This window comes from Corticium candelabrum, chromosome 15 (assembly GCF_963422355.1).
Source record: "Corticium candelabrum chromosome 15, ooCorCand1.1, whole genome shotgun sequence".
NCBI classification, from domain to species: Eukaryota; Metazoa; Porifera; class Homoscleromorpha; order Homosclerophorida; family Plakinidae; genus Corticium; species Corticium candelabrum.
The window spans coordinates 4,636,820-4,871,819 of record NC_085099.1 but is presented as its reverse complement, the minus strand read 5'-3'; the positions used below and the strand labels follow the sequence as shown (position 1 = coordinate 4,871,819).

At 42.5% G+C, this 235,000-nt stretch overlaps 20 protein-coding genes, 2 long non-coding RNA genes and 2 pseudogenes across 25 annotated transcripts; 8 read left to right on the top strand and 16 right to left on the bottom strand.

The window, feature by feature from the left end:
• Window positions 1–1,530: 1,530 nt before the first annotated feature.
• Window positions 1,531–2,083, bottom strand: LOC134191480 (uncharacterized). Its single transcript, XR_009971799.1, has 3 exons — window positions 2,008–2,083; window positions 1,794–1,940; window positions 1,531–1,736 (listed from the first exon to the last, which is right to left on the bottom strand). It is a non-coding gene; the product is annotated as an uncharacterized LOC134191480 (long non-coding RNA).
• A 3,978-nt stretch (window positions 2,084–6,061) lies between these two features.
• LOC134191119 (DBH-like monooxygenase protein 1 homolog) lies at window positions 6,062–11,445 on the bottom strand. The gene is made up of 12 exons (XM_062659692.1): window positions 11,142–11,445; window positions 10,937–11,083; window positions 8,089–8,265; window positions 7,931–8,014; window positions 7,675–7,863; window positions 7,508–7,610; window positions 7,272–7,438; window positions 7,137–7,194; window positions 6,973–7,058; window positions 6,422–6,460; window positions 6,295–6,354; window positions 6,062–6,231 (listed from the first exon to the last, which is right to left on the bottom strand). The coding sequence occupies exons 1-12, from the start codon at window positions 11,418–11,420 to the stop codon at window positions 6,100–6,102; spliced, it is 1,521 nt and encodes a 506-aa protein (XP_062515676.1). The 5' UTR covers window positions 11,421–11,445; the 3' UTR covers window positions 6,062–6,099.
• A 3,311-nt stretch (window positions 11,446–14,756) lies between these two features.
• Window positions 14,757–19,512, bottom strand: LOC134191149 (DBH-like monooxygenase protein 1). The gene is made up of 13 exons (XM_062659730.1): window positions 19,371–19,512; window positions 17,728–17,904; window positions 17,576–17,659; window positions 17,317–17,505; window positions 17,151–17,253; window positions 16,934–17,100; window positions 16,816–16,873; window positions 16,649–16,734; window positions 15,961–15,999; window positions 15,837–15,896; window positions 15,642–15,769; window positions 15,368–15,554; window positions 14,757–15,303 (listed from the first exon to the last, which is right to left on the bottom strand). The coding sequence occupies exons 1-13, from the start codon at window positions 19,431–19,433 to the stop codon at window positions 14,995–14,997; spliced, it is 1,650 nt and encodes a 549-aa protein (XP_062515714.1). The 5' UTR covers window positions 19,434–19,512; the 3' UTR covers window positions 14,757–14,994.
• On the bottom strand, window positions 19,480–19,993 carry LOC134191150 (DBH-like monooxygenase protein 1 homolog). The gene has a single exon (XM_062659731.1). It carries the CDS (start codon window positions 19,864–19,866, stop codon window positions 19,480–19,482), a length of 387 nt encoding a protein of 128 aa, XP_062515715.1. The 5' UTR covers window positions 19,867–19,993.
• Window positions 19,994–26,234: 6,241 nt separating this feature from the next.
• LOC134191527 (DBH-like monooxygenase protein 1 homolog) lies at window positions 26,235–30,543 on the bottom strand. Its single transcript, XM_062660148.1, has 3 exons — window positions 30,265–30,543; window positions 30,053–30,199; window positions 26,235–26,476 (listed from the first exon to the last, which is right to left on the bottom strand). The coding sequence occupies exons 1-3, from the start codon at window positions 30,541–30,543 to the stop codon at window positions 26,282–26,284; spliced, it is 621 nt and encodes a 206-aa protein (XP_062516132.1). The 3' UTR covers window positions 26,235–26,281.
• A 4,182-nt stretch (window positions 30,544–34,725) lies between these two features.
• On the bottom strand, window positions 34,726–39,645 carry LOC134191237 (DBH-like monooxygenase protein 1 homolog). Its single transcript, XM_062659836.1, has 14 exons — window positions 39,300–39,645; window positions 39,093–39,239; window positions 37,618–37,794; window positions 37,468–37,551; window positions 37,212–37,400; window positions 37,045–37,147; window positions 36,533–36,699; window positions 36,398–36,455; window positions 36,240–36,325; window positions 35,820–35,858; window positions 35,692–35,751; window positions 35,494–35,624; window positions 35,227–35,413; window positions 34,726–35,162 (listed from the first exon to the last, which is right to left on the bottom strand). The coding sequence occupies exons 1-14, from the start codon at window positions 39,576–39,578 to the stop codon at window positions 34,935–34,937; spliced, it is 1,935 nt and encodes a 644-aa protein (XP_062515820.1). The 5' UTR covers window positions 39,579–39,645; the 3' UTR covers window positions 34,726–34,934.
• A 2,166-nt stretch (window positions 39,646–41,811) lies between these two features.
• Window positions 41,812–47,056, top strand: LOC134191261 (DBH-like monooxygenase protein 1). Its single transcript, XM_062659857.1, has 15 exons — window positions 41,812–42,456; window positions 42,525–42,671; window positions 42,789–42,968; window positions 43,033–43,119; window positions 43,191–43,376; window positions 43,436–43,538; window positions 44,468–44,637; window positions 44,693–44,750; window positions 44,813–44,898; window positions 44,948–44,986; window positions 45,041–45,100; window positions 45,155–45,279; window positions 45,348–45,498; window positions 46,571–46,649; window positions 46,724–47,056. The coding sequence occupies exons 1-15, from the start codon at window positions 42,190–42,192 to the stop codon at window positions 46,885–46,887; spliced, it is 1,902 nt and encodes a 633-aa protein (XP_062515841.1). The 5' UTR covers window positions 41,812–42,189; the 3' UTR covers window positions 46,888–47,056.
• A 2,655-nt stretch (window positions 47,057–49,711) lies between these two features.
• On the bottom strand, window positions 49,712–60,113 carry LOC134191526 (uncharacterized). Its single transcript, XM_062660146.1, has 8 exons — window positions 58,307–60,113; window positions 58,248–58,257; window positions 57,463–57,632; window positions 55,933–55,997; window positions 54,410–54,988; window positions 53,183–54,346; window positions 51,697–53,128; window positions 49,712–50,329 (listed from the first exon to the last, which is right to left on the bottom strand). The coding sequence occupies exons 1-8, from the start codon at window positions 59,956–59,958 to the stop codon at window positions 49,966–49,968; spliced, it is 5,436 nt and encodes a 1,811-aa protein (XP_062516130.1). The 5' UTR covers window positions 59,959–60,113; the 3' UTR covers window positions 49,712–49,965.
• Window positions 60,114–61,102: 989 nt separating this feature from the next.
• On the bottom strand, window positions 61,103–66,959 carry LOC134191183 (class II receptor tyrosine kinase-like). The gene is made up of 9 exons (XM_062659763.1): window positions 66,790–66,959; window positions 66,557–66,656; window positions 65,919–66,491; window positions 65,573–65,851; window positions 65,218–65,520; window positions 65,119–65,163; window positions 64,949–65,062; window positions 63,458–64,892; window positions 61,103–61,783 (listed from the first exon to the last, which is right to left on the bottom strand). Exons 2-9 carry the CDS (start codon window positions 66,600–66,602, stop codon window positions 61,399–61,401), a joined length of 3,180 nt encoding a protein of 1,059 aa, XP_062515747.1. The 5' UTR covers window positions 66,603–66,656; window positions 66,790–66,959; the 3' UTR covers window positions 61,103–61,398.
• A 1,034-nt stretch (window positions 66,960–67,993) lies between these two features.
• Window positions 67,994–68,653, bottom strand: LOC134190465 (uncharacterized). Its single transcript, XR_009971635.1, has 3 exons — window positions 68,564–68,653; window positions 68,352–68,481; window positions 67,994–68,283 (listed from the first exon to the last, which is right to left on the bottom strand). It is a non-coding gene; the product is annotated as an uncharacterized LOC134190465 (long non-coding RNA).
• A 357-nt stretch (window positions 68,654–69,010) lies between these two features.
• On the top strand, window positions 69,011–72,931 carry LOC134190895 (probable peptidyl-tRNA hydrolase). Its single transcript, XM_062659433.1, has 4 exons — window positions 69,011–70,144; window positions 70,941–71,040; window positions 71,102–71,147; window positions 72,586–72,931. Exons 1-4 carry the CDS (start codon window positions 69,817–69,819, stop codon window positions 72,796–72,798), a joined length of 687 nt encoding a protein of 228 aa, XP_062515417.1. The 5' UTR covers window positions 69,011–69,816; the 3' UTR covers window positions 72,799–72,931.
• Window positions 72,932–74,042: 1,111 nt separating this feature from the next.
• On the bottom strand, window positions 74,043–77,455 carry LOC134191525 (phosphatidylinositol N-acetylglucosaminyltransferase subunit C-like). Its single transcript, XM_062660145.1, has 8 exons — window positions 77,338–77,455; window positions 77,205–77,274; window positions 75,893–76,023; window positions 75,725–75,837; window positions 75,612–75,667; window positions 74,611–74,758; window positions 74,380–74,546; window positions 74,043–74,225 (listed from the first exon to the last, which is right to left on the bottom strand). Exons 1-8 carry the CDS (start codon window positions 77,453–77,455, stop codon window positions 74,183–74,185), a joined length of 846 nt encoding a protein of 281 aa, XP_062516129.1. The 3' UTR covers window positions 74,043–74,182.
• A 50-nt stretch (window positions 77,456–77,505) lies between these two features.
• Window positions 77,506–83,978, top strand: LOC134191475 (cilia- and flagella-associated protein 157-like). The gene is made up of 6 exons (XM_062660094.1): window positions 77,506–77,987; window positions 78,865–79,255; window positions 81,615–81,766; window positions 82,103–82,240; window positions 83,343–83,675; window positions 83,743–83,978. Exons 1-6 carry the CDS (start codon window positions 77,526–77,528, stop codon window positions 83,836–83,838), a joined length of 1,572 nt encoding a protein of 523 aa, XP_062516078.1. The 5' UTR covers window positions 77,506–77,525; the 3' UTR covers window positions 83,839–83,978.
• Window positions 83,979–85,577: 1,599 nt separating this feature from the next.
• LOC134191474 (myosin-2 heavy chain-like) lies at window positions 85,578–97,360 on the top strand. Of its 2 annotated transcripts, XM_062660093.1 has the most exons (14): window positions 85,578–86,092; window positions 88,403–88,869; window positions 89,832–90,089; window positions 90,873–91,236; window positions 91,503–93,061; window positions 93,128–93,180; window positions 93,870–93,918; window positions 93,977–94,140; window positions 94,197–94,323; window positions 94,905–94,978; window positions 95,042–95,282; window positions 95,479–96,237; window positions 96,752–96,935; window positions 97,002–97,359. In XM_062660093.1, the coding sequence occupies exons 1-14, from the start codon at window positions 85,624–85,626 to the stop codon at window positions 97,016–97,018; spliced, it is 4,785 nt and encodes a 1,594-aa protein (XP_062516077.1). In that variant the 5' UTR covers window positions 85,578–85,623; the 3' UTR covers window positions 97,019–97,359. The 2 variants fall into 2 exon arrangements, with proteins under 2 accessions (XP_062516077.1, XP_062516076.1); XM_062660092.1 differs by having other exon boundaries at window positions 91,503–93,180; window positions 97,002–97,360.
• A 650-nt stretch (window positions 97,361–98,010) lies between these two features.
• LOC134191361 (uncharacterized) lies at window positions 98,011–100,764 on the top strand. Of its 3 annotated transcripts, none has more exons than XM_062659969.1 (5): window positions 98,011–98,336; window positions 98,392–98,514; window positions 98,576–98,986; window positions 99,046–99,308; window positions 99,700–100,764. In XM_062659969.1, exons 1-5 carry the CDS (start codon window positions 98,030–98,032, stop codon window positions 100,549–100,551), a joined length of 1,956 nt encoding a protein of 651 aa, XP_062515953.1. In that variant the 5' UTR covers window positions 98,011–98,029; the 3' UTR covers window positions 100,552–100,764. The 3 variants fall into 3 exon arrangements, with proteins under 3 accessions (XP_062515953.1, XP_062515955.1, XP_062515954.1); XM_062659971.1 differs by having other exon boundaries at window positions 100,262–100,470; XM_062659970.1 differs by having other exon boundaries at window positions 98,252–98,326.
• Window positions 100,765–103,666: 2,902 nt separating this feature from the next.
• LOC134191174 (uncharacterized) lies at window positions 103,667–104,898 on the top strand. Its single transcript, XM_062659754.1, has one exon. It carries the CDS (start codon window positions 103,744–103,746, stop codon window positions 104,878–104,880), a length of 1,137 nt encoding a protein of 378 aa, XP_062515738.1. The 5' UTR covers window positions 103,667–103,743; the 3' UTR covers window positions 104,881–104,898.
• Window positions 104,899–108,716: 3,818 nt separating this feature from the next.
• Window positions 108,717–109,862, top strand: LOC134191524 (cyclin-dependent kinase 2 homolog). Its single transcript, XM_062660144.1, has 4 exons — window positions 108,717–108,770; window positions 108,838–109,059; window positions 109,134–109,649; window positions 109,842–109,862. Exons 1-4 carry the CDS (start codon window positions 108,717–108,719, stop codon window positions 109,860–109,862), a joined length of 813 nt encoding a protein of 270 aa, XP_062516128.1.
• LOC134191522 (uncharacterized) lies at window positions 109,567–117,885 on the bottom strand. The gene is made up of 6 exons (XM_062660143.1): window positions 117,508–117,885; window positions 117,231–117,380; window positions 116,570–116,594; window positions 116,423–116,511; window positions 116,207–116,363; window positions 109,567–110,136 (listed from the first exon to the last, which is right to left on the bottom strand). Exons 1-5 carry the CDS (start codon window positions 117,883–117,885, stop codon window positions 116,310–116,312), a joined length of 696 nt encoding a protein of 231 aa, XP_062516127.1. The 3' UTR covers window positions 109,567–110,136; window positions 116,207–116,309.
• An 8,359-nt stretch (window positions 117,886–126,244) lies between these two features.
• On the bottom strand, window positions 126,245–127,661 carry LOC134191521 (uncharacterized protein K02A2.6-like; annotated as a pseudogene).
• Window positions 127,662–171,495: 43,834 nt separating this feature from the next.
• Window positions 171,496–173,715, bottom strand: LOC134191029 (polyubiquitin-C-like; annotated as a pseudogene).
• Window positions 173,716–185,544: 11,829 nt separating this feature from the next.
• Window positions 185,545–188,210, bottom strand: LOC134190991 (uncharacterized). The gene has a single exon (XM_062659547.1). The coding sequence runs from the start codon at window positions 188,156–188,158 to the stop codon at window positions 185,621–185,623; it is 2,538 nt and encodes an 845-aa protein (XP_062515531.1). The 5' UTR covers window positions 188,159–188,210; the 3' UTR covers window positions 185,545–185,620.
• A 6,193-nt stretch (window positions 188,211–194,403) lies between these two features.
• LOC134190992 (uncharacterized) lies at window positions 194,404–197,678 on the bottom strand. Its single transcript, XM_062659548.1, has 2 exons — window positions 197,575–197,678; window positions 194,404–197,220 (listed from the first exon to the last, which is right to left on the bottom strand). Exon 2 carries the CDS (start codon window positions 197,124–197,126, stop codon window positions 194,580–194,582), a length of 2,547 nt encoding a protein of 848 aa, XP_062515532.1. The 5' UTR covers window positions 197,127–197,220; window positions 197,575–197,678; the 3' UTR covers window positions 194,404–194,579.
• A 28,512-nt stretch (window positions 197,679–226,190) lies between these two features.
• On the bottom strand, window positions 226,191–226,894 carry LOC134191457 (uncharacterized). The gene has a single exon (XM_062660072.1). The coding sequence runs from the start codon at window positions 226,825–226,827 to the stop codon at window positions 226,255–226,257; it is 573 nt and encodes a 190-aa protein (XP_062516056.1). The 5' UTR covers window positions 226,828–226,894; the 3' UTR covers window positions 226,191–226,254.
• A 3,719-nt stretch (window positions 226,895–230,613) lies between these two features.
• On the top strand, window positions 230,614–231,489 carry LOC134191520 (uncharacterized). The gene has a single exon (XM_062660142.1). It carries the CDS (start codon window positions 230,614–230,616, stop codon window positions 231,373–231,375), a length of 762 nt encoding a protein of 253 aa, XP_062516126.1. The 3' UTR covers window positions 231,376–231,489.
• The last annotated feature ends 3,511 nt before the right edge of the window (window positions 231,490–235,000 follow it).

Sequence of the window (235,000 nt, the reverse complement as noted above, 5' to 3'; positions counted from 1 at the left end):
TCATCTCATCTCTAAGTAACCATACATAATTTTTTGTTACCCGGTCATTACTCTGATTACCCATACACTAAATACATGATCGCTATTGCTATATGGTGCTATAGCTGATTTATGAAAATATACGTATTTACAGACAGGCAAAATACAGCTAACAAACGAACAGACAGACAGACACTGCACATAAATCTTTTACATTTTATCACATGTATTAGCATTGATGTAGTAACTTTGATGTATAAGAATGCATTGACAGACAGAAAGGGGTCCAGACAGATATGCAGACAACTTAGCCTCGACACTAGGCCTGACTTTGCTTTCGATGGTCCGACCAAGTGAGGATAGCAACGGGACTGTATCATGTGATGTTCTCTCCGAAATACAGTCGAGTTCAAAAATTACTGGATGAGTTGATCTCAGTTATGATGAAGCAATGCAATGCAAGAGTGTTACTGCTACTACAGAAGATGAGCAGAGTCCAGTATAGTGGTGACTCAGTTGGTGCCATTAGTAACTCTGTTAGCTTATTGTCAGCTGTTTGACTCTTAGTCTTAGCTAGGGACCTTTTGGGTCCAATTTGTCTTAGAACTTTATGATTTTTAGCGTATTGTAGACTGTAATAATGTCTTGTATACGAAATACCTGTATTAACAGACAGACAGACAGACAGACAGACAGACAGACAGACAGACAGACAGAGTTTGTTGCAGTGTAATTTTGTATGCTTCAGGATCATAATGGTCTTGTTGTGTTAGGTTGCTCATGATGTAAACGTTTGATTTAAATGAAAATATATGTATTGAGACAGACAGACAGACAGACAGACAGACAGACAGACAGACAGACAACCTGTGAAAAGCAGACTTGTGGCTCTAAACTGGCAGTTTCCATCTCCTTGGACAAAGACAGGCAAATGATTTGCAGGGCCATCAGGAGGATAAAGATAAACAGCAATACTATCAACCACAAAGGACTCTGCAACAATCACTGAAATCTTGCCATGATTCTAGGATAGAGTAACCCACCCGGATAAAGATAAGATGCTCGTTTGCAATTTCAATTTTGGGTACTTCTATGTTACAAGCAAGCAGGCACAAGATGGCACAAAGGATCAACACACAGATATCTGATCTGTCATTTATGACACCGACTAAAAATCCAATGAGAGCGTGCTTAAGGAAAAGTCAAGGTAGGGTAGCTGTCGGCTAGTTGTCCCTGGGCAACCATAGTTTGCAGTTTCAGTTGCCCGGACATATTTTTGGTTGTCGCACCCGACTTGTCGTACACTTGTGTGTGTGTGCGTGTGTGTGTGTGTGTGTGTGTGTGTGTGTGTGTGTGTGTGTGTGTGTGTGTGTGTGTGTGTGTGTGTGTGTGTGTGTGTGTGTGTGTGTGTGTGTGTGTGTGTGCTGAAATATTAGACACGATGGTATATTACAGCGATGCGCCAGAACAAAACTTTTCTTGACTCGAAAACTTGTGTAAACCGAGTGGCCACCAATAGAAGTCAGATAACCAGAAAGGATTGTGGTACATGTTTGTGTTGTAAAACATGATCATGACGTATTTCTAACATTAAAGAGCCTACACGTCTCGTTAGTTTGATGACATTACTACAACAGTTCCAGCTAGTACCACACAGTCTCTCACTTGTCACTAAAATGTACAACAATTCCTTTCACTTAGGCTTCGTCTCCATGTCGGTCACATGACGAATAATAATAGTGTCTCTTGGAGGACTCCTAACGCACAACAAAAATGAAAGGCGAAAAAAGTTGGTGACAAACACGACGACTGACTCTCTCCTTCTTCTAGCATGTAGAATGTTGGTATGGCCAGTAGCAAGCCATCAATGACTATCAATGTTGACCTTGGCCATTAGAAAAGCACCTAATTGAACGAGTTTGGTATTTCAGAGCTGACTCCCTTCGCCACAAAGGCTGACTCTATCACAAATACCATTAGTATTAACAGTATGCAAATACCAGTGTCTGACAGACAGCAAGTAACTACATGATTGTTTGCAAGTGTTTATGTTGTCTTCTTTCTCTCTGCTTGTCTGTCTGTCTGTCTGTCTGTCTGTCTGTCTATCTGTCTGTCTGTCAAGGTCAAGTCCATTAGTTAATGACTTAGTTCTTGCAAACGACTGATTTGCATTTAATAAATTTTAGCATATGGACAAGTAGAATCTGTGTAAGAATATATTGTCTGTCTTTCTGTTTTGTCTGTCAGTCTGTCTGTCTGTCTGTCTGTCTGTCTGTCTGTCTGTCTGTCTGTCTGTCTGTCTGTCTGTCTGTCTGTGTGTTTGTTTGTTTGTCTGCCTGCTTGTTTGTCTCACTGTTGTTAATCTGCCTACTTACCTGCACATCAAATGTTACAGCCACCACCTTACAGTGTTCCTAAGATCCCAGATCAACACGTGGCTTTCTTTCTACAATCAAAATAGCTCTTAACAGCTAACTGCAACACTGTCTATCAAGAACGACAACTCACCGAGCCAAAAATCAGTTTCTCTTGACTAACATCCATAGCAGAAACCTCTAATCACAAAATGGAAAAAATCCAATTCATAAATGATACGCAGAGGGTCAGACCTTTTCCTGTTGATCAAGAGTGCCTGTGACACCTCAATTGTTTCTTACATTCCACAATTTAACAGTTTTATCCCAACTCCTTGTACACAAAGGAGCTTCCAGCCGCCCCTGCTGGTGCAACATTTATGTATGCATGCATGCAATCAATACAATGCTGTGAGAGCAAGAATAATCATGTGTGTGTGTTTAACTGTTACATGCCAAATGTTTTATGTTAGACAGGCTAGTGCTATAAAATTGAATAGGTGCACACACACACACACACACACACACACACACACACACACACACACACACACACACACACACACACACACACACACACACACTAAGGCAAGATCAACCTCTCTTGTTTTGCATTTTGTAATGGTCATTGTCTAATTCTAAGACACAGGTTATAACATGTTTACTTCTACTTTCATTTATTTACTGGCAAAAACTGAAATTTATTAGAGGCCAGATTTAGACAGATTGTGCCACGTGGTTTCCAGAGGCTATCCTCGGACTCCCGGAACAGCTGCGCTACCGATCTGATCGAGCTCCAGACAAACGAGTTTTTTGCGTAAATGGCAAACGAGTCACCTAATATCGTACAGTTATCAAAAACAATTAATCTCAGGAATAAATTAATTATTGATTTTAATACTAAAATTAATATCAGGATGATTTACTATTTAATAAGTTGTAGTTTTAGTTCAATTTTGCGTGTAATTTTAGTTTTAGTTTTGGTTTTCCTTAACAATAATTTAAGCATTTGGTTTACTGTTTTATTTTGGTATAAGCAAACCAAAGCGGGTAATGTTTAGTTCTAAGTAACAGGCCTGGATCCAGGAATTTTTGAAAGAGGGGGTTGCCCTGGTAGCAGTTATTTATAGCATTACTAATTTTCTTTTTCTAATAAAATTATATAAAATTATTAAACCACGCCTATTGGAAAAGAGGAGGTTAAACCCCTGAACACCCATCTTGATTCGGGCCTGTATGTTATCTGGAATGGTAAACCGCGACACTATTGTGATAAGTCATGCTTTTACTGTGTGATGCTGCAGGACTCTCACAACCAAACTTTCTAGCGACTCATGGATTCTAATACATGCAGTACAAGGCTTGAATTGACAAGTACAAATCATTTGTTTGTTGGCCGGATCCATCAAATCCACATTTCCAATATATTATCTAGGAAGTCAACGAATCAAATTCTTTCCTGCAACTCTTGTTCATTAGGTGTTCCAACAGTAGCAACTCTGGGCAACGACCGCTTAATTGTGGGCAAAACAGTGTAATTGAAATCTTTTGTTTTCTAATAAATGTCCAAGTTGGATGTAAGGAATGTACAAAACGACTGATTCCAACAAGTTGCTAGCTATAAAATCTATTAGTAAATTTCTACTCTTTTTTTATTTCGACAGATTTGCATGGTTGATTCCAAAGAGCGTTTAAGCGGCTTCGGAGCTAAAATTTATGGAATAACGCGTTGAACGTGTTGTGCATATTGTGTGGGTGGGTGTGCCGAGATGTTTGTCATGTCAGTAAAATAGCCCATTCTACAAAAGTAAAACGACAAAAGAAATATATGTAATAATTAAAATGTGAGCACACATGTAAGGCCCTTGTTGGCGTTTCGAATATGATTTTTAAACTGTTATTCAGGATTTTGGCTCAAACAGTAAACATCTGTTTTTTTATAGAAAACAAAAAGTTAGAGAAAGATAAAGACACATTTGTCTGAAATGTTTGTTTATCTTAAAATTACAGAAAAACACAATAAATAAAGAGTATAAAGATAATATTTGCTGTCTGTCTGTAGTGTCATAATGAGAGTACGTTGTCTCTCTGCAAGTAGAGGTTTTATTAGTGATTATAGTTATTAAGCCAAAGAAACTTCTAAAAGGCATATTCTCACAGGCAAGATTTTAACTTCGTTTCGTAGCGACACTCTATTGTAAGAATCAAAGGCCATTTAGAGTTGGCAATATGCTAACATGATAACAGGATTCTGGAATAATAATCTAAACTAACGCCACAGAGGCACCGGTAGTTTAGGTGAACGTGAATTCTTTGATATTCATTGTATTCTAGAGAAGCCAATTTTTTCTTTAGTGTCAGGAAATTTGGTGTTTAGCCTCATGTTGGCCTCAGGCACTGAATACTTCTTAGTACCACAGTCACATATCTGCAAAGATTTACGGGGAGGCCGCATCGCCTGAAGTCCTGTCGATAATGCTTAGACATCAAACGGTTGCAGACTAGAAGACGTTTTGCCTGTCAGAAAATGTATGGTTGCGTTGGGTAGCTAACACTTGTTTTTCCATAATAAAATTAATTGCCCACGGCTCCTAACACACACGGTCAGAGTGATACATCTATATACAGCAACTCGAGTATCCCACTCACTTCTGCTTTCTACTTTGTCATTCATTGTAGAGGCTGTGGAAAGGTGCATGCTGAGAGGCAATAGTAAAGCGTGCCAGAGTATTTAATAGTGAATTTAGTCATGCAACTGCTTTAGCGCCGGAAATTTAGCTTGACGCTCCATGTCAGATTAGCATGAACTTTTAGTGAATGAATCACTGGTCCGAAGACCACATTACTGTAATACTAGCGCATGCGCGCCTTGAGTTAATTACTTGACAAAGCTATACGTACATTTTAAGTTTTCTATTCGACACACATGGAATGCACCACATTATTGCCACTCTTGAATTAAAAACAATTATTCTAAACATTACAATGCCATGCACCATCACTATCTACTCAATTCTAACATCACTTCTAAGCTATGCGTTTTGACTCATGCACCAGCAACATTTATCATTGCAAACGCGGCACAGTTAACAATACAATACGCAAGCGACCAAACACAAACAGTTCTCGTGTCGACGTTTTGTCTAGGCATCCACGCTTGTTCTTTCCGTCAATATAGCCTAGACCATTTTTGCCACCAAAGGCAAAACAGCAACCAAGAGCAGACTATACATCAACTCAAGAGCCGAACTATTAGTTGGAGATTCTGTCTGGGGAGCTGATGTGCTTGGAGATTCTGTCTGGGGAGCTGATGTGCTTGGAGATTCTGTTAAAATGCTTGTGCAGGGTTTGGGTGTTCCAGTTTTAGGAGCATCAGTGAGAGGCTGAGTGATATCAGGCAACAAGGTCGAATTGCCAACATGTGAAAGTGCTCCCTAGAAAAACACGCAATTGTGCATCAATAGCATTCATGCAGACTGCTGATATGTTATCTTACCACTAGGTTGTTGTGAAATGGACCATTACAAAAGTACTGCCTACTCTTAGAAGACCAGTATGCATCATTCCAGAGATTGTACGGGCCGTCGCTGTTCCAGTTCATGTTTTTAGCACTTTCTACAAACTGTCTTTCTTGAGTTGCAGCATCTGCTGAATAATTCACCATGTCTACATAGTATCCACGGCTATGAAAATAAAATAAAATAAAATAAAATAACATAAACAGTGATTTATCTAGAAGGCAAAAGCTAGTTATAGGTCTTAGATCTTACATTGCAGCCTGGATAATATAACTGATAAACTGCGAACTATCAATTTGGCTCAGGCAGACAGAAAGTTGCGGTCGAGGATACACTAAAAGGAAAGCGAGACACATCTCGTCCAAGGTGCCTTCTCCACCCTATAGGAAAGGATCGCATACAAACTGGAATGATTTCGATGGTTAGTTGTCTAGTGTTCTCACGATGGTCACTTGCTTTCTAGCTGATGTGTCGTAGTCGCAAAACACCTGAATGTCGTCTCCCTATTATAAACGTGATATGCAGATACTTCGCAATACTAATAGCGTTATATATATAAAAGTCACTCACAGGTAAAATTTTGACTTCGTTTCTCAGCAGCACCACATCCTAGTAAATACAAAATTACACAATTTGCTAAGCAAAAGACATGAGCGGTTGCTTTATCAGGAGTGTTGGTCCGAAGTAGCGCGCGTTAAGTAGGGGCGTGGTTAAGCGGGAGCTTTTGGATTAAAACTACTCGCTCAATCACATAATTTAGTCCCGCGACACACATAAAATTACAGTTAAAATAATTGACATTTATGAAATTGCTTGTTCGTCTTATTATATTTTAAATCGCTCTTTAGTACATGTAGAAGTAGCGCGGACAAGACTAACGCAAAATAAACATTTGTCGAGTGACGGTGACCATTTAAAGGAGGTGACCTTCTACATCAATAGCTGCAAAACCAAAAGCATAGTATTAGTAGAGAAACTGTATTAATAAAGTTCAAAGACGGAAGTAATAATATTCTCCAAACTAAAAGCTAAACCTAAGCGGCGCGTATGTACAATTTGAGTATTTACATAGTTTCTGTGCAAACATTAATTTTAGTAGTTGTGCATGCAGCAAGTCAAACCTGAAAGTTGAAGTCGTAATCGTAGTTGCTGTCAATATCGGGAAGTTGGACGCCATTGCGACTATGCTCGATCCAAATTCCTTTGCCTGCAGAATGACATCATGACATCAAATTTTCAAAACTTGAACTTAACATTTGAATTGAAGATATCTAGTAAACGTTACCGACAGTATGCGAATGCAGCATTGTACCAAATACATTTACTCCAGTTGCAGGAAGTCCCTAAAATTGTTTAATTTACAATCAACAAACTGCAAATTTCTTTAAATAGGAGATATTTAATTAATTAATTAATTTACCGCTTTGGTGCAGTCTGCAGGGCATAAAGTTTTTGTGATGATGTCATCTTTACCAGGCGGTAGGAAGAGATTAGCAGATACTGTGTGACCAAATTCTACAACTGCACCGTCGTATTGCCGTTTGGTCGGAGTGTAATATACTCGTATTCCAGAGCTGTCCACGTAGTCTGAAAAAATAGAGATTTGGTCATAGAATTATTCAATATCAACTAGTGTCTCGCGTTAACTATAAATACCTGCTCTGATTTTCTCGTTGTTGTAATGAGTTTCCATCATAACGTATTGGGCACCGGTCTGACCGCTCATGGGAAGTCCCACTTGCGACGGGAAAGAAATACCCTGTATGTTTGTGTAACAGTATACCACAACGTGGATTGAGTGATCGTTATGGTTCGTCACTCACTGCGCCTCCAACGGCCCATGCTGCAATTTGTGCCGTTCCACGGCATGCCTGAACCAGATCCGGTAAGAAATCAGGTGGATTGTCGCAATCCCATGAAATGTTGAGGTAAGGAGCGATGACATCAAAGCACGTGTAAATTAAGATGTGATGTACTAGTTCCTCGTGATTTGCTTGCACTACTGGTTCAAACTGTAGACCAAGAGAAGACTCAGTTACTAATGACGAGAAGACAGTACGAAGTCAAGACTTTACTGACTCTTATTATATGAGCTTCGTTCTGCAGTTGAGGCAGCTTGTATGGAGTGCACCAGTAGGTCGTGGGCTCGGCAGGCACAGATACCTTCAAGACAGAGTGTAATTATAAATAGAATAAGCATGTCATTGTATGTCTATCTAGTATCTAGATTGTCTCACATTGTGATTCAGAACGTCGAAAGTCTTGTGGTCCTGTTCTAGAGGCGCCGGTTCTACGTTGCCGGTTCCGCTCAGTAGGTTGACACTGATTCTCCCAGCAAATGTGTGCTTGTCTACTGCCGTTTCTGATGCGGGATCGTTAGGGTTGTATGAAAAGATGACTCGAGTGGTTCCCTCCTACAATACAAATATCAAGAATTGAATGAAAAATGCTTCTGCTTTTCTAAGGTATTAGTAGAATACGCACAATATGTGTAAGTGATCTAGAAAATATCTCATCTAAACAGTACAGTCTTGTATGTTACTTTACTTTCCAAGCAGATTTAGTTGTCAGTATTTTGTTTTCAACAGATGCACATACACAACTACAATTTTAGTAAGTGAATTCAGTGCTAGCAACCAGGAAGTTTAACCGAGCAGTTTTAAATTCTTTGTGACGGTTTCCGTATACCATAAACCTCTTCCTGAAATGATCATAATATTTATTTGCCGTTATTAAATGCAGTGAAAAGAAACACTGCAATATGATTGTTTACACACACACACACACACACACACACACACACACACACACACACACACACACACACACACACACACACACACACACACACACACCACACACGCACGCACGCACACACACACACACACCACACGCACTCACGCACGCACACACACACACACACACACACACACACACACAGACAGACAGACAGACACAGACAGACAGACAGACAGACAGACACAGACAGACAGACAGACAGACAGACAGACTGACAGACAGACAGACAGACAGACAGACAGACACACACACACACACACACAGACAGACAGACAGACAGACAGACAGACTGACAGACAGACAGACAGACAGACAGACAGACAGACAGACAGACAGACACACACACACACACACACACAGACAGACAGACAGACAGACACACACACACACACAGACAGACAAACACACACACACACACACACACACACACACACACACACACACACACACACAGACAAACACACAGACAGACAGACAGACAGACAGACAGACACAGACAAACACACACACACACACACACACACACACAGACAACACACACACACACACACACACACACACACACACACACACACACACACACACACACACACACACACACACAGGGTGACACACCAAAGACAACACCAACTCCATCACTATCACTGCCATTACACCAATTGTCTAGCTAGTTCTTGCCACCCAAAAAGAGAGAGAGAAGGTACAGAGATTTTATCCATCTTCCGGTGTGTGCTAGTTGAAAACTAGACAGAGCCAGTAAGGCACAGTTGCTGCCTTGCGGGGGCATGCGGCGTCATCGAACAGTCCTGACTGTTTTCTCTGGTTTAGTGTTGCTGTATCAGTAAAATCAAACTTTCTGGCCAATTCAAAGAAATTGAAAGTATATTTACTCATTCACCGACAAACAAGGTAATGTTTACGTTAGCAGCTTCAGTTTTCGTTGACGAGATGTTCTTGTGATGCATGTTTGCATTTATCATTCCCCATCATCTTCAACCGTTTCAAGCAAAATGGCTTTCCCTAGGGCCACTCCAAGAAACTTAGCAGTTATTCAAAATTTGATGCGGGCGGCTATCATTATTATTATTTATGCCACGCCCACTAAATAAATTTCAGTGGTATTAAGTCTAAAAATGTGCAGCATTTTAGGTCCACTTCTAATCTACTAGCATGGTTTGACTTCCTTTTCCGTGTCTGTACCCAAGATAGACAAACACGTGCAACAAGTAGCCTCGTCTCCACACTCACATGGGCTTGGCAGTGTCCGGTTTCCGTAGAATCTAGTAATTCTACTGCACATAAGAAAAAAAAAGTTTCTTCAAAAATCAGCGGTCCGTCATCAGAAACTAATGTATTTCTTGTGTGTGTGTGGTGTGGTGTGGTGTGGTGTGTGTGTGTGTGTGTGTGTGTGTGTGTGTGTGTGTGTGTGTGTGTGTGTGTGTGTGTGTGTGTGTGTGTGTGTGTGTGTGTGTGTGTGTGTGTGTGTGTGTGTGTGTGTGTGTGTGTGTGTGTGTGCATATCAGTAGTAGTAGTAGCTCGTCATAAGTTTTCAAAGTTCTATTTGACCTCCTTTGTCATTTTGTCTGTAGAGACACTGTTATCATGCATTGAGGATGAACAGCTCAAAGGTCAAAGGTCAAAAGATGTGTGTGTGTGTGTGTGTGTGTGTGTGTGTGTGTGTGTGTGTGTGTGTGTGTGGCTTTTAGCAACTGAGTGCTTCGGATTGAGGATGGTAGTTTGGGTTGAGCAGAGCACGTGCGAAAAATTATAATAAAATTTTCCTGGTTCATATTCCTGGTCAGTTAACCTGATAGAATCGTCACCGTCCGATCAAAGAGAATCCGTTCGTCAGCTCCAGACGTATTCTAGTTAGTATGAAAATGTATGCAGAGGAGGAGTGAATAGGATCCGTACATTTCTAACCTATTAGACCAGTGGCGTAGGAAGATGTTCACAAGCGGGGGTTGGCTGTACCGTGGATGTCTGTACTGTGGATGTCATCATGAGTAAGCAAAAGCTACCTCGCTTGCCAGACCGCAAACGGATTTGCAAAAGTCATTAGCACAGAAAATTTCAAATTCCCACGGTGAACGAGGGGCTTCATCCCCCAGTCCCACGGACTGCTACCCATATCTACGCATATTATTTATCACAGCCCAGCAGCACACAGCTTATGATTTGATGCGAGAATGCAACCTACAACAGGAGAGGACTTCTAGAAATATATATCGTAGCAGTCGAATGTGCTTGTCCCTAAATATAGAATTTTCTATTGCGCAATTATACCTCAATGCTTCTGTCCTTCGGCTCGCACGCCTCGAGGTCTCGTTTGAATTCCAACGTCGTCATTCCGTCTGCTTGACTGAACGACAACAGTCTGACGTTTTGAATGTCGTCAATTGGCGGCTGTGACCTCGCAGTTGCAAATCGATCCTGCATATGAAACAAAGCATTTATGCAAATATGATGCAAATCAAGGCGTTGTCCCAACCTTCAAGTATCCTTGACCGTTTTTCACCCATCCGATGACCACATCGGAGTTGGGCATGAAGCCTGTTGGTGAGAAACCGAGCCCTATCCATCCTGTCGTGGCGACTTTGGCTGAGAACGTGATCGACCTGTCAGACCAATCCACCTTCCAGCAGAGAAGATACTTCTGTGTCGATGCATCGAGATATTGCCCACGATTGTATCCGCTAGGGCAGAGGTGATGATCGCACTGCACGACGTTGAGAGTGGCGAGCACCACAAGCAACGGAATCCGCCACATAGCTATAGCGTCTGCTTTTAGAAGTGAGTTGCGTAATGTTTGTTCTCAAATGCATATGTCTAGGCCACAATCGTAAACCGACACTATGCATGCTTTCATCGTGTGGTATGCTGCAGAACTCCCACAGATAGAACTCCCAAGTAGATTGCGTGACAGTACCAAAATATAGACAAGACCTAAGGCCTGTCCACATTAGACCAGAATGGATCGCGATCCGATCGGGATAGCGAGCGTCCACACTGCACTTCGCCTCATTTCGCTATCACGTGACTGATGACCGACGTGTATGTGTGGTTTCTTTGCGTGTAGAAAGCATTGATACAGCGAAGTAAGGTGAGCGAGAACAAGGATGAGTGAGGAGTGCTAGATGTTCCGACTACACGCGTAGCGTATGTGAAGGTAACGCCCGCTATTTCTAATTGGATTCAACCGATCATGATCGGATCGCGATCGAATCCACCTCGCGATGTGGATCGGACGGATCGCGATCAAGTTGCAAGTGTGGACAGCGTTGCGGTTGGATCGCGATCGGATCGCGATCCAGTTGCCAGTGTGGACAGGCCTCTAGATTCATTAGCAAGTACCAATCATTCGTTTGTTATCAATCCCCATTTCTAATCTCGTACTTGAGGTGCTAACGAAATTCCTGCTTTGCTATTAGCACCACACTATTGTACTAACTGTTGTCTAGTAGTCTACTAGAGTCCATTTAGGTGTTCCATCACTAGGGCAGCTCTAGCTAGGCAAAGGCCGCGTTATTGTAGATAGCAAAACAGTGTAATTGGCTCCCTACATATAATCAAAATTGGAATTGGATGTACAAGCATGCATGTACAAAACGACTAATGTTTTATGAGTATGTCTGTACTCTCTTCTTTCGACAGATCCGCGTATATTGTTGATTGCAAAGAGTGTAGGTGGTTGCGGAGATATAATCTAAATTAATAAATAGAGAAGCATTATATAGTGCTAATCCCTCGGCTGGTGTACATGCACACCACATGGCGCTAAGACATGTGTACAGTGTAAGGCAAGAGGCACAAACGCTCATGCATTTGACACCATTGCAAATCCCCTCACGTGGTGGTTATTATGTCTACTGTACCGTATTTACACAACTATCCGTCTAATCGCAGTTTTGGTTGTCGTAATGAGGTGACCCAAAACAAAACATTGCTGTGGGAAACATGCACGTGAACATGTAGACTACTAAGCTATCATAACAAAAATGAATAGAGACGCACTAGAGTACTTACATTCAGGCGAGCCGCTTCGTCCGACAAACAGACGCTGTCATGGCATGGCACAATGCACGTTGCTCTTCGCTGATTTCCGTCAAGCGCCCAAACTTCTGTTGAAGACGACACTATCGTGATTTTTGCAACAACACCGTAGCCGCTCAGCCACGCACATCGAAATTCAGGCTGTCAGACTGCAGAACCACTATGCAGAAACACTGTGGAACAAGCAACATGTTACAATCAGGTATAGCTATACCTTCGCTTCCTAGACGCCTGGTTGTTGTTGGAGAAACATACACGTGCAAATGTAAACTGTAGGCGTTTTGCTATGTGCTAAACCCGTAAAGCAACGGATTATATAAACACTATATACAGGACGGACGCCCGGTGGCCGTATTTTCGATACAGCAGCTACCAAACAAAGAGAGGTGGAGTCTCATGATGACATCACGTTCGTCTATTGGTCAGTAATGACACCACTTCTCGTCTGTTGGTCGGAATAGCTTTATATATACATCTGCACTAATCGAGTATAAATACGGTCAGTCGGTCGTACAGATTACTATACTCTTAGCGGACCTCGGGTAATACCTCGGTAAACGTATTGTTTATATTGTGTGAGTGTGAGATGTTTCTCATTCAGTGAAATCCCTCCTACAAAAGTAAAACGACAAGTGGCTCGTGTAGCCAGCCCCTCCCCTTTTCTATTCTATTGCCTGCCAAAAATGGAAAAGGGGAGGGGCTGGCTACCGAGACTAAAGTGGAATATGCAATAATTAGAAACACAAGGTAACGCACTTATTGGCGTTTCAAACATGATTTTAAAAATTTGATTTAGGATTTTGCCATAAACAGTAAGTAACATTTAGCTTAATTAGGATATACAAAGAAAGACAAGACGCATTTCGTCTGAAGTGTTTTGTCTACTTTAAAGTCACATATAACACAACAAAGAAAGAGACAGGAGACAGAACTACACCAGATGTGGTGTGCCAGTCACAAATAAATTACTTTTACTATATTTAGTCGTCTCACAATAGTCACTTGCTGTCTGTCTGTTGCATGTGTCATAATGACAAAACACTCTATCGACGTCTCATTGCAAATACAGAGATTTCATTAGTAATTATAATTATTAGGCCAAACAAACTTTTCAAAGCATGTTCTTACAGGCAACATTTTAACATCGTTTAGTAGCGACACGAGATCCTATGAATCAATAGCCATTAACACTACGCCGTTATATATGTAAGGCTAACATGGTAACAAGATTCTCGAATAATTAGAAAGGCTACAGGGGACTGGGAGATTTAGGTCAGTATGAATGTAGACTCCGGGTTCTTTGATATTCATTGTATTCCACAGAAGCCAATTTCTTTAGTGTCAGGTATACATAGTCATGCTGGCTGCAGGCTATGCATTGAATGTCTCTTAGTGCCACACCTACATGTGGATCCACACGGAAGGAGTGTTCATCTTTTTACCTGGATTCTTTTTTTCTGATGAGACTGTATGTGAAGAATCTGGGATATTGATGTTTTTCATCTTCGACTGAGAAGTTGAACCTTGTGAATGGAATAAATAAACAAGACCGTCTATAGTTCTGCATGTCGATAATGCCTATAGCGGTCAAACGGTTGCAGCACAGAAATCGTGTTGCCTAGCAAAAACTGCATGGTTACATTGGATAGCTGCAAGTCATTTGACCATTAATTAATTGGCCACGGAGAAAAGAGCACGCCTCTTCTAGCACACACGGTCAGAGTGGTAAATCTATAGCAATTAAAGATCGAAAGTATCCACTCATTTCTGCCTTCTTTTTGTCATTCATTTAACTAACAGGGAAACGTGTTTTAGATTTTAATAGTAAATAAGCGTGTTAGAGTATATTACATTAGTCTTGCTACTGCTTTGGACGTCGCAAATTTGCTTTGACGATGCATGCCAGCCAGATAAGTACTCTGTAATAGTGATCGAATCACTGGTCCGCAGACCACATTGCTGTAACCCTGTAGCGCATACGCGGCTCGGGTAAATTGCTTGACGAACCTATACGTACATTTCAAGCTTTCTAGTTGACACATATGGACTGCACCACACTATTGCCGCTCTTGAATTAAAAACAGTTATTCTAAAAATTACAATGCCATGCGCCATCACTATCTACTCACGCACAATTAAGCAACATCTAAAAGACATCAATCATTGCAAACGCGGCACAGTTAACACAACGCAAACGACCAAAAAAATGGTTCTCGTGCACATCAACGTATGTATAGGCATACATCCACGCTCGTTCTTTCCTTCAATAGTCTAGACCATTTTATCCAAAACTACGGAGGCCTACAGTGGCCGGTTGGAGTTCCATTTTCCAACTTCCATTCCTCCAACTCCTGCTTCCATTCTTCCCACCTCCGCTTCCATTCTTCAACCAAGAGCAAACTAGATATCGACTCATGAGCCGAGCTGGTCGGAGATTCTGTTGGAGCGGCTGATGTGCTTCGAGTTTCTGTCTGGGGAGCAGATGTGCTTGGAGATTCTGATAGGACGCTTGTGCATGGTTTGAGTGTTCCAGATGTAGGAGCATCAGTCAGGGGCTGAGTGATTTCAGGCAACAGGGTCGTATTGCCATCCTCTGCTCCCTAGAGTGAATGACGGAACCGTGCATCAATAACAGTCATACAGCCTGCTGCTATGTTATCTTACCAATAAGTTGTTGCTAAACGCACCATTGCAAAAGTACTGCCTACTCTTAGAAGACCAGTATGCATCATACCAGAGAGTGTACGCGTCGTCGCTGCTAAAGTCCATGTTTTTAAGGCTTTCTACAAACTGTCTTCCTTGAGTTGCTCCATCTGCTGTAGAGTTCACCAGGTGTATGTAGTAGCCCTTCCTATGAAAATAAAATAAAATAAAATAACATTAACAGTGAGTTAATTACATAGAAGGCCAAAGATAATTATAGACGTCTAGATCTTACATTGCAGCCTGGAAAATATAATTGATAAAATTCGCACTATCAATTTGGCTCAGGCAGACAGAAAGTTGCGGTCGAGGATACACTAAAAGGAAAGCGAGACACATCTCGTCCAAGGTGCCTAGTCCACCCTGCAAGTAAGAAAGGATCGCATACAAGCTGGAAAATTTAGAAAATTAGTTATATATTGTTTCTCACGATGGTCACTTGCGTTCTAGCTGATGTGTCGTAGTCGCAAAACACTTGAACGTCGTCTCCCTATTATAAACGTCACGTACAGATATTCTGCACAAATGATGTTATTTAATTAAATTTCACTTACAGGTAAAATCTTGACTTCATTATTCAACAGCACTATATCCTGGTAACAACAAAATTATGCAATTATATTATTATTTAATTAAAGCAAAGTGGTTGCTATATATATATATATATATATATATATATTATGAAAGGCGTGGGAAAAATGTAACGATCCGAACAATTTGGCGTAAAAGTTGAAGCGTGGTCAAATAAGCGCTTTTGAAGTACCCTACTTACTCAAATGACGTGGTGTTTAAAGTTCCGTTTTAGGGATCACACTAGAAATTAGAATTAAAATAAAGTTGAAAAGTTTAAGAATTGACATTTTTATATTAGATGTTGTGCAATTGCTTCTTAGTATCTTTTTAAATCTGCCGCTACACACAAACAAACACACACACACACACACACACACACACACACACACACACACTACATGTATATCAAGGAGTAGCGCGGACAAGGTTAATGCAAATTACTAAAACATTTGGCGAGTGGACTGTGACCGTCTCTAGATGAGGTAACCCTCTACACCACGAATTGCATGCAAAAGCTGCAATTTTAGTACAAGTATAATGAAAGCTGTTGAAGCATAGAGTGCAAACCCTTCACGTGCTACAGCTTGAATATTAGAAGAACGTGAGAAATTATTGACATCCGGTCACGCATTTGCGTCACTCAGCGATCACGTCTTTATATAAAATAACCTGAAAGTTGAAGTCGTAATTGTAGTTGCTGTCAATATTGGGAAGTTGGACGCTCTTGCGACTGTGCTCGATCCAGATTCCTTTACCTACAGAATTAACTCATGACATCAAATTTTCAGACACTAAAATAATATTTCTAGATTAAACATATCTATAGTAAACATTACCGGCAGTATGCGAATGCAGCATTGTGCCAAATACATTCACTCCAGTTGCAGGAAGTCCCTAAAATGGTTTAAAACTAAAAATTTTTCTAAACAGGAATTAATTAATTAATTATTTTACCGCTTCAGTGCACGATGCAGGGCATAAATTTCTTGTTATGATGTTATCTTTGCCAGGCGGCAGTAAGAGACTAGCAGTGATTGTGTGACCAAATTGTAAAACCGCACCGTCGTATTGCCGTTTGCTTGGAGTGTAATATATTCGTATTCCAGAGTTGTCCACGTAGTCTGAAAAAGAGAAATGGCCATAGTGTCTCGCGTTAACTATCTCTAAATACCTGCTCTGCTTTGCTCGTTGTTGTAATGAGTTTCCATCAAAACGTATTGGGTGCCAGTCTGACCACTCATGGGAAGCCCCACTTGCGATGGGAAAGTAATACCCTGTATGTTTGTTATAGCATGCTACAACATTGGATTGAACGATTGTTATGGTTTGTCACTCACTGCTCCTCCAACGGCCCATACTGCAATTTGTGACATTCCACGGCATCCTCGAACCGAACCCGGTACAGAGTCTGGTGGATTGTCGCAATCCCATGACATATCGAGGTAAGGAGAGACGGCATCATGGCACGTGTAAATTAGGATGTGATGTACTAGTTCCTCGTGATTTGCTTGCACTACTGGTTCAAACTATGTTTAGACCAAGAGGAAACTCGGTGTTATTAACTAATAGCGAGGTGATATATTAGACTTTACCGACTCTTATTATATGAGCTTCGTTCTGCAGTTGAGGCAGCTTATATGGAGTGCACCAGTAGGTCGTGGGCTGAGCTGGCACAGATACCTTCAAGACAGAGTGTAACTATAATTCCAATAACTGTGTCATTGTATGTCATAATTAAATGGTCTTACATTGTGATTGAGAACGTCGAAAGTCTGGTGATCCTGTTCTAGAGACGCCGATTCTACATTGCCGGTTCCACTCAGAAGGTTGACACTGACTCTCCCAGCAAATGTGTGCTTGTCTACTACCGTTTCCGATGCGGGATCGTTAGGGTTGTATGAAAAGATGACTCGAGTTGTTCCCTCCTAATTACAAATATCAAAAACGCATAAAAATACTTCAAATTTTCTAAGGTAAAGAGTAAGCACAATATGTGCATGTAAGTGACCTAGAAGAGTATCTCATCTAAACAGCACAGTCTTGAATATATATATATATTTACATATGTATGTATGTCACTTAGCTAGATAAAAGTTCCGTCTAAGCAGATTTAGTTGTCACTAGATACAAAGTTGCATGAGCAAAACTGTTTATGAGATGAGAACACTACAAAATGATCGAGTTCAGTATAGATAAATGAGTGCTAGGATACTGAGCATAGCCTGCTGCTCGATGTCAATCAGCATGCTTATGTCTGCTTGTAAGAAGTTCAGCAAGTATTTTGTTCCCAACAGTCCTGACTGCTTTCTCTCGTCTAGTGTTGCTGAATCAATAAAATATATATTTTTGGCCAATTCAAAGCAACTGAACGAATAGTTACTCGCTCACAGACAAACAGAGTAAAGTAGGCTTCAGTTTTCGTTGACGAGACGTATGCATTTACAGTCCCCTAACATGTCATGATTGCATTTTTTCATTCCCCATCATCTAAAACCATTTCAAGCTAAACGGCAAGAAATATGTTAGTTTCTGGACCCAAGTTTTTCAAAATTTAATGCGGGAGTTATTATTATTTTTATGCTCAGCTGACTAAATAAATTTTAATGGTATTAAGTCTGAAAGAATATGCAGCATTTAATTATGTCAATGCATTCCTAATACTGCATAATTTTAAATATTTTTCCTACACTGTACCAAAGATAATAAACAAAGGAACACGGCAAGTTTTCACTAGTTTCCATACTTTACTTCTTCACACTTTTCCTGAACTAGCAGCAGTCTAAAACATTATAGCATCCAGTAAGTATACTGCGCATGCGTAATAATTTTCTCTAAAATCATGCCGACGGCCATCAGAAACTATAATATTTGAATTTTCGTGTGTGTGTGTGTGTGTGTGTGTGTGTGTGTGTGTGTGTGTGTGTGTGTGTGTGTGTGTGTGTGTGTGTGTGTGTGTGTGTGTGTGTGTGTGTGTGTGTGTGTGTGTGTGTGTGTGTGTGTGTGTGTGTGTGTGTTGTTTTAGCAATACGCACACACAATTGACTGCTTGGTTTTGAGGATGGCAGTTTGGGTTGAGCGACCACAGCACGTGCGCCACATACATCAGCAATTTCAATTTCTGTTAAAATCGTCACCGTCCAGCCAGTCAGTTCCAGACGTATTCTATTTAGTTTGAAATGTCTGCAGAAATTAATGCAGTAGAAGTGAATGCACATGCATGCATGGTAAAACGGTTTCAAACTTTACCATATCACAGCCCGGTGCGTACACTGCACATGCATGCAGCTTGATCAAAACATGCAACCCACAACAGAAGAAGTCAAAACGACTTCTAGAAATCTCGAACGTACTTGTCTCTATACATGTTATAGAATTAGTACTGCGCAATTACCTCAATGCTTCTGTCCTTCGGCTCGCACGCCTCGAGGTCTCGTTTGAATTCCAGCGTCGTCATTCCGTCTGCTTCACTGAATGACAACAGTCTGACGTTTTGAATGTCGTCAATTGGCGGCTGTGCCCTCGCAGTTGCAAAACGATCCTGTGAGAGGAAGAGAAGCTATAGCAAGGCACATGTGATGCAAAACAAACCAGCCGTTGCCCCGTGCAACCTTCAAGTATCCTTGACCGTCTTTCACCCATCCAATGACCACATCGGAGTTGGGCATAAAGCCTGTTGGTGAGAAACCGAGCCCTATCCATCCTGTCGTAGCGACTTTGGCTGAGAAGGTGATCGACCTGTCAGACCAATCCACCTTCCAGCAGAGAAGATACTTCTGTGTCGATGCATCGAGATATTGCCCACGACTGTATCCGCTAGGGCAGAGGTGATGATCACAGTGCACGACGCTGAGAGTGGCGAGCACCAAAAACAACGGAAACCGCCACATTACAATAGAAGTGAGTGAGTAACGCTCCTTTTCTCAACTAGGAAAGTTGTCTTCGATATATATGTAATCGTAGGTAACCCCGACACTAGGAGAACGCAGTGCACGATTTCACTGTGTGATACGCTGACAGCAGCTAGAGCTAGAGTAGACTCGCGTATCCAGACCCTTCCCGTCTACATCCTTCCTGTCAACAAAACACTAATTAGACATTCGTTCGTCGACCTGTAGACCTTAAACTACTGTCTTGTTGACGTACGTTTTGAAGCCAAATTGTCCGTGACGCTGCACGTGCTTTTTCACCGATCGATAACTGACTTGGCGCTAATTTGTACTATCTACTAATTGTTGTGATCTTGTGAGTCTGACGTGAGCATGGGGCGTGCTTTTGTTTAGTCATGACGCGTTTTCGCCGTCCGCAAGTCCCATTCAGTTGCTGCTTGTTTTAGAGTGAATGCAGTAATAAGTACAATAACGTAGCGGGTACAATAACGCAACCGGATATTGACGCAACCGGAAACTGATTCAGACAACCCGAAAACTACTCAAAAAAGATATGACTCATGTAATAGTTTTATGTTTGTTTTGGGAAGGCGTCTAGAGGCGTCTGCATGCGCAGTGTTAGAGACTGAGTTTGTTTGGCGGGCTTCATTGTGTTGTTGAATTAGAGTGCTCAACAAGGCAAAGAACAAAACATGACGTCGATGATCGGGAAAGTGGGGCCTTTTAATGAAATTCAAGATCAATGGGAACACTACGTCGAACGACTAGGGTTTTGCTTTACGGCGAACAAGGTGACGTACAAAGACGAGGCACTAGAAAACGCCTCTCGATCATGCAGCATGATCATAATGGCTGTGGGAATTCGACCACATGCATAGCCGCGAAATTCACGCATTTTTTCTGTGCGCTACTGTGTTCAACGCGCTATTCAAAGTCCACAAGATATCTGCTCTTTGATTAGTAGAACGTCCGTTCACAGGCCTACATGTTTGCTAGTTAATTAAAATTGTAATTATTGATCAGTAACCAGCACACGCGAGACGAGCGGAATGCGAATGACTAATATTTACTTAGACCTCCTGCTATCTAAAGAGGTCGGCAACGCAGTACAGGAACGGATTAGGCATTTCCAGAGACCATTTCTCGCCGGATGTAGGCGGAGATGGTCTAGCTACGCGAGACAATAATAGCTAGAGAACGCCATAGATTATATGTGCAGTACAATTAGGTGAAAAGAATTGATCAATCCACACCTGTAATATTCTATCTGAGGTGTTAAAGAAATTCGTGCTTCTTAATTACTGTGAACATCACACTATACTAACAGTTTTTAGACTATTAACTTAGAGGCTGATTTACACTGAGCACGTAACGTAACGTAACGTAACGTAACGTAACGTAACGTAACGTAACGTAACGTAACGTAACGTAACGTAACGTAACGTAACGTAAGGTGACTTTACGTTATGCAAAATCATTCACACTGGCAAATTTTGCCGTCGTAACTTACCATGTTGATTTTCGTAGCGTAACATGTAATGTTGAGATGGATTGAACGTTTCCCGGTTGACGTAAGCAATTATCCAATCATGGAGCACTGTGTGAGTGTCTCTCCTGAGCATGTGCATTACTGCTGTAAGACGAGCGACGTAATGACCTTGTACGCGAGTATCCGTGTTTGTACGATGTGGTCGGTCATTCTTATTTCATTGACTAGGGCGTGTCATTCCCCTAAAGTCTGCCTGCACTGAGACCTCTATCAAGTCCACGGTTTCGTACCTTGTGCTTTTATCGAGCCTTTGTCTGCGAGAAATATGAAGCAGTAAGAAACGACGTTTCTTCTACTTATATGTGAAAAAAGTTGCCATGCGTGACGTCATGTACGGGACACTGACCGTACGCGAGGAGCTCAATGTGAATGCTATCTAGATGGCATATGTATACGTTACGTAACGTTACGTAGATCGCTCTACTCTGATAAAATGCATTACGTTACGTTACGTGCTCATTGTAAATCAGCCTCTAGTAGTAGGTGTTTCAACAGTATCCATGGCATCTCTAGAAAAAGGTCACTTAATTGTTGGCAAAATTGCATAATTGAAATTTTTGCTCATTAATCAAACTCCGAATTGGATGTATAAGCAATGCACAAACGACTAATGCTTTATATACTAATGAAATTTACCAGTACATTAAATTTTGTAGAGACAGATCCGTATTGTTGATTGCGAAAAATATAGGCTGTTTCGGAGCTAAAATTTTATATTAATAATTCGTTAATTAATTAAACATACTGTTGAGTGAGATGTTTCTCATGTCAGTAAATAACCCATCCTACAAAACAAAGCGACAAATGGAATATGCAATAAGTAGAAACACAAGAGCAAGCGCATCACGCACTTGTTGGCGTTTTGGACATGATTTTTAAATGTGATTCAGGATTTTGTCTCGAACAATAAGCAACATCTGGCTTACGATACACAAAGAATGGCAAGACGCATTTCGTCTGAAGTGTTTTGTCCATTTTAAAGTACATAAAATACAGCAAAGAAAGAACAAAGAGACCGAACTACACCAGATGTGGTGTAATAGGTACAAATAAATTATTTTTACTCTAGATATTGAGTCGTCTTACAATAGTCACTTGCTGTCTGTTTGTTGTGTCATCATGACAGAGCACTTTATCGACGTCTCTCTGCAAGTATAAAGATTTTATTAGTAAATATAATTATTAAGCCAAACAAACATCCTAAAGCATATTCTTACAGGCGAGATCTTAACTTCGTTTTGTAGCGACACTAGAGCCTCAGATTCAACGGCCCTTAACACTTCGCCATATGCTAAAATGGTAACAGGATTCTTGAATAATATTTTGAATTAGGGCTACAGGGGATTTAGGTCAGTGTGAATATCTCCAGGCTATCTGATATTCGTCAGAAGCCAATTTCTTTAGTTTCACGGAATTTGGAGACTTGAATGCCTCTTAGTGGCATACCCACATTACTCTGTGCACACGGGAGGACCTGTTCATCATTCTATTTGGATTTTTTCGTTCGAATGGGACTGCATGGGAAGAATCTTTCGTCCCAATGGGATATTGATGTTTTTCGTCTTCGACTGAGACGTTGAACCCCGTGAATGGAATAGATGAACAAGACCGCCTGCCGTCCTGCATGTCGATAATACTTATAGAAGTCAACGGTTGCAGCACAGAAATCGCGTTACCTGCATGGTTACATTGGATAGCTGAAAGCCATTTGTCTATTAATTAATTGCCCACGGAGAAAAGAACACGCCTCGGTTAGCACACACGGTCAGAGCCAGTGGTAAATCTATAGCAACTAACGATCGAAAAAGTATCCACTCATTTTTGCCTTCTTTTGGTCACTCCTTTATAGGCAGTGGAACATGCTTTAGATTTGTATAAGTATCTAGCGTGTTAGAGTATATCACATTAGTCTTGCAACTGCTTTGGAAGCCGCAAATTTGGTTTGACGCTGCATGTCAGATGACCACTCTATTTACTTAGTGAATAAATCACTCAACAGACCACGTTACTGTACCCAGCGCATGCGCGCCTCGGGTTATTAATTACTTAACGAAAATATACGTACAACTCAAGCGCACATGCACATGGAATGCACCACACTATTGCCGCTCTTGAATTAAAACAGTTATTCTAAACATTACAATGCCATGCACTATCACTATCTACTCACGCACAAGCAACATTTAAAAGACGTAATCATTGCAAACGCGGCACAATTAACACTACGCAAACTACCAAACAGAAATAGTTCTCGTTTCAACGTTTTGTATACGCATCCACGCTGGTTCTTTCCGTTATTACCATACCATTTTTGCCACCAAGAGCAAAACAGCAACCAAGAGCAGACTAGACATCAACTCAAGAGCCAAGCTGGTTGTGCAGGGTTTGAGTGTTCCAGTCGTAGAAGTATCAGTCAGGGCTGAGTGATTTTAGGCTACAGAGTCGAATTGCCATCCTCTGCTCCCTATAGTGATTCACGCAAGTGGAAATCATTAACAGTCATGCAGACTGCTGATACGTTATCTTACCAACAAGTTGTTGTGAAACGAACCATTACAATAGTATTGCCTACTCTCAGAAGACCAGTATGCATCATCCCAGAAAGTGTATGCGTCGTCGCTGCTGAAGTCCATGTTTTTAACGCTTTCTACAAACTGTCTTCCTTGAGTTGCTTCATCTGCTGAAGAGTTTACCAGGTTTACATAGTAGCCTTTGCTATTGAAATAAAAATAGAATAAATAACACCAACAAAGAGGTAATTAACTAAAAGGCCAAAGATAATTATAGGTCTTAGATCTTACAGTGCAGCCTGGGAAAATAACTGATCAACCGCGTACTATGAATTTGGCTCAGACAGTAAGAAAACTGCGGTCGAGGATACACTAAAAGGAAAGCGAGACACATCTCGTCCAAGGTGCCTTCTCCACCCTGCAAGTAAGAAAGGATTACATACAAGTTGAAAAGAATTAGAAGATTAGGAAGATATTTTTCTCACGATAGTCACTTGCGTTCTAGCTGATCTGTCGTAGTTGCAAAACACCTGAACGTCGTCTCCCTATTATTAATGTCACATGCAGATATTCTACAATTAAAAATGGTGTTAATTAATTAAAGTTCACTCAAGGTAAAATCTTGACTTTATTTATCAGCAACACTATATCCTGGTAACAACAAAATTATACAATTATATTATTAATTAATTAAAACAAAAGTGGTTCCTTTAACATGAATGGCGTCGGAAACAAATGTAACGGCCCGAACAATCGCGCGCTAATTAGGGTCGTAGTCAAATTATAAATTTTGACTTACTTAGTCACGTGATTTAAAGTTTCATAGACTAAATGTTTGCATACAACTAGATAATAATTTAGATTGTACGCGCAGCTTAGTTATTACGTCTTTGAACTTACACTATATATAATGCTAAGTATAGTAGCGCGTTTGGTATACGTACGACCATACGACCTACTTGCTATAGTTGTGCATAAATTTATAACTAATGAATGAGCTATAAATTAACCTGAAAGTTGAAGTCGTAATTGTAGTTGCTGTCAATATTGGGAAGTTGGACACCGTTGCGATTATGCTCGATCCAAATTTATTTGCCTGTACAGAGTAACATCATAATATCAAATTTTCAAAAATTAAAGTAATTTTTTAGATTGAACATATTTATAGTAAATGTTACCGGCAGTATGCGAATGTAACATTGTACCAAATACATTCACTCCAGTTGCAGGAAGCCCCTAGAAATGTTCAATCAAGAAACTGCAAATTTCAATAAACAGGAATTTATTTATTTATTTACCGTTTCAGTGCAGGCTGCAGGGCATAAATTTCTTGTTATGAAGTCATCTTTACCAGGCGGAAGCAAGAGAAAAGGACGTACTGTGTGACCAAATTCCACAACTGCACCGTCGTATTGCCGTTTAGTTGTAGTGTAATATAATCGTATTCCTGAGCTGTCCACGTAGTCTGAAAATAGAGAGATGGCTCTAAATCAACTAGTATCTATTGTCTGGCGTTCGGCTAACAGAGACCTCTGCAACGGACAATTTAGGCAAGGGACACAGACTCATTTTCGCTGGCTTTTTACCAAGAAACAACTTCTACTGCTACAACCACATGCTTTATGACTATCGACCGGCTTTTGAAACGCAACGACTGATCAGTCGATTTGCCGGCACAATGACTGCGCATGATCAGTCTTATAGTACAGCGCAAGCGCAATGACAGGTCGGTCTTGTACATTACCAAAAGTGACGGTATCGAGCAGACGTTACAACTATAGACTAATAAGCTGGAAATACCTGCTCTGCTTTCCTCGTTGTTGTAATGAGTTTCCATGATAACGTATTGGGCTCCAGTCTGACCGCTCATGGGAAGCCCCACTTGAGATGGGAAAGTAATTACCCTGTATGCATGTTTGTGTATATCACAACATGGATTGAGCGATTGTTATGGTTCGTCACTCACTGCTTCTCCAATGGCCCATGTTGCAACTCGTGACGTTCCGCGGCATCTTCTAACGGAATCTGGTATGGAATCTGGTGGATTGTCGCAATCCCATGACATATCGAGGTAAGGAGAGACGGCATCATGGCACGTGTATATTAGAATGTGATGCACTAGTTCCTCGTGATTTGCTTGCACTACTGGTTCAAACTATACATAGAGGAGATGACTCGGTGTTACCTAGTAACAAAGAGAGATAAACTAAGTCACTGACTCTTATTACATGAGCTTCGTTCTGCAGTTGAGGCAGCTTGTATGGAGTACACCAGTAGGTCGTGGGCTCAGCAGGCACAGATACCTTAATACAGAGTGTAATTATAATTCCAATAAAATCATGTCATCGCATGTCTATTAATTAAATGGTCTTGCATTGTGATTCAGAACGTCGAACGTCTTGTGGTCCGGTTCTAGAGGGGCCGGTTCTACGTTGCCGGTTCCGCTCAGTAGGTTGACACTGATTTTCCCTGCAAATGTGTGCTTGTCTACTGCCGTTTCTGATGCGGGATCGTTAGGGTTGTATGAAAAGATGACTCGAGTGGTTCCCTCCTAGATTACAAATATCAAAATGCATGAAAATACTGCAGATTTTCTAAGATAAAGAGTAAGCACAATATTTGTAAGTGATCTAGAAAATATCTCATCTAAACAGTCCAGCGGATGCAGGATTTAGCAAAGGAGGAGACGCAGAAATGACAGAATATCTATGACGTTACAAATTAATATTAATGATGTTCCTGACACAATGCGCTGAATAAAAGACTGCAGAACAACTGCAACTGATCTGCATGATGGAAGAGTTTTGCGTCTTGTCAGCGAAGTGCTGTAGTCAGGAAACACAAGTGAATGCATACATAGTACATATACACTGTGCGCGGCACTACCAATGTCTTTAATGAATCATATTTATAAAAACTTTACTTATCTTCAAACGGGTTAAGTTAAGAAACAGAACAGACTCGGTACACTTCCGGAAATCGCATACCTCTACATTGCATATCGTTACGCACTACACAAGTACAGCACACTATAGCGAAAAAAAGACTGCCAAATGGAGGGGGCGGGCCCCGCACATCCCCATCTGGATACGCCACTGCAGTCTTGTATGTCAATTAGCTAACTAGATAAAATTTGCTTTCCAAGCAGATTTAGTTGTCAGTAAGTATTCTGTTCCCAACAGATGACCTCAACTATAATTTTAGTACAGGTGCATGGATGATATATCAAGTGAATTGTGTGTTCAACCGAGAAATTTCAATTTTTTTGTGTGACAGTTCCCGTATACGCATGAATCTCTTCTTGACAAGGTTTTTAAAAATGAACATAACAACGTTAACTACACACACACACACACACACACACACACACACACACACACACACACACACACACACACACACACACACACACACACACCATCGCTATCACTGCTATCACATGCACTTCTAGCTAGTTCCTTCCACCTAAGAGAGAGAGGGTGTATAAAGATTTTTGGTTGTACTCTAGTTGAAAGCGGGTTATAAAGCCAATAATTTTTACAGGCACAGTTGCCGCCATAATTGCGCATGCATGCGTCGTCATCCAAGAGTCCTGACTGATTTCTCTGGTCTAGTGCTGCTGCATCAGTAAAATAACTCTTTTAGGCCAATTCAAAGCAACTGAAAGAATAGTTGCTTGCTCAGAGACAAACAGTGCAAACTCAAGACGTAAACTTCAGTTTTCGTTGACGAGACATAGAGTCTACCCCTAAAATGTCATGGTTGCATTTCTATTCTGCATAATCTCCAAACGTTCCAAGCTAAATGGCTTTCCGTAAGGCCACTCCATGCAAGAAATATGTTAGTTTCTGGTCCGCAGTTTTAAAATTTGATGCGGGGTTATTATGATTTTTAAGCTAGGCCCAATATATACATTTCAATGGTATTAAGTCTGAAAGAATACGTAGCATTTTAAGTCCATTTCTAATCTAATAACATGATTTCACTTCACTTTTTCCTAAACTGTACCAAAGATAAATAAACACAAGAACACGGCGATATTTAAGTAAGTAAACATTTTATTATTTCCCAATGGTCATATTTTATTTTGAACTTGCAGCAGTAAACATAGCATAGTATCCAGTGATTGTACTGCGCATGCGTAATAAGAAATTAAAAAAAAAAATCATGCTGTCTGCCATTAGAAACTAATCTACTTCTTGTGTGTGTGTGTGTGTGTGTGTGTGTGTGTGTGTGTGTGTGTGTGTGTGTGTGTGTGTGTGTGTGTGTGCATGTGTGTGTTGATTTTAGCAATACCATTGACTGCTTTGTTTTGTGTATGGTAGTTTGAGTTGAGCGACCACAGCACGTGTGCTCAACATACATCAGCTAGAAGCAAAATTTTGCCATTTTACTTTCTGTTTTAAAATCATCACCGTCCAGTCAGCTCCAGACGTATTCTAGTTAGTATGAAAATGTCTGCAGAAATGCAGTGTAAGTGTCTAATATTAAAAACAAAGGCGGTTTCAAACATTACCATATTGCAGCCCGGCATGTACTGCATGAATGCAGCTTGATCCAAGCATGCATTAACTACAACAGGAGAGGTCAATTAGGCGTAGCGTGACTTGTAGAAATGGGGGGGGGCTGAACTTTACAATGCTACGCGCCACGCCCACTTTTATGGACACGCCTATTTTTATTGACTTCTAATTGACTGATACGGTAGATTCAGTGGCAGATCTAGACTGAAAAAAGGGTGGTGTATATACTATATACAGATTTGGTCCTCTAACGTATTTATGGTCCACAATTTTAAGACCGCGCCTACAAATGATGGTGATCCGTGCATTTTCCGGCCATTCCATTTTTCAATTGTTATTTTGGACCAATTTTTAACTAAAAATTAAAACTACAAAATTGAAAATTGAGTAACTACATATAAGATAATCAAAAATACAAAATTGAAATGACAGCTGCACTTTCCGGCCAAGTATATTCTATCTAGTCTTCAGTGACAGCACGTAGACGTGATAGAGCAATTTGATTGTTGACACTATCTCCTCCTAGGTGTAAACTCTAGGTGACAATTGACAGACTATGCAGTAATGATCTATACGGAATCAAATTCTTGTTCAGTTGATGTGGCGTAATTCGTCGATTGTAGAATTGCACTGGTGGGATTGGTTGTAACACACTCGCAGGTGTATACGAAGCAATTAGGGTTGTGGCACAAGTACACATAGCAAGCTATCAGCGTTGGTTATACAAGGTGATTATTCCAAAAATCAATAATTGGCACATGATGAACATGGAGAGGTTTTGTTGAATTAATCGTGGCCTTGTTCTTGTTGATTAATTGTTACATCTATACGCCCTCAGATCGCCCATTTTCTTCAGCAACAATATGATCCAGGAGATCGTTATCTAAACAGTCTGTCATACAGTTCAATTATCACTGTTGTGTGTCATTGTGTTGAGTAATTTGTGCTAAAACAAGCTAATCGGCTTAGGGCTTTTGGCATGCGCAAGTGCAGATGCATTGGGAACTGTGCTATGCTTACACTCGTGCCACAATAATTATTCTAGTCGCTTTGGCGCAAGTAACAGGTGCGCCTTTACTATAGCTGCAAGTGTGTTACAAACTGAATCCCTTTACTAGCGCAACTGTACAATATAAGACGCCACATCAACTGAACAAAAATTCACTTCCCTATAGAATCCTAGATCATTACTGCTAACCGCTATTTCATTTAATAGCCTGTTACTTGAGATTGTCGCCTAGAGTGTACACCTTGAAGGAGACAGTGCCAACAATCAAATTGCTTTATCACGTCTAGGTGCTGTCACTGAAGACTAGATGAAATGTACTTGGCCGGAAAGTTCAGATGTCATTTCAATTTTGTAATTTTTTTAAATTTTTAGTTAAAAATTGGTTCAAAAATTAAAATGTACAATGTACTTCTCGATTTTTAACCAAACTAAAATATTGAAAAATGGATTGGCCGGAAAGTGCACTGACCAGGGGGCTCAGTGTATCTCATGCCACGCTACGCCCCTACGATCAACACGATCGACTTCTAGAAACATCGTAGCAGTCGAACGTACTTGCATGTCTCTAAACATAGAATTTGCACTGTGCAATTACCTCAATGCTTCTGTCCTTCGGCTCGAACGCCTCCAGGTCTCGTTTGAATTCCAACGTCGTCATTCCGTCTGCTTCACTGAACGACAACAGTCTGACGTTTTGAATGTCGTCAATTGGCGGCTGTGCCCTCGCAGTTGCAAAACGATCCTGCATGTGCATTAAGGAAGCTTCAGGGACGCATATCTGATGCAAAAATAATGCATTGTTCCAACCTTCAAGTATCTTCGACCGTCTTTCACCCATGCAATGACCACATCGGAGTTGGGCATAAAGCCAGTTGGTGAGAAACCGAGCCCAATCCATCCTGTCGTGGCGACTTTAGCTGAGAACGTGATCGACCTGTCAGACCAATCCACTTCCCAGCAGAGAAGATACTTCTTCATCGATGCATCGAGATATTGCCCACGACTGTATCCTCCAGGGCAAAGGTGATGACCACACTGCACGACGTTGAGAGTGGCGAGTACGTAAAGCAACTGAAGCCGCCACATTGTTGGCGCCTGCTGAGCCTATCAATTTGGAAGTGAGCGAGTAATGTTTCCAGGCGCGGCGCTGACATGCATCGAGGCAAGCATCGAAAGCACACCATGCATACAAGCAAAGTGCTTTACAATAGTAACTCACCGTAGCGACCTGCAGATGTATTAGATGAGCAAATTGAACGTTGAGGCTACCTTCATTACTAATTAATTAAAACTAAAAATATGCGGTGTGAAAAAGAAGATATTTTTCGGCAGTAAATATTCGATGCAAAGTTATCTGGGCCCTGCCACTGGTTTGACCAGACACCCACCGATTCCGGATTCTTAACGTCAAGTGTAAACTCTCGCTTCTCAAGGTCCCAATGCATGCATGGGCAACTCAAAACCTTGCCGTCTCGTGCTGGTCCTGGACACAAAACCCTTCAGAGTCTTCTTCCACCCGCAAGCGACCAATGTGACAGCTCCGATTTCTTCCATACAGTTTAATTAATTATATAATTATATAATACAATTATACAGCGCTGGTCGAGCTAGCTATAGCAGGCCCGCAGGCTGGAGGGGTTCTGTGGGTTCGGACGAACCGCCCGCTCAGCCGTGAAGGACCGCTTTTGATCCAATGTATATATATATATATATATATATATATATATATATATATATATACTGTATATATATATATATATACTGTATATATATATATATATATATATATATATATATATATATATATATATATATACTGGCGCGTATAGTGCTCAAAACGCGCCTCTAACTTTGTATGCGCTCCTATTATGTCAAATTCTCTCTATTGTTTTCATGCAATCCCTACATTTCTCGTCGCTTCTCTAGAATATGTTTTTAATTATAATTGTAGTGTCTATATATCTAGAGAAAGTGCTGCATGGACGCAGCCGTATGTATATATGATTTTGTTCCATATCGCTTCTACAGCACGCGACCTTTTCTACTTCGAAAAGCAACTAGTGCCCTAGCGTGGCGGTGACTGGTTACTTGTACTTTGCTCCGTGCTGGCGTTCGTCTGTAGGTTGTAACGTCATAAAACGTTTGTTCCTCATGCGCTCACAAACTCTGCAATTTTGTGCTCCACCTTTGAATTAGCACGCAGCCTTTTCTCACTTTGAAATAGCAACTGCATTGTGTCTTTCGCAGGTCCCCTGCATCTATGCGTTGTTGTTTGTCTGTAGTTCGCAAAAGTTGACATTGCAGCAGGAAAGAGACGACGAAGCATGCTGGCCGACTTGTAGCACAGCACATGTGCCCGTCGACGAATCGCGAAAGCTTCTTCTAAATCGGGACTGTCGAAACAGCTGCAAACGAATACTTGGTCACCTAGACAGCCTGTCAGGGCTACACATTATCCGATATTTTGTGTGTTCACCGCCCAATAAGCGAATTGTATGATGCCCCAATTATATATACGCGGGAAATTGTGTTAATTAACATAAGTTGCCCAGGCGAAAAATGGGTTAATCAACTAGTAAATATATATAATATAAAAGCTAAAAAATACCATGTGACGTCATTGGTCAATTTTTGTGTATTACGCACCGCCCACTTCTGAAGCCAGGCTACGGCCCTGTATAGCTTCTCGCTACATGGAGATGGACGATATCTAGTCTGGGCACGACAACGTAAAGTAGAGATATCTTAGCGGTCGCGGAGAGTAGGTCCGTCTCGATAAGTAACTTAATTAATTAAGATCTACAAGTCTAGCTAGTGGTAGCTCTACGTCAACAATGAATGTTGACATTGCGGCAGCTTGGTACGGATACAGTAGTGATAACTTGCCAATGTAGAAATCAACTGCTCCCAGAAACTTCAGCACCGCTGATAAATGTCAAATAATAGAAAACCACTTCCAACCTGACCGACACCTCAAATTTGAGGCCAGACTTTAAATAGTATGTGAGAAGCAAACGAATATACTGTTGCCATGTGATAAAATTATTAATTATTTAAGACGACGTAGCTGTTGGTGCAAATGTACTAGCTGGATAACTGGTCTTCAAGCTCTAGAGGTGCTGTAGAGAAAGAGAACAGATAAATTTATCATAAATTATATAAATTACCGTAAACCGTACACACACACACACACACACACACACACACACACACACACACACACACACACACACACACACACACATATAACATTTTTTTATTTGTATATAATACAGATAACACAGATAACACATATCCGCCCTAAGGACGGAAGCACAAAGAGTCTAATCATAATAATTAGGCAGATAGTCATTAATCAGTCTTGAATTATACTGCCATAAACAAACAGATAACTGTTCGTGAAATTGCCTGAAAGCTTGGCCCAGAGACAAGCCAGATGATAGAAGAGACTTCTTGACAATTGATCTCAACACCTCCAGACTATGTGCAGCCCACACTCCGTATGATTCCACCACAAGAGGGTAAAACAAACAGCCATAACTTGAAACGTTAGCAAGATGGCGTTCATCTTTGTCCACTTCCCCAGCCTCAGCAGCAGCACCAGCTTTTATGGCAGCATTAATAAGGTGAGAGAAAGTGAACGAATTCCTCACGGAAATGTCAAAATAAGCAGCCTTGCCTAGGGAAAAGTCGGGATGGAAAACGTCACCTGGTCTTGTCATAGAATGAGAGGAACAGCGTTGTTCTCGACGTACATTGGAGTTGTCTAAGAGCAACCAACGTGGAAGATGACGTTACATAAGGCATCATGTCGCTTAATCCGAAGAGGACCACAGCCAAGAGCATGGTCACCAAAAATGTCCAATTCATGACCGCACACACAACGGACTGAGTGTGGGGGTGCTGGAAAAACCGGAATTCCCAAACGCAAACGCAAGGAAGTCACAAATTCACGCGGAGACATGGCCAGGCCTAGACTTGAGTTGGGGATTGCCCTCAACCAAGCCCCCCATGAGGATATACGACAGCACTGAAACGTGCCTGTTCTCGCAGACTAACAAGGCTGACTTTAATGCTGGATCTCAAGGCATCATCCAGAGCCTTCTGGAAGGAATGTTGTGTAGAAGAAACAGAGGACGAGACAGAACTAGTAGGTGGTAAAAGACTTGCAAGATGTTGCCGGCATTGCACTTCACCAGGGAAAGAGGAAGAATGCTGAGTCCAATCATTTTCTTCATGTACCGGCATGAACGCTGAGTCATTAAGAAGACGGAGGGACAACTGCCGAGAAGAGTTGCAGCTGCCAACGAAAGCTGCAGATGAAGATCTAGAGGCCTCACGAAGACCTAGACCACCCAAACGAACTGGAAGATATATATATATATATATATATATATATATATATATATATATATATATATATATATATATATATACATACATACATACATACATACATACATACGCGCGCTCACAGACGATCACATAAGGGCACGCCACAAACAGCCCATCTGTGAGAAACATCCCAACAGGGGTACTGTACCATGTATAGCTACGAACCTACATTTGGTCTAGGGGGCAAACATTTGCCTACAAAGGCGTGGCTTTACGCAACAAGGCCAAATGTAGATACTAATTAATCATATATGCACGCTACATAGCAAACAACAGGAAACCAACATTAAAACGATAGTGTTAGTGCAGTATGTTATGTCAGTCTATCACTTTCTGTATATATATATATATATATATATCTGTCGTCCATACTAGCAAGTCACTTGACAGCTGGAAAAGTTGAAGAAAACGTGCTCGCAGTGCCCCCCGGGTTCCTACGCCTATGATTAACGAAGAGGAGTCTAGCAATGGGGTTATGCACTGCATCACACACTGCCAAGAGCATGTACTGGCCTACTGTAATGGAAGTGGAAGCCTTGCCAATTGGAATATGTCGTTTACTTTTCGTATACGTATACATGCCTGTCTATTTACTAAGTTTGGTAATTATCGTTGCTTGGTATATATGTACGTATACCTCTACTTGAGATGAATGTGTAGTATAGTGATTGTGATCCATGCACCGAAGTATACGTACTAGAGTGATGGGACGTCTTGCGCATTTGATTAGATATCATCTTGCTAATTTGATTTGACATCATCCAGATCTGACCTGTAATTGGTCTAATTAGCTAAGTGAATGATCGCTGGTCCACAGACCACACTACTGTAACCCAAGCGCATGCGCGCCTCGGGTTAATTAGTTGACGATACTTCAAACATTTCAAGCTTTCTATTCGGCACACGAATGCATATTACACTACCATCTACTCAATTGTAGCTAACATTACTGTTAAGCTCTAGGATTGAAACACGCATCAGCAACAGTTAAAAAGAAATCAGTCATTGCAAACGGCACAGTTCTAGCAACACGTAAGAGACCAAACACAAACAGTTCTCGTGTCAACGTTTTGTTCCTTCCGTCAATAGTACCCTACCGCTTTTGCCACCAAAGGCAAAACAGCAACCAAGAGCAGACTAGACATCAACTCAAGAGCCGAGCTGGTTGGAGATCTTGTCTGGGGAGTTTCTGTCTGGTGAGCTGATGTACTTGAAACGCTTGTGCAGGGTTTGGGTGTTCCAGTTGTAGGAGCATCAGACAGGGGCTGAGTAATTTGAGGCAACATGGTCGTATTGCCATCCTCTGCTCCCTAGAATGAATGACGCAGGTGAGCATCAATAACACTCATGCAGACTTCTGATATGTTATCTTACCAATAAGTTATCGTGAAACGGACCATTACAAAAGTACTCCCTACTCTTAGAAGACCAGTATGAATCATTCCAGAGAGTGTACGCGCCGTCGCTGCTCCAGTCCATGTTTTTAATACTTTCTTCAAACTGCCTTCCTTGAGTTGCCTCATCTGCTGAAGAGTTTATCAAGTTTGTAAAATAGCCTTTGCTATAAAAATAAAGTAAAATAACATAACCCGTGAGTTAATTAGATAAAAAGCCAAAGATAATAGACGTCTTAAATCTTACGTCGCAGCCTGGAAAAAAATATAATTGTAAAACACCGAACTATCAATTTGGCTCTGGCAGTAATGAAGCTGCGGTCGAGGATACACTAGGAAAAAAGCGAGACACATCTCGTCCAAGGTGCCTTCTCCACCCTGCAAGTAAGAAAGAATCGCATACAACCTGGAAAGAATTAGAAGATTAGGTAGATATTGTTCTTACAGTGGTCACTTGCGTTCTAGATGATGTGTCGTAGTCGCAAACTACCTGAACATCGTCTCCCTGTTACAATTAATTAAACGTCACATGCAGATGCTCTGCCATTAAAAATAACGATAAAATTTACTGACAGGTAAAATCTTGACTTCATTTCTCAGCAGCACCACATCCTATTAAGAACGAAATTATAGTACTTAAAGCTTCAAGGTGATTGCTCTATCAGGGGGTAGGAAGCAAATGTAGCGGTCCGAACTAGCGCGCGCTAAGTAGGAATGGTCACCCGACAACCCTGGCTTAGTCACGTGATTATTTTACAGAGTCTTGTTTTGTAAGTGACACATGAAATTACAGTTGAAATAGAGTTGAAGGGTTTAACAAATAGCATTTTCATATTAATTAATGTAAAATGCTAGGAAATATTCAATCGCTTCTAGTACCGCGGACAAATTGATAAAAGGTAATAAATATTTGGGAGTGACGCGATGACCATCTTTAGAGGAGGTGACCTTTTACATCTAAAGCTGCATTCATAGCCATGCAGTAAGTCAAACCTGAAAGTTGAAGTCGTAATTGTAGTTGCTGTCAATATTGGGAAGTTGGACGCCATTGCGACTGTGCTCAATCCAAATTCCTTTGCCTGCAGAATGACATCATGACATCAAGTCTTCAAAATATACAATTTAGATAGAAGATCTAGAGTAAACATTACCGACAGTATGAGAATGGAGCATTGTACCAAATACATTCACTCCGGCTGGAGGAAGCCCCTGGAAATGGTTAATTAAGCTAATTAACAATCAAGAAACTACAAATTTCTATAAAAAAGAATTAATTAATTATTTACCACTTTAGTGCAGGGTGCAGGGCATAAATTTCTTGTTATGATGTCATCTTGGCCAGGCGGCAAGAAGAGATTAGCAGATACTGTGTGACCAAATTCTAAAACTGCACCGTCGTATTGCCGTTTGGTTGGAGTGTAATATATTCGTATTCCAGAGCTGTCCACGTAGTCTGAAAATAAAGAGATGACCATAGAATATCAACTAGTACTTAGTGTCGCGCGTTCCGCTATCAGAGACCTCTGGAACAGACAAGCAAGGGACAGTGACAGACTCATTTCGGTGGCTTTTAACCAAAAAACAACTTCTACTGCTACTCTCAAACAACCACACGCTTTATGACTATTGACTGGCTTTTTGAAACGCAATGACTGATCAGTCAATTTGCCGGCAACACAATGACTGCGCATGATCAGTCTTCTCTTACCGCGCACGCGCAATGACTGGTCAGTCTTTTACATTAGCAAAGTGACGGTATCGAACAGACGTTACAATTAGATTATTAAACTAGAAATACCTGCGCTGCTTGCCTCGTTGTTGTAATGAGTTTCCATCATAACGTATTGGGCGCCAGTCTGACCGCTCATGGGAAGACCCACTTGCGATGGGAAAGTAATACCCTGTATGTTTGTGTAACAGTATACCACAACATGGATTGAGTGATTGTTATGGTTTGTCACTCACTGCGCCTCCAACGGCCCATGCTGCAATTTGCGACGTTCCACGGCATCCTCGAACGGAACCCGGTACGGAATCTGGTGGATTGTCGCAATCCCATGACATATCGAGGTAAGGAACGATGCTATCATGGCACGTGTAAATTAGAATGTGATGCACTAGTTCCTCGTGATTTGCTTGCACTACTGGTTCAAACTGCATCAAGAAGACTCAGGGTTAACAAATAACGAGAGTTAAGGTACTATAACACGACTTTACTGACTCTTATTATATGAGCTTCGTTCTGCAGTTGAGGCAGCTTGTATGGAGTGCACCAGTAGGTCGTGGGCTGAGCAGGCACAGATACCTTCAAGACAGAGTGTAACTATAATTCCAATAAGCATATCGTTGTATGTCTAATAAATTGTCTTACATTGTGATTGAGAACGTCGAAAGTCTGGTGGTCCGGTTCCAAAGGCGCCGGTTCTACATTGCCTGTTCCACTCAGTAGGTTAACACTGACTCTCTGAGCAAATGTGTGCTTGTCTAATACTGTTTCTGATGTGGGATCGTTGGGGTTGTATGAAAAGATGACTCGAGTGGTTCCTTCCTAGATTGCAAATATAAATAACGCATCGATACTTTCTGATTTTTTAGGTAGAGAGTAAGCACAATATATGCTAGAAAAGTATTTTATCTAAACATATAGTCTTGTATGTCAATTAGATCCCTAGAGATAAATATTTGCTTTCCAAGCAGATTTGCGTAGACATATAGTTGTCCAGTAAGTATTCTGTTCCAAACAGATGATGGCAACTACAATTTTAGTATGGGTGGATGATATATCAAGTAAATTAATTAAGTGTTAGCATACAATCAGGAAGTTCAACCGAGAAGTGTTAAATTGTTTGTGACAGTTTCCAGATACCCCTAAACCTTTCCCTTGATGATGTTTCGCTAAAAATGCGATAACTACTTGCCGCTTTAGATGTAGTAAAAGAGAAACATATTAATTCATTATGAATAATTACTATGATTGTTTACACACACACACACACACACACACACACACACACACACACACACACACACACACACACACACACACACACACGCACACGTACACACGCACGTACACACACGCACACGTACACACGCACGCACACACACGCACGCACACACACACGCACACACGCACACACACACGCACGCACGCACGTACACACGCACACACGCACACACACACGCACACGTACACACGCACGTACACACACGCACACGTACACACGCACGCACACACACGCACGCACACACACACGCACACACGCACACACACACGCACGCACGCACGTACACACGCACACACGCACGCACGTGCACACACGCACACACACACACACACACGCACGCACACACACACGCACACACACCACACACCACACACGTGTCCATCGTAAATTAGTACGCGTTTCCTTGTACAGTGTACAGCAATACTAAGCTGTTTAGTGCGCGTTAGCGTAAACTGGGTGCGTGTATTGGAACGATGTGGCTTTATCAACCACAGCGCGTTAGCGCAACCTATATCAGACAAATTTTCCTTCACTTTCCTGACTAAATGATAAAATCGTTGTCCGATCAAAAAAAAAGAATCCGGGAGCTCCAGACGTATTCTAGTTAGTATGAAAATGTATGTATAAATGGACGAGTGACATGTGATCCATGAATGCATCATGCATATTCTTAGCTAACAAAGACGCTACCCTAGCCCAGCCGGCACGTCTACTGCATGTTAATAAAGGCATGCCTATAGACTACAACCAGAGAGGTCCACACGACTTCTAGAAATATCGTGGTAGTAGAGCGTGCTTGTCTAGACTAATTAGATGAAAATTTGTATTGCGCAATTACCTCAATGCTTCTGTCCTTCGGCTCGCACGCCTCCAAGTCTCGTTTGAATTCCAGCGTCGTCATTCCGTCTGCTTCACTGAACGACAGCAGTCTGACGTTTTGAATGTCGTCAATTGGCGGCTGTGCCCTCGCAGTTGCAAAACGATCCTGTGAGAGGAAGAGAAGCTATCTAGCAGATCTTGATCAAAACCAAGGCGTTGTCCCAACCTTCAAGTATCCTTGACCGTCTTTCACCCATCCGATGACTATATCGGAGTTGGGCATGAAGCCTGTTGGTGAGAAACCGAGCCCTATCCATCCTGTCGTGGCAACTTTGGCTGAGAAGGTGATCGACCTGTCAGACCAATCCACCTTCCAGCAGAGAAGATACTTCTGTGTCGATGCATCGAGATATTGCCCACGACTGTATCCGCTAGGGCAGAGGTGATGATCACACTGCACGACGCTGAGAGTGACGAGCACGACTAGCAACTGAAGTCGCCACATTCTTGACGCGTGCTGAGGTACCAATGGGTGAGCAACTGTAGTGGGTGAGCTACTGTAGTGGGTGAGCAACTGTAGTGGGCGAGTAACGATGAGTCATGCATAGTTTTCATGCTGAAATCTGAAACCAACCCTAGTGATAGCACAGTGCACGTGCTTGCTTTCATCGTGCAATGCTAAGGTGCTTGAGCCGAAACTGCTCGTGCGCGAGAATAGCAGCACAACCAACAGACGTTGTTTCAAGTATTGTACAGTATAATTCGACAAATTGCTTTCCGCATAAAATCGTACAAATTGAAAACCGATCACATGCGTTGGCTAGGGTCTAGAATGTACTCAGCTGGTACGGAATCGCATCACGTGGAAACCCTCAGTGGGGTGCTAAACTTGAGGCGTGGTGCAAAACTTGAGGCGTGGTGCGAAACTTGAGGCGTGGTGCGAAACTTGAGGCGTGGTGTATATAACCTAATTAATATTATTATGTCTAGAGTACCACCTCTGTAGAGATCTTGGAGTAATACTTTCTATTTCCAGGACCAAATACAGTGTCTCACAACGAGCTAACCCTTTACGGTACGGAAGTCCCGTCTGTAGATCACATGTTGGCCACGTCTAGTAGATCGCTGCAATTGTCTAGTGTTTAGCCATGCATGCATGCAGAGCCTATTGCCACGCCTATTTCACACCTATACAACAAACAGGGGCGGGGTACCAGCTCAAAGTGCGTTAAATAGATTCGGTCAAATTTTAACTAACGCGCGTTATATATATATATATATATATATATATATATATATATATATATATATATATATATATATATATATAGTTGAATCATTTGAGTCATGGTCGGATGTCAGCTTGGATACATTGAAGACTATAACATCTAAAACTGTTTCTGTTAATACTATTCCTTTTAGTCAGTCTTTAAATAATTTGTTGCAGCAATTGTCAGTCAAGTTGTGGTCGTATAATGCACACATGATTCTCAGTAGATTGTTGTTAGACAATAATGACAGTAATTTTAGTTCATGGGATTTGCCTCTATGGTAGATTTGTTGTATTGAAATATACTGTACTATATATATATATATATATATATATATATATATATATATATATATATATATATATATATATATATATATGTATGTATGTATGTATGTATGTATAGATGTATTCACACACTAAGTAGTGCAATGAAACAACAGTGTTAAAATATATTGTTTATTTAATCTACTACCTCTAAACTGGAAGCATGCTTTATTCGCTAAAACTGATTTTTTAAAAAGTAGGCCAAAAAGAAAAATTAGTGTAAATGGCAGGTGTCAAATACATTTTTTCAACACTGACGTATTCATCTCGAGTTTGTGGGTGCGTCTTGTACAGTGAGCACGCGCACTTGCGTGTATTTTTTATGCACGTTAGCTATAAGATGCTAGTTAACAACATAGTTGTACAGTATAGGACCCTGTATAGGCTCAGATTTGAAGACGTAGCCTTTTGGTTGTATTACCAATGACTCTGAAAGATCAAATCACTTAGAAGGAAGTTTCCCTATACTAGGGCCGGGGAGCACGTGCCCCAGTTTCCCCGCCGGTATCCGCGTAAGCTCGACACGATGTGATATTGCACTTTACTTTTAGATTTGAAAGCGTAAAATTCCCGTACATCCAAGAAACTCGCAATATTTATGCATCTATATCGCTAGACATACATACATACATACATACATATATGCATGCATGCATGCAGACAGACAGACAGACAGACAAACAGACAGACAGACAGACACACCGACAGACAGACAGACAGACAAACGGACGGACGAACTGACGGATGGACGGACGGACTGCCGGACAGACAGACAGACAGACAAACAGACAGACAGACAGACAGACAGACAGACAGACAGACAGACAGACAGACAGACAGACAGACAGACAGACAGAGAGACAGACAGACAGACAGACAGATTTGTTTTATTGTCATCAAACGTCACTACTTACATCACTTGCTGCAGTACTAAAAGTTCTACTTTCCTACTGTTCTTCGTTTTAACACAGATTTTAAGACAGACAGATAGACATACAGACAAACAGACAGACAGACGAAGCGCTCTGGCAGCAACTAAACAACAAACAAAACCACGAATAGAAATTTCAACAACCGTGCACGTACATTTACAGCTAGAGCACGCAAACAGTTTGCAGCTCATCAGGCCTAGATGAAACTGTTTGTTTTTGGAAACTGTGTTTCCAAAGAAGGATCTGAACTTGCACGCTCTTGTTTTGATGGAATCGTTGTATGGCTAGGGCATTGAAAATCTTGACACGCTATATGCTACTCAGTGCTCCGTCAATTAACCTTTAAAGCACTAAATCGAGTTTCTTTAGAGTAGCATCAGATAGTCTATACGATTAGATCCTCAATCTCTACCCATAAACGTGTAAAATTAGTAAATTAAGCGCCACGCCATCCATGCATCCGCCCTGCATGCAGCTGTTGAGGTGTTCAATCTTGCTATCGAGACGTCATTAACGTCGCGCAATATAACTCTAGACCATCTCCACCCGTTGATTCATCTCTCGAACCTTGTAACGTTCGCGTGGCTATGATTTCGTACCCGATTCTGCTGCTCTTCACGGCTTTCTTCCGAGCATCGACGGCGAACGTCGACGACTACAAGTTTTCTCTCTTTCTCGACAACGAAGAAACGTTCCAGCTGCAGTGGAAAGTCGACAAAAGAGAAGGATGGATCGAGTTCCAAGCCATCGTGAAGACGCTCGGCTGGATCGGAATAGGTTTCTCACCAAACGGACAAATGTCGGGATCAGACATCATCATCGGATGGGTAAACAATGATCAAGCTTTCCTTCAGGTAAACCCAAAATTTTTGAAGCATTTTTGTTGTTGTAAGTCTTTGAGTTTGTTTCTATGCCTGGTTAGGACCGGTTTGCTCGAGGACGGTATCTACCCGTTAAAGACGACGTCCAGAATGTCGAGCTCATCTCAGGAAGAGAAGAGGACTCCGTCACTGTACTGACGTTCAGACGCAGCATCACAGCTTGCGAGGCAAACGATAGCGACATCGAAGTAATGATGCACCGCAGAGACGTGCCAAAGCACGTGCATGCAACTAGACAGTCGCCTGTCGTGCAAGTGACTCGTGCAGCCAACGTTAACACCATTTTATCTCTTCCCGCCTTCTAGACTGGCAGCACGCGTCTCATATGGGCTTACCACTCCGAAGACCCTGACCCCGAAGGCCTTCGTTTCGAAAAACACGACAAGAAGGGCTCGAGGAGCCTCCACCTATTGGCTGATCATGTCGATTTCCAACAACGAAAACTAGGAAACGATGTCCAGACACTCGATATCGTCAACAATCAGGTTAGTTTTCAGACGTTTTCTGTGTTTGCTGAGCTCATCTAGCGCGCGTCGGTCGTATATATAGACAGTGATTCGTGGAGACAAGGACATAGCGCACATGTGCTCTGTTTTCAAATTGCCAAAGAGCGAAATGGAATACTATATTGTTAAGGTGAATACCTTCTACACTACACCAAGTATAATCATAATGCTACCATAATGTATGTATTGTGTCTGTCCAAGTTTGATAAAATAGTGGAACGGGGCCACGAAGAATTGGTCTATCACATTTTTGTCTACGAATGCCGTCCGACCTCCGAAGTGCACGTCAACGTGTCCTTTGACTGTTCCCAGAAGAAAAACGAGCGCAACTCCATTCCAATGTGCCGACTAGGGGCGCCTATTGCGTCGTGGGCCAATGGAGAACGAGTGAGCGAAAAATACTTTTAGAAAGAGTAGACATCGAGTGACAACTATTTGTGACGCAGGCTGTTACGTTTCCGGAGGATGTGGGCTATTATATTTCCGGATCAAATGGTACCCGCTTCGTCCTGATGGAAATACGTTACAATAATTCGAAAAGGAAACAAGGTGGTGTCATTAATATTAAAATATTAATTAACTGACGTCAATTAAATTAGAACATCTGCACGCAAAGTGTGATGTTTTCACGTAACTTAATTAAGGAAGGCGTGTACTTAGGTTGTCTAAAGCATCTCTTCAAGTTAATATAAATGTAATTAGAGAAACGTCGGAGATAGTCAAATTCACACACTACTGTAGCACACTTTAGTTGTCTAGGCAACCGCGCCATGCCGGAAAATGATTACTAGAGTATCCGGGGTGCAGATAATGGAGACAGTGTAACATCAAATGATGCCGACTATTTTCCCGCATGGTTCACGCCCCCATACCTTAGAAATAGATAAATTCGTTAAGTCGTTGTTTGATTTCAACAACCCCTCTATACAAATAGTTATATAAACAGTCAGCAATGACAAAATTTACAGTTTGTGCCTACAGTAACTGTCTAGACATCTACATATTGGGTAAGTAAAGACCCGGATATACTCGAAAATATTTTGCCTTTTTCGGCGTCGTCGGTAACAAACGACACGCTCCGTGCGTACCGTCCGAGGTCAGGAATGGGAATTTCAAATTTGGTGGAGATCCGATGCTCCATTCTAAAGAAATTCGTGCGCGAGTGGGGTGAGTTCGGTCGGCAAGAAATCGTGTCGCCCCGAAAGACCACGACTCGCTCGCTGTCCTCCTCCGTCGCTTCGGAGTGTGCGAGCCAAATTGGGTGGAGACACCCACTGCCACACACACTGACAGATAGACAGCTCTCTTTCTTTTTATTAGTCTCGTGTCCCTTTCCTGCCACGGTACAGTCCACTTTCGGAAGGGTCTGGCTACGCGAGACTAGACCTATACCACTATACAAATATTTTACACCAAAAACTACCAGAAACTTTTTAATGTTTGTTTTAAAATGTTACTTACCTGCATGGGTTTTACAGGTATCGTTGATAGCTCGGGTATGCGGCTGTGGTACACAGAGAAGAAGCCGCGATTTATTGCCGCCATCTTGGAAGTGGGCAGTGACGTCACGCCTCTTTCGCCCTTCATCGCACCCGGGATGAAGAAATTTGTTTCAAGAGGCGTTTGTTCTTCTGAGTGCACAAACGAAGTAGTATCTAATATGCATCGACTATAATTAATTAATTATTACAACCGTTCGTCAGGGTCTTCCACGTCAAGGAATTCATGTTCTTGCATCACTGCTAAACGCCCACACAGCAGGTCAGTGACTCTCTACTTCTCACCATCGCCAAAAACCGTCATTTCGTAAATTCGCGAGTTAGCTCGTTCAATCAGACTACGTCACTTTCAAAGGGGCGTGGAGCAACCAGAAATCGACAAAAACGATAATTTCGACTTCAACCGTCAAGTAAGTCTATTCGTTTATTGACACAGAGTAGCAATAACACTGTTTTCAGGACATGGTCTTCTTGAGAAGAGAGATAGAAATTCAACAGGTATATAAATGTGTCCGTATTAAATGACGTCATATTATTATCCGGGTATTTTAGGGGGACACACTGCAGCTTGAATGCCAGTATGACACTTCGAGACGAAATATCTTCACATACGTCAGACAAATTCGTCAAAGTTATCTACAAATATTGACTTGGTATTGTGCTTAGGGCGGCTATGATTCAGACAACGAAATGTGTCTGGCGTACTTGCTCGTGTATCCTGCTCCTCGATTGCGACAATGCAAGAGTAAACAAATGGCCGCTGCCAAGCAATTCCTCCGGACAGCGAAGTCGTAAGACTCAATTTCCGTATACTATGTGCAGCACAAACTCTAAAAAACTAAATTTACGTTTGATGAAGAAACGACTGGATCCAAAATAGAACGGATCTTCGAAGTGAGAGGCTCGCGTCCCTAATGAGCGACCCCAAATTCAAACAAGCGTATTGGAAGCTGGTAAACACGACGAAGGTTTCGCCCGTTTGCAAAGACAGGACGAACACTCGAATCGGGGTAAGAAAGCAACTACACACACACACACACACACACACACACACACACACACACACACACACACACACACACACACACACACACAACACCAAGATGTTACATGAACGGATTTGCCTACTTGACTTGACAGAGATGTTGGGAGGGATGTTGGGGTATTAGGGTATTGTAATATATATATATATATATATATATATATATATATATATATATATATATATCATACACAACACAATATATTTCTTACAAGTTCCAAAAGGGACTGTCACTCTACAATCCAAAGACAAGACAACCTTTCTAAAACCATTTTAGCATTGTACAACCAAACTTTAGCGAAAAGTTGCTGATTTAAATTTCAAACTAACTGACTGACAGAGATATTGTACTGAAAAGCTCTTCTGGCAATAGCCTTTAAAAATCTGAATGTCATGAGTTGACCACAAACCTAGTGACTCCACCACAAGGGGATAAAAAATGCCACCAGTTCGCGTAACCATTGACTCATGATGGTGAGTTTCTCAGGCTGCAGCAGCTACAACTAGCTGCTTGTACACAAGATAAGCTTGGTGTCAAAGAATTTCGAACGGAAAGATCGAAGTGTGCTGGCAATCCGTGTTCGAAATCTGTGTGAAAAAGTTAAACATTAGCTGAATTAGCGCCTATAGAGTGTAGTTTAATTAATTAGCTCCGTAACCTTGACTCCTTCGACGGGCGAAAGCATGAGTTGAGTATCGGTAGCAAACATCTGATTGACAGTTGAGACAGACTGTGGCGACAGGGGCGGAGCCTGACCGAGATCCCGTATAGGAAGTAAGGTTGTGAAGAGGAGAACTGGCCGGGCTCTAGATATATATACCCAGACCGGACTCCGTCCCATACCTCACGTCTTAAGACTTCTACGGAGAGGGGGAGGGAGGAAAGCTGTGCTTCTGTTATTTTGTTGTGAGCTGGATGCGCGCCTAAGTCCGACAGGAATTCGAATGGCGCCTGTTTAAGTCCGGGACACCCAAGTACAACGTGCTTGCACAGTCCAACTTGTCTAACTTCGACCTATTTAAATATTTGGTATTTCTAGAAGGGACAACTAACCCAGAGTCGTCCAGCCTCCTCGTGGACTACTAGAGCTCGCTATCCGAAGTACTGCAACGTACTCGGTATGTTTGCGTAATTACAATTATTGCGCGTGCGCGTTAGCACTAGCTATACGTGTTCTGCGCATTCTTTCTAGTGAAACCGACGAGTACAGGAGCCAACTCGTCGAGTAACAATAGCAGGCATTCTGGAGATGATGAAAAGAATGGCAGTGATGCAAGTCTGGGCTCGTACAAAGTCAGCATGGCAGCTCTTGTCGTCACCGCGGCTGTCATGCTGGACAGCTTGCAATATCAATAATAGCACAAACGTCTGACAATCAAAAGTATCGTGGTCTAGATTCTAGTGGATTAGTTAGAGTGTATGGCATCACTAGAGATGTTGCACGCAGTTACCAGCTCAATCATCTAGTTGTAAGTATTACAAAGCTACCGTTATACCCTAGGCGCGGAAGTGGTAGAAGGTACATGTGTTACCGACTCAACGACTCGCCGCGCCCACTGCGCATGCGTTCATTGTCACAACAGCAAATGCCGCCAATTATCTAAGTGTTGCAATGACGCACGGATGATTAGAGACACGCGTAATACTCTGTCAACAACACAAAATAGCTGTAGACTAGCTGTTCGCAAATTTCGAATAGCAAAATCACGTGCACGTCCATACGTTATTGTGTGCAAAAGATGAGGCAGTATACGTCACGTGACAAAAAGTTGCCGCGTGCGTATCCACGAATAAATTTAATTAAAAATGTAAATGTATAAACAATTTGTTAAGTCCTATTAATATTAAAGTACCTTTCTCAGACCTTCAGATCTCAAAAGGAAAGTGATAATAAAAACTCCTACAATCCGTCTACTTATACTTCAAACGTTTCATATTTAAGTAACTCTAGCAGAGAAATTTGCTGCACCACGTGCTGGCCACTTATTGGCGAGGCACACATCTGCGCAAACTGGTATACGGGAAACAAAGGCATATTGCAGGGCCGAAAGAAGCAGTGTAAAAAGGGCCTAACGCGCGTTAAAGGGTCATAACTTTACCTAATAATAAAATGGTATTTTCTGTCACACAAGCTGTGCAGTTCCCTCTAGGGGCATACAGATTAGATAAACTAACTGTAGCGAGATAGATAGTATAAGAAAGTAAAGTAGTAAAGATAGTAAAAGAAAAGTAGGGCAGATATGGCCTCTGCAGGCTGTCGGCTCTGCCATAGCGGCTGAGTAAACAGTCGTTTGACCCTACTAATTATTTTATTCCAATGATCAACAATAAGCAGTGGTGTAGCCAGGCTCTGAAGACTGGGGGCACAGTTAGCTAGCAAAGTACAGTACACTAGCTGTCATGGTGAATAAAATTTGCATATGAATCCGTTCCCTAGAAAGGCGCTTCACTTTCACCAGCATTGAACCAGCTGCCACACATGCAGTTGAAATATTTATTACATACACATGTGTTTGCATGACTGCACACCGGCGGCGTAGGAAGCGGGGTGGGGTGGCACGGGCTGGGTGGGGTGGCACGGGCTGGGTGGGGTGGGTGCCACGGGCTGGGTGGGGTGGGTGCCACGGGCTGGGTGCCACGGGCTGGGTGCCACGGGCTGGGTGGGGTGGATGCCACGGGCTGGATGCCACGGGCTGGGTGCCACGGGCTGGGTGGGGTGGGTGCCACGGGCTGGGTGGGGTGGGTACCACGGGCTGGGTGGGGTGAGTGCCACGGGCTGGGTGCCACGGGCTGGGTGGGGTGGGTGCCACGGGCTGGGTGGGGTGGGTGCCACGGGCTGGGTGGGGTGGGTGCCACGGGCTGGGTGCCACGGGCTGGGTGGGGTGGGTGCCACGGGCTGGGTGCCACGGGCTGGGTGGGGTGGGTGCCACGGGCTGGGTGGGGTGGGTGCCACGGGCTGGGTGGGGTGGGTGCCACGGGCTGGGTGCCACGGGCTGGGTGGGGTGGGTGGGGTGCCACGGGCTGGGTGGGGTGAGTGGGGTGCCACGGGCTGGGTGGGGTGCCACGGGCTGGGTGGGGTGGGTGGGGTGCCACGGGCTGGGTGGGGTGCCACGGGCTGGGTGGGGTGCCACGGGCTGGGTGGGGTGCCACGGGCTGGGTGGGGTGCCACGGGCTGGGTGGGGTGCCACGGGCTGGGTGGGGTGCCACGGGCTGGGTGGGGTGCCACGGGCTGGGTGGGGAAGGCTGAAGCCCTCTCGCTCAGTGTAGGAATTGAGATTTTCCGTGCCAGTGACTTTTGCAAATCTGTTTACGGTCTGGCAAGCGAAGTAGTTTTTGCTTACTCATGATGACACCCAGGGTACAGCCGCCCCCATGCTCGTGATCATCTTCCTACGCCACTGCTGCATCTAAGCCTCAACTTTCTGGTTTTGTCTCTAGATCTGCAAAAGTGTCAACTGCACGATCTAGATCTATTCATTCAGACAAGACTCTTTCAATGGCCACAATAGCCATGTCATTAGCCTCCCTTGCCCGTGACTGAATATTTTTATGGAAACATGCCCGTACCTGGCCCCCTAACTGCACCACTGAGTCAATAAGTTAACGTCTGACATGCATGTCTATTCGTATCATGTCTGTACACCCAAACAAACACAATGCCTAAGCACTAGATCACCAACTCAGTTGTAGCAATTGAACCAGCAAGTTCGTGCAATGCCAGAGTGAAATACAAGGCAAAGTTTTGGTCGGACATTGTGCTGAAGCAAGAGATTGAAACAACATTTTAAATTTTGGACATTCATTCCTATTTGATTTCAAAAAATTTTCTTGTAATTATTGACATCAACAATTAGCTCAATTTCTTTATTTGTTGCATCATTTACTGTATATAATTTGCTATCAAAATATAAAAATAAAATTTGGCTTGTTTGCTGTTGTTCTTGCTGCATTGTTATTGATCCTGATAACTAGGATTAGAGTAATGACATGAACTGTTAATTAAAGGTTCAATATAGGTTAGAGTAGTGACATGAACTGATCAAGAGATGAGTTCTTGACCAGTCATGTCCAATCAAAAGCAAAATTGTGGTCAGTCATGAACACCAGTTGGTCGGTCATTGACCGATGACCGACCATATTGCAATCTGCAAACAAGCAGCAGCAGGATACTATTTCCAGGCAAATAATACACAGCCTCTGTACCGCCATCGTGTTAGTAAACACTCAATAACTTAAGACAAAATCTACTTAATATTTCCTTCAGATAAAGTCCGGTAACGCACTGAGAAATAACCTTAATTATAAAATGCTAAAATCATGGGTCATTACAGGCTGTCGGCCCTGAGATGTCTAAACTTTACTACAGAGCGTATGTTCAGATGTAAACTATTCAGTGTATAATTGGGTTTCCATTTATAAAACAATATCTGTTGCTTACTGATCAATCAGAGCTTTCAATCGTCTATGTATGTCACCGAAAAGGGGCCTCTCATCGGGTACGTCTTTCCAGCACTCGATCATGATCTCGAATACTGTGTCGTCGCAACACTGGGGACGGTCGAGCAGTTTCCTCACCTTCCCAAGAACTGCGTTCTCTATTACATCTCTGTCGTCCATTTCTTGGTACGGTCGACTTTGAGCTAGAGTCAGTATCTCCCAGCAAGTGACGCCAAATGCCCAGATGTCACTTGCCACTGTGAACTTCCCGTAGAATGTTTCGGGTGCCATCCAACGAATGGGTAGAATAGCTCGGCCAGCTAAACGGTAGTAATTCTTCTCATAGACAGATCGTGTCATTCTAAGAAATCAAATGCAAAAATGAATGCTTGCTGTGTGTGTGTGTGTGTGTGTGTGTGTGTGTGTGTGTGTGTGTGTGTGTGTGTGTGTGTGTGTGTGTGTGTGTGTGTGTGTGTGTGTGAAGCAATAAACACAAACAGCTGCTTATTCAAAGCAGCTTTCTCTAGCAACGGTAACAAATGCACCAAACTGGTAGCAATCAATACACAAATTTGTGCTGCATGATCACTAGCCTATGTACATACAAAGTGATGATCAAACATAAATTGCATTTTCCCGATAACAATACTATCAGTAATCACAAAAATTACGAACATATTGTTCCTAACTGAAGCATTTGGAAATAGAAATACATTCCCGACAACAAGTCATGACATGTCAGCCTACCTGTGCTGAATTACAAAGATTTGCTGTGCTCTTTTGACCAACTTGGAGCACCATATTGACAACTGTAGAGTCGTTGCAACTAGACATACAACTATTGTATCACATACATTTGACTCTTTAATTAATCAATCAAAAAGTCTTTCCAAATCAACAATCCAGGTTTCTTTTGATACAAAATTTGCAGATTTTAGAGGTGAACCAGCACCATTTACAAAAACAATATACCGCACTCGCTTGATTACTACCCCAGAGCTCAAGTAAGCCCCCAGTGCCAATTTGGCTTTTTCTACACCCAATTAGTCCTAAGTGATGCTTTCCACAGTGACTGTTAGCCAGATTTGCACCTGTAGAAATCATGCCAATATTCTTCAACTTGTGCATGCCTGTCGACCTTGGCTTGAAAGTTTGATGATTCAGACACCATTATTTTAGGCAGTCAATGGTGGTGGTTTGAAGATTTACTAAAAGTTTAGTGTAGCAGCACGCTGCTTAAGTTAATTTAATCAATCATTTCAGTTAATTAACAACTTTAGATGTCAATTCTTGAGAAAGACCCATCCCATACTTGACCTTTGACTCTAGGCAGCTGTAAGGGCTGGAGAATAAATCAAGCCGAGTATGGTACAACTATATTTAGAAGCCACTCATGAACAGGTTGCACAAACTGTGTCCCAATTTTTGCTATTTCTTTCTTCAGGGGGTCTGTTCAAAGGGGTAGTTCAAACTCATCCGAGATTTTGGCAAGATCATATTCTGAAGTTTCATATTGATATAATTTAATTAATTAATTAAGTCGTTCAAGAGATATCATATTTACAGACACACAGACACACAGACACACAGACAAACACCTCTGAAAACATTACAATCTTCCTCCACTGTGCTCTTTGGGTTGTAACAACAGCAAATGTAAATCAACAATTGTAAGTATGCTAAATAATCGTAACAGACAGATACAAGTAGTAGATGTCACAGACATACCCAAAATCTGAGATCTTCACCAGATGGTTTTGACCAACAAGGCAATTTCGTGCAGCCAAGTCACGATGTATAAAGAACTTTGACGCCAAGTATGCCATGCCGCATGCTACATCTGCTCCCATACCCAAAAGAGTTTTATACTCGATCTTTTGTTTGCCTTCACCAACCAACTTGTCATCAGTCTGATAACCTTGCAAATACTGCTGTAAGTCGCCATTCTCCATGTATTCGATGACCATAAACCTAGGCTGCATCATGCTACATACACCAATTAGCTGAATGACATTTCGATGTTTCAATGGAGCCATAAATTTCACTTCTCTAATAAATGCATCCTCCATATCCTTGCTGGCTCCTTCTTTTAAATATTTCAAAGCAACGTGCATGTCCTGCACAGAAAGCCCATTGGGTTGACCATCAACAATGTCCTCAGTAAGCACACTCTTGGCGAGTGCTTCGTAAACATCTCCAAACTGACCATTGCCAATAAGCCGCATTTGAACAAACTTCGATAAAGGCATTTCAAGAGGGCCATTCTCCTCAAGTAAAGGAGCAGGATCGGCGTACACAGACTGAAATGGTAAAAGGTAATTTGATGACATCATGGACATATGTGACTCACACTCATTATCGACCATTGAACCCAATTGAAGTATAAAGTGAGGATTCAGCTCTACTTCGTCATACACAACAAAGCTGTTCCTTTCAATATTCATTGAGTGCCGATTGATCTCATCTAGTGATGCATATATTGCCAGATTCGCTACTTTACGATGCCTCAACGTAACACCATTCACCTGATCTTCCAAGTCTATTGACTCATACACTGGTTCTGGACTACAGCCTATGTCATCATATCCCAAACCACTGTCATGCTGAATTCGACCATTCGACACCGACTCTTTAGCTGAATCTTTCCATACTTCAGACTTAGAAGGAAAAAACACAACGGAATCACAAACATATCCGACTCTTTTGGTTGATAAGGTTGATGTCGACCAGACAGGAGATCTGACAGCATCATTCTCCAGTAGTTCTTCACTACTCATGCTTATAGTATTAGGTTGTGCCGCTGGTTCATATAGATCTGCATAAACTGGCATATTCGATAGTTGCTCATTCACTGTTTGCTCAGTTGAATGTTCTAGTGGAGATTCATCTGAAGGTCTTCTCCAAGAACAACTTGATAAAATGTTTCCACTAAAAGATGAAGATGATTTTGATACACGTCGATCATAATGAGAACCAGGTAATGGAACATCATTAGGACAATCAGTTTCAGCATCTTTCTTCTGATCCCTAAGTTCTCGAACATTGTATGTTGCCTGTACATTCTGCCTTCTCAAGAACCAGACAACGGCAGCAACAACAATGAAAATGATAACACCACAGGGTAATGCTACCAAAGGTAACAGGCTCTTTTTATGCTCTTCTATAAACAAACTGTGTCATATTCACAAAAAACAACAACTGACAACACACTTACCACAACGACCCTTTGCAGAGGTACTGTCAGGACACAGCGGACTGGCAATGCTTGGGACTATTGAAGTTGTTAGAAGTGTTGATTCTGTTGAGGTAGAGGTACTGTTAGCAAACAGCGGACTGGCAATGCTTGGGACTATTGAAGTTGTTAGAAGTGTTGATTCTGTTGAGGTAGAGGTACTGTTAGCAAACAGCGGACTGGCAATGCTTGGGACTATTGAAGTTGTTAGAAGTGTTGATTCTGTTGAGGTAGAGGTACTGTTAGCAAACAGCGGACTGGCAATGCTTGGGACTATTGAAGTTGTTAGAAGTGTTGATTCTGTTGAGGTAGAGGTACTGTTAGCAAACAGCGGACTGGCAATGCTTGGGACTATTGAAGTTGTTAGAAGTGTTGATTCTGTTGAGGTTTGAGTTAATGAAGTTGTAGCTGTCACACTAGCATATATCGTAGATGCAGATGTTATAGTTGTATATGTACTTGCAGCCATTGTAGTTGCAGCCATTGCAGTTGCAGTCGTTGTAGCTGCAATTGTTGTAGTTGCAGATGTGATGGTTGCAAATGCTGTTGTTGCAAACCTTTTATTTGCAGCAGAAGATGATGCCATTGAAGTCACCGAAGAGAAGGTTGGACAGTTAACCGATGAACACATAACGGTCCCCTTCAAATTAGACCTTACAGATGATCGTGACGCCCCATTAATAGACGTCATGACGCCCAGTGATGGGAAAACGATCAAAGTTGGCAAAACAGATGTAGAGGTGTCACCAGAAGATAGAGATGAAGTTTGATAAGCAGATTTAGAACTAAGATACATCGAAGTTGAAAAGCCTCCAGAACTGGCCAATGTCCTTGAAGGCTGTAGCAAAGAGCTATTGCAACAAGATATCATGGGTGGCATCAGCACAGTTTTGTTACACCAATCTCTCAATCTCAACGACTTATTTTGACACTTATTTAAAGACGAAGCAATGCATTCAAATTTACCACTAAAATTCGTTGATGAAACTGTTGCAATACACCCATTGTGTAATTCCTCATTTTCACACTTGAGATCTGCTTTGTTAGTCCATTCCTGAATAACCACATTGCTCGCGTGCTCAGCTGTACAGTTCAGGATCAACTCATTTTCCTTTTGCTCCTTACAAAACGACGTGATAATAGCATCTGCACATTATACAAATTGCCAATCATTCTAATATTAACACTAAAATTAAATACACATATTACCTTCTTCGCCTTCAAACTGAACTTCACCAAGAACAATTCTCTTCCCTTTCTCAACATGAAAAACAACCTTGGCAAATCGACTTGAATTTACACATGATGTGGTAACATTGACAGACTCGTTGTGAATTTTCAATAAAGGGTTTCCGTGTCTCTTTGTAGCCACAAGTTTCCAGTCACTTGCCTTGTGACGTTCCTTCAAATAAATGTCTACTCTAGTATATACATACACAGATCCTGCAACAAACTGTTGGCCAAGCGAATTAAAAGCAAACGATCGAAATACGTAGTCCTTCTCAAATTCAAAAGAAATGGTTAAGTTCCTGTCTAATTTAGACGTGTTGCTTGAAAATTTCCAACCAACCCATCCAGTCACTTCACTGCCATTACACGTAATATTTGAATAGCCAAACTTGCCATCAGTTAGTTTTCCACGCTCACACACATGTTCTTCGTTAGTGCTATTTGTACTGCACGTATCATCTGGCAAGCTACAGTGCCTCGGCAAAGTGCCATGTACTACTTTGAATTTCTGCGGTCCTAGAACTCTGTATCTGATTGGATTAATAACCATCCCAAACACTGCAAGCAAAAATACAAAAGTTAGAAAGACCAAACATATAACCAAAGTGTGAAGACATTGATTGATAATTTGAGAATGTAACACATGCAACAGGTACTCATCAATAAACTAAATCAATTCAATAATAGAACTGTGTCACACAGTCTGATAAGTTGCGTCATTACCAGACTAATAAATTTTAACTATACACAGCACTCCAACAGCACAAACCTCTGCCAAGGCAGCTCAATTACCTCCTAATGACATTAATAATTGTTTTCAAGGCAACTATGTGAAAGGCTTCTGTGTTCACATTATCAAGTACACACGTCATTTATATGACCCCAAAACTAATCGATTGTCCCTCTGTCAAAGTTCTATCGCCATGTCAAATTTCATCAATATCCATCCACACAAGGCATCGCGACTTGTCCCGATACCCTGTAAGTCAATATCATTCACAGTACATTGCAACAATCCTACTCAAGTAGAGCTCTGCGATGAAACATGATACTTTCACTCTTCACAAAGATGGTATGAGTGTGCCTAAGTAAACCTGGAAGTTATCTCACATTTCTCTTCAAACAGTTCTAAGGGAAGTCACCCCCTCGAAAAGGACCCTCATTCAGATGAAGAATCCCCACACTAATCAATGGTTCCTCTATTGAAGTTCATTCCATCAAATTTTATCAAAATCCATCCACACATATTTGAGTAATCCTGTTCACAAACAAACAAACAAACAAACAAACAAACAAACTGCTGATACAACATAACCTTCTGATAAAGGTGCAATTTTCAATGGCTGCACAACACAATACAATTCCATCTCAAATTATATGTTAATTAAATAATTTACGTATATATTGTAATTATTATTATTATACACAAATGGACATACAACAAATGTACATACGTCTGTATGCATGCATGCATGTATGCTACTTAGTACTACCATGCTTACCAGAGATCACAACTTCCCAATCAACAGTCTGAACTTTGTGAGTATCTAATTGACGTAGCTGACTACTGACCAAACCATATAAGTTAAAACAGATTACCTGAATCATACCTACTCCAGATTCAAGAGGAATCTCACTTAACAATGTACATCAGGGCCTTAGGAACCGGTCAGGTCCCAGTTTTGGCCAAACCATATTTCAAATTTTGTACTTCTGCCAGTCAACGATTGGCAAAGCTTCCGGTTGAAGGTATAGGTAATTACAGAACTAATATATAGTCTATTTTTGCTGCCTTGATAAAATTAAAGCTTGAAGTGGAAGATCATAGTTGTAGCCACGTCACTGTCGCTGCCTCTCTTGGCGCCCATTCTGCTCTGCCTATTATTAATATTAATTAAGCTAGCAGCGTCACATTCCGCTTAGATCAGGTGATCATGTCAGATGAAAGTTGTTCGATCGACAGTCGTCTTAACAGTAGACTCAGTCAAAGACCTTCAAAGATCTTTGTCTCTGATTCGGATAGTTTGCATTACAGTATTTGTTGCAAATGAAAGTAACAATAGATACCGGTATCAAGCACGGATACAGAATTTTTCGAAAGAGGGAGTCCAGTTGTATCATTAGCCACGCCCCATAACAGCTAAGTCTGTATGTGACCTACAGAACCAGCAAACTCACTTCAATCTGTAGCAGGGTTAAGTTCTTAACATAATTCAGTAGATATAATTATGGGCATATTAGTTTTGAATTGAATGAATTAACCATCCATCAAAACAATAAGGTACGTTCACTTTGGTTACAGTGGCTAACTCGTCTTTTAGAGAATAGAAGCCCTTGATTTATACTGCTATTGCAGTAAGCATGTTTCGAAGAAGAGGGGGTCCGGACCCCAGGACCCTTCCCTCTATCTGCCTTTGGGTATACTGAAAAACTGCTCACTTCCCGAATACCTGTGGACCACATCCTCTCAACGCGATATCCTTGCATCATGTTCTCTTAGCACATGCTCGGCATAACCAATTTCAAAGTGCTTCCTATTGGCCTGTACCCACATTTCCAAACAAGTCATATGGAAAAGACAGTCAACTGCTCCATCTAAATGTAAATAGGACATCTGGGCCTCACAGAAATTTAATCTACTGACAAGCCATTCATACTAGACAAAGTAATTCTGCCAAAATTTATATGCCTATTTCCCTACAAGCCAACAGTACAGGAAAAACGTTGCATTTGAATGAATGAAAGTATTTACTAGTTAGTGAGTGTGGAAGCTACAGTCAAAGGAAAGTCTGGAGTGCTCTATTGTAAAGCCAGACCTGTTTACTATCTGTTAGTTGTAACATCAAACAAATTAGCAGCTACACACGGTCACAACAACTTCTAGGCTGCCATGCAGTCCAACAATACGTAAGAAAAACGATGCCAGCAAACTGCTCAGACACTATCATCTCATAATGCCTTTATTACCATCTCAACAGCGTCAATGATTAATTAGACAAGCACATAGCAGCAGAGAACGAACAACGCAGTACCTGCTTCTGCGAAAATCCAATAGAATAGAGTCCATCGGTGAAGCATACTTCTGGCCACCAGAAAATTTATTCAGACAGGAAGCAACTAGACAGCCGGCACTGACAGGCGACGACGCGTTCTCCTGATGTTGACCAGTCAGCAGACCACACGAGTCTCGTCGGTAATCACACTGAAAGCAGGATTCAGATAATACAGATTCCTCACAACTTGTAACCGACGGTGGACTCTGGTAACATAAAAAGCAAGCTGGCAATCGAATAAACTGCGAATTCTCTTGACGACAGAGCACGACAGAGTCCTTTTACCGACGAACGTGCAGACAGAAACAACAAACGCTTGGCATGACGTTGATATTAGCATGCACATTAAAAGTGACGTCACGTTTGCTTCCTAGGAAGCCTGAATGGAATGAATGTCGAGGATAACATACTACAGTCAATGAATGGTATCTTAGCTGGCACAAAACTTTCGATTGATTTTTTTGAATTACAAAGCTTGTGTGTGTGTGTGTGTGTGTGTGTGTGTGTGTGTGTGTGTGTGTGTGTGTGTGTGTGTGTACATGTGTAGTGAAAAACTGCCCAACAGGTCTCCCCAAATGTTCAAGATTGCAGACAACAGACGATTGGCGTCATTCAAGAATATTTTCTAAGGATATTAATTTTCTGTTTAGGTACAAACTGATATCAAATGCAATTAATTAATAAAGTACAGTACACACAATGTAATATACAATTTAATGTCGATAATTATTAATTCAGGTACTAAATTAAATTGCTCAAATCACATCTTTCCACCTACAGACACCAGATGAGATCGGTTGCAAACTAGGAAGCTCTCAATTACTCCAACATACATTCAGACTTGTACGTCAGACTTCCACAACAAGACCAGTGTTTATGACCGGGATGACGAGGGTGCCCGTGTCCGCAACCGTTATATCCTCCCGGCATCACCGCACCACAACCGCACTTGACATCCTTTCTCCCGTTGGTAGAGCAGAACGTGCAGCAATGCCACGTTCCACTATGTCGTTTCCTCTTCGCCAATACCTTGACAAAGAACGGATTGCCGACAATTGGACGACTATTGATCGTGATGACCAAACGATATTCTCCTGGTTCGTCTGCAACAAATGAAATGCTATATGTACCGTCTTCATTGTCGACTATCGTGCATTGCACTGAAGTTCCGCTCCGACTCTGTAACACAGCATCGACATGATCGCCTCCTTTTGTTCTCTGGGCACCATAATGGTCCCTCGCCACTACAGAAACGGTGCACGATTTCTGGAGCCGAACTTGGATTAGAGTGCCATCCTTGTCTAGTCCGCATTTAGCCGGATCCGTACCGGTACCTTCAACTACACCGAGCGCCTGTCCACACTCGAGCACAGCAATCAAGTCAGTCGGCAAAAACTGAATGTAGTCATCAGACTGTGGCTCAATCGGTAACGTCGACTTGACCAACTCTTCGAGTCGATTCATAAGAGGCCCTTTGATAGACAGCACCTCGATCTCTTCTCCTTCCCGAAGCATCTCAGCAGCAAACCTACAACTAGCCTCAGCATTATTAACAGACTTCTGCAGGAGATCTCTCTGACATTCGAGTATAGACAACTTCTCCTGCTGAATCCGATCGAGATCGCCCAGCAGTGAACTCTTGTGTGCCTGCAGTGTAGTCACCACACCATTGATCGCATCACATATTTCCACTGCTACAGCTGCTGCTCTGTCTCTCAGCCTCTGACTCACCTCCTGTGTCTCATTCAATGCTCCCCTGATGAATTCGACCTGTGAACGCGCCTGGCTGATCAGATGCGTCAGAGATGCAACATGCCGCGTCGACGCGTCGGAGACGGAAGAGTAGCGGTGCCGCCGATGGTCGATCAGTGTACAGTCCCGACATATCAGGCGGTCGCACGAATCACAGAAGAGACCGAGGGCCTCACCCGGATGATGAGAACATGTTGGAGGCGAACAGAGCCTCTTCGACGACTGTCTGGCGCTCAGCTTCGCTTCTTCCAGCGAGAGAATTCGGTGACTTGCCGTTTTGCGCTGTCGCCGATGAGCCTGCTGGCAGAATTCGCACAAAAACGCGAGACAGTCGGAACAGCGGGCGGACGCTGCCGAGCCCTCCGTGCAGAGATTACACGCGATGTGTTGACTGCTCTGCAACGCGACGACATCGATGAGATTGCTGATGAAGAGATTCGTCGGCAGGCCGTGCACTCCGTTGCGCGGGAGCTTCGTTTCCGACTGGCACGTCGGACACTTGATGACCAGACTCGCGTCGCCGTTTGCCGGCTCCAGAACGTCGTCGAGACATTCGCCACAGAACGTGTGAAGGCAAGGAAGAAGTTTGGGGTCGCGAAAGCGGTTAGAACACGCAAAGCAGCGTAGATGCTCGGCGACGTCCGCCATTTTCCTGTCGACTGTGCGACTCGGTGGGTGGGAGTTTGTCCTGCAGTGTAAAATTACAGTCGCTCGGGGGCACATAAATTGTTTATTGTACTACTATTGAATACTCTATTCGACAATTTGTGACTTTAGGCCACTAGAATCAGCATGACATTCGAAGGGTTGTAATTATCTTCTGGCACATGTCACTCATGAGAGAAACAGTTGCACTTGCCTGTCTGTCACCTTTCTGCCTGCCTGTTTGTCTGCGCGTGCGCATTGTCTATTTTTACTTACTCGGCTTCCAATTTACAGTTACCGTTTGGGGCCGATTGTCGTCCTAATCTCTACACGACTAGTATGTTTTATTTCTAATCCTTTTTAATTAAGGGTGCAGGAATATGTGTGAAGTTTTGTGCACGTGACCTGTGAATATGAAGTTACCTTCAATCCACAATTAATTAATAGTTGTGGTTCAAAGGTCACATCATATTCACACATACATGTATATAAGCTGCAAAGGCATAGAAAGAAAACATACTTGGATCAAACATTGCGGATGCATGAGCTGCAGCCACATTCTAGTACTGAAGTGGCATACGTCATAGTCGAAAAACAAGAACTATTGGAAGTGATGAAGTATAGTGGAGTCTTTGATTGTACAGCAAAGGCTAATCCTGCTTGTGATTGGACATTAACTTGCATACCACACATTCCTCTAGTGTGACATGGTCAAATACACACACACACACACACACACACACACACACACACACACACACACACACACACACACACACACACACACACACACACACACACACACACACACACACACACACACACACACACACACACACACACACAGACACACAGACACACACATACACACACACACACACACACACACACACAGATACACACACACACACACACACACACAGACACAGACACAGACACAGACACACACAGACACAGACACAGACAGACACACAGACAGACACACAGACAGACACACAGACACGACACACACACACACACACACACACACACACACACACACACACACACACACACACACAGACACACACTGTACCTATAGCCACATTTTTGAGTTGTACTAATTGTTCTGATTATTAATTTCTTATTCTCCCGACAGCGATCATAGAGCCTGTACGCTCAGATGCCTTTTGAGCCTCACACACCGAGGTCCCTCCCAGCAGACACACCGAGTGTCACAGAGTCACTTGCATCACATAACATTTCTTTCATACACCAAAAACTATCTGTGAATTGCATCAAGCAAAAGACCTTTGTTACTCGCTAAAACTTCTCATTACTCACTTATTGCAATAAACCTTCGCAAAAAAAGTCCGTCCCTGTAATTTTAATTAATATTAATCGAATCTACCTGTTGAATCTAATCACCTGCCCTACAGTAGACTAGGTGCAACAAACTAGAAACTGTGCCAGCCTTCCAGCAGTCCATAAACTGCAATCGAGTCAAGCAAGTGTTTGGACAACGAGCGAGAAAATCAGTTAGGTATAAGACGATTCGCTTCGCTCTTCGACTAACAACCTGAGTCTCTCGCAAATGTCTGTAAACGATGGTCTTAGTTCGGGGGCCTCATTCCAGCAGTCTAGTACCAGCTGAAATGTTGGATCATCGCAGCACGAGGGCCGATCGAGCAGCATTCGGCCCTCGCGACGTACAGCATTTTCAATCACCTGCTTGTCTTCCAGATCGTGGTAGGGCTGCTCTCGTGCCAACGTGAATATTTCCCAGCACGTGACGCCGTATGCCCAGATGTCGCTCATCATGGTGAATTTGCCGTAGAAACATTCCGGCGCCATCCAGCGAATGGGTAGAATGGCTCGACCGGCTAGCCGGTAGTAATTCTTTTCGTACACGGATCGGGTCATTCTGGAAGGCAATCGGATACATGTTAGTATAATAACATAAGGAGAATGACAAAAGCAAACGGTGAAAGAAAATGAAGACAAAGAGAACTGTGTACATTTGCAATAGATCAATGACAGTGACTGAAGGAAGACACAAGCTTGTTGCCGTGAATAAAAAATTCGAGGTGCAAACAAGTCAGACAGACACAAGCAGGCAACAACCTGATGAACAGATAGACAGACAAACAGACACTGCAGTTGGTTTTAGCGTACAGCCTGCGAGCTTGCTTGTTTGTTTCACAGTTTAGTGTGAGTGTACTAGTTTCAATGTATGAAATATATGTAAGACAGCCAGACAGACCGACAGACCGACTGACAGACAGACAGACCGACAGACAGACAGACAGACAGACAGACAGACAGACAGAAAGGCAGGCAGTCTAATTCACAAGTAATTAGAGAGAAAATCAAGCAGCTTGGACATCATTTTAGCAACAATAGTTTGAAACTTTATTCAATAGCTATTGTTTAGTTGTTGTACTGAGGGGCCACTAGCTGGGTCCCATATAGACTCGCAGTTTTATGTTAGCTTTGTTTTAGTGTTAGTGATGTTGTACTAGACTTGATGATGTATTCCATAGAGAACTAAGACAGACAGACAGACAGACAGACAGACAGACAGACAAATAGACAGACAGACAGACCAAACATTTCAGTTTTTGATGCTTGCATTGGAACATCGTAAGATCTTACTATTTCACTGGCTCACCCTTGGAATCAAAGAGCAGCAGAGCAAGATGGGTTTGCAGCAAAAGCCAGAGAAGAATTGAAAGAGAAAAAGTTTAAGGACAAGATACCAGGAGGACATGCAAAAACACCATTCCCTTAGTACTGGAATACTTTGGAGTTTTAGGGCTCAGAAGCTCACAAGTATCTCCGTCAACTGTGAGAAATCGGTTGAAGAATTTGGTAAGAAAAGCGAAGGCCAGTTCAAGAATTATAGGCGGTGGTGCTTATCAATTGCTCTGCAATCATGTAACGCTAAAGTTTTGTCAAAGAAGATTAGCCGTCAAGTAAAGAACATTGACTGTATTAGAGATGCTTATTCACTACGATTTTGTTTCCGTTAATGCAACTTGTGTAACTCGACCCATGGGTTGAGAACTCACTATTTAGCTGTGGTGCTTTTTACTGATATTCACTGTACGGTAGTATTGATGCTTAAACTAAACGACAGACAGACAGACAGACAGACAGACAGACAGACAGAATAGCAGGCAGACAAACAGTCAGACAGACATACAGATAAACAGTCAGACAGACAAACCGACAAAAAGACAGACAGACAAAGAGACAGAAAGACAAACAGACAGACAAATGGACAGACAAACAGACAAAAAGACAGACAGACAGACAAACAGATGGACAGACAGAAAGACATACAGAAAGACAAACAAACAGTCAGGCAGACGAACAGACAATCTGACAAAAAGACAGACAGACAAAGAGACAGAGAGACAAACAGACAGACAAATGGACAAACAAACAGACGAAAAGACAGACAGACAGACAAACAGATGGACAGACAGAAAAACAGACAGACAGAAAAACAGACAGACAGATAACAGAGAGAAAACAACACGTCAAACCGCTGAACAAAATACATCCACCACCAAATACGCAACAGACCACTGACCCGAAATCCGCTATCTTGACAATATGGTTCTGGCCGACCAAACAATTCCGAGTAGCCAGATCGCGATGTATAAAAAACTTGGACGCGAGATACTCCATTCCCGACGCGACATCAGCCGCCATGCTGACCAGCACATCGTACGACATTAATTGCTTTCCCTCCTCCAACAATTGCTCATCAAGCTCAAACTGCTGTAAATACTGATTGAGATCACCGTTCTCCATGTATTCGATCACCATAAACTTTGGCTGCACCATGCTGCATACGCCGAGAAGACGAACGACGTGCTGATGCCGAAGATGCGCCATAAATTTCACTTCCTTATTGAAAGCCTCTTCCATGTCCTTGGTGGCTCCTGCTCTTAGGCATTTCAGAGCAACGGGAATGTCCTTCACGCACAAACCGTTCAGTTGACCGTCGATGACATGCTCCACTAGGATGCTCTTCGCAAAGGCTTGAAAAACGTCTCCAAATTGTCCCTGACCGATTCGTCGGTGTTGAGAGAACTTCTCGGGAAGCATTTCTGGGGGGCCGTCCGATTGTAGGAGAGGAGCCGGATCTGCATACACGGATAGGTAAGGAAGAATGCCGTCGTGTGATGTGGACGATACGGATGCCGATTCACTGAACGAGAGAATGAACTCGGGACTGAGATCTTCGTCCATCTCGATGACACTCTGTCGAGCTGCGACCTCGGAGTGGTGGTTGATTTCGTTCACGGAAGCGTAGATGGCGAGATCGGCTACCTGACGATGTATGAGAGACGGATCCTCGATGATCGATTGTTGGGGAACTCGTTCGTAGACGTGGTTGGGAGACACATCGTGATCATGACCCAACCCGCTGTCACGCGAACTATTACGTGGCGTCATGCATTCGTTGGACGGCTGACGACTCCTCGTCGAATCCGTAACAATAGCCGGCTCCGAATACACGACCGAATCACTCACCGTCTGACAATTCAGTAGCTGCGATTTGGCCAACTTTGGTGGCATACTGGCTTGACGATTTCGCACGATCTGTAAGTCTGTCAGTCCATTAATTGGCAACGTCTTCGACCTCGAATACACCACTTCTTCCGCCTCTGCATAGTCGGGAGATTCATTAACTTGCTGTTCGGGAAATCTATAAAAGGAGACCTGCGGCGGCATCAGAGAACCATGACCATTATGACTATTCGTCGTTCCATTTACGCATCCAGTTTCCGGAGATAGAGAGTATTGTGTCATGTCGGAAGGTGTATCGTAAGCGTGATCGCTCGCAACGTCTTTCTTGTATCGAATTCCAGCTACAGCGCTGTCACTATGCGGTCGACGATGTCGCCAAAATATGTAGATGATGATGCACACAACAACCATGATGACAAGCAGAATAACGAAAGCAATTCCAGCAATTACTCCACCTCCGAGACCTCCATCGCTACCAGATTTGCCACCTGCCACAGATTCAAATCATTATATGACAAATTAAGATAAACTCTGGAATTCTAACCAGAAGACGTATTAGAAGAATGGGCGAGCGTCGTTGTAAAATCCGACGTCGGAGTACTACTAAACGATTGGGTTGAACGTCTCAAAAATGACGAGCCCATCGATGTCGTTGACCCTACAAAACACGATCACACGATTACCCGGAATATAACAAATTACACGTATCCATGCCTGATGCAATGCTACGTGTTTTTGAAGATGGCGGCGTCACGGGAACTGCAAAACAGAAAAGTTCATGACTTAGTAATGTGCCTCGTGTTGGTGTCATACCGTCGCCAATTGACAGTGTCATATCCTGACTGAGAAACTCCTGCGATTGGTCTTTGTAATAGCATCTGTACGTCCCACCATCTGTCTGCGTGACGTTGAGAAACTTCAGCGTTGCCCACGAAACCGTACCGTTCTTGAAATGAGATACATTGCGTTTGTCTGAATCGACTACAAGTACGAACGTGTCTGTAGCCGTGTTCCTTTTCTCGAAGGTAATCGAACCGGTAAATGATGCACTGTGACAACTCAACATTGCCGTGGACCCAATGCCGGCCATTTGCTTCAGCGTGTTGGCATATATGCCTACATACAAACGATCAGACAAATGCAGGAGCAACACTACGACGACGCGTACCTGCCACAAGGACGGATACGTCTTCCTGCTTAGATTCACAATCACCATTATTTCCATATACCGTGCATGTGTACCTCCCTGCATCTTTAAATTTGATACGTTCCTTCGTGATCGTGCAGTTGTAACGATCGTCTGCTGTCCTCGTAATCTGGCAGTCGATTTTCCCGCTGGAGTGTTCTATCGATATGTTGTCCTTGTTGCTAAGACAATACAATACGACTCTCCATCCTGCAATATTAGTGTTACGTGTTTGTAACATTGAAAACTCAACCGTAATCGCTACGGAACAAGATACCAACAGAAACAATATGAGTGGTTGATATTAATGCTGACAATCTTATCATACCCGATTCACCCTTGAACTGCATCTCGCCAAAGATAAGACGCTTTTCAGTACTCGGATATTGAAACTCTAACAGGGCAATACGACCTGCTTTACAGTTCTTCAACATGAACATGTCATTATGGACCCCGATGTCACTTTGATTTGGTGGCACGTGTATTTCTTTGTTTACCATAGTTGTATTGTCTTCTTTCAACAGGCTAATACCAATATTTGAATATATGTTAGTAGTGGTACCATCAATGAACTTTTGACTGAGACTATTGACGGTAACTGATTGGATCATGATGTCCTCCTGAAATGTAAAATAGATAGATAAAGGCTCCGGGTGGTTCTTGATACGCCAAGAAACCCATCTGCTGTCATCAGCAGCAACATTAGAGGAGGGTAAGTCAGTCAATCCGAATTGCCCATCAGTCAACTTTCCTTGTCCATCCTTCAGGTAGCCATCTGACTTGCTACCATTGTATACGTTATCCACTAGCGTGTATTTATAAGTTACCAGTTCTTTATCCGTTCTAAAGCTGCTCGGCTCGCGGACATTGTAGCTAAGCGGCGTCAACACATCAGCAACAACTGTCACACAGACAACAACGCCGACGTCTCGATCACGTGACAACAAAACACACAACAACACTCACCTAGCGAACTGCTGATCAAGGCGACAACGAGCAAACAAAACCGCATCCCTTCGAGCGAGAGGAAATCGAAGACGAGGAGAGCGCGCGGCTTCGGGAAAACCTGCAGAAATTAGGCGAGTGAGACTACAGAGGAGGCAATCACGATTATGATGAGACGACACAGACACGTACGAAGCCTAACGATTCTACCGCGACCGCCTAGTACATCCGGAAACCGCCCAACAATGTCTGACCTGATGATGTGGCTACTGACAGACCGGGGTCCGCGCAGAGCCGACGCTTGATGAGCGTGCTTCTGATCTTGTTGATCGAATAGCTGATAGTCTACGCCGAAATGCTCGCTTAGGTTCTCAGAATCGTGCGAGACGAATGAACAACGTCACCATTGTGTCTTCCGGAAGTACACAAGTTACGTAAATATCCGGGTACGAGACGTGAAGCCCGGGTATGTACATGATACACTGCACGTGTTGTGGTCTAGTGCACGTGTACATGTAAAAGTTAAATTATACGAACCGGTTACTTTTCCAGCTTCGTTGTGCGTACGCTTGTGGTTGGGTGCTGCAATAAACTTCAAATGCAAGAAACTCAAGAACTCAAATCCATCGTAACGGATTGTCTACCATCCAATGTAGAACATCCGAACTAATATAAACAAGCCTAGAAAGATAGAGAGTATAATTAATTTGACCCCATCAATGTCAAACAATGCAGATCTACTGAATTCGTTTTCATAACGCACGCTAAGTAATCCATGTACTGTGGTTATTGCAGCATAGCATCCCCGCCTTGACAACTGGAAACCTAAAGCACCACATCCGGGGTCAAACAGATGCTGAGATGGTAATAGTACAAAAATGTAAATCTTGTCTAAAAAGATAGCAATAAAACTGAAATATAAATCTAGTCTAAAAAAGGTAGTAATAAAACTAAAATGTAAATCTAGTCTAAAAATAGTAGGGTAGGTGTTCCTAATTGTGGACACTCCCCGGTAATTTGAGTTACAAACACTCTTTCTCTAGTAACCTGCAACGGAGAGAGAGGAAAACATGTTCGATGTACGCACCAATGTTTAGTAAGCTTTGGAACAATACCTGTACGACTACAATTACACAACGTCTGCTAGCGCACTAGCAAACTATACGGACAACGTCTGTGAACAGCTCAACGGGGGTGTATCCTAATTGTGGACATGTTTTTCTCCGCCACAGAAAGCGACTGGGTCTGAGTAACAGCTGGACTAGATACCTGAATGGTTGCCGCACAAGCTGGTATTTTGGGCCGCAATCAAAACCATGTTCTGTGGTGTATCACGACGATTCCCCTGCGAAACAGTTAGCACGTACAACGTTTCTCCCATATCGACCACAAATTCGAGGTACACGAATCGTTCTTTTATTGGATCATGAAAGTGCCCTGACGTTAGTTAAGCAATTATCGAGTACTTTAGTAAAGTTTTGAGCCTATAGTTACGTTGACTCTAGCGTGCTAAAGAAGCGCACTATGTGCATGGAGCGAACGTCTAATTCCAGTTCAGTAAACACCTGAATATCTTCACTCATACTAGATCTAGACATCAGTAATCCACTGACAATCTAGCTGTTTTCACTGCAACTACATCTGGCCACAATAGGGTATGAAATGAGAACGAACAAAGAAGGTGGAATGTCAATATCAGCGACATTAATAATCCAGTCAGAATTTGACTGTCTTCACTGCTACTAGATCTGGCAACAATAAGACACAAAATGAAAACCTGCAAACTCACCTAGGATAGATGGAAGGTCAAAACTACCTTGTCTGATATCAATAATCAGCTCTACCAGCAACGCAAAAGATGCTAGAACCACAGTTTACAGTTGAGACGTTTATCTAAACATGATTGATCGTCTCCTGCATTGCGTCGTAAACAGAACATTTGGTTTCTGCAAAATTTGAAAGGCACGACGCCATTTTACACAGAGGTGATACACCACAGAACAAGGTTTTGATTGCGGCCCAAAATACCAGCTTGTGAGGCAACCATTCAGGTATCTAGTCCAGCTGTTACTCAGGCTCAGTCGCTTTCTATAACGGAGAAAACAATGTCCACAATTAGGATACACCCCACGTGCAAGCTGTTTACAGACGTTATCCCGTATATTTTGCTAGTGCGCTAGCTGACGTTGTGCGATTGTAGTCGTACAGGTACCGTTCCGAAGCCTAGACATTGGTGCGTGTATCGGACATGTTTCACTGTCTCTTCGTGCAGGCTACCAGAGAAAACAGCGATTGTAACCCAAATTACCGGGGAGTGTCCACAATTAGGTAAGTACAGTGTACTTACAACTACCCTAATAAAACTAAAATATAAATCTATTCTAAAAAAGATGGTAATAAAACTAAAATGTAAATCTAGTCTAAAAAGATGGTAATAAAACTAAAATATAAATCTATTCTAAAAAGATGGTAATAAAACTAAAATATAAATCTATTCTAAAAAAGATGGTAATAAAACTAAAATATAAATCTAGTCTAAAAAGATGGTAATAAAAGTAAAATGTAAATCTAGTCTAAAAAGATGGTAATAAAAGTAAAATGTAAATCTAGTCTAAAAAAGATGGTAATAAAAGTAAAATATAAATCTAGTCTAAAAAGATGGTAATAAAAGTAAAATGTAAATCTAGTCTAAAAAAGATGGTAATAAAAGTAAAATGTAAATCTAGTCTAAAAAGATGGTAATAAAAGTAAAATGTAAATCTAGTCTAAAAAGATGGTAATAAAAGTAAAATGTAAATCTAGTCTAAAAAGATGGTAATAAAAGTAAAATGTAAATCTAGTCTAAAAAAGATGGTAATAAAAGTAAAATATAAATCTAGTCTAAAAAGATGGTAATAAAAGTAAAATGTAAATCTAGTCTACAAAAGATGGTAATAAAACTAAAATGTAAATCTAGTCTAAAAAAGATAGTAATAAAACTAAAATGTAAATCTAGTTTAAAAATGGTAATAAAACTGAAATGTAAACTTAGTCTAGAACAGATGTTAGAAGAACAAAAAATGTAAATCTAGTTTTAGTTTGAGATCTGGAATGAGCAATTGACAAGCCGCTAATCTACCACAAAGTTTGTTGGTCTTCTCCTTCATGAGGGAGAGATGACCGGCTGTACGTTCGAGTGCTTAACACCCGTATGTGGAAGTCCAAAATTACCATGTGAACGAAACACCCGTATGTTCGATTTTCACTGTGTTACGCAACATCAGGTCAACTGAAATGACATAATGATACGTCTAAATCGGAGACTATCTATTCATACCTCTTACATTGCGGCAAAGAAAGCCATAAGACGGCTCCTGCGAGAAGGCGGTATGGACAAACACGACATCACGTGTCTGGTCGTAGGACTCGGAAACTACGGCAAAGAGCGTACGCGACATAGTGCGGGAAGGCTTGTCGTCGACAGCTTGGCCGCCTCGTTAGATTTAGAATGGGAAAGAAGGAGGGAAATTCTCGGTCACGTGGCTGAGTTGACAACAGATGACAAGAGACTTTTACTTCTCAAACCGAGACTGTATATGAACGAGAACGGAAAGAGTGTGGCAAAAGCGGGTGAGGATTGGATGAAATTAACGATTGCATTGCATTTGGTTTATGCACTAAAATTAATTTTAATTTAATTTTTTATTTTTATTTTTATTTTAATATTTAATTTCATGTGTTTGTGTATTTGTGATATCCACAATTTAAATACACAGGTAGGTTGCTGGCTCGTCTAAGGCGTTGCCGTGTAGGGTCAGTTGGTCTCTGCTTGTCCAGTTGTGCATGTGAAATGTGGTGTGTGTGTGTGTGTGTGTGTGTGTGTGTGTGTGTGTGTGTGTGTGTGTGTCTGTCTGTCTGTCTGTCTGTCTGTCTGTCTGTCTGTCTGTCTGTGTGCATGCGTGCATGTGTGTGTGTGTAAAGTATGCGTCTACCTTATCATAGCCGCATCTTTCTATAACCTTGCTAGACACGCCCATTCCAAGACTAACTTTTCTACAGTTCTCACATACCTGTCAATGTCACTACCCTAATAGCTGGACACTTGTGTGGGACCATGCTTGTGAAATTTGCCAATCAATTTATTTGTACAATCATCAAGGCTATACATGCCATTAATGAGAGAAAAAATTTACATGCAGGACTTAATATCTTCTTTCAGTGTATGCACTGACTTGCAGATCTGGCTTCAGGCAATAGTTTGGCATGACGTAGTTTTAAACTCTGTTGTTCTCGGCACAGTATTCACTAATTATCTGGGCACATCTGGTCACAATATTTGAATTTGCCGATTTCATCAAACATTCATGTTGTTCTATTGAATTTATGTTTCCTTGTTCATGAGGCCATGAATATTGCTGTTTTGCAGTTAAACATTTTGGTGTTCTTCCTGACGATGTCTTCTTGGTGCATGATGACTTGGAATTACCTTTGGGGAAGTGTGATATCAAGATGGGCGGTAGTGCAAGGTCGGTGTTCTTTAGCTAAATTTTAATCTTGTGCAGTAAACGGTGCTGTCTCTGTCACTAGAGGACACAATGGGGTTCGATCTACAATGACACACCTTCAGTCAGATGTAAGTATAATAGTATATATAGAACTATTGAGTACGAGCAATTGTTTGGTATGTAGTAACTAGACGATATGAAGCTGATGAAGATAAGGCAGTTAGTTGGTAGTGATTTCTTTTACTGTCTTTCATCCTACAGCGTAATGAATGGGGTGTGTATTATCGGTATGTTCAATGTGTGTGTGTGTGTGTGTGTGTGTGTGTGTGTGTGTGTGTGTGTGTGTGTGTGTGTGTGTGTGTGTGTGTGTGTGTGTGTGTGTGCGTGTGCACGTGTGTGTGCACGTGTGTGTGTGTGTGTGTGTGTGTGTGTGTGTGTGTGTGTGTGTGTGTGTGTGTGTGTGTGTGTGTGCAGGTTGGCATGGTTGAATATCCCTTTTCTGTTTGTCACAACACACATTGAGATGTATTTGGACTATGACAGACGTTCTATTTTCAACTACAGACTACACACAGGCCTCTAAGTAGCGACTAAATTAGTCGCCATGGCCACTAAATATTCAGATGGCGACTAATCACAAACAGTTAGTCGCCAGTGGCTAGTAGGTATTAAACCCAGCTATAAGGTTCAGTCTATTGTAAGAGAGAAGTAGAAGCCCTTTCACAGTTAAATTATTGCAGGGTTTGTGCGTCGTGTAGCCATACACTGTATGAATACGCTTCACACATTGTGCGAGGTTGGTCTGGTCAAACGGGACAAGGTGCTCAATACATCCGCGTCGGCACTGCTTCTGTCTTGGAGTCATGAAATGTGGCATCGCAGACTACTTCGTTTGTCCTGAAAAGCGGCATGTCCAACGTAGGACTTTCTCAATACAGTCAATACAGTCTCTATTATGCTGGTTCTGCCTATCGCAAGTGCTGAATGTGAACGCCTTCTCTGTGCAAAATAGGATTAATCAAACAGTCATAGCTCTTTGTCTACGGAGACTGTCGAAGACCTTATCAGGACTTCGTGGGATAACCATAGCATTAAATCCTTCCGGCCAGAATCAGTGGCCAAATTGTGGACTTCAAGCGGTGAACGAAGAGGGTCATACACCTCATGGCCAACAAACTTTAGTTGTTATTTATGTTGTAGCTGATCTTGTCGACCATAGGGGACATTCATTTTAAAGTTTCAATTTCAAATTCTGACTGAATGTGATGCAGGTGTGTATCATTTGAAGTGTGTCTCTGTGTATATCTCAGACTCTGTGTGTATGCCCACACTCGTGCCAGACAGTGTTAGAAACCAATTTTCATGTCATCGTTATGACACTTGGGCCAATGGCTACAATTGGCTACTAAATTTTCATCTTGTCGACTAAAGTGTTTCTCTTACTGGTCAATGGCTAGCAAAGCTGTAAATGTAAACTTAGAGGCCTGACATATTCCTTTCAGTATAACTACATAGCATAGTTCCTATGTTTATTGGTGATATTACGCCATTATTGATCTCTTACAGAAAATGGGTCGACTGAGATTTGGAATTGGACGTCCTATACTCAAGCAGCATGTGACTAGCTATGTATTAAGTGAGTTTGACGACACTGAATTGTCACTAGTTCAAGCAACCGTTCAGACGTCCGTAGAATTATTGATAATGAAATTTGCTCATTTTATACCACAACTGAAAGACAGCATTCATGACGATGAACACAGAAGAGAACAGAAATAACATGTAGTATGTATGTATGTACAGACAGGCCATTGACAGGAGCAATGCCTGAATGCTGTATTTATATTTAACTTAAGACAGAATGTGTATATGAAATTGATCACACTATTTGCTGGTACCGTGGCCACTCACATGTACGATTCCTAGTATTCACAACGTCGTCTAAGGATCTTGTATATCACAAAGTTGACTAGGTAGGTATGGACAGATGTGTGTTACAATCAAAGCTCTCAGCACCAACCATCTCTACTGTAAGGCATGGTATTAACCATTGACAGTTCTTCTGTAATGTGGCATGTGTGCCTTTGTAAGCAACAAAATGACTAGAGTGAAGGACATCTGAGTAGGCATACGAAGCCCTGTCTGTTTTGTTTGTCTGTCTGTCTGTCTGTCAACCTGTCTGTCTTAGTTCCGTATTGACTGCATCATCAAACTAGTACTAACACTAAAACATAGCTGAACATAAAACTACAAGTCTATGGGACCTAGCTAGTGCCCGCTCAATACAATATATCTCTGTCTGTCTGTCTGTCTGTCTGTCTATCTGTCTGTGAAAATGCAACAGCAGAGTGATTTTGCGGAAGCTGTCAAGGCTTTCTGTGCGCTCATTAGGAGATGACAGTGTTTTGGGAGTAGATAGAGACATTCAGTGTTTTACTCATTAGCAATAGTCTCGGACTACAAGTAGAACATTTCATTTTAACAATAACTGTTTGTAGTAGTGAAGATTGTTGACAATAAACTTGATTCTGTCTGTCTGTCTGTCTGTCTGTCTATCTGTCTGTCAAAAAACATCTATTGGTAAACATCAACGCTATTACAGTCAACGCTAAATCACTATCTATGAGTCCAAGAAAAATGACCCAAAGGGTCATGAAATGAAAGCTTAACGTACACTCTGGTAACTGTAAAAACTGTCTGTCTGTCTGTCTATCTGTCTGTTTGCCTCTGTTTTAATCCATTACGTCTGAACTGATGAACAGGTTAATGGACTGAGGTAGATTTTTACTTTAAATTGAAGATTTGCTTGCTGTGTGTCTTTTAAAGTTTAAAATCAATCAAACAATCTATGTCTGTCTGTCTGTCAGTCTATTATAATGCGTGCCACATATTATACTTACACATGCCTTATGCACCAAAAGCATTTTTCAGAGTTTTTGCCGATAAAGGAGCTGGACATTAGGGAACTGTGCAATCGGAGAAGGTAACTGTGCAATTGGAAGACATCAGACTTGTTACCGGGATAATGCTAAGGGAGTCAATTGCCTGAAGTTTGTGTGCTCATTGTATGTACATGTTCTCCATATTGTTGCAGTATACGCTGTATACCATAATGGGCAGCTGATACAGCTATATATGTTGTAATATCAGTCATTTCCGTTCATCACTCAGTGATGACTGCTTCGTCCCACGGTCCATGGATAGTGCTACAGAAACAAACTCTTATTACTGTGTGTGTGTGTGTGTGTGTGTGTGTGTGTGTGTGTGTGTGTGTGTGTGTGTGTGTGTGTGTGTCTGTGTGTGTCTGTGTCTGTGTGTCTGTGTGTGTGTGTGCACATGCATGCACAGTTGTTTCCATACTTCTTTAGCTTCTGCAGTCTAAACAGCCAAAGAGGGCAAAGAAATATGACAGCAACGTGTGCAATGGCAAGTAAAACAGTGAGACTTGTTGAGAGAGAGAAAACTGCCACTGTTGACACAACACCCAGCAGAGCAGTAGAAACAAAGTCAAACGAAGGTCGCCACATCTGAATGCAATGACAACTGCTCAGCTTCTATAGAATTACTGTCATCGACGATTGCTGTGTGTACCTTTAGCTTGAGTCGTGTCAGTGGCCCAAGTGCAAACAGCGAGATAGCAAAGAGGATGGTTACAAACACGTGCCAGACTGTTGGGAGACGAGAAGCCAGACATACAGAGGCAAATGTTGCTGAGTTAAGAGAGATGGCATGAGAAACCCTAAACGTCAAAAAGCATCATTTGCACACACACACACACACACACACACACACACACACACACACACACACACACACACACACACACACACACACACACACACATTGCTATTTGCAATGGCTTGTATTTCTTCCTTTCTGGCCACCTTGTCCAGGTGTAACGTGAGTTGGCAGCTACATACACGTATATGTCTATCTGTCCGTTTATTTATCTGCCTGTCGTCTGTCTTTCTGTCTGTCAAATACCTATATTTTATACATATCACATATGGATCTATGAATGGATAGATGGATCCATGGACGGACATTTATTGCAATAAATAAGACCAAATACAGAATCAACATTGAACAAGAAAGAAGGTTAAACGCTACACTGTAACACGCTACACTGTAACACAACACATAAACAGATATCTATCAATTCATTCTAAAAAGTTACACGAATCTGAATGTGATGATCAAACAAGGAACCGCTAGTGTTTACGAGTCGGACTTCCAAATAGTCTCTTCGTCTTCCACCTTCTCGTCATGGATGGATGGATGAATGAGAAATACAGGTATTACATACATCTGTCTGTCTGACTGTATGTACGTGCATGTATGTATCAGTATACATGTACGTTGTATGTACTGCATATGTCTCTCTGTATGTTTGTCTGTCTGTCTGTCCGTCCAATACATACATTAGAAACATGAATCAAGCAACATACAATATGAAACTAGGAGTCCAACTACTGTCTGTCTGTCTGTCTGTCTGTCTGGCCTTTCTTCATACTGCAGAGCATATACTGATGCTGTCAATGCATCAACTACAGGGGGGTACTGTCTCTGTGTCTACTGTTATACATACGTACATTGCTCCTTCAGCTCCATAGTTGTGAAACAAAAGATGAACAAGAAGCATAAACGTCTACAACAACAACACGGTCACATTACATCTCACCACCAACACAACAACACGTCTCACAGTCATTGCATAGATCGTGTCTGTACTGATAGACTCGGTGAGAGTCTTTAACACGGGCGATAATCCGTACAAGGCAACAGTGAATATCACACACGTCTTGAGATCGCCAATAGCTACAGCAAACACTAGATGAAGTTCCTAGCAAGTCAACAGCAGAAACACACTTACATGACGTGCTGTCTACAGAAACTAAAAACAGTGCAGCAAAACCAGAGAGAATGGCAGTCAATAGAAACAGTGTTGTCGGATGGAGATACTCCATGTCCAAGAGCGCAAATACAACAGCAAAAATTGCCACACTAGAGCAAAATAGAATGCCATACTGTAGACCAAGTATCTCAATGATGGACAAGGTACAACATGTAAATTAACTTTTGATAAAATCGAGAAAAGATCAGGCAGAGTAGGATAAGTTTGCTAGCTGATCATTTTCTATTTGCGAAATGCTCAATAATGGCTCTAGTTTGTTATTCATCGATACAGCCATTCAAATCAATAGCCTTCTAGTATGCATCAATTAATCTCTGTAGTCAGGGCCGACGGAGCCACAGCAGCAGCAGCAGTGGCCATGGCCGCCCTAATTTTTGAAAACTCGACTTCAGCCAGTAAACAATTGCCGCATACTTCCAGTCTAAAGGTAGAGATGATTAAATAAAATAATATATTTGCTCATCTACTGGATTGCGGCTCTACTAATTTGGTGACTGTTTTGAAGTCTTCTACGACTTCTCTTTCCTTACCTGAACTATATTCCCTGACCGCTGTGACAGCACACTGTGCACATGCTCACTATTCACGGATGTGTGCCAACCCATCCCTAGCGTGCGCTAAGCCACACCCACTAACATGCACTAGGCTGCTCCACTTTCAAGTTGCTTCTGTCGGGCCTGGTAGTACAATAGTCTCGAGCACCAAGAGATGCATTCCTGCCATACAAATGATCGAATGTATTGAGATATGCATTCCTTCAATACATTAGTCTAATGTACTGAAAGAGGCACCTTCAATATAATACTGTAGTGTGCATCGCCTCAATACAACAAGCAAATTCACTGTGTACATAAGACTACAGCCAGTGTCCAATACTCTACCAATGAGACAGCAAGTCCCAAATATTAATGAACATAATCTGCTAGACAAACATACAAAAATGGCAGCTTTAGACAACTTATATTCACTTGTATATACGTATCAAGTGCACCTATACAGTGCATACAAACTAAAGTCTGTCCACGCTGACTTAGTGGCTCAAGCATACTTAATACCAAATATGCTTGCATTATTTGAATAAACAAATCCACCTCAGAGTCTAGAAAGGTGCCTGCATAACACACAAACACCTACTGCAGGTCGTAATGTAAATAGTGTACTAAGACTATTTAACTTACACAATGACATTACTGTATGTCTGTCTGTCATACACGAAGTATGAACCCAGTGCGCGTGCGGTGGGTCTCCGAGGGCAAGCTAACCGACTTACCTGCTTATTTGCTGAGATACTACGCCAGAATGCCACACTAAATAATTTAAACCGTAGGTCTCCGTACTAACTAAACGCACAAAACAGACGAAACTATTTCCGAGCTTGCTTGCAATTGCGACAAACGACACACCATTCTTCCGCATCTCCTGTAAAAAACTCGCGTCCACATAATTGTCAGCATACTCCTGCTTCTCGAACAACACCTTCCTCCACACACTCCGCCTCGAAACACTCCCCCCGTCCGCCATATTCAAGTTAAAGCATCCGGGCAGTTTATCGTCATAACAACCCGACAGCACCACACTTCTGTTCGACGCAATGCCGCCGAAGAAGAAGAAGAAGGGCAAGGGAAAAGGCAGCGCGAAGAAAAACGACCAAGCGAGCGCCGGAAAACGAGACAAATCGGCCGCTTCGGTCGCGCTCACGGAACTATCGAAAGAATTCTATCTTGTACAGATCAAGGACCTCGAACAGAGACTTCATCGCTACCAGACGAAATGCGACGAACTGGAAATCGTTAACCACGATGTTGTCGAGAACTCTGACAAGCTCAAGAAGGACCGTGATGACTTAGTGAACTTGTTGCAGTCACAGCTGGACGAACGCGCTGAGCGAATTGCCGACCTGCAGGAGATGCATTCGGAAACGGAACGGCAACTTGCCAGCGAGCAGAAAGAGCACGAGGCGAAGATGCAAGCGATGCGGTCGTCGGCGCAAGAGAGAGAGGACCAGCTGAAGGCGGAAGTCGCCATCTTGACGGCTGAGTTGGAGAGCGTGCAGGTATGCATGTGTGTAATACGAAATAACAAAAAAACATTAAAAATAAGAGAATAAAAAATTTAAATAGTTAAAAAATTAAAAATTAAAATTAAGGAAATGTAACAAAAATAAAACAAAAATATTAATTTTGTTGCAAGAATATATCAAATGTATTAAAATACAAGCTCTACATGGCCGTCCTTTGTACGGGCAAGATATTGTAGTGTAAAGATAGGTTTGTGGACACGTCACGTGCAGTCTTAGTTGCGAGGTTCCAGATGTGCTGAATGAATTCGAATCTTGCTCTTCGCGCTTGTTTTGGCAAGAAAAGACACGATCGGTGCCTGTCGTCCGACGTCAGGAACGGGCAGTCTAAATTCGGTGGAGATACGATGCGCCGTTTCAGAGATATTCGCGCGCGAGCGGAAGCGAGTGCGATCGGCAGGAAATCGTGTCGTCGTGGGAGCAGTCAGGAAGAAAACCACAATCTCACTTTTGACGCGAATGAATTTGGTGTGTGAAAACCAAATTCGGCTGAGATCAGACTTGCCGTTTTTTAGAAAGGCTGTTACAGATGAACACACAGACAGACAGACAGACAGACAGACAGACAGACAGACAGACAGACACCTCTGCTTTATATATATAGATACAAATGAAAACTTTGTACAAATAATTTTTTGTTTTTATGTAACTTATATTAATTTTCTGTTTTTTTAATTTTATTTATTTTTAATTTTTTTATTTATTTAATTTTTATTTTTTTATTTAATTTTTTATTTTTATTATTTTTATTAATTTTATCCTTGGTATTTTTATTATTTAATTTATTTTTTAGTCATTTCTATTAATTTTATTTTCTATTTTTTAGTTTTCATTTTTTATCCATTTTATGTAGGATTTCAAGGAGACGAAAGAGAAGATGGAGGCGGAGTTGTTGGGCTTGAAATGCCAACTGACAGAGAATGAGCGTTTGCATCAAGATGTGTTGTATCAGCTGGAGAGAAAGGCTGTGCAGGACATGAATCGGTTGAAGAAGGAGATGGAAAAGCGCGTGAGTGACGTCGCCGCTGAGTTTCGCAAAGTGTCCAATCGTCAGATGGCAGAGACGACGAAGCGGGCAATTCGAGAGAACGTGGCAATTTCATCGCAGTTAGGGAAGATGTCGGATAAGACGATGGAGTTGGTGCACGATAACGATGAGATGAAGAAAAAGGAGAAGGAGTATAGGATGAGGATTGGAATTTTGGAGGCGAGTGAGAAGGAGCTGGCTAAGAAGCATTTGAGCAGTATGGAATTGTGTGTGTGTTGGTCTGTGTGTATCTGCCTTTCTGTTGATTGAAAAAAATTTGTAAATTAATTGGAACTGGTACAGGATAAGTACTGATACAGATAAAGCTAAATAGCATATATATATTTGTCCTGTTTGTCTGTCTGTCTGTCTGTCCTGTCTGCCTGTTTGCGTGTCTGGTTGTCTGTCTGTCTGTCAGTCACATCTTTATATATTGAACAACATCTGTCGGGCTGGCTGGCTGTCTGCCTGCCTGTCTCAGGGTTCTCGCTACAGCGTGGCAGCATGGCGTGTGCCATGTCCAGTAGGAGTGCGTTACGCTCAGAAATGGTAGATAGGAGTCCAAAGTTTGACATCTGGGGAATGTATTAGAAGTCCATACTACAGTACTGAAACACAATACTATATTACGTTGTACAGGTGACATTAGCCACAACTTCAGGCTCTTATGAAAGAATGCGGGATAATAGCCTTGCTCCAGACATGTACAGTACTTGTGTTGATGGCAGTCCCGGATGCACTGCCATTAGTAGTAGTCCTGGATGCTCTTTTCGTGACATAAAAGAGCACACCTTTTGTTCAAGAAGTGTAGCACCTAGAATCTACTCCAGACTAGTCATGGCTTCTTGCGAATCAACAGCATTGGTCTATGCACGTTGATCGACGCCTGACTAGACAGACTTCTGTAGTCATTCAATCTATGAACATTGCTAGGAAGGCTTAGTGGCGATTGAAGTTGATTTCCTCTCCAGGGCACTTGAACGTATATTTATCCACAATGGCTGCGATGCCAAATATACCTCACTTAAGATCAGCTTAAGTGCGCATGCCCGACTTGGACTGTGCAACTGTAGAGAGGGCAGACTGTGTGTCGTGGACCCACCCATCCCACCACACTCCCAAAGATCTCTAGCGAGAACGTTGCTGTCTGCCTGTTTGCCTGCCTGCCTGCCAAATGTTACAAATATTGAAAGGAGATCTTGCCAGATGGATCTAGCTCTGAAATTGTTCCGCTACTCTTTTAGCATTTCGGCACACGGGGATCACAAGCGGAAAAACTTACTGTATGAACTGGGAAGAAAGGCAGGGCTCAGTGAAGGAAGATGAGTAGATGCAGAGTTTATGTCATATTGGTGACGACGTTTTTTTTGTGACTCTCCAAAAATGCAATAGTAAAGTTATCTTAAGGAAAGTGTCTAAGTTGTCAACAAACAGACTAATGAAGGATAATGTAGTTAGCAGAGATAGATACGTTCAGTGCTTCACACATTGAAATAGTTGAACTTGTTATAAAGCACTTTCTTTTAATTATTGAAAAACCATTTATACTGGTGTGTAGAGATGTTGTATCCTAATAAAATAACTTGCCTGACTGCCTCTCTGTTTGTCTGACTTCTGTCTGTCTGTCTGTCTGTCTGTAGAAATAGATTCTGTTGGATGACAGTTTGCTGGCAGAGCTAATTAAAGACCACCTGTTTAATGTGGATATTCAGCAACACATGCAGTCATTAGTTTATCATTGTTTAGTCTGGTTTTGATGTATAATCTAGTATATATAAAGCTCAAAGTGTGTGTGTGTGTGTGTGTGTGTGTGTGTGTGTGTGTGTGTGTGGTGTGTTTGTGATACGTGGCCACGTCTTTTGTCAGTTCGCAACTGAAATTGGCATGCACACTCGGCACGCGAAGGGAAAGGTTGTGTAAAAAAAATTGAAAAAATATGCACCGGGTCCCCTCTTGAGGGGTCAACCCTTATGTGCCGATGGCGCAAACGCTACACATTATCATTCATTTGAACTCACACCCACACCAGCCCTGTGTAGACTGTACGTGTCGTCCTTTGCAAAGCTTCGAGCTATCAAATATTTCTTGCAGATGAAACTTACTCTTCTAGCGCTTTCGTTTCTCTCCAAATTCTGATTACATTTGCACCAAATCCAACCTACACTTTTTCTGAAGCAAGCACTACACAGGGTGTGTATCGATTTCTATTGAAACATGCGCAATGAGCAAGATTCGAATTCATTCAGCTTATCCGGTACCTTGTAACAAACATTGCACGTGACGTGTCCACACATGCTCAGACTGTGTGTTCTGTCAGAACACTACAGTATCTTGCCCGTATGAAGGACGGGGCATGAATCTAGTATATTGTAATCGTACGATTTGAATCAAAATGTAGAAAGTCTGTTTGTTTGTGTGTTTGTTTGTGTGTGTGTAGACCTGTGTACATGGTGTGTGTGTGTGTGTGTGTGTGTGTGTGTGTGTGTGTGTGTGTGTGTGTGTGCGTGCATGCGTGTGTGTGCGTGCATGCGTGTGTGTACGTGTGTGTGCATCAATAGTTCTTTGTTGTCAACAAGGTGAGCGAATTGTCCAGATGATGGTAGATAAAGCAACCAAACAAGAAAAGCTCTTAGAGGAATACATGACCAGAGAAGCAGAGTGGGTAGTAACCGAGACAGAGGTGGCTAGAGTTGCTGAAGACGCAGAGGCTGCTCATCATCAATTAGAGGTGTGTGACATACTATGAACTGCTTATAGAGTTGTTGCATATATTAATTACTATTATTTATTATTATTGGAAACAATTTGAATACACTACACTACACACATCCTAACAAACTAGCAAAACTGCAGGCACACACAGACAAAAAAAAGAAATATGAAAAAATAGCGCAGGCAAACAGTCGACTACTTTCACAATTTGATTGAGTCACATGACTATCAGCATGCGAAGACAGCAACAATGCAATAGACAACGTCAGCAGCAACAGAGACATATGTTTATATAGTATTAATAATGTATATGCTACCTAGTAATAGTACTGTGATGCCTCTACATGTTTAGATGATGCAAGGACAACTTCTCAAACGTGAAGAAGAACTGAAACAGCTAAACTCGCATCTCACTGATACGAAAGATCAGAACCAGCAACTGATAGACGTTCTAGCACAGACAGCAGAGACCGTTCAGTCTGCTCTGAAGGTACAAGTAATCATTACAGTCAATGAATATGAATATATAGAGAGGGCACTCAGGGTTCTGCTCATGGTGGTCGGGCCTGGCCATCACTTGATTGACAAACACCGACCATCACTCCACATGTTTCAACCACCACTATATATTTTAGGTAGTGGTTTACTTGCTCCAATGGATGGCAGACGTCTAACCATGCCATAGTCTAAACGTGAGACTGGGTAACATAGTTCCCTCGTGACTGTCGACAGAAGTTGCAGCTTTCATTGTCTGCTCTTTCAGATCATAGACCATCAACAGTGTGATACATTCTATTTGGCGCTTTGTTGTCAGAATTAAACCACACCCCTTAATGCTCTCATACTTGACCACCACTCCGAAAATCCTGGGCAGAACACTGGGCACTACAACTTTTTAAATCTTTCTATCTGTCGGTCATATATTTGATTAGAGTACATGATGGCTACTACAAATGTCCAGTAATGTCTTGGCTACTTTCATTCCACAGTTTGTCTCTCTGTTTGTCTGTTTGTCTGTCTGTCTGTCTATCTGCCTATCCGTCCATTTGTCAAAATTCATTTATTTTGGGTTGAATAGTATGGGGTCAACGTGAGTGTGTTTCACTGTTAGCCGTGTCTGTGCTGGTTGCATAGTCATTGCTTTGATGATGATCATTTGACCGAATGCGTTCGCACATCTAATCGGATACGATGAAATTGCATCGACCAATCGTATATCTGTAATCACATGCTACGTCTGACAATTCATTGAAATGCATAAGAAGAGTGCCAAAGTCCAATGGTACACATTGATGGTTTCTGTACTGTGAACATTGGACCACAACGTGCACCACTACAAAATTGGAGGGGGTGGATGAGATTAGTTTTTATAAATCCAACTCCTACAGATTTATGCAAAGTAGTGTCGCAATCGTGGTGTGTGTATGTGTGCATGCGTGCGTGCATGTGTGTGTGTGTGTGTGTGTGTGTGTGTGTGTGTGTGTGTGTGTGTGTGTGTGTGTGTGTGTGTATGTGTGCAGACTTGTTTACCATGTGTATGTAGATTTATGTCCCTAATATCAATTGACTGTATATAATCACAATTCTTTCAGATATCATCATCTGACTCAGAAGTCCCATTACATGAAGCACACTATGCCAGAGACAACATGTTGTCTTCCCTGCTTGGCCTCCTCGACTCAGCAGCAGCATCAGGCATCATTCTAGGTCCAGCACATCTTAGCTCAGACAAACGCACAAGTCCAAGACACGAAGGAAAGATTAAACGACAACAACAGAGGCCTCCATCTCGCCCTGGTCACACCATTACTTCACATTACCTTCCCGGAGATCTTGGTATCATTCCCAAGGTGCCGAAGTCTCTAGGTCCAGTGAGAAACAGACAGACCAGAACAGTAGGGGTACAAACAACAGCCACAGGCAAAGTTAGTCAAGAAACGTGATGTGGTTGATTGATGCAGATTGATGCGATTTTGATTTTGTATGTTGTAGCCTCTTGTGATTAGTACGGAGAAACTAAAGAAAGATATGTTGCAGAAAACACTGCCTAGCATTGGGTCAGCGGTCAGTATTGGCAAGAGATTTTGAAAGATATCTGATGTGTATAATACATTGTAGCTATTTATTGGATTTGAAGCTAATGAATGTATACTAATGTGCTATGTATGTAAATATTGCTCAGTTGGAAATTAAATTAAGCAGTTTCTGTGGCAGCATAGTACATGAGCAGCCATATTGTAAGCATCATCTGTACATCGCAATTTATCTGACATTCATTTGTTTTGTTCTTTATTTCTCTCCAATGCTGATTGTGTTGTGGAGATGGTGAGCAGTGGATAGGTGTTGGGCAGTAGATAGTGGCATTGTTTGACTGCAGGATGTCCAGTTTCTGGTTTAGAATCTGTAATACAATTAAGTCATTACATTAGCTGCATCAGATATCTGCAGTTGTCTCAGACAATGTCTTATACAAAATTGGAACGATAACTGTGTTTGCACTTTCACTTAGGTTTCAATAATTAGATTTCTCTTTCATGTGTGATTTCTTCACATTGTTAGTTTGGTATAAACTATAATGGAAACCTTTCCACAATGTCTACAGTTTGAAGTTTATATTTTTGAGAGTTAATTCTCATATGTCCAGTTTATAGATTCAAACTACATGGACACTTTTTACTAATACAGACCTATCTCGGCATATGAAGACTCACACAGAGAGAAACTAGTGACTGCATATTCTGTGGTAGAAATTTTGTTAGTCCATTCCTAACTGTCCAAACGAGGAGATCACAATTAGGAGAGAATCATACAACTAAAAGCGGTTCTTGAAATATTTCTTGTTTGTGTTAATTTATGCTATGCTTATGTACAATCACATTCGAACAGACAAAATTTCGTGCATCCCTGACAGTCATAGGATTTTCTGCTACTGTGTGAATCTTTCTCTTGGGACAGTTAGTTTGGCCTTCTTTTCACGCTAACTAATTGCAGTCACTTTGTTTTTTGTCTGTATGAGTTCTGCTCTTGTAACCGATTGCAATCGTAAGTGAAGTATTGAACATTTGTCTGTATAGATTAACATTGTTTGCTTTAAATTTAGTGTTATTCTAAATCTTTGGAGTTAGATTAGAGCAAATAAACAATTTGATTCTCAGCTGGTTAGAATGCATGGTGTGGTGGTCGGCTTCTTCCCAGAAGGCCTCTTGATGTGTTTATTTGGATGTAAGACTTAGTGGAGTTTGTGTAATGACTTGTTGTATACATACAGAGCACTGGTTGTCGACGTGCTGCCCTTCAATTGGCTGATGTGTGTTATAAAAAATATAATTAGATAAATTAAGAAAACTTTCTGATTTGCATAAGGTCATGAAACAATAACTGTTGTTATTAAAATTTATCATTTTTAATTTTTATGTAATGTATTCATCATTTTTATTTTATATCTTACTATGCTGATTGGAGAGCCTATAGCTAGCAAGTGAAACTTGGTGCTGACAAGGACAAGGCGTATGAACACTTTGCCCATCTTCAATACCTACTAATAGTGGTGGTCTGTAAAAGCTGTTGTCTGTTGTTTGCATTGTCACAATATGTGTTCATGTCAAAGAGACCACAAAAGAGGAAAAGATCGATAGCAGAAGGTAGAGGCTTACACGAACAAACAGGCAGATACCGGTTGCGAAACCAACTTAAAATTAAAAACAATGTTATAAAAATAAACCACAAAACTCAATAAAACTTGCTAAACTGTCACAACATTACTTTCTTGTACTCGCGCACACCAACTACTCAAGGTCGGGACACCGAGGTCTCTCCGAGGCTGACGACGTGCACGTGAGTCTTCGTGTCGAGGTGGTGACACTGACTATATCGATGTCTTGCCCCGCCGAACCCCAAGACGTTGCCTCCCAGCTATTTAACAAGTTCTGCGACTCAAGCGATTTACAAGACATTCTCAACGCCTTCCAGACGCTCCGCACCGAGCTCCACCTCGACGTCGCCCAAAGCGACTTCTACACTCAACTGAAATCGAAACTATCGAACTGGAAGAGCCGTTCGCTATGGGAAATACTCGACAAACGCGTCGACTGCCCCGTCTACGAAGGCGGCATGGCATGCGGAGGCGCCAAAGTGTTGGTCGTAGGCGCTGGGCCATGTGGCCTCCGATTTGCCGTCGAGGCTGCGCTGCTTGGCGCCTCCAGAGTCGTCGTGGTCGAGAAACGGCGCGGCTACACGCGTAACAACGTGCTACATCTGTGGCCGTATCTCATTACGGATTTGCGAGGTCTGGGAGCGAAGAAGTTCTATGGGAAGTTCTGTGCCGGTTCGCTGGATCATATCAGTGAGTGAGTTGTGATGTTGTTCGGTCGCTCTTTGCATAATGTTGATGGGTGATTCATGGAAATAGTTTGCAGCTCTGTGCTGAGTGTTGGTGTGACGGGGTGTAATGGGATGAGGTTGTTCGTGCGCTTTTCGTGTTGTTTTACTGGATTTTTGTTCTTGTGTGATGTCTGTAGTGGAGGTGTGATGATAGGGCCATGTAGTTTAGTGGAGGTGTCGCCTGGAAGCTGTTTTGACGTTTTATTCGTGAATATTGAAGAGTACGTCTGAGGTGCCCTGCTGTTGTGATTTGGATAGGAGTTTAAGTGTTGTGCAATGTTGATTGTGCTAGAGTATTGCGTCAGTGGTAGCTGGGCAAGGACCCTATACCACACATGGCTCCATGCATACTGCATGACTCATGCTCCCTACCCAGAGTTTGCTTCCTACCCAGAGTTTACTTTTGTCAGGTAAACGCTGTGGACTGGAGACCTCTTCTCTGCTGTAGCAGTGGTGTGTTTGTGTGTGTGTGTGTGTGTGTGTGTGTGTGTGTGTGTGTGTGTGTGTGTGTGTGTGTGTTTGTGTGTGTGTGTCTGTCTGTCTGTTTGTCTGTCTGTCTGTCTGTCTGTCTGTCACATATATTTGAACTTTTATGTATGATACATTTTGTAATGCAGGGTACTATGTACTGTCCAACTACTAGTAGTGTTCATCAACTAAACTAAGCTAAAAGTGAAACTCGTGTAAAACAAAAAGAGGACTATACTTCAAAACTACAGTGTCTGTCTGTCTGTCTTTCTGTCTGTCTGTCTGTCTGTCTGTCAATACATATATTTCAAACATCAAACTATAATATATATCAGCAAAGTAAAGTTTGCAAGCTACATGAAAATACACATATGTGTACACATAGCAGCTAAAAATTATGCTACTACCCAGTTTTCAGTCAACTAATGGCTGAAAAACTGGGTGCTGCTATAGTCCAGTTAAATTCTTCAGTTGCACAGAGTGCTGTCGCTGCTCTTCTGATGATGCTGGCATTACATCTTTGCAGTTGGATTGCAAATCTTTTCCTCTAAAATCTAAGAATTCTGGATCATTGGGTCGACCAAATTTATCTGTCTGTCGGTCTGTGTGTCTGTCTATGTGTCTGTCTGTGTGTGTCTGTGTCTGTGTGAGGACAAGTGTTTGCACGTTTTAATGTACACATGTAATAGCAATAATGTAGTTTATGTATTTAGAATATTCGGCAAGAAAGATAGAATGTACTATGAAAGTGTAGAAAACGACACTCTATTTAAAACTATTTAATTGACATTTAATTGATGCATTTACATGCATGCATGCATGCAGATTACTCGTGTACCAGGTGGTTTGTCTCGTTGTGTTATTAAAACATCATACTGATTGCTTAGATTTGTATATGCATGAGAGTAGGGACATTTATGTAGCTTTACTTGTACTCTTAGTAGTTTGCAGCAGTCATTGATTTCATATTCCCATTAAGATGTACTTGATATTGTGTTAACTCCTCTTCGAAGGTTTTTTCATTGGCTACTTGGTAGGTGATTGGGTTCTAAATAGAGGACACAGTAAATTAACACTGTTTATAGAGTTGGTAGTGATGGTGCTAATTGACTGTGTCTTACATTAGCCTCAGACCACTTACTAAGGCTGTGTCTCCACTTGTTGCTCTTTAAACATGTTTAACGTTAAACATGTTTAACTCTAAACCTGTTTAGTAGACAGCGTCTCCACTTGTCCATTTATTCCGGGCTATTAAAAGAATTATCCGGGACTTTGTTGTACCACGCGAATTTGTTTCTTGTGCACCGGACAGTTGGAGATTGTCTCTTGTCGTCTGAAGAATAATCACGGACACAAGTCTCTGTCTTTGCCAAAATGGCTCTCTCCTGACACTCTGCATCAGTCTATGCACTCTCTGACATTGCCTAGTTCTGTCTTCTACCAATAGTCTCCAAAGAAAGAAAGAACAACGTGAAAGAACTAACATCCACCGTTTTGGAACAAGTGTTTATATCACGTGACTGTTAAACCTAAACCACTTTCGTTAAACTATCTCTGAAACATGTTTAGCAAAAGCTGTTTAGGTTTAGAGTTAAACAGGTTTAACGCTAGTGGAGACAGGGATAATTATTCTTAAACAAGTTTAGACTTAAACAGGTTGTAAACATGTTTAAGCGCTAGTGGAGACACCGTAAGTAGCCACATAATATTACTAGCAATCGTTTTAAATGCTCTCAGTGCAACTCTGTATTTACATAATAAGTAATAGTGATTTTGTTTCTGGCTAATTAATTCAAATTTTTAGGTATTCGTCGGTTACAGTGCTTGCTACTAAAAGTGTCTCTACTTCTGGGTGTGGAGGTGTACACTGGGGTGCAGTATAATGATATAGTTGAACCAGCAGGTGGACACGGATGGAGAGCCAGTTTTCAGCCGTCGATCAGTTCAATCAGTGACTTTGACTTTGATGTCGTCATAGGAGCGGATGGTCGAAAGAGTAGTCTGTTGAAGAGAGGATTCAAACAGAAGGAATTTCGAGCTCAGCTTGCTATAGCAATTACGGCCAACTTTGTGCATGGCAACACAACGGCGGAGGCATCGGTACCAGAGATAAGTGGCGTTGCGTACATTTATCATCAAGACTTTTTCAAGAAGTTATCTGAACAATTTGGAATTGACTTGGAGAATATTGTGTATTATAAAGACGAGACGCATTACTTTGTGATGACGGCGAAGAGGCACAGTCTGTTGAATAAAGGAGTTTTGAAAAAGGTTTGTCTTGCTTGCATGCAGTTACTACTACAACAACCAGAAGGATGGATGTGCAACAGTTGATGTGGTCTTTTTGGACAGATCGACAGGCAGGCAGTCAGTCAAGGCAGACCAAGAACAAACTTGTGCACAGATTAACAGATATGTAGTGAAATGGTTGAGCAGACTGACAGACATAATCAAGTTTCTAGCTAGGGTTGTACCCCAACTGTCACAGGCCAAGTTACTGTTTTTGGTCACACACCTTTGGTGGTATGTCTGGAGATTTTGCTTTGCTCTCCAGTACTTTCTGATCGAGAGCTTATAAACGTTTTTGTTTACAATGTAGACATTATGACTATCTGAAATAACTAATTTTATAACAATCATGTAAAGCTTACAGCTTTTAGCATTGTGATTGTCAGTCATGCATTGCGTGTTTTCCCTGTCAACACTGAACCTGCAAAGCATGATAGTTGGATGGTTCAACCATTAAAACACCTCAGTTGTCAATTTGATGGTGAAAACGTTTACTAGAACCCTAATTAAGGGATGGATGAACAGAGTGAATGGACAGTTGGATGTACACGTGTGCTTAGTACAGGCCGGCAGACAATAGATGGATTAAACAGCCAACAGAGAGAATAGAATACAGTATTTGAATATCATGTTTACTACTGTACTAGTTTGCTGCATTCGTGTGTATGCTTGAGGCTTTGAGAAGGTGGCTTTACTTAGTTTAATACCTAAAGTGTTGTGTTTGGAGTAGAAATTGGGTTAGGTTGACGACATGGTATGTGCTGTTGTAAAGCTACAGAGACTTTGATTAACAAATCATGATATTACTGCACAGTGATTCGTTGTAATTATATCTTGCATGTTAGTTTTTGTAGACTATGGTGGAAATTTTGTTGGTACAAACTTTGGATTCATTTCTTGTTGAAATTGATGTTCGATGTTGTTATTGTCATTTTTCTTGTTAGGATTACAGTGATGCTGTTCAGTTGGTTGCTAGCAGCAATGTTGATCACGGCAAGCTTTACCAGTATGCCAGAGAGGCTGCAGAGTATGTGACGAAGAAGGAGCTGCCTCACTACGACTTTGAACCAATGACAGACGGGCGTCCTGACGTAGCACTTTTTGACTTTACATCAATGTATGCGGCAGATCATGCGGCTCGAATACTGGAACGCAATGGCAAACGTCTCATGCTTGCCCTGGTGGGAGACAGCATTCTTGAGGTACGCAATGCCATGTCTTTGCCACAAAATGTGTTGATATAGCTGACATTTTACAATTTTTTGGGAATATTTGAACCTAAGAGTGTTTAAGGACACACGCACACACACACACACACACACACAAACACAAACACACACACACACACACACACACACACACACACACACACACCAAACATGGCTGTTTCCTGAAAGTCTGTGTTTATGCATGACCCTTGTGACAATGTTCATATTATGTTGGAGCGTTACCACTCACTCCTCTAGAGTTTGAGCAAATGTAGGGAACTAGTACTTGAACTAGCAATGTGAGCCGGTGATATAAAGTTTTGGATTGTCTAACTGCTGCAATGTGGATGTAGTTATCTTGTTAATTTTGTGGTGGGAAACGAATAAAGACACAAGTGACTGCAAAGCGTTTGTGAATTTGTACTTTTCATCAAAGCAAAGACATTGGAGAGAATTGAATATACAGAAACGTTTGAATTGCATGGATTTCTGTTGGGGTGCATCATACCCATAGTTATTATTTACTAGTCAGACACTGTACAGTAGAAGGTGTACCATCATGTACAGCAACTTTTCTATCAAACTTGCTGTAACGGGTGTGACATTTCATGTCATAGAGGTCCACACGTTTTGTTGTATTGCAATGTTTGTTGCTCACTTACACTGTTGCTAGTCTGTTTTTAAGTTGAGCATGTGTCTTTCTCGTTATGAAGAATCAGCTACAGTTTGTTCAGTTTTTGGAGTAAAACTTTATATACTTTTTTCTTTTTTTTGTAGCCATTTTGGCCTTTAGGCACTGGTGCTGCTCGTGGCTTTCTCAGCTGCATGGATGCAGCATGGATGATGAAGAAATTTATAAAAGGTGGTGATCCTCTTGTGTTGCTTGCTGAAAGAGAAAACATCTTTCATCTACTTCCACAAACATCACCCAAGAAAATGGTAGAAAATTATGCTTGTTATACAATCAATCCTACGACCCGGTATCCAGCAATACAAGAGTACATCAAACCTACGGAGGTCACTCAGCTCTATGACTCTGACCGAGTGATAAGTCCAGCAGATAAATCTGTGGACAAACCAGCGGGTGCTGGAAAGAGGAAACCAAAGGTCCCACTACCAGAACAGGCAAAGAAAGTAAAAGGTATTGTCAAACGGATTGAGTCGTTTTGGGAATTGAATTAGATGAGGGAATGGTATTGAAAAGTGTTCTGCATTTCAATGGTTGGAACACTATGTTTGTAGAAAATACATGAGGGAGGCACACCGATAATTTTAATACTGTTGTATTTATTTATATAATGTTGTGGTCATTAGTGGTTTTTATTGTTTTGTCTGCAAGTGCTGTTGTAATGTATTTAGATAAGAATGACGTCCAACACTCAGTTTGACATCATGTTGTTGTTTTAGGTGCATCAGACCTGAAGATGAAAAAATCTATGTTACGTAAACATCGTCCTTCACGATTTGTTGTAATAAAGAAACATAGTACAACATTGCATAGTGGAACAGCAACGCCATCATCTTGTCTGCAATCACCGACATCTAAAACAGAATCTCCTACATCACCAACGTTTAAATTAAATGGTTCTACTGAATCTGAGATGCAGAAAAGCGATCTATCTATTGTGGATGCCAAGAAACCTTTAGTCTCGTTTGATGTTGGAAATGTGAGTAATCAAGAACAGCATGTAAATGATGAACAAATGACAGAGAGTGCTAATCAAGACAGGGCAAGAGTAGGTGTAACTAGGGGAGTGAAGTTTGGTAATGTAGTAAATAAAACTGATGTGACATCTGGAAAAGAGTCGAGCAAGTTGACGCCTAGTCAAGCAGGTTATGAGAAACATGCAAAATCTGAAGATCATGTCAGCAGTCCTGCTGCCAAATGGAAACGGCAGCAGCAAACCATTTTACCCAAAGACCAAAAAGATAAGGAAGAACGAAACAGAGCATTAGAAGACAGACAAACGAGAGGAAAAGAAAGAATTCAGAAAGAGAAGAAAGACAAGGAAAGACAAGAGAAAGAGAAGAAAGACAAAGAAAGACAAGAGAAAGAAAAGAAGGACAAGGAAAGACAAGACAAAGAAAAGAAAGACAAGGAAAGATTAGAAAAACAGAAGAAAGAGAAAGAAAGGCGAGAAAAAGACACCAAGGAAGAGCAGAAGGACAAGGAAAGACTTGAGAAAGAGAAGCAGAAGCAACAAAAGGAGATGGAGAAAATGTTGGAGAAAGACAAGAAGGAGAAGGAAAGAGCAGAGAAAGAGAAGCAGAAACAGCAAAAAGAGAGGGAGAAACTGTTGAAGAAAGATGTGCTCGAAAAAGAAGCTGCAGAGAAAAAGAGAAAAGAGAAAGAGAAAGCAGAGAAACTAGAGATAGAGAAAAGAGAGAAAGAGAGCAAACAGAAAGAGCTGCTAGAGAAACATACAAACAAACAGCAAAGAATGGAGACAGCTAATAAAGGACAGATAGTCCCAATACCAAAGCCTAAACCGGAAAGGAAAATAATTGAAATGGAAAAACAGAGAAATGCATTAAGCAATGATGAGAATAAGCACAGCCAACCAGCAAGTAACGAGCAAGAATTACACTTGAAGGAGGAAGATGATCAGCTGAAAGGAACAATAGCTACTGTGAAGTCAAATCCATTTGTTACACAAGACGTAGCTCGTGCTGTGGCTGAAAGAAAACCTTCACCATTGCGGAAGTCTGCCCGAGCAAAGAAGTCGCCTGTCAAGCATGTGTCTTCTCCTGATCGACAACTACCAGGAAAGCCAACTGCTCATTTGCTTGGTCACAATCAGATGTCTGGAAAAGGACTATCGAAAGCACGAGGGGCAGCTTACTATCTTTCTAAACAAAGGGATTCTATTGGCAAAGAGTCATCTGTAAGTTCAAAACTATTTGAGGGAGAGAGGACTGGATCAAGTGGGCATGAACCTGAGGATGAACTGATTCGGAGAGTTGCGGTAGGTTGCATGTACTTTTTGGCTGTGAGATGTGAGGTGTTACTGTGTAGGGGTTTTGTATATCAGAAAGTTGTGCGTGCCAGCTCACTGAAACAGCTGCGTCCTTCCGTTGCAATTAGGTCAGTTCACAGTGTGTGTGTGTGTCTGTGTCTGTGTCTGTGTCTGTGTCTGTGTCTATGTCTATGTCTGTGTCTGTGTCTGCGTCTGTGTCTGCGTCTGTGTCTGTGTGTCTGTCTGTGTGTGTGTCTGTGTGTGCATGTGTGTCTGTGTGTTTGTGCACGTGCACGTGTGTGTGTGTGTGTGTGCACGTGTGTGTGTGTGTGTGTGTGTGTGTGTGTGTGTGTGTGTGTGTGTGTGTGTGTGTGAATGTTTCAAATTCACTCTTCACGCACATGCATGCACACAAACTGTGTGCGTTACGGCTATTTATGATTTTTGCATGCTTGGATGGGTCAGTGTGTGGTTTTTAGCTAACATTGCCAGAAAACTAGGGCTATAGAGTATATTTACTTTATGGTAAGTTGACGTTTTTATTCAGTGATAGCAGCCTAGATTATAGACGTTTTCATGTTGTAAATCACAGTCGTATCCTAAGTATATAGTGTATTTACCATTACTCAAGTTGCTCTTGTAGTTTGTTGGAAGTTTTGTAGTTTATATGCATTCTTTTGTCATATGAGTGTAGTAGATCTGTGGTGAATGTAACAGATGTAAATTATTTCCATTTGCATTCTATCGTGAAATACTTTGTCTTTGCTTGTGTGACTGTGTACCAACATATATCCTGATCATTGTGTTCCACTATTAGGAGAAAGAGGCAGTCGCTGATCAGACACAAACATGGCAGGGATGAAACGGTTCTTATGATTGTATTTCCATTATCAATCATGGACTATTGTGTCTCATTGTCTGTAGGATTTAATGGAGGAGGACGAAGATGATAATTTTGATATGTCTGATGATGAGTACGAGATGAGCCCAACTGCTTGTAGAATGTCACTGATACTGGAGAAAATGTGTGATCGACTGGAAAGCAGTCAAGCCGAACTTACACTTCGCATTCTTGGTGCCCTCACAGCGTATGTGCATACGACATTCTGATATCAGGTAGTTGCTAAGCATGCTGTGATTCTAGAAATGTTCAAGATCATCCAGATGATGACACTTTTCGTAGAGTTCGAGTTAGTAGCTCACAGTTTCAGATGTCAGTGTGGGGCATCGAAGAGGCACAGGAATTTCTGTTTGAGTGTGGATGGATGCCAGTAAGTGTTGCTTGTTGAAATTGTATACAGGCATGCAAGCACAAAGGCATCTACTGAGTATTATATGAGCATTACCTAGTGAGGATACATAGGACATACATTCTCTGAATTTTAGTTAATTAATTTTGAAATGTGTGCTACATTGTATAGTATGTCTTCTCTAGTATAGGTTGCATTTTAAAAGATTGTGGAAGCTTATTGTAGTAACAGATGTTCGATGTTTGTTCAATACAGTATTACTTCATTGTCCAGTACATCACGAGCTACTATTTTCACATGTATCACAACCTATACATCAGTGTTCTAATGGACATTCTAGAAATAGTAGCATAGTGTATGAGACACTGCAGAGATAAAAGCAATGCTGCTATGCATAAATTCTTTCATATACTTGTTTAGCTAATCTCGAAGATCTTGATATGAAAGTTTACTGTTGGCATTCAATTCTAAACCTGTAATTTTTTACTAATAAGATAATCTTTATTAAACGCAATTGCCACTAGATAAGTCCATGGCCTGTACTCAAAATTGACATAATTATAAATAATACCTTATAAATGGTTTGTTGTTTTATTGGCTAGTTTGGTGACTTCATAGTCCTTGCAGTTGATGCAAATCTGTCTGAGGCTCTTTCAATTCTGGATGACTTGATCTGGTATCTGTGCTCTCAGTGACAATTTCATATCGATGTTTATGTTTGATGTGACTGTGTAACTAGGGACTTCCAAGACAGGCTGATGAATGGAGATGCTGCTGATGTAGCTGAGCTCGTGAATGTGAGTGACACCTGGAAGTATCGCGATGGGCTGATTTCGAGGATCAAGCACAAGATGCTGTCTAAGAGCATGTCGTACACATCGGCTCTAGTTGAAGCATCAGCTGATCGACTGCTGCAACGTGAAGATGAGTTAGGAAAATTTGCAGTGGATAAGAACAACTTCAGTCAATTAGATCCTCTGGTAATTTGCCTTACTTCAGTCATACACATCTGTTGTCTTGGTGTGGCTGCCTGGTTGGCTGGTGATTGGTACTTCCTAATCAGTTTATGTTGTGTGTGGTACTTGTCTTCCTTCTTTAGTCTGTCTCCTTGCTTATGCATTCAATCAACAGTGGTGACATTAGTGTGGTAATATTATGATTGACTTTAATTTGCAGTCTTCTGAAGCGTCTACTGCACAGCATGCTGAGAGAGCTTCCCTAATAGCGCGACAGCATTGGCAACAAATGGAAGGCTCTCTCCATGTCAGGCCCCCAAATGCAGCACGAGCTCGGAGGACATACAGCCATGGAACCAGTCAATGTCGGAAAGCAACATACTCTGCAGTTGTGAGCAGTCGACAGCATGGAACTATGATTGAAAGGAAGGAGCACCAGATTGATGATGCGAAAGCAAAGAGATTTCTAGAAGAAGAAAGACGTCGACATAGATTGAGCAGTACCAGTTCAATGGATACTCAAAATCCTTCTCGTGGTTATCGGCTTGCAAGTCAAGTTGATGACGCTTTTGTTGATGGTGATGCAGAAACGTCAAATCAGAAAGAAAGATTGCCCAGTAGAACTCGTTTCCACCTCCGTCTTGGCTCTGCCCCTGAATCTGGTGTTTGTTCTCCATCACCAGCAAGTGAGACTACTTCATTTTATGAACCGTTCAATGTTCAGAAGGCAAAGGAGGAGCTGCAACAAATGGCTGCTGAATTGAACAGCAAATGCTTTTACAAACAAATCGGTCACACAGCACCGATCACCAAAGAACAGAATAGTTATGTTGAGCGGAATGGTGATCAATCAAAGAAGCAGGAAGAGGCGAATGAAAGAGATGAACAAAGATTGGAGTCAACAGTGGCTGACAGTAGTTCAAGCTTTGAGGAGACCAGAACAGTTACAACTTCTCCAATTGAATTGCCTGTGACTTTGGTATGTTGTTGTGAAAGCTGTGTAATTGAAATATATGGTTGGGCATTTGTTGTCGAATGCATGAGGGTGGTGATTGGTAACAGAGATTACTGTACGTGTTCGTCATTTTGTCATTCGGCAGACATTTTGTTTTTATTCTGTTTCATTAGTATAGAATTCAATTCCTCTATCAACATGCATTTTATTAGACAGACAGGGGGACTACCGTAGGCTACGTGTTGTTGATGAACTGATGCTAAGTTTTGACAGATTTGTTTTGCACTTAATACAGAAGCTTTTTTACTCTTGAGCTTGAACGTTTAGTAGAATTGTTTGTTCTGACTAACGGAGTAATTCAAGCAAAAAATGTAGTAGCAGCAACTGCACGGCCAAAAGCATTTTATCAATCATTAGCTATAAATTTGGCAAGAAACAAGAATTCATTACTAGGTAATGCGTTTAGTCATCAACTCAATCAATTGTTAGCTATTTTTCACATAAAGTGTGTCATTGTAGTATCTGCATGTTGTGATAGGATGTTGTATTGAACCAGAACGTCTTAGCAGAAGGGGCGGTCAGTCTCACAACAGCTGAAGACAACAGACTGAAGAATCAAAATGGCAGTGATAATTCCTTAAAGCCTCAACAAGTTTTATCTTCCAAAGAGGAATACGATGCTGCTATTAAAGCTTCAATTGATGCTCGAGCAAAGCTAGCAAGTAATGATGTGTTTTACATTATTACTTTTATTATACATTAGACTCACAGATATTGTTGTTTTGCAGAACTTGGAGCTAAGTAGGCTTGAGGACAGAAAATTTTAATTGAGCAAGAACAGAATTGAAAGAGTGAGTTATTGATTGATATATTATTACATAGAAACAATGACTATTTGCATGTGCTTCAATGGCAGCATTGTATAGCATGAGATGCTTTTATTTGCTACAATTAACAACTCATAGCATTGATGATCAAAGCTATCTTGATTATTCAGTGACATTAGTTTATAATATTGCAATTGAGAAGTTTACTCTCAGTGTTTTGCTGATGTACTTTGAGTAAGAGGAACATACATTGCTGAATGCATTACTGAGCTGCTAATCTAATTGATGAATAAGGAATTAAGGCAATAAATTTACGTTGTGTGAACAGTACTACAAAGTATACTTGTTTGTACTCGCCTCGATATCAAACTTGTCATTGGATTTGATACTTTGCCATTTGATTGTTGCATCAGTCAATGCTGGATGAACTGCTGGAACACTGCTCTGTGTAGCAGTCTAAACAACTTAATGATGTCATGGTGACGTCATTTATTATAAAGCAGTTATTTTGAAGACATGTCTATAGGAATGTCATCCTTCACTAGTATAGACAATCACATGGTGCTTTGTACAAACTGAATCTTCAGGCTTCTTCTAGAGGTTGCTAGTGAAGACACTTTTGACATGATTAGATCTAGACATTCACGCACCCATTATTTAACTTTCGATCATTTTCAGGACTTAAAGCTACATTCCAATTTATCCAAGCAACATTTACGGTTTTGTGAAAGAATCTATTGTTCCAGTCATTGGGATGCCAACTTTTGTGTTTTTCTACTAGGCCGTCTACTGTCTCGATCCTTGCAAGGTAAAGAAACGTTTGTTAGTCCAGACTGACGTCTAGAGTATACAGTACGTGTTCAGATAATCTTCTGGACGTGCGTGGTCCTTGTAGTAATTAAACAAGACGATTAGTTGCGAATGATGTCATCGATTGATTTCGCTCATGCGCGTTAGACTGCTACGTATTTTCGCCACCACGCAGTAGGATGTCTGATGCTTGGTATTCTCTGGTTGAAAACGTAACTTTCGTTGCTAGCACTCTGCGCATCAACGCGCGACTTCTTCGTCGTCTTCTTGAGGAGAAGATGATAGCCTTGGACGACTATGAATACTTGCTCAGCGAACGGATTCCGAAATGGAAAAGAATGGATCATCTTATTTTACACATTTTAATCAAACAGGCTCCCGAGCGTTTTCCCACGTTTTGCAGTATCCTAAAAAGTGTCGGACAACAATTTATTGCAGAAAGACTGGAGAAGAGCAATGATGCAACATCACGTGACGTATACCCTGGTCGCCGTTTTTCTCGCTTCTGTTTGACAGTTGGTTCACATGCTTTTGGTACTAGGTGATGCAGAAAAAGCAAATGATATTGGCATGAGTGCATTTCAACCTGTGAATTTTGTGTTCTCATCGACGTCATCGACTAGAATGTTTGAGAGTTATGAGTGTACGTCACGCAACATACAAGGTAAGTGTTGCGGCGATGTTTCACCAAAATTCATGTTGCTATCTTCAAAATACTTTTTCAGCCCAACTGCAAGTTGAAACTGCAGAGAAATGGGAGGAAGTGGCGACATTGGCGCGCGTGTCAGACCCTCTAGAGCTGGTTTCATGTTCCCATGCAAACGTTGGAAACGACGACGATCCGTGGCCTGCTCTTAGACAGAACTACGTTTTCCTGTTCAGTCAACTGCAGTACGAGCCTCTCTTTCTTGCTTGTTTGTATGAGAACTATATGATTTCAAACGACGATTTTGAGATGCTTAGCAATGATAGTCTCTCTCATGAAGAAAAGGTTCGTTTGCTGATCGTCGACGTTCTTCCCAGCAATCCGCCCCAAAAGTTTGCTACATTTTGTCTCATTCTTCGCTGTGTCAATCAGTCACATATCGCCGATCTACTGGAGCAAAATCCTCAAGAAGTGTGGCTCCTTCCACAGGGTGAGATATCCTAGAAATACATTGTTTGATTTATATATATATTTCTAGTTGTTGGGCAGCAATGAATACACGAGCTGAGGAGCAAAGTATGCAAAGAAGAATTGAGATGTTATTGGTTCAAGTGTCTGATTTGGACAGAGACAAACAAGATGCAATGAAGAAAGTTGCTGCAGCAGAAGTTAAAGCTCAAGAGGCAAGAGAGGAAGCTACAAAAGCAAACACAAGAGCTGTGACAGCCGAAATTTTAAGAGAAAAAGCAGAAGTCGAGAGAAGAGGAGACCAATTGATAATCATGGCTCTTAGGATGAAGTGTCAAGATGAGGTGACAATGATGTAACAAGACCAGATAAAAATATTATCAATAATTAGTACAGAATACATAACAATTAATTATAATTTTATATTTTATTTTTTATTTAATTAATGCAGCAGATTATAAAATAGATTTGAGTGCAATAATTATTACACTGTATTGTGATAGTGCATTAATTTGGTTCAGTTCTAGAGGTCTTATAATATCACAAATGTAGACTTAGCTAAATTTTATAAACAGTTATTTTATGAAATTGTTTAGTATGTAAATACCGATTAGCCTGTTACTATACTGAGTGCACTTGTGCATAATAACGTTATGCCACATCACAGGTACATAATTTCTATTCATTGTTTGCATATATAATTTTTTTTATTTTTTTGGAACATGTTGATTCCAGATCAATGACAATCCTCCAACATGGACAGAGTGGAATGTACACATTCCTAGTGTCAGTTGGTCCTATGGTAGTATGGGGGAGATTCAAAGTAGACTGGTGTTAGCAGGTGGCAATGGTAACATGCATGTCCTCACCGATACTGGTGATAATTGGGACACTTTCAGCAGAAAACATGGTGACATCCAGAATGTAGTATGTCATCAGGATGTGTGCCTAGTGTGCTTGTATGATAGAGAGAAGGATCGGGTTGTAATTGAACAATTTTATTTGAATGAAGATGACAAATGGCGTTTTGTCACGGTTCTACCAGAGGAACTACAGTTGTATTATGTATCTGTTGCTCTTTGTGACAACTCACTGTACGTGCTGGGTGGTAGAACATGGCTAGGGGAGCGAGTGAACACAGCATGTGTGTGTGACCTACACACCAGACGTTGGTCTAAGATGGATGGCATGCAAACTAAACGTTGTGACTGTTTTTCTGCTATAATAGACAACACATTATTTGTAGGGGGAGGATGGACTGATGTAGTTCACAGTTGTAATACTGTTGAGTGTGCAGATGTTCGTACAGGAAGATGGAGAACAATCCCTTCGACAACTAACTATGGCTGTACATTGACAGCAGTCAGTAACAAACTGGTGGTGACAGGAGGACTTACACAACAGACGTCTGTTTCGTTTCCTTCTCATGTGGTTGAATTGTATGATGAGAGATCTAAGAAATGGCTTCCTCTTCCATCTATGGTACACAAACGGTGGCTACATGCCGCGATATCAACTCAGAATGGAGAACTCATTACAGCAGGAGGAAGGACTGGAAAGTTTATAGAAAGTCTAAATTGTCACTGAAATGTGATATTTTTTGAATTAGTCTTTATATTGTTTATTCTATATATTTATTAAATATAGACAATAATTTTAGCCGTTGATAGAAATTTAAGCGTCTATTGGTCACGTGACATACATTACAGGTTTTTCTTTATCAATTCAAGTTGTATGTACTGGATAGAATTGTTTTATAGTAATTTCTTTATTGTACTAAAGCAATGTATATTACTTGTATATTCTTGACTAGCTCTAATTTTGTATGACACCAGTGACCTATTTGATTAGGCCTGGATCCAGATAGGGGGTTCAGGAGGTTACAACTCCTCTTTCAATAGGCATGGTCACCACTGATATAAAAGGAACGGAATGTGTAGTCTCGCACCCAGACGTGTGCATGGTGAGGACGCTGCTGTCTTTGCACACATTATCTTGTCAGATTGCAACGAGGTTCTGCTCTTGCTACCTCTTTGAACATTCTAGCCTGACTACTGTATCTCAAGACTATACACTAAAAGCATAGTAGACTGGACCATTTCCATATGTATCAGCACAATCAATGTTGCTGATTTTTAGATTTTTTTTCTACGGGTGATTGCAGATCTGAATAAACCTCCTCTTTGTATATTCCTGGATTCATTCCTGTGATTCCTGCATCTAGTTAGTCCAAATATTGTGTGTTTGTGTATGTGTGTGTGTGTGTGTGTGTGTGTGTGTGTGTGTGTGTGTGTGTGTGTGTGTGTGTCTGTGTGTGTGTGTGTGTGTGTGTGTGTGTGTGTGTGTGTGTGTGTGTGTGTGTGTGTGTGGTGCTGTAGCTTAATTGGTTAGAGAGTCATCTTATGGAGTGTACATCCGGGACCTGGCAGGTTTACAAGTCTGTCATGGTGATGGCAAATTACGGCATAATTTTCTTAAGCAAAAAACTTACATGCTATTGCTTTCGTCGACTGAGTACCTGGTCTTTGACTGGGAGACTAGGCAGCCATTGCCTGTGACGTGACATGAAAGTCACTAGTGTCCAGATGAGACTTGGAGTGTTCACGCCACAGTTGGCTTCACAAGCCGGTGCTCCTGTGAGTACCTGGCCCGGTTGCAGGAAATTGCCAGCGCAGGCTCAGAGTTTCTCTTGAGTCTGTTAGCTAGGGCGTGACCAAGAAATTGATGTCTCCGACAAGCTGTACCGTTTGTATCACTAGATTTCTAACGTGGCGGTGACTAGCCGATCAAGTGGGGCCTGGTTCACACGGTTAAACGGGGGCGTGAATCTACTGGGGACCAAACAAAGGCATGCAGAATTGCCATTTTCCATGACGTAACTTCTCTATTTCTCGATTGTTTTCTCTAGCGGACGTAGCTTGCGCTTGTTATCTTCAATTCAAATGTAATCGGTCTAGCAGATGCAACTAAAACGTAAGCTGAGTTTTCACGTTGGTTTTGATGCTCTTCCGTTTGTTCTAATTATCGTTTGCTCACGTGGGCTGGATCGGAAAATGATGTGATCAACGATTCATTACGCAATTCGAACTACCTCGTACCATACTATCCGTCTCCATATCTCATCTCATGCAGAATTCGGTTTTAGCAACAGAATGTGAAGTTTGTTGCCAGACGAGTTTCTAGATTGTGATCAGCGTCATCGACAAGGAGACTACAACTAGATGTATCTGACTGGGTGCTCCGCGGTCCAAAGGTGGGGCAGTGGCGCAATATTCCAAAACCAAAGATTCAACTCCGCACACCAGCTCCGTGGGTGACCACGTTCCTTTGGATATACTCTAGATATGGGTTCTCCGACGCACGCTATCGGTTGGAGGTAAAGACGCTCTGCCATTTTACTCACCCGGAAAAGGTGGATAAAATCGTACAGGAACGTTTGATTCTAACGTTCTGCATGTAGACATTGCAAACGGTTTCGGCAGAATTTGGGATCGTGCGGCCTAGAAAACGTAGGCGAAGTTCGGAACTGTTTTGTTGGCATGCACATGCACGTGTGACCTCCAGAAGGCTAGGTCGACAAGGTACTGTATTTTCTGCTTTCTAGTGCGAGCAGTGTTTTTACGAACATTGCCTATCAAGTTGTTACGATTAAATCTTCATCAGATAGCTTCAAATTCTGTTGCAATGGTGTACGTGCTCGTATTTCACTTCCAGAAGAGAATTCACTTCGACTTTCTGGTGACGATTGGAAAGTTGTGGATCACAGTGGGATTTGTGTGTTCTACAAGATGGAAGTAGGGAACACTGCAATATGACGATCAAAACCGACCCCCATTAATTAACAACAGCCACAACTATTGAAAAGACATAGAAATGAAACTGTTGGAGAAGGGTAGACCTTGGGTGAGGATAGTGGAAAGAGACAACGAGGAGCTTTCTCTACTGACTGATAATTCGATAGTTTTGCTATGAGTTTCTACAACTTTCAAGCGGCGATGGCACTGAAGAATGTTTGTCTATGGACACTTGTTAGTCACTAAAGTTTTAGATTATTTCTATGTCTACATACGACATGGACACGCAAGAATTTACATGGAATGAGTTCATCAGAACCTGTCATGCTGACAGTGGTGTGTACAAATTGTTTTAGGATATTTCTATACCTCTTTGGTATAATTATATTTCGTTTACACAAATCATTCTACTCGCCGCAGCTGCGCGGTTGTCCAAGTCGAAAACTCTGAGCTAAACCACCTGGACTATATGTTGTCGAAGGTCGAACACATCTTGGAGTCCTTGACGGGTAGTTTGTTTAGCTATAGTATTTCTCACCATCTCTTTCCTTTTGTAGGGGGTATCTTTTGAGTCTCAAGCCCAGAGGAGTAAAATGTCATGCCTATAATTGACGTTTACATTACGTTGATAGTTGACACTTAGCGTATTTGTCGTCTGTGTAGCAGCTCGGCCAATAGTGCGAGTTGTATTATTGTGTACCCAAATTTTACTAACATCTCTTTGCACGGTTACAACTTCATGTCTTTGTTGTACATTCATTTTTCTAACTCTTACTTGGATTTGGATCCTTTCAGTCTTTCTGCATGTTTGCAAACCCCATCGCAACAATTTTTGCTGAAATCACGCTTTGACCACACACAGAGCAACAATTCGAAACTGTCCCGGATTTAGGAAGTATAAACTCCCCCTCATCACGCACACTGGGACTTCTCTAACAAACTGCTGAGTTTGCAGGCTCTCTGACAGTTGACTTTGTATCTCCGAATGTCTCGTTCAAACACAAAAAGCGAAGTATGGATACCGGACACGTTTGTAGACTGGAATCCATTGGGAGAGAATCACTACGTATCAGACTGGGTTGTCGGTGATAAGATGCCGCGGCAATGTTACAATAATCCAAAACCGGAAGATCAACTCATGTACGAAGCACCGTGGGCTAAAGATGCTCCGAACCGGAGACCTGGCTGGGGAGCGTTCTATGAATGGAAAGTAGAAGAGCTTTGTCACTGTACTCACGAGGACAACCTAGAAACCATTGTACAGTCTGACGGTTTCGATTTAAGCTTGGAATTTGTTGGATGTCCGAAACAGTCTTTGCGTATTGGTTTTGAACCATCTCGGGTCCCATACTATCTGGAAAACGTCGGTCCTTTGTCGTGGTGGCACGTGTTTCTGCCATATGATGACGTCATCAATGTACGTAGTCAGGAATATGATTGGAAAGAAGAAGGAAGTGGGGACAATCAAGACACGTGGAAGGTCGCCGGGTTTGGCAATTCTGGTATGTTTTCTTGTACTTCTCGCTATGGGCAGTATTGCTGCAAAGTAACTTTTGATGACATGATGGCAGCCTACGCTAAGTGCATGAAAGTGTCGATAGATCAACTCTTATTCATGAATGGTGGCACTCTAGCGTACCAGTTTGAAGTACAACACAACGTTATTGTTGCTACACCAGAATACAAGACTGCAGCGTGGCCAGACTTGCTTATGATTCCTCCAGAGTGTCATGAGTACCAGCAGTTCTCTGTGCAATACGACCAAAGGCGAGGTTTACCATCAAGTACGGTAAAAATGAGGTCTTCCACGGATCATCTCAATTTTTATTGCAATGGTAGACAAAGAAACTTTCGCAAACAGTACTATCAACATGTTGCCTTGGCATTCTGGCTGCCACAGAGTAAGTCAATTCAACTACCGGCTGAGAAATGTCAAGTTCGCATTGTGAATCACGAAGGAATCTGCGTGCGACGTGAAGGTGAGCGCAGGTGCAGACCTGATGATGAACGATCTGCAGAAGCAACGGCAATGAAGATCCAAACAAATCTAAATGACGGAACGTTGAAAGAAGAAACACCGTGGGTGAAGAAAGTGCTGACAGATAACAATGAGTTGTTCTAAATTGTCTGACGTTCTGATGACTGCTATACATATATATATATATATATATATATATATATATATATATATATATATATATATATATATATATATATATATATTCTTCTTATATGCAAACTACCCCAAACTGCCCCAGACTACCCCAAACTACCCTACCCACCAGTCCTTAAACATAGCTACATTACAGTAACAGGAAAATCCCACAAGTCATCAAAGTCCAGGTTCACTCTACTATATAATAGCTTGGCATTATACTGCCACAGTCTCACGGACAACTATTCCATCAAATTTGAGTATGTCTGAGAGAAGGGTATGCTGTTCATTAATGAAGCTTTTGAGGCTATGGTCTTCAGCGTCTCTAGAATTGAGGGAGACCAGTGTCCTAAAGTTTCTACAATGAGCGGGTAGAAATGACCACCTGCTTGAGTAACCACCCTGTCATGCTTTTCGTCTTTCTCTATTTCACCAGCTTCTGCTGCGGCATCTGGTTTTATGGCTGCCTTGGAGACATAGGATGGTTGCCTAGAATTCCTCACTGACACATCAAAGAATGCGGGACGGCCCTCCAGGAAATCTGGGTGAAACACATCACCAGGTCCATTATTGCTTTCCCTCCGCACTTTTGTTTGGAATCTCTGTTGTCAACAAGCAGTGCATGCCAGATAACCTCGCTGATTGCATTATGGCGTTTTGTTCGAAGAGGTCCATGCCCACAGCCAAGGACATGGTCACCAAAACAATCCCTGGCATGTCCGCATGGACATCTTGCTGCTTGTTGACTGTCAGAAAAGATAGAGATTCCAAGCCAGTATCTACATGCTAAAATATATTCATGTCGGAGCATGGCCAGGCCGAGCTTTGGGTTAGGGATTGCCCTTAACCACGCCCCTGCATGAGGTGTAGAGATGGTATTAGTACGTGCTTGATCTCGAAGACTGAAACTCTCTTTCAGATTTGACAACAGATGAGAATCAATTCTTGATTGGATTTGACGTTGCGAAGCATTTGTGAGATTGGGTGGGATCCTGTCACTTCCAAGATACTTGGGCAATATGTTCCTAGCGTGGTTCTCACCTAGAATGCAGACATAAGGACTGTTGGTGATGTCATCTAAGTCAGTTGTATTGAAAGCATTCTTGTCCAGGAAGAAGCTGACAAGGTATATATACATACATACATACATACATACATACATACATACATACATACATACATACATACATACATACATACATACATACATACACATACGTATAGTTTATAATGTCTGTTTCCATTGATTCTTGTTAGTTACTATTGACTGTTCTGTTTCAGTGAACTATAGAGACGGTTTGACAATGTGTAGAAGTCAGTCTACCAAACAACCCTATAATATATGTTCAAACAAGTCCCGTATACTCATACAGTGCGACCCGTATAACCGAGCTAGATCTCAAGTTCAACCACGCACACATATTCCATTCATGGCAGAGCTTTACCCTACATTGTAGCTCCAGTCGAACAGAAGCCCTCAGTACCTGACCGGCACAAGGGGCCTCAGTTGTTATGCCACAAACTCAAGAAGGGGACACATACAAGACTTCCTCACAGAAGTATTGCAACTTGTAAGTGCAAATACTCCGTACCAACTGCTTCCAGAGATACCAAGGTTCTGTGCTAGAAGAATTAAAATTTACCAGTCACACAAACATGGATGTCGACGGTACCTACGTACCGCCTAGACTAGCTACGTACGTCAGTTACTGTGCTTGAATATTTCTAAGACATGTACAGTATGCGCAAACCGCTATTTCAACAAACTAGTCCGATACGCAGTTGTAATTACAGCACGCATATGCCCACAGCTTAGGAGAGATATTGATCTGTGTGAGAGCAGGGAAAGCTGCCAGTTAGCACCCAGTGACAACAAGGAAGAGGCACTTCTTGACCATTGTGGTTTCACCTACATACACAGAGAGATCTGAGAACACTGCTAGTAGGGATGAGCCAAATTATTTTTTCAGACATTTTGAACCATCTTTCTACACAACTTTAGTTAATTAAGAGTTAATACTTTCAAGTAACGTAGCAATACACTTAATTAAGTAATTACTATTGTGTTACACACTGTATACCACAATAGTGTACATCTAAGTACTGCTTTCAAGTCACCATGTGTATTACGTGTATTACTGCAGTGTACACATGACACGGCTAAACATCTTCAAGTTAGAGCCTCTACACGTATTTTACACATATTGTCCACTAATTCGCGAAAACACCTGCAATATCTAGATGGCGCGTAGCAGCACCGCTCTAACACCACAAGTCACGCCCAAATCTGGCTGCTATCTGTCATGAGTCCTGCTCGATACCCGTGGTACGGCGGTAGTTTGCATGGTGCTGTCAGGACCTGACGGCTTAGGGAAGTGCACGTGCGACCGAAGCAACTCTTCTACTCTGCGTTCATGCAGATAAAGAGACGAAAATCAGTTGGGCAAAATGTAGGGAGCAAAAGAATGTCGCTTACTTTGACCGCTCACAACAAAGTCCGTATTATTATTAGCCCACGAAAACTCATACCCAGCAAGCCCCAACGCAACCAATTCCTCATCAGAATGTATGTGCTAACGACAGTCTTGCACATGCTTTACAACAAATGCCAATAACACTAACCTTGTAGGACTACATTGGGAGTCAAAATGACCGGAAACCGCCATGATCATCGTCACTTTGACCTCCTCCTGCACCTCCAGACAAGAGAAGATTCCACCTTGACAAGAAGTTCTGAAGAAAGCAATAATGCAGGCACATCCAAGAACCAAGTAGGTTGGATTCGCTCCGCTCTATATGTTGGGCGAAATACAAATAGTCGAAGCTGCTGGCAGACAAACCTCATATCTGATCGTTTTGCTCAGCTTCCTGCAAGCGTATCTATATCTCTCTAAGGTTAGAAAGCAGGCAAAAAAACAGAATAGATCAGTTGTCACCACTGCCTTGTAAGACGAGCCGAGGTCAAAGACTTACTAGACTGTGCGCGGATGTTTTGAGGTTGTCCTGCAAGCCAGAGCCGTGTGTGTGTGTGTGTGTGTGTGTGTGTGTGTGTGTGTGTGTGTGTGTGTGTGTGTGTGTGTGTGTGTGTGTGTGTGTGTGTGTGTGTGTGTGTGTGTGTGTGTGTGTGTATACATATATATATATATATATATATATATACACACACATACACACACGGCTCATATATATATATATATATATATATATATACACGGCTCTGCTGCAAGCTATCGATACGCCCTACAGATGCTCCAATTATCCGGGACATCTCGCAAACTTAACTTCCCCGGTTGTTTGGTAGACTGAAGTATAGTCTAGACAATATGCATATAATTACTCTGAATTTAGTTAATGCCGTCAGTCCGTTGTCTTCAGAAATTACATTATGCAATGAAATACTACGCAAGACTCGTAGTATGTCTGCCACTATCCAGATTGCCAAATATGCAAACATACACTGTTAGAAGTAAAGTGCTTTAGATACACTGTAGAGTGTTAAAATTTGTTTTACACCAGGGTGTAAACTTTTACACCTAATCGAGGTTTGCAGATTTACTCTGCAGGGTGCTTCAATAGCACTCAAATAGTGTCATTATCTAGACTGTATCATCTCACAGCCATACATTCATGTTATCTAGGAGACAACCACGCACACATCTAGTTCTAGTTACAGTTCACTGCATCTACGGAATATGGAAGAGGTTAGAACATATGACATATGTGGAGTTGCAAAATATTTGTTCGTTGCTGATCAGCAATTTATTTTGCTTTAAACCCATGCATGCTAGGTTTCAAATCCAACAATGAAACCGAGTTGGCGGAAACACACCAGAGGAGAGAAAGGCGCAGAGATCAAGGTGGAGAAAAAGACAGAGAAAAAAGAAAACTGTGGTAGAAAGTCAAGATTTTTTAAAAGCTCTCCAGAAAGAGAAAAGGCTGAAGGAAGAGGCTGAGCACAAAGCTTTTGAAGAAAAGAGAAAGTCTAAGGAGTTAGCAGAGATGTATCCTGAGTTGAAGAAAAAGATTGAAACAAAGATTGCACGAAGGGGTAGAATGGCTAAAGTTCCAATAGAAGTTCCTAAGATTAACAGGAAAGATATCAACGATCCAACAAGCAGTGGAATGATTGAAGTTCAGGCACTTTCAGTAAGTGCTACCTGAGCAAGTATCGAAGTGTTCCTGTTGCTGTTAGATCATTGGAGATACCCACTGTGAGTCAGAAAGAGGTCGAGGAGGAGGCAACTTTGATGACGTCTCTGGCTCACCCTGCACTCCCTCATGTGTTTGGTGTGCGCATTGAACGGAAGCCATTCCTTACTGTAATGCAATTTCACGGTCTTCTTAAAGAAATCACTACACACATTCCCTGCACTTTAAGGCGATTGTTGCATCTAGAAGGGTCTAAAGAGATTATCACATCAGATGACCTCACTCACATGTTGTATGTGGTGTGTGATGCTCTTGAGTATTTGCATGGAAGAAGAATTCTGCACAATGACTTGAAAGCAGATAACATTGTGATTGAGAGGCAACATGATGGTCAATTGTCACCAGTTATAGTTGACTTTGGGAAAGCCTGTACATTAGAAAATGCTACTTATCTTCATGTTGATAAATGCAAACAAGAACAGTTTATGAGGAGATATAAACAAATTGCTCCGGAAGTTGTTAAGGGTAAAATGAAACAGTCAGAATCATCTGCTATATTTTCATTTGGCATGGTCATGAGTGAAGTGGTTAGATATGAACAATATTGCTTTTTGCAAAATTTAGCCACAATGTGTACGGCAAGATGAGAAATAAGGCCATCTCTAAATTTTATCTGACACAAACTGAAGTCAAAATAGCAAATTTACTCTACTGAATAACAAACGATGCGTAGACTGTCTCTGTATTCATAAATCTATGTTATATTTTGGCGTTATTAGATTAACAGTACTCAGTTCTGATGCTACTTGTCGAATATGTAGAGCCTGAAAATCCTTGAGCTCAGTCGGTAAAATTACTCTTTATTGGAGATGGGATATTGCTGCAACTTCATAACTGTAGTAGTGATCATTGAAACAACAAGTACTCAGGACTTGAACCACAAGTTGTATGCGTGAATTCTCAATCATTACAATATCTTGTACTTGTCCAAATAAAGGTAAATCGCAATAATAGCCAATCAATACACAGCTCAGTCTCTTGTACACTGTACCCAATATCTCTGCTGTAGAAGTTCTAGAAGAAAGCATAAAAAGCATCATGTAAATCTAATGTGCATACATACAAATAGGCAATAAATTATACAATTACAAAGGCAGTACAAATTCTACAAGTGTCTATGTGTGCCTGTAATTTTGAAAAAACCACACAGCATGATGACGCCAGCTCCTGTCGCGGACTGTTTTATCTCCAGGTTGTAGAAACTGTTGGAAATTGGTCTACTTGAAGTCTGGAAAATTGAAGGTCATAGCAAGAAAATGCCAGTGTTGGGTAGTAATTTGATTAGTAAAGCATACATGAACTTGCATGAACTTTCGTCAAATTTGTGTTTGGCAATGTAATGTTAGAAAGGTTGAACAAGTCCCCTCTGGAACTTTGTGTAATATCAACAAAATAGTTTTAACCGGAAAAATATATATATATAACCGGATATGACCCATTAGGCAATAAGCATCCCTAGAACACATTTTCGTCCTGCCCATTTAAAAATTATATAATTCAACCTATTGGAATTGAATTGTGTGGTTTAACAAGGAGGAACACAATGACCACAAAAAGAAAATAACACAATAAGCAAGTACAAGACAATAAATGTCAAATGCTCATATTAGATCACCAACATAATTGTCTACCTATCAGCTAAAGAATAAACTTGTGGTTCAGTAGCATAGGCTGCACTCCGCACGACCAATTTTCGAAAAGTCCACTTTCGTCAGACACTACATGGCATCAACTTCCAGTTCATGGTATAGGATGATAGATGATAAAATAACTAATTCATGCAACAAATATTTACTATTACAGCTTGTTCAGGTGCCTGCCATCGCCCATCCTCTCTTGTTTGTGTTCACTTGCCTAACCACCAGCGAACTACAGGCATACCCACTTCACATGCTAATCAAGTAATGCCTACTAGTGCTGTCTGCTATTGCTAGCTGTTGCTGCACTTCTAACAGCTTTCAAATTTAGATCAAAAAAAGTTTCATGATCAATCTAATCTGACTTTAATTAGGATTACACTCAGTTGGCCTTCTTGCAATTGAGCTGGTCGGTTCTATATCAGTCTGGGGATTTACAAGCAAGAGTACAGACATAATTGGTCTCTAATTCATAAACAACAAATATCTATTACAACATATCACGTGACGTTTACATGTCTATTGCAGGTCCTATATCAGTGTTGTTGATAACACCTCAAGAGTAATCAACACACCATTTATTGAACAGCTTGCAGCTGTATACGGCAAGTATTTATCGAGGACAACATACAGCAATCTCATACTTGAGTCTCTTGGCAAACACAACAATGAACCAACTGTTGCATCACTCATTACATAAAATCAATCTTGTCTATAAGGTCTCAATGCATGCTTTTCTTAGGTAGTCTAGCTTAGCGCACTTTTGTGTTCAGCATGTTGTAGCTACAATTCCTAAATTTAGAAAGTTGACTAGATCCAACAACACCTCAATCCATGTGTAATAACGAGATTTGAATCTAGTGCCAATCAAACTACTCAATGAGGTTTTACCTAGCAGTCACCTGATTTGTCTATTATAACATGGATGGTAATGGATCTGGAGAAAGGGGGCATTGCTGGCTTATCACCTTCATAATTGGACCTTCCCTATATCTTGGTCAATTACCTTGATGATAAGCTTTCAAGGCTTCCTCTCTATACACACAAGATCTCTATCACCCTTGTTATAACTATTAAATATAAATAAATTGAATACAAGTAATAGTTGGAGCATATTGCAGGGATCCATCAATGTTAGTGACACAGAGCCTGAGGTCTTATCAATGAAATAATTGACCAAGGGGAAGGCAAAGTCTATCAAGTTGATAAGCCTGAGTGATTCAGGGTCATCCCCCATTATGATGGATCCCATTACAAGCTTGCTCTAATTGCTTTAGAATATGTCATGTGACCCGCAGCAGTAACATGATTGGTGAATTGTAGATTGGTGTAGACCACCTTGTCAATGTAAATGTAATGTAAATGTAAATAATGTAAATGATGTAAATGATAGTGACCTGTTTGTTGATGTATGTTACAGAAATAATTGAGTAAGTTGTTTGTTGGAAGGTTGCTCTTGACCACTGTCTCTATCACAGAGGAGAGGTCTCTATACAACCCTATAGAAGTCATCATATGAACCAATCAGCATGCCTAAAGGTCACATGACATATTCTAAGAAAATCAAAAAACACAAAACCCGTCAATCTTTATGTTACACATACGTTTCCACAAAATGATCTGGTAGCTCTGGAATTCTTGCATTCAGTTCATTCTTGTAAGCTAGTTCTTGAACACACTTTCAATTTGCTGTGACAAAGAATAAAAATGGTCTCAATAAGCGACCACATATACTAATAAAGAAGTACTTTGTCCAAAAACGGCATCTCTCTAAAGTAGCTGTCTTTGTTTAAATGATGATAGCATTAATACTGCTGGTATCTGTGTGCCAAAGACTTGCCAAAGACTTTGGCACATTAATAAAGTTTGACATTGCAGAGCTGAGGAGCTTGAATAGCTTATGTCGCCCTTCAAACCGCATTGTCCACAAACGTACAACTGGGCCAAACCTAGTAATTTCACAAACATTCCACTATCTCAGTTTATTTAGTGAATAAACAGCAGTTCGCCTTATCATCCATTGAGGAATATGAATAATGTAATGCATCTTAGGAATAATTGAAGCTGTAGGATATGATTCCCGGAACATTTGATGATACTCATCAATTATTTCTCGAAGATACATTATTTTCTCTAGACTGGTAACAGGGGCCATTGTAATGTCCAGAATCTTTCTTAGCAGTAAGAATGTCCTGTATTGCAGATGGTCTTCAGGGACCCACTCTCAAAATATAAGAGGCGAAATAAGACCAAGACAGCACATCTTTGTAGCTACCAAGTAAAGACATACCAAAATCACAAATTATAAATGTTAATAACAATTCATGAAACTAATCAATTGGTACACCGTGCAACATAATAACAGACAAGAACATTCTACTTTCACATGCACCAAAATATGCACATATTACATACAAGCTCCAATGCCTGGCTTCGCCCGGGGGACAACACATGCCAGGTGCTTCTCCTTTCCACTTCATAGCGCCGCAGTTGACACACATGTTTGTCATAGAGCCAATACAACACGGAAGTGGAGGAGAGACAGGTCGCCTTTATAGGTAGAGATTATACCAGAAAGTATCTAAAAATGCGTTTGATGGTATCATAGGTGATGTTGGCCATGAATGATTGCAGTAAATAAAAATGTCGCATATACACTTGCAATCGTATAGCAATCCCAGATATTGTGCTCCCGGATATTGCGCTGTCCGAAATGAAGTCACGTGCAGTTAGACGAATCCATCAGATGCAGAACTGGAAGTCACATGCAGTACTCACCCGAATAATCCGTTGCCCGTACCTAACAAAGTCACGACTCGTACCGACTCTCGTCATTTCGACAGTCCCACTGAATGTCGTCTCTTCAAAGACGTTGCTGGCGTTTCGGGGAACAGGTGCATTAAACACGGCAGCTCTTCAACAGTCGTAGACTGGCAAATGACTGTGGGCGTATTTTTTCAAGACCCGGATATCAGCAAAAATATCTTCCATTTCCCAGTGTCGCCCGCAATAAACGACACGCTCAGCGTGTACCGTCCGACGTCGGGAACGGGCAGCCTAAATTCGGTGGAGATCCAATACGCCGTTCCGGAGACATTCACACGCAAACAGAAGCGAGTGCAATCGGCAGGAAATGGCGTAGTCGTGGAAGAAGTCAGGAAAATGACCACAGTCTCACTTTCGACCGAATGAATTCGGCGTGCGTGAGCCAAATTCGGCCGAGATTGGACTCGCTGTTTTTGAGAAATGCTCCAACAGACAGACACACAGACAGACAGACAGACACCGCTCCTTTATATATATAGATACAACATGTTTACAACACTTAAATTCTTTATCAAAACTAAAAACGATATTTTTTAAAAAGCAGTACATTCACCTGATTGACCTAAAAGGTTGCTTCCCTGGATTGGAGACGGGTGTCTGATATAGATGATGGCCTGTTTTTACACATGTGTTAGCCATAGTTAAACATTTCTAGCCTCTGATTTAGCTGGTGCAGTGTGCATAAGTGATCTTCATAGATAAGAAAACGCAAAAGCAGCTCAACTTCATACTGAAGGAGCCCTTCAAGAACATCATGAAGAACATCAGGTGCCAATCCATCAACCACATGAAAGTATGCTGATCTAATACGAGTAAACAAAATAAGCAAATACTCAAGCAAACCTAAACTGCAGTAGCACTTGTTAAGGATTGAGTCTCGTACAATACCATACGTAGTTGATATATGGTCTGGATTAGGCACTGCCAGAGCTTCAACATAACGTCTGTGTGCTTCACGAGTTCATCTGACTAAACTCTCTGCTGTAAACTAAGAACAAACAATCTAATAACTACGTTGTAGTCGTGAGATGCTTGATGTCGTGGTATTACTCTTGTTGACATATCAGGATTGGTTGCTAAGCAGTGCTTGCATTTTCTCAGCGCTGCATGAAGTGCTTTGTATCCTCCTATCGCATGAGTAGCAAGGTTGTCCACGGACACTAGCAGCAATGTGCCCTTCATATTCCTAATGTTGCCTCTTACTAAGAAATCGTGTCCCTACTAATAATGAAATAAATTGTCTGATTAACAAACAATAGCCTTGTCTGCTTTCAGCAATATTTTAATCTCTTATTAGTACATACATTAAAAAATACACAAATTAATGGTGATTAACGGTGCACGGTTCTACCAGAGCACGCACGGTTCATCGCTTTGTAAAATGGGTCATTTCAACCCCTCAGGAACTACGAGGACTTTGAGGCTCTAATTCGATCACCAAAGGCAAAGCTGACTTAATTCTTTCTATCTCTTGAACTGGAGTGATTGAAACATTACACAAGGAGTTGATGGCACGTAGAGTTGGGTTGTAGGACGTAGTTCTCTGGGCTTTGTCTGAAACCTCAACTGTGCGAAATTAAGGCTGATGCACTACATTAATTGGCACAAGAATCAAATCTCGTTATTATACATGGATTGGGGTGTTGTTGGATCCAGCCACCTTTCTATGATTATCAAGTGACCTTTACGTGCACTGATTGGTCTATGAGTATTGTTGCGTATTATCTCAGCACAAACCGAGTTTTCTAGGTGGTTTTTATTCAGGGCAGGCTGTAATTCAAGACAGGCTTTTATGCAAATACAGTTTGTTATTTCTAGTGCTTTTTTATTCCACCAGTTTCACAATCAAATGTAACTGGCACCCAAATTTGAACTGAACAATGTCTGGTATTGCAAAATGCATATGATTTGCCATGTATAAGCCTTGGCTTCTATTCAAGAGGGTATTGTGTCAGACACGACATCAAAAATTCGACTCTATTTGAGACAGGCTTCTATTCAATTTGGCTTTACTACACAACAATACAGTATAACATATCATGTGACCATTACGTGTGCTGATTGGTCTACTGCATGTGCTATACCAATCCTGTCTAAAAGGCCTTAACACATGCTCTGTCTTCTTATGTAATCTAAGTCTAGCTTCAACGCAATTTGTCTTCAGCAAATTGTTCAGTGTCTTGTGACGAATCACTTGGTTACCAACAAGGCCCTGCGCTAGTAGAAAGTGTTACTGCTAGTGATTAAAAACACAATGCATAGTCGCTGCTAGGCTAAATCCATAGAAAAGTGGTTAAATCCATCAACACCTCAATCGAAGTGTAATAACAAGATTTGAATCTAGCACCAATTATAAAATCCAATGAGGCTTTACCTAGTGGTCACCTGATATGTTATAAATCAATTATGACATGAGTGGTAATAGTATCTGGTGTGATGAGACCCTCAGGCTTGCAGGATTATCACCTAGATATTATACCTGGCCTGCAGCCATGTCCATTATCTCAGTAAGAATCCTTCAAGGATTCACCCCTATACACACCAGATCCCTACCACCTATGTAATAAATATTAGTACTCATAATTTGTATGAAGACCAACCATATTTCAGAAAGATCTTACCTCTTCAAGTTGTTTAATAGATGTCATAAATGGCTCCAGTATTACATCAATCCAATGCTGCTGAATGACAGATGTTTTTGCAAGAGCCAACAACTGGATAGTATCAATAAAGAACAATTTCTAGGTCGTAAAATTCCAAGAGTGTAGTAAAATGCTCCTATATGGATATTAAAATCACGAAAAGTAACATCCATAAAGTAATAATTAAATTCTTACCAAGTTTGTGTTTCTTGACGCTAGGACCCAAAGGGTTGCAAATTTCCAGGTCGTCATAAAGTACGATTTGCAAAGCTTGATGGTCAAGACTGTACAATGGATGAGTTGCGAATGCCTGTCCATCACACATATCAGCCATTAGATTACCTTGACAATAATGAGGATTCTCAATCTATATAAAAATATAATGGTACACAGTCAGAACCATTTAGAAGATACAGCATTAATTTCACAAGACACATTAATTACCACTTACAAAAAATATTAACAAAATATAAACTTAAAGGCGTCCTTCTCGAAGGTAAAATACATATATTTTGTTGTTATTCCTTCATCTTCAGACTGCTGACAATAACAAAGTGCTACATGTATAGTGTAGTGTGAAAGTGTCCTATAATTAAATACTACACAAGAAGACTTAGGCCGTGTTCATACCAGGCCTAATCATGATTATTTTCTCCTGTTTGGTACACTAGCCCAATCAATCACACTGGTCCTAATAATGAATAATGTAATGTCATTCATATGAAGTTCTAAAAAGTTAAGTCATAAAAAGTACGATAAGAATTGAATTAGTGGACTTTACTAAAATAGTTAGCCATGTGAACCTTTGTGTGCAAATAATGGCCTAATCATAGTTGACATAACGGTGTGAACAAGCTCCTAGATACCAAATACAGTATCAGTGTCATGATAGACTGAGAGTAAGAAAGAATAATGAAGTTGATGCACAAACCTAAAATCAGTCATGCACAAAAATGTTGTAAATCTTTTAAATTAATTGCTATAGTAATGGTAGACAACATACCTGTTCTATCACCGAATCAATTTGTAGCAATGCTTCAACTGACTTTAGCAAATCAACATCATAACAGTAATCACCTTGGGGTACCAACTTAGATGAACAATTCTGATATTTTCGAACAACGCTCTGTCCAAGCTTCCTTTCTGTTGGTTCCTACAACACACATTCCTGAAATTGCTAAAATCAACAGTCCATTAAAGTCACCTACTTAATTAATTAACCTTGCTGATAGTATACAAGTAAGATCAACATAACGATCATTGTAATTAAGAAAACTTACTAATAGATTAAATTTCTCTTTGAAGTAGGTCAGCTGGTGGTGCCTGCTAGACAATCCAAGGAATGGATTGAAGTTTGACTCAACACGAAAAAGATCATCAATGCAGTCTAGCAAATTGCCTCTGTCTTCAGCAGTACTACAAATGTTTTTTACAGACTGGTGCAAGTGAGACACAATACCACTAAACAACTCTGTAACCCCAGATATCATTTCATCACAAGCCTGTTGGCTAAAACAGAGGCCATATTTCATTCTCAGAATAAACTTTGCTCCAGAGTATCGCAGGAAGTCCCTGTCGTCCGTCTCAATCTCTTCATGATCATGATTCATAGCATCAAGGCAGGACAACATACTTGGTTTCTCCAACGTTTCCACCATCTACGGGCCTCTCCAAGCCTCTCCAAGTAGCGTGAGAATGAGGTCTTCAACAGATAGTCTCTATTTTCATTGCAATGGTAACTATAGAAACTATCGCAAACAGTACTATGAACATGTTGCCTTGGCATTCTGGCTGCCACAGAGTAAGTCAATTCAACTAACGGCTGAGGAATGTCAAGTTCGCATTGTGAATCATCAAGGACTCTGTGTGCGACGTGAACGTGAGCGAAGGTGCAGACTGCCTGATGATCAACGATCTGTAGAAGCAACGGCAATGAAGATCAAAACAAATCTATATGATGGAACATTGACAGAAGAAACACCGTGGGTGAAGAAAGTGCTGAGAGATAACAATGAGTTGTTCGAAAGTACCTGACGTTCTGATGACTGCTATATATATATATATACATACATACATACATACATAAATACATACATACACATACATATAGTTTATAATGTCCGTTTCCATTGATTCATGTTAGTTACTATTGACTGTTCTGTTTCAGTGAACTATAGAGACGGTTTGACAATGTGTAGAAGTATACAGTCTAAACTATATGCGTATACCATAATTACTCTGAATTTACCTAATGCCGTCAGTCGATTGTCTCTAAGAATTACATTATGCGATGAAATACAACGCAAGACTTGTAGTATGTCTGCCACTATCCGGATTGCCAATATGCAAACATACCTGTCAACGTCTGGACTTGAAACCGCGGGACTCGGACGCCCAAATTCCCTGGATTTAGCGTACATTCCTGGGACACGACGTACTAACTACCACGCACCCGCATGACGCACGCGCAGAAGTAACGACCTCGCAGTTCTTATCGATAATCTAGCCTCGCAAGCCAGGCTCTTCCGCGCAGTCGCTGAGCTAACCGCACGTGAATCACACGAGGAGGAGGAGCTTTTACCGGAATTGCTCCAGCGCGAGAAGAGCCTGGTCGCTTTCGAGAACGTCATAGTGACGTGGGACCCCCGATCCGATTTCATAGCTTGATAAAGCTAATCCTATTAGGTAAGCATGTAGGTATGAAAGTTGAGAACATGCGACATCGCTTCACGCAGTTGCTTGTTTTGCACGAAGTACGTAGTTGACATCATCGTTCGCTTCTAGTACGTATGCAGACAGCTCAGCCATGTAATATTCTGCAGTGTCACGACTCCTTTTCAGCATTCAGTTTCGCCAACAGCACACCGCCGAATCTAGATCTGCAGCGCGGTAGTTTGAGAAATGAACTCATTGTACGCGGTTAGTGTATATATGTAGCAGTCAGAAACCGTGCATTGAAACAAGTCGTACGTGTACACGTGCAACTACGAGTCAACTCTACACTTCCTGAACATGGTAGGTCCACTGCACTGCTGTTTTCCCATGCCTAGATGTTTCCAGTTCACCGTGAGGAGGTCAATATCGTACAAAAGTGTTGCTTGCTGAGTGGAAAGTACCGTCACATAGACTGTGTTAGCAATACACGCGGAGAGGTCAATTGCAACAAGCTCTAGGCCACTGTTTTCATGAACCGTTGAGTGAAACTGGGCCGGCAGTTCTCACACCATTTCCCCCACAGACTATAGATGTCAGAGTAGACGCGCAGGAGTGGTGAATAGTTCTACGTCTGTTTCAATTCGCGCAAACCTGCAGATGAGTTCAGTAGAACGAAACGTTGCTGGAGAGTGTAGGTTCAGCGGACCAGTCCCATGTAGGCCATTCCTACGCTCATTATTCACCAGCACTTCGTCCATCAACGGCTTCACTGGATTTCGTGTTCACGCGCTCTCCGCGGAGGGCTACCTCTCTGCTTCGTGTATCAGCGCAATTACATAAACGAGCTCTTTAGGAAATCGAATTAGCTTTATCAAGCTATGAAATCCGATCGGGGGTCCCACGTCACTATGACGTTCTCGAAAGCGACCAGGCTCTTCTCGCGCTGGAGCAATTCCGGTAAAAGCTCCTCCTCCTCGTGTGATTCACGTGCGGTTAGCTCAGCGACTGCGCGGAAGAGCCTGGCTTGCGAGGCTATCGATAATCGATAATCGCGCGTATTGTAACTACATGTGCTGTAGAAAACCGAAGTCACTATACTAGAACACAGGCCCGAAAACAAGTCGAAATATTTGGACGGAACTTGTTTATGACTTCGACTTCGCCGTCGTCTTCCTCGTTTGTATTCGTCGACCTGTTCAAGGAAATCGATCCCGGGAAATCGATCCCTGACATTTGTGTCCTGACCGTGGACGCCGGGACGGAGGGCTAAGTCCTAGGACAATCCAGGGAATCCCGGGACGGTTGGCATGTAATGCAAACTGTGGTGTTGTTATATAGCTGATAAACTTTCACATCGATTTTCTATTGGGTATACTTGGGCTTTTTGAGCGTCATATGCCAAGGATTTTGAGGTTGGAAAGAAAGTGGCCGTTATGCATGTCTCCTAAAAACCACAAACTTTAGGTAATATTTAATCAAACTGATGTCTATGTCGAACTACTATATATTATAATTAATTAATAGAAATCTTAAAAATGATAATCTGAATAATTTTATATGTATTAAGGGTATATAATTTTGCAAAATGTAAATTAGAATTAAAAAGAAGGAACCAAAGTGTTTAGCAAGCTTATGACAAATTATGTAAATATTATTTACAGACCAAAAAATGTTTACGTGCTTCCCTCTCTAGAGTTCTACTGATTCAATTTTCCGTTTGGCCTACACCACAGACATTAACTTTTAGTCAACTTAACTTTATCTGGTGACCGTTAATTAATTAACAAAGTTATGGACAAAACCTGAAGTGCATCTGTTTCACACACAACCATTTGTACGTATACATGTGCAGGACTAGGCTTGAGTGTCCAGCCAGTCGTCTTTCCCAGGAGAAGAACAAGCAGACAACCAGCAGTTCAGGAGTTTCTTAGGAAGGCTAGTTCTCAAAACAGTCTTATTTGAGAGATTGTTGGGTTTAGGCAATTATTTAACGCCTCTATTTGGTTCTAATCACTGTTCAAGTAACAAAAGATATGGTTTAGATTGGTCACAAAAGAAACTACCTGTTTAGATGAGCCTTTCTATGTGCCAAATTAGCACTCCTAGACCGGCTTTACACAAGACGATTTGACTCGAACCAAGCTGGTCCGTGCTTATTTGGCCCTTGTAAACGACGTTGGCCCGAGCTAAGTGCATTTAGCCGTGCTAAATTAGTCCAAGCTAAACCACAGGCCATGCAGGCTCGAGCTAAGTCTAACTACGTGTTACACATGTTCGTGTTCCTGGGCAACAATACATATAGTATATTTCTCTCTGTGTCTTTCCGTACTTTTCGTCCCGTATTCGCAACCTTGAAGACTTTGATGAACATGTCAAAGAATTTTTAGAAAGGTTTTGCGCCGGAAACGACAAAATAAGATTAGAAATAAAAACAGTAACGTCTTCTTCATGCGCTTGTGCAAAGCATGCCAAACGAACCACCACACCCAGTTAGCCCGGAAAGTCTAAACACGCCACCAGTCATGCAAAATTAGCACGAGCCAGGCTCGAGCCAATTTGGCTTGAGTCAAATAGTCTAGTGTAATGCCGGTATTAGTCAAACCGTTGGGTTAATTAAGTAGGTAATACAAGGTGGGTGCAAAATGACAACAACAAGTTAATTAATTAGTATGACTTTTAGATTTTTAAAAGCTTTCGCTGAGTAAAAGTCAAGAGCGCTCTACATTTCCTCTATGCATAAACGACTATGATAGGTACCAATTATTTTATAAAATTGTTTAATATGTAAATACCGATTAGCTTGCTACTAGACTGAGTGGACTTAAAATTGTGCGTAATAACTCTATGCCACATCACAGGTACATGTTACAATGTACTGACGTTATACATCATTACGTGTACAGACATACGTACATAATTTCTATTCATTGTTTGCATATATAATTTTTTATTTTTGGAACATGTTGATTCCAGATCAATAACAGTCCTCCAACATGGGCAGAGTGGAATGTACACATTCCTAGTGTCAGTTGGTCCTATGGTAGTATGGGAGAGATTCAAAGTAGACTGGTGTTAGCAGGTGGCAATGGTAACATGCATGACCTCACCGATACTGGCGATAAGTGGGACACGTTTAGCAGAAAACATGGTGACATCCAGAATGTAGTATGTCATCTGGATGTGTGTCTAGTGTGCTTGTATGATAGAGAGAAGAATCGAGTTGTAATTGAACAATTTCATTTGAACGAAGACGACAAATGGCGTTTTGTCACGGTTCTACCAGAGGAACTACAGTTGTATTATGTATCTGTTGCTGTTCGTGACAACTCACGTACTGACGTGCTGGGTGGTAGAATATGGCTAGGGCAGGCCCGTAGGCTGGGGGGGGGGGGTTCGGTGGGCTCGGACGAACCGCCCGCTCAGCCGTGAAGGTCCGCTTTCGATCCAATGTATATATATATATATATATATATATATATATATATATATATATATATATATATATATACTGGCGCGTATAGTACGCAAAACGCGCCTCTAACTTTGTATGCGCTCCTATTATGTCAATTCTCTCTATAGTTTTCATGCAATCCCTACATTTTTCGTCATTTCTCTAGAATATGTTTTTGATTAATTGTAGTGTCTATATATCTACGGAAAGTGCTCCATGGACGAAGCCGTATGTATATATGATTGTTTGTTCGATATCGTAAATAAGTGTGGTCGCAAACGGCTATCTGCTCTATTTCACTCCTACAGCAGGCGATCTTTTCTACTACTAAAAGCAACTAGTGCCCTTGCGTGGCGGTGACTGGTTTCTTGTACTTTGCTTTGTGCTGGCGTTTGTCTGTAGGTTGTAAAGTCACAAAACGTTTGATCCTCGTGCGCTCGCAAACTCAGCAATTTTTGCACTTCACCTACTTTGAAATAGCAACTGCATGGTGTCGTTCGCAGGTCCTCTCAGTCTGCATCTATATGTTGTTATTCGACATTGCAACAGGAAAATGACGACGAAGCTGCTGGCCAGCTTAAAGCACAGCACATGTGCCCGTCGACTGTTCGCAAAAGCTTCTTCTAAATAACAGCTGCAAGCGAATACTTGGTCACCCAGACAGCCTGTCAGGGCTCCATGTTATCCGGTATTTTGTGTTTTCTTCGCCCACTAAGCGAATTGTATGATGCCCTAATTATATATACGCGGAAAATTGTGTTAATTAACGTAAGTTGCCCAGGCGAAGAATGGGCTAATCAGCTAGTAAATATATATAATTCCAAAGGCTAAAAAGTAACATGTGACGTCATTGGTCCATTTTGGTGTATTACGCTGAAGACTGGCTACGTGCCTACTAGGGGAGCGACTGAACACAGCATGTGTGTGTGACCTACACATCATACATTTGTCTAGGATGAATGACATGCACACTAAACGTTGTGACTGTTTTTCTGCTATGATAGACAACACATTATATAATGTAGGGGAAGGATGGACTGATGTAGTTCACAGTTGTAATACTGTCAACTGCGCAGACGTACGTTCGTACAGAAGGATGAAGAACAATCCCTTCGACAAGTAACTATGGCTGTACGTTGACAGCAGTCAGTAACAAATTGGCGGTGACCGGAGGACTGACACAACAAACGTCTGTTTCGTTTCCTTTTCATGTGGTTGAATTGTATCATGAGAGATTTACAAAATGGCTTCCTCTTCCATCTATGATACACAAACGGTGGCTACATGCCACGATATCAACTCGGAATGGAGAACTCGTTACAGCAGGAGGAAGGAATGAAAAGTTTATAGAAAGTCTAAAGCGTTACTAATATGTTCTATTTTCTTAATTAAATAGGTTTTTAGCTTGTATTCTTTATTCACTATAATATTATTAGACGTAGATAATTAGCCATTGATAGAAATTTAAGAGTTGAGCAGTCACGTGACACATTTTAGAAGTTACGTTTTAGTACTTTTTAAATAAATTCAACTTGTACTGGTTACAAGTGTTTTAATTTAGTAAAGCAGTAAATGATTATGTGATTTTCTGGAAAAGACCGAAGATCCAGAAGAAGCTGCTTTGGAACCTAGTTTGGAAAAGTGTTAGTAATTGTAACAGACTATCCATCAGGGTGCTGTTTGATGACGGTCAGACCAGTGGTTTAGATCAGTGGCAGGGGCGGCGGAGCCGGGGGGGCTGGGGGGGCTAGAGCCCCCCCAACTTTATCAACTTTATGCTGTAGAATTTCTGCTTTCTGTAATGTTTACCCTTTCGTTAAAGAATAGACCGCTACATATATTACGCGCTTCAATGCAGGCCGGGGCTCCAAGGCAACTTGGCCACGTGACTAAAATTCAGCCCCCTCAACTTTCAACTCGCTCCGCCGCCCCTGAGTGGCTACGTGCGACTCTATCTATGCATGTGGTTATACTCAGAGCCGTCTGGAGAGGCTTTGTGTGTGTAGCAAAGGTGAGGTTATAGCTCTGATATATATAGAAAACAAGTTTCACTTGGATGTGGTCACTCAGCTGAAAAGGTTAGATAGCTGCAATATTACAATGATGAGGCGATTCAATTAAAACACGAATTCTGGAAGGCAAAAATTTATTACTGCATGACGCAATCTACTGTATTAAGCAAGGCGAGGCGCTGTCTAGATGATATGTATAGGGCGCTTTTGAAGATGGTGCCTGCCACGATCTATAGACACCAGTACTGTACTGAATGTGAATTAGCAAATGATACGTTGTCTTCGTCAACTTTACTAATGGTTTGCGATATCAGACTTCAATAGTTTGCGATACACATTTGCTTATCGACCGTGGTGCTGTACTAAGAGTATTCTTGATAAATTTTCCACGTAGAGCAATGTCTTCAAATCTGCTTGAGAATGAAGAGAAAAGTGAACGGGACGTTGATATGAAAACTGTAGTAATCGACATGGACTTGGATTACAGTAACAGCTAATAATAGGTAATCTGTAGTATCAACATAGTATCTACGAAGTTTCTTTGATTAGTTTCACGTTTCTGTTGGTAAAGTTGCAAACTAAGAAGAATTTACTAAACAGTTTGTTGTCGTTAAAAGCCTGTGCAGCAACGTACCAGACCATCTTACGCCGTCGTGCCCGGTTCCGGCCCGTATAACACGACAACGCCGGAGATGGTCTGGGATCATCTTGCCTACCGTTTATGCTATTAAATGATCAAATTAGCTCGTATGTCACCAAGCCTCAGAATTCTAATACGACTAGTCTTTTGGTTATTCTTATGTGTCACACAGAACGTCTTGCAACCGACTTGCCTTTCCATTCGTACTCTACTTGTTTCTAGTATCATGCCTCAATGCAAGCTGTACGTATTTGCCAACCTCTCTGAGAGAGAGGACTTCATCTCTAAGAGACTCTAGAGAGCGGGAGTCCTATATAGTCAACACCGTGTCTGACGGCACGCGCTGCCAGGCTCCAAATGTTCCCGAATCATACACGAGCTTTACAATTCGTATTGTTCTCGTAACCTAGCACAGTAATAGAGCGGCGCCTAGTGCATCCCTAGTCCAATCTACCTAGACTGCTGATCGAATCACATTGGACCTTACAGCTTCAGATAACGTAAATCGAACTGTGAATGAATCTCTTTCCATGCAGTAAAATGAATCTCTCCCCATGCAGCTACAGGAACGAAATGTAAACAATGAATGTATGCAATCGGATATCACAGCTACCAGAAATAGATGGAATGATGAATTCATAATTAAATAAGAACATGAAAGTGTTGAAATTAGTGACGTGGTGACACTTAGATGACGTAGGGTGACATTAGGTGACGAAGGTAGACGGAATGATCCCAGACCCTCTCCGGCGTTGTCGTGTTATACGGGAACCGGGCACGATCGCGCGAGAGGGTCTGGTACGAGGCTAAGCCTGTGTGTGGTAAGCGATTGCGGTCACGACGTAACGTGCATTTGAATGGTATAGAAAAGAGAAAACCTCGATACTGAGAGAGGTCGCTAGATAATTACATCGTGTGTGTTGTAGTCGTCTGAGTGCGCACCTCTTTCTGTTTGGTGGTAGTACGTCACTGTTACTTGCCTTCGTCCAGCTACCTCTGACTCAAAAGACCTATCAGATTGTGGAGATCTGTATTCTATACTCTCCAGCTATAGCCCGCGCAACCGCTCCAATCTCTGTCTCTCTACTCATGCACATAGTCCTCGTAGTCCTTACTGCATTACTACAATACCCCCTTGTTCTAAAACAAATAAAGTAACCCAACGCAACAGATAACGCAATGCAACATACCCCATGTCAATCAAACATCCGCACCTTTGGCTTTGTCCGTCAACTTTACTTGTCGCCCGAATCTAGTTACTATTCCTTCCTTGTAGATAGAGCGTGATGCTGGCTGTGCCCACGCTGAATCCGTCGTGCTACTTCTTTTCTCACAGTTTGTAACTGTCTCTGATTTGGCCACGAGTCGGCTGGGAGTCCCTTCTGGGGATTAGGTGGGGTTGTAGATACCTGAGGCATTGACTGTGTAGAAGCTGAAGCTTGTGATAGTGTTGCTGCAGTAGGCGCGGTGTCTGTAATGTCCATATTTCTCCTTGTAGATGGCTCAGACATAGCTGCTGGTGATGCTGTTGCCGGTACATGCTGTTCAGCTGTGCTCATTGGAGCATGGAATTCTCTTACATGTCTTCAATTTCTTAGTAAGATACGCCTCCCATCAGACACTCCTATTTGTTGCCCGTATTGCTCAACAACTCGCCATTGTTTGCTTGGATCTGAACATCCGTCCTGTAACACTGCTACTGTGCCGGTTGTCAACTTAGAGAGAGGGTGAACTCCTCTCTGGGCATCTAGGTCTTCTGTCATTCTTGCTTTTGCCCGAAGCTGATGTGCCGGGTAACAATAACAGGAGGGCTATATGATGGGACTCGAGTGTTGAGAATTCTACTAAACAAGGCTCCCCCCGGCGTGCATCCCAACATTCTGTTTGTTGAGTTCCTTATGTCCATGAGGACCTGTTGCAATCGGCAGGCAAACGGAATAGAAGGTCGTAGTCCCCGTAATCGCTCCCGTAAGGTACGTTGCAGCCGTTCTACCATGCCGTTTAATTGAGGATATCGCGGGCTGGCTTTGACGTGCTGGATGCCTAGTTTCTCCAGAAACTGTTCCATTTCTGTAGCCACAAACTGTGGGCCGTTATCTGACACCATAGATGGCAATCCAAATCTGGCAAAGACCTCCATGAGCTTTCTATCACTTCTGTGGCTGTGGTCAAGCGTAGGGGAAGCACCTCTGGGTAACGAGACCCATAATCGATGATGGAAAAGAGAGTATGACCTTCTATGGAAACAAAGTCTACTGCCAGTTTGTTCCATACTGTTTCTAACTCTGACGGTTGTAAGTTCTGGTCGGAGTTGTGTCGTCTCCTCCAGCAAATGTCACATCGTTCTCCAAAAAGCTTTGTATTCCTTGTGAGACCTGGCCACAAAACTTGTTTGCTAAGCGTGTCCAGATAAGCGTCTAGACCTGGGTGTCCTTCGTGTGCTAATCGCAGTATCTGCCGTCGTAACGCTTCGGGAATGACATAACGGTTGCCCAGCAACAGAACGCCTTCTACAACTGTTAGTTGTTCTCGCAGCAAATAATATGGCTCCTCAGCAGCACTGCGATCTCTCCAAGCATTCATGATTACTCTCTTCTTAATGGTCTTAATCAAAACATCCTCATCTGATGCGCGTTGGATCTCAGCGATACCAACCGGGGCTTCTTCCAATACCATATTGGCATATTCCCCTACAGATCAAGACTCTTCTGGCGTTGTGTCTTGCTCCGGGAGTGCCGCTCGAGACAATGTATCTGCACAGACTAACTGACATCCTGGCTTATATTTGAGCGAGAATTGATGAGGAATCAGTGATACACTCCACCATTGTAACCGGGGGTATGACGTCAAATGACTTGTATATAATGTCTACCAGGGGCTTGTGGTCAGTAATAACTTGTACAGGCCGCCCTAGCACATATTGACGAAACCTTGTAATAGCGAAAACCACTGATAGCATCTCTCGTTCTAACTGAGAGTACCGGGATTCAGCCCTGGTTAAGGATCGACTTGCTGCCGCCACTGAGAGCCATTGCTCGCGATCGCTTTGTTGTCATAACATCGTACCTAGTCCCAGCGGTATAGCATCACAGCTAATTGCGGTGCGGACTGCAGGAAAAGGTCGAAAATAAGCTAGCTTTTGAAATGCCGTTGTGACTCCTTCTTTAGCAATACCGAAAGCTGATTCTAACTCCTTGGTGCAACCTAGTAGGTCCGCTTTGGCCAGTTGTCGGAGCGGGGCTGTCACCTGAGATAAGTGAGGGATAAATTTGCCAAGATAGGTGGCCATTCTTAGAAAACGCCTTACATCTGTTGTTGACTTTTGGCAAGGCATATCCTGAATTGCTCGAAGTTTATCAGCGTCTGGCAGTAGTCCATCATCTGTTAGGAAATGGCCCAGGTATTTCACACGTGCTTTTCGAATTTGACACTTTGGCCAGTTGAGTTTCAAGTTTATATCCTTTAGCCGTTGCAAAACTCTTTGCATCCGTCTGTCGTGTTCCTGTTGATCCTTTCCAGAAACAAGGATATCATCAATGTAGATGATGACGCCATCTAGTCCCTGTAGAATATCGTCTACTACTCTTTGAAAGATCTCAGGTGCGCACGCGACACCAAAGGGTAGTCTCTTGAATCTGTACATACCTCGAGGTGTTGTAAAGTTCGTGTAGTGCCTAGACTCTATGTCAAGCGGTACTTGGTGAAAACCCGACTCGGCATCTAACACAGAGAACACCTTAGCTCCCTCCAATGTTGCTGTAATCTCATCTAGAGTGGGCAGCATATGTTGTTTCCGTACAATTGCTTTATTGAGCCTCCGATAGTCTACACATAAGCGTAGGGTTCCATTTGCCTTCCGCACTGGTACCAATGGTGATAACCAACTAGTAGCCTGTCTCACAGGCTCGATCACATCCGCTTGCTGAAGCCGCTCTAGCTCTGCCTCAATCTCATTCCATAGACTGAAAGCATGCCGTTTCGGTGGAAGGGCGACTGGAGCCACCTGTGGGTCCACAGTGATGTCTATTGTGTTGACATTTATCATGTTAGCCTCGTTGATGGACAGCAACTGTGATTGACGGATGGCATCTTGGCCAAAAACGATGGTTTGACCCGCTGGCACTTCAAAGCAAGTACAGATGCAACTCTTTGTACCTGCTTTGATGGTGACATCAGCTACTCCCAGTGTAGTTACTGGACGCCCGTCATACGCTTTGAGCACAGTGGTACTCTGTCGGGTGCTGTGACGATGTCAGCTGTTATCAGTGTGCGCGTTGCGCCGGTGTCCAGTAGACCTGTACACGCCTTGTCATTTACCCTCAACGTGGTCCTGAATGCCTCTGCTTGTTGTGGTTCTCCTGCAACATAAACCTTGTCATATACCCGATTAGTCTCCTCCTCCGGGTCATCGCTGGGAAATTCATCTGTTACGACTTGTGCGGCACGAGTCTTCTTCTGCTGGAGTCACACAGCAGCAAAATGCCCCATCTCCTTGCAATAAGAAGAACGCGTATCCGCTGCAGGGCAGTGCTGTTTTCCTTTGGTGTGTTGGCGACCACAATATATGCATTTCACGGTATTACCTCTGCCTGTTGGATTCTGTTGGCTGATTTTGTTCACAGCACCTGAAGACGCTCCCGTCGTGCCCAGATGTGGCCGTTCATAAAGGGAACTGTCTGCTATAGAGGCTTCAATTGCCGCTGCCTTGAGACAGCCCCCACCAGAGTGAGCTTCGCCACCTTCAGCAGTTCTCGTCTTATATCAGGGCTTCTCAGACCAGCAACCAATTAATCACGTACTTGCCCATTCACGACTGTGTCTACAGCTGTTGAAGAAAAATCGCACAACGCCACCTTGGACTGAAGACGGCCTTAAAATGCTGTGAAAGTTTCGTTTCCTTCTTTTTCATCTGTCGAAATCGGTGTCTTTCCGATGTAGTGTTGGTAGAAGGTCTAAAGTGCGTTAGAATGGCGTCATTCAGCGCCCCGTACTCGTTCGATTCCTCACCTGGGGCCCCCACTACCAAACCTTTGACCACCCGCCTTAGGCTCAATCCCGCTAAATTGAGAACAAACTGTTCTTCTCTGCTGGTTCCACAATTTTGCAAATCGCCATGTAATGATTCACGTCCTCCAGCCACAACTCGAATTCAGCCGCAACGTTGCGTTCGTTGTCAGGAACAAACTCTTTCGGCGCTCTGCCGACTCTTGTTGCCATCCTGCCGACTACGCCAAAACTGTGGAGATCTGTATCCTATACTCTCCAGCTATAGTCCACGCAACCGCTCTAATCTCTGTCTCTCTACGCATGCTCATAGTCCTCATAGTCCATACTGCATTACTACAAGATGCCTGAAAAGATCTACAACGATGAGGGGAGGAGCATTATATAGGCTCGAGAGTCCAGCCAGTTATCTATTCCTTGCGGCGGAGACAGACCGGCTGAAAACATTACAGTCGCCACTCAAAGGAAACCGCTGCCTCTCTATCCTCAAATCAGGATTTTAGACAATTGGTTAGTGTTGTGCATGCACGTGTATTCATAGCTACACCTGTATGCAAAACAACTTTTAGTCGCTCAGGGTGTCATACGTTGCATGCATTGAACGAGTAGACTTTCTACAAAGCGTGGTATTCGCACACAACGCAGGGCGACGTGCAGAGTTATGGTTTGAGTACATTGCGGTCGACCTTGGGTTGGCCTCTGTGGTAAACAGTGAGTCTAGCGCTCTTAGAACGAGAGAAAGACAATGAGAAGAGTTGGAAAAAGTCGACCTGTTGGATGGCACATGTCGAGATTACACGCACTTGCGTCAGAGCGAAATTACATTAGCAAGGAGCCAATAGCGACGTGTATCCCTATCGAGCATGCACAAACATTGAACGGCACTCTGATTGGAGGATATAGAGTCGGCGGTTTGTTTGAGTGGCGAATGTCTCCACCCGCTCTTTCGCCGCCGAGGCAGGCGATGACTGGCTGGACTCGCAAGCCTAGGAGGAGTACGGAACACGTAGGGCATCGCAGGGGAAGACTATTTGAGCACGGGTACGGGACATCGGGTTGATGACGTCGCCCAAATTCGGTCCTTTTCTGCACAACTGACGAGATTTCGCAAGTATTTCAATTCTCTTCCTAGGCACAAAGAGCGGCGGCAGGAGTTTCCTGGATCTACGGATCTTGGACTTGGCCGTTCTGCTTCAACAGGCCTGGCGGAAGCGAAATTGCATTGGTCCGGCATAGCGCGCGCTAAGAGGCGTGGCCAAAATGGCGTGACTTAAAGGCAACATTTACAATACAGTCTGAATAAATCACATGACTTAAAAAGGCAGAATTTACAATACAGTCTGCTTTCTATTAAACCAATCTTGAACAGCTGAATGAAATCACCAAAAACACGTAAACGATGTTCATTGCCTTTCACAAAGGCTCTGGCGATTTTTAGAAAGTCCAAGTCTGTCTAAACTATTAAATGCTCATCAACATAAGGTGGTTCAACCTTGCCTGCCCACATCTACTTCCTAAATATGTTTTCAGTCTTCTCATGGTGGAAAACGACCTTTCACTTGTTGCATTGGTTGCTGGCATGACGGGGATCAGCCGAGCTATGGCACAAACTTCTTTTAGAAATTACCTTTGGCTGTCTGAGAGTGTCCTTAGAAAGCTAAGAATGTCCTGAAGAGTTACAGTTTTCTTACAAATGGAGTTCTTTAAACTATAATTGGTGCTGAAGATTTCCAGTCGTGTGGCAAAATCTTTGTCATTGAAATCAACCTTATAAAATGAGAGGACTTCTTTCAGTTCACAGGGGTAGTCTTCTTGTTTTGCTGCTTTCAGCAGTAGCGATTCAAGATTACTGTAGATTGCATATCCTGGCTGGTTAAATCGTTCTTGGATGCTAGAACAGCAAGATCAAGAGCCTCATAATAAATCATTCGAAAATAATCCTGAACAGTAGAAGAGTAGTATCCATCACCTTCATCTACTTCAAAACGCTTTGGTGCTTTTCTCTTCCTCGCAAGTGTAGGTTGGTCAGTATCCAGTCGATCACAGTCACGCTTAACTGTTTCAAAAAACAGAACAAATGCTTTGTCAGTCCTCGTACTCATTAATGTTTCGATAATCATTTTTGCAAGTGTTTGGCCCTCAGCGGCTGAGAGCGATGTCTTTTGAAGTGTTCTGCTCAAATTGTCAGTTACCCTCAAAATTTTCTCGGACAGCTTTAGCCCATTGAGAAGTCGGTGAGATTCCAGTTGTGTCTTTACTCAAATCACTCTGTTTTTCAAGTCTGGTTTCATTCTTGCTTCTAGACTTTCTTCCCAAAGTTGACTCAATACACTATAGTTCTCAAGAATGCTGGTAATAGCATCCCCTCTATCAGTTCATCGGGTAGGAAAAAAATGACCTAATACCAACGCTACCTCTAGCATCCTCATCAGAGATTTCTGCCTTGATCCTGTTGAATGCTGCATTTCGCTTAGGAGAATACTTTATCAGTTTTGCAATTTCATATGCTATCTCGAGGGCTTTACGACAAACACGGGATTGCTTGAGGGTATCCGCAACTGCGAGACTGAGAGCATGCCCAAAGCAGTGCATGTACACGGCACGTCTTTCTAACGAAAGGATTTGAGTAGCTACACCGTTTCTGCTTCCCCTCATGTTCGAAGCTCCGTCGTAACACTGGCCACGGCAATGAGATATGCTCACGTTCAGTCGCAAAAGAACGTCCTTGATGCTATGAACAAGGCGGTTGGCATCAATACTATCCACTTCATAGAGACCAATAAAACTTTCATGCTCCTGCAGATCCTCTGATACCCATCTGATTACAATGACAAACTGCTCCTTGTTAGATACATCAGTGCATTCATCCGCATTGATAGTAAAACAGGCACTATCACGAATGTTCTGAGCTACATTTCAAATAATGTGAAGGGCCATGAGTTGCATGCATTCGCTTTGAATTTCGTGTGAAGTGTACTTGTCTGTTTTACTCTCCAGTCATGTCTTCATTTCCGGGCAGTTTATACTTTGTAGGCGCAGCAGCTGAATGAAGTTACTATCTGCGTCATCAGCATCACCTCTCAATGGCAGACCCTGCCTGGCAAGAAATCTGATGTTTTGTAAGATCATCATAAACATCCTCGTATTAGCTTCTTTCTCTTCTCGATGCGCTTAAATCTAGAGCTCACCGACGTCTCCCAAGACTTGCTTAGGAAGAAGAAGTGCTTCCGTTGCTTCTCGATGGCAGTCACTTGTTTGGTGCTTCTTGAAAGCAGTTGTCCCATCTTTCCAGTAAGTGAAGCCTTTAGTGTTGAAGGCTGGATCACGCTTCGAACTTTTCAGCAGCGGTCCTCGATCAGTCATAGAAGCGCTCTTGCATACATGACAAAACGTGGCATCGAGCGTAATACCATTGTGAAGCCATGGGTACATCTCACACCACTTCGCTCTGAACGATCTCTCATGGTCTTCATTCTTCTCGAACCAGCGTTTCGGAAAGAGAAACAAATTTTTCGGATGGACCTGCTCCGGAAGGTGACTACTCATACCGACGACTGCCAGACAAACACGTAATTAATACGTGATTGCCGTATAACCTCGCTTTTCCACCATATTTGGAGGTCCGGCATTGCTCTGATAATACTACTCAACCTTACAGACAAGATGAACAGTCAACTGAAAACATGATCAGATCAAAATATGAGCAAATTCTAAAATAAATTAATAACGTATTTAATTATCTGGACGCAGACCGGAAGTAGTCGGCATTCAGCTTCTGGTGGAAGTCAAAATTTCGAATATTGGTCCAGCACTTGCCGGGCCTGCCGGACCTGCTCCGCCGTCCCTGTTCAAGCGACTCCATTTAACGGAAGCGATGCAGGCGTAGGCGGTAGAAAAGGAGGTGTACGGGTGGGCGTGCGTGCGTGCGCATGTGCGTGTGTGCCCAGATGTAGCATAGCAGCTTCTAGAGCGTGTCGCCTCTGAAGGATTTGACCCTCTCCGACTTACCATCTTGTTTCTGCGATATCTTCAAACTCCATCACAATTAATAACATCTCAGATCGACAGGAGTGCCACAGTCATGCAGGGCTTGCGAGCGAGCCTATATGCGGCAACGTGTTTCTTTACGGAGAACACCCGTTGCGCTTCTCCCACTGTCTAATATGCTTCGATTGCTTGCGACGTTAAGCAGCATTGACTTACTGGTTTGGAGGTAGAAGTTGGGGACGTAGAGAGTTGTCACTGTTTCGTGATTCTTTCTTTCTCGCCATATACCAGACAAATGCTTTGCATTCTAGAAAGCTTCATATGGTGAAGCTAGGTATGGTGGGACATATTCTATCAAAACAGACATCGTGATGAGACTCCATGTCAGATATAGGTTTATGTAATGAGAGCTGTGACTTTTAGTAAATGCCTTTCTGGTTTACTTAGTAATTTATTTCTAACATGTAAACAAGTCTTATTTTTAAACCAGTAAAATGCACTTTTTCTTACTTTATTTGCTGTAAATATTAAATTAATTAACGAACTGAGGACACACGATTTTACTGCGACTAGGTGCATGCTCTACACAATGATGTTGGTGAGAGCTATGTTTCGCACTTTTAATTATTAAGAAACTTTTGTCTAAACTTTTGCCTGGTTAGCAGTACTCAGACTGTTTGTCTGCCTTTTGTTGTAACGGGACTTGGAAACTTTGTTGAGATAAATGTCATCAATACAGTAGATAGTAGACTAGCAAGACGACATGTAGACAAGCAGGTCGTGGTCTCTTGGCTAGTTAGCTAATTAGACTGGCAAACAAACAAAGACCGGATAGATTAAAATGTGACAAGAAATGGAGCTCATTTTGGGATGGTCTTACACAATACAACTGCACTGAATTGATTAAGTTAATTAATTACTACCGACATTATCACCATCTCTCAAGTCATTTGTTTCTTCAAGGCAAAGGGGAAGGAAAATACATAAATGCAACACACGGTTAATTGGTCTAATAACCATAAGGAAACACAGTTGCCAGCTTAGTTATTAACTCAGGTGGAAACAAGAACTGCAATTATAAGGGCGAAAAAGGAATTTCGATACCAATTACAAATACCTCCTTATCGGCAACAGCTCGTCTTTGCTGGAGAAAAGCTCAAAGATTGTCAGACTCTCCAAGACTGCAATATCCAGAATGAATCTACCCTCCATTTGCCGAATAAAGACATGCAATAGTCAATTACGCTTGAAAGTAGAGATGAATGAATCTATTGAAAACGTAAAAGCAAAAATTCAATTTAAAGAAGGAATATCGGTTGAACAGCAGAGGCTCACGTTTGCTGGCAAACAGCTTAAAGACAACCGGTACACACTCTCAAGGACTAGACCAGTCTTCACAAATCCACTCTTTTATACTAGAAAGCTGTTACCTTAGAAGTTTGAAGTAAGTGATTGACATTAAAAATGTCTTAGTCTAAGAAGCAACTTTTTTGTTACGTGATGTTTAGGAAACTACTTTTAATTTTAATTAGTATTAATTTTTAAATTATTTACAAAAATTCCAAACTTATCTTACGAGTAAACCACAAATTGCAGATTGCTTGTTTCCCGTATGTTACATGCATGGCTAATATTACTGCTATCGAGGCTGTTGTTGATGGTGTTGAGATTTTCTAAGATTCAGTTTTTTGGTTATTTATTTAAGGACTCGCAACCACGTGTTAAATAAATATCTAGACATTTTGTTTACGACAAGACCTTAAATTATACATATTAATTCTTCTATTAAAAAATTTCATGAATGACTTGACAACCTGATAACATCAAGAAACTCTACTATACATAAGTACGTGTATATTGAACTGATAAAAGCACACACCCGACTGTCGAGCCAATTACTGTCTTTAGAGTGCACAAATCACATACAGTCAGTTCTTGACTGTCACAACAATAACCAACTATCATCTCTGGGCATTCACTTAATTGCCCATACTTCAGTCACCTACAGTAGTAGACTATTCTGCTCAACAGCAATCGTGTGTGTACCAAGAACTCATCTTATGAATTTCTACTCAAAAGAAGCTTTTGTGATCCTCCTCCATTACCTTGCAGAGCGATTTGTTTCTTGAAAATTGCAAATGACCGATGTTCACTTAACACAGGTGGACCTGCTACACATTATGAATGGTCTAAAAAATGGATCAATCGATTAATCGAATAAGAATGATCCATAACAAGAGGTCAGGGCACTAGGCCTGAGAATCAAGACGATAAAAATTTATCAAGATCCACCAGCTGACTGGGAATAAAATGATGTTGGTTCTTACTTGTTGGATTCCTGAAAGATCTAGGATTGATGCAATTTCTATGTTATAAGACCATACCTAAAAGATTAATATACTTGAGTAGGTAAAATTGAAATGTAGTGCTTTCTGCGAGGTGGCCAACCTGTATGTCACCTGTTGTTGGAAGTTCTCTTTGGGGAGCCATCATCGAGCATTCATATTGGGATGCAAATTCAATGCACCATATTCTCACACTAGAGACATTTAGTATGAAGTCAAGTGTTAGGTGGTCTCCCCAGGCACTTGCAGTCATCTCTTCACATAATTGCTGAAAGAAATTGTCATAAACGGTTCATATCTAAAATTGATTTACATGCAATCGAGTTTGCTATCTCACAGCAGCTAGTACATATGATACCTGCCATGACACTTGGATATAGATTTAACTGCTTGTCTTCTGACAGAGGCATGGTATGTGTCACTGCCACACATCTGCTGTCCAACGGTCCTCAATTGACAATTGCCATTTCCAAGAACATCGTAGACTGTGAATCCAAGGCAAAGCGGCATTGCAATGGATCTTGGTCCAATTGGTTTTCAGAAAGATGGCTCCATTCAATATATTGCAACCTAATAAGACTTTATTGTAGCTCTTAGTCTTCTCGCTTTACCACCATCTGAAACACATTTACGGTACTAACTGCAGCAAGATAAAGCTGGACAATTCTAATCTGATAGAAGAATCATTGTGACAGAGGTGGGCATGATCAGTGGGATTGATGCTCAATTTCCTGTGCTCTCATAGTTATAACTGGCGCTTTGGATAGCATTTGGTGCCACACGTAATCACAGTGAATTCAGAAATCCTTGTCAGACCTAGTGGCGTTTTTTGTTACCTTGGGCGTGGCTATTTACTTAAAACCACAACGATTGATACTCCAAACCACAACCATGCATGTCTTCGATCTACACTGTCAGCACTTGGGAGCATTCCATCTGCATGGTTTACAGATGGATTGAGTCTTAATGAAAGCTGCAAAGTTCTGGCAGTGCTTTAGCAAGCAAAACTTAATGAACGGCAGAAGACGTGGTTTGAGATAGTTTGGTGTTGTAATTCTCGGTAGCCAATCCTTAGGAAAAGACCACAAAACACCAATAGATCTAACAGCTGGAGTTTATGGCGGATTCATTGTACAGGCCGTAGTCACCAATTCTAAAGTGGTAAGATTAAAACTTAATATCAATTATTTAATGTACTAAGCGTGTTTAATATTAACAAGTCATATATGTCTAAATACTAAGCCAACCATTATGCTATACTATTTCTATCACCTGGTGTACTCATGCACCTCATGTATGTACACTGGTACTATGGCATTGACGTCATCAAAAATAAATTAAATTAAATATTATTAATTAAATCAGCAATACCTTATTCCGAAAGTTCCCAGAAATCGACGATTTGTTTGAAACCCGCTACGTTCTGGATCAACTGTAACTTTAAAATGGCGTATTTATTTGCGCGTCGTGAATCTATTCAGGAAGAGAGAGAATGCCATTCCTACTGTACGCGCCTCTGCGCATGCCTGCTATTGAATTTAGTACCACGTTTGTCATCTGGAACAGTTGTCTCCCTCTAGTGTTACCTCTACCTAGATATCGTCGTATAGCATGCCAAGTCCATCTATTGCGAATACACAGACAAAACTACATAGTTACTGTAAAACAGGTCTCAAAATTGTAGACTGCGGTATGTTTACAGGGAGCTCTTTATTCCCAGAAAAAATGAGAGATTTTAAATATCCGGAAACGTGCATGTACCTTCACAAAATGAACTCAAACAAAAGAGAAACAACTTCAGTGGAACCGAGCAGAGCGTACGGCCAAAGTAATTGAACGTCTCGGATAATTTTTGACGTCCCGTATGTATACGGAATTTTGCGATTCTCCTGATGATAAACGACAGATGTCAGGTTTTATTTTTGTCACAATGCGCCTAAATTAATATAAACAAGCACAAAAGAGCTATTGGCAAAACTCTTCTAGATCTCGCAACGTACGTTGCAAAAGTCGGTGACATTCTAGGTAGAGAAATGTTATCGGCGTGAGTGCAAAAGATGAACTTCTGTAGTAAGAGATCCGGCTTCTAGAGCTACACAATGGTGATCATCTCCAAAATGTAGTAGTCTTATTATAATTTTAATTCAAGACCAAATTCTACAGGGGTGTCGGAACCGATCGGTTTGGTCTGTCCCAGCACGGACCAATATTCAGACAGTCAACTTTCGCCAGCTGCATAGTGGCACAAACTTCTGGTTCAAGATATAGGTGATTAAATAAATTTGGCAATAAATTATTTATCACACTTTATTCATTTGTCCCTTCCTTAACAAGAAGGACATGAAAAATTAAACACAATAAAAGACAAGCAATCTACCCTTGATGTACAGACAATCTAGACCCACGTGATAGTCACACCTACCGTTCGTCATGACAGTCTGCAGTTCCCGTGAATCCGGGGTACTTCCGACCAAGTTTCATCCTCCGAAGTCATTCAAGTGTCCTAATCGCACTTTTGGGTCGACGGAAAAGACACGATCCTTCAGAGTAGAGTGGTGTGAACAGTATGACTGGCTACACTACGACGTTCACATGGATGCTGCCTTCTGTCACGTCTGCATGACAGCTGAGCATGAAAAAGGCGTTTGGCAAGCACTATGAAAGACGCTGCATTCATTAGGAAAGGATTTTTTACTGAAGGGATGAAACGGCGGCTTTCAAGAAACATGTGACTAACACCTGCCATAGGGAGGCCATGTGCGGCATGCGTTCCCAGGACTATGGTCTTGATGTTGGAGAGTTACTCAGCACTCAGCACAAGAACGAAAAAGCGGTTAACAGGGCCATGTTCAGAAGGGTTCTACAAAATCTGCGTTTTCTTGCTCACCAAGGTTTGGCTTTTAGAGGACAGAGGCTTGGTACAGAAAGTAACTTCACTCGGCTTATGCGTTTGCGAGCATTCGACTGCCCTGAAGTCCTAGAGTGGATAAATAGAAAGACAAATAAGTATATGTCTGCTGAAATTCAGAATGAGTGCCTTCAGTTGATGTCCTTGAACATCCTTTGTAAAATTTGCAGCAGCAATTTGAAGAATGGCTTCTACACCATCATGGCTGACGAATGCACAGACGTGTCTAATAAAGAGCAGTTTACAATCTGCAGTAGATGAGTGGTAGAAAAGTTGGTTGACCATGAGGATATGTTTGGTCTGTACAGCGTGGATGCCATCGATACTAATTTTCTGGTTGCAGCTATTCGAGAAGTGCTTTTACGTACAGGCTTGAAGTTATCACACTGACGGGGGCAATGTTACGATGGTGCTTCAAACATGACAGGAAGTAGATCTGGCGTTGCAACTCAACTCCAGACTGAGGAAAGTCGAGCTGTGCTCACCCATTGCTATGAGCATTCACTAAATCTGGCAATAGGAGACACAGTGAAGCAATCGAAAGTGTGCAGAGATGCTTTGAATGTTGCATTTGAAATCAGTAAGCTGATTCGATTTTCATCTAAGAGGAATTTGGCACTTGACCGCATAAGGGTAGAAAACCCAACAGATAACGAAGAACCGAACGTTGGAATCAGAGCGTTTTGTCCTACTAGGTGGACTGTTCGTGGAGAGGCCATTCAGAGCACTATTGAAAACTGTAGTATTCTCAATCAGCTTTGGGATAAGAGTTTAGAAACAAAACTTGATCCAGATGTCATGATCAAGGGGAGGATCATTGGTGTTCAAACTCAAATGTCACAATTTAAACTTTTCTTTGGGCTGCATCTCTGCAAGAAAATACTGAAGATCACAGATAACCTCAGTCAAACGCTTCAGAGCCAATCAATGTCTGCAGCAGAGGGCGAAGATATAGCTCAACTGTCCGTACAAACCCTAGAGGGTTTGCGGACAGATGAAAGCTTTGCTTTGTTCTTTGAGCTTGTCAGCAGATGTCGTGAGAGCTCCAGCGTTAGTGAGCCCGTTCTTCCACGTAAAAGGAAATTTCCTGGTCGATTTCAAGTTGGAATGGGCGAAGCAGTCTACAGTGCCCCGGTTGAAGAGCACTATCGACTTCAGTACTATGAATGCCTTGATCTGGCAATTTCTGGCATTAGGGATCGCTTTAGGCAGTCGGGTTATGCCACACACAGTAACCTCGAAAGTCTTCTTATCACTGCTGCCAACGAGGCGATTTTGGTGCTTATTTTCAGCAAGTAACCTCATTTTATAAGGATGCTATCAATCATGTACAACTTGATGCAGAGTTTCAGAATCTTGGCACGTGGTTTTCAACAGATAAGCCACGTCGGGTGTCATTGCAAGATTGCATCCAGTACCTGAGAAGACTTTCGGATGCCCAAAGATTATTCTTTAGTGAAGTGTGCTCCCTAGCTCGTCCTATTCTAGTAATGTCTTCAACCAATGCCACCAGTGAGCGTAGCTTTTCTGACGGCTCAAGACATACTCAAGGAGCACCATGAAACAGCCTAGGCTAAATCATGTTATGCTGTTGCATACGCACAAAGAGAGCCTTGATCGTTTAGACTTAGATGTTATTGGCAACGAGTTTGTGAGTAGCAGCGAACAGCGCATTTTTTGATAATTTTAAGACTGCGTAAGAGGTTATGCATGTGAAAGTAAGTTATACATGTGACGATTTTGCTTTCAGTTGATGATGGAATTAGTGTCTTACACGTATTGCCACGCCTATCTCGCGCGCGTTAAGACGGACCAATGTCATTTGCTTCCAACGCCCCTGTTCTAGTAATATTTGCCAACCCTTTTGCGTAATCCTGCATGCTAACGTACAAACAAACAGACAAACATACAACAGACAAACAGCTATGCAAACAGACAAACAAACAGAACTAGACGCATCTCTTTAGCTATAGATAGCAGATATAATAAATATAATTTCGCAGTAAAGCGGGAGTAGAAACCAAAATTGTGTAATGTATTGGAGTCAATAGAGATGAGTCCCAATATATAAAGCGTACATTCGTCGATCGTTACCGACCGGAAACTTTGATGCGGTTGTCACATGGTTATCACGTGCGCACTAGTAACACTTGAAAACGGACGTCACCTATCGCAGTTTCGATTTGGTGCAACAGGAACATGCCGGTGAAGTTGTCAATTGAATCGTCGGCTGCTAGACCACTAGTGGCTCTGTTGGTTTTTCTCTGCATTTGTATCACAAGGTACGTAGACTATGTGTGCATGTTCAACAAACGCAAGATAGCTGCAGTTGTATAGACTAGTTCTAATGTTAGTTCTTGAAGTGTTGCAAACGCCTAGCCAGTAGCGGATCTCTAGAGGAACTTCCGGGTTCCGTGGCACAAGAATCGATAGTGTTTCAGGCTATGTACAGGGACTATTTGGTCGTGGGGACTACTATTTGGTCGCGGGCAATAATCTCGCTCTTAGTTGGTTCTCGAAACCGTCTAGCTAGGGCTCATTTGGTTTCGGCCACCTGCAGGGACTATTTAGTCGCGGACCTATTTGGTTTCGCATTTATTGCGCCTCGAATCGGCACTCTCCAACTCTTACAGCTGTACGAGGCGGACGCGAACGACGTGACGATGGCCATGATAATTTTCACGCGTCTCCCAGACGTCTCGATGAGCCGAAATCGAGTGCGAACTGCTTCTTCTTCATTTGTATTTGGCTTCATATGAATACCGAAGTCATCACGACATTGTCGATCGCAATTTTGCGTGTCTGACGTTTCTTTTTGAGGCAATTCTCGGCTCGTCTGGTAGCGGGCATGTCGAAAGTAGGCGGAGTAAGAGTGTCTTGTAGGTTGCAAGATAAACAAACATGGTTTGATCACGCTACGCATGCGTAGAGATGTCCCGCGGTTAACTAATTAGACATTGTCCCAGTGTTCTCCCCAGAGTATCTCATAGGCGTGGCTAAATGGAACGTACTTGTGGGTGTGGTTATTCAAACATGGACGTTGTCATCTGAGTAGGATTTGCTGGCTTTGCAGTGCAGTGCTAAAGCAACATAGGGTGCTTGAGTTTGGTCTAAAATGTTAGCTGTACAATATATTTCTATGCGTGGACAGAGTACAACACAACCGTTTACCGCTCCGCTTTTTATCCGGGCTACTTTGTAATCTGCATACATGTCAAAACCTGCGTCTCTCACTAGATTCCAAGCCAATACAAATCACAAAATGGATTGTAAAAGCTTTAGTTAGTAACTTAGCACTAGTAGACAAGTTCGCTAAGCAGTCGGTGACAATTTTCCATACAGATATCGATGCTAGAAGTGGAGACGTGCACGGGCGCAGCGTATCGGCATGCTCGCCGAGATCTACAAGTTTTTCGAAACTGTGATCGTGTCTACACTAACCTGAGCAATCCTTTCGCTAACTTAGGCTTTGGGCCGATGCCGTTCAAGCGCATTTTGGCGTCTGTAATCAGTGCATTGTCTTACATCCTGTGTAGGGTAACGCCTCCCAGATCGGCTTCCGTGGGTGCCAAAAACGCCACTAGAAGAACGAGAAATTGGGCTATCACTTCAACAACACAATTCGACGCATTGATGTACTTTCTCTTGCGACTTTGTATTCTCTCAACGCACCAATAACGACTCCACGGCACAAACGGCTGCCGAAGGCGTGACCCACATACGGATTGGAATGTGGGCGAATACGCCACCAAATGACGTCGGATCGGATTCGAAACAACGTCATAAGTATATTTTGGACATAGCGATCGCTATGACTTTGCTATTGCACTTTCCACAACAGCAACAGGTGTTTTATTCATAGATACAAGAACGCAAACCAGATAGTAAGGCGTGGCGGGCATAAGGCTAGGCGTGGCGTCGCTAGCCAAGGGATGGCGGGAATGGCTGTGCCCTTGTAAGATTTAGCCAAGGCGTGGCGGCCCGCCACGTCTTGAGATGCCTTGGGAGAACACTGATGTCCAGTCTGTTGTCTGCATGCTGTACTCGGTTCTTGCGATGATGGATATGCAACCTGCGGAAACAGCCTGTCTGTCTGTCTGTCTGTTTGTCTGTCAATACATATATTTTCAAACATTAAACTATTATACACCATCTAAGCAAAGCAACTAAATAGTACCCAAGCCAATAGGGCTTGGTTCTACCTACAACTATTTATGTTTATGTTGCTGTCTCTTGAAACAATCTTTTTTATTTTTTTGTCAGTCACTCTAGCATTTGATCGTTGTAGACACACAGAAAACACAGATCTCCAGTATGTCTTGAAGGTTGATGCATTTGGCTTTTCGTCTTCGCCTCTTGATAGCTGTGACAGTTTCTTCAAATAGTCTTTCAGCTTTCTCTCCCCAACAGCCGAAATGTTTGAAGACTATAGGCACAAATTTTGGTCGAAAACCTCCAGGCATGAGCTCCTGGTCGTACTTTTTGATGTTCAGATTTTCTCTTCTGGTTGCCGCTGCTCTCTCAGTTGTAGCTGATAAACCTTCTATTTTATTGCTCCAGGGATGCGCTAGAGCAATGTCCAATTCAAGAGGCACCCCTTCTCCCCCCCCCCCCCCCGATGCCAAATCGAATACGACTATGTTTGATGTTTTCAGAATTGACATGCCTTCCTCTGGGTTTTCTTACGTGATGTAATTGCAGTTGACTCAAACAGTCTGACCATGCTGAAACCATTTTGTTATGGCTGATTACCGGGCCGCCCCCAGTGATACATGTTATTAGATGGTGTCCATCTGAGTCTAATTCTTTCCCACAGTTACACTGACCAGAAGCCAAAGGCATTTGGCAGCCCAGTCTTATCAAGGATGCCAAGCAGAAATCGCACGGAGATAATGCATGCCATGATGATGATGATGGTACTGTCAGGAGTCACGCTCCTTCACCTTTGCCTTGCAAGGACTTCATTCGAGATTGGTCTCTAGTCGAAGATGAATTCTGAATAATACCATTTGACAGAGACTTCATGTATTCCTCAGTCAGCTTGTGTTGTAGTTGCTTCCTGTTGTTGATAACTTCTACGAGAGTGTTGTTTTGAGGCAAAACATTGCACAAATCTCTGCTGATGGAACCGTTGAATGATGTGCATTCTGAACTTCATCAAGCAATCTCTCAGCATCAGGAATTCGGTTTGCTATTGTATGCAGGGTTGAGACCCAACTAGACAGAAATGCAAATTGTGCTGTAGATGTTAAAGCTGTGAGACCAAATCCTCCATGTCGTATTGGTAAAGTTGCTTGAAGCCACTGCCTGTCTGTTAGATTGCCTCTACCCAAGAGATTGGTGAACGTTGATCTTGTCAGTGTGTCATGGATGGCTGCAGCGGACTCCAAAAGTCTAGGTGGAACAGTTCGTGATAGGAATTTTGTCCGAGTAACATGTCAGTGTCTCAGCAAGAACATGCCACACTGAGGGTCTTGCAGCTGCAACAGCTTACCACACAGATTAGATCCTGGTTGTGCAACATTAGAGCAAGATGCGATGATGTACGGTGAGCTTTATAGTGTTTTTTAGTGTATCGTTTTTAGTGTACACTGTACAACACAGTTACAACGCAAACAAACAACCATCAATACCCATCTGAGATCTAGAGACGAAGTGTAAATAAGTGATTTTACATCAGATACATTTAATTAATTGTTCCTCGACCTACAGATATTCACTTATTTTCTCTTCTGTTGTAAAAGTCATCACCGATCTTTGGTCGTGCGCAACCAATTATAGAGACGTAGATCGTCTTCCTTGCGTAGACAGTACGCATCCGTCGCTGTGCACCTAAGTATCGATCGATGCCATGCAGGATCGATGCACAAATATGCAGCTAGCCGCAGCATTCTACGCACTAAAACATTCTGGGCACATATCTAGACGTGCCCTGCGTGATCAAGTCATTTTTGTCTACCTTGTAACCCACAAGACATCCTTACTCCGCCTACTTTCAACACGCCCGCTACCAGATTTTCCTCAAAACGAAGTGCTAGACACGCAGAATTGCGATCGACGATGTCGTGATGACTTCGGTATTCATATAAAACCAATACAAGAAGAAGAAGAAGCAGTTCGCACTCGATTTTGGCTCATCGAGACGTCTGGGAGACGCGTGAACATTATCATGGCCATCGTCATGTCGTTCTCGTCCGTCTTGTACAGCTGTAAGAGTTGGAGAGTGTCGTTTCGAGGCGCAATAAATGCGAAACCAAATAGTCCCCGCGACCAAATAGTCGCTGCAAGTAGCCGAAGCCAAATAAGCCTTAGTTAGACGGTTTCGAGGACCAAATAAGAGCGAGATAATTGTCCGCGAACTAATAGTCCCCACGATCAATGTCTCTGTACAGGCTATATTGCAGTATTAGAGTCAAGCTCTCACACTATCAGGTTTATGTATGCAAATATCTTCTAGTTCACAGAAATGCCAGTTCTTACTTCTAGATAAAAACACAGACTTTAATATTATTTCTTAAACTTAAAAACTGCTGCACTATCGTTTGACGTGGTTCACAAACTATTCTAGATCAAAGAATTTGTCGGCCCCGCCCACCTATTCGAACAGGAAAACATGCTAGATCTCGACATTTGGGCAACACGGCAAGTTATAAACCTCAGTCAAAGAAGAGAATAATTGTTTTTTAGTTAAAATCGTGGAACTTGAACAATAAACAAGCTCTACAAATCGTAGACATTTTTGTCGTCGATACCGATCGATCACTAACTTGCAATTATCTTTTGATGCTAGCGCTGTTGTTTACTGGTGCTATCACGTAGCTGGGCAGACGACTCCGGCTACTTGCTCCAACCATAACTAACACCAACATTTCAGTTTCAGTTGCAGTTTCAGTTTCATATTGAAACCGGAAAAAGGTATTACGGAACCTGGACTAGTTTGGCGTAATTTAAAAGGTCTGGCCGAGCGAGAGTAAAATGCTAGAGCGCTTTCAGTTTCCTGAAATTACGATTTAGATCATGTTGTATTAGCACACACACTGTTTCCGTGACGGGACTTCCGGGGACGTAACTTTCGTGACAGGCGGACGCACGTACACAGACACAGACACACAGACACACACACACACACACAGACACACACACACACACACACACACACACACACGCACACACACACACACACACACACACACACACACACACACACACATACACACACACAAGCGCATTTCTAGAGGCGAGTTGCGATTTTTGTTCCTCGATAGGTGCTGCACTGAATGATCTAAGCCACATTTGCCACAGGGTTGCGTTTTGTTAGGATCTACAAGGAAATGTGTTACTTTCGGAGCAGGCCGAAAAGCGAGATTTTTCAGTATATCCGGGTATTAAAACGTAGGTTACCTTTGTTTGTCTGCAACGGGCTGACCTGGACTGTCGAAGTAGCTGCAACTCTAAACATATTTAGTCATGCGTGTATTTCTCGCTGGGTTACTCACTCAACATTAATATACAAGCGGTTTCGCTAACCAGTCGCGTAGCTACGGGAGGTTCTTGGGGGTTCAGTACCCCCAAAAGTTATGGGCGTAGTTGCTTATCTATTACTATAGTCTAATAGAGTAATGTTATGTACGTAAGTATACAGTACCAAAAACGGTTCGTTGTTAGTTTATAAATGCGCAACGGTATGTACATATAGAGTTAAATTTGAATAAATTAATATTAATCATAAAAAATTAATAGTAATAACCCTCTAATATTTTGCTTCGGCTACGTCGCTGTACTAACACAGCCAGAAATTTACTAATTTACTGCGGTGTTTTCAGGAGTGCTCAAGTTTGAAGTGGTCGGCGTTGCAAATACAGCGCTAAAATGTGTGCATACTTTGATTCAGTGGTACACTCCCACGCTTACGGGTAAAGAATGTATGACAGCCTCCGTCTACATCTCAATACCTAAACTGCGCATGACAACCCGTAATGGGCGTGACAAATAATTACTAAACTCTTTAAAATCTTGCGTTCTGGCGCTGCAAAAATTGGCTTGGTACTACATGCAGCGCCATAACGCCCTAAAGACAAACTTCGGAGTCCCGGGAGATCAGCCTAACTAATGGCAGGACGCATGCACGGTGTTTCTGTGACGTACCATTCAATGAGCAATGACGGTGGAGCGACTCGCAAATTACTATTCACTTACAAAAATTGAGGTTATACTCAAAGTTGGGGTGCTCGAGCCCCTTCAGCCCCCAGTTTTGCTGCCCTTGCTGAGAATGACCCAACTTTCTTGACACAAGGACGGACGTGTACTATTATCTAGATATTTTCGCGTGTAGCACTCACTGACTCCTTACATTTACTTGTTGAGAGGCTCCTTTACGACACCACACTTGCCTGGTCGGAATTTGTGGCCTTGGCGCAAGGGTTGAGATCCCGGGCCTCTGCGCATACGCAACTTGCTTTTAGTTTGTGTTTCAGGGAACAGGTACATTTAGGACCGGATTCCTGCCCATACGAGGTGTGTTCTTTGAGCAAACTCTCGGTTCATGTACGGTAACCAGACTTGAGACTGTACTCTAAGTCTGCCGATTCGGAACATTTGAATGACTGTCCCACGGGACAGACAGCAGCTAGCGAAGAGGAGGGAACTCTCAGGAAACATGCACGGATAAAAGGGTTTCCAGCGAGCGCCCGTATGGGGTGTGCACGAGGATCCTACATCCTGACGCCAAGTTGCTTGTGTTCTCTACATTAGATGTATTATACGTATACAACGGTAACTACCCACATTAGGAGGCTACTTGTTTTAACGAGTGTGCAAGATGCCTGGCAGGCAAATTTATGTACACCTCGAACGCCTTGCTTTTCCACCGTTCCAACTCTTTGATGGTACAGTCGTCTATGCCACGGGCCTTGGCAGTAGATGCAGCACCGATTCGGAAGCTGTAGCCAGTAAGCCTCGAGCAATCTAGCCCTACTGACGACAACGCCCTCTGCACTTCTTGCACCAGTCTGACACGGGATAGAGAGCAGCCGTCGGTAAAGATAAACAGCAGCCCCGAACGAGTGCCACTGACAGCCATGTACCCAAGAGTGACGATACCGGGCAGACGTCGTTGGTGCTCCGTGCAAGATAGACATCGGCACTACGGCGGAAAGGATATGTCTTTGACTTCTTGAGGTGCAGACGCACAAGGGTTGGGTTCTCGTGAGAGGCGGTCGTATTATCTTGAGGTGTGAGGTGAGATGCAGGGTCGAAGGCCAACAAGGATGACACGGTGAATTCGCCCGCCCTCAGAAAACCGATGAAACCCGTGCAGCAGGCTGTCCAGAGCATAACCGTATTATAGCTAAGAGGCTGCTGAGACCAGACGACCTTGATCGCATGCAGCTCCATCGGTGTGATGTCAAGGCGTTGACGTGTGTGGTCCTCACCCTGCGTGCAGCACACTCCACTCAGAACACATGTTAGTTGGGTAAGAGCAGACGCAAACGGGTCTCCATGGCTATATTGAATGTGCAGGTGACGTACTGAAAATAAGTAGCATTTGATGGTCTTATGCGTAAGCTGCTGTTCCTGGAGAGCCGCGACGAAACGACGAAGAGTACGTTCGGACCTAGGCAATGGAAGAATTGAGAGTCTTTGGCAGAATCGGCGGTACCAAGATTGACCGGTAACGTAGGACATCAGTGTCTCCAGACCTAATCCGGATGAAGAGAGTTGATTAGCCTCGAATTCGAGCTGGGTGAGCTGCAGTCGATGTTCGAATGTTGCAGAAGCGCTTTCAATTGCACCAAGACTTGATGTTAGGCCGGTAGTAGGTTGCTACGAAACAGTGCCTTCGCAACGTGATTAGATTTCCTCGGAATATGGATGGCCTACCAAGTGAATGAAAAATGGGCTGCAACAAACGTGAGAATCCTTAGCAGGTGCATCACAAAGTTGTCGTGAAAGAATCAATTACGCAAGGCGGACACAACAGTGGCATTTTTGCGCTTGGAACTGATTGCATTCGCCGTGCCATTGACGACCCCAAGCGACGCTAGCGAGAAAAACCTGCACGCACTCTTTTGCTGCGATAGTGCAGTCGCGCCACGCTATAGACCATTCCCACTGTAGCCAGTACTCGCGCCAGACAGCACCACAACACCATATACCCGAGGCGTCCTAACGCATTCGCTGCGTTGGGGGCTGCGTGAAAAGAATGCGCAGAGAGCACGTGCCATTCCACAGGACCAGGAAGGTATCCCACCAAAGTAGATCTGCTCGCGCGTCCGCATTCAGCCGAACCAGTAGTGTAGACGCTTGACGCAGCAAGTGAAAAGGAGAAATAGGGATTCCAACCTAATAGAGCAGCTGTTTTGGATCTTCCTACCGTATTTCGTCGCAGTCAATGTCATTCCTCCCTGCGTTATTGGAGAGAACCGTGTCGTTCGACGAATGCACGAATCTTGCAATCGAAGGATTTCACATGGCCAGACACAAGGATAGATAGAATTATATGCCACTGTCGAAAAGGAATATGTAGCCTTATATATAGCCTGCTTTCCAAAGCGAAATGTCTACAGAGGCAGCCTACTGGAGGTGTTGTTTGATGGCGTAGATATACCATCCATAAAAACACGGCTATCCACCACCCAATGGACTCATAAAGCTGGACAAGAAAAGTCTCAACAAAATCTTACAAGAGATGGGATTGGATATTCTACGTATGGTATGTGAGATAGGAAACAAACACCCTTTGCATTGAAACGAGCTCGAAGTACTATCGTCGTTTGGACAACGAGTTCGGTAGTTGGTACAGTAGTAAAAGACCCTGTCTTGAAAAATACTGGCGCCCTAGAATTTGGGACTGCGACGCTACACTCTGCAAAAAAACTGGGTCGTAGATACAAACCAGCTCCTACGACACACCAAGATGTCTTGTCCGTTCTTTGGAAAGTGCGTAGCCGTAAATACACATCAAAGTGGAAGTGACAAACCATTTCGCATCTACCTGGAGCTAACAGCTAGAAAGACCTATAGTTAGTCGAGTGATTTTGGGTGGTAAGACATTAGACAATTGGTTCTATCCAAAAAATATCTGGCCCTATATAGCCTGCTTCGCAAAGTGCAATGTCTGAAGGCCAAGCCAATATCCACCGAAACAGCAACCCATAGCGAACCGAAGACGGTACGTCCAGTACCCACCCCTAGACCCTCTAGAGTAGCAACAGTGGTGTCCGACGAGATGCCAGGGGAGCCTCCAATACCTACTCTTTAGAGTATCAAATACATTGTTGTCGGATGCGGCGCCAGTGTTACGCCCAATACCAATCCCTAGTGTGCAAGAACTGCTACACACCAGAGTGAATATATCAAACTATAGAACACCGTGGCTATGCACTCCCACACAGACTAATAGGACCAGACATGAACAACCTCGAAAATATTTTGCAAAAGGTTGGATCGTATATAGGACGTCTTGGTTGAAAATATAAAGGTGGAAATCCCATTGCGTGTCTACATGCTAGAAACAGAATAGACGTATTGTCGTGGTATAGGAAACGGATTCGGTGGATAGCACAATAATGCAAGATTTTGTCGCTCAAGATTGCAGGCGATGGTATAACGCAAGCCTGTTGCCACAACTCTTGGTAGATTGTATCGGATATGTAGGAGCAAAGGCTCGTGGTATTTGCTTTACAGAAAAAGACAAAGAGAATGTGACTAGTCTTCCAACCCTAGAAGACCAAGGACGCATATCCCAAAGCGAGGTTGGTATAGTCTGTTCCAAATATCTTGGATAGATCCATATATCTCTTGGATATGTCTCTTTCAGTCTACAAGGTAGGTTGAATGGGTGAAGGTTTTGGATACGTATAGGTGTGGAAGTAGGAAAGCTATGGAAGTTGGAGACTATACTCTAGCTCGTAGTATCTATCGATACCACAAAGTATTCATATATGGATGGCGAAGGAGATTGCATCTACTACAACAACAGATATTACACCTACAACAACAAATACTGCAAAACGTTTGCACTACAAAGCTGTTAAACAACATATCTTGCCTACTTCTAGTTGGAAGGGTTCAGGGTTCTTCTATTGCAAAATATCCATTGCATATAGGCAGTGACTAGTTTGAGGGCGCCATCGACCCAGGCGTGATGCTTTCGCGCATCTTTCAATAGAGTCGAGGTCTGTGTGTCGGTTGGAATGGGTTTTAGTTCGAATGTAGGTCTGTTCTTTTAATGCCGTTAAGTCCAACAGATGTACATCGTCTCTGGAAGCAGTGTATCGCGGTCGAATGCATCTCGAGGACGTTGTGTTGGCTTCTTAAATGGGGCTAGGATCGTCTTCGTATCGACCCTTTGGTGAAGCATCGAAGAGAACAGAGGTCTAGGTTGTCTTTGCCGTCAACAGTCTTGCAGATGGACAGGATGTCTACTCGAAAGATGGGACAGTAGCAGAACCCGAAGTCGCCCGCAGACCACTGTACCGTACGTTCCCATGCTTTTTGTCCTCCTTGGTTGCTGTGGTGAGAACGACGTTGATGCCTGCCACCCTTTCCGGTTTTCGTGTGAGCGTACCACGAAAAGAGGATCTCCCACATCGACCGATGGACCAGGACCATACATCGATCCAATCTGGAAGCTAGATTTATTTATTATTGTTCTGGAGATTGCACTACGAATAGCCCTGGGTAGTTGAAGAAACGAGCTCGAGAACCTCTTCCACGACTTCCTGTGCTATCGTTTCGGACAGCGTTCAACCCCGACATGCGTACAGGGAGAGCTCGATCCACGTATACCCACGTTTTTGTACTTCGTGGTAGAAGAATGTTTTGCATAGATAGGGACTAGGATAGTCCATGTACTCTCACAATCTGCCACCAAAATTTGCTTGGACCTCTCCCCTTCGAATTGGACGACCATCTTGTTGTGCACCTTTGTTCTGGTCGTGTATTCATCGGGAGAGCTTTGTATCTACGTGCATACGTGCTCTCCTTTACTGTTGGTATTGTCGAGAATGGTTTGTGTCTTCCTCCAGCGCGTCGTACGGATCGCCTTTGCGTCGAAACTGGTGGGTCTTGGATAGGTATTCCACCAAGGTCTTCCTATCGAGAACGCCGGAAACGTAATGCGTGTAGTCGAAGCTGTAGAGATCATAGCCAAAGGCGAGCAGACTCCGTTCTATCTGGGGCAATGTCTGTTGGAGTTCTCCCATCAAAATATCGGAGACGTCGATCTTTTCCACAAACACTCCGTACGGTTTGGAGCCTCGAAACAGTTTCTTCCACGTTTTTGCGCCCGCCAGAGTCTGTATCCCTTTCGATCTTGGATATGGTGCGTCGCATTTTGAAAGTTGTCTTTCTTTCGAGTAGAAGTGTGTGCAGGATTGTAGTATATACATCCGGAAACTAGTATTGTGTTACATTTCAGTCATTGTCCGGGATTTAGGACTAGCTAATCAACCCTGGAATCGATCGAATTGAGTTGACAGCAAGACCGGCTGAGCGCGTGTTAAGGACGCAGTACATGTGACAAGGATACATACCTCGATGTGTCGTGTGGTACCCAAGGTGTCTCGAATGGCCGTTTGCATCTTTCCCACAATGTTCTGTGCGGGTCCACCCTCTTTGATCGCACAGGAGATGTTTCCATATCTGTGGACCACATCTTCCAGACGCAAGTATCCGAACAGGTACATATCGTCGACTAACATGGACAGCTCAACGAGAGGTTGTAGGTGTGTGGGTCCGCGGTTCCCGCCAAGACAGTCAACCTTGGATATGTCGGACAGAGGTTGTTGTCGTACGCGTTCTCCACGAGGAGATGCTCGGCGAGCGATTTCTTGTTGCGATGACCCATTTCGGAAAAGATTTTAGACCAAAGTCTGAGTTGTATCGTTTTCATAATAGCATTTGCGTTTCCTGCCAGTGTACAATGGTTATATAGAATCGTCTTTTCGACACCTTTCGACGTAGCTGCCTCGTTGGACCTAGTAGCGTTCGGTTCTTCTTGCGAAGTATACCTAGGTCTACGTAGAATCGCCTCTTCGACACCTTCTGAAGTAGTTGCATCATTGTCTATGGTAGCCTTTGATGTTTCTTGCCTGTTATATATATATATATATATATATATATATATATATATATATATATAGGTCTACATAGAATCGCCTCTTCGACACGTCTTGACGTGGTGGTATTGTCGGCCATGGTACCGTTCTGTTTTTCCCGCCCAGTATATATTGGTCTACATAGAATCGCCTCTTCGACACCGTTCGATGCGGTTGCATCGTTGTCAATGGTAGCGTTTGATGTTTCTTGCCTGGTATTTAGGTCTACATATAATCGCCTCTTCGACACCTTTTGACGTGGTTGCATCGTTGCCCATAGTAGCGTTTGGTTTCTCTTGCCGGGTATACATTGGCCTACATAGAATCGCCTCTTCGACTCCTTTCAACGTGGTGGCAACGTCGGCTCAACAATTCGCTATCCGATGGAAAACGAACACCCTAGCCCACCTTTAGCGCAGCCCGATTTGGTCGATATTTTGCGATTTTTTGTTGGAAGATGGTGGGTGGTTGTGTACAAAATAGCGGTTTGTATTGAGGAGATGGTAGTTGAAAGGTTGCAGTTGAAAGATTGCGGAGCAAGCTTTTCCACTGTTGTAACAGAAGGCAACGATTTTGACATGTGGGTACCCGTCGGCGTGTACGACAGACATGGTTGCCAGTGATCTTCAGTAGTGTTGTCTCCGCCGCAAATGTTAAGGCTGACCTTTTCACATCTCCGGAGATGAGCAGCCTTTTCTTATCTCCAAAGGCGAGCAGCTCACGCACCCTCTTCGGGGCTGTTCATCCTCAGAGATATGAAAGGACTGCTCATCCCCGGAGATGTACAAAGGTCAGCCGTTAACATTTCGGCGGCGACTGCACCATCTATTATTCTAGCCGTGTGCTCAATCAGTGGTACCAGACTGTTTTATTTGCTTTACAACACTGTCCTTATCGCAGCCCTGCCAAAACTTGGATTCTACGTTTAACCGGTATTACGAACGATCCGTGATCCGCACAGAAAGACCGTTGTTGTTAATTGATTGCGAATTGTTCACGTTTTGGAGCTGCTTGAGTATTTCTGGCATATTGGATGTCGTCGGGCAGCCGATTTCGCAGTATTTGATAATGCATAGGCTGACAATTGAAGTGTTTGGAGAGACCGGAATTCCAAAAGTATTTCATCGGTAACTGGCAAACAGCCAATGCCAACGTATCGTTTATGCAGACAGCAACGTCAGGTTTGAGACCATAAAGTCGCGGCGGATTGCCGTGCAAATTGGAGCACCTGGAAACGTGTACGCTTTAACTTGCCCTTGCCAGGCTTAGAGTGTAAGGTGAATTCGTGCGTCATTAATTCAATCGGAATAGAGGAATTCGCCGTAGCAAGCTTCGCAACACTCTTACTGCATGGTAGAGATACCAGAGGCTTGTGATCTGTTAGAACTGAGAATGCTGATCGAAGAAGATCACTGAAACGTTTTCAGACCCACGTTTCCGCCAAACCTTCTTCAGTTTGGAGGTAATGTTGTTCAATGAAAGGTATAATAGCTCGAGACTGGTACGCAACTGGACGTCAATCAACTAAAATTATTTTAGGCATATGGCAGTTCCAAGACAGAACGGCCCGGGAATGCGTCTGCAGATACCCAAGTCTCAAAGCTGGCGTTTCACGGTACGAGAACAGTCAAACTTGTCAAATCTGCTTACGTATTTTTAAAGACTAGACTTGTTGCTGCAGAAAACCCCGAAACCAGATACTGTCTTTACAGTGCAGTTGCTAAAAATGTTGAGACGGAGTAGCAACTAGTCTAGCTGTAACAGAAACGGCCACCGGGTGTAATAGATGTGATGAGAGATTGTGAGGCTTAGATCAAAAGAAATTAATAAAACTCCCTGTTAACGTCAAACTTGGAGAAACTTGAATTGTTGACAACATGTGGTCGACAGATGAAGTATGTGGCGCTTCCTACGTCGGCGTTCGTTAAGACGCGTATAACCCGTGCAGATGCAAATGCTGCAGTTAGATTTGGGCACGACCACAATACCTGCTCACCAGTAGCCCTCCGACGATTTTGAATCGGCGCTACACGGTTCTGGAAGGCCGAGGCTAGCGCACCAGTGTGTTGACTCGTTTATGCTCTGAGTCTAATGATCCCGGCCTAATCGATACGCTGTAGAGCATCTCGACACGCGGCATCTCTGGTATGGTATGAACACGACGAATTCTACTGTCTGTTCCCCATACGCGTGAACTCGAAATGAGTAATGAAGTAGAAGTCACACCAGGTGTGCTCATTAGAGCACTAGGAGCTGCTCCAGTTGGACCATGTAATACCAATTATCTTAAATGGTTCCAGTTGTTGATCCGTTGGTCTTACAAGATAATTGGATAATAGCCATTGCTCCACCTGTTTGTGTTTGATATGCACAAATATTATCCTTCCGTTTGGTTTGCAGGAAAGGCTTAGATAATTTGATAAACAGAAATGCCAGACCTAGCGGTTTCTAACGATACCGAGATCATCGCGAAAGTCCACTAAACAGCAGAGATATTAATGATTTTCAAAGTTCACACTTATGGAGAACAGACAGTAGACAGAGAGTAGAAAACCTTGTGGTACGTCGCGCATTTGCTGTCATAGCTTGTTAAAAATGTTCAAGCCTTGGATAAGATGCAGCTCTCCTGAGGAAGGGCGTTTGCAAGTTTACGGTAGACATTGTAGTCCTGGAAGTAAGCTTTCGGAGCACAAAAAGTATATCTAAAACTTCACGAATTTAGGCACAAGGAGTACTCGGTCGCTATAGATCTACGTAGTATTTGATCAAAAGTCTGAAGTGAATATTTGTACCCATATCTTGCCGGTTAAGTCGTTCCGAGATGACGTCGAGATCCGAAACTAACCAAGAACGTGTACCTGTTGAGACCGGGCTGTGCCACAATTATTTATTCTTTAGTGTTTAGAACGCCAGCATCCTGAACTGTCGTATATATAGAAGCTGCCGAGACAGCTAAAGTGTGCAAGTGAAGAACGACACATGCACGGAGACAAAGTGTCCCATCTTGTCGCAATTTTGGCACTTTTCTCTTCTGTCTGGGTATTTGAGTCACAAATGCTTGCATGTGTCATATGCGCTTCATTGGCATATCCGTAAAGATAAACTTTTTTGATGGCCGTACAACTTCTTTCTCAGTGCGGCGGTGTTGGCTTTCTGCAGACGAGGGTGGTTATATACATACAGCACGCGTAGACATAGAGGACTTGAACAGCAGCTGTTTGAGAACTACGCACTACCAATTCTGTTGCGCTTTTATTTCCGGACTGTAGAAAACTCCTCATGAGCATAGCTAAGTCTACATGCACGTGTTCGATAGTTCCTATCTTCAACGACCACACAGACAACTTTAATTAATTACCTATTTTACGGTATCCATAGGCGCTTCGCGTGCTAGTGAGTTACGCGTCGCAACGGACTTTTTGAAGTTTTGGAATTGGCTCATGATTCTATCTTGAGCGGGTATTTGGGATCAAAGAAAACTGCTGACAAAGTCTTCAGCAACTTCTATTGGCTTGGAGTGAGAAAAGACGTCACAATTTTAAAAGTCATGCGAAGTTTGTCAGGGTACGGACAAGAAAGGAGATTGTGTCAAAGTACCGTTGCAGAGTACTCCTTTGATAGATGTTCCTTTCAAGAGAGTAGCAGTGGACTTAGTAGGACCGCTCTTGCCTCCCAGTAATGCTGGACACCGGGACATCTTGACGTTCATTGACTATGCTATCAGATACCCAGCAGCCATCCCACTTAAGAATATTAGTACCGAGTCGGTGGCTGAGCTTTTGTTGGCATCTATGACCGAGTGGGAGTGCCAGAGGAAGTGCTAAGTGACCTAGGCACCCAATTTATTTCTGATTGCATGAAAGAAGTCTCTCGATTGTTGAGCATACGCCAACTCACCACCACACCATACCACCCAAAGTGCAATGGTCTGGTGGAGAAGTTTAGCGGCACACTGAAGACAATATTAAGACGCTTGTGTACGCAGAAGCCTAGGCAGTGGAACCGGTACATAGACGCACTCCTATTTGCGTATCGAGAAGCACCTCACGAGTCTACAGGGTTTTCGCACTTTGAACTGATTTATGGACGGACAGTGCGGGGTCCTATGCGTAATCTTCGCCACCTACGGACACGAGAGATGATATGGACGTGCGGACGAGCTACCAATACGATACCAAGCTAAGAGAAAGAATCGATGACACGTTACGGATAGCTCGCGAGGAGCTACAAAAGGTCCAGCGACACCAGAAAAGGTATTACGATTTGAAAGCTAGACATCGCGGACTGTCGGTGGGTGACAAAGCCCTTGATCTTCTACCTACGGACACGAACAAACTATTAATGAAATGGAGGGAGCCCTATGTAGTGAAGGAGAGAGTCGGATTGAATGTCTATAGAATTGACGTCGGGGACAAAAGTAAGGTGTATACCATCAATCTTCTGAAGAGATTCCACGAACTGGAGAAGGAAGAATGTTTCCATGGACGAACGCAAGGAAGGACCAGTGTTAAATACCGTTTGTTCCGCCGTCATTGAAGCAACGGAAAGGGTGATGGGAGAAGCAGTGATCAACGACGAGTTGCTTGACTTTTGCACTTGCTTGGCTACTGAGACCTTTGAGGACGTAAAATGTGGGAGTGAGCTAAGTTCCCATCAAGCGTTGGAGGCAGCGGGACTGGTAAAGGAATTTGAGTGCGTGTTTACAGATCTTCCTGGAACAACGAATTTGACGGAACATCGCATACGGTTGACGGCTGATATACCAGTGCGCTGTAAACCATACTTCGTCCCCTATAGTGTACGCAAGTCTTTGCAAGAGGGTATCCAAAGGATGATAGACATGGACGTCATACGCCCGTCGGAGTCGCCGTACTCGTCGCCTGTCGTCGTCGTTCGCAAACGTGACGAAACCAACCGCATATGCATTGAATACCGCCGGCTCAACCGTATTACATTACCTGATTTCGAACCAATGACATGTATGCCCGCACTAACACAAAACTTTGGGAAGAGTAAATATTTCTCTAAACTCGACCTGAGCAAGGGGTATTGGCAAATTTCAGTAGCCAAGGAAGAGGTCTATAAAACGGCTTTCGTTACTCTAGATGGATGTTCTGAGTGTGTGAGAATGCCATTCGGAATGATGAATTCTGGTGCTACTCTGGTGCGAGCCATGAGGAAGCTTTTCCAGGGACTGACCGCAGTTGACTCATACGTGGACGATACAATCGTTCATGCGCCTTCGTGGCAGGAACATATGGGTGCTCTTCTAGAAACGTTGGACCGCATTGCGAAGGCAGGGTTGAAAGTCCGATCATCAAAGTGTCTAATTGGAGCCGAGTCTCTGGATTGTATCGGTCATCACATTGGCAAGGGGATCATCGAACCCGATGAAGAAAACTTACGCAAGGTACGTAATGCAACGCGACCGACGACGAAGATAGAACTCCGATCCTTCATAGGATTGGCAGGCTTCCACCGCGACTTCGTTCCTAATTTTAGTGGTATAGCCGTGCCTTTGGCAGACTTTACAAAGAAGGGTCAGCTGAACCAATTTGAGTGGGAAGAGGCACAAAAGGCAGCGTACAGAACACTGAAAAACGCAGTCACCAGCAAGCCAGTGCTACATCTACCAGACCACGATAAATCCTATACGCTACGAGTTGATCCGTCCGAAGTTGCTATTGTGGCTGTTCTGCTGCAAGAGCACGATAACAGCTTGTTTCCGGTTGTATATCGGAGCAAAAAGCAGACGTCCGCTGAAAGAAGGTACTCCACTATCGAAAGAGAATGCATCGCCGTGATAGGGGCGTCAAAAAGTTTCACCGTTACTTGCACAGACGTGAGTCTCAGGTTTAAACGGATCACCAACCGCTCCAATACCTAAACCGGGCAAAGTACATAAACAACCATATCATGCGCTGGGCCCTGTATTTGCAAGGATTCGACATGAAGATCGAAACTATTGAGGGACGAGAAAACAATGCAGCTGACTTTTTGAGCCATTCGATTGACAACGTTGATAATGGAGATGGAGCAAAAACTTGTGAAGTTTCGACTCGAGAGGGTGTCGTTTAACACGTGTCTAACGAGAAGCCACAGTCTGACTTTTGAGTTACCAAATAAGGAAATTTTGGGTGGAATTAACTAATGACTGAGGTAGGATTACTATATATATACGCCGGTTGTATAGAGTGAATTGGTGTGTGATTTGGAAGTTGTGGTGACTAAACACGTAAGGCGTGTGTGTATCATCGACCCAGATCGTCGTTGAACGTCTTAGCGTGGCACGCATTCGCCTATCCTTTGAGAAGACCGTTAAATTACTAACAACGTGTAAAAGGGCAATTTTTTTATCATATTCGGGTTCTGCATAAATTCGCCTACCTTTGCTTTCCTCTGCATACGTCTTGAATAGATGCGTCACGTTTCCTACCCTTGTTTCGTAGCAACAGAAATATTGGCGTTCAACGAAAACAACAAAAGTAGTTACAAGAATCAGTGTGCATCTGAAATTCTATGTTGCTTTAGTATAATATCCGGAAATAAGATGCGGTTTAGCGCAATTAGACAGAGTTGACTCCACCCCAGAACGTAGCGCCCGCATCGAAAAGAAGTGTATATGCGTAGCCCTGCCGCCGCAACCGTGTCTATTGCGCTCATAGCCTCTGTGACAGCCAGCGCAATTTTGCTTTCCTTCTTCCTTTCCATGTCCGAGGACGCTAATGTAAACATCGCGTTGAGTGAGCTCAAGTCGCTTATTGCTGAGACGGCCAGGGAAGCAGTTCGAGCCGAGTTGGCAGCTATTCCGTCGCAACGTCCTGAGCGTTAGTCGAATCGTGCTACGGAGGAGCAAGGAGGATAATACACACACGCATTCGCATGATGCGATGTTTGTCGTTCCCCTGGATTGATGGTTCGCTAGCCCTGTCTTTACCTTTTCTTTCTTTCTTCTCTTCTCTGCATGCGCAGCGACGCCAGATAACTTGCTATGATTCTATGGGCTCTCGGCGACTGCGCTGGCCTGGTCATGTTTATTGTTTGCTTTCATCATAAACTTATTTGTTGTTGGGTGCCCAAACGAGACCTCCCGCCTGCCGTCACCTTCGGCGTTGCTGCGTTAATTGTGACGCCACCTAGCGGCACCTGTGGTGTAGAGCGTGACCTTATACTACTCTACGCTCACAGGTATGCCACCCTCGTCAGCCCTGGATTGCAACCTGCGTGGCAGTCAGTACCGCTACTTACCTGACCTCTTGGCCATCGACAGCTGTCGTCCTTCTGGTCGTGTACCGCGGCCAGACTCGGTGTCCTCCGTATCACTACTGAAGGCGGCAGCATGGCGTTGTGAGCTCGCGTCTCACGCAAACCACTCCTTTGCTAACTACATACTGAATGGTCTAACTGACGGTTTCAGAATCGGCTTCGCCTACGGCTATGCCAAGTGCAAATCGGTGAAACGAAACATGCAATCGGCTAATGCAAACTCGTTGGTCGTCAACAGCTACCTCAGAGATGACTGAGGTTGCAACATCCCGTGTGTTCCGTCCGGTGCATCATGGCGTGTCAACAGTTTAGGTAAGCCCAATCAGTTTGGTACTTAAAAATCACCAACTTAGGCGCTGGCGCCTTATCGTTGATCTCTCCCTCTCTTCTGACCACCGCTAACGAAGGAATTTCTAAGGACCTATGCCCTTTGTTCTATGTTCGTGTCGATAAGGCAGCGCTGTGTCTCTTGCAGCTGGGTCCTGGAGCGCTGATGGCTAAGCTCGACATAAAGAGTGCCTACCGCCAAATACCGGTACACCCAGACGACCGCCACTTGTTGGGCGTGCATTGAAAGGTGTGGTCTACCTTGACCGTGCTCTCCGCTGTGATCTTCGTTCGGCGCCGAAGGTATTCTCGGCTGTGGCAGACGATCTTTTCTGCATCAGGTATCGCAGAGGGATCACCTCCGGTATTCACCACCTGGACCATTTCCTTTTTTCGAAGGGGTGAACTCCAGCGAGTGCGCCAAGAACTTGGCTACAGCGCTTCGCACGTGCAACTGCGTCGGGGTTGTAGTAGCCGCAAAAAGCTGGAGGAACCGTCATCGTGCTATGGGTTCCCGGGCCGCAGCTAAAATTTGAATGCATGTACGATCTGCATGCCGCAAGCAGGGCTACAACGAACGTGTCTAATGGCTAGCGATTGGATTAGTAGTCGATCTTGCACCAAGAGAGAGCTGCTGTTGTTAGTTGGAGCTCTGCAGCACGTGGTGTCGGTAGTTAAGGCTGGCAGATATTTCCTTCGCCGCATTATCGACTTATATTGCTGCATCAAGCTCTACACTACTGGGTTCGGCTGAATGCGGACGCGCGAGCAGATCTACTGTAGTGGGATACCTTCCTGGTCCTGTGGAATGGCACGTGCTCTCTGCGCATTCTTGTCACACAGCCCCCAACGCAGCGAATACGTTAGGACGCCTCGGGTATATGGGTTGTGGGGCTGTCTGGCGCGAGTACTGGCCACAGTGGGTATGGTTTATAGCGTGGCGCGACTGCACTATCGCAGCAAAAGAGTGCGTGCAGGTTTTTCTCGCTAGCATCGCTTGGGGTCGTCAATGGCACGGCGAATGCAATCATTTCCAAGTGCAAAAATACCACTTTTGTGTCCGCCTTGAGTAATTACTCCTTTCACAAGTTTGTGATGCACCTGCTAAGGCTTCTCACGTTTGTTGCAGCCCATTTTTCATTCACTTGGCAAGCCATCCATATTCCGAGGAAATCTAATCACGTTGCAAAGGCACTGTTTCGTAATGACCTACAACCGGCCTAATATCAAGTCTCGGTGCAATTCCTAGCGCTTCTGTCACATTCGAACATCGACTGGAGCTCACCCAGCTGGAGTTCGAGGCCAGTGGACTCTCTTCATCCGGATTAGCTCTGGCGACTCTGATGTCCTACGTTACCGGTCAATCTTGGTACCGCCGATTCTGCCAAAGACTCTCAATTATTCCATTGCCTACGTCCGAACGTACTCTTCGTCGTTTCGTCGCGGCTTTCCAAGAACAGCAGCTTACGCACAAGACCATCAAATGCTCCTTATCTTCAGTAAGTCATCTGCACAGTCAATATAGCCATGGAGACCCGTTTGCGTCTGCTCTTCCCCAACTAACATGTGTTCTGAGTGGAGTGTGCTGCACGCAGGGTGAGGACCACACACGTCAACGCCTTGACATCACACCGATGAAGCTGCATGCAATCAAGGCCGTCTGGTCTCAGCAGCCTCTTAGCTATAATACGGTTATGCTCTGGGCAGCCTGCTGCACGGGTTTCTTCGGTTTTCTGAGGACGGGCGAATTCACCGTGTCATCATTGTTGGCCTTCGACCCTGCATCTCACCTCACACCTCAAGATAATACGACCGCCTCTCACGAGAACCCAACCCTTGTCCGTCTGCACCTCAAGAAGTCAAAGACATACCCTTTCCGCCGCGGTGCCAATGTCTATCTTGCACGAAGCACCAACGACATCTGCCCGGTATCATCACTCTTGGGGGATATGTTTGTCAGTGGCACTCGTTCGGGGCCGCTGTTCATCTTTAGCGACGGCTGCCCTCTATCCCGCGTCAGAATGGTGCAAGAAGTGCAGAGGGCGTTGTCGTCAGTAGGGCTAGATTGCTCTGGGTTAGTAGCCACAGCTTCCGAATCCGCGCTGCATCTACTGCCAAGGCCCGTGGCATAGACGACAGTACCATCAAAGAGTTGGGACGGTGGAAAAGCAAGACGTTCGAGGCGTACATAAATTTTTCTGCCAAACATCTTGCACGCTGGTCGAAACAATTAGCCTCCTAGTGTGGGTCATTACCGTTGTATACGTATAATACATCTAATGTAGAGAACACAAGCAACTTGGCGTCAGGATGTAGAATCTTCGTGCACACCCCATCTGGGCGCTCGCTGGACACCTTTTTATCCGTGCATGTTTCCTGAGAGGTCGCTCCTCTTTGCTAACTGCTGTCTGTCCCGTGGAACAGTCACTCAACAGTTCCGAATCGGCAGACTTAGAGTACAGTCTCAAGTTTGGTTACCGTAAATGGACCGAAGGTTTGCTCAAAGAACACACCTCGTATGGGGAAGGATCCAGGGCTAAATGTATCTGTTTTCTGAAACCCAAAACTAGAAGCAATTTGCGCATGCGCAGAGGCCCGGGGTTTCACCCCTTGCGCCACGGCCACAAATTCTGACCAGCCAGGTGTGGTGTCGTGAAGGAAAATCTCAACGAGTAAATGTAAGGAGTCAGTGAGTGCTACACGCGGAAATATCTAGATAATAATACACGTCCATCCTTGTGTCAAGGAAGTTGGGTCCTTCTCAGCAAGGGCAGCGAAACTGGGGGCTGAAGGGGCTCGAGCACCCCCAACTTTGAGCACAACTTCAATTTTTGTAAGCAAATAGTAATTCGCGAGTCGCTCCACCGTCACTGCTCATTGAAAGGTACGTCACAGAAACACCGTGCACGCATCCTGCCATTAGTTAGGCTGATCTCTCGGGACTCCGCAGTTTGCCTTTAGGGAGTTATGGCGCTGCATGTAGTACCAAGCCAATTTTTGTAGCGCCAGAACGCAAGATTTTCTAAAAGTCTAGTAATTATTTGTCACGCCCATTACGGGTTGTCATGCGCAGTTTAGTTATTGAGATGTAGACAAAGGCTGTCATACATTCTTTACCAGTATGCGTAGGAGTGTATCACTGAATCAAAGTATGTACACATTTTGGCGCTGTATTTGCAACGCCGACCACTTCAAACTTGAGCACTCCTGAGGACACCGCAGTAAATTAGTACATTTCTGGCTGTGTTAGTACAGCGACGTAGCCAAAGCTAAATTTTAGGGGGTTATTAATATTAACTTTTAAAAAATTAATATTAATTTGTTCAAATTTAACTCTATATGTACATACCGTTAAGTATTTACAAACTAACAACGAACCATTTTCGGTACTGTATAATTATGTACAAAAATTACTCTATTAGACTAAGAGATAAGCAAATACTCTCATAACTTTTGGGGGTACTGAACCCCAAGAACCTCCCGTAGCTACGCCACTGATTAGCAAAACCGCTTGTATATTAATGTTGAGTGAGTAACCCAGCCAGAAATACACGCATGACTAAATATGTCTAGAGTTGCAGCTATTTCTACGGTCCAGGTCAGCCCGTTGCAGACAAAGGTAACCTATGTTTTAATACCCGAATATACTGGAAAATCTCGCTTTTCCCGCCTGCGCCGAAAGTATCCTATTTCCTTATAGATCCTAACAAAACGCAACCCTGTGGCAAATTTTGGCTCATATCATTCAGTGCAGCGCCTATCGAAGCACAAAAATCGCGACTCGCCTCTAGAGATGAGCTTGTGTGCGTACGTGCGTCCGCCTGTCACGAAAGTTGTGTTCCCGGAAGTCCCGTTACGAAACAGCGTGTGCTAATATAACTTGATCTAAATCGTAATTTTAGGAGACTGAAAGCGCTCTAGCATTTTTACTTTCGCTCAGCCAGACCTTTCAAATTACGCCAGACCAGTCCAGGTTCCGTAATACCTTTTTCCGGTTTCAATATGAAACCGAAACTGCAACTGAAACTGAAATGTTGGTGTTAGTTATGGTTGGAGCTAGTAGCCGGAGTCGTCTCCCCAGCTATGTGATAGCACCAGCAAATAACAGCGCTAGCATCAAAAGATAATTGCAAGTTAGCGATCGATCGGTGTCAACGACAAAAATGTCTACGATTTGTATCGAGGCAAATCTCGGCTCGTCTGGTAGCGGGCGTGTTGAAAGTAGGCGGAGTAAGGATGTCTTGTGGGTTACAAGGTAGACAAACATGAATTGATCACGCACCGCACGTCTAGAGATGTGCCTAGAATGTTTTAGTGCGTAGAATGCTGCGGCTAGCTGCATATTTATGCATCGATCCTGCATAGCATCGATCGATACTTAGGTGCACAGCGACATATGCTTAGTGTCTACGCAAGGAAGACTATCTATATCTCTATAATCGGTTGCGCACCACCAAAGATCGGTGATGACTTTCAGAACAGAAGAGAAAATAATAGGTGAATATCTATAGTTCAAGAAACAATTAATTAAATGTATCTGATGTAAAATCACTTATTTGCACTTCGTCTCTAGATCTCAGATGGGTATTGATCGTTGTTTGTTTGCGTTGTAACTGTGTTGTACAGTGTACACTATAAAACGATACGTTTTGTAGATTAGTGTTGCCTAGTGAAAATCTTTTTCTCCGCTATACATACATCTTCTGTCTCTTTCTGCCATTTAGTCAGTCCGTCTGTCTATCTTTTCTTTGAATGGTGACACAGAAAATGTGCTGCAGTAGAATCAGGATATCCAGGCAAGAAAATATAGACAAGAACTACACTAATCAGCATGCAGCTATGCGCAAGTATACTAAAGATATGAGTGTGTAATTTGCAGAAGTAGGCAAGATTCGTAGATTGTTTAGCTGTCATGCAAGCAAGTGCACACGATTGCAATAAACTTCTTTGTTTTGCACCAATTTGCAGTTTAATAACCGCAGTTCAAGGACATCGCAACATAATACAACTTTATAGCTGCATGGCAGAGAATGGCCAATGCAATGATTTTACTCATAGCTGGGGCCTCCTAGTTACGAGTTAGCTAATTATTAAGAAATACAACTAAGACAGACAGACAGACACACAACCAAATGCGCCAGATTTCTTGGACTAACTATAACTAACCAAGGGTCCTACTGCAACTGGCGTCCTACTGTAACCGGGGCCCTTAACTGTTTGATTGCTAGTAATAATTGCTGATTGTTACTTAAAGCTTGGACTACGAGTTAGCTGATTGTTAAAGTAGATTTAAATGTTGCAAATATAGACAGACAGACAGATTGCTGGACTCAGTAGACTGCTTGAATATAGTGTTAGAAATGTAACGTAGAGTTTGTGTTTCAATAAATGAAATTGACAGACAGACAGACTGACAAACAGACAGACAGACAGGCAGGCAGGCAGGCAGGCAGGCAGGCAGAGACAGACAAACAGGCTGTTTTCGCAGGTTGCATATCCATCATCGCAAGAAGCCGAGTGCAGCATGCAGACAATAGACCGGACATTGTCTAATTAGTTAACCGCGGGACATCTCTACACATGCGTAGCGTGATCAAACCATGTTTGTTTATCTTGCAACCCACAAGACATTCTTACTCCGCCTACTTTCGACGAGCCCGCTATCAGACGAGCCGAGATTTGCCTCAAAACGAAACGTCAGACACGCAAAATTGCGATCCACAATGTCGTGATGACTTCGGTATTCATATAAAGCCAAATACAAATGAAGAAGAAGCAGGTCGCACTCGATTTCGGCTCATCGAGACGTCTGGGAGACGCGTGAAAATTATCATGGCCATCGTCACGTCGTTCGCGTCCGCCTCGTACAGCTGTAAGAGTTGGAGGGCGCCGATTCGAGACGCAATAAATGCGAAACCAAATAGACCCGCGACCAAATAGTCCCTGTAGGTGGCCGAAACCAAATAAGCCCTAGCTCGACGGTTTCGAGAACCAACTAAGAGCGAGATTATTGCCCGCGACCAAATATTCCCCACGACCAAATAGTCCTTGTACATAGCCTGAAACACCATCGATTTTTGTGCCACGGAACCCGGAAGTTCCTCTAGAGATCCACTACTGGCTAGGCATTTTCAACACTTCAAGAACTAACACTAGAACTAGTTTATAGACAACTGTAGCTATCTTACGTTTGTTGAACATGCACACGTAGTCTACGTACCTTGTGATACAAATGCAGAGAATAACCAACAGAGCCACTAGTGGTCTAGCAGCCGACGATTCAATTGACAGCGTCACCGGCATGTTCCTGCTACACCAAATTGCAACTGCGATAGGTGACGTCCGTTTTCAAGTGTCACCAGTACGCACGTGATAACCATGTGACAGCATCACCAAAGTTTCCGGTCGATAACGATCGACGATATTACGGTTCAGGACCGGCGGAGCAGAGTGGGCCAGGTGGGCCATGGCCCACCCATAGTTCGAAAATGGACCTTCCACCAACAGGCGTATTTTTGGCGAAAACTTACGAAAAATTGTGTAAGTAATTAAATAAATTATTTATTGTTCACCTCTACAGATGAGACAAACTAACCATAATTCGGAAGTTTACAACAGGAAGTGTGGGACGGGCACAACATTCCCCGCAAACCCAGTCACTCGTCTTGATGCGCGCTTACTGTTGCCGTAGAGAGACGCCACGAATCATTTCTCTCAGAAGACTGAAGAAGTACTGGAGGTGTACAATGAGCCAACGCTGCCTAAACAGTCTGATGGTACTGCATGTACATAGTGAACGACTAGATAAGATGAACCTTTTAGAAATCGGAAATGAGTTCATTAGTGCTAATGACCAACGTAAGTCAATTCTTGGTCTTATCAGTCTTTACTAACAGTTGACAATTTTTTGCGTGCAGTTCAGTAAATAATTAAATATTCTAAGAGTACAATACGACTAGTAGTTAGACTACCCTCTAGTAATGCTGTCTCTAGCCAGGCTCCACCCTAGCGCTACGGTTTTAGTCAAAGTTGTCCAGTGGGCGGAGCCTAGCCAAGCAAGGACTGGCCCACCCAACATCTGGAGGGCTCCGCCGGCCCTCCGGCCGTATATATTGGAACTCACCGCCATTGACTCCAATGCAATACACAATTTTGGTTTCTACTCCCGCGTTACTGCGAAATTATATTTATTATATCTGCTAGCTATAGTTAAAGAGATGCGTTTAGTTCGGTTGGCTTGTCTGTTTGTCTGTTTGTCTGTTTGTCTGTTTGCATAGCTGTTTGTCTGTTGTATGTTTGTCTGTTTGTCTGTACGTTAGCAGGATTACGCAAAAGGATCTAGCAAAAATTACTAGAAGTTGGTCTTGAATTTAAAATTATAATTATTAAGGCAAGTACATTTTGGAGATGGTCACAATTGTATAGCTCTGGAAGCTGGATGTCTTACTAGAGAGACTGACCTTTTCGCACACATGCCGATACCAATTTTCTACTAGAATGTCACCGACTTTTGGAACGTACGTTGCGAGATATGGAAGATTTTTGCCAATAGCTATCTTGCGCTTGTTTAATTAATTGTTGCGCAGTACGACAAAAATAAAACCTGTCATCTGTCGTTTCTCATCAGGAGAATCGCAAAATTGTGTTTACATACGGGACGTTCAATTACTTTGGCCGTATGCGCTGCTCTGTTCCACTGACATTGTTTCTCGTTTGTTTGACTTCATTTTGTGAAGGTACATGCACGTCTCCGGAATCTTTGAAACTCTCATTTATTCCTAGGACTAGAGAGTGCCCTCTAAAAGTACTGCAGTCTACAATTTTTGAGACCTGTAGCTATGTAGTTTTGTCTTTGTAGTCGCAATAGATGGACTTGGTATCAAGAAAACATGCTATACTACGATATCTAGGTAGAGGTAACACTAGAGGGAGACAAACTGTTCCGGATGACAAACGTGGTACTGAATTCTCTCTTTTCCTGAACAGATTCACGACGCGCAAATGAAGACGCCATTGTAAAGTTACAGTTGATCCACAGTACTTGTGGCGGGTCTCAACCAAATCGTCGATTTTCGGGAACTTTCGGAATAAGATATAGCTGATTTAATTAATAAAATTTTATTTTATTTAGTTTTGATGACGTCACTGCCATAGTAGCAGTGCATATGCATGAGTTGCATGAGTACAACAGGTGATAGAAATAGCATAGCATAACGATTGGTTTAGTATTACACATCCATAACTTGTTAATATTAAATACGCCCAGTAGATTAAATAACTGATATTAATTCTTAGTCCTACTACTTTGGAATTAGTAACTACGGCCTGTACAATGAAAACTGCCATAAACCTCAACTTCTCAGATCTATTGGTGTTTTGTGGGGTTCTTTTTATAAGGAGTGGCTACTTAGAACCACAAGACTTGAAACTCCAAACCATCTCAAACGACGTCTTCTGCCGTCCATTAGGTTTTGCTTGCAGAAGCAGTGCCAGAACTTTTCAACTTTATCAGGACCCAATCCATCCGTAAACCACGCAGATGGAACGCTCCCAAGTGCTAGCAGTGTAGATCAAAGACATGGTTCAAGGTATCAAACGTTGTGGTTATAGTTAATTAGCCACGCCCTAGGTAAACAAACAAAACGTCACTAGGTCTGACAAGATTTTTGTCGAATTCCCTGTGATCACGTGTAGCACCAAACGCTATCCAAATAGCCAGTTATAACTAAGAGAGCAGAGGAAATTGAGCGTCGATCCTACTAATCATGCTCACCCCTGTCACAATGATTCTTCTGTCAGATTAGAATTGATCCGCTTTATCTTGCTGCAGTTATTACGTAAATGTGTTTCAGATCGTGATAAAGCGTGAAAAACTAAGGAGTTACATTTGTTAATTAAAGTCATGCTAGGCTGCAATGTATTGAATGGAGCCATATCCTTCTGAGGACCAATTAGACCGAGATCCATTGCAATGCCACTTTGCCTTGGTTTCACAGCCTGTGATGTGATGTCCTTGGAGATGGCAATTGTCATTTCAGGGCTGTTGCACACCAGATGATATCGCAGTGACTCATACCATGCTTCTGTCAGAAGACAATCAGTGAATCTATATCCAAGTGTCACGGCAGGTATCGTGTGTACTAGCTGCTGTGAGATAGCAAACTAGATTGCATACAAATTAATTTTAGATACGAACCGTTTATGACAATGTCTTTCAGCAATTACGTGAAGAGATGGCTGCAAGTGCCTGGGAAGACCACCTAACACTTGACTTCATAGCAACTGTCTATAATGTGAGAATAAGGTGAATTAAATTTGCATTCCAATATGAATGCTTGATGGTGGCTCTCCAAAAAGAACTTCCAGCAACAGGTATGTTGGCTACCTCGCTGAAAAGCACTACATTCAATTGTACCTACTCAAGTATATTAATTTTTAAGTGTGGTCTTATAACACAGAAATTGGATCCAACGAGTATATGAACCCAAACATCATTTTGTTCCCAGTTAGCTGGCAGATCTTGATAAATTTTTATCGTCTTGATTTTTAGGCCCAGTGCCCTTAGCTCTTGTCATGCATCATTCTTGTTTGATTATTCGATTGATCCCAGGGCCGGAGCCAGGGGGTTTCAGGGGATTGAAACCCCCTCTTTTCCAATAGGCGTGGTTCAATAATTTTATATAATTTCATTAGAAAGAGAAAATTAGTAATGCTATAAATAACTGCTAACGGTAAACTCCCTCTTTCAAAAACTCCTGGATCCGGCGCTGGATCCATTCTTAGATCATTCATACAGCAGGTGCACCTGTGTCAAGTGGAAATCGGTCATTTGCAATTTTCAAGAAACAAATCTCTCTGCAATGTAATGGAGGAGGAACAGAGTGGCCTCTTTGAGTATAAATTCAGAAGATGAGTTCTTGGTACATACATGATTGCTGTTGAGCAGATCTACTACCGTATGGGCAATTAAGTGAATGCCCAGAGATGATAGTTGGATATTGTTGTGCCAGTCAAAAGCTGACGGTACGTGATTTGTGCACTCTAAAAGACAGTAATTAGTAATTGGCTCAACAGTCGGGTGTGTGCTTTAAATCAGTTCAATATACACGTACTCATGTATAGTGAAGTTTCTTTGTGTAGTCAGGTTGTCAATTCATTCATGTAACTTTTAATAGAATTAATTAATATATATAATTTAAAGTCTTGTCGTAAACAAAATTTATAAATATTTTATTTAAAAACACGCGGTTTCGAGTTTTTAATTAAATAACCGAAAACTGAATCTTAGAAAATCTCAACATCATGAACAACAGCCTCGCTAGCAGTACTATTAGCCATGCATATTTACATACAGGATACAAGCAATCTGCAATTCGTGGTTTATTGGTAAGAGAAGTTTGGAATTTTTGTAAATAATATAAAAATTAATACTAATTAATTAAAAACTAGTGGTGGTGCACCTGGATACAGTAGACAACAATACGTATACCCTACTATGTCGAGCTCGATGAGACGCCATATAGCTGGGTATATTTGACAACTTGTGTGAAAGCCAATATAATTTATGTCAAACAAGAGCTTGTCTAAAATGCGCGATATACCAGCCACACGAGTACTAGCATCAAGTTGCTACAGCACATTCTATAACTATGGTTTCTAAGTTTTATGGTTAGCAAATAATTATATATGTATCTCTTTTAGGGTAGTTCCCCTGTAAGATCAAGTGTCACAAAGTTGGTTCTTGTTCAATGTCAATCACTTGCTTCAAGCTTCTACGGTAACAGCCTTCTAGCTGATGTCTTGACAGAGCCGCGCCTCTCAATCAATACCAAAGAAAGAGTAGATTTGTGAACAATGTTGTAGTCCTTGAGAATGTGGTTGTCCTCAAGTTTATTGCCAGCAAAATTGAGCTGCTGCTGATCAACCTGTATTCCTTCTTTGAAATAAATTCTTGCTTTTACGTTTTCAATAGATTCATTCATCTCTACTTCAAGTGTGATTGACTTGCTAGTCAGTACGTTGTCTACCTTGACAACTATTTGCATGTCATCATTCGGCCATAATATCAACTGGACTGTGGATTCATTCTGGATATTGCAGTCTCGGAGAGTCTGACCATCTTTGAGATTTTTTCCAGAAAAGATAAGCTGCTGCCGATCAGGAAGTATAAATAATTGGTATTGAATTTCCTTTTTCAACCTCTCAATTGTAGTGATTGTTTCCACCCGAAGAGCGATTGTCTTACCAGTGCGTGTCTGACAAAGATATGCATGCCATATTCCAGCTGCAATACCAAATGAAGAATGGAGTCTACACAGATATTGCAGTCTGCAAGAGTTTGGTCATCTTTCAATTGTTTTCTGTCAAAGATGAGCCGCTGCTTATCGGTTGGCATTCCCATTTTGTCTTGAATTTTCACTTTGACATCCTTAATAGTGTCTTGTACATCCACATCAAGTGTGATTATCTTTCTATTGAGTGTCATGGCAAAGATCTGCATACTACCTCTCAGCCGACATATCAAATCAAGAGTGGCATCTCTTTGAATACCGCAGGCACGAAGAGTTCGACTGTCTTTAAGCTGTCTGCCAGCAAACATCAGCACTTGCTCATCAGCAGATATTCCGATTTTATTTCAAAATTTCTTTTTTACGACTTTAATGGTATCACTCGTGTTCACACAAAGCAGTGTTTCCTGGTGTCTGGGTCCTCTGACACAGATCGTGATGTCTCTGAATTGCAAAAGTAAAGGAAGAGTGACAGACCCCTTACCGTCAAGCTTGTAGTCACAGAACGTTAGGTCGTCTTTCAGGACCTTATCACTCAAAAAGAGCAGCTGCTGATCAGGAGGTATTCCCTCTTTAGCGTGAATCTTAGATTCAAGTTTTCAATACTATCATTACTCGCTACCGCAACCTTCATTGTCTGACCAGTGAGTGTCTCGACAATGATAGTCAAGCCACCACCACGCAACCTTAACACCAAATGAAGGACGGATTTTTTTACTATATTGTAGTCATCCAGAGATCGGCCATCTTCAACCTGTCTGCCATTAAAGATTAACCTCTGTCGATAAGAAGGTATTCCCTCTTTGTCTTGAATTTTAGCTTTCACGTTTTCCATAGTATCACTACTGTTTACTTCAAGCAGGGTCATCTGACTCTTGAGTGTCTTGACAAAGATCTGCAATGGGCTCCAAAACCTGAAATCTAAATCAAGGGTAAGGGTGTCCTTCTTGCGAATGTTGTAGTCACTCAGTGTTCTGCTATCTTCAAGCTCATTGCCAGCAAAGATTAGACTCTGACATTATGGAGGTATTCCCTCTTGCTCATGAAATTTAGCTTTTACTGTTGCAATAGTAGCACTGGACTCCACTTCAATAGTGATCTTGCCAGTCCGTGTCGTGAGAAATATCCGTATGCCGCCTCTCTGCCGCAATTACAAATCAGGAGGGTGCCACTTGATGTCATATTCAATGTACATGACAGTTTGGCGATCTTCAAGCTCTTTGTCCAGCAAGACTAACTTTTGCTGATCAGGAGGTAGTCCCTCTTCGTCTTGAATTTTCGCTTTACGTTCTCAATGGTATCACTCGTCTTCACTGCAAGAATGAAGCTCCCGCCTGTGACTCTCCTGACCTTATCTGTCACTCTCAACCTTAGAAGAATGTATTCCTTCTGGATACTGTAGTCACTGAAGTGTCGAGATCGGCCGTCGTCGAGCATTCTCGGTCTAGCGAACAAACCACTCATCTTACAACTCAAATCAGATCCCGTATGCGTTTTATCTCGCAGATCTACCGACTTTCCCTCATCTATACACTGCAGTAGAGCTAGTAGAGCGCCTGCAACTAGTCACTCCCGCACATCAGACTGACCGGTCGCCAGCGTGTCCACATTTGGCGCATATCTCCAGAATAGCAGCTGGAACTGCCCCAATGCGCTCTTGATTTGATCATGGGTATGGATCACGTGATCGACAATGACGTAACATCGAAATGAACGGAGGAGCTGCACAGTAATATCTACTGCTGCCCTAAAACTTAAATAGTTAATAATAATAATTGATTTAATAAATAATTAAGCTGGCAACTGTTTTTCTTTATGGTTAGTAGACCAGTTAACCGTGTGTTGCATCTACGTATTTTCCTTCCCCTTTGCCTTGAAGAAACAAATGAGGTGAGAGATAGTGATGATGTCTGTAGTAATTAATTAACTTAATTAAATCAGTACAGTAGCGTTATGCAAGACCATCCCAAAATAAGATCCATTTCTTGTCACATTTTTATCTATCCAGTCTTTGTTAGTTTGCCAGTTTAGTTAACTAACTATAGCCAAGAGGCCACGACCAGTCTGTCTACTTGTCGTCTTGCTAGTCTACTAGCTACTGTATTGGTGTTACCTCAACAAATTTTCCAAGTCCTGTTACAACAAGAAGCAGACACACAGTCTGAGTACTGCTAAATAGACAGAAGTTTAGACAACAGTTTCTTAATAATTAAAGGTGCAAACACAGCTCTCACCAACATCATTGTGTAGAGCATGCACCTAGTTGCAGTGAAATCGTGTTTCCTCAATTCGTTAATTAATGAAATATTTACAGCAAATAAAGTAAGAAAAAGTGGATCTTACTAGTTTAAAAATAAAACTTGTTTACATGTTAGAACTAAATTACTAAGCAAACCAGAAAGGCATTTACTAAAAGTCACAGCTCTCATTACATAAACCTATATCTGACATGGAGTCTCATCACGATGTCTGTTTTGATAGAATATGTCTCACCATATGTAGCTTCACCATATGTAGCTTCACCATATGAAGCTTTCTAGAATGCAAAGCATTTGTCTGGTATATGGTGAGACAGAAAGAATCACGAAACAGTGACAACATTCTACATCAACTTCTACCTCCAAACCAGTAAGTCAATGCTGCTTAACTAATGAATGATTGAACCAGACTGTACAAGCAAGTACAAATATACACCCGTGAGTCACCAGACATTAAAGTACTCCACAAGTATGTTAACTTAAATATACTCATATGCTAATAATATTTATAAACTGATTGTCAAGTGATGTTATAACATGTCTGCATACTCAGTCTTCAACAATGGCATTAAAAAGCATCGAATGCTTTTATTGTTTACAAACTAATAATCCAAAATATTGACAGAAAAGACTGATTCAAACCAATTTAGTGACATCAGTATTATAATTGAAATAAAGATTTACGGTCCCAATAACGTTTTGCAAATGTCTCTGCTACCAGTAAGGGAAATACGAGAGAAGCATCAGCACAGACCTAAACCAACATAAAATTGGGATCCTTAATAGCTGACCAATCAAATAAATGTTTAGATTACTTTGACTGGAGATGCCGTTTTCTTGATCTTCCCTCAGGAAACAGCCTCATCCGGGCGTGCACCTGCATCGCTGCCATCGAACTCTTGAGCAGTGTTGATATTCACTGCAAAATCAGCTCCATTTCCGTATGGCAAAGTAATGACACAATAATGGCTAAATATTGACTTACAAACAGTCCCACAAGTCACCCATCAAGAGCAATCTCGGTCCACTGAAGCTCCAACCAAGTAAGACTGGTGGTTGATATCAACTATACCATTAGATTGGCATTATAAATATGTGGCTTGACTACACCAGCTCCCAAAACAATCATCTCTGTGTTTGCTGCACGCATTGCCATAGTCAATTTTCGGAGACACAATCGTCATCAATATACCTTCCACCATATCTACTTTGAGACCAGGATTCTTGATGCTGTGAAAGAAGATGCAGTCTCCAATTGCCTCATCCGTCAATGCAGGCCAGAATACTGGAATGTTATTCTATGTAGTATATACACTTTGCTTATACTGTGGACACACTCGATGGTCAATCGTTGACCTTGTATACCCAGTAAGACACAGAATCTTCGTGATCAATTTCTTTGCCCAAACGAGCGATGAATTTCGATGGAGTCCAACTTACAGCCTAAAGGTACCCATCAATCAGATACTTTTATTGCATCATATTTTGTTGTGCCTGTTGAGTTTGTTCTTCTAGCATTCTATCTAGAATCGGATGTATCCATTCCTCAAACTTACAATAATTTACATTGGGAACAAGAATGTTGCCTGTCCGATTAATTCCTTGTTCTCTCAGTGCTGAGCCTTTCATTGTGAATTCTCCGACATAGAACGAACCCATGCACTTGATGACGCTATTCTCAATACCTCCCGTTGTTGTCACAATACAGTCAACCTTGGTGACATAACAAAACAAAACTACTAAACAAACGTTTGACATCGATGGTCATCTAACCATGTTTTGTTCTGTTAGAAACCGTAGTGTTTCCCAAATGCCTGATGTTATCATGTTCGACGCATAGCCGAGAAAAATTGTACAGTTAGAGAGAGGTCTGTCTCCTACATTTTGTAACAGTCGTGAAGACTCTTGTTTCTCCTCGCTGAGAGGCTTTTCTTTAGCATCAAGCTAATACAAAACACTCAAATACCTTCTAGTTGTGTAAAGAAAAAGACATTCAATATATAAAGAATTTTATAGATGCAGAAAATGCGGTAAAAATTTATTTACTGAGACGAGTGGGTTGGGCTAAAACCTCAGTATGCCAAATATTACCACATGACAAGACATGTGATTACAAACACTGGTCGATGGTTTAGCAATATAATGTGCAAGTTTCTAAAACTAGTGATTTCATAAAATTGTGCATATATTGCACTCCCACATTCTAAACATATTGAGATTCTAAACATATTGAGTTAAAGTGATGATAAAGTACGTGGATACTATTTATAGCAGGCCCGGATCCAGATGGGATGGGGGTTACAACTCCCTCTTTTCCAACAGGCGTGGTTCTCACCTTCGATGAAAGGAAGGGAGTGCCTGGTCTCACGTATACCTATAGTAAGAAAATTGGTATGTGACGACTGCTCCCATTGTTCACGTTTCTGCTCAGATAGCACAAAAGGTACACAGATGGCCTCTTTGAACCTTCTAGACTGACTACGGTTTTAAGACTATGCACACTAAATGCACAAAAGACCATTTCTGTATGTAACAGCCAGATCAATGCTGCTGATTCGTATAGTTTAACTCTACAGGTGATCGCATTATTTCCATATGTGTACGCTATACTCAGTCTAGCAGATTAGTAGTCAACGTTGAGCAATAAATATAATGGCATAAGAAGAAAGAAAGTTAGCAATGCCTGATGACTGCTAGCTGATCAACCTCCTCTTTCAAACATTCCTGGATCCAGACCTGTATATATATATATATATATAGTCAACATGTCTGTAAAAATTCACCTGATATTTGTAAGTTTCAATAATATGGTAATACCCAAAGTTGTCATAATATAGACTATGACACATTACAAACAGTAATGCAGAAAATAGAAACAATACAGTTTGTGGTAGAAGTAAATAGGCATGTCACTTTCAACAATGGCTGTGCAGTCACAAGTGATTTGAAAACTCTAGACGCTGTAAAATAACCTTGCATATACCATGCAGGCCAGAATGACTTCACAATTTATAATACAAAATATGTGTGTACGTCGACAATGTGTAGCCACACATTCATACAGAAATATTTAAATTGGATGTTAATATTAATATATAATTTAAAGTTTTATAGAGAAAAAATTCCTAAATATTTAGTAAATAGGTAAATAATCAAACTATAGACTATTAATTAATGCAAAATATTTAATTGATGGGTAATCATATGAAAGCAAACTAAATCTCTAAACAAGGCATTTGCCTCCTTCCTTCATTGAACTATAACGATGCGGTCTATCTCTTTCTGACTGCGTGAATGATGATAGGTAGCTCACATGACCGTTGAGCTCAATGAAATACCATATCTAATGTGTGTAGGATAGCTACCCTGACCGAGGAAACTATGTGGCTGTAACTCCCTCGAGAAGGAGCCGAAAAAGCGCTAGTCGAGTGCGAATTAAAACCAACACCAACAGCGCTTCCGAGGTTCCCTCGAGGGAGTTACAGCCACGCAGTCCCTGATGATAGCGTGTCTATCCAACTTAGACCGTGTACATGCCCATATTTATTGGCTCAATTGGGCGTAGCCCCGCATTATTTAATTAATTACGTCATGACAGGACATCCAGAAAGGGGCTGGCTGCTGTATCTGGCAAGCGTGTGGTTATACACAAACACGTGCTGTGCAGCTGAAGCACGTTGGCTTAGTTGACTTACTTCAGTTACAGCTAGTGGCATGCACATGTAAGATGGTAGACGGCAGTTCTTTATGGTCTCATTTGTCTGCAAGTCATGATCAGATTGCCTGTTTCAAGTAGGGGCTGCAAGAAGATTTAGACGATACTGAAGACTTCCAATTGAGCAAAGACCAATCCAAAATTCGATTTGCATGTGTTTCGGGTAAATTGACACACTTTGATCGAGCGATCAAAGAGAGGATACCATCCGAACAAAAAGTCAACAGCTTGGGCCATGACATGCAGTCTTTCGATCGTTCTTGGTGTGACATTCAAGGACATTTCAAAAAATTGGAACTGGACGACCTAGCACTGGTTCAACTCGGTGATGTACTGCCTACATTTGTCATGCATGGAAGCACGGCGTCAGGATGGTTCCTCTTACCCTCCCAGTACACTGGATACTTGGTAGCTGGTATAAAACGTCACTTCAGAACATACGTGGAGGAGACCATGACAGAATGCCGCGACGAGTCAGCTGCATATCTATTATGTTTCTCGTGTTAGTGACGCTTCGAGATCGAAACAAAAGGGCTGTGTCATCGTTGGTTGTTGATGACGAGTCGAAGCGTATTCATTGTGAAGTTTCGTCGCAAATTCATTAACTGTTTTGTTTGAAAGAGTTTTGGTGTGGCCATGTATCTGAGCATTCGGAAACAACTCCTACCAACCTGTGTTTTCTTTTGGAGTAGGCTGATAGTTCTTGTGTATGTTAAAGGAAGAGAATCTCAAAGATTCATGGCAAAAGATGGCTAAGACCATCACTGACAAATGTCTTGCACGTGGAAGGAAGAACGTTGAATAGTCAGTTACTGTTTGTAGAGTTGAGACTGTAGTGTGAAGTATGGGTGAAAACCATTCAAACCTATCGTCACAATACGCATGCGTGTATTTCCTTGGCGTCAAAGTCACAGCGAATTCACAGCGATCACATAGCGAGATTTATAGCAATTTCACTGTGACTCGAGAGCAAAATTATTGTGACACAGCTGTGAGTTTACCGTGAGTCCGCCGCAAAAATCTAATTAAATAAATGTGAATACTACTGCCAACAAAGGTGGTAATTTGTGGTCATTTTGATTAAATACAGGAAAAATGATCGATGCAGTGATGTTTCTGGTTTACATCGTTCACAAGCATCTGATCAACTTTACACTGCTTTAGAGCAGTCACTGGACAGACGACGAGAAGAGTGTTTGGGACTCACAATATGGTCATACACCACTACTAGGCCAAACCGTAAAAACTCAGTGCAAGTAGTCACAACATAAGACAAATAGCCTGGCTATTAAAAAGCAACAAAACTCACTTTTTACTTGGCATCCTTTAGAATTTTTTCAATATTACATACTCTCTCAACAACCTTCTTCACATGCTTCTCCAATGACTGCAGTGCAACCATGATTGAAACTTGGCCTGTTTCCTCAGAAGATGGCTAGAACAGAAGCAGTCAGAAATTTTATGTTTAGACTAAGTTGAAGCAAAAAAAGGTCTTACATTATACATTCACCATAGACAATATCCCTCATATCAAGGCACTAAGCAGAATCAATCACAAGCATTACAACCATCACTGCAAGGTAAATCAGGAAAGGCAATAACCAACTTTGCTAGATTCAAGTAACTCCTTTGATTTCTCTTGTCTAAACATAAAAAGCCAATTAGTGTCAGAATTGGATCCAAGATATGCACCATGCTGATGCTGTAATACGTATATAACTACAGTGTACCTGGCCACTTTTACTAAAAGGTTCAGAGTCTTCCAAATCATCATTGCACTAAATATTAAAAAAAGAACTAATCTGCCTGACATATCAGTTAGGAATGTACATGCATCAATTATGATTGAAATTTACCACAAAGTCAACTGTTGCTTTGAGTAAGGAAGCATTTTTTTAGACACATGCCTCCCTCCGGGCTTTAACAGCTGTACTGTTCTTCTTCTTCTTTTTTGTCTCGACTACTTCAGAGACTTCCTGCTCAAAATACAAATTGATACCACCTGCAGCTATTGAAAAATGAAAATGTATAACCTTGGTATCTAATTCAAGTTGTCTCTTGACTGCCCCTGAGCTGCACACTAGAGAAAGAAACAATGATTGTTTACTTTGTGATCATATGACAGAATAATTGCTACAACATTCATTACAAACTGCAAGGATGCAAGACACTGTTATATCTTGCAGTGTACTTCTGACACAGAATGTAAAAATTACAAGATAACGACATCTATACTTAGCATGATGACGTACATAACCGTACTAAAGAGAAAAACCGAAAAATTTACATAAAATTTATGAACTTACAGCGAGGAACTTCGACCACTCTTGCGTTAATAAACTTCTTCATGGGGCTCGATTAAGCCATTACTGGATCTCCGACAGTAACAGTACCGTAAGCGATTTCGTCGCAGTCCGCGCTCCTCAATTTCCAAGATTTGGATCTGAAAACAGATCAAGTTTGGTTGTCCTGGGGAAACAATACTTTAATGCCAGGATCGTGTTTGATTTCTGCAGAACAAACATATTTCTAGATGCAATAGGTAGCAGTTACCTTTACACTTTACTGTTGTTTCATTTCAACGGACAGTTCACAACTTCACACTGCACATACGGGAGGTAAATCACGTATGTGAGGTAAATCACATACGGGAGGTTCCTAAATCATAACGCCTAGAGGAAAGCGTGGCCTCTACAGAGAGTATCTTCGGAACACGAAGATGATGCAAAGAAGAATGAGACTTGAAGTTGTGGAAGCAATCTATGGAGAACAGGAACTACCAAAAGATTCTATAAACTTGGAACAAAATGGCTACTTGGCAACAGTAACAGAGAAGCAGGTGGGTAGTACGTTTTGATATGCGAATACTGTTGCTTTTGTTTATAGAGATGGATTGATTTGATTAACTTAATTGTCAGACAGGAGTAATTGTATACGTGTAGTCCTAGGCTGGCCGTTTTCTTTATTATGTTGAGACTTTAATTATGTCATCTTCATGTTCACCTGATATTAATCAGTCAATGATGTTTGTAGAAAATGTACCTGATGACGCTGAGTCACAGCATGCAGTCTCGGTGGAAATTGAGTCTGTATCTTCAATTGAGTAAGAGAGCAGTCCATCTACCTGAAGATTGTCACGAAGACGCTGATTCCTTGTGTAGTCAAAATGATTCTGACAAAAGGAGAAGGATCTGACAGATGTAACTGGGCAGAGCATTTCTTTGCTGGCCACTCTCAGTTTGATCTGGAAGAGCCTGATGTAAGTTATGGGTCTGTAAGTTGTGATGGTAATGTTGACACAGATGCAGATGAAAAATATTTCCTGACTGTCCATTGATGTTAAATTTGAATGCAGTCTTTATAATGGAGTTCCTGGTTCACTATAAGATATCTCAGAAGGTTGCTGAAGATATAGTCGAGCTTCTTACTACTCACTTTCTTCCAGGGCATAAAATGTTTACATCACTATACAGGCTCAAGCCTCACTGGAGGAAGCAATCTGCCCTGTCTAAATATGACAAAAGACTTGCTTGCTCTAACTGTGACACCATAATGCAAGAGGATGAGCAACACTGTGGCCATCCTAAGTGCTTTGGTGTGTGTCGACCTCTTGAGTTTCTAGTCCTTAACATTGAAACTGGTCTTGGACAGTTATTCCGTGGTAGGCATTTTGATAATAGTTGTCATTTCTGTCGTTAAATTGCTTACTTTCTATTGCAGACCTTGCTTTTTGCTCTCAGCTGCTAAGAAATTTTGAAGAGCAATCGCTGTTTTCTGACATCACCAGTGGGTCTAGCTACAGGTATATCACTAGGATTGGGTACACCCAGACGCCTTGGAATATAACACTGACCTTAAACACTGATGGAGTTTCTATTTTCAAAACATCGAGAAGTGGTTTACTTTGGCCAGTATACCTTACAGTGACTGAGCTCTCACCTAAATCTCGGTAGAGTATGCAGCATATTAGTATATACGCCATTAGTAAGTCAGTAGATTTGCTTTCTGTTTATAGGTATTCTTTGAAGTATGTCATCTTGTATGCTGTGTGGTTCCAGCCTGGGAAGCCACCTATTCAAGCTTTTCTTGACCCTCTCATCCAGCAAATTGGTGTGCTTTCAAGTGAAGGTATGAACTTTGTTACAGTGTTGAAGTTAGTGATATTTTTGACATATTATGTATGGGCAATGTATGTGCTCTATTTGAGAATGCTAGAGAAAAACGCAGCAGTGTAGAGCTCGGCTTGTCTTGGTGACATGTGACCTCCCAGCTGGGGCAATACTACTGTGCACGAAAAATTTTAATGGCGTTGCTGTGTGTTGCTATTGTTACTATCCTGGAATGACTATTGGAGATGACCATCTACATTGGTACTGGCCGTACGATCGTACTTTAGAGAGAAGAACGCATGAATCTATGAAACAAGATGTTATAACTGCAACAGCAACTAACTCAGCAGTACATATAGTTTCTTGTTTCTTTTTCATTGCGCTGTTACTTCATGCATTATTTTGCAGTGTTGTGGTATGCTTCCTGTGGTTTCTCTCTTAATAGCAACACCGGGTTTCAACATGGTTGACAATGTTACAATTGATTATATGCATGTAGTGTGTCTTGCCATTGTTCGGGCACTTCTTGATATATGGTTGACTCAACGATCTGAATCTTACTTTATTGCTGATAAGGTATAGAGATCAACTGTCTTATTTTAGTTACTATTTTGATTGACATTTCTTTGTGGAAACAGGTTGTGTTTCTGGATAGACGCCTTATTTCCATATGTCCACCGATTGTTATCAATCGCAGCCCACACACTATGAAGGAATTCTATACTTGGAAAGGTATGTACTTCTTTAAAATTTTGTTGAGGCTGACATCAAATCAGTACATTGTACAGCTAATGGGCTCCGCTCCTGGCTATTCCATTGGTCACTGCCTGTCTCACGTGGAGTTCTCCCAACAGAATACTTTGTCCATTTTTCTTTGGTGGTGATTGGTCGCCGATTGCTTTGTCAAAGTTATATATCAAGAGAGCAGCAAATAAAAGAGGGTCGTAAACTGCTGCCGAAGTTTTATCAAATTTATGAAGTTTTATATTGTATACACGTGTCTCGTATTAATTGCTGTGTTTAAGCTATGCCATGCCTGACTGTCCTCTGACTCTGTCTCTGTTTGGCTGTCAGTGGATGATAAGGGTGAATCCAAAGGTGGTGCTGGAATGAGTGAACACTGCACACCACAATCCTCGACAGCTACTTTTGATTTTTGGGTTTGTATTTCTTAGAAACTAGATATTTCATATATATTGCATAACTGCATGAACTCATCAAAACCCATGATACCTCCTGTTTTGACTTTCATTGACCTTTTTGCACTCTGTAATATGAGGCAGTTGAGTACCTAGTAGCTAGGTATGCTGACATTGAACATTTGCTTGTGCAAAGCTGTTCAGACTGGTCTAAATCAATCTCGTATCACCATCATTGTCAACATCGTCATACGCAGTTTCACTATCATCGGTATGGACGTCGACATCTGCATCATGAGTATCGCTAGCAGCAGATGAAGTAGCCATTGCATCTTCTAACAGCTGGAATGTACACAACGAAAAGGGTTCGAAATACTTACTATACTACGTATACGAATGGTCTGAGACTGCCGATGCCTTTGCCCTTGCTTTTTCACGCTTTTCTGCGGCTGTTCTTCGATTCTTTGCTGATGGTTCGTCTAGTGAAATCTGGGCTTCTCGATGGATGCTTCTTGGACAGTTAAGGTACAGCGTCGCGTTTTAGTCTTGGCTTCTTTGGAATTCCCATAGGTTTGCACTACATTTGTTCCTCGGTTCCAAAGAAGCCCGCTGTAAAGTAAACACTACACAGCACTGCGTGTCCACTTGGACCTCCGAGCGATCTCGCTTTCGTTTGACTTGCGCTTTCCATTTCTTCCGCATTTTGGGGTCAGTTGGAAAAAGAAACAAGCTCACACCATCCTGTCGAGTATTGCTACAAACTACAGCCACGCACCCTTACAGTATTTTTACGGAAATGGCCTACGGATTTTCGTGTTACTTGTGTGACGTCATGGCGAGGCCACACCCTCTACAACCAGAAGCAAACTTTGCGCTTTAATATCTCAACGGGAAATGCACCAAAAATTAAAATTAAAATTGTTTTAGTGTACATGCAGTCAGGGTAAACAAAAAATACAGAAATAAAAATAACTTTTTATTTCAATTATCCTTAATTCTTGGGTCTGACCGACAAATCTTTCCTTGTTTCCTAGTTCATTTTTCTCAAACATACAGCAACAGCAATAAGAACAGCCTTCCTTGTCTCTTGCAACAAATATTTCCTCTCTGTTTGAAAATGTTACAGATTGGTAGCTAATTCGGATCATCTTCTAGGGGTACGTTTCGTTGGTCTCGTTCGTATAAAATCATAAGAGCGCGGTAAAAGTTTTAAGAAAATCGATCATGCACAGTCTGTTCGGAGGAGCCTAAGGATTGTTTACAGGAGTGACATGGAAGCGAAAGTTATAGCTGTTTAGTCCTTTAGCTGTTGTGCGAAATTTCGACAATTTTATATGAGGCGTAGATTGCCTGAGTTGGCTAAAGCCAACTTTTGTGATATTAGATACATACTAGATCTATTGAATGTTCTTCGTACGGGCAAGATTCTGACGGAGGACGCAGTATGGACACGTCGCATGCAATCTTTGTTTGATGTCCCGGATGTGCTAAATAAATTCGAATCTTGCTCTTCGCGCTTGTTTCGGTAGAAATCAACGCACTCCTCGTGTAGCGCTTGCTGCAGAAAACGTGTAAGTTGAATTGGTGCAAATACAAACAGGGAAACAAAAGCGTTATCTAGAAGAGTAAGTTCCGTCGACAACAGATATTCGATTGCTCGAAGCTTTGCAAAGGACGACGACCCGTACGGTAGACACAGAAGTGGCGTGGGCGTGTGTTCACATAAACTTAAAGTTGCATATAGCTTTTGCGTCGGAGGTCGACCGTTCGAGAGGAAACCCGGTACATAATCTCTTAAATTTTTTACGCAAACCTTTCACTTTGTGTGCCGAGCGTGCGTGCCGATTTCAGTTGCAAACAGACAAAGGACGTGGCCGCGTATCGCAACACACACACACACACACACACACACACACACACACACACACACACACACACACACACACACACACACACACACACACACACACACACACACACACTCACACACACACACAATTTGAGCGTTATATATACTAGATATGCCAGCAAAATCGGTGGGCAGCGTGAACTGCCATAATTGGCAAGTATATTAGAGCCCATTTGTGTGCATTCTCAAAGGTCTTATGACATCATTATATCGTAACACGAAATGTATTTCTAATTTTTGTGACATATCATTCTAAAAACGTATTGCAATAACTTGACAAATCAATTACGAACTGTATAGTTTATGATGACTTCTATAATATTAATAGCAGCAGTTAGAATAAACATAGCGTTACTGAAGTATGATTGCGGACTATGAAAAAATGATTTTCCGTCTTGGTTCTTAATTGCAAGCTCTTCTGAGTGCTCAATTATGTCATATTCCTTGTATATGTTGTCGGTCAAATTGTTGTGATTACCAGAATGTGCGTGGTCTGCTGTAGGACTTTCAGCATCTTTCTTGCCCACCGTCGACGTCTGACTTTCAACATCTTTCTTGCTTACCGTCAACTGTTGACTTTCAGCATCTTTCAAGCTCACCGTTGAAGTCTGACTTTCAGCATATTTCTTGCTCACCGTCGACTTCTGACTTTCAGCATCCTTCTTGCTCACCATCGACTTCTTCCTTTCTATGTGTTCTTTGTATGCATTGTTTACTCTTTTATGCGTCAGGAGGGTCGCTACGTACGGCACATATGACATTATCATGATGGTTATAATCAAAGAGATTCGAAAAAGCCGTCCCATCGTATCTGTGTACCGTAATGTTTCTTGCATGTACATTGCAAAGTGAGTGACAAGACGACTGCCACAAAATGCTTGGACAGGTGCAAGTAGCAGTGGCGACAGCATTCTGCCTGAATAAGATTTACGATATTCAGATTTCAATGTACCTAATAGTGACTCTTCTGCGTTGTCTTCCTTCGCTGATGCTTTGGTGTCATCCACATCGAAAATAATTATAGCAGCTTGAGCCCATAATTCCAAAGAATACGTATAAACCACAGTCATCACAGCCATTACATAAAATTGAGCATAAAACGAAGCGTACATCCAAGCTGTTTCGCTATTAAATGTCGAATACCAACCTACGTTTGATCTCATTGAAATGCTGATACCAAGTATGACGACATAAGTAACAATTATTATGACAATTATTATAGTGGCGAGAAGACCGACCCACAGTTTTAATACAGACATTGGTTTATAGAGAGCAGTCTTCATTTTGTTACTAGATTCCTCCAATTCGTCGATTGTTTCCTTCAATCTTCTTAAACTGCAGATGATACAACAACTGACAATCACAGACACTCCAAAAAAAATTGCAACTGCAGCAGTCTGTATTACATCTAGATAAAAGAATAGATATCCTTGAATCGTCTCTGTTGCATTATCTTTCCCTACGCTTCTTAACAACCTTGCTGGACCGTAAAACAACACAGTCCAATATAAAAATTTTAGCACAGCAAATAGTGGTACAACTAGATATTTAATTGAAACCCGAGTCTTTTTCGGCTGGCTGATGTCGGCTGTCGCTGTGTTTTGTTTCGGAATTGTCTTGTTACTTTGTTTTGAACGTAGCTTGTCAATTTGTCTCAGAAATTTCTCTGTTGTCAAACAAGAACCAATAGGCATAAGAGTGACTTTAAAATCTGTTGACATAACGATTGACATAAAAGTTTTATAAGTAAAAGATTTCTCTTTCAGGTTAAAAATATAAGATGCTACTATGCCAAAGCCAACTAACAACGCCAGGAGGTATAACAACATTGAGGAAAAAGGTACCAAAATGCCTGCTAATTCGAAAGACGAGTACTTCATTTTGCATTCGAAGATCTTGCCTTCGTAAAAACTGCTGCTAATAACGTCAAAGGTCGGTTGCTTATTCTTCATCCAATGTACCAGTTGAGAAGCAGAGACATAGTAACTGTCTTCTTTAGCAAACAATGCGAACATCATACTTAGAGCTTTGTGCACTTCTCTATCCGAACCATTCTTGTAAACTGCGAAAACTTTTTCGAAGAAGTCTGATTCCAGGTTGAGAACAAACGGTTCTCGACTCTGCCAGTAATTGTGGAAGAAAGAATTGGCAGCACTTCGAAATTTGTAGTTAGTATTAAGGAAATCCACTAATGTTTGATTTTGCGATCTGGACAAGTTTAGGCAATCACCCAACCATGTGCAATTAAATATTTCTGAATTGTACTCTGCAAATAGCATGTTGTTAGGAATCTCCCATAAATCGTCAAATCTTCCAGGACACAGTCTCGTCATGCCGTTATTCTGAAGACTTGCCTTGCTGTCGCACAAAGCGCTACCATATGGGAACGTAAAAGGCCAGAGTGGCTGAGCCGTTACGTAAGAAAAATCCTCTTTTATGTCCAACTGATCTAGAGCTGCAAACATATGATTGGTCCACAAAAAGTCTTTGGCGCGAAACGTATCGACGTTTGCATTTATTGTGTCGTATTCATGAAGTCGGTCTTCGAGCCGATGGCGATTATCACTAATGACACGACGCCAATCTTCTGTTGTATCTTTATCGGCTTTACCATATATACCAAATCGATATTCTATCTTACCGTTACCAACGGCTTTAGCCACTGCATTTACCTCGGAGTCGTTCATGGAATCAACGTCAAGAAAGAGTGTAACTTGTGGCGTACAACCTGTTGGATTCATGAAATCTTGTAGAGCATTCTCGATATTTGCGATGAACTTCTCGTTGATTTTTCCACTGGCTGTAATCAATATTGTCATTGGATTTCCATGAACGTTTCTTTCGTTAGGTATTGTTAGCGGACACTGGCAACTTTCGTGACACACTTTTTCAGTACACTGTGCAGAATTAGACCTAAACATACGACATCAAGTCACTTGCTATTAAAACATTAATTTAGAAAACGACTAAAATAGTAACATTTGTATACTACAAAACAAATAATTGATTTCTATTTTAGGATCTTGTGTAACAAATTCCGTTGTGTAATAAAATTTTGCTTTCTGTCTACAATGGAAGCATGTAATCTGCACAGATGCAGTGTTTGTCAAGATATCAACACACACACACACACACACACATACACACGCGCGCGCGCGCGCGCACACACACACACACACACACACACACACACACACACACACACACACGCACACGCACACGCACACGCACACGCACACGCACACACACACACACACACACACACACACTCACACACACACACACACACACACACACACACACACACACACACACACACACACCTAGATATGACGCAGTACAGTATACATCAAGTCTAGTCGAAACTTATTCTGTAGCTTATACAAAAATTTAAAATTATCAAAAACTCTGTTTTATATGAGTGGTTTTAGGAAAACCGAAAATAAGAGCACAACAATCGGGGCATAGCACTTCTCTATTTCTTTGTTTCTACGGATGCTCGAGACAGTCACGTTTTTCAAGACCTTGCACAAACCCAACACCCTTTCTCCGCTGAGAAGGAAAACAACCAACATCAAAGAGCCTACCCTATTTACAGAAATGTAAGTGGTACGGATATGACAAACATTCCCGACGCAAATGCCCAGCCCGAAGAGAGAATAATGCCTCTACACTGCAACAAGATGGCGCAGTTCGCCTTCGTGTGTTATTCAGCCTTTTCAAACTCTGTCTCGGCAGCTTCTAAGACAGTCCAGGTGCTGCCCTTTTAAAAGCAATGGATTGTGGCACGGACTGGTCTCAACAGATATACTAGTAGGAGAACTACAATCTATAGATGAAGCTGGTACGGAGGCATATGTTTCTGCCATCTCGAAATGATTCTATCGCTATTAAGGGGTCGTCCATATTTTTGGCATTTTCACAAGCGTACAAGACGTACGCTAGGGGAGAGGGTAAAGCCAGGCGTACGTTTTGACAAAATGCCGTTCTAGCGCATGCGTAGGACGTTTTCACCGAGGCAGTTTAATGGTATTACGCACAGGTTTGCGTGGCCACACTAACAACTACTACGCTAATACCTACTACTGCTACTTCTAGCAGTCCGCCGCATCTGGGTTAAAGAGCAATATCCGTGTTTCTGTTTTCACCTCGTGTCTTGATGGAGAACGTAAGGTAGTTGGAAGAGTTGTCCAACTATGCGGGCTCTGTCCATACGCACCCTGTCAAGGAGCCGGTCATTAATAAGTGTCTGGGGGAGCTGGGAAATTTACCGGGGGCCCCAAGTTTTAATTCAGTGCTTTGCAGAGGTTACTAAACATTTTGGTCACCTTTTGTTGAAGTCGTAATTTTTTAGAGATGTTTATCTGTGTACTATAAAATTGTGTGCAAAAACAGTATATTTCTAAGCCCTTTGCCAACATGCATTGCTGAATGCAGCAATTCCTGCTTAACTTGTTTCGTCAGTAGGTTAAATAGAAAGGACAAACTTTAGAAATCATACCTAGGCCACACTTGAGCCCAACAACAGACTTCTATTATTTTACGTACCTATATGATTATATACTGCATGTATATATGCATAGGGATCTGAAGGTTTTGGGAGGCATATTTTGCAGTGGTTACATATCAAACTATGTGGACCTCGGCAAATTTTGCTATCCATTCAGACAATTAATAATGACCGGCCCCGATGCCTATCAGCATTTCGTCAACGCATTTATTTATCTAAATACCAGTTACGGCAGGGAAGATGCTGTCAGGAAGGCACAGGAGTTTGGATGGTTGAGAGTGATGAGAAGAAGGATTTCGGTATGAGAGAAGCTTTTTGGAAACTAGACATGATGACGAAGAAAAAATTACGTCATATGTTAGTTAAAGGTACAGTGTTGTTTCTGTATCCTCTAGTTTGCTCGTAGATTTCTTATGCTGGTTTATGTTCTCACGGTGTAGACGTCGTCTCAGGTTCAGACCGCTGTAACAATATTAGATCAGCGCGTACGCTTTTGGAGGGGAAGAGAAAAAGCGTACGTTTTTGCACGCCCGTGAAAATGCTAAACAATATATGGACGACCACTAACATATGGTTAGAGATATATACTTCAAAATCTAAAACTAAATGAACCTAGCAATCAAAGACTCTTTGTGTTTGGATTTTTTATAAAGTCTTAATTTTCTACTGCTGCGAATATTTACTTGCCGGACCATGCACACTTACTGTTAGCGGGAGTAACTCTTAGCGCGAGTACTGAAGGTTACTTTCGGATTAAGAAGATTGATAGCTTGAAATTAGGACGTTTATGTAAATGCATACCAACCGCGCTATTAATTATTAATATAAAACCCATTAAGAAATTCCGGGCAGTTGTATCCCAGTCAGTGAAGAGTTGAGCTTGTCATCTCACAACTATATAGCCAACTGATCGTATACATAGTCGGACACCCAGCGTGAAATATTTCCGAAACCGGCGCCATAGGCACCTGTCACCCAAGACAGACGATCCACTAGCAAATAGCGATACGAAACCACAATACACTGGTATGTAAAGTACTCGTCTTTTGCTAGAAACAAGAGGTATTGAATTCTATCTTAGAATCTATCTCATGATCGCAGTAGTTGCGTTGTCCGGTCACCGAAGAAAGTTAGATTGTTAGAACAAAACATGACTTAACTATAGTGTTTTTGTGTTATGCATGCGGTCTTTGTTAGACACCATCAGTCATTGCCCTAGCAAGACTTGCAAAAAAATGTATTGCTAGAGTGCTACTATATAGACATTAGTGTAGGTACTCTCAAACAGAAAAACGTTAGAAAGTAATATATTCCCATATTTAACAAAGCGCTAAAACCCACAGCGTGATCTCGTGCGCAACTATATAGTACAGATAAGCATTAGGCCACTACATACTATGTATGCAAAGTTGTAAAGTTCACATTTCACTTCTGTCATGCCTAAACGTGACCTCATCACTAAGAAGAACATACCTACATGAACAAGTTTGCAAAGATAAAATTGTCATTTTGCTAAAGTTTACAGTCCTAACAAAAATATATGGCAACAAACGTCAATTGAAATTTTTCGTGCCAAGCAATGATGTCAAGTAGTGCCACGACCAGAAAAACTTGTAGCACCGGCTATAAAGCAGGTGATAGTCGAAAGGCTTGTCTAACAAATAGTATGAGTTTGTTGTTTATTTCAAGCGCTTTCAACGTAAGCAGTGGTCCACTGTCAGTTATTCTCTTCTTTGTATAGTTTACTGACGCTTAAATCTTGCAGTAACGGCTAAATGTCAAGATTTAGCAATGTTTCCTATTGGATCGATTAGCGTGGCAGTAAAAATAGACGTGCGATTGTAGAGCTCGTAGGAAATGTTTTGTGCTATTAACTACTAAGGCAAAATAACAATATATACGTTGAAGAAGTCTAATAGAATGACCAGATGATGAGCAATCTGGCTGGATTTCGATCTCCAAAGAATGTGATAAAACGCAAAATTCGAGGATTGATCACCTATTGAGCAATTACGTGTAAACTATGTTGTATGTTATTTGTATGTTATACATATTACAAATAACGTAATATGTATAATGTCACGAGCTAACTATTATAGTTTACAATTATCCCTAGGTCACATTTGTGTAAAATTTAATTCTAAATTTGTCACCTTGTACAGCATTACATCAACCGATTATATTTCTAAAATTGTAATACTACGGTATTTCCCGCGCAATTATCCGGTTGGGGCAACCAATTATCCAAATAAGTCAACCAATTATCCGATTGGGACAACCAATTATCCGATTTAGCCAATCAATCATCCGCTTAGGGAAACCAATTATTCGACTAGTGATTTCAATTAGGTGCAGTGTAGTTAGAGAAGCGCTGTTTCGTACCTAACAGATTACAGAATAAGTCAATAATTCAGTCATTGCTAGGCATAGCAGTAGTGCTTCTTGCGTCCTATAATGCTTGGTACTGATGTTGTCCCCCTTGCTCCCGCTACCATCAAACTCAAAGAGAAATCCATCAGCAACGAAATAAGATTTTGCTTATAAACGCGCACCAGCGGGGACTATCATACCAAAAAATAGCAATCCTCTACGGCGTTAGAGAAGATACCGCGACGTATCGAACTTGCAGCCAACGCCAATATACGACCAAACGACGAGGAGGACCGAAGGTCACAAAACTCAGCCAGGAAGCTGTAGAAGTTTTGTTGAGTTTAATCGAAGATCGCCCAGACATGACTCTAGCAGCAATGCAAACCTTACTATTACAGCAGAAGTCTCTAGAGCTATCAAAGTCAACCATCGCTAGGAAGTTGGAAGAACAGCTCATCCCCTTAAAAGAGATGTAAGAGAAGAAATCCTCTAAAAAAATAAAGAACCAAGAAAGGGGCACGCAGAATGATTGCAAAGGGTGCATGAGCAAGGAGCCACCAGATTTTGCTACGTGGATGAATGTGGGTATGGCATGTACACAGCCAGAACACGATGTAGGTCTCTGAGAGGTCTTCCAGCCAAAGAGTAGCTGACCGTCAACGAACGCCAAATATTACATTAATGTGTGCCATTTGCCCTGGTCTAGGAGTCATACATAGTACAACAATTGTTGGTGGGGCTAGACAAGATCAATTTGACCAGTTTGTAAGATCACTTTTTGAATGTGACTTTGGTGAACCAATGGTACCTGTTCTTGACCGGAATCGGTACATAGTCTTTGACAATGCCCCATGCCATCGCGGGGTGGCAGCAAGAGTTAGTGAGGATATGCCAGAGGAATGTAAACTTGTTTGTCTTCCTCCTACAGCTGCACCCTGAATCAGATCGAGAACTGCTTTCAGAGTCTAAGACTCATATAAAGAGAAAATTGAGCAAACACGGTACTGTTGTTGCAATGGAGGGTCAGACTCTTGTCACAGCAAGACGACAACTACTGCTACATTTGAGTCCTGACGCACTTGAAGGAGTAACAGGAGCTTCAACTTTGAACGCTTTTTATCATGTGCTTACTCTCAAAGCTGCACAAGCAGCAAGATTAGAAGATATGTAGAACATTCAGACTATATACGACGTACTGTTGTCCAAGTGTGTGTTTGTGTTGTGTATGTGCATGTTCTTGTCTGTAAACTGTATGTAGTCTCTCGTTAGTAAGGGACCTGTACCTAAAATAAATGTTATTTCAACAGTATTTCAGTAGAACCATCACAATGACAGTCATGATGTCACTGACCAATTCAGATGGGTGAGCAGAACAAAAGTATATAATTATACTACAGTAGAGGTCGCCCTCTGCGATAGACATGCATTGACACGTACTCTTGCAAGGTTTTCGTCTATGGTTGCAGCCTCCATGCATCACCTAACAGCAAAACCATAAGACATAAAAAATTCTACACTAACACCAGGCGTTGCACGTACACAAGTCGCTTGTGTGTGATCTTCAGCTCGTAGTTACATGTGTAGAGCTTTTATCCTCATGAATAGTGCAGTTTTGGCTTTAATACTGTGTAATATAAATGCTAAGAGATCTTCATTCAAGCGAGAGACCTCAGAGTATTCTCCAGCTCGCTAGGCGATGTGTCAAAACCAGAGGACCGCGCGAGGCGACAAGTGTCACTGCCGGTGGTGCAGGGGTTCCTTCTCTCAAGTCAATGAGATTGTTGCAAAAATATCTACTAGGAAAGACGGCAGAGCAAAGCTGTTCAGTTGCGGATACAGCCGGATCGTAGTCTCGCGTAGCCAGACCGTTTCTGAAACGGTCTGGCTACGCGAGACTAGCCTGATCGATCATGACATAGCGTTTCCCACGGTGCTGACAATCTGCCTGAGTATGAGAGACTTTGGACTGTGACTGAAAGCACTGAACAACAAGCGACGCAACGTGAGAGTCTGAGTCGCAAAATACAGTTGGCAGAAAAATCGAATAATTGGTTGCGCCAAGCGGATAATTGGTTGCGCCAAGCGGATAAGTGGTTGGCTGAGTCGGATAATCGGTTGTCCCAAGCAGATAATTGGTTACCCCAACCGGACAATTGCGTGGGAAATATTGTAGTAGCATTTAAATATTTCTTATACTGGTAGCGTTATCAGAGTATTGTTGCCATTAATTGAAATACAATTGAATGCATATAGCTACATACATAAGTATATACTGAGTATACGAGTGGTTAACGCGAAAGAGTATGTCATACAGCAATTTCCAGCAGTCTCTGCAAAACCACTTTGCTCGCTACGCCAAATTATGGAATCGATAAGTTTAAAAGAACTTCGATCAAAGCAACAACTGCAGTTAAGATAAACAGAGTTTTACTTAAGTAGGGCTGTGGAGAATCCAATAGATTTGTTTCATCTTCGTTATCTGCCATGTCCGCCTTGTCAGTTTGATTTCCGTTAGTCCCAAATTGCAGCATGGCCGTTTGACCTTGGCTATTTGTAGAACGTGTGCTCTCGGGTCGCTTTGCATTTTCAGCACTTTCAACATCATTGTTTCGTTTCGATCTCTCTTCTTTCAGCTTTTTGCATTCGCAATCTAGCTTCCAATGTGTTAAGATGGTTGTTGCGTACGGTAGTAGAGCCACTATTAATATGGTAATATTCAAAGAAATTCGCAAAAGTTGTCCCGTTAAATCTGTGTCTTGTAAACTCTTTTGCAAGTACTTTGCAAAGACAGATACAGGAACATCGGCAATTGCTGCTTGGACAGGTGCAAGTATCAGTGGCGAAAATATGCTTGAATACAGTTCAGAATATCTATCCTTTAATTTAGACAGTGATTTCTTTGTGCAGTCCTTGATGGTTGATGCTTTGTTTCTATTCTCGGTAAAAAGGATAAAGGCAGCTTGAGCCCATAAGTCTAAAGAATACGCATGAAACACAGCCATCACAACCATCAAAAAGAGTAGAGCATAGTACGAAACGTACATCCAAGCAGTGTCGCAATCAAATGTAGAATACCATCCCACGATTGATTTTTGTTCAAAGCTAAGTGTCAGTGCGACAACATGAAGTAAAATTATAATGCTTGCTATTATACTGGTAGAAATACTGACCAATAGTCTTCTTGCAGGAATACATTTTTGGAAAATACTGTTTGTCTCGTTAACAGTCCTTTTAACAGCTTCCTCTAATTCGTCGATTATGCCCTTCAATTCCATCAAGCCGTAATTTATATACACACTGACAGCCACAGACACTACAAAATAGATAGCAACTGTAACCGTGTGTACTATAAGTAGATATAGAAATTGGTATTCTTGAATTGTCTCTATTTGGTTGTTTTCCGCATGTACGTTTATGAACATCAGTATTGGACCAGCAAGCAATCCAGCCAAATATACGAATTTGAACAGAAACAGTACTAAAAATACTGTGATCTTCCCACATATCTGACATTCCACTTCACATTGCCACTGCTTTTTTAGCTGCTCTTTGTTATCGGGTGTTGATTGATTTATCTGTTCGGTGTTGTCGGGTGTTGATTGATTTATCGGTTCGGTGTTGTCGGGTGTTGATTGATTTATCTGTTCGGTGTTGTCGGGTGTTGATTGATTCATCGGTTCGGTGTTATCGGGTGTTGATTGGTATTGTTTCACACTTAAAATCACGTTTTCAATTTCAGTTTCTGTCAAAAGAAAACCAATAGGTACAAGAAGTTTAAACCTTTTTGACATAACTCTTGCCATAAAGGTTTTATAATTAAAACTTTTCATAGCACAAGGAATGCACATGATCGCAATCAACATGACCACGAACATTAGGAAATGTAAACACATTGTAGCAAAAGGAATGGAAATGACTGCAAGTTCGCAAGGCGAATATTTTACTTTGCATTCAAAAATTCCTCCAAGGTAAAATCCACTAGTGATGATGTCAAAGCTTGGTTGCTTGCTCTTCATCCAATTTACAAGTTGCGAAGCAGAAACAAAGTAAGTGTCTTTTACATCTTTATCAACTGCTGTAGCAAACAATGCAAACGTTGTACTTAAAAATTCACGAACAAATTTATTCGACTCATCATTGTAAACTGCAGCAACTTTTTCGAAAAAGTCTTCTTCCAAGTTGAGAACAAACGGTTCTCTACTCTGCCAGTATTTGTGGAAGAAAGAACTGGCAGCGCTACGAAAGCCAAAGTTGGTGATAAGCAAATCCGCTAATGTTTCATTGTGAGACGTGGACAAGGTTAAGCAATCACCTAACCATGTGCAATTGAATAATTCCCAGTCGCACTCAGAAAACAGCATGTTGTTAGGAATCTCCCATAAATGTTCAAATCTCCCAGGACACAGTCTCGTTAGACCTTTATTACCTTGAAGTACCTCGTTGCTGTCGCATAAAGCACTGCCATATGGGAATGTAAACGGCCAGAGTGGCTGGGCTGTTACGTACGAAAAATCCGCTGCCATGTTCAACTGATTCAGAGCTGCAAACATATGATTGGTCCACAAAAAGTCTTTGGCGCGAAACGTATCGACCGTAGCATTTATGCGACTGTTATATTTCTTAAGCTGACCTTCGAGCCGATCGCGGCTATTAGTAATAACACGACACCAATCTTCTTTTGTATCGTTCTCGGCTCTAGCATAAATACCAAATTGATATTTTGTCTTACCGTTAGCAACGGTCTTAGCCACGGTCTCAATCTCTGAGTCGTTCATAGACTCGACGTCAATGAAAAGAGTTACATATATTTTACAATCTGTTAGATGCACAAGCTGTTGTAAAGCACTTTCCACATTTGCGATGTACTTTTCGTTGAATTTTCCACTGACTGTAATCAATATTGTCATTGGATTTTTAGAAACATTTTCTTCGTTAGGTATTGTTAACGGACATTGGCAGTTTTCGTTGCAAACTTCTGTAGTGCACAGTGCAGACGTAGTCCTAAACGTAGTAAATCAATTTACTTATTTTCTAGAAAACCTTTTTTCTAAAATTCCTATGTGTTCTATGGACATAATTAGTTTTTAGTAAAATTCTAGATATGTCTATGCAAAAGCGTAAATAGCTAAAGTTAAAGCGCGTATTTAAGAAAAAATTATTTACATCTAAAGTTTACACAAGGCAGAAATGTAGACTTTTATTACCAGCAAGAAACTTTTATTTTTAATAATAATTAATAAGAAAGGCTAATTTATATTTAAAATGTAAACATCCCGTAAACTTGTTGTTTGTTACCAGCAACGTGCACAAAAGCAGATTTTTTATCGTATCCCGGTTCTGCATAAATACGCCTACCTTTGTTTTCCTCTGTATACGTCTTGAATAGATGCGTCACGTTTCCTACGCTTGTTTTGCAGCAACAGAAGTATCGACGTTAAACAAAAACGTAAACTGATTACAAAAATCAATGTGTATCCGGGATCTTATGTTGCTTTAGTATAATATCCGGAAGTTAGATGCGGTTTAACGCAGTTAGACAGAGTTGACTCTACCCTGGAACGTAGCGCGCATCGAAAAGAAGTGTATGCGTAGCCCTGCAGCCGCAATCATGTCATTGCGCTCATAGCCTGTGTGACAGCCAATGCAATTTTGCTTTCCTTCTTCCTTTTCCATGTCCGAGGACATGACAGTAATCATAGCCTTCAGTAAGCTCAAGCCGCTTATGGTTGAAACGGCCAGGGAAGCAGTTCGAGCCGAGTTGGCAGCTATTCCGTCGCAACATCCTCGGCTTCAGTCGGATCGTGCTACGGAGAAGCGAGCAGGTTAAAACACGAACTCATCCGCATGTGGCTATGTTTGTCGTTTTTCTGGATTGATTGTCTGCTAGCCTTATCTTTACCATTTCTTTCTTTCTTTCTTTCTTTCTTTCTTTCTTTTCTTTCCTGCATGCGTAGTGACGAAAGATAACTTTTTATGATTGTACGGGCTCTCAGCGACTGCGCAGGTCTGGTCATGTTCTTTGTTTGCTTTCGTTGTGGTCTTTCTTTGTTGGGTGGCCAAAAGAGATTTCCCGTTTGCCGTTACCTTTGACGTTGGAGAGTTAATTGTGGCACCGCCTAGCGGCACCAAGCGGTACCTGTGGTGTAGAGCGTGACCTTCTTGCGCTGTCGTGTGGCGACTACCGAATGGCTTTCGAAACCTTTTGCGGGATGCAGGCGCTAGGCGCGGAAACTGGGGACCTTTCAAGTATCTTTGGCATGTCGTTCCTCAGGCGTTACTTTCTGTGTGGTACAACTGGGGTTTTCTGAGATGCGCTTGTTACATGCCGTTTTCAGGCAATATCTCCGGTATTAGCTCTCTGCGCGGTCAGCTGAAAGCATTCAGTAACTGTTTCAGGACGAAAACATAGCGTCACCTCTTCCGTTGGTCAATGCGGAACTTTGACGGAGTAGCTAGTTAGTATGCGCATTAACCAGTAGCCACGTTGCGATATTGGTCATATTTGCACACCACTTGCATGTCGTGTCCCGTGCATGTCGGTCCGTGAGTTTATGTCGCATAGTCCATGCTCTCGTCGTCCTGGTCTTTAGGACTGTCGGCTGTGCAAGTCATACTGGTAATCATAGCGGGAAGAGCTTCTGATAAATACTGGCGTTGTCGACAGACGTGTTGCTTATTTTGTTCTTTGTTGTCTCCCACACAATAATTACGCCTCATGCCGATGGTTGAGCGACCTTGCGCGCGGCTGTCACTTAAGCGCGGTTTCTCTAATGGGCTTCTACTCAACGGTGGCAGCTTCCTGTTTTGCGTTGGGTTAGTGGCATCAGTTAATGGCAGCGCTGATAAGCAAATTTGCGTCTGAGTAACTATCGGCGCACCCAGGGTGATGACGCATTGACGCCGATGCATTATTGATCGTTTAGGTCAAACTGTGGGCACCCTGCCTGCTTTGCCGGCGCTGCAGGAGGTTAACCTATTTATTCCGGGAAAGACTTTGGACTTACCTTGCGGCCCTCTGCCGTCAGATTGGATTGCTGTTGGGTTATGTATAGTTGGCAAAGACACGGTGCCCATTCCGCCACGCGTCGTTCGCTAGATCCAAGCACTGGAGTACCTGAAGATTGCCTAACTCTTGCCTGAAAACTTGGAGGTCCTCAAAGTTCACCAGCGGGCCAAGGTAAAACGCCTAGCCCTCGTGGTCTCCGTCAGATCATGGGCATACTGACCTGGGTACCGTGTTTTGCTGTGTACGCCGGCGTTCTGCTGCAGCGCTACGCGGACAGAGCGTTCGATCTCCTGGGATACTTGCGGCTAGTCGTGAACGAGGCGCAGTGCCACAGCAAAACGGGTTGGCTCTTCTATGATGCAATGTTTTGGTAGTTAGCGGCAGCCAATCACTCGCATTCATGGAGTCAGATACACCCATCTCTATATGCGTCAACCATTCTGGCCATAGATCTGGCACGCTCCTCCAGCTGCCAGCACTGCCTGGAAGCCGACCACCCTGCGTCATCGCGTGCTTTGGAGCCAGAGCCATCTCTGCTGCAGCTGCTTCCCACACCAGCTGTTCAACTTTCCAAGCTACCCAGCAGTCGAGGTATTGCGTACGCATAGCAGTATCGGCCTATAAGATGCTCTGCCGGTCACAAACTGTCTGTCGTAACTACAATTTTGTCTCGTGCAGCGGCTTCCCGGACTGCACTTACCGTGAAATGTGTCTGCAATTTCGACGCTCTCACAAGCTGCAAGAGTGCCCGGAACCATCTTCAAGCTATTCCGATTTAAGAAGTCCGCAGAGGCCTGGCCGTGAGCAGGATGCAACCTCAATGGGGAGAGCAGCTCGGCAGCAGTAAGTCAGGCACGTCTCCAGCGCTATAGCCGAATTTGTCTATGAGGGTAACGTCCTATCGCATGTATGTTCTGTCAGGTGGAGTATTTTTGGTTCAATCATTCCTGATGTTGTGAAGAAAATAGAAATATACCACATTTTTTACCGCATCACTTATTCGTACATTCCGAGTTTTCTATAGCTGGGCTCTTGACGCTACAGTAGTTACAATGTCGTATGGGTCACTCTACACTCACAGGTATGCCCCACTTGTCAGCCCGGAATTGCAACTTGCGTGGCAGTTAGTACCGCTACTTGCCGGACCTCTTGGCCATCAACATCTGTCGACCTTCTTGTTGTGTACCGCTGCCAGACTCGGTGTCCTCCGTCTCACCACTAGAGGTTGTAGCATGGCTTCGGGAGATCGCGCCTCATGCGAACCAGTCTTTTGCTAACTACTTATTGGGTGGCCTAACAAACAGTTTCAGGATCTGCTTCGTAAACGGCTAGGCAAAGCGCAAATCAGAGAAACGAAACATGCAATCTGATACTGCAAAACTCGTTTGTCGTCGACAATACCTCAGAGCTGAGGTTGCAGCATCCCATGTGTTCGGTCCAGTGGATCCTGGCATGTTAACAGTTCAGGTAAGCCCGTTTGGTTTGGTACCTGAAAACGACCAACTCAGGCGCTGGCGCCTTACCGTCGATCTCTCTTTACCTCGTCTGGCCAGCGTCAACAAAGGCATCGCTACCGATCTATGCTCTCTGTCTATGTTTGTGTCGATGAAGCTGCGTGGATTCTTTGCAGTTAAGTGCTGGAGCGCTGATGGCTAAGCTCAACATAGTAAGTGCCTACTGCCAAATCCAACTAAACACAAATAACCGCCACTTGTTGGGCGTGTGATAGAGGAGCGTGGTCTACCTTGACCGTGCTCTGCTCTTCGGTCTTCGCTCGGCGCACAAAATAATCTCGGCCGTGGCAGACGCTCTTATCTGGATAATGTATAGCAGAGAGATTACCTCCGCTTTTCACTACTTGGAAGATTTCCTTTTTCAAAAAGGGCGAACTCCAGCGAGTGCGCCAAGAACTTGGCTACAGCGCTTTGCACGTGCAGCTGCCTCAGGGTTCTAGTATCCGCAAAACCGCAGGAGGGGCAGTCATCGTGCCTTGAGTTGCTGGGGCTGCAGCTAAATTCGGATGCAGGTACGATCTGTCTGCCGCCAGCAAAGCTACAACGAACCTATTAAATGGTTAGCAATTGGCTTGGTCGTCGCTCTTGCAGCAAGAGAGAGCTGTTGTCGTTGGTTGGAGCTCTGCAGCACGCGGCGTCAATAGTCAAGTCAGGCAGAGGTTTACTTTGCCGTCTTATTGACTTATCTTGCCGCGTCAAGCGCCTACACTACTGGGTTTGACTGAATGTGGCCGCGCCAGTTTGTTTACTGTGGTGGGATACCTTTCTGGTCCTGTGTAATGGCACGTGCTTTCTACGTACTCTTGTCCCGCAGCCCCAACGCTGCAAATGAGTTTGGACGCCTCGGGTCTATGGTGTTGTGGAGCTGTCTGGCACGAGCACTGGCTGCAATTGGAATGGTCTGTAGCATGGCGCAACGGCACTATCGCAGCAAAGGAGTACGCGCCGGTTCTTCTCGCTAGCGTCGCTTGGGGTCGTCATTGGCACGGCAAGTGTATTCATTTCTGGTGCGGCTATACTATTGTTGTGTCCGCATTGCGTAACTACTTCTGTCACGACAAGCTTATGAGGCACCGGCTGAGGCTTCTCACGTTTGTTGCAACCTATTTTTCACTCACTTGGCAGGCCATTCATATTCGACAAAACTCTAATCACGTCGTGGATGCACTGTCTCGTAAAAACCTACTAACGGACGTCGTTTTCACCAACCGCTACTTCATCCCCGAATCAAGCCTCGCTGCAATTACTAGCGCTCCTGCTACCGTCGGACATCGACTGCAGCTTACCCTGCTGGAGGTCGAGGTTGGTCAACTCTTTTCGTCCGGCTTAGCTCCGGCGACTCTGAGGTCCTACGCCACCGCTTAATCTCGGTACCGCCGATTCTGCCAAATATTCTCAATTCTTCCACTGCCTACGTCCGAACGTACTCTGTGTCTTTTCGTTGCTGCTCTTAAGGAACCCAAGCTTACGCACAAGACCACCAAATGCTACTTATCTGCCGTACGACTCATATAATCAATATAGCCATAGAGAGCTGTTTGCGTCTGCTCTTCCCAACTAACATATGTTCTGCATAGAGTGTGCCGCACGCAGGGTGAGGGCCACACTTAACGCCTTTCCATGACAGCGAAGGAGCTGCGCGCAATCAACGCCGTCTGATCTCAGCAGCCTCTTAACTATGATACGGTTATGCTCTGGGAAGTCTGTTGCAAGGGTCTCTTCGGTTTTCTGAGGGCGGGCTAATTCAGTGTGAAATCATTGTAGGCCTTCAAACCCGCATCTTACCTCACACCTCAAGATATTACGACCAATTCTCACGAGAACCCAACCCTTGTGCGGCTGCACCTCAAGCAGTCAAAGACATACCCTTTTCGCCGCGTTGCCGATGTCTATCTTGCACGGAACGCCAATAAAACCTGCCTGTAATTGCCACTCTTGGCGTACATGGCCGTCAGTGGCACTTGTTCGGGGCCTCTGTTCATCTTCAGCGACGGCAGTCCTCTATCCCACGTCAGACTGGTGCATGAGGTGAAGCGGGCGTTGTCGTCAGCAGGGTTAGATTGATCGGGTTTACTGACCTTGATCGGTGCTGTCTCTACTGCCAAGACTCGCGACATAGACGACTCTACCATCAAAGAGTTAAGACGTTGAAAGTGCAAGTCGTTCGAGGCGTATATAATGTTGCCTGCCAGGCATCTTGCATGCTGGTCGAAAAAATTAGCCTTCTAGTGTGTGTAATTACCGCTGTATACTTATGATTTATCTAATGTAGAGAACACAAGCAGCTTGGTGTAAGTAAGTAGAAATTCGTCCAGACACCATTCGTGTGCTAGGTGGACACCCTTTTCCGTGCATGTTTCCTGAGAGCCCACTCCTCTTCGCTAGCGGCTGTCTGTCCCTTGGGACATTCACCTAACAGTTCGTATTCGACAGACTTAGATAGCACAGTCTCAAGGCTGGTTACCGTACATACACCGAAGGTCTGCTCAAAGAACACACCTCGTTTGGGCCAGGATCCGGGCCTAAAAGTATCCGTTCCCTAAAACACAGAACAAGAAGCAAGTGGCACATGCACAGAAGCCCGGAGTCTCAACGCTTACGCCACGGCTACACTTTTCGAGCAGGCAGGTGTAGTTTCGTGCAGGAACATCTCAACGAGTAAAGGTAAGGAGTCACATGCGGTTTAACGCTGGTAGAAAAAGTTGACTCGACCCCGAAACGTAGCACTCGTATCGAAAAGAAGTGTATATGCGTAGCCGTGCCGCCGAAATCGCGTCATTGCACTTATAGCCTCTGTAAAAGCCAACACAATTTTACTTTCGCCTCTCCTCTCCATCCAGTCTGCGTTGGTTATCCAACGTGAAATGACGGAGGCCGAGATCCGGGCCTAACGGTACCCGTTCACTAAAAAAAGGACCAAAAGCAAGTGGCAGATGCGCAGAGGCCAGGTCTCAACACTTGCGCCACGGCCACACTTTCCGACCAAGCAGGTGTGATGTCGTGCAGCAACATCTCAACGAGTAAATGTAAGAAGTCAATGAGTACTACAAGCGGAAATATCTAGATAATAATACACGTCCGTTCTTGTGTCTAGAAAGATGGGTCATTCTCAGCAAGGGCGGCGAATCTGGGTCGAAGGGGGCTCAAGCATCCCCGAATTTAAGCACAACCTTAATTTTTGTAAGCAAATAGTAACTTGCGAGTCGCTCCACAGTTCCTCCTCAGTGAAAGGTAGGTCACAGAAACACCGTGCATGCGTCCTGTTATTAGTTATTCTGATCTCTTAAACTGCGGAGTGTTTTAGGGCGGTATGGCACTGCTTGTAGTGCCAAGTCAATTTCTACAGCGACAGAGCAACGCCAAGATTTTAAAAAGTTTAGTAATTCTTTGTCACGCCCATTACGCGTTGTCATGTGCAGTTTAGGTATGTCAATATGTCAGAGGAAACAAAAATTGACCCTTACTGGCCTGGCAAAAATTTATCTGGTAACTCTGCTTTCGAGATGCAGAAAGAGGATGTCATACATACTTTACCATTATGCACGGGAGTGTGCCGTTGAGTCAAAGTATGCACACGTTCTGGCGCTGTATTTGGAGCGGCGACCACTTTAAACTTGAGCACTCCTGAAGACTACGCAGCAAATTAGTACATTTCTGGCTGTGTTATCACAATAGTGTAGCCAGAGCAAAATTTTTAGGGGGTTATTATTATTAATAATTTGTTCAAAATTAATAATAATTTGTTTAATTTTAACTGTATATATATACGTATTTACAAACTAACAACGTATCATTTCGGTACTGTATAATTACGTACATAAAATCAATGTCTTAGACAATAAAAATAGATAACAACTACGCCCATAACTTTTTGGGGTACTTAGCCCCAGAACCTCTCGTAGCTACGCCACTGGTTAACAAAATCGCTTGTATCTAATGTTGAATAAGTAACACAGCTAGAATTATACGCATGAGTCTTGACTACATACGTCTAGAGTTGCAGATATTTTGACAGTCCAGGTCAGTCCGTTGCAGACAAACAATTGTAACCTATTTTAAAACCCGAATATGCTCGAAAATATCTCGTTTTTCCGACCTTCGCCAACGGTATTATATTTCAATATAGATCTTAACGATACGCAACCCTGTGGCAAATTTGGTTAAGATCATTCAGTGCAACGCCTATCAAAGAACAAAAAATCGCAACTCGCCTTTGGAGATGCGGTTGTGTGTGTGAGTGTGCGTCCGCTCGTCACGGCAGTTGCATCATGATCCTCGGAAGTCCCGTCACGAAAACAGCGTAATTGCTAATACAGCATGATTGGACAAGTATGTTCCAGAAACTGAAAGCGCTGTGCAATCTACTCTCGCTTATCCAGACCTTTTAAGTTAAACTGCGCCAGACCAGGCCAGCACCTATTTCCGGTTTGAATCTGAAACTGAACAGAAGTGTTGCTGTTAGTTATGGTTGGAACTAGTAGCCGGAGTCGTCTCTCCAGCTATGCGATAGCACCAGCAAATAGCAGCGCTAGCATCAAAAGAGAATTGCAAGTTTGCGATCGATTGGGGTCGACGACGAAGAATGTCTACAATTTTAAGAGCTTGTGCATGGTTCACTTTCTACGATTTTAAACTAAAATCAATTATTCTCCTCTTTGACTGAGGTTTACAACTTGCCGTGATGCCCAAATGTCGAGATCTGGCAATTTTTCCTGTTCGAATAGGTAGGTGGGGCCGACAAATTCTTCGATGTAGAATCTGCGTGTAGAGTTTGTGGGCCATGTCAAACGATTGTGCAGCAGTTTTAATAAGTTTAAGAAATAAATATGTAAAGTGTGTTTTCTATCTAGATGTGAGAACTGACATTTCTGTGAGCTAAAATATATTTGCATAAATAAACCTGATAGTGTGAGAACTTGACTCTAATACTGTAATATAGCCAGAAACACCACCGATTGTTGTGCCACAGAACCTTGAAGTCCATCTAGAGATCTACTACTAATCGGGCCATTTTCAACACTTCAAGAACTAACACTAGAACTGGTCTACACAACTGTACATGCTTACGATAAGTTTCATGACGGTAATCTAAATACGTGTACAGTCTACCTAGGGCGAGGCATTCAGGCTAAGTAGACGGTTAGAAAACTCCGTTGCAACGTGTCAATCACCAAAGCGCAAGGCACCTACGGATACCATAAAAATATTTAATTAATTAAAGTTGTCTGTGTGGCTCATTCAAAATAAGAACTATCGGACACATGCATGTAGACGTAGCTATGCTCATGAGAAGTTTTCGGCAGACCTGAAATGAAAGCGCAACAGAAACTGGTAGTGCGAAATTCTCAAACCGCTACTCTTCAGTTTTGTATCTTTACGGATACTGCATGTATCTACCCTCCCCTGCAGAAAGCCAACACGGCTGCACTGAGAAAGAAGGTGAACGGCCATTATCAAAAGTTTATCTTTACGGATATGACAAGGGAACGGATATGACACATGCAAACATTTGTGACTCAAATGCCCAGACAGAAAACAGGAGTGCCAAATTGCAACAAGTTGGCCATAGAACACTTCGCCTTCGTGCAAGTGTCGTTCTGCACTTGCACACTCTATCTGCCTCGGCAGCTCCTATATATACGAAAGTCCAGGACGCTGCCTTCTTAAACACTAAAGAATAGATAATTGTGGCACAGCCCGTTCTCAACAGGTACACGTACTTAATTAGGTACGGGTCTTGACGACATCTCGAAACGACTTTACCGGCAACAGATCACTTCAAAATTCTGATCGGATGTTACGTAGACCTATAGCGATCGAGTACTTCTCGTGCCTATATTCGTGAAGTTTTAGATATACTTTCTTGTACTGATCAAGAAGCTCACTTCCCGGACTACACTGACTACCGTGAACTTGCAAACGCCCTTTCTTAAGAGAAATGGATGCTATCCATGGCTTCAACATGTCTAACAAGCTATGACAGCAAATGATGGAAGTACAAGACGTTTCTCTACTCTCAGTCTAGGCTTCGTCGTGTTCCTACCATATCAGGGATGTCGCGTGTAGAAGATGCTCTACAGCGTGTCGATTAGAACGGGATCATCAGAGCATAGACAAGTCAACCCCTTGGTAAGCTAGCCTTGGCCTCCCAGACCCATGTAGCTCCGATTCAAAATCGTTGAGAGGGCTACTTTTGAGCATGTATTGTGGTCGTGCCCAAATCAAAGGGCAGCATTTGCATCTGCACGGGTTATACGCGTCTCAAATATAACCGACATTAAAAGCGTCACGCCTTTCATCTATTGACCAACTGTTGTCAACAATTCAGGTTTCTCCAAGCTTGACGCAAACAGTGGGTTTTATCGATTTTTTGGCCTAAGCTTCACGACCCCTCACCACATCTATTACACCCGGTGGCCGTTTCTATTACCACTAGACTAGTTGCTGCTCTGTCTCAACATTTTTGGCAACTGCACAGTAAAGACAATGTCTGGTTTCGGGTCTTCTGCAACAACAAGTCTAGTCTTTGGAAACATGAAAGCAGATTTGACAAGTTTGACTGTTCTCGTACCGTACAACGCCAGCTTTGAGACTTGGGATCTGCTGATGCATCCCCGGGGCCGTTATTTCTAGGAATTGCGATACGCATAGAATAAGTTTAGGTGATTGACGTCCAGTTTCGTACCAGCTTCGAGCTATATATACCTTTCATTGAACAACACTACTTTCAAACAAAGGAGGGTTTGGCGGTATCGTAGGTCTTTACACGTTTCAGTGATCTTCTTAGATCAGCATTCTTAGCTCTAACAGATCACAAGCCTCTAGTATCTCTACCATGCAGTAAGAGCGTTCCGAAAGCTTACTACCGCCAATTCTTCGATTTGTTGAATTGATGACGCACGAATCTTTCGTGCACCATATGCGTGGCATGTGCAAGTTACAGCCAACACGTTTCCACGCGCTCCAATTAGCACGGCAATCCGCCGCGAGTCTATGACCTCGAACTTGACGTTGCTGCCTGCATCAACGTACGTTGGCAGTGGCTGCTTGCCAGCTACCGATGAACAACTTCTGAAATTCCGGTCTTTTCAAGACTTCTCCAGTTGTCAGTCCATTCATCACCAAATATTGCGAAAACGGCTGCCCGACGACATCCAATCTTCCAGAAATTCTCAAGCAGTTCCAAAACGTGAAGAATTCGCAATCAATTAACCACAATAGTCTTTCTGTGCATATCACGGATCGTACGTAATACTGGTTAAACGACGAATCCAAGTTTTTGAAGGGCTGCGATTAGGAAAGTGTTGTAAAGCGAATAAATCAGTCTGTTATCTCGGTTTGAGCACACGGCTATACTAATAAGTGGTGTAGTAGCCGCCGAAATGTTAACGGCTAATATTTTTACATCTCCTGGTCTGAGCACCCTCTTCGGGGCTGCTCATCAACGGAGATGTGAAATGGCCAGCGTTTAACATTTTTGGCAGCAACTACACTACTTGAGATCATTGACAACCACATCGGTCGCACACACCACTTGATACCCACATGTGAAAGAGGTTGCGCCCTGTTACAAGAGCAGAAAAATTGCTGCGCAATCTTTCAACAGTAACTTTCCAATTACCATCTCCCCAATACAAACCGCTATTTGTCTACCATCACCCACCCTCTTCCAACCAAAAATTGCAAAAAATTTAAAAAAAATTATGCTAGGAGTGGTCCAGGGTGTTCGTTTTCCACCGGCTATCGAATTTTTACGCCGACAATGCCAACACTTCGAATGGTGTTAAAGAGGCAATTCTACGTAGACCAATGCATACTGGGCAAGAAAAACAAAACGCTAATATGGACGACGATGCAACCACGTCGAAATGTGTCGAAGAGTGATTATACGTAGACCCATTCAAATACCAGGCAAGAAACATTGAACGCTACCATGGACAGCGATGCAACCACATTGAACGGTGTCGAAGAGGCGATTCTATGTAGACCTATGTATACTGGGCAACAAGACCAGAACTCTACTATGTCCAACAATGCAACCACGTCGAAAGATGTCAAAGAGACGATTCTATGTAGATCAATATATACCGGGCAAGAAAAGTCAAACGCTACTATGGACAACGGTGCAACCCAGAATCTGGTCTCAAACACCGTTTCCGAAATGGGTCGTCGCAGCACGAAATGGATCGGCGAACATCTCATCGTGAAAAACGTGTACGAGATGTATGTCCTTTCCGACGTATCCAAGGTTGAATGTCTTTCCCGGGACCCCGTCCCACACACCTACAACCTTTCGTGGAGCTGGCCATGTTATTCGACTATATGTACGTGTTCGAATACATGCGTCTGGAAAATGTGGTCCGCAGATCTGGAAAAATCTCTGTACGATCGGGGAGGGTGGATCCGCACAGATCACAGTGGTAAGATGCAAACCACTATTCGAGACACCTTCGGCACCATACGACACATCGAGGTACTTATCCTTGTCACAAGTAACTGCGTCTTTATCACGCGCTCAGCCGATCTTGCTGTTAAATCAAGTCGATCTATTTCAGGAATGACTGGCTAGTCCTAAATGCCGGTCAATGAATGAAATGTAACAGAATACAAGTTTCCGGATGTGTATGCTACATCCTTCTCCCCCGACTATATGACTGATATTAACAAATAACTTAAGATACGAACTACAACACAATGGTCTAATATAATAAAATTCAGTCTGTCTGGTGCCTCTCTTCTTCTGCTGCAACGGCTGACTGGATTCACTCCTTTGTCGGCACTTAGATTTGATGTTCTCGTTAGTTCCATGTGTGTCTCTAAGTCTTCTCGTCCTGCACTAATCTGCACGCGTCCTGCACGCTCTTATCTGGATAATGTATAGCAGAGAGATTACCTCCGCTTTTCACTACTTGGAAGATTTCCTTTTTCAAAAAGGGCGAACTCCAGCGAGTGCGCCAAGAACTTGGCTACAGCGCTTTGCACGTGCAGCTGCCTCAGGGTTCTAGTATCCGCAAAACCGCAGGAGGGGCAGTCATCGTGCCTTGAGTTGCTGGGGCTGCAGCTAAATTCGGATGCAGGTACGATCTGTCTGCCGCCAGCAAAGCTACAACGAACCTATTAAATGGTTAGCAATTGGCTTGGTCGTCGCTCTTGCAGCAAGAGAGAGCTGTTGTCGTTGGTTGGAGCTCTGCAGCACGCGGCGTCAATAGTCAAGTCAGGCAGAGGTTTACTTTGCCGTCTTATTGACTTATCTTGCCGCGTCAAGCGCCTACACTACTGGGTTTGACTGAATGTGGCCGCGCCAGTTTGTTTACTGTGGTGGGATACCTTTCTGGTCCTGTGTAATGGCACGTGCTTTCTACGTACTCTTGTCCCGCAGCCCCAACGCTGCAAATGAGTTTGGACGCCTCGGGTCTATGGTGTTGTGGAGCTGTCTGGCACGAGCACTGGCTGCAATTGGAATGGTCTGTAGCATGGCGCAACGGCACTATCGCAGCAAAGGAGTACGCGCCGGTTCTTCTCGCTAGCGTCGCTTGGGGTCGTCATTGGCACGGCAAGTGTATTCATTTCTGGTGCGGCTATACTATTGTTGTGTCCGCATTGCGTAACTACTTCTGTCACGACAAGCTTATGAGGCACCGGCTGAGGCTTCTCACGTTTGTTGCAACCTATTTTTCACTCACTTGGCAGGCCATTCATATTCGACAAAACTCTAATCACGTCGTGGATGCACTGTCTCGTAAAAACCTACTAACGGACGTCGTTTTCACCAACCGCTACTTCATCCCCGAATCAAGCCTCGCTGCAATTACTAGCGCTCCTGCTACCGTCGGACATCGACTGCAGCTTACCCTGCTGGAGGTCGAGGTTGGTCAACTCTTTTCGTCCGGCTTAGCTCCGGCGACTCTGAGGTCCTACGCCACCGCTTAATCTCGGTACCGCCGATTCTGCCAAATATTCTCAATTCTTCCACTGCCTACGTCCGAACGTACTCTGTGTCTTTTCGTTGCTGCTCTTAAGGAACCCAAGCTTACGCACAAGACCACCAAATGCTACTTATCTGCCGTACGACTCATATAATCAATATAGCCATAGAGAGCTGTTTGCGTCTGCTCTTCCCAACTAACATATGTTCTGCATAGAGTGTGCCGCACGCAGGGTGAGGGCCACACTTAACGCCTTTCCATGACAGCGAAGGAGCTGCGCGCAATCAACGCCGTCTGATCTCAGCAGCCTCTTAACTATGATACGGTTATGCTCTGGGAAGTCTGTTGCAAGGGTCTCTTCGGTTTTCTGAGGGCGGGCTAATTCAGTGTGAAATCATTGTAGGCCTTCAAACCCGCATCTTACCTCACACCTCAAGATATTACGACCAATTCTCACGAGAACCCAACCCTTGTGCGGCTGCACCTCAAGCAGTCAAAGACATACCCTTTTCGCCGCGTTGCCGATGTCTATCTTGCACGGAACGCCAATAAAACCTGCCTGTAATTGCCACTCTTGGCGTACATGGCCGTCAGTGGCACTTGTTCGGGGCCTCTGTTCATCTTCAGCGACGGCAGTCCTCTATCCCACGTCAGACTGGTGCATGAGGTGAAGCGGGCGTTGTCGTCAGCAGGGTTAGATTGATCGGGTTTACTGACCTTGATCGGTGCTGTCTCTACTGCCAAGACTCGCGACATAGACGACTCTACCATCAAAGAGTTAAGACGTTGAAAGTGCAAGTCGTTCGAGGCGTATATAATGTTGCCTGCCAGGCATCTTGCATGCTGGTCGAAAAAATTAGCCTTCTAGTGTGTGTAATTACCGCTGTATACTTATGATTTATCTAATGTAGAGAACACAAGCAGCTTGGTGTAAGTAAGTAGAAATTCGTCCAGACACCATTCGTGTGCTAGGTGGACACCCTTTTCCGTGCATGTTTCCTGAGAGCCCACTCCTCTTCGCTAGCGGCTGTCTGTCCCTTGGGACATTCACCTAACAGTTCGTATTCGACAGACTTAGATAGCACAGTCTCAAGGCTGGTTACCGTACATACACCGAAGGTCTGCTCAAAGAACACACCTCGTTTGGGCCAGGATCCGGGCCTAAAAGTATCCGTTCCCTAAAACACAGAACAAGAAGCAAGTGGCACATGCACAGAAGCCCGGAGTCTCAACGCTTACGCCACGGCTACACTTTTCGAGCAGGCAGGTGTAGTTTCGTGCAGGAACATCTCAACGAGTAAAGGTAAGGAGTCACATGCGGTTTAACGCTGGTAGAAAAAGTTGACTCGACCCCGAAACGTAGCACTCGTATCGAAAAGAAGTGTATATGCGTAGCCGTGCCGCCGAAATCGCGTCATTGCACTTATAGCCTCTGTAAAAGCCAACACAATTTTACTTTCGCCTCTCCTCTCCATCCAGTCTGCGTTGGTTATCCAACGTGAAATGACGGAGGCCGAGATCCGGGCCTAACGGTACCCGTTCACTAAAAAAAGGACCAAAAGCAAGTGGCAGATGCGCAGAGGCCAGGTCTCAACACTTGCGCCACGGCCACACTTTCCGACCAAGCAGGTGTGATGTCGTGCAGCAACATCTCAACGAGTAAATGTAAGAAGTCAATGAGTACTACAAGCGGAAATATCTAGATAATAATACACGTCCGTTCTTGTGTCTAGAAAGATGGGTCATTCTCAGCAAGGGCGGCGAATCTGGGTCGAAGGGGGCTCAAGCATCCCCGAATTTAAGCACAACCTTAATTTTTGTAAGCAAATAGTAACTTGCGAGTCGCTCCACAGTTCCTCCTCAGTGAAAGGTAGGTCACAGAAACACCGTGCATGCGTCCTGTTATTAGTTATTCTGATCTCTTAAACTGCGGAGTGTTTTAGGGCGGTATGGCACTGCTTGTAGTGCCAAGTCAATTTCTACAGCGACAGAGCAACGCCAAGATTTTAAAAAGTTTAGTAATTCTTTGTCACGCCCATTACGCGTTGTCATGTGCAGTTTAGGTATGTCAATATGTCAGAGGAAACAAAAATTGACCCTTACTGGCCTGGCAAAAATTTATCTGGTAACTCTGCTTTCGAGATGCAGAAAGAGGATGTCATACATACTTTACCATTATGCACGGGAGTGTGCCGTTGAGTCAAAGTATGCACACGTTCTGGCGCTGTATTTGGAGCGGCGACCACTTTAAACTTGAGCACTCCTGAAGACTACGCAGCAAATTAGTACATTTCTGGCTGTGTTATCACAATAGTGTAGCCAGAGCAAAATTTTTAGGGGGTTATTATTATTAATAATTTGTTCAAAATTAATAATAATTTGTTTAATTTTAACTGTATATATATACGTATTTACAAACTAACAACGTATCATTTCGGTACTGTATAATTACGTACATAAAATCAATGTCTTAGACAATAAAAATAGATAACAACTACGCCCATAACTTTTTGGGGTACTTAGCCCCAGAACCTCTCGTAGCTACGCCACTGGTTAACAAAATCGCTTGTATCTAATGTTGAATAAGTAACACAGCTAGAATTATACGCATGAGTCTTGACTACATACGTCTAGAGTTGCAGATATTTTGACAGTCCAGGTCAGTCCGTTGCAGACAAACAATTGTAACCTATTTTAAAACCCGAATATGCTCGAAAATATCTCGTTTTTCCGACCTTCGCCAACGGTATTATATTTCAATATAGATCTTAACGATACGCAACCCTGTGGCAAATTTGGTTGAGATCATTCAGTGCAACGCCTATCAAAGAACAAAAAATCGCAACTCGCCTTTGGAGATGCGGTTGTGTGTGTGAGTGTGCGTCCGCTCGTCACGGCAGTTGCATCATGATCCTCGGAAGTCCCGTCACGAAAACAGCGTAATTGCTAATACAGCATGATTGGACAAGTATGTTCCAGAAACTGAAAGCGCTGTGCAATCTACTCTCGCTTATCCAGACCTTTTAAGTTAAACTGCGCCAGACCAGGCCAGCACCTATTTCCGGTTTGAATCTGAAACTGAACAGAAGTGTTGCTGTTAGTTATGGTTGGAACTAGTAGCCGGAGTCGTCTCTCCAGCTATGCGATAGCACCAGCAAATAGCAGCGCTAGCATCAAAAGAGAATTGCAAGTTTGCGATCGATTGGGGTCGACGACGAAGAATGTCTACAATTTTAAGAGCTTGTGCATGGTTCACTTTCTACGATTTTAAACTAAAATCAATTATTCTCCTCTTTGACTGAGGTTTACAACTTGCCGTGATGCCCAAATGTCGAGATCTGGCAATTTTTCCTGTTCGAATAGGTAGGTGGGGCCGACAAATTCTTCGATGTAGAATCTGCGTGTAGAGTTTGTGGGCCATGTCAAACGATTGTGCAGCAGTTTTAATAAGTTTAAGAAATAAATATGTAAAGTGTGTTTTCTATCTAGATGTGAGAACTGACATTTCTGTGAGCTAAAATATATTTGCATAAATAAACCTGATAGTGTGAGAACTTGACTCTAATACTGTAATATAGCCAGAAACACCACCGATTGTTGTGCCACAGAACCTTGAAGTCCATCTAGAGATCTACTACTAATCGGGCCATTTTCAACACTTCAAGAACTAACACTAGAACTGGTCTACACAACTGTACATGCTTACGATAAGTTTCATGACGGTAATCTAAATACGTGTACAGTCTACCTAGGGCGAGGCATTCAGGCTAAGTAGACGGTTAGAAAACTCCGTTGCAACGTGTCAATCACCAAAGCGCAAGGCACCTACGGATACCATAAAAATATTTAATTAATTAAAGTTGTCTGTGTGGCTCATTCAAAATAAGAACTATCGGACACATGCATGTAGACGTAGCTATGCTCATGAGAAGTTTTCGGCAGACCTGAAATGAAAGCGCAACAGAAACTGGTAGTGCGAAATTCTCAAACCGCTACTCTTCAGTTTTGTATCTTTACGGATACTGCATGTATCTACCCTCCCCTGCAGAAAGCCAACACGGCTGCACTGAGAAAGAAGGTGAACGGCCATTATCAAAAGTTTATCTTTACGGATATGACAAGGGAACGGATATGACACATGCAAACATTTGTGACTCAAATGCCCAGACAGAAAACAGGAGTGCCAAATTGCAACAAGTTGGCCATAGAACACTTCGCCTTCGTGCAAGTGTCGTTCTGCACTTGCACACTCTATCTGCCTCGGCAGCTCCTATATATACGAAAGTCCAGGACGCTGCCTTCTTAAACACTAAAGAATAGATAATTGTGGCACAGCCCGTTCTCAACAGGTACACGTACTTAATTAGGTACGGGTCTTGACGACATCTCGAAACGACTTTACCGGCAACAGATCACTTCAAAATTCTGATCGGATGTTACGTAGACCTATAGCGATCGAGTACTTCTCGTGCCTATATTCGTGAAGTTTTAGATATACTTTCTTGTACTGATCAAGAAGCTCACTTCCCGGACTACACTGACTACCGTGAACTTGCAAACGCCCTTTCTTAAGAGAAATGGATGCTATCCATGGCTTCAACATGTCTAACAAGCTATGACAGCAAATGATGGAAGTACAAGACGTTTCTCTACTCTCAGTCTAGGCTTCGTCGTGTTCCTACCATATCAGGGATGTCGCGTGTAGAAGATGCTCTACAGCGTGTCGATTAGAACGGGATCATCAGAGCATAGACAAGTCAACCCCTTGGTAAGCTAGCCTTGGCCTCCCAGACCCATGTAGCTCCGATTCAAAATCGTTGAGAGGGCTACTTTTGAGCATGTATTGTGGTCGTGCCCAAATCAAAGGGCAGCATTTGCATCTGCACGGGTTATACGCGTCTCAAATATAACCGACATTAAAAGCGTCACGCCTTTCATCTATTGACCAACTGTTGTCAACAATTCAGGTTTCTCCAAGCTTGACGCAAACAGTGGGTTTTATCGATTTTTTGGCCTAAGCTTCACGACCCCTCACCACATCTATTACACCCGGTGGCCGTTTCTATTACCACTAGACTAGTTGCTGCTCTGTCTCAACATTTTTGGCAACTGCACAGTAAAGACAATGTCTGGTTTCGGGTCTTCTGCAACAACAAGTCTAGTCTTTGGAAACATGAAAGCAGATTTGACAAGTTTGACTGTTCTCGTACCGTACAACGCCAGCTTTGAGACTTGGGATCTGCTGATGCATCCCCGGGGCCGTTATTTCTAGGAATTGCGATACGCATAGAATAAGTTTAGGTGATTGACGTCCAGTTTCGTACCAGCTTCGAGCTATATATACCTTTCATTGAACAACACTACTTTCAAACAAAGGAGGGTTTGGCGGTATCGTAGGTCTTTACACGTTTCAGTGATCTTCTTAGATCAGCATTCTTAGCTCTAACAGATCACAAGCCTCTAGTATCTCTACCATGCAGTAAGAGCGTTCCGAAAGCTTACTACCGCCAATTCTTCGATTTGTTGAATTGATGACGCACGAATCTTTCGTGCACCATATGCGTGGCATGTGCAAGTTACAGCCAACACGTTTCCACGCGCTCCAATTAGCACGGCAATCCGCCGCGAGTCTATGACCTCGAACTTGACGTTGCTGCCTGCATCAACGTACGTTGGCAGTGGCTGCTTGCCAGCTACCGATGAACAACTTCTGAAATTCCGGTCTTTTCAAGACTTCTCCAGTTGTCAGTCCATTCATCACCAAATATTGCGAAAACGGCTGCCCGACGACATCCAATCTTCCAGAAATTCTCAAGCAGTTCCAAAACGTGAAGAATTCGCAATCAATTAACCACAATAGTCTTTCTGTGCATATCACGGATCGTACGTAATACTGGTTAAACGACGAATCCAAGTTTTTGAAGGGCTGCGATTAGGAAAGTGTTGTAAAGCGAATAAATCAGTCTGTTATCTCGGTTTGAGCACACGGCTATACTAATAAGTGGTGTAGTAGCCGCCGAAATGTTAACGGCTAATATTTTTACATCTCCTGGTCTGAGCACCCTCTTCGGGGCTGCTCATCAACGGAGATGTGAAATGGCCAGCGTTTAACATTTTTGGCAGCAACTACACTACTTGAGATCATTGACAACCACATCGGTCGCACACACCACTTGATACCCACATGTGAAAGAGGTTGCGCCCTGTTACAAGAGCAGAAAAATTGCTGCGCAATCTTTCAACAGTAACTTTCCAATTACCATCTCCCCAATACAAACCGCTATTTGTCTACCATCACCCACCCTCTTCCAACCAAAAATTGCAAAAAATTTAAAAAAAATTATGCTAGGAGTGGTCCAGGGTGTTCGTTTTCCACCGGCTATCGAATTTTTACGCCGACAATGCCAACACTTCGAATGGTGTTAAAGAGGCAATTCTACGTAGACCAATGCATACTGGGCAAGAAAAACAAAACGCTAATATGGACGACGATGCAACCACGTCGAAATGTGTCGAAGAGTGATTATACGTAGACCCATTCAAATACCAGGCAAGAAACATTGAACGCTACCATGGACAGCGATGCAACCACATTGAACGGTGTCGAAGAGGCGATTCTATGTAGACCTATGTATACTGGGCAACAAGACCAGAACTCTACTATGTCCAACAATGCAACCACGTCGAAAGATGTCAAAGAGACGATTCTATGTAGATCAATATATACCGGGCAAGAAAAGTCAAACGCTACTATGGACAACGGTGCAACCCAGAATCTGGTCTCAAACACCGTTTCCGAAATGGGTCGTCGCAGCACGAAATGGATCGGCGAACATCTCATCGTGAAAAACGTGTACGAGATGTATGTCCTTTCCGACGTATCCAAGGTTGAATGTCTTTCCCGGGACCCCGTCCCACACACCTACAACCTTTCGTGGAGCTGGCCATGTTATTCGACTATATGTACGTGTTCGAATACATGCGTCTGGAAAATGTGGTCCGCAGATCTGGAAAAATCTCTGTACGATCGGGGAGGGTGGATCCGCACAGATCACAGTGGTAAGATGCAAACCACTATTCGAGACACCTTCGGCACCATACGACACATCGAGGTACTTATCCTTGTCACAAGTAACTGCGTCTTTATCACGCGCTCAGCCGATCTTGCTGTTAAATCAAGTCGATCTATTTCAGGAATGACTGGCTAGTCCTAAATGCCGGTCAATGAATGAAATGTAACAGAATACAAGTTTCCGGATGTGTATGCTACATCCTTCTCCCCCGACTATATGACTGATATTAACAAATAACTTAAGATACGAACTACAACACAATGGTCTAATATAATAAAATTCAGTCTGTCTGGTGCCTCTCTTCTTCTGCTGCAACGGCTGACTGGATTCACTCCTTTGTCGGCACTTAGATTTGATGTTCTCGTTAGTTCCATGTGTGTCTCTAAGTCTTCTCGTCCTGCACTAATCTCCTTTGTTGTAATTGCGCACGTAGACTCTCACCCCATTGTAAAGGTCTATCATACTATTCCAGTTACACATGTAGAAATTTTCTGTTGCCATTTTTTGCGTAAAGTTTGCCCCAATTTGGGTGTGACATATATAAACGTGTTCGTAATTTGCGACCCATTAATAATTCCGCAGGAGATATTTCTGTCGTGGAATGCGGCGTAATCCGGTAGCTGAACAACAGTTGTGTCAAGCGAATGTCAATGTTCCTTGTTTTGCTAGGGACGGTACGTCCTTTCTTCAATACCTGTACCACTGTTTCCGCTAGCTCATTACTTTACAGGTGATACAGTGCTGTTTTAGTGTGTTCTATCCCATTCGATTTTACAAATTTGGTAAAATGTTGACTGTTGAATTCTGAAACGTTGTCTGATACCAGTTTTTCAGGAATTCAATGAGTCGAGAAAATTTTTCTTAACTTTTTTACCGTAATTTTTGTCGTCGCTGATTCTACAGGCTCTACTTTAATCCACTTTGAGGGTAGGTTTCTAGCAAGGGTCCAGCATATTTAACAAGCACCCACATCCACGGCTGATGGAGCCAAGATCAGGGATGCAATGGAGCTTTTGATGGTGTTTTCCTTGTTTCTTGACAACTAGAACAACCTTGGACCTTGTGTTCGATGTCCTCATTCAGTCCTGGCCACCAAACTATTGTTCTGGCTAAGTCTTTCATCCGTTCCACACCAGGATGACCAGCATGTAACTCCTCCAAAACTTTTTGTTGCCCTTGTGGTGGTACAATCACTTTGTACTCCCATAATACTCATCCCTCGTCTATAGATAATTCACTTGCTCTTCGCCAGTAACAGGTCTACGCTTCGATTACTGGTTTATTGGGCCAATCTTGATGAACATATAAGTGTAGCCTAGACAGTATAGAGTCTTGCTCTGTTCAACTTCCGACATCTTTTGTAAATACTGGTGACGATTCCAGGTGCTGTAAATATTGAATTGTTTCTGCTTGTTCTTCATCAGTTGTCGACAGTAGTTGTAAGGGTAATCGACTAGCATCTTCATTACCGATTTCCCAACCTGGTTTGCATAGCAACTTATAACTGTAACCTGATAGGATCATGTCCCATCGATGGATTCTTGCTGATGCCATTGGCGGGAGAGACGTATTTATCCCAACAATCCTTCCAGTGGTTTATGGTGTGACAGTAGCACAAACTCTCTACCAAACAGCCATTGGTAAAATCTTTGTAGACCAAAAATTACTGGGAATGTTGTTCTCTTTCCACCTGTGTGCAATTTATCTACGATTTCGTCAATGTTCTCGATGCAAATGCTACTGGGTGTTTGTTTCCTTCCTTGCCTCTCTGAGCCAATACAGCACCTAAACCGTAGGACGAGGAACCACTGGTTACGATGGACTCTTGCTGTAAATTAAAATGTGCTAAACTTGGCTGACACTAACTGTGGTTTTGATTAGCGATAAGCTGGTTTTTTTGGCATGACCAATTCCATTTTACTGCTTTCCGTAACAATCTATGTATAGTGAAGCTAGAACTGCTAAAAAATTCTGTAAAATTTTGCCATAATAAGATAGCAATTAATCATAGGTACGCTTTAAATCCTGTCACATTTTGTGTTCTGGGTGCTTTCGCTATGGCCTGAATTCGTCCCTTTTCCGAATGTAGCCTGGTTTCGTCAATGACATGTCCCCAATACACTACTTCAGATTTCATGAACCGGCATTTATCTTTATTAAGCCTTAGTCCAGCCTCGTCCAATTTCGTTAAAACCTTACCTAAGTTAGACAAATGCTCTTGTTCGCTTCTTGCTGTTATTAATATGTCGTCTAAGGAGACAACTCACTACTCCTGGAATTGCTTGCAACAGAGTTTCCATCGTCTTTGAAAGATACCGGAATCCGATGAAACACCAAAGGGTCCATTATTATACTGATATAATTCCTGATGAGTATTAATGGCGACATACTTACGTGATTCCTCTTTAAGTACAAGCTGTTGATATGCTCTATGCAAATCCAGGGTTGGAAACTGCTGTCCTCCTGCTATTCGAGCAAAGAAGTCTTTAATGCATGGAATCGGGTATGTATTGCCTTTTGAAACTTGATTCACTGTTAACCGTTAGTCTCCACAGATTTTGACCTTTCCATTGTTTTTCAATGTACTAGAACTATGGGAGACGCCCACTCTGAATAGTGTATTGGCTCAATAATTCCGGATTTTGTGAGGTTAAGCAATTCTTTTCTATCTTCTCTTTCGAAGAATACGGTACTTGTCTAGCTTGGTCGATAAAACTTGGGACTCGTCGTTTCTTTCACTGGTAATTTCACTTCCACACCTTGCAATCTGCCTAACTTCCCACTGAACGCTTTACTGTGTAACAAGAATAACACTTCCACTATTCTTTGGTGAAGGTTTGCCTCCAAAAGACGAACTCTTCTACAATCAAATTGTACTTGTCGAATCCAGTCTCTTTTTAATAAACTCGGGCCAGAGCCTGCCCCTACCACAAGCGCAAGAGACAGTCGGCGTCCATCCGGAGTGTCTACCCATACTTTCAACTTTCCACATGCAGGTACCTGTTCCCCAGTGTATGTCTTCACCGCCTTTTTTGTATCTTTCAATGGTGCTTGACCTTTCTTTCAGACTGACTTCGTTGTTGTTTTGCTTACAGTACTGACACTCGCTTTCGTGTCTATTTCCATCTCGAGTGGCTGGCCTTGTACAGTCAACGTTGTCTTCATTGGCTTTGGTTTTCCTTTGTGTAACGCGTGAATATTACCACTAATCCAGTCAACCTCATCATCATCATTTGTATCTGACTGCGTCTCCTCATAGCCGATTTCGTATGTACTGTACCACTGTCCTCTTCCTGAGCCGCTTTTCTCACTGTGCGCAAACAGCTAGGCTTCGCATGCCCAATTTTGCCGAAATCAAAACATTTGACATACTTGAACCAGTACTCGAACTGATTACCACAGAGATAACAACAACCGTATATCTTGTCAGTCAATCTATTACTTGCAGCTGTCGGTACTCGTTGCTTCTGTAACTAGTGTACGAACTCTCCTGGGTTGTCAAGCGTACTCGTTGCTTCCTTTTGCTTTAGCTCTGGGGTACTCTTTTTGGCTGTTTCTTGTGCAATCGCTAATTAATACGCTGTCCTGAATGTCAGCTTATTTTCTGCCAGCAGTCGTCGCTGTATACGGTCATTTATTATTTCTACGACTAGTCTGTTTCGTAGCATATCATTAAGCACCGCCCAGAATTCGCAATGTTCACTTAGTCGCTGCGGTTCTGCCGTGAATTTAGCGACCGACTCATCTTTCTGACCCGACCGACTGTTAAATCTAAATCGTTGCACTACTACTGATGGCTTCGGGTTAAAGTGTTGTCAACGTCTGTAGTATTTCGTCAACCGACTTTTCTCTAGGCTTTAGCGGAGCCACTAAACTTCGTAGAGTTCGATACGTGCGAGTTCCAATCACGCTTAATAGAATAGCTCTTTGTCTATCAGCGTAGTCTAAGCCATTTGCTGAAAAGCATTGTTCTAAACTTTCTGCGCAAAGTGGCCATTCCTCTTTGATTCGTCAACTCCGCTGTTTGTCCATATACCGCCGTCATCCTCGTCGCCAGATGTCACAAGTAGCTGCGTCCTTATCACGCGCTCAGCTGGGTTTACTGTTAACTCAAGTTGATCTATTTCAGGAATAACTGGCCAGTTGTAAATGACGGTCAATGACTGAATTGTAACACAATACGAATTTCCCGATTGTATCTACTACAGTCCTACACACACTTCTACTCGAAAGAGAGACAATCTCCAAGATACGACGCACCATAGCCAAGGTAGAAAGAGATACAAGCTCGGTCGCGCACAAAACGTTGAGGAAACTGTTTCGAGGCTCCAAACCGTATGGAGTATTTGTGGCAAGGATCGATGTCTTCGATGTTACGATGGCATAACTCCAACAAGCATTGCCCCAGATAGAACGAAGTCTGCTTGCCTTTGGCTATGATCTCTACAGCAGCGAATACACCCAGGACTCCTTCGGAATTCTCGAAGGAAAGACCTTGGTGGAATACCTATCCAAGACCCACCAGTTCCGAGACAAACGCGATCCGTACGACGCGCTGGAGGAAGACACGCCAACATTCTGGAAATACCTAAAGTATAGGAGAGCACGTATTCACGTGGATGCGCAGCTCTCCCGATGAATACACGACCAGAACAAAGATGTACAACAATACCGTCGCCTAATTGGAATTGGGACAGGTCCAGACACATTTTGGTGGCAGATCGTGCGATTACGTATACTATTATAGTCCTCATGTACGCAAAACATTTCTCCACTACAACGCAAAAAATCGCGGTTGTACGCGGATCCTGGTTGACCTGTACGCATTTCGGGGTAAAAAGCTGTCCAAAACGACAGCACAAGAAGTCTTGGAAGAGGGTATCGAGCTCGTTTCCCCACTTAACCACCCAGGGCTATTAGTAGTGCAATCTCCAGAACAATATGGGATAAATCTAGCATCCAAATTAAATCGATGTATTCTCCTGATCCATTGGTCGATGTGGGAGAACCTCGTCGCGTGGTACGCTTACAAGAAAACCGGAAGAGTGGCAGAAATCCGTGTCGCTCCCACAACAGCAACCAAGGAGGACAACAAGCATGAGAACTTACGGCTCAGTGGTCTGTGGGCGACTTTGGGTTCCGCTGCTGTCCCATCTTTGGGGTAGACATCCCATCCATCTGCAAGACCGTTGACGGCAAAGACAACATTGAACTCTGTCGTCTTCAATGTTAAACCAAAGGGGTGATACAAAAACCATCCTTGCTCCATCCAAGAAGCCAACACAACACCGCCGACACTTATTTGACCCCAATACACTGTTTCAAGAAACAAAGTACATCTCTTGGACCTAACGCCATTAGAAGGAAAAATCTACATTTGAACTACAACCCCATTTAACCGACAGACAGATTTCGACTCTTTCTAAAGATGCGCGGAAGTATCGCGCCAGGGTCGATGGCGCCCTCGAACTAGACACCTTCTATATACAATGTATATTTTGAAATAGAAGAACCCTGAACTCTTCTAATAAGAAGTAGGCAATATATGTTGTCCAATAGCATTGTAGCGCAAAAGTGTTGCAGTATCTGTTGTTGTAGCTGTATTTTATGTTGTTGTTTTAGGTGTATTTTATGTTGTTGCCGTAGGTGCAATCTTCTTTTTGATCTATATATATATATATATATATATATATATATATATATATATACATACTTTGTAATATCAGTAGATACCACTAGCTAGAGTATAGTCTCCCACTTTAATGGCTTATCTACTCCCACACGTATACGTATCCTAACGTTCGACCCATGCAACATACTTTGTAGATCGAAAAAGACATATCCAAGAGATATAGGGATCTATCTGAGCTATTTGGAACACACTATACCAACATCGCTTTCAGATATGCGTCCTTGGTCTTCTGTAAGTTTCGAAGAATAGACACAATATTTTTTTCTGTAGAGCAAATACCACTAGTCTTGTTCCTAAATATCCGATCCAATCTAACAATAGTTGTGGCTACAAGCTCGCAGTAATTGCCATCGCACGCAATCTTGTGCGACAACGTCTTGCAGTATTGTGCTATCCAACGAATTCGTTTCCTATACGACGACAATACATTTATTATATATACGACGACAATGCATCTATTCCGTTTCTAGATTGTAGAGACGTAATGGAACCTCAACTTCTATATTTCCAACCAGGACGTCGTATATGCGATCCAATCTTTTGCAAAATATTTTTAAGGTTGTCCATGTCTGGCCTACTAGACTGTAGGGGGAGGGATAGCTATGGTTTTCTATTGTCGATATATCCACTCTGGTGTCTAGCATATCTTGCAGACTAGGGATTGGTCTTGGTTGTACCACTGGCGCCGCATCGGACAACAGTGTAGTAGCTACTCTAGGGATAGGTATTGGACATGCCCCTGGCATCTCGTCGAACACCAATTTTGCTACTCTAGAGGTTTTAGGGGTAGGCAGTGGACATACCGTCTCCGTTTTGCTATGGGTTGCTGTCTCTGTGGATATTGGCTTGGCTCTGCAGACATTGCCCTTTGCGAAGCAGGCTCTGTATAAGGCTAGATAGCTTTTGATGGAACTTATGTCAGATATTTTGCGACCCAGCATTTGTCAACCCAACTATAGGTCTTCCGGCCATTGCATTCAGGTAGATACGAAATGGTCTGCCACTCCCACTTCAATGTGTATCCACGGCTACGCATTTTCCAAAGAACGGACACGGCCTCTTGGTGTGTCTTAGTAGCTGGTTTGTTTTTCCGACCCACTCCTTTCGCAGAGTGTAACATCGCAGTCGCCCGAATCCAGGGTGCCAGAATTTTCCAAGACCGAGTCTTGCACCACTGTACCAACCACCAAACTCGTTGTCCATACAACGATAGTACTCCGAGGTCCTTTCAACGCGAAGAGTCTTTGTTTCCTGTCTTGCATATGATACTTAGAATATACAATCTCACCGTTTAGTAGAATTTTGTCAAGACTTTCCTTGTCCAGCCCTAGGAGTTCATGCGGTGGGGTATAGCCGTGTTTCGTCCTACTCTAGTACAAGGCTTTGTACCAAAAACTCAACGGTCGCATATCTCGGTACTACAAACCCCAGATCTGGATGAAACTGGATCTCTCTCCTATCGCGATCTTTGGTCTGTACGTGGAGGTCGTCTATTGTATTTGCACCTTGGAGTCATGGATGTACCTCCTCTGTTTCTTGGAGTGGTATGGTGGTACTCGGAGAGGAGGGTGTTCCAACCCCTGTTTACTACGAACCTGCCTCGACGGACACGCTTTACACAACCATGGAGTAAATCGCTAGTGCTACTCGTCTAGTTGAGTATTTTTAACCTCAATTGGTTTGCAATATTACAGAGGCAACGCCGGGGCTCTTGAGGAAGCTCTTACGGATGTGGACGGTACCGTAGTGGGATACATACCTTGGAAGGCTATGGAGGTGCACCACAAAGCCATCGGACGCAAACGAGATTTTATTCGGGAGACTAGACCCAAGATCGAAGAGCCATAAAAGACGGTTTCCATGATTCGAGACCGTCCGTTTTTAAGGATGTTGTACACGCTTGAGGACTTGTATGAAGATCTCTAGGTGCGGACAAAACTATTGTCTGCCTGTTAACTTACGCGTCTGTCTGTTTCTCCTTTCTCTGTTTATGTCCATCTGCCTGTCTGCGATGACCTGTTTGTCTGTATTTTTAAATTTTCTCAGTCTGTATTCTCGGATTTTCTGTCTGTATTTCAACTACATGTGTTTTCTAACTTTGGTCTTTTCCCATGTTTGTACCTACCCGTGTGTTTGGTATTTTCCGATGTTTGTATCTACCTATTTTCATGTGTTTTGGACTTTTCTTTTTTGTATTTCTACTATATCTTTATTCTATATTTCTGTTGTTTAGTCGTTCTCAAAGGTTTCTACGCTTGATTCCTTGGAGGTTTCTTTGTCGCCTTTTGTGTCCTCTCGAAATCTCGATGTTGTCTCCGTGGGAGCCTCTAATACCTCATTCACGCGAGTATTTGTAACTGTGCCAGCTCGGTACGGCACGGTATGGCTCTGTTTCACTTCGTCGTGTAAATGCCGGCCGAACTGAACCGAAATTTGCTGAATTGGCTCACCTCAAGTTGCAATGGCAGCACGGTTTAGTTCGGTTTTGTTTTTTACTGTCGGTAAAAACGAAGGCGACGTCGACGTCTATGCTCGCTACTTCTCGATATTTCCGCAGACTGTTCTAGTGCCAGCGAGAAGTAAACGCGGATAGCCTGTTCCATGACGACGTCTGTATCTAGCGTGCCCACCAAGAAACACGTCTACTAAAACTCGGCTGACTCGCTTTGTCAGAACATAGTGTAAAAAAGGGCTGACCCGCTTCATTAGCTTAGGCTGGCTTGGCTCGGCTCGGCTCAGTTTGGAGCAGTGCTCGTGTGAATGGGGTCCACACAGAACTCGCTGTTTAGAGGTAGTGTCTACAATTTGCAGAATTTCTGCGTGTTTAGGTTTGGGAGAACTTGCGTACCCCTTCGGTTTTTGTATCTTGGAGGAGAACGATAGCAGCCAGCTGATCCTTCTTTTTGCTCTGGTTGGTTTGTGCGTCTCCGAGGTACCAACGAATGGGAACAATCGCAGCACTCAATGCCTCTACACCTCCAACATATTCGACCGTTTTGTTGAGAAATCTACCCACAAAAGAAATCTCGTCGCCTACGACCTCGCCTGACGCGTCTATCAAACACAGGAATATGATGGCTTTTCTGCTCCATAGAGCATCATTGTAGCGTATCGTCGGCAAGCGTCTTCCCCTTCCAACAGATCGATGGCTTTTCTGTATATTTTGGGTGGGGAAATTCGTTCCATGGTGTGGTTGGTTTTCTTTTCGAGTTGGTTTGCGTTTTGTGCCATGTCGACCATTTTCTGTACTTCTTCGAGTTGTGAAGTCTGCAATTGCAACACGACCATTGATTTCAGCGATCTCTTTGGAATCTTTAAAGAATGTACGGTACCTCGATAGACAAATCTTGGTCGCAAATCCAATATTTCCAAGAGCTGTTTCGAAAGTATTTCTCATGTGCGTTTAAGAGTTGGTGAATGTCATTAGCGGCCCATACCAGGTAGTTTTCCATTTTGTTTTGGAAAACCACTCGCATTTTATTTCCTATCTTTAGTGGGTTCTGTGGATCAGTGTAGCTCACGATGTGGAACCTCGGTTGTTCGAGAAGTAGATTAGATAGTTTGGTAAGGGGATGTGTAGAGACATAAGCAATTCCGAACATATTTGCTCGGACTTCTTTCTGTGTTTTGACTGGGCTTGTACGTAGGTTTGTAATTCTTTCATTTCAAGACGTTGGTCCTTCTCTGACTGTTCTGTTGTGTATGTACTGTTCGTGCAAGACTCGTGTTTTCCTCTTCCACGTTTCCCGCGCATCTCTCGTAAGAGTCGAGATATGTCTGTCGGTTGAAATAGGTTATAGTTCTAATTTAGGTTATAGTTCTAATTTAGGTTATAGTTCTGATTTAGGTTATAGTTCTAATTTAGGTTTGTCCTTCCCAATGGCCCAGCTCTTCTTCGTGCGCCTAGTCCAAGAGATGTACTTCGTTTCTGGAATCAGTATATTAGGGTCGAATGCATCTTGAAGTCGTCGTGTCGGCCTCTTGAATGGGGCCAGGATGGTCTTCGTATCGACCCCTTTGGTGTAGCATCAAAGAATATCGATCTCTAGGTTCTCTTTGCCGTTGACGGTCTTTCAGATGGATAAGATGACTGCCCAAAAGATGGAACAGCAACGGAACCCGAAGTCTCCCGCAGATTACTGCACCGTACGTTTCCATGCTTTTCCGTCCTCTTTTGTTGCTGTTGTGGAAGTAACACGAATTGCTATCACCCTTCCGGTTTTCCTGTGGGCGTACCACACGACGAAGATCTGATAGACCAGAACCATACTACAATCCAATTTGGAAGCAAGATTTATCTATTATTATTCTAGAGATTGCACTACAAATAGTCGTAGGTGGTTGGGTGAGGAAGCGAGCTTGAGAACATCTGCCACGTGCAGCCGTATTGGACGGATTTTAACCTCAACATGCATACAGGAAGATCTCGATCTCCGTTGACCCGCGTTTTTTACGTCGGGGATGTATGTTTTGCGTAGATGGGGACTAGGATAGTCCACGTACTCGCACGACCTTCCGCCAAAATTTGCCCGAATCTCTTCAGCTTTGAACTGGGCGACGATCTTGTTGCAAACCTCGGTTCTGGTTGTATATCCATTGGGAGAGCTGTGCATCCACGTGCATACGTGCTCTATTACACTGTTGATATTGTCCAGAATGGTAGGATGTCTTGCTCATGCGCGTCGTACGGATCGCCTTTGTCTCAAAACTAGTGGGTCTTAGAAGGTAATCCGCCAAGGTCGTCCTCGTTGGAGAAGTCCTGTGTGTAGTCGATGCTGTAGAGATCATGGTCAAAGGCGAGCAGAGTCCGTTCTATCTGGAGCAATGCCTGTTGGAGTTCTCCCATCGAAACATCGAAGACGTCGATCTTTGCCACGAACGCTCCATAGGTTCGGAGTGTCGAAACAGTTTCTGTCACGTTTTGCGTGCATTCGTGCTTGTATCTCTTTCGATCTTGGCTATGGTGCGTTGTACCTTGGAATTTGTCTTTCTTTCGAGTAGACATGTGAGCAGGATACGAAACTCAATGTGTCGTGTGGTACCAAAGGTTATTCAAATGGCCGTTTTTATCTTTTCCACGGTGTTCTGTGCTGATTCACCTTCCCCAATCGTACAAAAGATGTTTCCAGATTTGAGGACCACATCTTCCAGACGCATGTATCCGAATGCGTACATATCGTCGACAAAAACGGGCAGCTCCACGAGAGGTTGTACGTGTGTAGGTACGCGGTTTCCGCCAAGATATTCGCCCTTGGATGTGTCGGACAGGAGGTTGTTCTCGTACGCGTTCTCAACACAAGGAGATTCTCTGCGATTCATTTCGTGTTGCGATGACGCATTTCAGAAAGGTATTGGACCAGAGTCTGGTTTGCATTTTTTCCATAATAGCGTTTGCTTTTCCTTGCCCAATATACATTGGTCTATATGGAATCTTCTCTTCGACACCTGTTGACGTAGTAGCCTCATTGTACATAGTACCGTTCCGTTCTTCTGGTCCACTATACATAGGTCTAAATAGAATCGCCTCTTCGACACCTTTCGACGTGGTTGCATCGTAGTCCATGCTATCCTTTGATGTTACTTGCCTGTTATACATAGGTCTACATAGAATCGCCTCTTTGACACCTTTCGACGTGGTTGTATCGTCGGCCATGGTAGCGTTCGGTTTTTCTCGCCAGTATTGGTCTACATAGAATCGCCCCAACAACACCTTACGACGTGGTGGCGTCGTCGAGGCAACAATTCGATAGCCGATGAAAAACGAACAGCCCAGACCACCCCTGGCGCAGCCCGATTTGGTCGATATTTTGCGATATTTTTTGGAAAAGGGTGGATGATAGTGAAAAATAGCGATTTGTATTGGAGAGATGGTAGTTGAAGAGTTGCGGTTGAAAGGTCGCTGAACAATTTTTCATCTCTTGTAACGGCTGACCTTTTCACATCTCCGGGGATGAGCAGCGAAAAACTGCTTATCCCCGAAGATGTGAAGTTTTTTGGGTTGCTCATATCCGGAGATGTGTAAATGTCAGCCTTGACCATTTCGGCGGCTACTATATATCCTACTCTAATATACGCGAACGGACGCAAATTCCCCGTTTGTCTCCAGCAGTAATTACAACAAGAAACAGGAAATTTAGTATTCTGTTTATTTTCTTTTTACCGTTTCAAAATATATAGGAGCAGATGTTTATGAGTATCAATTGAAGAATTTTAGCTCTTGTCCGTCGAATACTGTTCATGTTTGTTGAAGGTATACCCTCTAAGCAGTTCTTGACTACGAGCCGTATCATTCGACAGTGGCAAATGATATTTTCCTTTCATACGGCATTGTTAAAGAGCTATTTACAGATAATGAATCTTAGTTTAGCTTAGAAATTTTCCAATAGTCTCGCGTAACCATGCAGACTCTTTCCGCTCCGTCATATTTCTTGGCGAGAAAGGGTCTGGTAAACTTCTTAAAAATCAGTGTGTTGCCGCTTTACCGTTAACTTAAAGGGTAAACTAAATACCGGATTTCATTTCTTGAAAGCTTTGCAATAAAATGTCAAGGTCGATATGTACGCCATGCTTAGCTGTACGCCTTCACTTAACTTCTCTACTTTCGAGTCTGGAATGTGCAGCGTCTGCGAAGAAATTTTACACGGTCTCGGTCCCTCGAAAAGTACCCTTCCACTGCAATGACAAATTTCAGTAGTCTAGGACCTGCTCCGTTGAAAGCGCACAGGTTTGGTGGAGAATTCAGCTTTGTAACAAGAACGGTTGATACCGATACCCGCTCTCAAATATACAGAAGAGCTAGCTGAAGCGGCGTAACACAAACTCAAACCTACGTGGTACCGTTGGTTATACGTAACGTACCTTGCTCTGCGATTGGCGTTCTGCTTAGGCCCCGGTTACACTACGTCAGGATTGGCGGCGACGTTTGCGTTAGGGCGGTCACACTTGCTTTTCTCATGACTTTATCTAAACGTAACGTGAACGCCACTGTAAACGTGAACGTGGTGTTGACTCCCACGTTCACGTCGGCGTTGATGTACATACCTACGTTGCGTTGGCGTTTCTGTAGTGTCGGAAGGTGCTTTGTCACTGTTGTCACCTTCGCGTACGTCTGCAACACTCATTCTAGGGTATTTGACCTACTGAGCCTTTGCAATTGGTTCATTTGTTGTGCAGTTGTGTCATGATGCCGACAAGCAGAGATAGTAAACGCTGGTTTTTCGTTTTCCTGCTGTTCTCGTCTGGCGTACCGCGAGCTGAAATACCATCATATGACAACTTTCTTCGCTATGGTTTCCGACTTACATCTGTGAAGACCGGGTTTTCTAGGGAATTGATGCCGCCTTCTGTTTTGCACAGCACGGATAAGTGGATGAATCCCTATGTGTGGCAATTAGTGAAGCAGCTCTGGCGTCAGCGACGATTTTGGACAGCATCTAGAGGTGTTGGATTTTGGGAGAGAGATGTGCGAGGTACGTGGAGGGAACATGGGCTTGCTTTTCCTGATTGGGAAGACAAACAGTATCTGGACAGATACAGAGTCACAAAAGCAACATTCTGGTTTCTATTTAGACGATACGGCTGGCGTCTACAAAAGCAAAACACCAATTTGAGGAAACCAATAAATACAGACAAGCGCTTTGCAATTACTCTACACTGGCTTGCTCATTCAACGTCTTTTTCAGAACTATCTATAATCTACCGAGTTGCAAAAGCCTCTATTGTGTCAATTGTGCACGAGGGAATGTATGTGTTGCGTCGGTTTCTAGTTCCAGATTCTATTCGTTTTTCCACTGGAGATGAACTGGACCAAGCTATTGCTGACTTTGAAGCACTCTGTTGTTTGCCCCACTGTGGTGGAGCATTAGATGGGACTTTTATGCGAATAAAAAACCTAGCAAATTTGGAAACAGCTATTACTGTTACAAAAGATTTCATAGCATCATAGTGCTGGGGTGTGTTGATGCCAGAGGAATATTTATTTTAGTCAACTCTGATCGGCCAGGGTCTTTTGGAGACTCATACAAATTCAGAAACAGTCAGCTGAAACAAAATATAGACAATGATGTTTGGTTGTCTACTGTACATCAAAAAATGATTGAGAGATTATCAATCAGGCCATTTCTGGTTGCAGATGCAGCATTTCCCCTCAGTTCGACTGTCATAAAATGTTATGATGGTGACAATCATGTTGGCAGAGAAAAGAGCTTTAATTATTCTGTCATTCGAACAAGGAGAGTAGTGGAACAGGCTTATGGAAGACTCAAGGGGCGATGGCAAGTGACAGCACATAGCAACCTCAAGAATCCGGAGTTCGCGAGCCAAGTAGGTACAGTTGCTTGTGCTCTTCACAATATTTGCGAGAGGCACAACTGTCCCTTTGAAGAAGACTGGTTGCCCGAAGATGCTGCTTATAACAATGATGTTGTAGGTCCTCCTCACCACCATGTAGTTGATGATGATGCACAACGTGTCAGGGATACCCTTGCAGACTGGGTCCATGCTATCAATCCTAGACACTGATATTTCCCAAGTCTAGCCTTACTACAGATATTTCAAATTACTACAGATTGTTGTTATTTTAAGAATATTTTAAATTATACTCATAGACATTGAGCAAATGTAAAAGACATGCAACAAGTTAGACATTTTCAATTATAACTATTGCTTATCAGAAAAGAGGCGTTTAAAGAGCTCAGCCTGAAATGCTTGCTGTTGCTGCATAAGCTAAGTTTGAAAGATTTGACTCTCCTGAGACATATTTTTCGTCGACGATTTCCTCTTCATTCAGGCGAATTTCTCTGTCGTGCTGCTGCCTCTCTCTCTCTCTCTCTCTCTCTCTCTCTCTCTCTCTCTCTCTCTCTCTCTCTCCTCTCTCTCTCTCTCTCTCTCTCTCTCTCTCTCTCTCTCCTTTCTTCAAACTGCTGCAGTTGCAGTTGCATAGCCTGGTCATGCTCAAACTGTTGTCTTTGGCTAGATTCTTGCATTTCTGTCATGGCCTGAATGAATGCTAACTGAGACCCCGCAGTACCAACTCTTGGGGTCTTGGGAGCCTTTCTTTTCTTCTTTGCCTTTGGTGCTGCTTCCTCTTCAGCGTCATTATCGCTCGAAGACTCTAGCGGTGGCTGTACGGGAGTTGATGTACGTGAACTACTATCTATTCGCCATAAGCGTGAACTCGGAAGTGAGTAATGAAGTAGAGGTCACACCAGGTGTACACATTAGAGCACTAAGAGCTGCCCCAGTTGGACCATGTTATACCAATTATCTTAAATGGTTCCAGCTGCTGATCCGTTGGTCTTACAAGATAATTGGATAATAGCCATTGCTCCACCCGTTTGTGTTTGATATGCACAAGTACTATCCTTCCGTTTCGTTTGTAGAAAGGGCTTAGATAATTTGATAAACAGAAATGCCAGACCTAGCGGTTTCTAACGATACCGAGATCATCGCGAAAGTCCACTAAACAGCAGAGATATTGATGATTTTCAAAGTTCACGCTTATGGCGAACAGACAGTAAGTGTAGGTGGTCTGGAACGTGTGAGAAGTGGGTGTTTGGCTTCCTCTGCCACAACACCTGTGGTTACAAACAAGTCCTCTTCAGCACGCTGAGATAGCGGTAGATTAGGTAGCAAAGAAGCGTCGCCAACAGAGCCAGGTCCAGTGAGGGATGGTTTCGAAAGTGAGCAATAAAAACAGCAAAGTTAGGCCTATGTACATGAACGCCGACGTGAACGTGGGAGTCAACAAATACGCTCTACAAGTGTGACCGCACATTTACGTTTGCATGTAATTAGACAAAACGCGTGAAACGCAAACGCAAACGTCGCCGCCAGTCCTGACGTAGTGTGACTGGGGCCTTACCCTGCTTTCCAATTGAACTTTACTTGGGCTTATCATGATAATTTAGCTTTACGTAATAATTTATACATGTAGGGTAGAAACGTGTCGGAGCGATCACAGTCAGTTGCAACTACGCATTCCAACATTTCGTATTCATGTTACTAATGGACAATTTGCATTAGATGTAAATGAGTGCATGTCAAACCGACAATAAACGCTCTGTTTAGTTAAGATGCACGAGCTACAATATTGGCAAATTACAATTAATCTAACATTTTGGTATTTGGATGTCTGAGAATTTTCCTAGGCTCGAACAGTGTGACCTATAAGCGAGATGTTGGCTATACTGCAAGCCTCGTGAGCTGTAAGTAAGAGCCAACTAGAGTACATACCCAGCACGCATTGGCATTGTTACAGTAAATTTCTACTGTGCACCTACGCGCATCAGCCAAATAGAGACCCAGACATAGCGCCGGCAGAGAACAGCAGGTGCAGTCGATAGGCGTGGGCGTCTAAACTGTACAATTTGGAGAGCTGGTGGTTTGTGCTCAACATTTTTAGGGGAAGAAAAGTCGATTATTCTCTTTTTCGACAGTTTGTCGACATTTACAACTGACGTCTAAATATCAAGATCTGTCGTTATCGACTGTTTATTGATAGGCGTGGCCGACAGAAATCTAAGATTTTTAAAATTCGTGTAGACTACGTCCAGCTCTAATCTAAATTTTTTTGGAAAGCTGACTAAAACATAACCATATAACGTCTATGTGTGATGTATTTAAAACGTAACTATAAGAACTGACCTGAGTACGTGGGCCACAACAAAATTTGCATTGATAAGGCTGTTACCGTGAGAGCTTGCAAGGCTTTTATTTTACAGTTATATACTAGAACTTCGGCGATTCAAGCTTTGCGAAATCCTCAACTCCTTTTCAATTTACCATTGGGCATTGTCTAATGCTGTCAGCGTAAAGTCAACAATAAGAATAACTTAATAAACAACTGCAACACGCTACACGTACTCTAGAAGCGTACCAACGTCTTGAATGCTATCTTGACTATCCTGCTTTTGCTAAAGAAGCTACAACATACATGTATTGCGTACCTTGTGATACAAATGACGAGAAAAGTCAACCGAACTAGTGTACAAGTCATCAATTTGGTTGACAGTTTCACCGACATCTTGGTGTTTGCTGCTTCGCTATAGTCGTCACAATATCTAGATCTGGTACACTCAAGTAGACGTCTGTAACGCTGGTAGACGTTGAGAATCTCCTGGTGGTCTTCTGTAACCTTTGACCGCCGAACACTGATTGGATCTAGGTCTTGTGACATGTTTATCAGAATGACGTGAATCAAATTAGAGAGCTTTCCACGTAATAAGTTTAACCATTTCTTCGCATAAAAGGTAGACATTATACTTTGAAGTACTTTGTACGATCAGACAACATAGGGATGTCGCGATTATAAGGTACAGTATGACTTGTGTATGCAATTATGGGTAGATGAGTAGCTACATGCATGTCTGTGCGTGGGTGCATGCGCTCGTGTGTGTTGTGTCGTTTGGTCATAGCTCTCTTGATTACTTAGAGAGTCATCTCAGAGAGTAAGTACATGCGAGACCCATCAGGGTTGCAATTTCAGGTCTGTGATCATTCATAATTTCTCTGGACAAAAAAAAACGTACACATGTGCACAATTGCCTTCTTGACTCAGGAGTACCAATAAG

What these genes read in the sequence shown, in the direction of transcription:
- LOC134191475 (XM_062660094.1), top strand. Translation starts at nt 77,526, where the DNA reads ATGCCGCCGAAGAAGAAGAAGAAGGGCAAGGGAAAAGGCAGCGCGAAG. An exon ending in CTGAGTTGGAGAGCGTGCAG is followed by an intron (nt 77,988 to 78,864) that starts GTATGCATGTGT and finishes CATTTTATGTAG; the next exon opens with GATTTCAAGGAGACGAAAGA. An exon ending in CCGTTCAGTCTGCTCTGAAG is followed by an intron (nt 82,241 to 83,342) that starts GTACAAGTAATC and finishes CAATTCTTTCAG; the next exon opens with ATATCATCATCTGACTCAGA.
- LOC134191237 (XM_062659836.1), bottom strand. Translation starts at nt 39,578, where the DNA reads ATGTGGCGACTTCAGTTGCTAGTCGTGCTCGTCACTCTCAGCGTCGTG. An exon ending in ATTACGACTTCAACTTTCAG is followed by an intron (nt 35,859 to 36,239) that starts GTTTGACTTACT and finishes CGTTCTTAATAG; the next exon opens with GATGTGGTGCTGCTGAGAAA. An exon ending in ATTTTTTTCCAGGCTGCGAC is followed by an intron (nt 35,414 to 35,493) that starts GTAAGATTTAAG and finishes TTATTTTTATAG; the next exon opens with CAAAGGCTATTTTACAAACT.
- LOC134191150 (XM_062659731.1), bottom strand. Translation starts at nt 19,866, where the DNA reads ATGTGGCGGTTTCCGTTGTTTTTGGTGCTCGCCACTCTCAGCGTCGTG.
- LOC134191149 (XM_062659730.1), bottom strand. Translation starts at nt 19,433, where the DNA reads ATGACGACGCTGGAATTCAAACGAGACCTCGAGGCGTGCGAGCCGAAG. An exon ending in CTGCATCGTGCACTGAAGCG is followed by an intron (nt 16,874 to 16,933) that starts GTAAAATAATTA and finishes AAACCATTTTAG; the next exon opens with GGACTTCCTGCAACTGGAGT. An exon ending in ATGAAGTCAAGATTTTACCT is followed by an intron (nt 15,897 to 15,960) that starts GTAAGTGAAATT and finishes CGTTTATAATAG; the next exon opens with GGAGACGACGTTCAAGTGTT.
- LOC134191525 (XM_062660145.1), bottom strand. Translation starts at nt 77,455, where the DNA reads ATGGCGGACGGGGGGAGTGTTTCGAGGCGGAGTGTGTGGAGGAAGGTG. An exon ending in GTATCTCAGCAAATAAGCAG is followed by an intron (nt 76,024 to 77,204) that starts GTAAGTCGGTTA and finishes ATTTTGCTCTAG; the next exon opens with TGTGGCAATTTTTGCTGTTG. An exon ending in AGACTGCAGAAGCTAAAGAA is followed by an intron (nt 74,226 to 74,379) that starts GTATGGAAACAA and finishes TTGTTTCTGTAG; the next exon opens with CACTATCCATGGACCGTGGG.
- LOC134191526 (XM_062660146.1), bottom strand. Translation starts at nt 59,958, where the DNA reads ATGTGCCCCCGAGCGACTGTAATTTTACACTGCAGGACAAACTCCCAC. An exon ending in TTGGGAAGTTGTGATCTCTG is followed by an intron (nt 54,989 to 55,932) that starts GTAAGCATGGTA and finishes TTTTGCTTGCAG; the next exon opens with TGTTTGGGATGGTTATTAAT. An exon ending in GTGAAGATCTCAGATTTTGG is followed by an intron (nt 50,330 to 51,696) that starts GTATGTCTGTGA and finishes TTGATTTCTTAG; the next exon opens with AATGACACGATCTGTCTATG.
- LOC134191457 (XM_062660072.1), bottom strand. Translation starts at nt 226,827, where the DNA reads ATGAGAAATACTTTCGAAACAGCTCTTGGAAATATTGGATTTGCGACC.
- LOC134191474 (XM_062660092.1), top strand. Translation starts at nt 85,624, where the DNA reads ATGTCTTGCCCCGCCGAACCCCAAGACGTTGCCTCCCAGCTATTTAAC. An exon ending in AACATGGCAGGGATGAAACG is followed by an intron (nt 93,919 to 93,976) that starts GTTCTTATGATT and finishes CATTGTCTGTAG; the next exon opens with GATTTAATGGAGGAGGACGA. An exon ending in TTGAGTGTGGATGGATGCCA is followed by an intron (nt 94,324 to 94,904) that starts GTAAGTGTTGCT and finishes TTTATTGGCTAG; the next exon opens with TTTGGTGACTTCATAGTCCT.
- LOC134191527 (XM_062660148.1), bottom strand. Translation starts at nt 30,543, where the DNA reads ATGTGGCGGCTTCAGTTGCTTTACGTACTCGCCACTCTCAACGTCGTG. An exon ending in ACGGTCGAAGATACTTGAAG is followed by an intron (nt 30,200 to 30,264) that starts GTTGGAACAATG and finishes ATGCACATGCAG; the next exon opens with GATCGTTTTGCAACTGCGAG. An exon ending in CGAAGGACAGAAGCATTGAG is followed by an intron (nt 26,477 to 30,052) that starts GTAATTGCACAG and finishes TTTGTAATCTAG; the next exon opens with GAGGGAACCACTCGAGTCAT.
- LOC134191524 (XM_062660144.1), top strand. Translation starts at nt 108,717, where the DNA reads ATGAAACCGAGTTGGCGGAAACACACCAGAGGAGAGAAAGGCGCAGAG. An exon ending in AGAAAGGCGCAGAGATCAAG is followed by an intron (nt 108,771 to 108,837) that starts GTGGAGAAAAAG and finishes AAAGCTCTCCAG; the next exon opens with AAAGAGAAAAGGCTGAAGGA. An exon ending in GCATGGTCATGAGTGAAGTG is followed by an intron (nt 109,650 to 109,841) that starts GTTAGATATGAA and finishes TGGCGTTATTAG; the next exon opens with ATTAACAGTACTCAGTTCTG.
- LOC134191520 (XM_062660142.1), top strand. Translation starts at nt 230,614, where the DNA reads ATGCCGACAAGCAGAGATAGTAAACGCTGGTTTTTCGTTTTCCTGCTG.
- LOC134190992 (XM_062659548.1), bottom strand. Translation starts at nt 197,126, where the DNA reads ATGACAATATTGATTACAGTCAGTGGAAAATTCAACGAAAAGTACATC.
- LOC134191361 (XM_062659969.1), top strand. Translation starts at nt 98,030, where the DNA reads ATGTCTGATGCTTGGTATTCTCTGGTTGAAAACGTAACTTTCGTTGCT. An exon ending in AGTGTGGCTCCTTCCACAGG is followed by an intron (nt 98,987 to 99,045) that starts GTGAGATATCCT and finishes GTTGTTGGGCAG; the next exon opens with CAATGAATACACGAGCTGAG. An exon ending in GGATGAAGTGTCAAGATGAG is followed by an intron (nt 99,309 to 99,699) that starts GTGACAATGATG and finishes TGTTGATTCCAG; the next exon opens with ATCAATGACAATCCTCCAAC.
- LOC134191522 (XM_062660143.1), bottom strand. Translation starts at nt 117,885, where the DNA reads ATGGTGGAAACGTTGGAGAAACCAAGTATGTTGTCCTGCCTTGATGCT. An exon ending in AAGAGAAATTTAATCTATTA is followed by an intron (nt 117,381 to 117,507) that starts GTAAGTTTTCTT and finishes TGTGTGTTGTAG; the next exon opens with GAACCAACAGAAAGGAAGCT. An exon ending in CGTCAAGAAACACAAACTTG is followed by an intron (nt 116,364 to 116,422) that starts GTAAGAATTTAA and finishes ATATCCATATAG; the next exon opens with GAGCATTTTACTACACTCTT.
- LOC134191119 (XM_062659692.1), bottom strand. Translation starts at nt 11,420, where the DNA reads ATGTGGCGGATTCCGTTGCTTGTGGTGCTCGCCACTCTCAACGTCGTG. An exon ending in ACGAAGTCAAAATTTTACCT is followed by an intron (nt 6,355 to 6,421) that starts GTGAGTGACTTT and finishes CGTTTATAATAG; the next exon opens with GGAGACGACATTCAGGTGTT. An exon ending in CTAGAAAGCAAGTGACCATC is followed by an intron (nt 6,232 to 6,294) that starts GTGAGAACACTA and finishes CCTTTCCTATAG; the next exon opens with GGTGGAGAAGGCACCTTGGA.
- LOC134191261 (XM_062659857.1), top strand. Translation starts at nt 42,190, where the DNA reads ATGATTTCGTACCCGATTCTGCTGCTCTTCACGGCTTTCTTCCGAGCA. An exon ending in CAAACGATAGCGACATCGAA is followed by an intron (nt 42,672 to 42,788) that starts GTAATGATGCAC and finishes CCCGCCTTCTAG; the next exon opens with ACTGGCAGCACGCGTCTCAT. An exon ending in GAAGTACTGCAACGTACTCG is followed by an intron (nt 46,650 to 46,723) that starts GTATGTTTGCGT and finishes CATTCTTTCTAG; the next exon opens with TGAAACCGACGAGTACAGGA.
- LOC134190991 (XM_062659547.1), bottom strand. Translation starts at nt 188,158, where the DNA reads ATGACAATATTGATTACAGCCAGTGGAAAAATCAACGAGAAGTTCATC.
- LOC134191174 (XM_062659754.1), top strand. Translation starts at nt 103,744, where the DNA reads ATGTCTCGTTCAAACACAAAAAGCGAAGTATGGATACCGGACACGTTT.
- LOC134190895 (XM_062659433.1), top strand. Translation starts at nt 69,817, where the DNA reads ATGATACGTCTAAATCGGAGACTATCTATTCATACCTCTTACATTGCG. An exon ending in AAGATGGGCGGTAGTGCAAG is followed by an intron (nt 71,041 to 71,101) that starts GTCGGTGTTCTT and finishes CTCTGTCACTAG; the next exon opens with AGGACACAATGGGGTTCGAT. An exon ending in TGACACACCTTCAGTCAGAT is followed by an intron (nt 71,148 to 72,585) that starts GTAAGTATAATA and finishes GATCTCTTACAG; the next exon opens with AAAATGGGTCGACTGAGATT.
- LOC134191183 (XM_062659763.1), bottom strand. Translation starts at nt 66,602, where the DNA reads ATGCGGTTTTGTTTGCTCGTTGTCGCCTTGATCAGCAGTTCGCTAG. An exon ending in CTTGATCAGCAGTTCGCTAG is followed by an intron (nt 66,492 to 66,556) that starts GTGAGTGTTGTT and finishes TCTGTGTGACAG; the next exon opens with TTGTTGCTGATGTGTTGACG. An exon ending in GACACTGTCAATTGGCGACG is followed by an intron (nt 65,164 to 65,217) that starts GTATGACACCAA and finishes TCTGTTTTGCAG; the next exon opens with TTCCCGTGACGCCGCCATCT.